The 288358-nt window shown below is 35.8% G+C and overlaps 1 protein-coding gene across 1 annotated transcript; it reads left to right on the plus strand.

The window, feature by feature from the left end:
- The first annotated feature begins 648 nt into the window (after positions 1-648).
- On the plus strand, positions 649-184355 carry Ttc6 (tetratricopeptide repeat domain 6). The gene is made up of 31 exons (XM_026408982.2): positions 649-1593; positions 46895-47047; positions 51142-51339; positions 56897-57027; positions 60113-60304; positions 70913-71048; positions 88120-88224; positions 98310-98402; positions 100438-100512; positions 101588-101958; positions 112758-113211; positions 113522-113651; positions 114705-114877; positions 116532-116668; positions 131231-131400; positions 134365-134485; positions 135797-135947; positions 138594-138676; positions 139650-139726; positions 140137-140294; positions 151849-151983; positions 153194-153343; positions 154247-154387; positions 156074-156187; positions 158957-159076; positions 162996-163069; positions 172771-172981; positions 175886-176038; positions 176912-177082; positions 183413-183638; positions 184219-184355. The coding sequence occupies exons 1-31, from the start codon at positions 649-651 to the stop codon at positions 184353-184355; spliced, it is 5685 nt and encodes a 1894-aa protein (XP_026264767.2).
- Positions 184356-288358: the final 104003 nt, after the last annotated feature.

Genomic DNA, 288358 nt, shown 5'->3' on the forward strand with positions numbered 1-288358 from the left:
ATTGGGCTGGGTAAGGGAGGGAGACACCTGGGACCTGCTAGAGAAGAACCTGGGAACAGCTATCAGCCACAAGAGCAGGCATTTGTTTGGCCCTTGTATTGCCAGAACCCTTACCACCACCAGCCCTCCCCAGCCCCCTGAAACTGCAAATCTGGATTTTTATGTAAAAATCTCCCAGTTTAAAATTGTTGGCTATTAATTAACATTTTTAAAAAACGGAACAATTGGAAACCATGTTTGTGGGCTGGACCTAGGCCACAGGTCAGTTGGTGAGGTTTGTTCTCTGTGAGCGGGGCTACTTGAGATTTTCTATGCCTAGCAGGTTCTTCCTTCCCTGGAAGTAGAACTCCACGTTATACTCCAAAGAAATGTTAAAATAGATCCAAGCTTGGGAAACTCCTATTGAAAAACATTACTGCGTTACAGGGTTTTCATGATTCATGTGAAAAGAGGGTAGGTGGATGTAAAATTATTTCATGCAGTTTTGCCTAAGGAGCACAACGAGGCCCTATCATGAGCAGCTTTGCTAAACTGGAATTTTATGTATTAACAAAAATTTGTTTAAAAAATATATAATTTTTTTTTTGGTGTGTGTGTGTGTGTGTGTTTTAATGTGTTGGGGGTATTTTACAGGTCAAATTTGTCAAGATGTCCACCTTCAAAAAGCACTTTGGACTGAAATCCAGAGAAGAATCCCTCCTGTTTAAAGAGCTGGAGAAGGTTCGCCAGGAGGCTAAAAAGGACTTTCTCAAATTCAAGCAGAAGTTGGCGTCTAACCTGATTCCAAATGAAGGACTAGACCACCACCCCCGTCCGGCCCGCCCTGGGGAGAAGAGGAGCGAAGGTTCCTTCACGGCTCTCCGAACCCTTTCCAAAGGGTCCCCTCCCGCCAAAGTCCCTGCGACGGCTGCTGGGGTCTTCCTGCAGGAGGCGCTCCAAGGGCTAGCGCGCCCCTCGAGCCCGAGCGAGGCTTTCGCTGTGCGAAAGACCAGACCATTTCGTCCCCAGGAATTTTACTTGCGGAGCTCCGCGTTCCTGCGGTACAGGATCCAGAAGATACCGCCGATCATCACTCCGGACGTCGGCACTTCTAAACCTGTGGTCCTGCGGCCGCTGCCCTCGTCCCTGGGCAAGTCAAGAGCGCGCCTGAGTCCCGGGAGCCCGCGGGCCGCAGCGGCCAGGCGGGTCGTCGACCTGGCAGAGGAGCAAGAAGCAAACCAGGAGATAACTCAGTTCTCAGAGGCCCAGAGAGCCAAAGACAGGAAGACCAGCTCCATTTCCAGCGAGGACAGCGACTGGGAGGCGGGCTGGTGGCGGAGGAGAGTAAAGATTCGTGCTCACTTCATGAGCCAGGGCTCAGTCCCCAGGGGGTCGGAGGCAGACGGGTCCATTTCCAAAGCAGTGTGGGAGAGTGGCCTGCTTAGGGATGTGCAGGAGGTCGCCCAGCCTGAGCTGCTGCCCACCAGAGTGATCCCCAGAACCATCGAGGAGGTCATCACCTCGCTGCAGTCCGAGGCCCAGCTGGCCTCTGACCAGATCATCAGAGAGCTCATACAGAGCATCCTGGGCCAGAACTACGACATAAAACTGGAAGTAGGTGACCAGAACGGCCGTTATGTTTTTCCTGGGTAAAACAGCTTTTAGTAGAGAGAGATATATGTACTGATCTCTCTTTATAGATAAATCTCTCTATATACCTGTCCCATATATTCTATATAAGCTGTTGATGCATACATTATTTAAGATACATGTTATTTCATTACATATAATATTTCATCATATATGATGTTTTCTAACACGAACACATCATATATGATGATGAGTCATTGATAGAGTCATTGATCTTCTTTGTATTTCATTTAAATTTTGAATTTTCATTCAAGGAGTGTGTCTTCTTTTTGAAGTGAAGGAATATGGGAGATTATTCCAAAATCTGGTTTAAAGATTATTATATTAGCTAAAGTCTGGAATAATAAATCACAGGTTACCTTTACTTTCAAAAACTGTGATTATTTAGTAATGAAATAACAGGCATTTCATATGAAGAACTTGCTCTTTTTCTGTTTGTTTAGCCTTATCAGTAATGAAGTACAATAAAGGTGAGTTTTTGTCCTAAGGAGTTCAGTATGCTACAATTAAGAAATTTAACTGATAAGAATTCTGTATTTTCAGTGAAAATAGTTCTCTTGAAGCAATTAAAAATGTATTTCCTAGGTCTCTCCAATTATAAAGACTTAGACGTGCTTCTTGTGTGCAAAGTACTATGGGACACACTTTATGTGCATCTTTTCTTAATAAAAACAGCATCAGGTAGATAGATACCAGTAAAAGTCCTGTTTTATTTAAGAGGCCTGCTAGCTTTAGTAAGACTGAAGAATTGGCACAAGGATTCTACAGCTAAAGCATGGTAGAGCTGGAATTCCACCTGTTGTCTCCTGGTAAAGACTAGATTGGAATAGTTTCCAGGAAGGCCCATTTGTCAACTATGATATGTCCCTCAGAGGAAGCAAAGTTAGATAGGGTCATATTTAAGTTTAAGATATTTTGTCGATTATATAGACTTTGCTCTGGTGGGGGCATTCAAAGCAAATAATAACAAGGGAACATTAGTCCCACAATAAAGGGAGGTTGGGGGGAAGGAGAGAGAGAGAGAGAGACTCAGAGAGACTATTTGAGAATGACAAAGGGGATGATAGTAAGGGGGAAGAAGATTCTACTGCTGTTTTTGGCTGCAGCCTCAAATCTATTGTTGTACAAAGAATACTGCCACCAAATTATGTCTTTGAAATAGTTTCATCCCCCAAATACACTCTTGGCTGTGATTTGAGGAACATGATCATAAAGAGAAACAAAAACATATATGAGCTAGAGTCTCTAGTGTCATCTTTGACCAGAATATCGCAAGTATTCTGAATTAAGACCCCCCCCCATTTACTGAACAAGATCAGCACGACTTCTTGAGTCATTTTAAATGGAGTATTTCTAGTTAGTTTTTTTTTTGCAAATCTTTTTGGAAAAGGAATTAAGAATGCCCAACTGAAGGGCCTTAGCAAAGAGGAGAAAGGCCTCAGTATTCTTTTAAGATGGGCTATATATTTTATGGCATAGTCAAGCTACTAGACATAAAGAGGGGCTGGTATTAGAAACTTGCTCAGAGGTCCTGTACAGTTGAGGAAAGTTGTATAGCAGGGTAAAGGCCCATAAGAAAGAATACATTTTGGAGGACTCAACTGGAATTGGGGTATATGAAGGAAGAACATCAAATAAATAATGAATATTAGAAAGCAAATTTTATTCTGCTAAAATATTCATTTGTATCCTTTTTTTGTTTTTGGTACTTTGGTGACCCAAATTAAGAAGGGTTGATGTCAGTGGAGGGTCCAAACTTTGAACAATATACAGCAATAAAAAGGCCATTTTTGAATATACTTTGTATACAACTAGAAAAAAAAAAGAGGCCATCATTTCCATATTCCCTGTGGTGTCACTAGAGATGGTAAGGGTAATGAGATAATAATAAGATAATGATAAGGGTAAGTAATGTGGTACTTTTATTCTTTCCAACCAGGATGGTGTCAACAGCAGCCTAATAGGGAATCAGAACTCCTGTTTTCCCATCCAACAGTAACAAAGAGGCCCCCAACCCTGATCCTAGTGGAGGCTGAATGGGGAACCTGAATCATTATCCCTACCTGGCAGTAATGAGGCATTGCCTGCCCTATTCCCAGTGCTTTATTAGAGTAGTGGCAGAGGAAGCCACCTAAAACAGAAAGTTTAAATAAGATCCAGAGTTTTAATCATACCTCAAATGTTCAAGTTTTTATAGAAAAATTGCTTGTCATGCCAAGAATCAAGAACACCTTCATTCAAACAAAACAAAACAAAACAAAACAAAACCAGTAGGTGCCAGTATTGAGATGTTTGGATTATCTGACAAAAACTTTAAAGCAGCCCTCAAAAATGCTTTAGTAAATAATTATGAACATATTTGAAAAAATGAGAAAAAATAGAAAGTCTTAGCAGAGAAGTAAAAAGTCTCAGGAGAACCAAAAGAAAAAATTTCAAGCTGAAAAATACAATAACTGAAATAAAAACTGTGTGGATGGTTTCCCCAGCTTAATGGAGAACCTAGGGGACAGAATCAATGAACTCAAAGATAGAACAATAAGACTGACCTCAAGTGAAAAAGAGAAACTAGACTGACAAAATTCAAAACAAAACAAAAATCTATAGGCTTTTAGAAACTTCTGAAATTAAACAAAAAAATGTAATCTTCATGTCATCACAGTCCTGGAAGGAGAGAAAAGATAAGGCAGGATTGAAAAGTACTCAACCAAATAGTGTCTAAAAAGTCTCCAAATTTGATAAGAAATATAAATGTACAAATTGAAGAAGACGAGTGAATCCCAAACTGAAGAAATCCATGACAAGACATTTAATATTTACACTTCTGAAAACTGAAGTTACAGACAAAAATCTCAAAAGTAGAAAAATAATGTTACCTACAAGGGAAAGCAACTTGAATGACAATAGATTTCTTATCAGAAACCCAGCAGTCAAAAGTTATTGGTACAACATTTTTCAGGTGCTGAAAGAAAAGAATTGTCTGCTCAATTCTGTTTCCATGAAATTATTTCTCAGGAATGAAAGGGCAATCAAGACTGTCTTAGTCAGCTTTTTAATTTCTGCTACCAAAACACTGACAAAAACAAGGTAAAATTTATTTATGGCTTATCGTTTCATAAAGTTTATGAGGTCTCAGTCTATAGATAGCTAACTCCATTGCTCTGGGCCCAAGGTGAGGCAGAAAGTCATGGTGGAAAGATGTGGAGGAGTAAAGCAGATTAGAATATGGCAACAAGGAAGCAGGGAGAGAGAGAGAGAGAGAGAGAGAGAGAGAGAGAGATAGAGAGAGAGAGAGAGAGCGAGCGTGAGCGAGCTCCACTCACCAAGGGCAAAATATAAACTCAAAGGCACATGCCCAGTGACCTACCTCCTCTAGGTTCACTCTACATGCCTACAGTTACCACCCAGTTAATCCGTTCAAGAGGCTTAATATACTGATTAGGTTTAGGCTTTCATCACCCAATCATTTCACCTCTAAACTTTCTTGCATTATCTCACACATGAGCTTTTGGGGAATACTTTATATCTAAACCATAACAAAGATGGTCTCAGATTAAAGAAAACTAAGAGATTTTGTCCTACCCTGAAAGCATGGCCAAAGGAAGAGCTCTAATCAGGAAGGAAAAAAAAAGATTTTTGGAGAACTGGGAAAAAAGAAAGTTTGCAGTAAACAAAACTATGGCTATGTAAATAGACCTTCATTCTTTTGCTTTTTCTAGGTATAACATATCAAATTTGTGGACCACATGTAAAGCAATGCTGAGGAGGACATTTATAGCACTAAATGTATACTTTAGGAAAGAGGAAAAGTATTAGATCAGTAATCAAATATCTAAGTTGGGATAACAGCTGAATTACTGGAATAAGTAAAAGATATCTACTTTTAAGTATGTTCAAAGCCATTTGATCCTAGCAAATTGTATTGTACTTAACAGCAAATATAGCAGTAAGCTAAAATAACTTTGAAAAAGAAGAATAATGTTGAAAGTTATCAGTGTACCTTATTTCAAATTTTATATAGATACAGTAATCAAGACTGTGGGCTGTTAGTGGAGACAGGGACACACTGATCTGGAGCAGAATAGATCACACAGAGATCCACACAAACTGATTTGACGGAGGTGCAAAAGCAATGAAAGACTGAAAATCTTTGTGACAAATGATACTGGAAAAAGTGGATGTCCACAGGAAAAAAAATAAACCTTTTCCTAAGTGTCATGTATTATACAAAAATTAACTTGATTGTAAAGCCATAAAACCTTCAGAAAAAAAATAGGAGAAAAGCTTCTGGATCTATGGTTAGGCAAAGAGAGCTTAGACTTCACACTAAAAGAATGATCCATAAAGAAAATTTGACAATTTAGATCATATCCATATTAAGCCTTTTTTTCTCTGCAAAAGAACCTGTTAAGGAGGATGAAAAAACAAACTGTAGACTGTTAGGAAATATTTGCTAACCACATTTCTAGTAAAGGACCAGTATCTAGAATTATAAAGAATTTTTAAGATTCAACAGTAAAACATCCAATTAGAAAATGGGCAAAACCCCCCATCATTAGACATTTCACCAAATAGAATATGCAGATGGCATGTAAGTATAAGAAAAGATGTTCAACACCATCATTAGGAAAATGTAAGTTAAATCCATAATGAGATATCATCACCTACATATCAGAATGCCTAAGATAAAAAATAGTGATGATGACAAATACTAGCAAGGATGGAGATATACTAGTGTTGGTAGGAAAACAAAATAGTATGTCTACCTTGGAAAATAGTTTGTCAGTTTCTTTAAAAAGTAAGCATGCTAGTACCATGTGACCCAGCAATTACACTCTTGGACAGTTATCACAGAGAAAGGAAAAAGTATTCTTACACAAAAATCTGATATAGTTTCTCATACCTACTTTAATAGAGATAACCCCAAACTGGAAACAATCCACATGTCCTTCAAAAGACAACAATAAAAAGAAATGAAGTGTTAATACCTGCAACAACTTGTATGAATGTCCAGAGAATTATTCTGAAGAAAAATCACCAGTCTACAAAAGTTAGATACTGTATGATTCTATTTATACAGTAGTCTTAAAATGACAAATTTGCTGAAATAGAAAACAGAATTATGACTGCCAGAAATTAAGGATGAATTTTGGTGGAGGAAGGTGAGTGGGAAATATTTGTGGCTTTACAAGGGAAAGATGAAAAAATTGTGGTGATGGAAATGTATTTGTATCCTGACTCTGTCAGCATTGGTATTCTTGCTGTGATATTGAATTAAATTTTGCACAATTTCATCATTGGAAAAAGCTGAGTAAAGTGTATACCAGATCTCTTTGTATTACTATTACTATTACTATTACTATTACTATTATTATTATTGTTATTATTATTATTGAGCTAGGGGTCTTACTATGTTGTCCAGGCTAGTCAAAACATGTGTTTTCCAAATGGGCTAAAGCAATCCTTCTGCCTCAATCTCCCAAGTAGATAGGACTTCAGATGCACAGCATCATACCAGCTTAAAAGGATCTCTCTGTATTGTTTCTTAAAATTGAATGAGAATTTACAGTTGTCTCAAAATGAAAACTTTAATAATTAAAGATATTAGAATATTAATTAAATTTTTTTTGGTTTTACACATGAGAGGCAAACACTCTATTACTGAGTTATACCCCCAGCCCAAACATCTTCACAGATTCTTTAGAAAGTTTACAATTCATTTTATGAGTTGTAAGAAGAGACATAAGGAAATAATAATACAGATTGAACCTCCCTAATCTGAAGTTTTAAATCCCCTGAGGAAACATATTTCAGATTTTGGATTTGGATTTTTAGATTAAGGATGATCAAGGGATAGTTCATGTGAATATTCTGAAAATAAAACAAGCAAAATTCCAATACTGAAACATTCTGGTCTCAAACATTTTGGCTAAAGGATACTCAACTCGTATATATTCTTCTATGCCTTCTTTAACTTTCCCAAATAACCAATACTTGTTTAGCCTCTACAATTCTTAGTACAAGTATGTATACACACAGGCACACACACAGGTTTTTTTTTAAATAAAAATAAATGTCTATACATATTATTTTGTAACTTATTTTTTTGACACACTGATGAATATCAATATGTATTCCTTATAGAGCTATATATTGTTCCATAGTACTTAAACATTTTCTTGGCTCTTTGTTTTTCAAATTTCAGTTTTCCCCATCTTAGGAACAAATTTTTGACTATGGGAGGGTATAAATCAGAGAATCAACTAGAACTGGACAGAGAAAAGCAATTCATATTGCTTAAATGACAAAAGGATAAATGGGAGAGACTAGTTTGGCAAATCTTTTCAATTCAATATGATAGGCAAATTTATTACACTTTGTGCTGTACTTTATTGTCCTCATAGATGTAACAGCTTATGCTAGTACAAATTATGTGATGATTAAGAAGTTATCTGATTATTTCCAAATAAATTTACAGTTTATTTTTTTCTGTGATGTTTTAAAATCTTGCACATGACATTTTGATGCTTTCAGTAAATACAAAATGCTTATGTATTATTTATTTATTTTTTAATGCAAGAGAATTCCTATTCCTTTAGTTGCTTTGATTATAGTAATAATTTTGAAACAAGTCAGAAGTTATTTTTTCAAAATAGACCTATTCTTTTTTGGATACAAGTGCAATTTATTTTTCATAAGAATATCTTTGAAGGATTGAAATATAGTTACTTGACAAGTGAAATTCTATTTTACTACAGAATTCAGATATATGTTTTCTGTTTTTCATAGTACACATACTACTAGCAGTGATTTTTTTCTTTTGCTTGTTTATGTAATTAAGTCCTAAACTACAAAGGACAAAGTTCAGGTGCAAAGTGATGGATTTTCTCATGTGTCAGCATTTGTCTGCACATGAGAGGTAAAGTAGAGAATTTAAAAAGAATTTTAAAATGTTAAAAATTTAATTTTCACTGGCTATTTCAGGTAAAATTATTTGAATATTTAGGATAAAAGCATCTCTTCCCTATTCTATGGATTATTATTTAATACATAGCTCAGTTTCACTTTTATTTGATAATGTAGACCTTTTAAATGCTTTTCAATGTCAAGGATTGACCCAAGGCCTTAGAATCCCCTGGAGTGGGAGGTGAGGTGGACACTAGCTGATACTGCATAGTTAAAATCCATCACTAATTGCCACTGTAACATTGTTGGGTGTTACAAGTCTTCTTTAAGGGTAATTTTTTATACCTTCAAATCATCATTTTCCTTTATTTTGTGTAAAACTAGAGGAAAGAGCATATATAATTTTAAAGTTATAGCAGGCTTAGAATAATAAGGCTACCTGGACAACAGTTTGACTGAACAGAATATCCCAGTTAGATTACACATTCACTTATTGTACATGGAAGCTGTTTATTTTTTTCTTACTGAAAAGCACAGTGTTTGGTTGTGATTGAAGTCAACCATTCTGTAGCTGTAAACAGTCTGAAGCTAGGCAGCTGTATTCTTTACAGTGTTTGTTTTAAAGCAGGATAGGTAAACATATGGGTTTCAAGGATGGGTAGATAAACAGTTTTGGTAATAAAATAAAAATTGAGAACTAGCCAACCACAGGTGTTTTTAAGCATCTTTTATCCCAAATGAAAACAGTAGAAGAGACTGAACAGTACATTTTCTAATTGTGTGAGATATTTGTTTTATTTTAGGGAGAATATTCTTTTATGTCCATTGTAGAGTGTCCTGAATTTTGGTCTCATGATAATGGAGAGAGATGGCTTAACAAAATTTGCCACATATATTTTCTTTATAATCATGGTAGGAAAATTTTGTTTTTAATTTATCGAATGAAGCTAAAAATAGTTTTTTAAAAAAATTCTGGACATACTAGGATTTATTTTATGTATGATTTAGTGGTTATCAGCATTTATTTAGTAAATGTTCCTTGACATCTTTATGTTCTCATATGGAAAAGACATTTCAGAGTTCTTGTGAATTTTCTTTTAGTATTTCCTTACCCCCCCCCTTTTTTTTTACTAAAACAGTATATAGAGCTGAAAGGTCATCTGATTTATGTGTGTTGTGTGTGTGTGTGTGTGTGTGTGTATGTGTGTGTGTGTTTAAATTTATATATACTTTTAAAAAAATTATATATAAATTATATATAAACTTTGTGTTATAGATAACAAAACCAAAATCCATTGAGGGAAAGTCACTTTGCAAGGCCATACAGCAAATTAACATAGTTGGGAGTACAACTATTTAGTTCTTCTGTCAACCAGTCCAGAACTGTTTTTATTTGTATTATATAATGCTGATGGTACTTTCTTTACTCTACAATCCCCATCTTTCCTTTCTTTCCCCTCCTTGTTACCTTACGATGTAGAACCAAACTACCCAGAACTGTTTTTCATTGTGATATCTCTGCTCCTAAATCTCTGCATTAGTGGGAAGACCATTGCATTTCTCTGTGCTGGTGGTGTGTTCCCATAACCTCTTGCTAGTAACTTCTAAGCTGAGCACATCTGGGTGTTGGGAAAAGGCAGCAAGAAATAAGGATTTGCTCTTAGAGCACTGTGATGTTGGTAAAGATGGTGGGCATGGGATGAGATTTGGGCTGGTCTCCCAAGCTATCACATTTTTTCATCAAAGTAAAAGGGTACAGGTGGAACAAATGACAGTGAGAACATTATGAATTTGTTTTGTGACTACTAACCAGTTACATTCAGCCCCAAATCACTGATTCTGCCATCTTAGGTTGATGTTGATATGAATAGAAGATAAAATCTTTATCTTCCATCACTGGTGCAGTAACAGGCTGGCTCACTTTCACTCAATCTGACTAATTTTATTTTTTTGGAAATATTTGAACTACTCTCAAAGTGAATACCCAGAAGTACTTTCTTTCCTTGGTCCAATGGGAATAGGATATGAGTCCCCATCTTTTTTGGGGAAGAAGAGCTACTGTAATATTTGAAATTTTATTACTTACGATGATTTAGGCCCTGTTGAGAATTCTCAACTTGAGAGAATGAGTCATGTCATTGGCCTAACCAGGAATTCCCAGGAGGAAGAGTCAATAATTTAGATATTATTAAAGGAGTGCTACCCGACTGATGACTGTATGGTGAACTGTAAATTGGCATACTGGTCATCAGATTTATTTTGTCTTGGTAATAAGTAACATTCCCTGTACCCTCTACTGCTTCACCCATTTAAAAGAAGTAGCCTATCTTTTCTTTAGACCTCACAGATAATACAATAAAAAAATTCCTGTCCTTTGCTTGGCTTACTATAAATTTATTAGGCACACAGGAGCAGATTATAATAAAGCCAGACCTCATCATTTTAGCAAGATTTCCCCTCAAGAACATCTTGAGTCTCAAGCTCTTCATCTCTTAATCATTGAAAATAGGGTTATGAAGAAATGAAAGATTGAGACAGCTGAGACACTTTTTCATTGTTCTGCTTTCATTATGCTGTTGAGACTTGTCTCATTGTATAGTCTCTGAGAATCAGTTATTACCCTGGAAAGTGATTATCAGTTTACTCAATAATGGCTTTTTATGCATGACTGTTCTATTGCTCTTTAGGGTTAAATGAAAAGGCTTATTAAATATCCATTTACAATGGGATCTTTGAAAACACTAAATGGAATGTATAATTCATATAGACTGTCACTAGTACAAAGCCAAATCAGTTTAACCAAATATCAAGTTACAAGGAAATAAGGAGTAAGTGACAGTCCTTATAGAACTAGTTCTGGTTAGCTAATGGGTCCAGACAATCAGAAAACCCAAAGTAATAGTGGCTTAAACAAGATGGAAGTTTATTTCTCTTTGGTTGGAAAAAAGGATCACGTAAAAAGTTAATGTAGAATAGATATGGTGTGGGGTCAGGGATCCAGAACCTGCCATCTAATCCACTGACTGGAGTCCTCATTCCCAAGGTCACCTCAAGGTCCAGTATGGCTGCACCAGCTGTCATGTGTGTATTCTAGCCAGCAGGAAGGCATTTAATAAGGAATTCACATGCCCAGAGTTGCTTATCACTTTGGCTTATATTTAAGCAGTCCCTAATTAGCCACATCACCACATCTTGCTACAGAGAGAATGAAAAAAGAAGTCACTCTTCTGGAAATTCATGTGCCAAAGTTCATTGTTACGGGGGAAGAAGAGATATTGAGGCAGGGTTTAAAATGTTCTGTATAGGTGAGACCCTCACAGCACAGAGTTATTTACTTTCTGTAAAGATTTATTGAGCACCTGTAACATTTATTTAGTACTGTACTAGGCACTAGGAATTGAAAGATTCTGTATGTGACATAGTTTTTAGCTTTAAAGAATAAGGTTACATATTGAGGAGGTTAGTAGACAGTGGAAAACAATAGAGCCAGACCTGGTTTAGAGTTAGATGACCTAACTTGGGATCCTTGACTTATAATTTATTTATTCCTTAAATTATTGGTGTCTCATTTTCTCATCTGTGCAGCAGAGCTGGTAGGATTTATCATACATGCTGTGAGGGTAAAATGTTCTTAAATAAGATAATACAGGTTAAATGTGCTGCATTGTTTTTAATGTGCATTGGTGCACTGTGTCCTAGTAAAGTGAATGAGCTACATTCCCATTGGTCGTGAGCCCAATCAGTTTCTCTACATCCTCACAAGCTTTCTGTGTTAGTGTGCCTTTGAATCTTTGCTAATTTGAAAGTTCAGTGGTTTCACTAGTGCAAAGCATGTCCTCAGCATCTTGATAAGAAATGTGGAAGCAGGAACCCACCTCTCGATGCAAACTCTCACCAGAACACTCTTTGGTCTTTAAGGCATTTTTCTATCCACTAAATGTTATTGGGTGCCTATCATGACTGGTGTTTATTAGGCACTAAGAAATAGATGTGAACAAATGAAATCCCTCCTCTCTTCGACTTGAAAACTAGATGGAATAGAAAGTAAACAAATCACTAATGTCTTATGTGGCAATATGTAATATAAGGAAGAATAATTCAGAATAAGGTAGAGAATAATGGAGGTGGAGATAAACCTAAATAAGATGGTCAAGATAGGGTCATAAGAGAACATGAGGGTTGAGATGTAACTCAGTGTGGGAGGCCCTGAGTTCACAGTACTGGTGGGAAAAATGACATTTGAGGAGAAGGCTGAAGACAGTAAGGGAGAAACCCATGTAACTTATGTATGGGGGTGTGCATCAATCTAGGCAGAGGGAATACAGTATAAGGTTCCAAGGCAGAATTGTTCCTGTGGTGTTTGAGGCACAAAGTAATGGGAATAGAAAGTGTATTTAGGAGATTATGTCACAGAGGTAGCCAAGAGCTAGATCCATAGTCATCCTCAATACTGTCAGACTGAGTGTTCCTTTCTTTCTGGATATGTTTTTCCCCTTTTAATGTCCTTAAAAAATTCTTAGTTATCTTTTATGTATTTGTGTAGTGTCAAAAGTAAATATAATGCTCTATTTGTAACATACAGGAAAGATGAGAGTACTTCATAATTAAATTATAATTATAAATGACCACATTAGAATACATAATGAAATCATTGGCTGCTTTCATCTAATGATAATGAGGGTGTTTTGAGTATGAATATAAGAAACAATAATGTACAAGAAAGCCCATAAAAATGAAAGAACAATGCAATTGGCTCTAGAAGATGTGTTCTGAAAAATAATAGCAGACTATAATTACATGTATCCAATAAGAGAAAATTGGAAATAACTTTAGGTGAAGTACAGATGTATATTACATTTCAATTAAAGACTTGAAATGAGCTAGGCCTCTTTTTTCAAAATAAGTCTCTAATGTGACATGGGAAAAGGTAAGAATTTATCAAAAAACCAAAACCAAAATAAACAAAACATATTTCCCAATTTGAAATCTCAAAATGCCAGGGCATGTTCAGTCCTGGTACTTAAAAATGAACCCAGATACCATTTGGAGGAGGGATGTGGGCATTTCTTTGTTTTATGGTACTAGCTTGTGATCTGTAGATGATGAGACTGTAGGATGGATTGGAAAAAAGAGTAATACAAGAAGACATGGAGAAAGAGACCTCCATGAAAAGTTTCAAGGTGAAACAATAATAAATCATTTAAAATTAAATAAATAACTTCAATATGCAATTGTTATTACATAAATTTGTTGTCACTTTGCTAAAAATCTTTAAAAATTATATAGTTTAGCGATAACATTTTGAAACCTATTCATCTATTAATGAAACATTCATTATTACTATGTTTCACATCTGCTAATTTTATTATGTTTGGTTCTAGTTTACAAAATGAATTTTATATATCCTCTGTACATATTTGTATGTAACTGTTACCAATGTAGAATGAGGCAGGTGTGTTGTTTTGGTAACTTATTATTACTAGCCTAGTTGCTATATTTGACACAGTAGTTGTGTTACTGGATAATAAAGTATGGGTTATGTTAGGGAAACGCTTTATGTTTAAATACATAAAATGGAATTAGATTCTGGCCTCATGTATTTATAAAACGTTTTCTTTTTTTCCTACACGTAAGCCTTTTAGAACACACAAAAATCATGGAGGAGGGATGTGGGCATTTCTTTGTTTTATGGTACTAGCTTGTGATCTGCAGTATGTCTGCTGTATCTCTGGCTTTCCTTGTCTGTTAAATACATTCACATTTCCTGTAGTACTTCCATTCTTTCCCATTGTGACAATCCAAAATTCTGCCCCCCTGCCAGCATTTCCAAATGTCCTTAGGGAGTAGTACCATCTCTTCTGAGTATCCCTAATGTGAGAATCTTGCCCACAAGTAGAACTTTGGATTTCACTGAGTGACATGGAAAGACATTGAAGGATTTTGAGCAAGGACATGACATTATCTCATCTTGTTTTAAAAAGGATCAGATGACTATTGTGTGGACATTAGATTATAGATGGGAAATGGAGAAGGAAGGAAGAGCCATTGCCTATTGCAATAACACATGTGAAAGATGATAGTGGCCTGAGACAACTGTGGTAAGCGATGGTAGTAGAGAAGGATGTGAGAAATAGTCTGATTCAGCATATACTTTGAAAGTTGCTTACATGTTGAATGTAAGGAGAGAGAGAAAGAAAGAAAAGGGACAAAGTATGGGGGGAGGGAGGGAGAGAAAGGGCAAGGACAAATCCATGTTTTTTAGTGTGTGTAGCTAACAGAATTTCCATTTTAAACAAGGGTGGACCAGGTTTTGGGGTTGATTTTGGGCATCTTAACTTGGAGCTGCCTAATATACTTCCAAGTAAAGGTGATAATACAATACAATATAATTCAATTCTAGGGTTCAGTTGGAAGGTTGGGGCTAGAGAAATTGGGGATCATCAATGATCAGATGCTATTTGAATTCATCAGATTGGAAGAGGTGACCAGGGGAATGAGTGTAGCTATAGAGTAGAGGAGATCTAATCACCTAGAGTTCAGAGGCAGAGAGAAGTAGAATTAGCAAAAAAAACCCTGAGGAGTGCCTTACACAGGAGGAAAACCAGGAAAAGGTGTATAGGGTCTTGAAAGCCAAGTGAAGAAAGTATTTCAGGAAGGATGCAGTAACCGTGTCAAATACTACTACATTGAGTAATGAAAACCACCAAGTTTGACATAGTATTATAACTACAATATTTAACTCTACACACACCTACCCATGTTATAGATTTTATTGCTCTTGCAAATGACTTATAATTTCTATTTACATTTTCAAATTGTTTATTACTGTATTAGTTTTCAATATGTTGGTCATGTATCCAATAATATCTCTGAACTCTTATTGTTCTAAGGTTTGCCTATAGAATTTCTTTTTTTCATAATAGTAATGCTTTATTCATAATAACAAAGTCTAGAACCAACAAGGTGTTCTTCAACACATAAGTAGATATATATATATATATATATATATATATATATATATATTTATTTCACCAAGATTCTAAAATACATTGTAAGTGCCATATAAGAGTCCCTTAGTAAATGCATCATTTTAGATGTTGAGTGTTCTTGATAATTTAGGTTTTAGTCTTTTAAGGACATATGCCTTCTTTCATGCTCACTCTTCTGGGGGAATATTTTCTGGACTCTGTCATAGGCTTTTCCCCTGTACTCCCATTACCTAGTGTGGGTACACCCAGTAGAAGTGCTTAGACAATTCTTTTCTTGAGGACAAAGGGCACCATTTTGGATGCCAGTTCTTTTTTTTTTAAATCCTTTATTTCCTCTTCATTTTTTAAAATTTATTTTATTTTATTTTTTTAGTCTTCGGCGGACACAACATCTTTGTTTGTATGTGGTGCTGAGGATTGAACCCAGGCCGCACTCAACCCAGGCGAGCGCACTACTACTTGAGCCACATCCCCAGCCCCTGGATGCCAGTTCTTTATGCTATTCTATATTAGAGTGATTCCCCAAGGTCTCACTGGGTGAGAGAACTATGCACCCCACACCCTGTATTCAGCTGTGCTTTGAATTCCTTTGTTTTCTTTTTTAAATTTTTGTTTCCTCCTTCCCATTAGGCTGCAGCTGTCTCTGTTTCGTAGTCAGTATTTCGGTATGCTGTAAGGAGCCCCTCTCCGACAGCTCTCTTCCTAATATCTTATTTCTATTCTGCCGCAGGCTTAGAAACTAGATAAATAAGCCTGGTAATATTATTTGTAAAGTGAGAGTAAATAGCCTCCAAGGGAGGGCCTCACAAGCTTTCCTATGGGAAAGTGTGAGCCTCCTCCACACAGGCCTTTGCTGACATCTCTTCTGTGGCTCTCAGGCCCTTTTTGGTTATATCCTGTTTCCCAGCTCTGCTAGGTCCATATGGTTGTTGGATGTCTGCACAGCAAATAGGTGAGGAATAACTGCTCTTTTCTTTCTTTTCTGTTTTTATTGGTTTAGGGATATTATAAAGTATTTTTGCATTTGAATAAGTCATATTCTTCCATGGAGCTATTAACCAGATCCTTTGCAAATCAGAATAAAAAATAACAACCATAGAACCACAGAATACCTTTGGGCAGTTTGATTATTTAAAATGCAAACTATACTGCTGACCTCGGGGGCTTTTTGAACCACAGCTGTCAGTTTAAACAAAACTCCAAACCTAATTAAACTTTTGTTGGATGGGGCACTAGTTTGAGAACTAGTTGGACAGCTTTTAAGACTTAATGACGCAGTTCTTCCCAAGAACACAAATAGAAGCATTGGTACTTGGTATATATATTCTCTAAGGCCAAATGTAAGATCTTAGTTTATGGCTTTTTTTTTGAGGGGGGAATGGAGATTAATTTCTGTCCATGGATGAATTTCAGTTTATGAATTTTCTTCACCTAGTTGTTACATTGTAAAACTGAGATGAAGCTATTCTTCCCAGACCCCCATCTCCTGCCCTGCTTCTCTTTTCTTTTTTTTCTTTGACATCCTTTTGTTCTCTTTCTCTCACTCATGTCAATACAGTTTATAAGTTGTTCTTAGTTTCCTGTCACTGTCCATTTGAATATTTAAGCAAATGTAGCCTTTTCAATTTTTACTTTGCTCTTACAAGAAATGGAATACCTACCTATCTACCTGCCGATCTTTTTTTTTTCATGATTCATTTTTGGATCATTTATGAAAACATTAAATATTCCTTTCATAAATAGTTATAACTGCCCTCAAGGAGCCAGATATTAGGGATGTATAATCTCCCATAAGTATATCTTAGTATATAAAAATGGAACATTTCTGCTTGTGAGTTGTTTGGCATGACTCAAGTACTGTGTGCAATGCCGGGGTCAAGTCAGGTGAGGTACAGAGCCTGCAGGGAGGGGAGCTGGAATGGCAGAGGGTGGTCAGTGCATAGACTGCAGGAAGGAGTTGAGGTTTGATTCTGATGGCAGTGGGATGCTACTGAAGGATTTTAAGCAGGTGAGTGATGTGGTGCAATTAATGTTTTAGAAAGATCATTCTGGAGGCATTGCTACCATGGACTGGTGGGAAGCAAGAATTAGGAGCTGAAGCCTTGACCCAGAAAGAAGTGAAGAGTGTCTAAATTAAGGCAGGGGAAGTGTGGTTGGAGAGCAGGGCCCAAATTAAACTGACAGCGAGACAGTCCGGTGATGGATTCAGAATTTGGTGGTGGTGATGCCAGGGAGCCCGTAAGCTGAACCATACAAAATTGTTATTTTTGTAGGTAAAGAATCATCAAGTCAGAAATTTCATTTGAATCAACTTAATACCTTGTAGCAGGTTAAGGAGTGACAGGATCAGATCACAGAATCATTTGCAGTAAGATAAACTGATAGAAAGAGGTTTTATGAGGGTATTCTTAAAAATAGGATGTTTATATGCTGAGGGGAAAGGCTTACTGGAGATAGGTGCAGGGGAGGGGGTTGAAACTACGAGAAATAGACAATTTTTTTGGTTATTTACTATCTTACTTTTTTGTTATTTTTTCAGTTTTGTGGAAGCAGTATATAAACATAGCTTAAAAAGTCAGTATAGTACTGGGCTTATAATGACAGCTCCTTGTCAAACCTTTCCATTCCTTTCCATTCCTTCTCTAATGAGACACCTGCTTTTCAACCTTTTAGAGGCATATATTTATATTTTAAATAATATTTTAATGCCATTAGTTTCTGATTTTCCCTGATAATTGACAGTATCTATTGATTTCCTGTTATTGAATATGATGATTAATTGCTTTTACTACTACCCATCCTCATGGTACATAGATTTTCTTTCCTATATTCCCAGTATAGTGAATTATAATTTTTGTCATTTGAAATATTTTATTTATTTTATTTATTTATTCATGCTCACTCTTCTGGGAAAATATTTTCTGGAATCTGTCATAGGCGTTTCCCTATGATTTTTTCTGGAGTTAGTGGTTATTCCTTTCCCATTACTTAGATGTACAGCACTAATTTATCATTAAACTATTTATTTATACAAGTAAAAATGTTTTCTTCATATATTCAGACACATCAGGTAATCTCTCCTATTCTTTTTCTGAGATATTCCTCTTGGAGCTTTTGATCTTCTGGTTTAATCAGGATTGATTGCTCTCTAGCCTGCTACTTAGCTGCATCTGGTTTCACCTGTTGATTGGGTTCCACATCTTCTTTTCTTGATTTACTATCAAGAAAGTGGACATGGGAAGATGGGAAGTATGTGTGTGATTTACATTCTATATATGGTGTGTGTGTGTATATAATCTGAAGATTTCATTATTTTGTGCAACCTAAAATAATAGTTTGGGGTGGGGGTTGTGGCTCAGTGATAGAGTGCTTGCCTCACTGGTTTCTATTCTTAGCACCACATATAAATAAGTGAATAAAATAATGCCCATCAACAACTAAAAAAACTATTAAAAATAATAGTTTGGCTGGTGGTAGAATTCTAGGTTGGAAATCATTTTACTCAGGAGTTTAGAAGTGTGGTTCTATCTTCTTCTGAACTTGTATCTGCTGGTAGGAAATTAAATGACGTCTCATTTCTGTTCTGTTTTTGGTAACTTTCCCCCTTCTTTCTTAGAAACTTATTTTGTCTCAGGCTTTATGAAATTTTACAGTAACATAACTTGATATGAGCTTCCCTTTCAACTCATTAGTGTTGGGTCCTCAGTAGTCCTTTTATTCCCATAATTCTTCCTTTAGTTCAAGAAAATTTCTTACTATTTCTTTTAAAGTATCTCCTTTTTTCCCTAAGTTTCTCTTTCTGGAACTTGTATTATTGGTAAATTTGGCCTCTGGAATGATTATTTTTCTCTCGATTTTTTCCTCTTGCTTTTTTCCTCATTGTCTCCCCCGCCCCCAGCCCCCAGGAGTGTTTCCTGAATTTCAGCTTATTTGTGAAGAAGTATTAGTTCCTGCTAGCACATTTTGTTTTAACACTGCTGCCTCCATAGAGTCTCCAGGGTGTCTGTTATCAGTCTTATCTGCACCTTTACTTCCATTCCTAAATCTTTCTGAGGTTTTGTTGTGTGATTTATTTTGCTTCTGGTTCTTCATTTTTGTAAAATGTGGATACATTTCATAGAGAGCTTTTGATAACATAATAAGAAAACATAAACAAGACTTTAGTCTTGTTGACTTATCCATGTTTGTTGTTATTTTTTTCCTTTCCTTTTTTTAATGTCTGGTAACATTATTTTTAATTTTTTTTTTTACTTTTGTAGTTGTAGATGGATAGCATCCATTTATTTTATTTGTTTATTTTTATGTGGTGCCAAGGATCAAACCCAGTGCCTCACACGTGCTAGGCAAATGCTCTGCCATTGAGCTACAGTCTCAGCCCTTGTTGTTATTTCTAATGGGGGCCATTATTTCTTTATTTAAAAAGGCAACTTACAACATGCACTACAATATTGAGCCATAAGAATAAATAATTGTTTTATAGAATAAATTTTGAGGTTCTTACTGTCTATCAGGTCATGGCCAAAGTAAACTTTCTTTTGTATGTTTGTTCCCAATTAGAAGAGTGTTTATTTAAAGCAAGGTATTCTTATATAAGCTTGTCTAAGATAACTGTTTCTATAGATGCTTTTTGAAAGCATCTATAGAAAATATTAAACATGAGTCTAGGAATATAGAAGTTGGCACTGACAGAATTGTCACACACAGGATAAAGCAGCTTTGAATAAATAATTTTTCTCTTTTTTAATTTTGTCTTATGAGTTTAAGAGAACATATGTAGTTGACATTCAGATGAGAGTTAAATTAGTTTAAGCAGTAATCCTCCCAGAAATATAGGTAATCAGGGACTTGAGTCATTGAAAATGTTTTTTCCTAACCCACAGGGAATAATGTCAGATTTTATAGTTGACTATAATCTACTAATGTTAATTGGAGATAATACTTTTCCATTTTTTAATTTGTTCCTTAAATAATTTCTAAATTCATGATTCAAAATAATAAAATGTCTGACTTTATTACCTTGTGAAAGGATTTGGGAATGCTGTGAGTGAGTGATTTTGGCTGTTCTTGGGGTGTACACTATAGGTACTGTCTCTGCAGCCCCGATCCCCCACTAGCTTTTAAACCACTTGCTTGTTCAGTATTAGCAGGCACAGAGGTTTTGACATAGACTGGAAAAGCAAGAATCATATCCAAATACCACAATATTTATCTTTAATGTTTTAAAGATAAATATTTATGATAAAGCATAAATTGCTAAATATATTTATCTAAATAGAGAAGGTGAATGATCCAGAAGAGCAGAGACAAAAAAAAAAAAGATAAAATTCTAAGTACAAAATGGATCCTTTCTCTGCTGTTTCCAGAAGTTTAAAAATAATGCCTGGTGTTTTAGTTTCTGTATTGCTACTTCACTGCTGTTCTAGGAATGAGTCACAATATCTTGAATTTATGGCATATGAGCATCCAAGCAGGCTTGATCTTCCCTTCCAGAACTACCTTTTGTCAATATCAAGTAACCTTTCTTTCTCTTGAACTTTCTGCTATATCTGTAATGAAGACATGTGGTAGCCCTGCTCTTGATTTTTACTTTTCTAACTGCTCCTCCCTCCCAGTTATAGTCAGCATGACTCAGTAGTGTGGAGGGGCCCCAAATACTCTGAACGGAAACCAACAGAGGATAATGAAATGAGACTATGAATTCCCAAGAAATACAAAGGCATTTAGAAACATTCATATGACACTACCACCACCTAATATTTCATTCATGGGCATTGGTAAAGGACTTTGCTACAAAATCACTGCTCTTTTTAGTCCACAATTGAAGGCTGCCCCTTTTCATACTCTTTTTTTTAAAGTTTTAAAAAAAAAATTGTTCTAATTAATTATACATGATAGTAGAATGACACATCATAAATGGAGTATAACTTCTAATTATTCTGGTTGCACATGATGTAGAACCACACATATCATGTAGTTGGGTATGCTCATAGAGTAACAATGTCCAATTCATTCTACCCTCATTCCTACCCCCATGCTTTTTCAAACTCTTAACTACCTTTCCTAGATCCAGTTTGTTTGTTTTTTAAAATTCGTAGAGTTGGAGTAATATAACTACCATGTTGTTTGTTGTGACAACTAAATTGAATTGTTTTAAAGTGTTCACAATGCCTGACACACTGTAAGTGCTCAATATTATTGACTGTCACAGTGCATTCTTTTTTTTGCTTCTGTCTTATCAAGTGTTCAGTCTTTGGAGTGGGTTGGATATTTTTTAGAAACAACCAAATATCACTTAGAGCAATGCCTTATGAATAAAATGATAAAATGGGTGCACAATGATTGGAGTGTAACCAACTTGGGTCAGAAACCCAGGTGTATTAATTAAGAAGAAAGACAGTTTTTCTTTTGTGAATGGCAAACTGTCTCTGAAGGTAATATATTCCAAAACTTACTGAAATAAGTATGGGGTTTCTGAAATGAATCTTTTAAAGTGGCTGGCGACCTTAGGGATACAAAGGTGTTACTCTGTATTAAACCACTCATGAACTGTCTTTGAGAAACCACTGTTTTCCAGGCACGGTGGTACAGTGGTGGGAGAGAGAGAGGCTTTGAACTTTAAATAACTTGGTAAGCTGCATCATGCTATCGTAGTCTGTCCTGTGGGTAGTTAACCTACTCAGGGATATCAGCATAAGTGTGTGTGTCTTGTTCAGGGTTTGATTAGAGATGTTACCCTCACTACAGTGTGAGAAATGAATGAATGTGCTGGGAGATGACTAGACAGAGTGGTTATAATAGCTGAGATACTATCATGGGGTTCCCAGAGATAATTAGGGAGCAATTTTAAGGATTTGTTAATGAATTGGATTTGGGAGGTGAGGGAGAAGAGAGATGTCAAGGTAACTGACTTCTCCTTTCTGGCATTAGCATCTGGCTTCTTGGGATTCCAGAGATGGAAAAACACCAGCATTGAGCCAGCTTCTTGAAATTGGAACAGAGCTGGGTGTGGTTAATCCTAGAAGCACGTTCTAGTAGCACAAGTGCGTAATGGTGAAAGCGCTAAACAGAAGTACAACTAAAGTGCTGTGGGAAGAGTGGATTCCAAGGGAATGTTCCAGGAGTGACATTTCAATCACCTCCTTACTCAGAAGGCCGAGTTTTTCTTATGAGCTTCTTTCATTATGCCTGGCTACATTCTCTGGCATGTTTCTCAAGGAACTTTATATACTTGTACAAATGAGATTTTGGGAGTTCTGTCCCATCATCCGAATTCTATTTAGATATCAGATGGGGATCTCCAGTATTTTAAAAACTGAAGGGTTATTTTTTAAAATTTTATTTTAAAATATATTTTCAGTTGTAGATGGACATAACTTTATTTATTTTATGTGGTGCAGAGGATCAAACCCAGTGCCTTACATGTGCTAGGCAAGTGTTTTACCACTGAGTCACTTGAGGATTATTTTTATTTATCTTTTCCTATTTAAGAAAACCCTTAAGGAGTGGAGAATGAGAATGGATAAGGAACATTCTTTAAAGACTTCTTGTTTCTAGTGTCTATCTTAAGTTAGGCCCTCATCAGCTTTTACCTAGATCCTTATGTCTAAGACCAACTTTTAGTTCTTATTCTTACTAAAATTTATTCATCAGACTCTCATATTGATTTATTTTCTCACCCCAAATTGGAATGGTCTCTGCTGACTATAGGGTAGGATCCTCCTCCAAACTACAGATAGAACAAGGGTAAGGGTTCTTTATAATTTGGCCTTATTAGCCTTACTGTATTATTTTGTCTTCTGCTTTTATTCACCAGTTGTTTCAGTCAGCCAGTATTATGTAACAAAATAACTCCCACAACCTAGTGGTTTCTCTCAATATTATCTCTCTCACATGTATGAGTTAGCTAGAATCAGTTAATCTATATTAGGCTCACTCATGCATCTGTTGGTCATTTGACTTGTCCAGATGTCATCGGATCAGATGAGAACTCTATTCTGGCTGGAGATTTTAGCTGGGCTAGCTAGCTTTTTTCAGTGTGTCTCCCCTCTGGGACCAACATCTAGATCAGACACATTCATGCATATTTCTCCCCTGGAATCAATAATTTGACCAATGATTTCTCATGGTGGCAGCAGAAAGATTAAGAGAACAATATGGAGACTCTTTCAAGCCCTAGACTCAGAATTGGTACATCATTACTTCTGTGTCATTTTACTGGCTAACCCAACCCATGTGGATGCATCCAGAGTCAGGAGACAGAAAAATAAACTTTGTCTCTTGTGGGGGAAACTTGCAAAGTTGCATAGGAAGAGGAGAAGATAGACTGAGAGGAGAAAAATTTAAGCCAGTAATATAATTTACCACAGTAGTCATCCACTGGACCCTTTGCATTTCCTGAACACATCATGCCTGTTTATGAAAGGGACTGTAGGGATTGTTCTGAGCCCTGAGGACTCCTGGCTAATCCAGTTTTGCTAAAAGACTGATGTGATGTTTCCTGCTTCTAGGACCTTTTACTTTGGGTTTTTTTTCCCCACTAATTCCATGAATCCTGATAGCCTTTCAGTGCCTCCTGAATGACAAGAATCTTTCTGATGCTACCAACTGAGAACCTTGACTATATCCCTTGATAATAAATTCATTGCTTTTGTCCAGAGATTAGCTTTCTTGCTTCAGAAATTATTAGCAAGGTGGGAGGAGGGAAATTAAGGGCATAGATAATGCAGTGCAGGTGCCTACAACTTTATGTAAACCCAAATGAACAGAGTTATTTCCCTTTTGAATTAGAATTCTGCTGGGAGCAAAACCATCTTGGAGAACCAAGCACACACAACCATAGGATTCATCATCCCTACCCCTTAGAAGAAGAACCAGGGTAAGGTAGGAGGGAGCCACAATGAAGATACCTTCTCTCTTAATCTTACTTAACTACAGTAAGTGGTATATGTGACCCTGCCCAGGAGAAAGAAAGGATGTGAAATCTGCCCAAGGAGTCTTTCTCCACTTGGAATGCCCTTTCTGCCTCCACTAGACACACTTCATTCTGACCTTTCACTTAAGAACCCTTTTGAAGAAGTGCTACTGTCTATTCTAGCTCTTATTTAATCTGACCTCTCTTCACTCTGACTCCTGGGTACAAATTTACTTTGTTCTTCTCTTATGACATTGTATTTGTCTATTTTGTGTTATTATGATGATAAACTGGAAGGCTGGTAACTTTTAAAGAAAAGAGGTTTATTTTGGCTACACTCTGGAGATCTAAGGTTGAGGGGCTGCATCTGGAGTGTTTGTGTGCTTGTGTGTACTTATCTTTTCTGGTCTCTCTTTATTTTATAAAGCCACCAATATTCAATTATGGGGATTCAACCCTGTGAATTTTTCCTAAACCTAATAATCTCCCAAAGGCCCACTTCTAAACACCATCATTGGATTAAGTTTCCACCCTCTTAATACCTCACAGTGGGATGGAATTTCAACACATGAACCCTTGGAAACACACTCAAATCATATATAAACCATAGTGGACATGGATTATTACTGTTTATATATCCACCAATACATATGTTCATGTAGGTTGTGACTATGTAAGTGACCAAAATGAGTCTTATTTGTCTTTTTATTTTTTGGAAGAATGGATTAAATGAAAGTTGAATTTGTTTCATAAGATCATAAAAAACCTGGTGGCAAGATTATTTCTCTTTCATATTTTTTATCTTTTGATTCATTCATATAATTCCTTGGATTTACTAGTTATTCTATAAATAAATGTTTGTTGAATGATATAAATAAAAATATGCTTACTTGCAGAGCTCTGAGTTTTATTTCTGAAGCATTTATTTACATTATTAAATAATTTGTGAGGGTAAGAGGCCTAAGAGAATATTTTTGTGATTTTTTTTAACAATTTATCATTTATTCTCTTGACCCCATAGGAAAAAAGCTTGGAAAAGATGGAATTTAGTATGGAGAAGTGGTAACTGAAGCCTGATTATTATCTTTTATAGATAATATTAGTTAATTATTTTTCATTTTAACTAATTAAGGTATATACATTGCTTAAAATATAAACATAGGTTGAATGTGTGTGTATATATATATATATATATATATATATATATATATGGAATTAACAGAATCTCCTTCATTGGCTTTGTGTAATAGTAGTACAAAAACCAATAGTAGTACAAAAACCATGTTCTGTGTGGGTTTATAACATATCTTGTTTCTAGTAAGCTTTTTAATTCTCTCTGATTCATAGTTTTTTGCAATTATAACAATGGTGCATTATGGAATGTGTTTTTTAAAGGTGATGATAGCTGTAATGGAATGTTCTTTGATAATATTTCAGGGGTTGGGGGGTATAACTCAGTTGTAAAATGCTTGCTTAGTATGCACTAGGCCCTGGGTTTGAATCTCAGCACTGAAAAAAAAATTCATGATGTATGGGATAATTATGTGGGACAGAGGAGTTTGTATTAAATTTCACCCAGTATATGATGCTAACACAAAAATTGTTTACTTGTTGTTTTCCTTGGGTATCTAGCACAAACCGCTTTTAATGGGTTTTCTAAAGATGTGTGTGTGTGTGTGTGTGTGTGTGTGTGTATGGCTAAGAAAAATGAGGTTATAATAGGTGACAAAGAAGGAAAAATGTTCTTACCTAAAAAAAAATTGTCATGTGATTTTTGAGATCTCTAAGAAGTGCCATAAAATATCTGGAGCTAGAATTTTAATTTTAGAGCCCTTTGTGGTTATGTACTTCTGTGCAACAAATCGCCTCAAAACGTAGCAACTTAAAGCAATGAACATTTATTATTTCACACAATTTCTGTGGATCAAGAGCCCAGGAGCAGCTTAGCTTTATTATCCTGGATCCAGAACTTTCTTGGAATGAGTTAAGGTCTTGTCTGGTTCTATTCTTTGAAAACTTGATTATGGTTGAAGGATTCTCTTCCAGGATGCTTCAGTCACAAGACTGGCAATAATGGTACAAGTTGTTGGAGACCACCAGTTTCTTACCATGTGAATCTGATCACAGGAATGCTTTAGTGTCCTCCTGACATGTGTGGTAGATGGCTTCTCTTAGACCAAGTGATTTAAAAGAGAGCAAGGTGGAGTTGCCGTGTTTTATGACATAGCCACACATGGTCATTTCTATTATATTTTACTGATAACATTGTTCACTAAGGAAGTGACTGAGAGTTGGGAATCATTGGGGATCATCCTGGATGATGAGCTTTTTTTTGTAATAAGATCTGCAGATGGTGCAGGTAAATGGATGGAGTTAGAGAAGAAAATGCTAAGTGAAGTTAACCAATTCCCAAAACACCAAATGCCAAATGTTTTATCTGATATAAGGAGGCTGATTTATAGTGGGGTGGGGAGAGGGAGCATGGAAGGAATAGATGAACTCTATATAGGGCAAAGGTGTGGGAGGGGAAGGGAGGGGGCATGGGGTTAGAAATGATGGTAGAATGTGATGGACATTATTATCCAAAGTACATGTATGAAGACACTAATTGGTGTGAATATACTTTGTATACAACCATAGACATGAAAAATTGGCCTCTATATGTGTGATAAGAATTGTAACGCTGGGGCTGGGGATGTGGCTCAAGCGGTAGTGTGCTTGCCTGGCATGCGTGGGGCGCTGGGTTCGATCCTCAGCACCACATAAAAATTAAAAAAAAAAAAGATGTTGTGTCCATCGAAAACTAAAAAATAAATATTAAAAAGAAAATTAAAAAAAATAATAACACATTCTGCTGTCATATATAAATAAAAAATAATAATTAAAAAAATGAATGAAAGTGAAATGAAAGGGTGGATATTTACATTTTGTATATATATTAAATGAGTCATCAATACACTAAGAAACTTATTCCATTCTAATAATATAAGTTGTCAAGTTATAAAATTTTGACAAATATAATTTGTCAAAAGCAAAAATACCATCTGCAAATGATATTACAAATGTTTTTTGTTGAACATTAGGACAGATTAGCTGTGTTTTAATTTATGAAAATTTTAGTTAACATTTTACAATAGAAGATATTTAAGAAAATGAATTGAATTTATTATTTGGCTTACAAACCCAAACCAGAATTTTCAGACTTAGTATCATTTGAGAAAATAGAAATATGTTTTCATCCTTTCTCAGTTTGTGTCTTGAATACTTCAGTTCTATAGAATCTCACTGACTAAACAATCAATGAATTTTCAGAATTCATTGTTATAAATATTCTTAGATGATCCTTTATTAAAGATATTAAGTAAGAACCATGTTCCCCCCATTCCTATCTTCTTCCCCCTCTCCCTCTCCCAAGAACCCAGCTCTTCCTCCACCTTATTTTTCAATGGTACAATTTGGAACTGGTGCATTTTCTGGTGTTTATACTTTTTTATTTTACAATTCTTTTTTTTATTTGTTTTAATTAGTTACACATGACAGTACAATGACCTTGACATATCATACATTTGAATCAGATGGGTTATAACTTCTCATTTTTCTGAGTGTACAGGTTGCAGAATCACATTGGTATACTCTTAACTTTATCTGGATCCTTATTGAGCTTGGAGCCTGGCATAATAATTATGCTTGATTAAATATACTACTTTGCATTAAGAAAAAATATTTCTAGTTTGTTATTTCCATCTCTGTAATTAGATTAAAAGCCTTTTGAGGGGCTAGGTTGTGGTAGAGTGCTCGCCTAGCACATGTGAGGCCCTGGGTTCGAGCCTCAGCACCACATTAAAATAAATAAATAAAATAGAGGTACTATGTCCAACTACAACTAAAAAATAAATATTTCTTTAAAAAAGCCTTTTGATGGAAAAACTCTTGTCTTATATTCTTATGTTTCTTTTGGATTCGTAGTCCTGAAGTGCTATAGCACAGTGCTGCTCACATAACTAACTGAGTGTAATTCATCTAATAGTTGGTACTTAAATTCTAAGGAGTATCATACCTGATAAGGCAGATGCTATAACCCAGAGGCAGGCCCTTATTCAAACTTCTCTTTAGGTTTATGAAAGAAAATGCCTGGACTTTCCATCTGAGCATGAGGTCAAGGAGTAAAGAATTCTGCATTGGGCTGGGGCTGGGGCTTAGCCATAGCGCACTTGCCTGGCATGCGTAAGGCACTGGGTTAGATTCTTAGCACCATATATAAATAAATAAAATAAAGGTCTACCAACAACTAAAAGAATATTTAAAAAAATTTTAAAAAAGGAATTTTGCATTGCCCTACGATGAGCCGAGCTCATTTTGATTGCTTCTGTTTTAGATGACCTGCTTTAAACAAGCTTTTTCATGAAAACCTCAACATTTTGTTCACTTTTTCTAAAAGCACCATATAGTTTTATGGTTAAAGCACTTGTCAGAGAAGTGATATTATGAAAAGTGAAAATATTACTTGAAACGTAGTGAATCTGTGTTTCTGGAAATACTCTATATTTTGAGTAAGCTAAAGTAATGGACTATATTTTGTGCAAAGTCCTATACATATTTACTTATAGAAAGTGCCTGCAGCAATTTTGATGCTTAAATTTATATGGCAGACATTCAAATTCATTTTTCTTTGAATTCACACTTTTTTTTTCCCCAAAATGGGCAGTTCTACTGAATTTAGGGCCCAGCCATCCAGAACAATTATATAAAATCTTTAGGGGAAAAAAAAATGAAGATAGAAGCATAAATGCAAAGCAGCCTTGGCACATTCTTGTGCCCGTAAGCAGAATTCTATAGGTCAATGCCATCAGGGTTTTGCCTGCAGGAAGCAAGGGAAAGTCAATGCAAATCAGGGCAGTTTCTCTAGAAAGTTAACTTGTGTGGACAAGTTTTTGTTTAAGGCCATAAAATGTCTGTTGCTTCCTTCTTTCTGAAACTTGAACTTCATACTAAGTTACTTAAAGGCAGTGCACCTTGAGTAAGTGCTGTTGAAACCACACAAGGATATGTGTTAGAAATACCCTTCTGGTCTATGTCATCAGGCCAGTATTTCTGGAGATAAGCTGTATTGCATGTCTGGGAGTTGTGGGGAGCTGCTGTCTGTATACCAGGCCTGCCTAACAGGCTGGAGGAACACTGCTGCTTCTGTTGCTGATCTGTCTGCTCCAAGCAGTTTAGGTGAAAGACCATGTGCTATGTTTGTTTTAAATAGTACATGGCACCCTTTGGCTCAAAGCTTTGGTTTCAGTGCCTGTGAAATTTGGGCTTCCTTCAGGTTTTTCTAATCTTTTAAGTGCCTTCCAGTGCTGAAATTTTTGAGTACTAAGATGCCACAAGAGTGTCTGTGAGACACATGAAAAATGTATACAGGACTCTGAAGCTGGGCTGTTCACATCTTTGTATATTTTCAGTTATTTATGTAGTTTTAAAATTTGTTCAACACTTTGTCAGACCCCCTGGAAGATGGGGAAATATACTAGTAATTATACTTTATAACTCAGGGAGATAAGATAGAGTAATGCATGTTAGACAAAAAGTTTTTTTAAACTTTAAAAAAAAACTTTTTTTAAACTTTAAAAAGTTTCATTTTTACTTTCTTTTTAGTCTTAAGTCCAAGACAATTTATTCAATTTTCATGCATGTCTCAGTAATTTTTTTTAGTTTTTCTCTTCTTTCTTTCTTTCTCTCTTTCTTTTCTTACTTTCTTTCCCTTCCTTCCTTCCTTCCTTCCTTCCTTCCTTCCTTCCTTCCTTCCTTTCTTTCTTTCTTTCTTTTCTTTCTTTCACTGGGGATCTAACCCAAGGGTACTTTACCACCAAGCTACATTCCCCAGCCCTCTCACATTTTTTGAAGCTGTGTTTTGGTACTTTTTTTGTGTGTGGGTGGGTGGAGGGTTGCTTTTATAACACTGTAATTTTTCTCATTTTCTGAAGTTCCAAATTTGGCTTTTAGGAATCCATTTTCTGTCTCATATCTGACAATTTTTTATGTATTATTTTGTAGTTTCTAGGCACATTAGTCATAGCTTCTTCAAATAACAGTAGTGGCTTGTACATTTTATTTGTTTAATATCTAGACTCTACATTTAAACATCAAATTATGACAGTGACAATACATACCCTTATTTTGCTTTTTTGTTTTAATGTGAATAATAATAGCTATTATTAGATATGACACTTGCTGCTTGCACATCTTTTCTCATTTAATCCTCATAATAAATATATGAGGTATGTGCTATTATTATCCCTATTTTACAATACTAAGGCCCAGAAAGATTGAAGAATTTGCTTCAGATTGCCCTGAGATTGACTTGAGTCAAGATTTCAACCATTTTGTCATACTTCTTTCAATGTGATTTTCACTTAAAAGTACTATGAAGATGATTATATATTTTAATTTCACTTGTAAATTAATGAATTTATTAATGTTGAATGAAGCATGTTTTTTACTCTCACTTGTTATATTCACATCCATTTGTATGTCTTCATTATTAAAATTTACATCAAACACTAACAAAATTTTTGTTGCCAATAAATCACTATAGTTAGGCACAATGGCACATGCCTAATCCCAGGCACTTGGGAGGCTGAGACAGGAGGATCGTGAGTTCAAAGGCATTAAGCAACTCAGTGAGACCCTGTCTCTAAATAAAATACAAAATAAGGCTGTGGATATGGCTCAGTGGTTGAGTGCTCCTGAGTTCAATCCCTGGTACCAAAACAAACAAACAAACAACCCCCCCCACCACAAAAACTATAACATTATATGCCTTTAAAAAATGTCAATGAATTTTATTTCTCTTATTAGAATACAAAATGAACACAATGAATAAAAATAAATCCTTTTGTCACTGGACAATTTATTCTAACTTTCAAGTATAAATTTTACTGCTATCTTAGTTAAAAATGTCCAAGGAGCAGGGAAATGCCATTTATTGTATTCCTACTATTTCCAAGTCCTCATCACACCCAATCACTTTTTGAACATCGAGGTGAACTTCATATAACATGAAATTAACTATCTTGAAGTGCACAATTCAAGGACATCAGTATTTACAATGTTGAGCAGCCATCACCTTCATCTAGTTCCCAAACCATTTCATCACCCCAAAAGGAAACTCTGCAAACTTTAAGCAGTCATCCTTCCCGTCCCTTCCTCCAAACCCTTCAGCCACTGGATTCATATAAATAGTAACACGTTGACATTTGTGTCTGTCTTCTCTCAAACAGCATAGATTTTTTTGAGGTTCATCCACATTGTAGCATCTATCAGTTCTTTTTTTTGGCTTTAATAATATTCCATTGTATGTATATTCTGCATTTTGTTTAACAATTGATGGACATTTGGGTTGTTTCTACATTTTGACTATTGCGTATGGTGCTGCTATGAATGTTGATGTCCAAAGATCTGTTTGCATATTAGCGATTCTTTGGGGCATATGAATGCTAGATCATATGGTAATTGTATGTTTAAGTTTTTGAGAAACTACCAAAATTTCCACAATGGGTGCATCATTATTTATTCCCACAAGCAGTGTGTGAGGGTTCTGATTTCTCTATATCCTCATCAACTCTTACCTTCTGCTTTTTATTTCTATTTTTATTGTTTATTACAGCCATCCTAGTGGGTATAAAGTGATATCTCATTATGATTTTGATTTCAGTTTTGCTAATGGCTAAAGATATTTTGAACATCTTTTCATGTAATTGTTGACTTTTGTGTATCTTCTTTGGAGAAATGTATGCTCAAATTCTTTGTCCATTTTTTTTTTATTGCACAGGAATCAAGATTTATTGTCTATTCCTCTCCTGTGATTTCTTTCTAATTTTAACCAAATAGGTCCAGGATTTTCTGAAGCAGGGAGTTATACGACCTGCAGAATATTATTATTATTGTTTTATTTTTAAAGAGATTTATAATTTTACATAGTAGTTGGGTCCATTTTGACAAAATCATATATGCATGGAATTTGATTTCAGTCCCTGTTCTACTCTTTTCCATCTTTTCATTTCTTTCTTCTTCTTTCTCTACTGATCTTTCTTTTGCTTATTTATTTATTTTTGATTGGTACTTTCTACATGTACATAAAAGTGATAAGCTGGGTGCAGTGGCGCACACCTGTAATCCCAGTGGCTTGGGAGACTGAGGCAGGAGGATTGCAAGTTCTAAGCCAGCCTCAACAATTAGGTGAGGCCCCAAGCAACTTAGTGAGACCTTGTCTTAAAATAAAAAATTTGAAAAAGAGCTAGGGATGTGACTTAGTGGTAAACCATCTCTGGGTTCAATCCCTGGTATCCCTCCATCACACTCTTCCGCCATGATGTTCATCTTTACCTTGAGCCCCAAGGAATGGAGTGGGCCTTCTATGGACTAAGACCTTAGAAACCATAATCCTCCAAATAAACTTCCTCCTCTACAAAAATTAGAAAGAAAAATTTTGTCTTTTTTTTTTAATTCTAAGAATTCTTTATATATTCTTAATATTAGACCTTTTTAAGGTAAATGATCTGGAAATAACTTTTCCTATTCTGCATTTTTACTTTCTTGGTAATGTCTCTTTATGCACAGAAATTTTAAATTTCAATCACTTAGGGTGGTTTTGATTTGCATTTCTCTGACTGCTAGAGATGGTGAGCATTTTTTCATGTACTTGTTGATTGATTGTATGTCCTCCTCTGAGAAGTGTCTGTTCAGGTCCTTGGCCCATTTGTTGATTGGGTTATTTGTTATCTTATTGTTTAATTTTTTGAGTTCTTTGTACATTCTGGATATTAGGGCTCTATCTGAGGTGTGAGGATGTAGGCTCCCTGTTTACCTCTTTTATTGTTTGTCTTGCTGAGAAAAAACTTTTTAGTTTAAGTAAGTCCCATTTGTTTATTCTTGTTATTAACTCTTGGGCTATGGGCGTCCTATTAAAGAATTTGGAGCCTGACCCCACTATGTGTAGATCAGAGCCAACTTTTTCTTCTATCAGACGCAGTGTCTCTGATTTGATATCTAGCTCCTTGATCCATTTTGAGTTAACTTTTGTGGATGGCAAGAGAAAGGGATTCAATTCCATTTTGTTGCATATCGATTTCCAATTTTCCCAGCACCATTTGTTGAAGATGCTATCCTTCCTCCATTGCATGCTTTTAGCCCCTTTATCAAATATAAGATAGTTGTAACTTTGTGGATTAGTCTCTGTGTCCTCTATTCTGTACCATTGGTCCACCCGCCTGTTTTGGTACCAGTACCATGCTGTTTTTGTTACTATTGCTTTGTAGTACAGTTTGAACTCTGGTATCGCTATACCTCCAGATTCACACTTCCTGCTTAGAATTGCTTTTGCTATTCTGGGTCTTTTGTTTTTCCATATGAATTTCATGATTGCTTTATCTATTTCTACAAGAAATGCCGTTGGGATTTTGATTGGCATTGCATTAAACCTGTAGAGAACTTTGGGTAATATCGCCATTTTGATGATGTTAGTTCTGCCTATCCATGAACAGGGTACATTTTTCTATCTTCTGAGATCTTCTTCTATCTCTCTCTTTAGGGTTCTGTAGTTTTCATTGTATAAATCTTTCACCTCTTTTGTTAGGTTGATTCCCAAGTATCTTATTTTATTTGAGGATATTTTGATACCATCTCACTCCAGTAAGATTGGCAGCCATTATGAAGTCAAACAACAATAAGTGTTGGCGAGGATGTGGGGAAAAGGGTACACTGCTGGTGGGACTGCAAAATGGTGAGGCCAATTTGGAAAGCAGTATGGAGATTCCTGGGAAAGCTGGGAATGGATCCACCATTTGACCCAGCTATCGCCCTTCTCGGACTATTCCCTGAGGACCTTAAAAGAGCGCACTATAGGGATACGGCCACATCAATGATTATAGCAGCACAATTCACAATAGCTAGACTGTGGAACCAACCTAGATGCCCTTCAATAGATGAATGGATAAAAAAAATGTGGCATCTATACACAATGGAGTATTATGCAGCACTAAGAAATGACAAAATCATAGAATTTGCAGGGAAATGGATGGCATTAGAGCAGATAATGCTAAGTGAAGCTAGCCAAGCCCTAAAAAACAAATGCCAAATGTCTTCTTTGATACAAAGAAAGCAACTAAGAACAGAACAGGAAGGAAGAGCATGAGGAAAAGACTAACAGTAAACAAAGACGAATGGGGGGAGAGAAAGGGAGAGAGAAGGGAAAGCATATGGAAATGGTAGGAGACCTTCAATGATACACAAAATTATAAGAGGTTATGAGGGGCAAGGGGGAGGGAAAAAAAGGGGAGAGAATTGAACAACAGCAGAGGAGGTAGAGAGGGAAGATGGGAGGGGAGGGGAGGGGAGGAGGGATAGTAGGGGATAGGAAAGGTAGCAGAATACAACAGTCACTAATATGCCATTATGTAAAAATGTGAGTATGTAACAGATGTGATTCTGCAATCTGTATTTGGGGTAAAAATGGGAGTTCAAAACCCAATTGAGTCAAATGTATGAAAGATGATATATCATGAGCTTTGTAATGTTTTGAACAATCAATACAAAAAATTTCAATCACTTGCAATTTATCTGTTTTTCCTTTATTGCTTATACTTTAGTGTTATTTCTAAGAATTGTTTGCCAAATCCAAGATCATGTTTTCTTTTAAGAATTTTTATAGTTTGTGGCTTTTACATTTAGGAACTTGATCCATTTTGAGTTAATTTTTGTATGTCAAGTTAGGTATTATTCTTTTACATGTTGATATCTAGTTGTCCTGGCACTATTTGGAAAGAATATTACATATTGAATGATCATGCCATCCTTGTCCAACATCAATTGGCCATAGTTGAATGGGTTTACTTCTGGACTCTTAATTTCACTTGCATTGATCTAAATTTCTAACTTTATCCTTGTTCTACACTGTTTTGATTACTGTTGCTTGATAGTAACTTTTGAAATAGGAAAGTGTGATTCCTTCAACTTTATTTTTCCTTTTTCTGATTGTGTTGCCTATTTGGTGTCCCTTTGAATTCCATAGGAATTTTAGGATCAGCTTCTCTGTTTTTACAAACAAGGCCCTTGGGACTTTGATAGATATTGTAAAGTAGATTAGTTTGAGGAGTTTTGCCACCTTAATAATATTAAGTATCATATCCATGGACATCCATGGGATGTCCTTCTTTTAATTTAGGTCTTCTTTAATTTATTTCAGCAATATTTTGTACAAGTTTTGTTCCTCTTAAGTTCAATTTATCCCTAAAGTATTTTATTCTCACTGATGCAATTGTAAGTGAATTGTTTTCTTAATTTCATTTTCAGATATTTCATTGCAAGTTTATTATAGAAATATTATTATATATTATTATAATAAGAATATTATAGAACTGATGTTTATATATTAATCTTATACTCCACAACTTTGGCAAATTAATTTATTATAGCTCTAATAGCTTTGATTTTGGATTTAAGTACTTTATGTTTTTTCTATATGTGATCATGTCATTTTGGGGGAGAGGGGTACTGGAGATTGAGCTCAGGGGCACTTGACCACTGAGCCACATTCCCAGTCCTATTTTGTATTTTATTTAGAGACAGGGTCTCATTGAGTTGCTTAGCACCTTGCTTGTGCTGAGGCTGACTCTGAACTTGCAATCCTTCTGCCTCAGCCTCCCGAGCAGCTGAGATTACAGATGTGTGCCATCGTGCCCGGCTGATCATGTCATTTCTGAATAAAAATAATTTTCTATTTTCCTTTGGATGTTGTTATGGTTTGCATGTAAGGTGTTCCCCCAAAGCCCACATGTGAGACAATGCTAGAAGGTTCAGAGGAGAAATGATTGGGTTGTAAGAGTCTTTTAACCCCTGATGGGGATTAATTGAAGTGGTAGGTTGTGTCTGGAGTGGATGGTAATTGGGGGTGTGGCTATGGAGTATATATTTGTATCTGGTGAGTTCTTTCTGCTATCTGATCATGATGTGAGCTGCTTCCCTTTTGCCACACTCTTCCACCATGATATTCAGCCTTACCTTGAGCCCCAAGGAATGGAGTGGGCCCTCTATGTACTGAGACCTCTGAAACCATAAGCCTCCAAATAAAGTTTTCCTCCTCTACATTTGTTCTGGTCAGATCTTTTAGTCACAGCAGCAAAAAAAGGGTGACTGAAACAGATGCATTTTATTTGTTTTTCTTGCCTAAGTTCTGACTAGAACTTCCAATTCTATGCTGAGTAGAAGTAGCAAATTTGGACATTCTTGTCATGTTCCTGATATTAAGGGAAAAGCTTTCAATTTTGTTCCATTGAATATAATGTTATCGTTGGGTTTTTCATAAATGTCCTTTGTGAGATGAAGAAGGTGTTCTTCTATTCCCAGCTTTTTGAGTAATTTTGTTAAATCCTTTTTCTGAGTCGGTAGAGGTAATCATGTGCTTTTGTTTTTCCTTTATTCTGTTAATGTAATATATTACAATGACTGATTTTTTGTATGTTGAACCATCCTTGCATTACTTGGATAAATCCCGTTTGGTTTCTATTTGCTAGTATTTATTGAGAATTTTTGCATTTATATTCATAGGAGAAATAGTCTGTCACTTTCTTTTCTTCTTCTTCTTTTTTTTTTTTTGTGATGTCTTTCTCTGGCTTTGGCATCACTGTTTTGCTGGCCCCATAGAATAAGTTGGGAAATGTTCCTTCCTGTACTATTTTGTGGTAATATTTGAGAATGTATGTTAATTATTTTTTTAATTGTTTTTATAGTAGTAGATTCATGTTGTATGCAATTTACTTTTTACATTTACTATAATGGATTTGACGTTAATTCTTTAAATGTCTGATGTCTGGTAGAATTCACCAGTAAATCTATCTGGTTCTGGAATTTGCTTTTTGGGAGGTTTTTGATTACTGATTCAATCTCTTGCAATAGGTCTAAAAATTTTTAATTTTTTTGAGCAGTTTTAGTAGTTTCTGTCTTCATGTGTGCTTGTGTGTTGCTGTGAGTTGAACTGAGGGTATCATACATGTTAGGTAATTGCCATCACTGAGTGACATCCTCAGTCCTTTTTAACTGTAGTTCCTGACATTTGTATTCACTTTTACGAATTGTGTAAAAATTATCTAGATGATTACTTTTGTTTATAGTTTAATTTCATACCATCTCTATTTAAATATTGTTAGTTCCATTTTTGAGCCCTTATATCCCCTTTAAATATTTTTTGTGAAGGTCAGTTGTGTTTGTGGATTTTCTGAGCTGAGTATGTTGTGATTCTCATTGCAAAGGAGACAGATAGCATTCTGAGGCAAGTGGAGGGGATGTCCCTGTTCTCTACTTGGTGTAGGCTCATTGTCAAGGACATCTTTTTGTGACTCTCAGCCTCTTGGAGTCCTCTGTGAAAAGTATTCCTTCAGATCTTACTTTTAGAAACTTCTTAGATCCTTAGATCCAGGACCCAGTGTCTGAGACAGATTCTGCTCTCTTTGTATTTCACCTCACCTCTTCACTGTTATGTTCCGGAAACTCTTTGCATTTGCCCAAATAAACCTCTGGGAGCTCTGTCCACCAAGTTATCATTTGCTTCCACAATATTAGTAATTGTGGAAATTAGTAATATTATCTGGGCACAAATCCAGATAACCAGACACCTGCTATATTTCTAATTAAATGTTTTATAAAATATGTTTAGATATGCTTTTAATTTCATTGAATTTTTCGGGAAAACCACAACACAAACCCTTTTAACTTACCTACTCTTTAAAAAACCTATTAGATGTTTTTCTATTAAGTTACTGACCTTTTCCTTTTTTTCATTTACTTTTTAAATCAGAATCATCAAATATCCTGAATATGATCTATCTATTCTCTCACATTGATTTTATCATTATATTCTCATGGCTTCCCTCTGACTCTCATACTTTTCCTTTATTTTATTTTTATATCCTTTAGCACATTTAAAATTTTGGAATAATTTTAGATTTATGGGAAATATATAAATATATTACAGAAAACCCTTATATAAACTTCATCCTTCCCTAAGTTTCCTTTTTATTTTTGGAATATCTTATCATTTTTCATCTACCTCCTGATTTAATTTACCTAATTAATGTATTAAGAGATATTCTTTAAAATATATATTTAATAAGCTACATTCATTGACAAATACATCACAATAAATCCCACATATGTACAATTGATAATGAGGATGGTGATTATAATAATAATACAATAATAATAATATGATGACGATGAAAGGGAGATCAGTAGAGAAAGTGGATCAGGGGAAGGAGAGAGCAGAGGCAAAGGGTAGTACTGGAGAATGACATCAATTAAGTTGTGTGCATGTATGAATACAGCATGCCCAATCCCACTATTCTGTATAATTGTAACACGCCAATAAAAAATTTAAAAAACTTAAAACATTTTAATATAATTATCTTAGTTTTTTTCAAAGTTTCCTGTTTCATTCAGTCTGTTTTATTTTCATCTTCGTTTTTTTCCAGTCTGTTTTGTTTATTTTGCATGGAGTTCAGTATGGTTTTAGCAGAATATCTGCTTGCAACTTTTGAACACATAACACAGTTTGTTTAAAATCTATACCTTTAGATTTCAGGTCATTATCTTTACTCTTTTATTCTTTAGTGGTTTTTCATGGGCCTAAGTTTTGGTTTTCTCTTTACTTATTCATGATCTGAGTACCTTCTGTCTAGTTTAGATATTTGTGAACTGAATGGATTTGTGGATCATCTTTAATCTTGTAATCATTCCCAAAGTCCCATATATTGGGTAGTCTGACTCTCTTTATCGATGTTTTCTATTTTGTGTGACATTATTCTTACAATTTTTTTTGGTTCTTTAGACATGGTCTCCTTTGATTCTTTGAACATACTTAACATAGGTCACTTAAAGAATTTATCTAGTAAATCCTAACATCTTGATTTCTTTAGGGATGGTTTCTATTGATTGCTTTGTTTCCTATGTTGGGCTTTACCCCTTTATTTCTTTGCTTCTCTCATAATTTTTTTGTTGTTGTTGTCGACTGGAAATTTTAAACAATATAATGTGATAACTGTGGAAATCAGATCTCCTTTTACTGCAGGTTTGTTATTGTTGAGTCATGTTGTGTTTTATTCTCATTAAAAATGTAGGGAAAAAGTGATGCTGGATGCATCACAATACTGGACCTCAAATTATACTACAGAGCCATAGTAACAAAAACCACATGGTACCAGAACCAAAACAGACATGGAGACCAACAGAATAGAATAGAAGACACAGAGACAAACCCACACAAATACAGTTATTTTACTAGATAAAGGCACCATAAACACACATTGGAGAAAAGATAGCCTTTTAAACAAATGGTGCTTGGAAAACTAGAAATACATATGGAGAAGAATGAAATTTAACCCCTATCTCTCCCCTTGCACAAAGTGGATCAACTCAAAGTGGATCAATGACCTAGGAATTAGACCAGAAACTCTGCAACATCTAGAAGAAAATATAGGCCCAAAACTCCAACATGTAGGTGCTGGAACTAATTCATTAACAAGGCTCCTAAAGCACAAGAAATAAAACAAAAATCAACAAATACCATGACATCAGATAAAAAAGCTTCTACACAGCAAAGGAAACAAAAGCATAAAAAGAGAGCTTATCGAATGGGAGCTCTTTCCCATTGTTTTCTCAGATAGGGCATAAATATCAAGAATAGATGAGTAACTCAAAAAACTTAATAACCCAATTAATAAATGGCATAAGAACTAAACAGATACTTCTCAAAAGAAGAAATACAGTCAACAAATATGTGAAAAAATACTCAAAGTCTCTAGTAATTAAGGAAATACAAATCAAAACTACATTGAGATTTCATCTTACTCCAGTCAGAATGGCAAGTATCAAGAATACAAATAATATTAAGTGTTGGTGAGGATTGGGGGAAAAGGTACATTCATACATGGCAGATGGACTGCAAATTAGTACAGCCACTCTGTAAAACAGTATGGAGACTTCTTAAAAAAAATCGAATGGAAACATCATATGACCCAGCTGTTCTACTCCTTGGTATATATCCAAAGAATCTAAAATCAGCATACTATAGGGATACAGTTACATCAATATTTATAGCAGCATGATTCATAAAAGTCAACCTAGGTGTCCTTCGATAGATGAATGAATAAAGAAAATTTGGTACATATACACAATGAGCATTACTCAGCTTTAAAGAAGAATGAAATTATGGCACTTGCTATAGTAAATGGATGGAACTGGAGACTATCATTGCTAAGTGAAATAAGGCAGACCTAAGTGTCAAAGGTCAAATATTTTCTCTGATATGCAGAAGCTAGTCCAAAATATGGGGGGTGGGGAGGAGAAAGAAAGAAAGAAAGAGGGGGGATTTCATCAAAACACAGGAAAGATTTATGGACTAGATGAAGGGGGATTGAGGGGGAGGGAAGAGGGATGGGATAAGGGAAGGACATTAGAAGGAGTCTGACTTAACTTTCCTATGTATGTATATGAGTATACCACAGCGACTCTCATCACCATGTGTATCTGCAAGCCATTAACTGAAAAAAAAAAAGTAAATAGCAGAAAGATCAGTAGAGTAAAGAGAATTGGGGGAGAGAGGAGGGGAGGGAAAGGGAAAGTACTGGGGACTGAATTAAAGCAAATTGTATTCCATGTTTTTATAATTATGTCAAAATGAATACAATGTACTGTGTAACTAAAAGGAATCAATAAAAAGAAAAAAACATGTAATGACTTTCTTGAACTGCTTCTGTAAAGTCTGTGTTCTTTGTTGCGTGTGGCCACTGAAGCGTTTTTTTTGGCTAACAGTGGTCAGCTAGTGATTGTGTAGATTTCCTTTAATGCCTTTTAGTTTTTGTCAAAAGGGGTGTGTGTGTGTGTGTGTGTGTGTGTGTGTGTGTTGAGACATACCTTCAACACTCAGGCAGGCAGTTTACAACTCTGCTTTATCCTTCACTTCCAGGTTGCCAAGAGTATCAAGGTCAGCCAGAGATGAAAATTTATGACTCTTGTAGTCTTTTCTAAGTATGTGTACAGTTCTGGGCATGCATATCAATCTGTACATGCTCATGGACTAAAGTCACTAAAATATTTATTTTACTGTTATCATTATTTTTCAAGGATACTATTGAACTGGAGGCAGGGTATGGGAGTAGGGTGAGCAAAAAAAAAAAAGAACTAAAATGTTGACATTCATTAATTTCTTTTGAATAAATGCTCTGTAGGTTGCTACAGACCTTTCAACACTAAATTATGACACATGCAAATAAACAAGAAAGTATGATAAGTATAGCCCATACACAGAAAAAAGCAATGAGCAGAAACTGTCCTTGAAGAAGCCTAAGCATTGGACTTACTAGACCAATACTTGCTTTCATTGCTTTTGTCTTCATATTTATTGGGAAATCAGGAGAGGCTGTTTTTCATTATTCTCAGGCCATTTTACCCTAGTTCAATGTACTGTCTTTGGCCTTTCTTATGTGGGCATATTTATTTATTTACTTTTTTTGGTGGGGCTAGGATCAAACACTGTTCATGCATGTTCTAGGCTAGGCGAGGTGTCCACCACTGAGCTATACCCCTCGACTGCTCATTTTTATTTTGAGAATGGGATCCTAACTAGTTATTGCTTGTGTGAAATTTTATTTGTTGAGTTTGCTTTGTTTGCTCTACTTTGGTCTGATAGTTATTCAGTTGATTTTCTTTTTTCCTTCCAAATATAAGGTCACATAATCTATTAATAGTGACATTTTGTTCTTTGATGTTTTTTATTACCACCTATTATTTTTTTCTTATTGCATTGGATCTCGTCTTACTCATGTCCTATTATGAATTACAATGTTTGGTGCAGAGTTCTATAGATATCTCTTGTGGGATTAGGAAATTTTTCTTCTGTTTCTGGTTTATTTTTATTCAGTAATCAGCATTGAATTTATTGATAATTTTTCTAAGCATTTGTTGAGAAGATTGTATAGCTTTTAATTCATTTTTAATATCAGAAATTATAATGAATTGTCTACATTCTTCTGGGAAAATTTCCCTTTGTCAAAATATATATATATATATATATATATATATATTTTTTAGAGAGAGTGAGAGAGGAGAGAGAGTGAGAGAGAGAGAGAGAGAATTTTTTTTTTTTTAATATTTATTTTTTAGTTCTCGGCGGACACAACATCTTTGTTGGTATGTGGTGCTGAGGATCGAACCCGGGCCGCATGCATGCCAGGCGAGCGCGCTACCGCTTGAGCCACATCCCCAGCCCAAAATATATTATTTCTAAGTAAATGGCTTGGATTTATTTGCAAATATTTTATTTGGAACTTATGCATTTATGTTTACAATGAGGTAAATTGTAGGTTTCTATATTGAGGTATTTTTAGTCTATTCTTGACATTACTATAATATTACCCTCTAAAATGTATTGAAAATTTTCTTTAAAGTATTTTTATTATGAAATATTTCAAATGTTTCAAATTTCAAGGTTTTGGATATTTAATGTTTTATCATATTTATGTCATATTGCTTAAATAAAAAGAAAATTACAAGTAAAATACAGGCCCCCTTTATAGCTCCTCCAATAATTGTTTCCCCTCCTCAGATGTGAGCAGTATTCTAAATTTGGTGTTTATCACTTTTATATTTTTATACTTTAATGATATATTTATGAACCTAAAATGTTTTAAAGAATTACAGATGGGGTTTTACATTTATTATCCAGTTAGCATAGCCATGAAGAATGAGAACTCTTGAGCCAGGTGGTCTCAGCTTGAAGTTTCCAACTATACTAGTATTTTTGTGTGTGTCTGTTTTCATTTTGTGAGTATTGTTAGTCTTCTGAGTTCCTTGACCCTTTTGTTGTTGGGAAATGATCCTCTTTCTCCTGGCTAACATCCCTTGTTTTGAAGACTACTGTGTCTCATGTTAATGTAACCACTCTGTTGCCATCATCACCCCTGATTGGCAATGGATTTTCTTCACTTTTTGCTTGCTGCACAGGTATTTAATTTTGACTTTCGAAAGATATTTTTGCTAGATATAAAATTTTGTATGGACAATCATTTTCTGTCAGTACTGGGGTTTTGAATATGTTGCTTCTTTGTCTTCTGGCTTAGAGTTATGGTAAGAAATCTGGAGTTTGTTGTAATTAATGGCCAATGATTCTTTGTTTCCTTGTACTTCAGCTTTCTTCTTTTCTCTACATGCCTAAAATATTTTTATTCCATGTTTTCATTACTTTTATTTTATGTATCTGATGCAGGGTTCTTTGTGTGCTTTTGCTTGTTAATTATTGACTTTCTTGTATCAGGGGGGTTTATAGTTGTCTTAAAATTTGGAAAAGTTTTGATAATATTTTTTGTGCAAATATTTTCAGATCCCATCCAACACCTTTCTGAGACTCCAATTAAAGTATATATTAGGCTGAGAATTTGTACATTTGATTTTACTTTTATTTCTTTCATGATTGATTTTGCTTCTTTTAAAAATTATTTATTTATTTATTTAAAAAAAATCTATTTATTTTTAAAATTTGTTCTACTTAGTTGTACATGACAGAAGAATGCATTTCAATTCATCATACACAATGGAGCGCAACATTTCAATTCTCTGGTTGTACATGGTATAGAGATGTACCATTCATGCAATCATACGTGTGCCTAGGGTAATGATATCCATCTCATTTCACAATATTTCCTACCCTCATAACCTTTCCTCACCCTCTCCTTTGCCCAATTCAAAGATACTTCATTCTTCCCATGCCCTGCCCCTTCCCATCATAGATTAGCATCCACTAATCAAAGAAAACATTGGGCCTTTAATTTTTTGAGATTGTCTTACTTCACTTGGTATAATATACTCCAACTCCATTTATTTACCTGAAAATGCTACAATTTTATTCTCCTTTAATCTGAGTAATATTCTAGTGTGTATGTGTGTGTGTGTGTATGTGTATATATATCTATTTCTATCTATCTATCTATCTATCTATCTATCTATCATCTATCTATCTATCTCACAGTTTCTTTATCCGTTCATCTATTGATGGACATCTAGGCTGGTTCCACAGTTTAGCTATTGTGAATTCAGCTGCTATCCAAATTTGTGTGGCTATGTCACTATAGTATGCTGATTTTAAGTCCTTTGGGTATAAACTGAGAAATGGGATAGCTGAGTCAAATGGTGGTTCTGTTCCAAGTTTTCTGAGGAATCTTCACATGTGTGTTTTCCAAAGTGGTTGCACTGATTTGCAGTCCCACCAGCAATATATGAGTGTACCTTTTCCCCCACATCCTCTCTAACACTTATTATTGCATGTATTCTTGATAACTGCCATTTTGACTGGGGTGAGATGAAATCTTAGAGTAGTTTTGATTTGCATTTCTCTAATTACTAAAGATGTTGTACACTTTTTCACAAATTTGTTGATTGCATGTGTACCTTCTTCTGAGGAGTGTATGTTCAGTTCCTTAGCCTATTTATTGGTTGGGTTGTTTGTGTTTTGGGTATTAAGTTTTTTTGAGTTCTTTATATATACTGGAGATTCATGCTCGCTCTATCTGATGTGCATGTGGTAAAAATTTGCTCCCATACTGTAGGCTCTCTCTTCACCTCATTGACTTTTTTCTTTTTCTTTCCTTTTTTTTTATGAGAAGAAGCTTTTTAGTTTGAATCCATCAGAAAACTTCTAGAACTAATAAATGAATTCAGCAAAGTAGCAGGATATAAAATAAAATTCCCATAAATCAAATGAATTTTTATACATGTGATGAATACACAGAAAGAGAAATTAGGAAAACCACCCCATTCAAAATAGCCTCAAAAATATAAAATACCTGGGAATCAGTCTAACAAAAGAGGTGAAAGACCTCTACAATGAATACTTCAGAACACTAAAGAAGGAAATTGAAGAAGTCCTTAGAAGATGGAAAGATCACCCTTGTTCTTGGATAGGCAGAATTAATATTGTCAAAATGGCCATACTACCAAAACTGTTATACAGATTTAATGCAATTCCTATTAAAATCCCAATGACATTCTTCATAAAACAAGAAAAAGCAATCAAGAAATTTATTTGGAAAAATAAGAGACCCAGAATAGCCAAAGCAATCCTTAGCAAGAAAAGTGAAGCAGGAGGCATCACCATACCAGACCTTAAACTATACTACAGAGCAATAGTAACAAAAACAGCATGGCATTGGCACCAAAATCCACATATAAACTAATGGTAAAGAATAGAAGACTCAGAGGAAACCTGTATAAATACAGTTATCTCATATTAGACCATGGCACCAAAAACACACATTGGAGAAAGGATAGCCTCTTCAACAAATGGGGAAAACTAGAAATCCATATGTAGCAAAATGAAATTGAACCTCTATCACTCATCATGCACAAAACTCAGCTCCAAGTGGATCAAGGACCTAGGGATGACCCTGTACCTAACAGAAGAAAAAGTAGGCCCAAATCTTATCATGGTTGATTAGGCCCCGACTTACTTAACAAGACTCCTAAAGCACAAGAAATAAAATCAAGAATCAATAAATGAGATTTTGCTCATTTCTGTAAGGCCTTCAAGTTCACTTTCATCTTCTTCTGCAAGCATCTTCTCTGCTGTCCATTCCTAAAAGAGTTATTTTGTCTAGTTTTATAGCTACATATAGTAAAAGGGTAAAAGTAGAAGCCAATGGCCCAAGTTGGATCCTTAAAAATAATAACAAAAAAGAAGAAAAGCAACAGTTTTAAAGCATAATGGATATTCCAGCTTTTCTATTGATATTACTAAAAAGTTAATGGATAAAGGGGGGTCTTAGAAAGTCATAGTTGAATGCCCATTTTAAGGATGATAAATTTGAGGTGATGAGAAGAAAAATAACTTGCCCATTGATGCCTCATCTGTGGATGGATATATGATTTGCAGAGAATCAGCATCTCTTTATTCCTTGTTCATTGTTAATCTTTATATTGTGCTGTATTCTTAGCACTTCAGTTGATTAGAATACTTCATTGCAATTGGCATTAATAGTGGTAAAAGTAACACTAACAGTTATATCCAGTGAAGTTTAAAATATATTCCTTTTTGCTTTTGGTTAGATTAAATTTTAGTTTTGATTTTTAATTTTCTTATTCAGTGTTTTGACTTAATGGGCACATTTTTATAATAGGTGATACATTTTCTAATGATCTTATTAAATCTAATAATATGTCTATTGAGATCAACAAACCAAAAGGCAATAAATTGAAAGAATAGACAAAAAATATTTTTTTCTGTATTTTTCATTTACTGCTTGTTATTGAGTAGTTTGAACTTTCTTCACGCATTTCTCACTTATTATATAACTCAGCTGATATTTTGCTGTATGGAATAATGAATTTCAGTGGTTTTTAAAATTGGCATTGCTTTGTTTCCTCTTCTCCCTTCAAGGATATTTCTTTAATGGGAAAACTGGGCCCCAAAATCACTGAGCTGGAAGCAGAAGCACCTCGGACAGAAGAAGAAACACCTCAGATGGAGGCAGAATCATCTCAGATGGAGACAGAACAAGAGTTACACAGCAGTGTTGAGGAACCTCAAGTGGTAAAGTGTTTAAGAAAAATCCTCCTTGCCCATACTAAAGGAGTAGCTTATCTCTTGTTTTTTTTAATGTATATTTTTATGTGTTCTTATTAGTTAACATGATAGTAGAATGTATTTTGACATGTTATACATATATGGAGCACAACTTTTCATTCTTCTGGTTGATGTGGGGTTACATTGGTTGTGTAATCATATGTACCCATAGGATAGTAATGCCTGATTCATTCTACTGTCTTTCCTATTCCCATTTCCCCCTCCCTTCCCTTCATTCCCCTTTGTCTATTCCAAAGTACTTCTATTCTTCTCTACCTGCCCCTTATTGTGAATTAGCATCTGCATATCAGGGAAAAACATTTGGACTTTTTTTTTTTTGCGGGGGGGATTGGCTTATTTCCCTTAGCCAGATAGTTTCCAATTCCATCCAATTACCAGCAAATGCCATAATTTCATTCTTCTTTGTGGATGAGTAATATTCCATTGTGCATATGTACCATATTTTCTTTATCCATTCATTTGTTGAAGGGCACCTAGGTTGGTTCTATAGTTTAGCTATTGTGAATTGAGCTGCTATACACATTGATGTGGCTGCGTCACTGAAGTATGATGATTTTAAGTCCTTTGGGTATAAACTGAGGAGTGGGATTTGTTTGCTTGATTTTTTTATAGAGAGTTTAAAAAGATTTCCTTCAAAATATTCTAGAGGTGCATTTAAATATAAGCATAACTAATCCAACACTCTGTGAGGAGTGCTGTCCGTGGCTCACTGTGGCTGACTATCATAGAGCTTTGTGCTAAGGCCCAATATTCTTTTAAGAAGGAAAAAAGTTTTTCTGGTTTAAAGCCATTCAGATATAGAATGTAGTTGGAGAATTAATGAAAAGTTTTTAACTTCTAAGAAAGCATTATTTTAATCTGTAGTTGGCTGGAAGAATTGTTAAAAGCATTGACAAGGGGAGAATGTTGTTCTGAATCTGGACTATGGGTGACAAGTTTGTTTCAGAAATACAACTTTCTTTTTGGCCATCATTGACAAAATAATTGTGGGATTCCAAGCAATCTGGAACATATTTCCTGTGAATGAGAAGTGTCTCCTTGTATACAAAAATTCAGAATTAAATAAAAAAGATGGCATGATGATCAGTTCCTTTACACAGGTCTCATAAAATTATATCACTAAATGGCAAGCTCCTTTAGTTTTTGAAACTGTGACCCCATATACATAAAAATTGAGATCACACTTCATTTTATGATAACATATTATGTTCAGGAAGCATGTGAATCTTTTTGCTAAAGCCATGGGTTCTATAATGTAGAGTCACCACAATGATAGAACTACTAGAGTTTGAGATGCTTCTGGTTGAAACCATGTCTTTTCCCCCTGCCTTCAGACTTACCATGTGGCAAAATTAGTAGCTACTCAGCAATTGTAGTCTCTAAACACATAAGACTTTAGATGATATTCCAGTTCTATATCATAATATGTTAACATAAAAGAATAGTTTTTAGGAAAATATAAATAATAGGTTTGAGTGAAAAGAGTAGTATTGTCTTACATTTTCTGCAAATCTAATGTCTGATTGTAACAGAGCTAGATTTTCATATCTGCTCCTGAATTTAATCTTTTGCAATGTGTTATTTTGACTGAAATATATTAAAAAATCTGACCTCATGCAGATTGGAAAGGGAGTCATATTTTAATGGCCTTTAATATTATTGTGGATATTCTCCTTTGTTAATGTACTAAAACTCCATAAGTGCTGGTATCTTAAAGATTAGTTGCAATGTGGGATCAGAAACCAGATATATGAACTTGTTGCATATCCTTACATTAAATCCATTGCTCCATCTTGCTTTTTGAGCTAATCTGTTACTCTGGATGATATTTGTGACCTCATGCATTAATCATTTAATAAGTATTGGTCCACTATTTTATCCAATACTGCTTTACCATTATCTGTGAAAATTTTAACACAGTGAAAAAGGTAAACGACATCTTAATATTTGAATGTCCTTTTGACATTGTAGTCCCCTTGAAAATATCTCAAAGACTGTGAGGAATCTGTGGGCCACATTTTGAGAATGACTAGTCTATTGGGTGAAAGGGAAATAGGCTGAGAAAGTATACTTTGGAATCAGGTTGTCTAGGTTTAAACAAAGCTTTGATACTTAACCCAAAGTATGGCCTTGGGCAAGTTATAAAATTTTTTAAGGCCCATTTTCTCATCTATAAATGGGGTTACCAACAGTTCTTATTTCATGGAGATGCACCGAATATTAAAATTAGATGCTCTAGTACTCACATCTGTTGGTGGCAGGGTTACAGGCATGTGCCACCGAGCTCAACTTATATTTTTAAAGCATAGGAGTAAAATTTTATGGGAAATTTTCAACTGGGTCGATGATGATTGCTAAGGCAATTGTAATACTGTGCGATACATGCTCATACAGAGGAGTTACAGGATCAGGAAAGGCTTTGTAGAGGAGTGAGGCAGGTGGAGTCCTGAAGAGAGGGAACTGCAGTTGGAATCATCCTCCTTTCAAGATGATCTTCTTCCATTTTCTAATTTAGTGAGTGTTACTTTCATTTGTTTCTTCTCCCAAACCATAACCCTGGGAGAGTGTGTGGAGGAAGCCAAGAGGAGATAGATTCAAAAGAAAGGGAATGGTTAACAATGCCCAAAACTATGGTCCATAAAATGAGTGAGTTTATTATGGGTAGTAAATACAGCAGCAGGCCCCTAACATTTGTGACCTCACCGTATCTACTTTGCCTTTGTATGAAAAGAGTCTTATTAATCTTTTTTTTTTTTTTAACCAAAGGGGAAAATAAGGCTGAAAAGGTTTTTTTTTTAAGTCCACTAAGATCAAACATCTTTTCATTGATCCAGGACTTGAATTCAGTCCCATGTGGGTAAAAAGTTCTTAGTCTTTTCATTGCCTGTAACTTTATAAAAACATGAGCTCAGGATTAAAGCTGATTTTACAAAACTGAAACTTCTTGGTCCAGGTACCTCTTCTTGTACAGCAAAGAAATTTATGTACTATTTGTTACTGTGTGGAATCTGTTATCCTTTATTTTCTTATTAACAAATGTATATATCCAAGAAACAAAAAAGATACAGTTGATCTTAAAGTCATTTCTATGTAATTAGGGCTTTTATGTAAGTCAGACTAGTCTTATCATTTGTTAAATCGAGGTAATGAATTTTAACTGCCAGTGTGCTTCATAATCCCAAATAATTTTGATTCAAAGTTAATTATTACCCAAATGTGGCCATATAGATAATTTCCTTTGGATTTGATGAGAAACATCAGGTAGTGGGACTTTTTTTTTTTTTTTTGTACCAGGAATTGAACTCTTGGCACTCGACCACCAAACCACATCCCCAGCCCGTTTTTGTATTTTCTTTATAGAGACAAGGTCTCACTGAGTTGCCTAGCACCTCACTTTTGCTGAGGCTGGCTTTGAACTTAGAATCCTCCTTCCTCAGCCTCCTGAGCGGCAGGAATTTTAGGCACACACCACCACACTCAACTTATATTTTGAAAGAACACAAAGCATAGGAGTAATATTTTATGAGAAATTTTCAACTGGGTGTGGGAGAGATCTATGGTATCTGATAGTCTTCCTGAGGCATCAGGCTCAGGTCTTTTGCTGGAACTTAAGCCAGCTCTGAAAGAGCAGCTGCCTAAGCAGGAAGCCCACTTCTGAGACTCTTAGAACCTCAGGTTTGGGCAGTGGACTCCAGGCTGACCTAAGAGCCAAGTGGGATAATGAATAGATCTGTCTGCAGTGCCTTTTGTGGAAGGTACACTGGCTTGACACTGTGTGAGTGCTAGGTGGTGCCAGGGTAAGATCTGAGTCTTGTTATTTCCTGAGTTTGTGCCTAATAACTGGAGAGTTGGTATATTTTCTGAGATAAGAGCCAGGGAAAACAAGTTTGTAGAGGAAATTGACCACCTCTGCTACATTTCAAACATGCATTTTCATATTCATTTGGTTGTCAGACAGAAAATGTTGCAAAACTGAAGACTTTAGAAGGACTGGTAAAAAAAACAGCATTCTTGTAATTTTACCTTTTTTTCCCCCCCAGCCAATGTTTGAGGAGCCCTTGCAAGATGTGTCAAGTATTTTCCAGATTGAACAGGAAGCTATACCAGAATGGGAAGGCTCAGAAACGGGAAGCATGTTATTTGGAGCACAGGATATGTCACAAATACAGAAAGCAGAGCCATCAAGTAAACCTCTGCAAGGTAGACAGCCTCCAGGAAAATCAAAAGTCCGCAAGCAGGTATCTTCAAAGGGGAAAAACTGTTGTAAATAGAGTTAGAAGAGTTGAGGATGTGCGAGTGTGAAGCAATGGGCCCAGGGTTCACCCTGCAAAAGGGCCTCAATAGTTTTATTCCTTTAAGAAAAGACAGCGTATTTTTTTTGAGGGCTTTATTTATTTGTTTTTCTTTCTGACATTGGGGATTAAACCGAGGGCCTCACATATGCTAGGCAAGTGCTCTGCAACTAAGCTATATCATCAGTTCTCTTGAGAGCTTTTAGTTTCAACCCTAATTGCAATTTTGGGAAGAGAAGACAGATTTTCATGGAAAGAAGGAATCTTGGCTCTTCCAGAAATTGACCAATAGTCTTCAAGGTACCATCTATGTCAAGGAAGTCTACAGTGGTCACTAGAATGACCAGGACTGGGTAAGCAGTTTTTTAACTTTACTCCATTTAAGTTTATGCTAATTCCTGAGTTTTTTCTCACTGTAAAAAATGTTTCCCAGATTTGTTTTACTTATGCATCATTTTCATAATTTTTTTACCATATTTGCATATCACCCTACAATTATTTACTTAATATTCTTTTACTTAAATACATTTATTTTAAAATAAATATGCTATTTTTAATAATAATGTTATTAGGATGAAAAAGAAACAGTTTCTTTTTTTTAGAATACTAGTATATCATCTTGTCACTGACTGATTCAGAGGGATGCCTCTTTTTAAGTAACAGCCTTCTTGGTCATCCCTCTCCTTCTAACTCCCCATAATTATGTTCCTGACTGTGCTTCACCCAAATCAACTGGTCATTACCTTCTTCAACTTTTGCCCAGGACTCTCAAGTTTGAAACCTGGGATTTATCTGTGAACTTCCCTTTCACATATAATCAGTCTCTGAGGCCTAGATTATTCCTAAACATTATTGATTATATGTTTTTTTTCTTATCTTTCCTGGTTACCTCCATTGTAGTCAGTTCTGGTGAAATTATGTCTGGATTAGTGCACTTGTCTCGTAGTTTTTCTTCATCTCTCAAGCTCTGCTTTCTTAGGTTCATCCTGTATGACACTAGCTGGTTGATCCTGGGAATAATAGATAACAAGGAAGATTTAATAAAGTTGACCAGAGAAAACTTCCCACTGCTTTCAATGAGGAAGGACTCATCATGTGTTGGTGATGGACTTCACTAGCAGTCATGCCACCTTTACAGAGCAGGCACTTGGGGTCTGAAGTGAAGCCCGGCAAGGCCAAGTGAACCTGCCCATAGTTCACTGTACAGGTGAATCCTGTGTTTAGGCTGACGTCCTCCAGGTATCTGGAAATGGCGGCATCTTGATGAAGAAGCATTAGGCTGGGGGCCACAGCAGTAGTGTTTTTATCTATTCTACCTGAACACTGGGACTTGGGAAATAAATGTGAGCATAAGTGGTAAGTGGTTAGCTACCAGTATGTCAAAGAATGAGATGAATTTTCTGGACCGTGACTTAACCACCATGGCCCATCAGGAATTGAAGTCCCTCTTTAGAAATGTCCTGTAATATGAACTCTTCTGGCTTATTGTGACTATTATTAAACATTATTAAGAAATTATGTAAAATTATTTGTTTTTGATTAAAAGAAGCTGTTCTTTCCTAAGTCACTAGAATTTATTGACTTTGCTAAATTTTTTACACAATTTTTCTTATTTTTTCCTAATAACACCCTTACTTGTCGTTACCTTTCTATTACTATTGCAAAAATGCATCATGAGAAGATATATAGCTTGCCCAAATGCAAGTTAAGTTGTAGATGCAGGACTCAAGATGAGGTTGCCTGATTCTGGAATCTTAGTTCTTATAATGCTTGGCCACATTGCCTTTTCATAACAACAAGCAATGATATCTGCTTTAGGTACAGAAGCACAGACTCGCAGCTACAGAAATGACAAGGGATGTAATGTGCATCACCAAACTAGGAAGCATGGCTTCACCAGAGGAACTTAAAGAATGTATTAAGAGGACACCAAACTGAAACCAGAAATGTTTCAGAGGGGAAGAGAATGTCTGATAAGATGTTTTGTTATGGTTTATTGTTGTGGGATATCATGGGACACATCAGAAATACCATAAAAATGGCACAGAGGATTTATGTGATTAGTTCCACCAAATCTTCACCAAGAATCTTATGTTTATTTATCGTAACATCTCAAGATCAATTATTATCCATGAACTTTAACCCTGTATATGGACAATTGAGGTCATAAAGTTAGTCTCTAGCATCTTTGGCACAGGAATGAGGAACAATATACTCCAGCAAGCCAGGACAGATTAGGGCACAAGAAGATTTTCTGACACAGCTAATAAATAGATCTAGCAGAGAGTTGATAAAGGAGCAACAAAGGACTTCAAGTGCTTACGTATATGCTGGAAGATCTTGTTCAGCAAAAAAGTAGAGAATTTGAACAATCTCCACCTATTGACCATTTCTACTCTTAGAAGCTCTGGAGTATAAAAAATGTCATTGGTACTCTGGGTTAAGTCATGATCAACAACAGAAAAAATATAGATAAATACAATAGTAATCTTGTGAAGAAATGACTGGCACAATATCCAGTCATAAGATTGGTGAGCATTTTAAAAAGGAAAATGTCAGTATGAGTCTGTAAAAAAAATATAGGTTTGGATCATATGACCTGGGATTCTAAATGGAAGAAAGTTTAAGAATGTGGGTTGCCCTAAATCCCCCTAAATTATCACAGACAATTATAAGTGATCGATCACATTCAGAATTTTAAAAATATCCAAAATATGAAGGAAAAAATATATTTCTACAGATAAACATAAAAGTGGCATGTAGCTATAAAAATTGTACCAAGAAAACTGAGATTCAGAATGGGCTGAAGCCTGTGAATAATGCTAAGAATAACAACAACGAAAGCAATTTTCATGTTAGTTTTAGAGCAAAGGGAAGGAAAAAAAGGAAAGACAGCCCTGTCATTATGGATGAATAGTGTAATGACAACAGATGACAGAGATACCTTAATTTATTTTTAGAAAAAAGGTTGAGGTTTTAAATAAACAAATATGACAGAGAAAAGGAAACCGGCCAACTCACAACTTGGTTCTTAAATCTGTCAAGAATGATCTTTAGAAAGAAGAGAAGAATTGATTTAAAAAAAAAAAAGCCAACAACACAAATCTTTGTAAAAGGTCTTCAGAGTTAGATGCCTGAGCCATTGGCTCCGGTGATCACTCCTCGCCTTTGTGTCCCTGTCACAGCAGCTTTCAGGGGTGGCTGTAGTGGGAGAGGAGCTGGAAGCCAGGAGATTGGCAACTGCAAATATGACTTTTAGTTTTTTAAGGGTAAGGACTGTGAATTTTGCAATCAGTGCATTGGTCTTGGATGAGACTCCACAATGACTAAAAGACTTATTCAAAAAGTTGTGTTTGGACCCTTATAAAAGGAAGAGGTAATCACTGGGAGCATGGGTTCCCTAAGGACAAGCCATGGAAGACCAACCTCATTTCTTCTCCTAGAATATCAGAACAGTTAAGATCTGGTTGCTCAATATAGGAGTGTCACGGGAAGCTCACAGGCTCTGGAGCCAGATCTCCAGCGACCGAATTCTCTTCTCTTTACTAGCAGTGTGATGCAGGGCAAACTACCAAACTACTTTTATGGCTGTATAGTTTGAGGAAAATGACAGTGCCTACCTTAGAATGTTGTTGGAAGGATTCTATGTAGAGGCCACAATAGAGAGCACTCAGAACCATACCCAGCACACAGAAAATGCAATGAACAGTAATTGCTATCATCCTGTGAATTTAAGCAATCCACTTATGAAAGCCTCCTGAGAGTTTTGCAGACAAGATGACAGGTGAATTGCAGGAGGACTTAAAATTAGTTATGCAGAGGATGCATGATTGGTTCATGGAAGATTCCACGGAAATTTCAACATATTTCTCAGTCATTTGGATGAGAATGTGGAAGGCTTATTTACTAGTTGAATTTGCAGATGACGTCCGAGACCTGACTGGTAAAATCTGGTTGGCCAGACCTTAAAAAAACTTAGTTGGGGCAAATGTATTCATGGTTCTGTTTTTTTGTTCCAAACTTGTCGATATGCGATGGTAATTCTTAACAGCAGCAAATGCGAAAGACTTCAGGTTTTAAACTATATTGTCATTTTGTGATAGGAAGACAAATGCAATCATAGTTTACCTTTGTTGACAAATGCCATGAGAAGATCCTCTTTCTCCTGACTGATTCATCTTATCGCACTCACATATGTTCAGATCTCAGTGTCCAACCCCAGGAGGGACTTAGACAAATTAGAGAGAGTTTGGAAGAGAATCTTCAAGGTAACAAAGCATAGTACTTCAAAACCATTTTTTTAAGGTAGAGTTGAAAGGACTGGGGATGTTTTTCTGGGGGAATAGCAGTCCCAAAGGAGTCAACAGGGTTCAAAATATTTGAGGGTCTTTTCAAAGTGGAAGAGAGCTAGGTGGTGTCCGTATGGTTTCTGAGGTTCAAATCGAGACTGGTGGTTGTGAGTTGTTAGGCTCAATCATAAGAAACAAACATGAATTCTCACAAATGGAAAAGTTTCAAAGAGAAAATGGCTGACTTTGAATGTATTTGTGGTCTGTGTTCTTGCCCATGTTCAAGCCAGGTGATGACCACCTGGGAAAGATACTGTGGAGGAAATTCAAACACTAACTGAATGGGAAGATGTAATGCTTTGTCCTCCCTGAATGTTCATTATTTTTCATTACTCCCTTACTCAAGAAGTTGTAATAGTGCTGTCATTTCTACTGAGTCAAGACAAAATCCTATACCTAGTTTATAAGAACTTCTCTTGGTTTGGCCCCCTCCTTCAATCAAATCTCTCTGCTTTTATGAGGGAAGGCCTCTCTTTTTCTTTCTTTCTTAAATCTAATCTCAAAAAAAAAAAAAAAACCAGAGCAACCCAAGGAAAAAAATGTTTACATGAAAAATTATCAGAAATTGTGCAAAACTTCTAGGAAATCTAGGGAATCAATATTTAAAATTATTTATGGCACAGAATGTACTTGATTTTTGCCAAGCAGTAGAAATAGAAAACAGTGCAACCGTAAGAAGTATAAATTGGTAAACATTGCTCAAAATAATAATATAAAACACTTGAGTTCTTTTTAGCTTGTGCTAGTTAACCACAAGTTATGCCAAACCTTAAGGAACTAGCGATAAGTTCTGCTAAAAATACCAGTCTTGAAGAGTAAATCAGGCTGGAGATGTAGTTCTGTGGTAGAGCACTTGCCTAGCATGTGTGAGGCCTTGGGTGCTATGCCCACCCTGGAAGGGTTGGGGGAGAGATAAAAAGTGGATTTGTGAATGAAAAATATTATAAATATATTGTAACAATATCTTTATTGCCATGAAGGTGTATATGTAAAAATCTAGGAATGTATTTAGAGGGAAGTAGCTCACCTTTAGCACTTATATTGTGTTATAAACTATATATAGAAATCAGCAGTTTAAATATAAAAACTATTAAATAAAAAAGATCTAATTCTCATGTTACAACTTCCCCTAACAGTATACTTTTTTTTTAAAGTTGAAATCAGGACAACTCTTGCAAATCAGAGGAAAAGAAGTTAAGAGAAAACCAAAAAGTAAACCAAGAATTCCAGCATGGAGATTAGCAAAGTCTTTAAAATACCGTCGTGATAAAAACCTACCTAAAAAGTAACTTCATTAAATTTACAAATTTTACTATCTGAAGAGCTGTCATTCAGTAGCATTGATGCATGAACATGCTAATGTTTTAGAAATTCATATGTGAGATCTGAGTTAAAACTTCTCAAAGGAAAAGTTGGTGTAGATTTTATAGTCAAGATGTATCTGTGCTTCCTTCTATTCCTGATTTTGACCAATGCACTTACTTTAATAAATGTAATTTACTAGCTGGAATAAAAAAAATAGCTCTTTGGGAAAATAGCAAAATTAAATGTTAGCTGTTAGATTTGATAGTTTTGGTCCCTATAATGCTTGATTTGGATAAACTGCTTATTATACTGCAGGTTGATTTTATGATAAAAGACAATCCACCGCAAAATGTCCACAGGCCAACTCACTTAGCAGTTAATGGATTTATTCTTCTCCTCATGTTTTATCTATGACCCCACCAATATTTTTGATAGAGTTTCTCGTCACACAGGAATACATTCACAATTTTGAACAGCACTATGTAAACACAATTTAGATTATGGCTTACGTTTTGCTGTTCACCTGGTTGAAACTCTGGCTTTCTCTTTATTTCACTACTAGGTTTTATGGGTTGGTTTATTCTAGATTATTCTTCATTTAACTCTTTATGGGGGTTTGAAGAAGCTTTAATTATTAGCTTTTGTTGTTGCTTAGGGCACTGGAAAGTGTGCTGGACTTGGAAGACAACCTTTTTTATGGCCAGCCTCAACTTTGTAAATGGATATTACTCACAATTTAGTAGCTGGGAATAGAGTCATGGGAAAAGAATTCCAAAGTTTATGAAACAGTCAAATTGGCATTTAAGTGACCCCATACATGCCATTGCTTATCTGCATTGCTTTAAGCTCATTTAGTTAGCAAGATTATGTATTAAAACAAATAGTGACAGCAGACAACAAGTATTTTACCTTCAATAAATAGTTACTGTCAGATTATCAATGAAGCAGAAACTTCTTGATTTTTTTCCCCCTAAAAAACCTTGCATTTAGTGCATTAAGCAAAGTAGCATGGCCACACACAGAGTCAGAGGCTTTTCTTTTTTATGTCTCCGTGTTTCAAAGAATGACAAATAGTCCTGCTTAAGGAGAGTGTGCTATAAAAACACAGCCTTTCCTGAGCATGCCAAAAATATTTGTAGATCTTATTGATATATGTAGTGCTCTTTTAATTCATTAAAACAGAAATTAGCACTTTACATTAGAGAGAAACAGGAGAAGAAAAATCTGAAGTTAAAAAAATTATAAAAGAGAATCTTGAAAAAAAATTTCTGAACATCTTTCATTCACGGCTCCTTTTTCTTTAATCAGATATCAACCTATCTTTTCTCACCACTGACTAACTCTCACATTATTTTCTTGGGAATCCAGCCCTTTATGGCAGCATATTGTTATTTAGCACAACAATCGAGGGAGAGTCACTTGCTAATCTATGTTGCTAGACTATAATGGGAACATGGGAATGCAGATCAGTTGTGATGCTTTTCAAAGAAAAAAAATAAGTCAGTAATGTAATCTCAAGCACATTCCACTAGCCAGGACCTGTCCCAGTCAGAATGATGGTGCATTTGAGCTTGACATGGGAGCTTACCTTTTGGTCTTCTCTCTTTTTTTCAAAGCCCTTTTGTAGGACCCCGAGTGCCCGAAGCCCTGGCTTCCTGGACACTCATTCCCCAACCTCGCCTTTAGGTCTCTATTTTTCAGGCATTTCTACATGCTTTAGATTTATCTCTCTTTTTTCTTTTTTTTTTTCCTTCACCACAGGAACATGTACAAATTTTACGTCTTGTTTTTGTTGGGCCCTGTTGTGAAAATGTCATAACCATTCTCTCCTAGTGACTGAATAATGTACACACATACCTACCAACAGGGTAGGTGCTGTGCAATGCAAATAATAATGACAATAAAAATATAACAAGTGTTTCTTAAGAGACTTTCACAGACCTGAAATGATAGGACTATTATTTTTATCATTTCTTACAAAGATAAGAGCTAAGATTTTTTTTTTAATTTTGATTTTTCTGCAGCTGTTCAGAGAAGGCAGTGATCCATTTTGCAAGTATTAGAACTGAGATTCAGATCCAGGCCCAGGTGTGCTGGAGTGTGATGGCAGTGGGTATGAAGAAGGAGCATACCTGAGCAACCCTGCCAGGGGAGAAACGCTGTTTCCCCCCATCCTCCAATACTGGGGATTGAACCCAGGGGTACTCTACCACTGAGCTACATACCCAGCCTGTTTTATGTTTTATTTTGAGACAGGGTCTCACTAAATTTCCCAGGCAGGCCTCAGACCTGAGATCCTTCTGCCTCAGCCTCCCAGGTAGCTTGAATATGCAAGTGGAGAGAGGATTCAAAGATGATTTGTACCTTGAAGATGAGGAAGCTAGGATGGTAATTCCTAGCTGGATAGTAATTCCAGAGATGCGATTTAGGAGCACTGAGCACGGAGAGAATAACTGAAACACTGAAGGTAGTTTTTTTCAGTGTAGAAAGAGGGTTTCAAAATTTAGAAGCCACACCCAGTTTGGGAAGCTGGAGGAGTCAGTGACTAAGACAAATCATGAAGAAGGCAGAACATCACATCTTCATTCCTATTTTTGGAAGGTAGGAGAGAGTCAAGTTCCAGAAGAGTGTGAGGGAGATGGCACACTGACTGAGAGAGGCCTGGGTTTCATCCTGCTAGGTGATGGGTGATGTACCACATATGTTATTCTACCTCTTCAGGGGCATTAGCATTTAAGTAGAATAGGAAGGAGGAGAGCACATTGGCTAGATATGGTGTCTGGGACTAGTTACAAAATTGAGGAGAGAAGAGGCTGGGGGGTGGGATGATAATGAATATGATTTTGAGGTGTCTGTAGGACATTTAGTTGAGATATTCAGCAGATGGTTGGATATGAGCTTGAAGCTCTAAACAGTAGTCTGGGATTGTAATATGAAAATTGTATCTGATCTCCTGTACTCACACGTCCTTTTTAGAGCCTGAACTAAACTGTCAATATAAATGCATTTTGTGTCTGAAGATCACAGGATGATAAAAGCAGCTCATGTCCTTTCCTCTGTTGCAGAAGTCTACAAGCCCCTTCCATTCCTCACATGCATGATCTGTGCACCACCATCCCAGGCCGACAGCTGCCCATCGACTTGCACCTGGCCTCTCGCGTGTACCACACTGTCAGCAAGAAGGGCCACCGTACCCTAGTTGAATTTTTTGGATCATGTTTCTTAGACGATCACTTTCTAGACACAGAAAAAGATAAGTAAGTGTTCTTTGGTAATTTTGTTTCAAACAGTTTGACACTGTCAAGGGCATTCTGCCGTTGAGGTTTAGACTTTAAAGGTATGACTCTGTTTTGGGACAGTAGGGAGGAGCCATTTTTGTTCTTTCCCATGGCTTCCCCAGTCCATACACAGAATCAGTATCTCCATTTCCTGATAATATTAACAAGAGCCATGACTGCCTTAATCTGTTGTGTTGCTATGTATGATAGAATACAACAGACGGGGTAGTTTATAAAGAAAATACATTTATTTCTCATAGTTCTGGAGGCAGTTCTGGTGAGGCTCATTCTAAGGTGGAAGAGTAAAGAGCAAAAAGTAAGAGAGTGTGAGATAGTTGGCAGTAGGGGAAGGGGGAAGAGGGACTGAAGTCATCCTTTTTATATCAGGAACCACTCCTGGGATAACTAGCACACTTCTACAGAAGTGGCCCTAATCTACTCATAAGGGCAGAGCCTTCACGATCTAATTACCTCTTAAAGGTCCCATCTTTTAACACCGTTGCATTGAGAGTTAAGTTCCCAGCACACAAACTTTGAAGGACATATTTAAACCACAGCAGTATACTATCATGAGGTAACTTCAGTAGTCTAATTCCCAAAAGGTGTTACATAATTGTCTTATTAGTTCTCTCCTCCTCCTCTTCCTCTTTCTTCTTCTTTTTTTTTTTTTTAATTTTTGTACTAGGAATTGAATCCAGGGTCCTCTACCACTTAGATATATCCTTAGCCCTTTTAAACTTTTTCTTTTGAGACAGGGTCTTGCTAAGTTGCAGAGCTGGCCCTGAACTTGCAGTCTTCTTATCTCAGCCTCCCCAGTAGCTGGGGATTATAGGTGTGTACCACCATAACCGGCTTTATTTCTCCTTCTCCTTCTCCTTCTCCTTCTCCTTCTCCTTCTCCTTCTCCTTCTCCTCCTTCTCCTTCTCCTTCTTCTCCTTCTCCTTCTCCTTCTCCTTCTCCTTCTCCTTCTCCTTCTCCTTCTTCTTCTTCTTCTTCTTCTTCTTCTTCTCCTTCTCCTTCTCCTTCTTCTTGTACCAGAGACTGAACTCAGTGGTGCTTTTCTACCTGGCCTCATTTATTCTTAATAAGAACTCTGAGATACCAATGTGGGAATTGAGGCTCATAAAAGTTAATCAGTTCAGCACTATTTATACAATTAACAAAATTACAGATTTGGCACTTGAGTCCAGTCTTTTGAACTTAATCTCACCATCTTTAGATGTACTTGGGGTCTAGGATCATATTCAAAAGTCATTGCCTCTTGGAGTTCATTCCATTTCTCCTTGTGTCTCAATTCCCCTTGGAATCTGCCTAGTCTTTTGTGAAGAGTATATTACAGCATCTCCAAACGAGGAGAAAAGGAAAGGGAGCTAACCCTGACTGAGTGGTAACAGCTTCTGGAGCACTGTGATATGTGCTTTTGCATATGCTTTCTTTCAAAATCTTCAACTTAAGAAAGAAGTCACAATTTCCATATGGTTAATGAAGAAATTTAGGCTCCAAGGTATTAGGTTACTTGCCTAAGTTCTTATCTTGGAATAGTGATTAGAATCCAGATTTGTCTGAATTTTTCTTAACCACCCCCCCCCATTTTTTTCATTTGTAAACTTTTAAAGAGGCTTTCAAGACTTTTTGTTCTCCTAACCACCCCTCCCAATTAAATTATAATACACTATACATACTGTGTATCTTTTTATAGTACTGAATGTGTGTCTGTGCTTTCTACATAAAAATAAGAAGCTTTCATTATCCCACCCTCCCCATGCTCAAAGCATCAGTTCTCATCCCCATGGGGGGCAATATTACTTGCCCAGAAAGACGCATGCTCCAAAAGCTCCTGCCTTTTAGAAGAGCTAGTGGAAATCCTGAAAAACCACCTATTACATGTTCTAAGAATATTAAAATATTAAATATTATATGAAATAGAGCCTTTTCCAGTACATTGTAATATTCTAGTGAAAATGATATTCAAAAGATTTTAATTATACAATCACAAATTGAGTGACTTACCTACATTTTTCATGGTATACCCTGAACCCATTTCCTTAAACCTTACTTTCAGTGAAAATTGAAGCACTCCAGTGCATTCTTTAACGGTTTAAAATCACCGGTTTCCCTGTGTTTTGGAACCACAATGAGTTTCATTTTGAATTCTTGAAGGAAGGTTATTATTATATTTATTTTTTATTTAGGCAAAAATATATTTTTAGGATGTGTTTGCCAATCATTTAGTTTAAATTGATGAAATCAATGCTTGCTAACTTTTTGAAAAAAATTTATATGTGAAGAATTTTGGAAATTCTTGTTTAAGTATCTCTGGTAGGAAATAGTTCAGCAGGACATTCTTTGAAATGTCCTTTAAAAGCCTAAAGCTGGGAATACAAAGTCAAGACATAGCTAGTAGTACTGACTCAAGACTGAAACTAGTCATTTCCATTAGTGCTGTGCAAGCTAAGTATCATTTTGGGGAATAACAGTTTCTATTATTCATGCAAAGTGTTAAAAATACTGGTTTCTTTCAAATTCTAAAATTTTTTTTTTCTTCAAGGAGACCTCACTTTCTTTTTCCAAGAGAGTCAATAGCACTATTTGACAATGATAATTCTTGGCAATTTGTTCCTAAGTACTAAATAAGAAGTTAATTTAAGTACCTAATATTTAATTCTCTGGCATCAATCTCTTGAGGATTATCTGGCTAAACATAGCTTAACCTTTTCAAAATATATCTGTCTGCTGAGTCTACAAGTTCAGAGAAATATATAATTTTTTTCTGCTGTAATAAGTGTCTGGAGAAAGGTAATCATAAACACAAAATAAATACCTTTTTATTTGGTAGCCTTTTGCTTTATCTGTGCAATGAAAAGTTAACTCCAAAGCAGAATAATACTTGTGGTTATATAGCTTTAATGATTTCCCCACTCTGCATATGGTAATTGTTATTTTTTAGGAACACTAATGATATTTTAGTGAAATGGTAAGAGTATATACTTCAGTTTATTTGAAATAGTAAAATGATGTTCAAACTTATGTCTGGTTAAACAGCAATTTTGATGAGAACTATAAAATATTTCATGTTTTGCTTTAAAAATATTTTTGTACTGTCTAGAGAAGTTAATAGCCATTAATTAAAATTCTTAGAATGGAATTGTAGATTTAAAGTTTTAAAGTAGGGCAAATCATTAAAGATGTTTAACACTTAGGTTAATGTTGCTTTGATGAATAGTCTTCCAGACAGTTCTTATAAATCATGTTTATATCATACAAGACATTCTATAGCTCTAGTTGTTTTTCACTCAAGTTTATGTGTGAACATTTCAATTATTTCATGATATTTACTAATTTAACCAAAATGCAGTGACTATTTTTACAATACTCTTGACACTATTCATTTCCTTGATTTCTTGCCAAATAACTAATTGTCAGTTTTTAATATTTTTTTCTAATCTGGTAAGGAAAAGTGTTTTTAAGATTATTTTTATATTTTATTTGTTATGGTTTGAGTGTGAGGTGTACTCCAAAAGCTCATGTGTGAGACAATGAAAGAAGGTTTGGAGGAGAAATGATTGGGTTATAGCTTTAATCTAATCAGTGAATTAATCCCTGGTGGGATTAATTGAGTGGTAACTGGAGGCAGGTGGGCTGTGGCTGGAGGAAGTGACTCATTGGGGGTGTGGCTACGGGGTATGTATTTTGTATCTGGAGAGTGGAGACTCTGTGCTTTCTGATTATCACATGAACTTTTTCTGTCTGCCGCACTCTTCTGCTGTGATGTCTTGCCTCACCTCAAGCCCCAAGGAGTGGAGCTTGATGTCTGTGGATTGAGACCTCTGAAACTGTGAGCCCCTAAATAAACCTTTCTTCCTCTACAGTTGTTCTGGTGGTGTCATTGAGTCACAGCAGCGAAAAAGCTGACTAAAACATTATTCATTTTCTCCTTCTTCCTTCCTTCCTTCTTTCCTTCGCTGAGGATCTAATCTAGGTCTGCCTATATATTATAATTGCTTTTTACCAATTAGCCACACACCCCTACCAAAAACAGTCTTTCTCTCTCTCTTTGTGGAGTTTACTATCCATCTCTTTCTTCTGGATTTTTAAGTGATCTTTTAATATTAAAGATCCTAATCATTTGGCATCCATACTATTGCCTTTTTTTTCATTTTATTTTTCAGTTTTATTTATGGTGTTTTATACTAGACAGAGTTTTAATTTTTATGTGGTAAAAACTAGAAATTGTTTCCTTTATGTGTTTTAGTTTTGGTACATTCTTACAAGGCCATTTCACACTTAAATTTAAATATATTCTGTTATATTTTCTCCCAAGTTATTTTGTGACTTCCTTTTTAAAAAATATTTTATCCATCTGCAATTTATTTGGTTAAGAAGAATAAACATTATTATTTTTCCCCACTGACTAGCCAATTGTATGACATAAATTATCTAACAAATTTTCTTTTCCTCAGTGATTTGAAATGCCAGATGTATTAGTCCATTTGTTGTTACTATAATTAAGCACCTGAAACTAAGTACTTTATAAAAAGTGAAGGTTTATTTAGCTCCCAGTTCTGGAGGTTCAAGAGCATGATGCTGGTTCTGTTCAACTCTGCTGAAGGCCTAATGGTGGATGGCATCCCAATGTTGGGAAGCTGAGGGAGTGAGAAATCACATGGTGAGATAGGAAATCAAAGAAACAAAGGTATGAGCAAAAATGACCTCTAGGCTCTGCCTCTTAAAGGTTTTACTACTTCTTAACATCACAATATTGGGGATCCAGCTCTCAGCACAAGACTCTTGGGAAGTAGAGGCAAACCATACCCAAACCATAGCACAGATTTTCATACATTAAATTCCAATATGTTTGTGAACTTGTTATATGGACTTGTGTTCTATTTCACTGATTGTTTATGTAAATCTGCCTGTGTAACTTTTTGACTCATTCTTAACAAAGAAAATTTAAGAGATGGTTAACTGTGGTTCTTTCATTTTCATTGTAGATAGTATACTCAACCCACACAAAGTAAAACCACCTTGTCTCATTTTTTGCTTTACATATATATTATTGTTAGCTCTTTCTTACATTTTAATTTTTCTTAGTCATGCCTCTTCTAGATCACATCAATTTGAATGTTTATAAGCTAATCAGAAATTTATTTTAAAAATATTAATATAATGATTTTATTAGTGCATTAAATGATACATAATAATGGGGCTCACTGTGACATATTCATATATGCACATAACATAACGTGCTCCATGCAGTCTCCATGTCTTCCCCTTTCCCTCCCCTTTTCCCTCCTCCTGATTGCCTTCCCTTAAGTACCTTGCTAGTCATCCATCCTTTATTTATTTATTTATAATTGGTGCATTATAATTATGCATAAAAATAGGATTCATTGTGATATCTTCATACATGCACATCTTATAATTTGGCCAATTTCATTCTGCAGTTCCTCCACTTTCCTTCCCTTCCTCCTAATCCCTCAATCACCCTGTATTCATTTTTTTTGTTATAGAAGAAGTACTTGGTATTATTTTTGTCATTTTGTTCTATATCCTCTTTCTCTTTTTTTTTTGCTTCTTTGCTATTTCCTATAATCTGTAATATTCTCCAATATTTATCTGTGTTTTCGTTTGTATCATTATCTCATATCTGGTGTTGTGAGAGAGAAATCTGCAGCCAGCCTGTTTTTATTTCATTCGCATGTGATCTTGTTTCTCTTCTTCTCCTCCTAGATACTCATAGGATTTTAAATTAAATAATTCCATAAGCACATCTTTGAGAATGCTTTGCTTTCTAATTAATTTTTTCCACTAAATGGAAAGCCCCTCTGATATGCTAATGTATTGCTCCTTGGTTTGGGATTTTTTTTTTTCTATTTTGAGTAATGTTTCCATTATGTTTATTTCATGTATTTCTTCAGGAATAACATTTAGCTATTTGTTAGCGCTTCATTAACTGTTTTTATTATTTTGCTTATATTCACCTTTCAAACTTCTGTTCATCAGTGGCTTCATTTTCTAAGGCTTAAATATTAACAAATATCATAATGACTCCTATTTCAATACTGTTACAGCATTTTTTTTTCTTATTTTTGTTACTACTATTATCTCTTGGGAAAACTATCTTTTGTTTTATCTGAACTTTTCTTACTTGTTTCATGAAAACATTTAAATATTTTCTTAGAGACAGGTTCTATAAGGTAGAACCTTTCTAGATTTTTTTTTTTTGTTTCCTGTATTAAATCTTTTCAAAAGGACATTCTTTCTGGATGTGGTTAACACATGATTGTAATCCCAGTGACTTGGGAGGCTGAGGATCACAAGTTTGAGGCCAGCCTCAGCACTTGAGGCCCTAAGCAACTTAGTCAGACCCTGTCTCAAAATAAAAATATAAAAAGGGCTGGGAATGTGCCTCAGTATTAAGTACCCCTGGAATTCAATTTCTGTTACCAAAAAAAAAAAAAAAAAAAAACCAAAAAAGACATTCTTCATTCAATTCTTTGAATACTTTATTATTTCTTATTCTTTAAGGCTTTCTTCATATAACTAATATTAGATTTTTCTGTGTACTCATCTTTGAATGAAGATAGGTCATCTCTGGCTACCCAAAGTTAATATAGGGTAGATTTCGCTGGCATTTCTTAACTGTTCATCTTGGAGGCATTAGAATATTACTTTTAGGTCTCTGGTAGGAGAATAATCACTCATCCTATTTTTTCTGACCTAAGCTAGGAAGAGTTTGGGAAGCTGTAATTGCAGAGAGAAGCATCCTTTAATTGCCCATGGTAGTCTGCATTTGCTCCATTGTGCCTCAGTTTTGGAATCAGAGCATCTGCTTATATTAGGGTGGGAATGTAATCTTACTATTGCTTGTTCCTTCCTAGAAACTGAGAATCCTGTTTCTGAATCTGAGCCAGGGATGGGGACTTGCTAACTGTGGGAGACTTCCCTGATGTTAATTATGCAACTACTGAAACCTCTGGAGTCTCTGAAAAATTCTTACTTTTATATGTGTTCTTACTTGATCCTCCCCTTCTCCCACTGTGTCATTGTCAAATGATGAACCTTTTCTGATGCCAGACATAGAGGAGCATCTTTACTTACAATTTTGTTTTTTTAAAGAATGATTTTTTTTTTTTAGTTGTCGATAGACTTCTATTTTATTTATTTATATGTGGTGCTGAGATTCGAACCCAGGGCTTCACACATGCCAGGCAAGTGCTCTACTGCTGAGTCCCAGCCCCAGCCCCTTCACCTACAATCTTTATACTTCATTTATAATATTGTATTCTATCATCTGTTTTCTGTTTCTTTCCAGCATGGGTTTCTGGGAGTGACCTAACTCTTACATTCCCCATTCTCCACATCGTCTGCCATGTCTTAGCTGTTAGGCTGATTCTGACACCATCTTCACCTCTTATGTGGCTTTGTTCAGTGCTGCATAATCAAGGCGATGGCCTAAGATATTATACCAAAGAGCACAAGATATAATTCCTGTTTGAGGTCTAGCTGGTGATATGTGCCATAGAAGTACATATATCAGAGATTTGATGTCTTATGTCCTACTCCCCTATACCATTCATGTTATAAACAAGGAGACAAAGTTTTGTACCACACATCATGGCTGGTGGTACAGTTAGAGACAGAATCAACAGTAAACTCATTTAAATTTCTATTTTATTTACTTTGAACAAATAGTCCTATTGGTATGCCTTCAGCATATTTTAAAAATACAGATTGGAGTAAAAAAAAGCCATATCAGGATGGTCTATCAATGTTTGATATTCTATTAGTACATTTTTTTTTTTAAAATGGAAATACCCAAACAGGAAATTATTTGGAAATTTATCTGTTCCCATAACTCCATTATGTAAAAGCTAAATTTTTTTGGAAAGTAAAACAATGTCATTCCACCAGATGTCACTGTTTGCATGTAGCAATGAAGTCACAATGATTTAAAAATACAATGCCCCCCCAATCTTATTGTGTAAAAAAAAAAAATTCTATATAATTATAGGTGTGCTCTTTTTGTAGACTCACCATTTTGAGACTATCATCTTTGATTTTTAAAAAGCATACAGAGTATTCACATTCCTCTCTTGAAGTTTTTAAAGAAAAAAATTATATAAGGCTACAGAAAATGATTTGTAGATTAGCATCTTCAAGAAGATGAATTCCTGAAGATTTTTCCCAGACCTTCGGAGTCTATTTTTTTAAACATTCGCTGATGTAAGCTAATGCTTTCCAGGTTGTGGATTCAGACCCCATAAATAGGTTGTAAAATCAGTTTAGTGCTTTAAAGAAATGGTGTCTAGAATAAAACAGCCCATCATAGCAGAAGGGCGTGGTGGAGAAAAGCAGTTCAGGACATGGCAAGCAGGCAACTGAGAGCTCTACTTGCCCAGGACAAAATATAAATCTCAAAGGCACACTCCCAGTGACCTACTTCCTCCCGGCACACCCTATCTGCATACAGTTCCCCACCCAATTAATCTATATCAGTGGATCAATCCACTGACTTAATCTAACAACTCTTATAATCTAATCATTTCACCTCTGAAAATTGCACACACTTTTTGGGGCCACCTCATATCTAAGCCGTAACACCTGGGACCCATTCTCCTCTCTGCTTCCTGGCCTCCATCTGGGGAGCAGTCCTCCTCTGCCATGCCCTTCTGCTGTAAGGTTTTGCCGCACCTTGGGCCCAGAGCAGTGGAGTGGGCAGACCATGGACTGAATCTCTGAAACCATTAGCCAGAAAAAGTTCCCTTCTTCTAAGTTGTTCTTGCCAGGTATTTTGGTTGTAGTGAGGAAAAGCTAACAAATGAGAAAAAGGGAGAAAAAAATCCCACCCACTATAGTTAACCCATCTCTTCAAGAAAGGTATTAAGCCCTCCATAAGGGCCCTAAATCCATGACCCAAACACTTCCCACTAGGTCCCAGCTCCCAACACTGCTGCTTTGGGGACCAAAGTGCCACCCTTTCCCCACAGCCTAATCTTAGAACTTTCTTATTGGTCTTGATGTATTTATACTCTGGATTTCCTCTCTTAGTCCCTAGTCCTGTTCCTGTTCTTTCATTTTTGTAAATATATCTATCAGTCAAGATTCAGTTGCAGAAAATAGAAACGTCTTTAGTGAAGGTATTGAGTAAGGGCAAGTTCATGCTTATAAAATCAATGGAAAGATCACCATTAGTCAAGGAGGGCTTCAGGAAAAACCCACACAGCGTGCTTAACTGGCTGCTGCTGCTCTTCATCAGGAAGGTGGGAAGCTGAAAGCCACACTGTCAACATACCACCTTAGCTGAGATTCAGGTATTAAGTGGCCTCTACTGTCACCACCTTCGACTCTGGAGCCACACTATGTCTGTTTAATATGCTCACTGGCCCAAACGACAATTTACAAAAAGAGTAACTGGGACACTGCTACCGAAGAACCAGACAACTTTGTTCCAACTGTGCTTGCCAAGAGAAACCCCAGAACTTTCGGCCTTCTGAAGTGGTTAGTGGGACCTACATCATCTCATCTAGAACACTGGCTACAGCAGGGTTTTTACCTCTTTATCTTCAGAGCTCAGGAAAGCACAGTAGAATGGAGTGGGTGTTGGTGGCAGTGACATTTAACAGGCTGGGAGTTGAGATCTAACTTCTCTTTGAATTCAGATATTTGGCAAGGTGAGATAGGTTGCTTATTTTCATGAGTCTACTTTGGAAAATTTCTATCTTCTTTAGTCTGAAGTTGGGCAGACTACCCCTTAGGAGCTGGTAAGATGGAATTTGAGAGTTTTAGCATATTATCAACAAATACAATGTATATATTTATTTTTTTACATCTAGTGACTCATATGGGCTGTTCATATAATAGAAAAGTTAAACCTCTGAATATTTTTATGTGAAATTGATAGAACTATAGTCTGTAGAGGCCCATTTTTTATTCATTATGTATTTTATATTTAATAGTCAGTTACACAATCCAAAAATTAATGTATTTTCAAGCCACCCACAGGTCAGTCATTAATGATACATTCTGCCTGCAAAGTTTGATTTATCTCATATCTTGGGGATAAATTAAGGCTTTTATTGATATTTTTTTAATCTATATATATATTCTTAGATATATGTAGCTGGTAGCCTACCAAGGGAAGATCTGACACCAAAACAGTTTTCTGTACATCTCAGCAAGATGTGGATCAAGAAGACAAAACTGTAATGTGAGAAGGCAGTTCTGCTCAGGCTGGTGTTTTGCCCCAAATCTTTGTTGTGAGTGTGGAGTGTGGAGTAGGTTAGAAGTCAGGTCATAGAGAATTTTGGATCTCTTCTATAATTGGGCTTTCATAGAGTGAATGTATTATTTTTCCAGTATAATAAAACAAAACCATCACAAAGGTTACTATTAAGAGGTACTCAGAGCCAAACAAATTATTTTTTGGGTTCTCCTTTTTGAGTATTTGATCTTTTCACAATTTTTACTTAGTGACAATGTCAAATGACCATATGTTTATTTTAACGGAGGTATGAAAAGAAAGCAAACATTTATTTGCTTTATCAATAATGTAAAGAACACTAATTTTTAAAAATTACATTTTAGAATACTGTATGGAATTCCTGTTAAGAGAGAAAACGAAGACTATGCCTGTGTCCCTCTGGTGCCACCAGGGACACCTTCTGAATTGGCACAAGGAACTATGCAATATGTTCACAACCTGCAACTCTCAGGAGAGGAGGTAAGAACTTTCTTCAGTATTACTTTTATCTACCTCATACATTCTCAAACATTTTGGATTATGACCCTCTTGACACTCTTAAAATTACTGAGGTTGTAATAATGGTTTATTTGAGATACCTATATTGACATTTACAATATTAGAAATTTAAACAAAATGCCAAAATATTTATTTTTAAAATAGTAGTAATAAAGTCATTTGTTAATATAAAAATGTATTTTTTATGAGAAATAATTATGTTTTTAAAAACAAAAAACATAGTGAAAAACTAGGATTATTTACTTACTTCGAAAATTTCTTTGCTGTCTGCCTGTATAGAAGACAGCTGGATTCTCAAGTCTACTTCTGTGTACAATTCTGTGGGTGGTTTGATTGAAATAATATGAGAACAATTCTAGTTTTTAAACAGATATGTAGTTGAAAAAGAAAAAAATACCTTAATGCCATTTTTTACATAATTTTAAGATATTCTTTAATATATCCAAATTTAAGAAGCAGTAGTTATCTTGAGAGTTTGCTGTGAGACTTCCACTTCTGGGTAAGGTAGGGTAGAATCAGTTTTCCCTCTTCTTCCTGCCCATTACAGGTCAAAAACCTGGGCATGACAAAGGTAAGACAACCGTTCATGTGGAGAGAAGGAGGCATACTAGCTAGGAGCTTTAGGACTCAAGGAATGACATGGGTTTTCTCTTTCTCCTTCCCTCCCTCCTTCCCTTTTCCTTCCTTTCTCTCTTTCTCTTTCTCCTTCCTTTCCCCTTCCTTCTTTCCTCCCTCCCTCCCTCCCTCCCTCCCTCCCTCCCTCCCTCCCTCCCTCCTTCCTTCCTTCCTTCCTTCCTTCCTTCCTTCCTTCCTTCCTTCTTTCTTTCTTCTTTCTTTCTTTCTTTCTTTCTTTCTTTCTTTCTTTCTTTCTTTCTTTCTTTCTTCATAAATCCTAGAATTGAGCTGAAAAAGCTGGTAATCTGGAAATGCTAACAGGTAAAGACAAAAAAGAAAACAAAAAAATCCAATACTTGCTATCTCTAGCCAAAGAACCAGGAGAAGTGCAATCCAGCAGAACAGAAAATCAGAAAATTTTTAGGAAAATAACTGTTGTATTCCAGAAAAAACTGTCCCCATCCTACCTCCACCAGTAAAGGGAGTAGAAAGAACACTAACACTTCTGCCAGTATGGTTCCAAAAAGGGCTGCGTGTCCAGCAGTTACTTTGATTCTAATGGAGTGGTAATGAGACACCCCCATGCTGCCAGATGAGACCACAAGGGATTCTATCCCCATCCTAGTTACAAGCCACACCCCTCCCCAGCGGTGGAATCAGAAGAGGTCTAGTAGAGTGTCAGTTAAACAGGAGGTTTAAATAGGATCTAGAGTCTTATGGCTTAAGACCCCAAATATCCAAATTTCAACTGAAATTTATTAATCTTATTCAGCACTAGAAAAATCTCAAACTGAATATCAATAGATACCATCACTGAGATCTCAGAAACATTAAAATTATCCAACAAAATTTTAAAGCTGCAACCATAAAAATGCTCCAATGAGCAATTACGAACAACTTTGCAACATAGTTAAAAAAAAAATAGATTCATAAAGGACAGTGACACAGACTGAAATCCTAAAAATCTAGAGATTGAGGCAGGAGGATTGCAAGTTAGAGGTCAGTCTCAGCAACCTTAGTGGGATCCTCAACAAATTAGCAAGACCCTGTCTCAAAACTAAAATATAAATAAAAAAATTAAAAAGGATGGGGAAGATAGCCCAGAGACAAAGCATACCTGGGTTCAATCTCCAGTACAAAGAAAAAAAGAAAATAAGACTTTGTAAAGAAATAAAAGATGCAGAGAAGAAACAGGCACAATTTAGACTTAAAAAATGACTTAAACCTGAAACATTAGGGAGTGAACTGAAAAGTAAAATTAGTATAGAATCAATGAACTTGAAGACAGAACCTTAGAAGTTACCAAATCTAAACAATAAAAAGAAAATAGACTGGAAAAAAATAGTAATTAGCCTCAGGGATTGTAGGACTATAGCAAAAGATCTAATATTTGTGTTATGATGATCCCCAAGGGGAAGAAAAAGAGAGACTGAAAAAATAACTTAAAGAAAAAATGGCTGAATATTTCACCAGTTTGGCAATTCAAATTTACAGATTCTATGAAAACCCCCAATAGAAAACACCCAAATATATGTTAGTTAAGTAAGTTTATTAGTAAAAATTCTGAAAACCAGACAAGAAAACATCCTGAAAGCAACGAGAGAGGGACACATGTTACCCACAAGGGAACAGCAATGTGATGGAAGTGGATTTCCCCTCAGAGACTATGGTGGCTAGAAGTAAGTGGCAGAATATTTTCTAAAGTGTGAAAAGAAAGGAACTGTGAACCCAGCTCCCTGTATCCAAAGAAATATTCTTCAGGAATAAAGGGGAATAAAGACATTCTCAGGAAATCAAGAGAATTTGTTGCCAACAGACTTACCCTAAAAGAATGGCTAGAGGAAGTTCTCTAAACAGAAAGAAAATGATAAAGAACAACTATCAGAACAATAAGGGGTGGGAGTTAGGGAAGAAAAGAAGTACTTTGGATTAACAAAGGGGAATTGAAGGGAAGGGAGGCAGAATGGGAAAAGGAAAGAGTAGAATGAGTCAGACATTACTATCCTATGTGCATATATGATTCCATGACTAATGTAATTCTACATCATGTACAACCAGAAGAATGAGAAGTTATGCTCCATTATATGTATAATATGTCAAAATACATCCTATTATCATGTATAACTAATTGGAACAACAACAAAAAAGAATATCTGGAAGGAACAAGAACATGTACAGCAAAAATAGGGATAAAAACAATAGTGTTGTTTCTCCTTTTGAGTTTTCCTAAGTATACGTATCAGTCAAAACAAACATTATCACACTAATGTGGTTGTAAATGTGTACAGAGCAAATTCCTAAAGACAATTATAAATGGGGTAAGGTAAAGAGACATAAAGGGAGCTAAGTCTTCTACATTGTCACTTGAATTGGTAAAATGATGACATCAGTAGACTGTGGTAAGTTATGTTTATGTTTCCTAGTATCTACATCAATAAGTAATAAGCTATGTAAAACATTCACTCAAAAACACTATTGTAAAAGTGGAATTTTAAAGTATATTCAAGTAACCCACAGAAATGAACAGAAAGGGAGAAAGAAAACAGATAATCAACAGAAATCAGAAAAACAGAAAACAAAAACTAAAATGGCATACGTCAGCCCTAAATGAAATATAAAATGTTAAATACACAAATTACATGACAGAGTGGCAGAAGGGATTAAAAAACATGATCCAATTGTGTGGTTTCTATCAGAAACGGAGTTAAAATACAATAATAGATTCACATTGAGAATAGGATGGTAAAAATGAATATACAAATGTTAAACAAAGAAAAGTGTGAATGGCTATATTAATATCAGATGAAAGGAATTTCCCGAGTACAGAAAGTTATCAGAGACAGAAAGGGGTGCTGTGTTATAATAAAATTGTGAATACACCAATAAGACAATAATCTGAGAAAGTGCATGCACCAAACAGCAGAACAGCAAAATATGAAGAAAAATTACAGAACTGACAAGAGAAATAGGCAATTCTACTTTTCTAGTTAGAGACTTCAGCATCCCCTTTTCAACAACTAATAGCACACTTTTAGAAAATCAGTAAGGATATTGAACTCAACAGACCCATTGTCTAACAGGACCCAGTTGAAACTTGGAAGTATGCAGAAACCAACAAAAGCAGAATACATATTCTTTTCATTTACCACAACATGTATGCCAGAATAGAGTCCATTGCAGAAGCAAACAAACAAAAAAAATCAATAACAAGAGAATGACAGAAGACACCTCTAGACATTAGGAATCTAAACTATACAGTTATAAATAATCAATGGGCTGAAGGGGGAGTTTCAAGCAATTTCAAAATGCATTGAAATAAATGAAAATATAACACATAAAAAATTGTGGGACACAGCTAAAAGAAGGTTGAGAAGGGAAATTTATGGCATTAAATGCTTACAATAGAAAAAATAAAGTCTCAAAATCAATCATTTTAACTCCCATCTCAAGAACCCAGAAAAAGAAGAGCAAAATAAACCCAAAGCAAGAGGCAGGAATGAATAATGAAGAGCAGAAATCAATGAAATCGAGAGCAGAAAGAAAACTGGTAAAAAAGCCAGTTCTTGAAAGGATCAATAAAATTGATCTCTGGTAAAACTGATGGGAAAAAAATGTCAAGAGAAGACATGAATTAACAATATAGAAATGAAACGAGAAATTATCATGGACCCCAGAAAGCATCAACAGAACACTACTATGAACAACTCTACACACACACAAATTTGACAACTTAGATGAAATGAGAAATTCCTCAAAAACAACAACAACAACAACAACAACAACAACAAAAACAAACTACCACAGCTCATTCAATGGAAATAGATAATTGAGGGGGGATCCAAGATGGCAGGCCAGAGGGAGGAAGCATTCCGTGTTGCTTGTTGACCTGGGTCTCAGCTAATGGGAATACTGTTTTGCTGAGAGTGATAGAGGACCACTCCACAGCTGATCTCTTATAGGAATAATCATGGCCACTGTGTCCTGTGGGGCCCCAGGCCTCAGCTTAGAAAAGGACTCCCGACTCCTGACTACTTGCCCATGCAGGTCTGAGGGTGTCATAAGGGGGACCATTGGGATCAGCGCAGGTGCAGAATTTCCAGACACCGCTCCCATGAAGGACACTGAGTCGCTACCCACATGCAGGAACTCAAGCTGCCATTCCTGTGTGGACCCCCATCTACTAATGTGGGACTCCCTTGGTCCCCTCCATCTTGGGGCTCAGCAGCTACTGCCATAGTCCCCTACTCATGGGGGCCTGCCTGCACCTTGGACATCACAGGCTCTGAAGAAAGCCTACATCTGCAACCCAGTATACCACAGAGCTCATCTCTGAATGCATGGCACAATGTCTTTGCCTGGCTCCCCCCACCCGACCCAACACCCCATCACTGAAAGTAGCAGCCTCCATCTTGGGACACCTTCATCACCATCTTTACTTGGGGAAATTACCAGTTTGGAACACTGGATAACCAGGTACCCATAGTTTTCTAATTTCCCCCAGTCCCCAGCAGCCGCAACCTCAGCAGAGTGACTGCCCAATTCCAAACAGCCCTCCATGACAGGTGTGCAGCCACTAGAGTGCAACACACAAGACCCCCAGAGAGAAAGGTTCCTGACTAGGAAGTAGAAAAGGAGAGGGTGAGGGAGATACACTTTAGGGACTAATTTAGAGGGCAGGAACTGTGAGGCAAGATGAGGAGATAAGACCCGGTGCACACATCACAGGAGCAGAACCCAAAGGAGATTCTTGAGGTACAGACTCCCAATAGGATGGTGGGTGCCATACCCCATTTCCAGGTGCCTTCACCCAAGACCAACTGTCACACTCTGGTAACCCCCACCGTCCTGAGGGTGGAGATACCAACTAAGAACAGACAACCCCACCTATTGGATGATAAGGGAAGCAGGAAAGATAATGATCTCCAACCAAAACAATCCTTTTTTATTCCTTTGAGATTTTTTTCTTCTCTCTCTGTGTTCTCCTTCCCTTACATTCCCAACATATGTGAAACCAAGTACTTTGCATGAATTGGGATATTGAGGACTGAGATAACTGAATAGTATATTACAATTGTTGTATATTCTTTTTCTTCTTCTTTTTTTGTTTTTTTCCTCTCCAATTTTTACAGTTTTAGCATTTTTTCAATTTTTCTTAATATATGTTTGTCTAATGTACTCTACTGTCTTCCTTCTTACTTATCTACCCATAATTACCACCTCTCTATTCTCCTGCTACTAACCTTCTTCTTTAGATTTCTCTTTCACACTTCCTAAGATATAACAATTCCATATCCTCATCTAATTCCTCCTCAGCATGTCTTCCTACACCTCATCCCCAGTTCTTTGTCCACCATCAGAAACTGTAAACCCTTTTACAAACCTATGGATTATATTGTAGATAATAACTGAATTCACCATTTCTGTACATTGGGACCAAACTGTAAATGTCTTAATAACACCTATTTGTTTTTAGGTGGTATTTTGTTTACATTGGGATCTGTTAACATTGTCCTTCCCCTTAAGGAGAGGTATTGGAACCCTGTAGGGGCACTATATGCCAATAGGGTAAAAACAGTAATGCCTCAGACCCACAGAGCAACACGGAAAGACAAGGGAAGAAAGTGCCGCAAACAAATCAAGATACCACATTATTAGAATCCATGGCCAGCACAGCAGATGGAATTACAGAGAAGGAGTTCAGGATGTACATAATTAAAATGTTCTGTGAATTAAAGGATGATATAAGAGAGCACATACAGGCAGCAAAAGATCATTTTGACAAAGAGCTACATGAGCCATTACAGGAAGCAAAAGATTACTTCAATAAGGAGATAGAGGTTCTAAAGAAAAACCAAAGAGAAATCCTTGAAATGAAAGAAACAATAAACCAAATACCCAATACCTCACACATGATAGGCAAGTGTTCTATAACTGAACTGTATCCCTAGCCCAAGTTTTAACTAAAATTCTTTTCCCTATGATAAATTTGCAATGAAACAATATCTATCATGGCATTTTTGACAATCAAGACATAAAGGAAATTTCTAGAAGTGAGTTCATATAATTTTGTATTGAAGATAGATTTCATAGTAAATTCCTTATAAATAATGCAGCACTGTGACAAGGGTGATGTGGCCCCGCTGAGGAGAAAGAAGGACATAAAATTAAAAGCTCAATTGAAAGCATCACCAACAGATTAGACCACTTGGAAGTCAGGACCTCAGACAATGAAGTTAAAATATGTAATCTTGAAAAGAATGTAGACTAGACAGTGAAAATGGTAAGAAACCATGAGCAGAACATTCAAGAAATATGGGATAGTGTAAAAAAAAAAACAAATTTAAGAGTTATTGGGATAGAGGAAGGAATAGAGGTCCAAACCAAAGGAATGAACAATCTACTCAATGAAATAATATCAAAAAATTTCCAAACAGAAATAGATAATTGAATCTATAACTGTTAAGAATTTCTTTTGTCAGCATTTTGTAGTTTTCAGCATCCAGATCCTGTATAGGTTTTGTTAGATTTACAACTAATTATTTCACATTTTGAGCAACTATAAATCATATTATAGTTTTTATTGTAGAATTTATATGTTCATTAACAGATACAGAGGAATAGAAGGGAAATGTTTCTGTTTATATTGCATCATGTGCCTTTACTGAACTCAATTATTTTTGTTCTGTGAGATTTATCTTTTACATATTTCTTGGAATTTTTTCTCAAATATCCTTTTTTCTTAAATATCTTCAGGCCCACATAATTATACTGGAGAGGAATTCACCAGTTACTTAAGGAAGAATTAGCACCACTTCTATATAATTTCTTCCAGAAGAGAAAAGGGAACATGTCTGAAGGTTTTTTTTTTTCTTTAGATACTAGGGCAAGTGCTCTACTAATGGGCCACATCCTCAGCCTGGCCTCCAGATTCATTTTATAGAGCTAGCAATACTGTTACCTAAGCTAGACAAAGATAGTACCTACCCCCACCCCAAAAAAGTATGTACAAATCAATAATGGACCGATATTCTTGCTTTGGTTTGAATGTCCCTTTCTAAACTCAAATTGCCATTAAATTGAAATTAAATCTGGGACTGGGGATGTGGCTCAAGCGGTAGCGCGCTCGCCTGGTATGCGTGCGGCCCGGGTTCGATCCTCAGCACCACATACAAAACAAAGATGTTGTGTCCTCCAATAACTAAAAAATAAATATTAAAAAATTCTCTCTCTCTCTCTAAAAAGAAAGAAATTAAATCTGAATTTAACTGCCATTAAATCTGAAATTAAATTGACATTGTAACAGTATTAACAGGTAGGACATTTAAGAAATGATTAGCACATGAGGATGCTCTCACAGATAGGATTATTGCTGTAATAAAAATATAGGTTCAGCCTCCTTTTTTCCTCTTAGCCCTTCTGCTTTTTGCCATGTGAAGACATAGTAAGAAGTCCCACACAAGATACCAGTGGATCTTGGACCTCCCGGCCTCTCAAACTATGAAAGAATAAATTTCTGTTTTTTTTAAATATATAAATTACCCAGTCTCAGGTGTTCTCTTATAGGAGCACAAGATGAACAAAGATAATTCCTTATGAATATTAGGTATAAAACATTCTTAAAATACTAGGACATGGAGTTGAAACATATAGAATAGGAACTAGGCACCATGGCCTAAGTGGGTTATTCCAGGAATTTTGAAGGCTGGCTCAGTATTTGAAAACAATTTCAATCCCTCATATTATCAGAATAAAGAAGAAAAATGATGTAATTATGTATCAATCAAAGCAGAAAAAGCATGACAGACATCAACACCCATTTTTCTGATAAAAATTCTCAGAAAAATAGGAATAGTGGGAACTATTCCTAGAAAAAGATAGTGGGAACTACAACTAGAAAAAGATCATCTTGCCAAAATCTACAGCTACCATTATATTTAATGGTGAAAGGCAGGATGGGTTCCTTCACCATCTTATTCAACACAGTGCTGGAAATTTTAGTCAGTGCCATAAGGCAGGAAGAAGAATGCAAAGCACACAGAACTGAAAGGAAACAATACAGTTTTACAAATGGTGTGATTGCCTCTATAGAAAATTCCAAGGAATATGTAAAAGATAAATCTCACAGAACTAATAATTGAGTTCAGTAAAGTCGCAAGATACAATATAAACAGAAACAATTCCCTTCTATTCCTGTGTATCTCTTAATGAACATATAAATTCTACAATAAAAACTATTATATGATTTATAGTTGCTCAAAATGTGAAATTAGGTGTAAATCTAACAAAACCTATACAGTATCTGGATGCTGAAAACTCCAAAATGCTGATGAAAGAAATTACAGCATCCTAATTCAATGGAGATATTCTGTGTTCATGGATTAGAAGACTCTACACAGTAAACATGTCATTTGTCTCCAGATCGATATACTGATTAATTTAGTTTTCATCAAATTTCCATTCCGACAAGACTTTTCTTTTGTGGATATAAACAAAAGTATTCTAAAATTTATAAGGAAAGGTGAAGGAACTAGATAGAAAAAACAATTTTAAGAAGGAGGCATAAAATGGGAGGAATCAACTAACTAAATTTAAGACTAATTGTATTAGCTATCGTAATTGATACTGTGTGGTTTTGGTGAAGGGATGAACCCATATTTCAGTGGAATAAAACAGAAAATCCACAGATGGACTGCCCCAGATATGCACAACTGATTTTTGGTAAAGGTACAAAAACGAAATGGATATAGGATAGCCTTTTCAATAACTGCTGTTGAAGCAATTGAACAACAATAGTGGGTGGGGATGAATGCTGACTTAAAGTCTTGCGTCATAAAAAATTTAACTTAAAATGGTTCACAGACTTAAAAGTAAAAATGTAAAACTACAAACTAGGAGAAGATTATTGGGAGTTAAGGCTAGGTAAAGTGATCCATAAAAGAAAAAAATTGATAAATTGGACTTCATCAGAATTAAAAACGTTTGCTCTGCAAAAAGACTTTTTTAAGAGAATTAAGTACAAGCTACAGACTTGGAGAAAATATTTGCAAAATGCATATCCAGCAAAGGCCTAGTGTCTAGAATACATAATGAATTTTCAAAAAACTAACAGTAAAAATACTAAATGATCTAATTGGAAAACAAGCAAAAGACATTAATTGACATTTCACCAATAAGATATGTAGATGGAAATAATGCATATGAAAAGGTGGTCAACAAACATCATTAGCTGTTAGGAAACTGCAAGATGAAAGCACAATGAGATGTCACTACAGAGTGGTTAAAATAAAATAATGGTCGCAACACCAAGTGCTAATAAGGATGTGGAGAACTGGGTCACTTACGTGTTGTTGGTGGGAATGTAAAATGATGCGGCTCTGTGGAAAATAACTTGGCAATTAAAAGGAAGAATAATAGCTAACCAGACAACCCAACAATTGCATGCCTAGGCATTTATCCTAGTGAAATGAAAATTCGTGATTGCCTCACAACTTGTACACAAATGTTTATAGCATCTTTATTTAAAAAAAAAAAAAAACTGGAAGAACTCTGGATATCCTTCAATGGATTAAGCAAACTGTGGTACATCCATACCATGGAATACTACTCAGCTGTAAAAACCAATGAACCATTAATGGACTGCCCCATTAATACATGCAATAACAATGAGGAATCTTTAGAGAATTATATTAAAAAGTCATTTCTAGATTATAGGCTATGTGATTTCATTATATACCATTCTTGCAATAATAACATTGTGTGGGTCCTAGGTTTTCAGGGTAGGGGGCAAGCATGGGTGGGACTAAAAGCCAACAAGAGGGATCTTCATGATGATAGAACTATTCTGTACTTTGTATCAATGTCAACATTTTGTTCAGGATAGTGTATTATATAGTTTTGCAAGGTGGTGCCTTGGGGTAAGTTGAGTAAAACGTAGGTGGGATCTCTATTATTTTTACTTTTATAAACTACATGCAAATCTACAAAATAAAAACCTCAATACAAAATTATGGTCAGTGGACCAGCAAGGGGAAAAAAGAAAACAAAAAGACAAATATTAAGTTTAGCTTAAAATATGATTTATTGAATGATAATTCATAAAACCAAAAAAAATTGTTGCAATTGAACTCTGAAACCATATCAATTACTTTCTCATATCTTATTGCATTAAAATCTATTGGCTTATCTTGTATGTTGAATGGATCTTTTACTCATGGATGATTTTGTAACATCATGCATTGGTCATCTAGAAAATTTGCTCATCAAGTTATGCAGCTCCTGAAAAAGCATTAGTACATTTCCTTAGAAACAAAGTGCTGTTGTTCACTGGTGACCTCTTGTTCAGTGATGACCTCTCCCTACCCAACTTGTCCCTGAAAGCTTGAATGTCACACTTCAAATGTTGATACGTTTTACCATGTATACAATATCTAAATAACTTATTTTTTAATTTTGTCAGACAAATCTTTAGTAATGGGGATCTGGCAAGCACATAATAAGGGCTGTAAATTCTCTGAAGTTTTAATTTTGTTCAAAAGTCCCAAATTTTAAAATTAATTAATTAATAATTATTATTTTTTTTACTTTTAGTTTTAAAAAATCCCCATTTTTTTTTTTTTTTGGCACAAGTACTGTGAAATGTTTGAAGTGACAGATTTGCCTCATTTCTTCTAAGAAAATGCTTGCCACATAACCTAATTCTTAATAACTAGAGTTTGATGTTTTTCCTCTGCAATAAAACTAGTGTCTACTTCAGTTTATATCTCAAACAAGAGCACACATGCTTTTCCTTAAAACTGTTATCATACTTCACTTATGGCCTGTTATGCTCTGGATGTAAGGTGTCCCCAAAAGCTCATCTGTGAGGCAGTATGAAAATGATTCAGAGGTGAAATGATTGGGTTGTGGAGCCTTAACCCAACCAGTGAATTAATCACCTGTTGGGATTTATTGGGTAGTAATTGGAGGCAGGTGGGGTATGGCAAGAGGAGGTGGGTCATTAGGGGCATGACATTGGGGTATATATTTTCTACCTGGGGAGTAGAATTTCTCTCTTTGCTTCTTAACCATCATGTTAGATGCTTCCCTCCACCACACTCTTCCACCATGATGTTCAGCCTCATCTGGAGCCCTGAGGAATGGAGCCCGCTGTCTATGGACTGAGACCTCTGAAACTGTGAGCCCTCAAATAAACATTTCCTCCTTTATAGTTGTTCTGGCCAGATCCTTTAGTCACAGCAGCAAAAAAGCGGACTAAAACATGGCTGCAGATGCATTTTGTGTGTACTTCTCATTTAATCACATTGATCATTAAAAATGTACACTTAAAGGTTGAGATTTAATAACATTAATAATTTTTCCTGCTTCCTGGAGGGTATTTTTAAGGTGCTGTTGCCTTGATTCATGCTAAGGTACTGTCAGTTTTATCACATATATATTTTTCACCATCAGTGCAAATGTCAACACAGTGAAAAAGGCAAGGTAACCTTTTCCAGGGTCTCAGATTACATTTTGAAAACTGGTGTTGTGCCTTATGTTTCATTTATATGAATCTTAACACGTACCTCTGAAATTAATTTACATGTCTCTTTGCTTCACTGAATAGAATATTCTGGCCTTAGGTCATCAATATGAACATGAGTTATTGTACTGGGTTGTAATATATGTAACATAACCTTAGGGCAGTACAGGTGCTGTTAAACACTAAATTAAACTAGGATGCTTTAGCAATTCAGTTTACTATGCATTCTATACCTTCCTTCCGAGTTCTAGCAGCTGCCAATCCCATTGTTTCTAATCATTTTTCTACAATTCAGAATGCTTTAAGTATTGCAGGGTAAACTAATTTACCATGATTAGTGTTTCTTTACCAATTTAATTTGATCAAGTCTCTCCTGTAAAAGCATTAGTACATTTCCTTAAAAACAAAGTGCTGTTGTTCACTGATGACCTCTTGTTCAGTGATGACCTCTCCCTACCCAACTTGCCCCTGAAAGCTTGTATCTCACGCTTTGGGAATTGACTTTATTCTAGATGCTAAAGCTGCTGGAAGTCTAAAATGCTGCACAGGAGGAATTATCATATTGTATGTGACATAGTTGAATACTTGAAATCCTTCAGATTTCTATGTGATCCCTGGAAGACGTGTGGTCAGCTGCTTTTGGAGGCATTTACTCAACCTAAAGCAAGGACTTCTGGGCTGTGGGTCTGCCCACTGTTGGGTGATGCTCTGTGCCTAGCAGAACAGAGGACAAATTAGAAAAGATGCTTAATTTTGAATTTGTTTGTTGGACAAAATTACCTGGCAACTGCAAAATCTGCATTTCTCTAAATATTCTGTTGGTAGAGAGGATAATATGACCAAGTGTATGGGATGGTTGCCGTGTATCTCTAATTAGAAATAAAAGTGCCCCAAATTCATTGTCACATTCTAATTGTGAATTTTTATTTACTGGGTTTGGGTCTTCATATTTTACTCCAGAAATTCTGTGTAACAGCCACACTCCACGAGATGTTACTATTAAGGGTTCATAGAGCAGTGCCTGAAAATTGATGCTTTACATGATTTGAGAGCGCGCGCTCGCTCGCTCTCTTTCTCTCTCTCTCTCTCTCTCTCTCTCTCTCTCTCTCCCTCTCGGCAAAAGAAGTCATTTTGAGGAAAATGCATCATTCAATTAAATATTATTAAAAGTCCATAGAAACATTAAAAATATAATTATCGATAATTCCCTGCTCTTAAGGAGCTATTATTTTAAAATATTACATTTTCTTCAAGCTCTTTTCATGAATGCCTGTCAATTTATTTTGCTTGCAACTATTTTATCAAATTATTTTTCTTTTTATTGTTCATTAATTTACAGATGAAAAATTTTAATTTAAAAAATAGTTTTGGATTTAAAACTTGCAAAGACAGTATGCCCTGTTTCCCCTATTATTAACATAATAATAATAATGGGTTGAATAGTGGTCCCCGAAAATAGGGACAGTGCAGATGTATTTAATAATCCTGTGCTAAGATCATGCTGGATGTACTGTGGTCCTTAAACCTAATAGGACCAGTGTGCTTATGAAAGGAGAATTAGCATGTGAGCACATGGAGGGACCAGGGAGGAAAGCCAGGTGACAAGGGAGACAGAGATGGGAATTATGCATCTGTAAGACAAGGAAGGTCAGGATGGCTGTAACCTCTAAAAGCTAGGGGAGAGGTGAGAAAGAACTCTTTGAAGGGAACACAGCCCTCCCCAGGCCTTGATTGGAGAACTGTGAGAGAATCTGTCATCATTGGGAAACTTATAATATCTACAGAAGTAAGGTATTTTGTTAAAATTAATAAACCAATATTGATACACTATTAAAATTAATAAATCAGGATTAAATAATCGAATAATTAAAATAATTAAATTAAAATTTAAATAATTAAAATTTATAAACCAGTATTGATACCTTTTTTTGCATTTTTAAGAATTTGTTCTAATTAGTTATACACGACAGAATGCATTTTGACACATCAAACATAAATGGAGTATAACTTCTCATTTCTCTGGTTGTACATGATGTAAAATCACACATGTAATCATATATGTAAGTAGGGTAATAATGTCTAATTCATTCTACTATCCTCCCATTCCCACTTTCCTCCTTTCACTTCCCTCTGCCTAATCCAAAGTACCTCTATTTTTTCCTAAGGCTTCCCCCACCTTTGTTGTGATTTAGCATCCACATATCAGAAAAAACATTCAGACTTTGGTTCTTTGGGACTGGTTTATATCACTTAGCTTGATATTCTTCATCTCTGTTTACCTGTAAATGCCATAATTACATTCTTCTTTAAGGCTGAGTAATATTCCATTGTGCATATATATCATATATTCTTTCTCCATTCATCTATTGAAGGGCACCTAGGTTGGTTCCTCAGTTTGGCTCTTGTGAACCGAGCATAAGCATTGTGTGACTGTGTCACTATAGTATGCTGATTTTAAGTCCTTTGGGTATAAACTGAGGAGTGGGATAGCTGGGTCAAATGGTGGTTACATTCCAAGTTTTCTGAGAAATCTCCATATTGTTTTCCATAATGGTTGCACTAATTTGCAGTCCCACATCAGTATATGAGTGTACCCATTTCTACACATCCTTGCCAACATTTATTGTTGCTTATATTCTTGACAATTGCCATTCTGACTGGAGTGAGATTAAATCTTAGATTAGTTTTGATTTGCATTTCTGTAATTGCTAGAAATGTGGAACATTTTTGCATATTTGCTGTTGATCGATTGTGTTTCTTATTCTGTGAAGTGTCTGTTCACTTCCTTAGCCCATTTATTGATAGGGTTATTTGTTTATTTGGTATTGAATAAGATCATTTTGACAATATTAATTCTGCCTATCCAAGAGCATGGGAGATCTTTCCATTTTCTAAGGTCTTTTTCAATTTATTTCTTTAATGTTCTGTAATTTTCATTGTAGAGGTCTTTCACTTCTTTTGAAAGATTGATTCCCAAGTATTACATTTTTTTAAAGAATTTTGTTGTTGTTGTTGTTGTTGATGGACCTTTATTTATTTATATGTGGTGCTGAGAATTGAACCCAGTGCCTCACACATGCTAGGCAAGTGTTCTACCACTGAGCCATAACCCCAGCCTCCAATTATTATATATTTTTTGAGTCTATTGTGAATGGAGTAGTTTTCCTAATTTCTCTTTCATCACTGATGATTCATCACTGATGTATAGGACATATTTGATTTGTGGGTGTTGATTTTATATCCTGCCACTTTGCTGAATTCATTTATTAGTTCTAGAAGTTTTCTGGTGGAGTTTTTTTTTTTTTTTTGGAATCTTTTAAATATAGAATCATGTCATTGGAAGATACAGAGAAATGTAGAAACCAAAATATTAGGAATCTGAGGAACACGCTATCAAGAATTCATAAATATTTACATTTTGTCATACTTACTTTATATTTTTTAAAATAAAAGATTATTAAGTTCTCTCAATTATGTCTTTATTTCTCTTCCTCCATAACCAAGATAAATTATTGTTATAATGGTCGTCTTTCCTGTCCATGATTTCATGTTTTACTAGTTGTAGTTGTGATCCTAAACTATAAATAACATAGTTTTTATGTTCTAGTTGTATTTTATATAAATTATAAATGTGTATGCATCTTTATGAAACTTATGTTATTCTCAATGTTATGCTTCTAAGATCCATCTATGGATCATAATTTTAATGACTTTATAGTGTTTATATGAATATGCCAAGTTTTATTCATCTCTCCAGAAGAGACATTTACTTTGGATTTTATTTTTGCTATTTCATATGCTCTATGAATATTCTGCACATATCTCTCCAAGCATGTGTGTAAGGATTTGCCTACAATATAATATACAGCTGTAAGTGGAATTGCTATAACTTGTGACATGTACTTTTTCTTTTCTTTTCCTGGTTCTTTTTAGTTATATGTGACATTAGAATTCATTTTGATATAATTATGAAAGAATGGAATATCTCTTATCCTAATTAGAACCATTCTTTTTTTAATATTTATTTTTAGGTGTAGTTGGACACAATACCTTTATTTTATTTATTTGTTTTTATGTGGTGCTGAGGATCAAACCCAGGGCCTCGCCTGTGCTGGGCAAGCGCTCTGCCGCTGAGCCATAATCCCAGCCCCTAGAACCGCATTCTTATGGATGTACATGATGGTGGGTGTTTTAATCAGCTTTTTTTGTTGCTGTGACTAAAGGATCTGACCACAATTGTAGAGGAGAAAAGGTTTTTTCAGGGGCTCATGGTTTCAGAGGTCTCCATTCCTAGACAGCAGGCTCCATTCCTTGTGGCTGGAGGTGAGGCTGAACATCATGGTGGAGTGTGTTGCAGGGGGAAGCAGCTCACATGGTGATCTGAAAGCAGGAGGAGAGAGTCTCCATTCTCCAGATACAAAATATATACCTCATAGCCACGCCTATAATGAACCACTTCCTCCAGCCACCACCCTGTTAATCCCATCAGAGATTAGGTCACTGATTGGGTTGAGGCTATGACTCAATCATTTCTCCTCCTATCTTGCATTCATTGTCTCACTGTGAGCTTTTGGGGGACAGTTCATATCCAAACCATAACAGTGGGATTCACTATGTCACGGCATATACTTTTTCTACTTTCAAATGGCCAATTTGCCGGTGTGGTTCTGCTAACTTCCTCACACCCTTAGCATCACTTGGTATTGCTGCCTTTACATTTTTTTTTTTTTTTCTAATTTGGTGGTTATGAAAAGTTATTTTCCCCTCACTCAGAGGCTTTGCAACCAATCAGGTCATTTTCTCAGCAACTGGAAGCAATTTTGACAGAAGTTTGAGTTTTTTTAATCTTAGGGAACATTTGTTACTATTTCTAATAGTTTTTCTATTTTATTTTCTAAGACATCTGCTTATCCAGAAATTACAAAGATGTTTTGGAATCCCACTGCACCCAAATTCTCAGTTCCAGAATGTGTCATGAGGGACATTGTATATCCAAAATATGAGGTAATGTACTGAATAACTTTTATCTATTATTACTGTTATTATTAATATTTAGGTCGTATAATTGCTTATGGCATTAAAGTTTACTGGATAGTTGTTATGTAACTTGTCAGACAACTATTGCCACCGTCAGAATTGATTGGATGTCACTATAGAAACTATTCATATGTAAATAATTTTTATGTGTATATATTATATATATGTATAAAGATATATCTGCATACTTATAAAATTAAAATTATATATATTTCTATAAGATAAAATTATTATAAAATTAAAATTATATATTTCTATAAGATAAAATTAATGTATATATTTATTTAAAGTGTTATACTTATCCATATTACTTTAGCCACTCAAGATGAAGATTCTGTTTTCTTTTTGAAAGAATATTGTATTTGACTGAGAATCAAGATATGTAATATGGGTTGTTTAAAGGATTTTAATGATATTTTCATTTACTTTTATTTTGATCATTGATGAAAATTGAATAACGTTTATTATCTGATATTAGATAGTGATTAAGAATCATTATTAATCTTGTTGGCAATGATAATAGTATTGTTTATATAGATTACAGTTAAGTCCTTATGATGTTGCTGGAAAACCAAATGAAAAACTAACTACATAAAACTTCCATGTTTCCATATTAGTCTTTCATGGAAAAGCAAGCTTCATTTCAAACCAACCTAGAAGAGCTATCAGGGGACCACATTTACAAAGTGGTGGGAAGGAACATACAAATGCATGTTCACTTAGCAAGGTCTCATTGGGTACACCTATTCAGTTTTCTCAGATAAAAACTAAAAAGTAGTCTTAAAAGATGCATGATGTTTTGTGCTGCAGTCTGGCTGGGCACAATTCAGGAGCCACTTGTCAAAAGAAACTAACTTTATTTTTAAAACTACAAACGCCAAGCAAAACAGCTCCTCAGGAAAAACCCTCAGAGCCCAACTGCCACCACCGGCTTCCACAAGCCTCTCACCCCCACACCAATCACCACCTCCCACAATCCTCCTGCTCTTGAGGCCGATTGGCTAGGTCGCGTGGGCGGAGCCAAAGAAGTCCCCCAATGAGCAGTTCCGTAGTCTGAAGGGCAGGGAAACAGCCCAATGAACATGACCGCAGAGGAGCCAATCAGCTAGATGTTGCTGGGGCCACTGTGAGCCAATCATCAGCCGGCAGCTGGAAGTTTGCTGGCAGCTGGAAGTTTGCTGGGGCCCCTTTGGCTGTGGCTCTCAACAGTTTTGGTCATCCAAACATGCCCCCATTTTGGGGTCAATTTATTGAGGAATTCACTGAATTGAAAATACAGTTTAGTAGCCTCCTTCAATTTTCACAATTTTAAAAGAGCCATGGGATTTCATTTATGTTTTGAGCAGCTGAGTAGGTAAATATCCTATCTCCATTTCATAGGCAATATATCATATTCAGTTACGCCTTACAGTAGTGAACTGGAAGATTATTCCATTACTTTTGAAGTATGGGTTAGGCTGGCATCTGGCATTTTGGTGCTGGTAATTGAACCCAGGGATGCTCTACCACTGAGTTACACCCCTAGATTATTTTATTTGCACAATATTTTAGTCAGCTTACTAAAATACACATATTAAAAACAGAAAAAGCAAAAAAATTAAAGAAATCATGAAGAAATAAAACATAACAAGGACAATAGTGTAACAAAGCCAGAGATAAAATCAATACAAAAGAAATTCAATCCACATGTGCTGTCTCTTGAAATGGGGGTCATGAATTTACCTCTTAGTTTTGCTGCAGACAAGGCAGGCACAGAATCATGTTCATATTTGACCTATTGATTCTACATGTTTAGAATATTAGTATTGAAATATCTTTATTTTACAATTACTTGGTCCTGGTATATTGTTATTGAATATTATGTTGAGTTCCACTAGGCCATGTATTTTTTTATTTTTAATATTTATGCACAGGTGAATTATGTGCATGAGAACCAACTGCCAAAGGTAGAATGTGTCACAAGACCAAAAATTTTAAAAAGGCAGACAGATCCAGGACCATACAAAGTGCAATTATTGACAGAAGCCTTCTTAGGTAGCATCAAGTCAAGGAAGTCACTGTACCTCAAAGCAGGGAAAAGGGGTTTATATGATAAGCTAGATAACAGTGGGCTGCGGCCAACCCCAATATACCTGATTTTTCTCAAACACTATTAAAATGTTTAAAGGACAGTTGCGAAACAGTCTAGGCATCAGTGGCCAGCATAGCATGCTAAACTGACTCTTTTACTTTGTCCTGCAGGGCTTGAGATGTGGGCCAGGGTTCCCTGGTGGGCAAAGTGGTAGTTAAGATGAAGATGGCTCTAGTCATACCAATCTGGACCCTTACATGCATTTTTTTTCCTTTGTTGACTTTTGCTATCAGAATTATTCTTGCTTTCATCTTTTAAAACATTCTTAAATTGACATAGCATAGGAATAATCTTCTTAAAAACTTGGAAGGACTCATTTTTTTCTGGGTATACCACTTATGTGGGAAAGTGTTTTAAAAAGTTTTTAAACTTGTTGGATTTATTTTGCTTAAATTTTATTTTTAATTTTTACTAACATAAGAAAATCTATTCTTTAGAATACCTGTTTCTTGGAATTTATTGATATTTGCTTTGTGATTTACTAAACATTCCATTATCTACCAGTTAAGTGGTATTATATATAGTTACCATTTTTACATTGTTCAGGACTAAGCAGAGCACAGGGTTTGGAATCAGATAACATTAGATTTGAATTCATCTTACTTCCTAGGTAAACTTGTACTGTTAGTCTCTTGAAGTCTCCATTTTTTTTAAAATTTATATATGACAGCCGAATGCATTACACTTCTTATTACACATATAGAGCACAATTTTTCATATCTCTGGTTGTATACACAGTATATTTATACCAATTCGTGTCTTCAAACCTGTCCTTTGGATAATAATTTCTTTGTTCAGCTTTTGTTTGGAAGATCTATCTAGTGATGAAAGAGGTATGTTAAAGTCACCCAAAATTATTGTGTTGTGGTCTATTTGACACTTGAACTTGAGAAGAGTTTGTTTGATGAACATAGCTGCTCCATTGTTTGGGGAATATATAATTATCAAGTCTTGTTGGCATATGATTCCTTTGAGCAGTATGTAGTGTCCTTCTTTATCCTTTTTGATTGACTTTAGTTTGAAGTCTACTTTATTTGATATGAAGATGGAAACCTCTGCTTGCTTCTGCAGTCCATGTGGGTGGTATGATTTTTCCCAATCCTTCACCTTCAATCTGTGAATGTCTTTTTCTATGAGATGAGTCTCTTGGAGGTAGCATATTGTTGGGTCTTATTTTGATCCAATCTGCTAGTCTATGTCTTTTGATTAATGAGTTTAGGCCATTAACATTCAGGGTTATTATTGAGACGTGATTTGTATTCCCAGGCATTTTTGTTTATTTTTGGTATTTAATGTGACTTGGTTTCTCCTCTGATTAAATTTTCCTTTAGTGTAATCCCTCCCTCTGCTGATTTTCATCATTGTTTTTCATTTCCTCTTCTTGGAATATTTTGCTGAGGATGTTCTATAGTGCAGGCTTTCTAGTTGTAAATTCTTTTAACTTTTGTTTATCATGGAAGGTTTTTATTTTATCATCAAATCTAAAGCTTAGTTTTGCTGGATATAAGATTGGTATCCATTTTCTTTCAGAGCTTGATCTTTCCATGATCTCCTGGCTTTGAGGGTCTGGGTTAAAAAATCTGAGATACGAATCGGTCTCCCCCTATATGTGATCTGATTCCTCTCTCTTGCCGCTTTTAAGAGTCTATCCTTATTCTGTATGCTAGGCATTTTCATTATAATATTTGCTTGGTGTAGATCTGTTGTAATTTTGTACATTTGGTGTTCTCTTGTATTTGGTTTTCCAATTTGATCTTCATGCTTGGGAAATTTTCTGATATTATCTCATTGAAGAGATTGTGCATTCCTTTGGTTTGAAACTTTGTGCCTTCCTCTATCCCCATAACTCTTAGATTTGGTCTTTTGACCCATAATTCTTGGATGTTCTCTTCATGATTTCTAATTACTTTCACTGTGTGAACAACTTTATTTTCCAGATTGTATACTTTGTCTTCATTATTTGACATTCTTTCTTCCAAGTGATCTAGTCTGTTGGTTATGCTTTCTATTGAGTTTTTTATTTGATTTATTGCATCCTTCATTTCAAGGATTTGTGACTGTTTTTTTTCAGAGTCTCTATCTCTCTCTCTTTTTTTTGTTATTCAGAAATTTATTATTAATTCCAGCATAAACTTTTACACTCCAACAAGCTATAATTTTATCAATTTTTTTATTTTTAAATTTTTTTATTAGCTATACATGACATTACAATGATCTTGGCAATTCATACATTTGAAGTATCTCTCTTGAAGTAATCTTTTGTTACCTGTATTTGCTCTCTTATCTCATAGTTGGAGTGATCAACCTTTGCTTGTATTTGCTCATTTAGGTCATTCTTTAATTCACAGATCATTTTAATTATGAACCTTCTGAACTCCTTCTCTGTCATTTCATCAACTTCACTGTCCATGGGTCCTGTTATTATAGTGTCGTGGTTTGTTTGAGGCACTTTCCTCCCTTGTTTTTTCATGCTGTCTATGCATCTTCCTTTCTTGTACTGTGGATCTGAGATAGTTTCTTCCCTATATTCTTGTAGTACCCGTGCAGATTGTCTGTACCTCACCTTGATGTTGAGCTTCCAGACCTGGCTGGTGTCCCTCAATGAATGCTACTGCATCTTGGATATGGGTCCTGCTTAAGTTGGAATGGGTGGATCTGAGCCACTGGGCTTGACCTCCCACAGTGGTTGAGAGCCTGAATCCCGTGTGGATTGGTGTGGGTGGTCTGGGCTGGATCTTGGCTCCCGCCTAGTCCACTGATCAGAAGGGGCAGTCCTGCACCAGAGGCTAGGATCTGGGGAGTGTGTGCCCCACTGGGAAAGGAGTGGACCAGGCCTACTGTGCGCCTGGGCCCCACAGAGGCTGGTGTGTTGAAGTCTCAGTTTTTTGTATGTAAAGTGGATGTCTTGAGAATTTAATGAGACTGTATAGGGTATTGCCTAATAAATACAAGTGCTGAATTAATAATAGCTTTGACTGTTGTATAATATGAGTCCATTTTAAGTGGCTTATTTCTTCCATTTGATCTTAAAGACTTCGATTAATTGGGGGTTTTGAATGAAGGTGTGTTTTGTCCATTTCTCCATATGTTTACTTAATGTGATAAGAAATCATTTTATCTTTACTATGAATTTTAAGGTTATGAATTTATAGATTTTTGTCTCCTATTAATTTTAAGTGACTCAATTTGGTCTATTTAACGCTTGAATTCTGCTATAATTTTTTAATTCCTATGTTCTTTTTTTGTATCTAGGAATATTTTAATTTTGTTCCTTTCTTTGTTACATTTCTTTGTTTTTGATGTGTCGTATAAATAACATATGGCTAATTTGGCCTTACAAATAATTACTTTGTGATTTCTGTCTAAAAAATTCCATTTTGTCTTTTGTTAAAATGCCACTATTTTCTTTAGCAAAATAATTGTGCCATTTTTAATGGCAAGGGCTGTTAAATACTTAAGTAATTGAACAAGTAGCATATGAATGAAATTAAAAAATAAAGATATATATGGCATAGAACATTTCCCAACTTAAATACCATCTATTAGTTCTTTTTTCCCTGAAGTTAACCACTGGTAAGTGCATTTTTTAAAATTGTATCTATTCAGATGTTTTCGTTGTCATTTATGCTATGCAAATTGATGTTTTTACACATACAGAATTGCAATTTATATTTTTCTGCATCTTGATTTTTTTCTTTTAAAATATACTTGAATATATATATATATATATATATATATATATATATATATATATATATATAAAACACACATATTTTTGTTTGGAATTTCTGGTCCAAGTGTATGTATATTTAAAATCTTGGAAGATTAACGTCTATGTTTGCATTTTCTTTTCTTTTTTCTGCACAGTCTAATGTTTTTATTTACTTAAGTAAAAGATACATATAAAGATGCCATGAGCTAAAAAGGTAAGGTTAAAAATATGAGTATATAAAAAGATTGCTTTAATGCAAAAGATGGATGACTATAAATTTACATCAGTAGGTGTGGCATCAGGAATATGCTGCTCACATCTCTTTCGGAGAATCTGTTAAGAGGAGCATGCTTAACTGCCAGCCTCTAGGTGCTGTCCTGGAGATCTGCCTTGATATTCACTCTAAGAGGAGCATGCTTACTCTCAGCTACTTCTAGCCAACGATGGAGCACAAAGTCGTTTCTAGAACTGATGCATTCTTGCTTGATGTGGGATTGCTTTTGTGAGCGAGTTTGGCTGAGACTTAGATCTTTCTCAGAACTGCTCTGTGGTCTTTCTCTCATCCCTTTTCTCAGATGTCAGAATGGCATCATTGTTGGGAGGGTCCCCCTGCCTATTTCCTTTTTCTTTATTCTTTACTGGTCACACATGCTTTTACTTGAACTGATACCGGAGGGAATGTTAGATTAATACAATGCTTCTTAAACTTATGTTTGCTTACAAAGTATGGGCATGCATTTTATAGGAAAGTGTGGATATAGGGCATTGAGAGTAGGCAAAATTGTCTGGGGAAAAAAGTAGAAATTGTTGCAAGAATGGGATTAGTGTAAACTGGTGATCATGGCATAGCCCATTGGAAAGGTGGTCCAAAAGAAAATCAATACTGGAGGTTGTTCATTCCCCATTTTCAGGAGAAAAATGATCCAACAAGATTTCTGGCACAAGGAGATGGCTCAAACTCACGAGTTCTGTTCACCAGAAAGAAACCAGACCATTCTTCCAAGACTCTTGGTTCCTATGAATAGAAAGTTGTATTTAGCTATAAAAACATATGTACTCTAATTTTTAAAAAGCAAATTTTAACCTATTTATATTTTGAATTTACTGGTATTTTTTTTGTTTTGAAAGTTATGTTATTGATTCTGCCTTTTGTTTTATTTTTTCCTTTTATTCCTTTTCTTAAACTTGTCCTTTTTTTGTATCCCCCCACCACTTTTATTTAAATTCTGTGGCCTGGATATAATATACTCTGATTTTGCTTTTTCATTACTATTTTAAAGAGTCTCACACATATTTAAGCACATCAGGAGTCAGTCAGGGGCTGGGGATGTGGCTCAAGCAGTAACATGCTCGCCTGGCATGCACCGGGCACTGAGTTCGATCCTCAGCACCACATAAAAAAAAAATGAAGATGTTGTGTCTGCTGAAAACTGAAAAATAAATATTAAAAAATTCTCTCTCTCTCTTTAAAAAAAAGAGTCAGTCAGAATCCATCTTTCCTCTCTTAAAGGACATTTAAAAATGTTTACTTCTTCCTGTGATCTGCCACCTGAGTCCATTAAGTATTTCAATTTCTGAAACTTTTACTTACTGCATCATAATAACTCAGATTTAGCTAGAAGCTTTGCTGATTTATTTTCTTACCACTATTTCCTTTACCTTACATTATTCCCTCTCTTCTGTCATTTTTGTTTTGCTTATTATATTTTTTAACTAATTCTTTCTGGGAAGATCTATGGGTAATAAATTTTTAGAATACTTATACTCGTGGATGTGTATTATTTCTTTTGCTCTGCCTCCTGAATTCCAATTGGATTAGGCATAAAATTCTTTTTTAAATCATTTATCATTAATAGAATATACTATTCTATTTCTATTTTTGTCATTATCAGGTACTAGTAATAAGTAGTCAGACACTGTAATTCTTCTCATTCATCCCTCCTGGCACTGCATGAACTTGTTAAAACCAAAGGCTTGTATCTTTTCATATATATATTTAATTTATACACGACAGCAGAATGCATTACAATTCTTATTACACATATAGAGCACAGTTTTTCATATTTCTGGTTGAATACACAGTATATTCATATCAATTCATGTCTTCATACCTGTACTTCACATTTCATGTAAATTTCGTGAGAGCAGCAACTGTGCTCTCATTCATTGTGGCACCCCCAGCCTCTAGAATACCAGCTTACACATAGAGATGATCAGCATGTATTTATCTGATGAATGAAAGAACAAATACAATGAAAAAGACACAAGTCCTCAGTTTCAACACATATGTGAAGTGTCAAGTGTGTTTAAAAACAGTCCTCAGACATGGTGCTGAAGAGCTGGCAAGTGTTCCTAAGTGAAAGAAGGCTGCAGTGTGCTTCAAAAAGAAAAAAAGCATTTTGGATCAGCTTCATTCAGGCATAAGCTCTAGTGCTATAGGTCATGAGTTCATTGGTAATGAGTAGATAATATATAATAAACAAGGTGTATTTAAATAGAAAACTCATAAAATAAGGTAATGTATTGATGAATGAAGAAAACCAGATACTAACTTGCTGACAAGCATTGCTCACTAATTCAGTACTCGAAAGTGTTTTTACAGAAGTTGATTTCTGCAAATAATAAGGATCAACTACACATGTTTATTGTGTCTGTCCTTCATACAGGGTGTAAGCTCTCTGAAAGCAGCACTTTGTTTTTCATGCTGCAGCCTCTAGAATGGTGGCTTGCACATAGAGGTCATGAGCATGCGTTGATCTGATGATAAATTTTTGCATTGCATGTCATGCAAACAAAACTACAATTGCACTCTTGGACAATATTTTAGCAAGTTCCAACGTTCCAACATATGAACTATATTCTCTTTTTAAAATAACCATTAACTGTTAATAAGTTCTGCTATTTTGATGTCATAAAATATGGTGTTAAGCGTTTTGTCTTCATTTCATTAAAAGTATCATTTTAAATGTGTAATACTGGCTATTTCATCATTTTGTAATATCTTGCACAAGCATATGACAACATGTATTTGTCAATGAAGAGTCATGATGAAAGCATCCAAGTCCCTTTCTGTTATGTTTACTAATTCGCTTAACCTTAAATCGTACTATAGCTACTTCCTAAAAATACAACATAAGGTCAGATGCAGTGGCACATACCTGTAATCCCAGTGGCCCGGGATGTTGAGGCAGAAGGACTTCGAATTCAAAGCCAGCTTCAAGAAACTAACTGAGGCCCTAAGCAACATGTAGTTTGCTGTGAGTCCCTGTTTCTAAATAAAATATAAGAAATGGGCTGGAGATGTGGCTCAGTGGTTAAGAGCCTCTGGGTTCAATCCCAGGTACCAAAACAAAAAGCATAAAAGGATGAATAAATATTCAGTGCTGTTGATCCCTAAGTTACCCATAGCCTTATCCATTGTCAGTGATAATTACATGATACTTTTATTTAATTTTAAATGTTTTATGATTATTTTATTTCAATTTGAAATGTTAGATTTTGGGACCTAAGAATTTCAGCAAACAAGTAAAGCAACAGCATGGTTTAATATGAATCCACCTAATTATGAATTTACCAGGCTGTCAGATTTAGACCTTTTAGTGTTTTCAGCGTATTTAAGTCATTATAAGATAGAGAAGCAGCACACTTAATAATCATAATTATTGTAGACATTCCTCTGACTCACTATATGTAGAATGAGTATATATGTATGTGTGTGTGTGTGTGTGTGTGTGTATATATATATATATAATTTAGTCATTGGATAGAATTCAAAGTATAAAACATCGAAGGAAATTTTCATTCTAATTCATGTTTAGAATGCTTTGTGTTTGAAAATGAATAGTCATTTATTGACCATAAATCTAGATAATGTCTTATTCATAATCCTCATGTCAATATGCTAAATAAATTCAGTGCTAACCTATGAAAACATATGATCCTTGATCAATCAAGATAAAGGATGCCAGAAATAATACAGTTGTATCCATTTGGCTAAGGTCCAATGCTGAAGCCAAACTGTGGGTTTTGGCCAAATATTGAGGCCATAGCTGGACATTAATGCATCTTTAGAAAGTGTTTTCTAGAATTCTACCTCTTTTATAGTTTTTAAAATTTTGCTACTAATACTGTTGTACTATGAAGTAACAGTGATCACAGGCATTTAAATGTATTTCACAAGATAATTTAAAACTTATCTTTTAATCACAGAGTGTTCAAAGAAGCAGAATTTTAACTGAGAAAATTTTGTCTGAAAGCAAGGAAAGAATCAGTCTAAGTGGTTACAGAAGAATGAGCTTTAAGGTACGTATGATTTTTGTTCTGAACTATGGATTGGTTACTCTGTCTGCCGATAAGTTCAGAAATTATTCCTAGTAATTCCGGAAGTGATTTCTTGGTACTTCCACATTCCGGGAAATGGCTTATACTAGACAATGGTATCTTTGTAAAGGTTGCATCTTCTCTTTGTCAAAGATGCTGTCTTTATGACACTCCAAAGATGATATTCACTAATCAATAGCAACATATCTGCTGTGAATTTTTCTAAAATTTCCAGTTTTCCTTCTTATTCTTGCCTTAAGACTTGAATGATTAAAGGAACACATTTATAAGCCTTTTTTTTTTAAAAAAAATATTTCTTTCTTTTTTAGTTGTAGATGGACACAATATCTTTATTTATTTATTTTTTATGTGGTGCTGGGGATCAAACCCATTGCCTCTCACAGCCCCAGCCCCTTATGAGTCTTTTGATTGAATCCAGAAGCTTTATGGCCATGAAGCAGAGTAAAACTGATGGCTCTAAATGGTGATTAGATTAGATATATACTCATGACTCCAGTATCTCTATACTGTATCTAGGTAAGCTTATTGAGTAATAAATATAATTGGAAAAAATGAAATGGTGATCGAGGGCAGAGGAGAGGTATGACATTTATATAATGGGCTTAGTAATGCCTGAACTTTATGGGGGACGAACAGGAATGTTTCATTTTTCTTTCACAGTGCCTTCAGCCCTCTACTCCCCTAGATGATATCTTGGGTATGTGCCACATAGTAGAGAATTTGTCCCCTGAAACAACTCAAAACCCCTTTTCTAGTCAGCTAACTAGGTTAAATATGCCTCAATGCTTCCTCCACTGTCCCCCATAATCAGGGAATACTCTTTTCAGAAGGGGATAGTAATGTTTCTCCTATGGATCACTGTTTCTCTGCCTTCCTGATAGCACTCAAGGAACCTTTTCCCCCACGTATGTTTGATCTTTTTCTTCCTCACCAGCCTGAAGTTATATCATTCAAGTTCACTGTTCTATCTACAACACCTAGAGCAGTGACTGTTACTTAAAAAAAATTGAATCAATAAATGACACTTCTCTTCGAAAGCCATTTACGCTTTTTAGAGTGTGGTAGTAGTATCACTTGCATCCACCTATCATATATTCCCATTTTTAGTAGCTGCATTTTTGAGGTATCCTGCTGTAGTCTTAAAATGGGTATCATTATGTCACTCATGACTCAAAAAACTCAACCAATCCACCTAGCAAATAAAATTAAGTCAGAGTGCTTAACGAAGCCTCTTAACTTGGCCTCATCTGTATTTTTGTTACCTCCTACTTTACCTCTACTTCCACATAACCTCCATGTGTGCTGTACTCTGATCACACGAGAATCCTCACGGTCTAATATTTCTGTCACTTGGACATTTCTCTGCTTGCTGAGTCTGTTGCCTTGTCCTGGGATATTCTCTACCCTTTCTCACTACAGAAGTGCTGCTGTCTTCACATAGTAGTTCTGATGCTTCCTGTTTAAGCTGGTCTATCCAGATTTCCACCTGTTCAGAACTGGTTTCTCCCTCTTCTGTGTTCTCTTTACACCTGATCTGTGCCATCTTTACAGTCATTGCCACAGGTGCTTTTGATTACAGCTATATCTCTTGCTGTTTGCACTGTTATCCTGTCTGAAAGCGTGGAACATAACATTTCCTTTATACTTTTCACTCCAGTTTCAGCTCTTTTAATATAATATCCCTATTCTTGGTGCCATTATAATAATATATAATATTTATCTGGTCCCCTGAAGTAAAAAGTTGAGGTTGCTTGTGATTAGAGAATTAATAAGATAATTTTCTTTATTATATACTTTGCTAAGTTAATTAGGATGCACTTTGAATCCTGTTCCTCTTCAAGAAGTCAGCGACTTCAAAGTCAGTAAGAACCTATGTTTTAATTAGTATTTCTACATTTCATTAATTTACCTACACAATTATTATTAGCCAACTATCATATGACATTTTAGTTTATGTCTACGGTTAATATGTATTTCTCATTCAATTATTTTGCAGGTTTTCTTACTAAAAAAATCTGCATCATTTGAAAATATTAAAACATGTTTCAGTACACAGTCTGCACAATTGAAGGTATTGTAATTTCAGTTTTTATTATCCAAAATAGATGTTTATATTTCTACCAATAATAATTGCCTTACATTTTTTCCAAATGCATGCATGTATGTTTCATATTTTAGTCTCTATTCTAATTACATTTTGAGTCAAATATAGTTTCCTGAGATGGAGGAGTATAATATCATGGATGGTCAAGATCTCTATTATTCTTTAGTACGTTTTAGATACATAACTAGCTTGTATGAAATTGTTGTTTGGAATTTGGGTCTAAATTCACTATAAAAAGATCTCTCTATAACAAATTGTTTATTAGCAAAATGAAATGCTATAAATTTGTTGACAGTGCTTCAATAGGCAGAAAATGATATATCAAAGGATTAGAAATTTGTGTTCTTTTATTGAATAATGAGTATTAGAGTTTCAATGATTAATGTATAATTGACCAGATTTTCAGCTCCTGCTGTTGTAGTGTTGCAGCAGACCCCAGCTGCCAGCCGGTGTCTTCTTTCAAGGTTCCTGTCTCATGAATTTAAAGAATGAAATCCACAGACATGGACGAGTAATCGTAAAAGAGTAGGATTTATTCAAGCGAGAAGAAAAGAGACAGAGCTTCTTCAGGGCGAGAAGGGACCCAATTGGGGTCCTGATTGGGGTTGCCACTTAAATGTACTAGTCTAGCGGGTGATGTAGCTACTGGGTAGTAGTGTCCATCAATATTTATGATAATCAATATTTTATCAATGTTTATGATACCAATGTTATTGGGCAAAATCTATGCTAATTAGCTTGAGTCTGTAGCATTCGCTCCGGTCTATCTTACCTTTGCTCACTGCCCTGTGACCAAGGAGTTGGATGGAATGTTTGGAATTTGTTTCTACAGGTTAATCTAATGGAGTGGCCTTTACATGTAGAGAACCCTTTATCGGGCTCATTTTCTTAACTGTTTGCCTGTTTTACTGTATGTCTTTTCTATCTTTTCATTAATACCCAATTTAAAACATTTTCAAAACAGTGCTATAGTTTTAGTAACTATAGCCAAATTAATTTTAATTGATCGTATATATTTTTTACCTCATTTTTTCCTATTAAGAGAGCAAAATCTGCAGTTGAATTGAGAAAGGAGTTCACCACCAAATCATTAGAACTAAAGGATGATATTCAAAGCAACCTGAGACTGTTGATGTACCAGAAAAGAAGGGCGTTGGAGCTCCAGTTTGCTGAGCAAAAGAAGGCCCAGGCCCCTTTCATCAGAGCACATATTACTGAGCTCCTAGAGAGCATTCCGGATAACAGCACTTTTGAAGACATCTCTCTGTCTCTCATTGAAGCATCGAAAAAAGCTGGCATTACTTACATTGTTTTTCCCAAGAGAAAGATGATGAAATGGAAGAAAAGCCTGAAATCGAATAAACTTACGACTGTGTATAAAGAGTTATCCAAGCCTCCAAAACCAATTCAAAGGTCTTGTTCAAGCAATATTACTTTATAATTTAAGAAATGTATTGTGGTTTTGGCCTCAATTTTATAATTTCCCCCAGTGAAGTTTTATTATCTCACTTAGCACTGAAAATATGCTAAAGGTATAGTCCATCAATTTTTAAAAATATATGGATGTTTCATGGTATTAATATGTGTGTGGCTCAAACTATAAAGTGGTTATATGATTTAGGATAACAAATAAAACTAAATCAGTTTGATGACTGAATGAAGTCTCTCAGTGGAAAGAAAAAAAAATTGAACAAATTATTTGTTAGATATGGTTGGGTATGAAAAACGAACCCGTGCTCCCAACAAATACCACTCATTTAAAAATCAAAATAGATTTCTGTATTTAACTGTTTTCAAATTTTAACTTTTTCTTGAATGAGAAGTAGATATATAGAGAAACTGGGCTTTGTATGTTCTGAGCCCTTCTTCAGAGATCAACACACAAAAATAATTGATTTTCTCCTTACTCAGAGGCAATAATAGCTAGTGTATTTAAAAATATGGAGGGACCTGAAATCATAGCCACTGGAACTTGAGATATGTTCATGTTTCAGTGTTCAGAATATCACTTTTTTCTTCTTTTTCTTTTTTTCCATGATACTTCAGACTAATTAAATGAAAAAAAAATTTATGCTTCTATCCAGTGCATTATAGTTATGTATACTAGTTGGGTTCCTTTTGACATAATCATACATGTGTGGAATTTAATTTGCTCCATTTCAGGCTCCAGTGCTTCCTCTTTCCTTCCCCCATTCCCTTTCCTCAACTCTACTGGTCTTCCATTTATTTATTTATTTAATTGTTGATTTATGGATACACAGAAAGGTGGAGTTCACTGTGGCATATTTGTACATGTACATAGCATAATTTTATCAAATTCATTCTGCATTTACTCCTCTTTCTTGTCCCTCCTTCTTCCCCCCTCAATTGCTTTCTTTTACTCCTTTGATCTATGTCTTCTTGTGGGATTGGATCCCCCTATGCTTTTTCTCTTACTGTGCTGTAGCTTCTGCTCTATGAGAGAAAACTTTTGACCTTTGATTTTCTGAGTCTGGCTTATTTCACTTAACATGATATTCTCCAGTTTTGTTCCTTTACTGGCAATTCTATAATTTCATTTATCTTTATGGCCAAGTAAAACTCCATTGAATCACATTCCATAAGCAAAGTGTTGTGCAAAATGGTTTTCTTTCTTCTTTCTTTTGGTACCAGGGAATGAACTCAGGGATCTTTAACTGCTGAGCCATATCCTCAGCCCCTTTCTTATATTTTATTTAGAAGCAGGGTCTTGCTGAGTTGCTTAGGGTCTTCCTAAGTTGCTGAGGCTGGCTTTGAACTTGCAATCCTCCTGTTTCAGCTTCCTGAGCTGCTGGTATTTACAGACTTGTGCCAGTGCCAGTCTTTCAAAAATTCGTGGGATTCATTTCTCTTTAGATGTCCCTGGATGATAGGGCTTATTAAAAACGTCCTTTTGAAAAGTAAAAACTTTCTTGATGATAAAGGAATAAAAAGTTTGTGTTCACTTTATTGTTATAAAGGCTTGCAGGTTCTGTAAAAGTCTTATCTTTTGGTGTGGATCATGACATATTTCTGAAGAGACTGGGGAATAGCACGTAAGTGTGAGTGACAGAGTGGGACAGAGGCCAGCCACAGTGGAGAATGCCATTTGATCCTGAGATCTCCATGTACTTTTGTTTCTCCTCTGTAATGAAACTTTTTTGATTAGGTCATCTTTAGGAGATTTTGGGTAGATTTCTTAAGTTAAAAAATGTTTTAGACCAGAACTAGAAGTTTGCTCATATGTCTTTGGCACATTTACTGATTTCAAAGTATTATGAGTCTTCACCATCCTAGTTAAAGGACAACACAGCACCACCATGACTCAGGTGATTTCCATGGGAAGGATATAATAGTAGATGAAACACTGCTTCTGTGGGATGTTGTTTTGCTTACTGACTCTTCATTCTTTTGGGTATAAAATTTCACCATTTATAAGAGAATTATTTGCCTTTATTAATAGCCTGATTTAAAATTTGTATATGCTGCTAACAAGCATGATAAGAATCACACAATGAGCCTTTTGGTGGTGGCAATAAAATAAACTGTGCAGTGTTTATCCAAGACACATGTTAGTACAGCTTTCTTAACTTTCTTCTTCTTTCTTTCTTTTTTTAAAAGTCTTAAATTAATTTACCACCTAAATGTAGATAGGAGATAATTATTAGTTCACAACAAGTTATCAAATTTCTTTAAAAATAGTTTTATTCCTCTAGCTGGAGATCTTTTTTTTTTAACCAATCTTAACTTGGTAACTCAAAAATATCCTTCTTATTATTTCCTATTCCACCTTTAAGCTTGTTGAATCATAGCTCTTCTTGGTGGGCTCTTTTAATGGTTAGAGGTGGACTACGTGTGTTCTCATGTAACAAGCCAAATCTTGACTGTGGAAAGGAGTTCCTGCAGAAGGCCATTTGAGCAGATTAAAGACCCAGACTCATGCCTTCCTCTTCAGTCTTCTTGCTGTAGGTTGCTGTGTTGCCTCCTTCCTCAGCTAGGTCTTGGCTGGAGGCTATACACCTGTACTAACTTTGTAGCTTCCCTGTTTCTCTTCAAGTGCCCTTCTGCTTTGGTCCTTAAGCCCAATGTTGAGAGACTAACCAGTGAGGTACAAGAGGAAATCTTCCTCAACAGTTGGCTGACAAGGCAGTGAACCATTCCCACCGAAGGCCTGGCTGCCTTGACTTACTGTTACCATTCCTGCTTACCTGGGCTTGTGTGAATTGCTAGTCTCTTGGATCTCTGTCAGTGCTCTGGCTTCCAGGACTGAGGAACATTCTTAGGCCTGTCCTTTTGCTGATGGTTTGCTTATACCCACGAATTCCTCTCTTTGGGCCCCATTCTAGAATAATTGCCTTTAGTCCATTCTTTCATTATCAAAACCTTGTATGACCTGCTCCTGAAAGTGAACCTGTGATCTCAGTCTTGGTTTTCTGGGCCCATCTTGTTGCTGTTAAATCACCAGGAGAGGCAGAGTTTAATCCCTCTCCTCACATTCAGGAGACGACACATTTTCCTTTGTTGTTTTTTTTCTTCCTTTGGGTCAGGAATCTGTATATTTGAATTCTAATTCCCATTCACTAGGTCCTTGGTGACCAGCCTAAACTACTTAATTTCTTCTGATGTCTCCCTAGCTGGAAGATTTAGAGGTTATTCACAGGATTTCTAAAGTAACTTTCAGCTCAAAGATCCCATAATTCATGTAGTAAAATCAACCTTATTCTTGCACAAATGAAAAATTTTGAGCAAATGTTTAAACTATTTAAAAAAATTATTTGTTTCTTCAAATAGTCTTACATCTCCTTACAAACTCATTATGTATACATGGATTCTGACTTGACAGCCTGGTATTTTTAAACTGGCAGGTGAGGTAGCAGGTTGATTTACCTTGGTTCCTCTCAATGAAAAACTATAACCATACTCATGGCTATAAAAACATAGATCTAGACCTGCAATATATAAAGAAATATTTCCCTTCTGGGGTGGAAGTAAACATCAAGTCTCCTTTTCTGATCTTTCTTTTTTGATCTGGACTATTTAACTTCAATGATGTGGGGCTATAACTTTTCCTTGTAAAAGTTCATCCACCATCTGCATTTGCTGTTTATGTTTTTCTAGAGAGTTGTGTAGCAAGTTCTTATTCTTTGTTTTCTTAAAAATGTTATACTTACTTGGTAGTAAAAATAAAACAAATGTATTGTAAAGAAATTTAGAAAGTACAGCAATTCTCTCAAGCCACAACATATTTTGGAATGTTTATATGGGAATACATTTTAACAGTTGTATTTTTAAGTGAGTATGTGTGTAAAATGTGTTCTATATAGAAAGTCTGGAGTTTTATACAGCAAACTGTTGTAGTAACTATTTCTGGGTTATAGGAAATTGATCAGATGGGGCAGGCTGAGACTTTCAGTGTTTTACTTTATGCATATCTGTATTTGTGTGTGTGTGTGTGTGTGTGTGTGTGTGTGTGTGTTACTAGAGATTGAACCCCAGGACACTCTGTCTACATTTGCATCCCTTTTTATCTTTTATTCTGAGAACAGGGTCTTGTTAAATTGCCCAGGATGGACTTCAGCTTGCCATCTTCCTGCCTCAGCTTTCTGACTAGGGATCACAGACTTGTGTCTGTGACCACCACTTCTATATTTCTTGAAAATTCTTCTAAGTAAACATTTATTTGTGATTAAAAAGAACATTTCTTCCTTATTTTCAATTTTAAAAGTCTTTTTGAACAATGCCATGTGGAAGGTGGGGATTCTTAAAGCATATTTTCATTCATGACAGCTGTATTTCTGAGTAGATATACTCTATTTTCCTGGAGTATATCTTAAGAAATGTTTTATATAATGGAATCAAATACATGGTTGTTTTATGGAACTCATTGAGGGTGTTAAAAATGTATTATAACTTCAAGACCTCTGCCATCAAAGTAAGCTTGAATAATCTGATAAGAAATTTACTAAATATTTACATCATTTGCTATTCTAAACTGGTTTCCAATTGCAGCACGTGAAGCCAGCATGGAACTCAATTCCATCCATCATCTATATCCCCTGACCCCCAAAAAATAAATAAATAAAAGGTTAAAAGACATTTTAATTTTTGTCAAGGTTGATTACTTTGAGATCATGAGAACATTCTTTGCTTTTATTAAAACTTGAAGATATTCATGTTACTGTCTTATGTACTTTTATAAGACCATATGTTGCTTTCAGAATTTAGGATCCTAAATGTTTATCTCTCCCTAATAGTTGGCAAGATTTCTTTTTTTTTTCTTTCATTATTTCTTTTTAAAATCAGAATGTGAAAAATGGGTATCTAAGTTATTCTTTTTCTTTCCCATCTTAATTTATGGAACTTGGGACTGAATTTTAACATTTGACCATGGTAACAATATCAGCTTAGGCTTTTGATTGGTTTTAAAAATCTCTTTAAGTGATAAGTGACTCAGTTTCAAGTTATGCTTTTTTTTTTTTTTTTTTTTTTTTTTTTTTAGTTTTAAGTCCTCTAACCTTTGCTACATCATTCCAGTCAGTCTTGAAGCATGTGTGGTTCAGGAGTTGGGCTGAGGTGCATATAGGTTAATATAGAATTAGAAGATTCCTTCAAGGATTCAACTCTCTTTCTTCCGGAGTTTCTTTTTCGTTCTGGCCCTTCTGGACTTCTTTCTAAAATTTCTCTGTCTAGTAAAATTTCCGAGTATCTATTGCTCTTTAAGTACGTGCCACCAGCTGCTCTGAATTGTAGCTCATCTCTGATGTAAAGACACAAAAGGACAAAACCATTGGGAAGTTTATCCCGTAAGGGCTGCTTCACCAAGTTTTGACTCCCATTCAGAGTGCCTGCTTTTGTTTGCTTCTCAGAATCCTCATGCAGTTGATTTTTTAGTAACTTTTCAGTTCGTTATTGTTATTAACAGAAGCGATGTACTATAAGGGGCTTCTACCATCATAACAGAATCACAGCTCTGTATGGATTTTTAGTATATTCTCAGTGGGAGATAATACAGCATGTTTATGTGCTAGTGTGAATGATTCAGTGGAGGGGGAACAGTGGATACAGAAAACCCAGGAGTTATTGAAAGAATGAAACCCTTGGGAAGGCAAAAGTGGATGAAATACAGAACATAAGTGCTACTTAAAATGAACTTAAAGGAGGGCATGTCCACCATTAAAAACAAAGGGAAGACTGGTGTATGTGATTCTATGTATTTGGTTATATGAAAATGAGGGAAGGTTTCAAGTCTTTTCTATTTTCAAAGAAGGTGAAGTTAAGTCCAGAGTGAAGGGGTGAAAGCTCAATTTCTTTAATTGAATTATGACACATAGTAGGAACTGATCCGCAATTTGATGAATAAATGATATAAGCCATTCATTTGTTCAATGTAAATTTATTGGGCAGTTATTACATACCAGACACTATTCTGGATAAGAAATAGAGGGCAGTAAAAAGACTAACAAACTTTCTGTTCTCATAGAGCTTGTATTCTAGTGGGAAAGAAGGGGAGACGGAGAAGGGGTGGAGATGAGATTAACAAATGATGTTAAGAGAGAAATGTTATGAAGAAAATTAAAGCAGTGAAATAGGGGTTACTATTTTAGACAAGAGTGGCCATAGCCTTTATGAGGTAATGATATGCAAGCATAGGATTGAATGGAATGAAATAGTGAGAGGTTTGAACATCTGAAGAAGAGGTAACAGCAAGTGCAAAGGCCCTGAGTTGGGGACATGCTTTTTCTTTTCTTTTCTTTTCTTTTCTTTTCTTTTCTTTTCTTTTCTTTTCTTTTCTTTTCTTTTCTTTTCTTTTCTTTTCTTTTCTTTCCTTCCTTCCTTCCTTCCTTCCTTCCTTCCTTTCTCTCTCTCTCTCTCTCTCTCTCTCTCTCTCTCTCTTTCTCTCTTTCTCTCTTTCTTTCTTTCTTTCTTTCTTTCTTTCTTTCTTTCTTTCTTTCTTTCTTTCTTAGGGACAGCATAGAAATTAGTATGGCAGGAAAAGAGGGAGTCAGAGTAGTGAGAAGTGAAGTCAAGGAAGAGGTCAGATTGATTTCATGCAGTGCCTTGTGGGCCACAGTAAATGATAAGTTTGAAATTATAAAAGTGCCAGGAAGTCATTGTGAACTTGATAACTGGGTAGTGCCATTTACAGATTATGGTAAGGACACTGGATTCTTAAATACAAAAGAAAACATTGGGAGAAGTGAATTGATATGGCATAGTTTATGTTTCCAAAGGCTCACTGTGGTTGCTGTGTGAAAAAATAGATTGATTGTAGTAGAAGCAGCGAGAAGGCTATTGAAATAATCCAGAAGAGAAGTGGTTGCTTGTCTGGGATGATCTAAGTAGTGAAAGGTGCTTGGACTCTAAGATAGATTTGGGGAGTAGAGTCAATAGTATTTACTCCTGGATTTTTTGTGGGATGTGAAAAGAAGCAGATTAAGGATGATTCCAAGGATTTCTCCTGGAGCAACTGGAGAGATGGAGGTTTGCTGAGAAGGGTAAGACTGCTTAGTGAACAGATAGTTATATAAGGCTTTGGTGGTGCAGTGTAGACAAAAATCTAAATGGACTGGACTTCAGCCTAGCTTTTTATATTATGAAGACATTGCAGGACAGCTGACATGCTGGTCAGGATAGTAAAGATAATATTATTGTCCCTGCTGTGAAAATGTAAACTTTACCTGATTCCCCATCTTGCAGAAAAGGAAAAGAAATTATATCAGGACCACAGCTGCAAACCAGGTGTCAGGAGGTATGTTCATTGCTTCAGTAAATATACCTACCACATCTGGAACTAAAGTTGTGGTTGTTATCAACACCTGATTAAATCTGCGATGATTTACAGTAATTTATATACAAGATTTTTTTTTTTTTTTTTTTTTTTTTTTGCTGGAAAACAGGTCCTTGCCTCACTAGATCCACTGTTAGGAGGTCTCAAGCTAAGATTTTTCCTATCACCTGATTTTCATTATTCCTTAATTGGATTGATAGATTTCGGTGGCACCCACAGAGGGTGTTGGTGGATCAGGATAAGTTGAAAGCAAGTATCTGATAACCTCCAGGAAGTCTTAGTATTTCTTCTTCCTCATACCTTTGGAAAGTTTTAGGGGAAATTCACTATGTAAATCTATGCCACATGGCAGGATTCTTTCTCAGTTGGGCCTGGCTTGGCCTTTCTGTCAGGTGAGATATTTTGGATGCAAACTTGCCTAGGTCTGAGAGTTAGGCAAAAAAGTGTCAATCTCCATTATAGTTGGTTAGCTTTATGCCCAGAAGACCTAGAATCTTCTCACCTGTGTAAGTCAAGGAATGCCCATCTATCTCATCTCTGAGTACTTGTGGTCATTTAGTTATGGCCATAGATCCTTGCAAATTAAGATTTGGTTATTATCATTCTATCCCTGTGGTTTATTGATGTAACTGTGCTTACAGGTCTTTGCTGGAATTTACCACATCTGTATCCAACTGTTCCCATTGGGACAATTGAACCAAATCAATTTTCTCATCCTTCTTCTTTATCATTTTTTTTTTCAATTCTAAGGTCAGCACTGACAAAGATTTTCAAGAATACTGTGATCCCTCAATTATGCATTTTCTGGGTTTTTTTTTCCTCCCAGAGGTTAAGACTTGACTAAGAATGTTCCATATTGCAGATCAATTTCCCATTTCTTTGAACCTTAGAGCTTACTCCTGTTTAGAAGTGCTTCTCAAAGTGCATCAATGTATGTTATCTGGGAACTTATTAGGTATGAAAATTCTAGAACTCCACACTAGGTCTACTGAATTAGAGACTTTGGGAGTGAGTCCCAGGAATTTGTGTTTTAACAAGACTTTCAGGTGATTGATGGTAATGTTTGAGCTCATTCTCTTAGAATATGCCAGGGTAGGCTATCCAAGGCTACACCAGCTAGGGCCAGTAGCACCCACCCAAGGCCACCTCCTGAATCTGGGGAGTGTGTAAATCAGGTTCAGTACAGTGCATGAGCAATATGACAGAGTAGTCATTGAAAGATATTTATGCAGGAGGGGAGTGAGTCTCACAAATGGGGGATCTGACAGTCCCTCAGTGTTTATTCTGTCAAAGGAAGGTAAGTGAGATTTGGAGATTCAGAATTCTCACCTTCATTCATGTCTGCTTAGATGTTCACATCTTTTATTTCAGTTTCCTATTCTTTCCCTAGCTTCATTACTTTGGTGCATAGTTTTGAGAGTGTGGGCATTTAATAAGTATTGCAACTATTCTTTTGGTCTGAAAAAAAGTCAGGACTACACAATGTTTATAACCATTATTGTTGTCCTAGTGACTAAGTGATAGCTTACCTGACCTCCTGGTACCTTACCTTTCAGCTGAATATCCTTCCCTCTTAGCAATGGTGATGACTTGAGAGGTGGATTAACTATTCCCTATTTTACCTTGGCAAGAAGGTTATCCTAGAATCCTTTATGTGTGGGTGTGTTTACTGAGTCCCGCTGTGGTACCAATTACTCTATCAGTAATTACAAAGATGCAGGTTCCCAGTAGTAAATGGCATTCTCAGCTAAGGATAATTCTGAGAGGGGCCGATAAAGGGGAAATTTACAAAGATGCAGGGTATAGGGAAACCACAAATAAGAATGCAGTTTCTGGGGCTAGAGATAGTCAAGTCACTCTACCCCTAAGTTTGAAAGGACAAAAAGGTGATTACTAGATCCTGGAAGAGTTATATAGAAACGGCTTCCTTGAAAGAAGTAGTTATCTTTGATCAAAGGTCATAGTCAATTTGAGGTGACCCTTCACGAAGGAGCCTGTGGAATAGATACCTTGATTTCATTTTCCTCTTTCTGAGGTTCCTAATTGGACACACTCAATGAGAACACAGCAAGGGAATATAGTCTGTACACATTAGTCTCCCATGACAGTGAGAAGGATAGGATTGATGTTGGGGTGCAAACAAAACCTCTCACACAGAAGTTCTTTCTAAGGTGACATTTGAACAGAAACATGAATTGAGAAGAATCCAGATAGTCAGAAGGGCTAAAAAGGACAATGTCCTTGAAGCTTGCTCTCAGTGATATGGCTGAAGAATAGGGTGTGAAGGAGGGTGTAGTGGTATCAGAGATCTCTGCTGGGACTTCATCATGTGTGACGTCGCAGGACATGGTGAAGGACTTGGTTGGTATTCCAGGTACCTGGGGAAGATCTTGGAGGAATAACATGATCTCACATACTTTTAACAAAAACATGCTAAATGTCATGTAGAAGATGGATTAGGCAAGAGAAGAATCAGGGGAGCAAGGAGTTATTGTACCCTGAACAGAAGAGATGATGATGTCTTGCACTAGAATGTGAAGAGGAGGGGAGAGAATTGGAAAGGACAGAAAACGGACTTTTCTTACTTTTGTTCTCCCAGTTTCAGCACTAGGTCTTTTTCAGTGTGTAGACTTAGTAAATGCCTGTGAAATGATGGGATTAAAAATGTTTTTTTTTTTCCTCAATAGAATGTTTCTCCTATCTCCGTGGCTAGGGCAGTACCCGTACAGACATACGATAAATGTTACTTGACCTTGAAGCATTGGAAAGCATACTATGCATTATATAATTTGATAGCTTACTGGAGAAGGGTGAAGTCTGGCTGTGTATTCGGTAGTCTGTTTGGAAGTATTTGTTCTTCCTTCCCACTTCCTCAAGTTGGTATCCTCTCCAGCCTCTGGGATGGCATTCCCCTTCTCACCTCATGTTTATGTCTTAATAGCAAGAAAACAAACTGGTTGAAAAATGGCCAAAGAACCTGAATATACATTTCTCAAAAGAAGAATTGCAAATGGCCAATAGATACGTGAAAAAAAATATATCAGGGAAATGTAAATTAAAACCACAATGAGATATCACCTTATTCCTGTTAGAATGGTTATTATTATTCCTTGTAATTCCTCTGGTGGAGGATGAGGTAGTGGTGTAAACTAAGCCTGAAAGGAGCACTGACCACATTATTTTCAATACTCTAGTGAGACTACTTCTTTAACAATAGTCTTTTGCTTTTATAAACTTGAGAGAAATTCTTCATTCTTTGTTGCAATTTTAATGAATTAAAAATCAAGACTTGTGGTGTATAAAATTAGCATGTAATTTTATTTTGATAATAGAAAAATAATAATAATTTGTGGCTGAGTTGATTTGTTAATCAGAAAGATAATTATGTTTCTGTAATTTAAAAAAAATTTATTCTTTTTAAAACTAGATCATTATCTCATGGAATACTTCCTGGAGAAAGGAAATGTTTTCTCAAAGTTCCATTATATGAACATCAAGTACGGTGTCCCAGCTTACCTTTGAAGTTAGATTTTGATAAATTTGTGGAAAGTAGGGGAGGAATACCAAGGAATACTAATCCTCGGATGTGGGCTGCTGAAATATTCATTAAAGATAAGATTCCGAAAGTGCCCCCACCAGTAGTGAAAACTTCTGTTGAAAAGGAGATTTCTGAAAAAGTTGAAGAACCACCAAAACTAGAATTAAGTGATTTTTTGGGGTGTGATCTTCCACCAGAAGTCATTGAGCATTATAAATCTGAAGTGAAAACCTTGACTCAACAAATAAATAATAAGATACTTCCTGAAGTTGCATATTGCAGGCGTGGAGCTATTTATAGGCATCTGGGAAAGTTACAGAGTGCCATGAATGATTTACAGGAAGTAAGTTTTTTTTTTAAAATAAAAAGAACAATACTTACCACTTGCATTGCTTTTGATGATATGGTAATTTTTGCTGGAATTTTCAATAATGGATAATTATATAGTATGTGGGATTGTGAAAATGCAATTACTGGCATTTCCAAATAATTAGCATTAAAACACCAGATTTTTGTTTGTCAGATTGGAATGCTTTATTTTATATTGTATGCACACAAAGCAACTGGGATTGATAGTGCTTGAAAAATTTATTCGATAGGATATCTGCCTTTAGCAAATCAACTTTAGTTAAATTTATGCATATGTTTTCTAGGCTATGATTTTGGAGCCAATGCTTCTCAATGCCTATTGGCACCGACATTTCATTTATCTTTTCCAAGACAGAATTAATGATGCTTTGGATGACTTGAATTATATAAGTAAATATAATAAAAATAATGCAGGTGGGTTGTTAGCTATGTTACCTATATCATTATCTCAGCTTTTGTCATTTATTGTTATTATAAGATACATAAACCAATAGATATACATTTTGCAAAAATGGATGTGATTCTCCTCAATTATTTTTACTCTTAATATTCAAATAATCCTGTATTGTTTTCAAAATGCTCTTCATGGTTTGAAATAGTCATTTCCTTAATATACCTTGATTCCTTACTGCTTATATCACAAGAAGTTTTAGAAGTGATCCACAAACCTTCCAAAAATCTGGTTCATAGTCATAGTATTACTAGGACTTCTTGGTTGGATTGATCTGTATGTGTGCCCTATGTACTCTCTTCTAACCCTCTCAAACCACCAGACATGGAACAGCCTAGAAATGAGAAAGATGTCATACTCTTCTTTGTACCCCAGCACCCAAACATAACTCAAGGTTCAATATACTTAACAATTGTTTAATGGCCTATGTTAATCTCTGCTAAAACCCATTTAAAATTTTGTGCTGTCAAGACCTAGCTTTTTACTATGAGCACTGAAAAAGTATGAAACATTTTAGACATAAAAAAGGTAAAAGGTAATTTGGCAATTTTATCACTTTCAAATTGAGAGTACTTTTAACCACAAATGAATATTTATCCAGCTTTTGAGAGCAATTGGCTTTGTTGAAATTTTTAAAAATTAAATGATTTTAAAAATATAATAGAGAAAATTATTTTAAAAACCACATTTTTGCTGGGTATGGTAGCACATGACTTTAATCCCAGTGACTCAGGAGGCTGAAGCAGGAGGATCATAAGTTTTAGGCCTGCCTCAGAACCTAGTGAGATCCTGTTTCAAAATAAAAAGGGCTTGGGATGTAGCTCAGTGGTCAACCCCCACAACCCCCCTTCTATTTCCAGTACCACCAAAAAAAAAAAAAAGTGTGTGTGTGTGTGTGTGTGTGTACACATATATATAATTATTTTTTAAAATCACATATTTAGAGAGAATAATGTTTTCAAATTTTTATTCTTAAAGAATTGTAACACTAAATTTGACCTTTTTCTCTTCTTTAGAGGCATATTTGTCAAAGGCAGAAATTTTCAAGAACAAAGAAAACACTGCTTTGGCAATTCTAAATTATACCCTGGCAATTAAGTGCAGGCCCACAGAAGCTGATAGCTATTTCAGGAGGGGTGAGATGCATGAAAAAGCAAACAGAGTACTGGCCATTGATGACTATTCTAAAGTAAGCTTTATTACATATAATGCTGCCATTTATATATTTTAGATCATGATATTCTTGTGCTCATGGTATAGCAAGGTTTTGAAAGTCTTTCATATATTTTTTATCATCAAAATTAATTTATTACAGGTTAGGAGCTAGAGCTTTCATTCTTGGTATTGATGTTAACCCTACTTCAATGATTTTTCAAAAAAATATTGGTTAATGGATTTCCCCTCTTGGACTTGAAACAGCAGGTAAAGAAGTTGCTCTTTCCTTCAGATGATAGAGAAAACCATATTCCATTTTTTATAGCTTCTTCTCTTTTGTAGGGAGAATCTACCTGCTCTCAAAGAAGCTATAGTTACTGTTTTATTCATTCATTCATTAACTCACAAATATTTATTGACTAAGGCACCATAATGTAGTGGATAAAAGTTGGTGAATAAAATAGACATTTTCTGCTTATACAGAGTTTATAGTTTCAAGGACATATATTAAGGATAGATTTAAACACATACATGAATACATAATAACAAATTATGATGGATGCTGATGGAAATGAGGACAGTAGGAGAATATTTCCATTTGGTTGAGGATGTTGAACCGTGCTTTGAAGCTACAGAGGCAAGGTAAAGTATTCTCCTAACTACAGAAAAATATGTAACTCTGATCTTCTGACTTTTAGTTTCAAATTCCTAGTCCTTAGTTCAATTGAGAATTTAGAAGAAAGAATTTAAGTAATTTAACTTTCCATATTCCCATCTATGATGGTTTAGTCACTTCCCTGGCACTCTTCTGCGTGAGGAGCATAAGTTTTGTAACTTCTGGTTTAGAAGTGACCAAAAATTCCTTTGAAGATATTGAATTATTAGATTATTTTAAATTAATTTTTTACTTATATATGCCAGCAAAATACATTACAATTCGTATTATGCATACAGAGCACAAAGTTTTCATATCTCTGGTTGTATTCAAAGTATATTCACACCAATTTGTGCCTTCATACATGTACTTTGGATAATGATGTCCATCACATTCCACCATCATTTTGAAATTATTAGATTATTGATTCCATTCCTCTACTGGGCACCATATTTTAAAAATAGATTAATACAGCACCAGAAGGCTTCAAAATCCTTGAAAATACATGATAACCTTTGTGCTTCAATTGTTCCCTAGTAACAATAGGCGAAGAACTTTACAACTGAGCTTATGATTTAGTCTGTCACTGTATGGCTTTTGTATATCTAAGTGAAATGGAAAAACCAAGCCACTACCAATTCATTTCTTTTTATCATGTTAGAGACTAGATTAATCCATAGCATTGATGTAATCTAATCTGTTTCACCTTTAATTAGGATAAAATGCTGTGAGAGATACAATGTAGCCCAATTCTAGTTGAACAATTCATTTATGAATTATTGTCAGTAAAAATTTCAGTGGGCAAAAGACTTGGCTTCTTATACATGCTGTTTCTTTTTTAAAAAAACTATTTTAAAGATATTCCCTTTCAAGATGATGAATGGGTTTCTTAATATAGTCTTTAAATGTAAATGTGAAAATTTTGGTATCTCAAAGTGTGATTTTCTTTTATGTAATATAAATTTGTTATGTGACTATGTATGTAGCTTTTAAAGCATGTAACATGTCTATATACCTCTCCATGCCCCTGTAGTGTATTTTTTATGATCCCCAAAGAGTAGATGCATTATTGAAACGTGGGATGTTTTTCTATGAAAATGAAAATTGGACTTCAGCCATACAGGATTTTACAGCTTTGTTAAATATAGAACCCAAAAATTTGCAAGCAAGGTAAGAATTATTTTGGGTGTGATCTTATTTTTGAAATTATTACTCTTTGAAATACATTTTCAGGAAATAAAATTGCTTGAAATACATCAATAACCCCTTAGAAATAATTAATCAATTTTCAGTGCCACCTAATGGATGGTAGTGAATAACTTAACAGGCATAAATGAAAACTGAGTTATTTTATCTGTATTTCCTAAATACTAGTTACATTGTAAATTTCTAAAGCATTGGCCATCACCTATATTTTTCTTTTTCAAATTTCCTTTTAAAACATATCCTCTGAATACAAAGAATGGTTTTTTATATATATATTTTTAAAATCTTAATGTATCTTGTATATTAAAACTCTTCTTCCAACCTTGTGATGTATAATACACTTCTCATTTTGTTGTTTTCCTTTTAAGCTGAGCTCTACTTTGAAGAAGTATAAATGTGCATATAGTCAGGCCTATTCATCTCTTCCCTTACAATTTTTTAATTGGTGCATTATAATTACACATAATAGTGGAATTCATTATACCCTAGTCATGTAGTAAAGCATGCATCTAGAAAATCAAATGAAAGGGCAAAGTGCATCTTAATGACTAATCATCATGTGAATATCCCTGTAACCATCACTGGGTCAAAAAGACATTTTCAGCACTCTGAAAACCTCTGGATCTTTGTCTCTTCTAGAGAGACAAAGAGACTCCCTTATAGTTTTTTATAGTTGCAGCACACAAGTGTACATCTATAAACATTCTTAGTTGAGGTTTACCTATTTTTGTTTAATGTTACATAAATGGAATTATATGATAGTGTTCATCCAGGTCTAGCTTCTTTCACTGAATATGGTGCACTATACATTACAATTTACTTATCCATTTTATTGTTGATGAATTTTGAGTCCAGCTTTCAATGATGAATATTGATCCCTTGAACATTCTTGTGCATGTCATTGGTACTAATACAACATTTCTGTTGTACATAAAATGTCTGGTTGATAGAGTTTGCAGATGTGCAACTTTGGGGCTCAACTGGTTTCCTAAAATGGTTATACTATCAGAAGTTCAACCCAAGCACTTAGTATTATTATGTTACTTTCATATTTTAGTCATCCTTGTGCATATGTAGTATGACCCTGTTGTATCCGAGTTTTCTTTTTCTTCATTACCAACACGATTGCTTTTTCATATATTTATTAACCATTAGATTTCCACTTTGTCTGCTTATTTCTCATTAATTTCTATAAGCTCTTAAATTTGTTGGTTATTTTTATGGCAAATATTTTTTTCCCATTCCTGATTGTCATTGCATTCTTTAAATATTGTCTTTTGGTAAACAGAGTTCTTAAATGTAATATGGTCTGATATATCATCTTTTCTTCTTTAAGATTCATGCTTTTTATGTTATATAAGAGTTTTTTCCTACCCTGAGTATTCTATTTTTATAATTATTTTAAATTTTAGTTTGATGAATTAAAATGGTTGGCACTATTACATTAAGTTGAATTTTTGTAGGGATGAGCCAAAATGTATCTATTGACCTTTCAATATTTTTTCTTCTATTAGTCTTGTATATTTTTAAAATTTAGATATTATCAATTTTATGTGAGCTCTATGTATATATGTTCATCATGTCTCATTAAAATTTGTGTTAATTTTTAAAAGAAATTTATTCTAATTGTTATATATGACAGCAGAATGCATTTAAATTCATAGTATACATATAGAGCACAATTTTTCATGTCTCTGGTTGTACACAAAGCAGAGTCACACCATTTGTGTCTTCATACATGTACATGGGGGTAATGATGACCATCTCATTCCATCATCTTTTTACCCCCCTGCCCACTCCCTTCCCTTTCCTCCTCTTTGCCCTATCTATAATTTATCTATTACTCCCATGCTTCCCCTCCCCAACCCCATTATGAATCAGCATCCTTATATCAGAGAAAACATTTGTCATTTGTTTTTTTTTGGGGGGGGGTTGGCTTACTTCACTTAGCATCGTATTCTCCAGCTCCATCTCTTTATCTGCAAATGCCATGATTTTATCTCTTTTATTGCTGAGTAATATTGCATTGTGTATATATACCACATTTTCTTTATCCATTCATCTACTGAAGGGCATCTAGGTTGGTTCCACAGTTTAGGTATTGTGAATTGTGCTGCTATTAACATTGATGTGACTGTGTCCCTGTTTTTAATTCCTTATAGAATGAGGAGTGGAATACTGAGGAGTGAAATAGGTGGGTCAAATGGTGGTTCCATTCTCAGTTTCCAATTAATCTCCATACTGCTTTCCAAATTGGCTGAACCGATTTGCAGTCCCACCAGCAATGTATGAGTGTGCCCTTTCCCCCACATCCTCACCAACACTCATTGTTGTTTTTATACTTAATAGCTGCCATTCTGACTGGAGTAAGATGAAATCTTAGAGTAGTTTTGATTTGCATTTCTCTAATTGCTAGAGATGTTGAACATTTTTTTCATATATTTGTTGATTGATTGTATATCCTGAGAAGTGTCTGTTCCATTCCTTGGCCCATTTATTGATTGGGTTATTTGTTTCTTTGGTGTTAAGATTTTTGAATTCTTTATATATCCTATAGAATAGTGCTCTATCTAACCTGCTTCAGTCTTTTTGCTAAGGATTGCTTTAGCTATTCTGGGTCTCTTAATTTTCCAGATGAATTTCATGACTGCCTTTTCTATTTCTATGAGGAATGTCATTGGAATTTTAATTGGAATTGGTAAAAATTTGCCCCCATTCTGTAGGTTCTCTATTCACCTCACTTATTGTTTCTTTTGCTGAGAAGAAGCTTTTTAGTTTGAATCCATCCCATTCATTGATTCTTGATATTAATTCTTGCACTATAGGACTCTTATTAAGAAAATTGGGGAATAATCTGACACGATGAAGATTTGGGCTTACTTTTTTCTTCTCTTAGGTGCAGGGTCTCTGGTTTAATTTCTAGGTCCTTGATCCACTTTGAGTTGAGTTTTGTGCATGGTGAGAGACAGAGCTTAATTTCGTTTTGTTGCATATGGATTTCCAGTTTTCATAGTCCCATTTGTTGAAGAGGCTATCCTTTCTCCAGTATATGTTTTTGGCACCTTTGTCTAATATGAGATAACTGTATTTATGTGGGTTAGTCTCTGTGTCCTCTATTCTGTGCCATTAACCTACAAGTCTATTTTGGTGCCAATACCATGCTGTTTGTTACTATTGCTCTGTAGTATAGTTTAAAGTCTGGTATAGTGATGCCACCTGCTTCACTCTTCTTGCTAAGGATTGCTTTAGCTATTCTGGATCGGTTATTTTTCCAGATGAATTTCATGACTGCTTTTTCTATTTCTATGAGGAATTTCATTGGAATTTTGATTGGAATTGCATTAAATCTGTATAATGCTTTTGGTAGTATGGTCATTTTGACTATATTAATTCTGCCTATCCAAGAACAAGGTAGATCTTTCTATTTTTAAGGTCTTCTTTAGCATTCTGTAATTTTCATTGTGGAATTCTTTCATCTCTTTTTCCTTTAATTCCCAAGTATTTTATTTATTTTGAGGCTATTTAAATGGGAGTAGTTTTCCTAGTTTATCTTTCAGAGGATTTGTCCCTGATGTACAGAAAGAAATGGCTTTGATTTATGGGTGTTGATTTTATGTCTTGCTATTTTGCTGAATTCATTTATTAATTCTAGAAGTTTTCTGGTAGAATTTTTTTGATCTTGTAGGTATAGAAAGATCATATTGTTGGCAAATAGTGATAATTTTAGTTCTTCTTTTCCTATCCATATCCCTTTAATTTCTTTCAACTGTCTAATTGCTCTGGTTAAAGTTTCAAGAAAACTGTGTTAAATAGAAGCAGTGAAAGAGGGCATCCCTGTCTTGTTCCAGGTTTTAGAGGGAATGCTTTCAATTATCTCCATTTAGAATGAAGTTGGTCTTGGGCTTAGCATGTTCCTGTTATTCCTAGTTTTTCTAGTGTTTTGAACATGAGGATGTGGTATATTTTGTCAAATGCTATTTCTGCATCTATTGAGATGATCATATGATTCTTATCTTTAAGTCTATTGATGTGATGAATTACATTTGTTGATTTCCGAATGTTGAACCAAACTGCGTCACTGGGGTGAACCCCACTTGATTGTGGTGCACTATCTTTTTGATACATTTTTTTAAATTTGATTTGCCAGAATTTTATTAAGAATTTTTGCATCTATATTCATTAGAGATATTGGTCTAAAGTTTTCTTTTTTTGATGTCTCTTTGTCTAGTTTTGGAATCAGAGTGATATTGGCCTCATAGAATGAATTTGGAAGTGTTTCCTCTTTTTCTATTTCATGAAATAAATTTGAGGAGTATTGGTATTAGTTTTATTTATTTATTTTTTTGAAGGTCTTGTAGAACTCAGCTGTGTATCCATCTGTTCCTGGGCTTTTCTTGGTTGGTAGGCTTGAAATTGATCTGTTTTACTTGTGTATATCATTCTGTCAGTTTGGGAAAATCATGACTCTAGAAATTTGTTGATGGCTTCAATATTTTCTATTTTATTGGAGTACAAATTTTCAACATAATTTCTAATTATCTTCTATATTTCTGTAATGTCCATTGTGATATTTCCTTTTTCATCACAAATGTTAGTAATTTGAGTTTTCTCTCTCTTTCTCTTTGTTAGCATGGATAATAGTTTATAAATTTTATTTATTTTTTCAAAGAACCAACTTTTTGTTTTCAATTGTTTCGTTTCTTTCAATTTCATTGATTTTAGCTCTGATTTTAAATATTTCCTGTCTTCTACTGTTTTTGGTGTTCATTTGTCCTTCTTTTTCTAGGGCTCTGATATGTAATGTTAGGTCTTTTTATTTGCTGACTTTTTCTTCTTTTAAGGAATGAACTCCATGCAATGAACTTTCCTGTTAGTAGTACTGCCTTCATAGTGTCCCAGAGATTTTGATATATTGTATCAGTGTTCTCACTTATCTCTAAGAATTTCTTAATCTCCTCTTTGATGTCTTTTACAACCCATTATTCATTCGATAGCATATTATTTAGTCTACAGGTGTTGGAGTAGCTTCGAATCTTTATTTTATCATTGATTTCTAATTTCATTCCATTATGATCTGATAGAATGAAAGGTAGTATCTCTTTTTTTTTTTTGATAAGAGTTGTTTTGTGGCATAATATATGGTCTAATTTAGAGAAGGATCCATGTGCTGCTGAGAATAAAATCTATTCACTTGTTGATGGATGAAATATTCTATATATATCTGTTAAGTCTAAATTATTGATTGTATTATTGATTTTTATAGTTTCTTTGTTTAGCTTTTGTTTGGAAGATCTATCCAATGATGAAAGAGGTGTGTTAAAGTCAACCCAGAATTATTGTGTTGTTGTCTATTTGACTCTTGAACTTGAGAAGTGTTTTTGATGAACAAAGATGCTCCATTGTTTGGGGCATATATATGTATAATTGTTATGTCTAGTTGATGTATGGTTCCCTAAGAAGTATGAAATGTTCTTTTTTGACTTTTTTGATTAACTTTGGTTTGAAGTCCATTTTTAAAAAAAATATGAAGATGGAAACCCCTGATATTTTCTGCAGTCCATGTGAGTGAGATGTTTTTTTCCAATATTTCACCTTCAGTCTGTGGATGTATTTTCCTATGAGATGAGTCTTTTGGAGGCAGCATATTTATTTTTTTTTTTTAAATCCAACCTGCCAGTCTGTATCTTTTGCTTGGTGAGTTTAGGCTATTCACATTCAAGGTTATTATTGAAACATGATTCATACTCCCAGTCATATTTCTTTATTTTTGGTATTTAATTTGACTTGGTTTCTCCTTTGATTAATATTTCCTTTATTGTAATACTTCCCTTTCCGATTTTCATTGTTTTTTGTTTCCTCCTCATGGAATATTTTGCTGAGGATGTTCTGTAGTGCTGGCTTTCTAGTTGTAAATTCTTTTAACTTTTGCATATCTTGAAAGGTTTTTATTTTATCATCAAATCTAAAGCTTAATTTTGCTGTATATAAGATTCTTGGTTGGCTTCCATTTTCTTTCAGAGCTCGGTGTATGTTGTTTCAGGATCTTCTAGCTTTCAGGGTCTAGGTTGAAAAGTCTGCAGCTATCCTAATAGGTTTCCCCAAAATGTAATCTGATTTCTTTCTCTTGTAGCTTTTATAATTCTCTCCTTACTCTCTATGCTAGGCATTTTCATTATAATGTGCCTTGGTGTGGATCTATTGTGATTTTGTACATTTGGGGTCCTGTACATTTGATTTTCCAATTCATCCTTCATGTTTGGAAAGTTTTCTGATATTATTGTTCATTCCTTTGGTTTGGAACTCTATGCCTTCCTCTATCCCAATAATTTTTAAGTTTGATCTTTTTATGTTATCCCATAATTCTTGAATGTTATGCTCATGGTTTCTTACCATCTTCACTGTGTGGTCACCATTATTTTCAAGATTACATATTTTGTCTTCATTCATTGTCTGAGGTCCTGTCTTCCAAGTGATCTATTTTGTTAGTGGAGCCTAAAGAAGTTGGTTATTAGCAGGGGAAGAGAGAGAAAGTGGTTTGGGGGAGAGAAGTAAGTGGGAAGATAGTAGAATACAACAAACAAATAAACATAAATATCAAGAAAATTAAAAAAATGTAAAAATAGGAGATAAAAGAATATGCAACACCATTGTAATATACTATTTAGATGTCCCAGTCCTCAGTAGCCTGGTCCATGAAAAGTACTTGATTTCACAAATGTTGGGGATGTGAGGGCAGGAGAAGAGAGAGAAAAAAAAATTTTGAAGGAAGAAACCAGGATTGTTTTGGTTGGAAATCAGTATCTTTCCCGCTTCCCTTCTCATCCAATAGGTGGGGTTGTCTGTTGTTTGCTGGTATTTCCACCTTTAGGATGGTGAAGGTTATATTAGGATGGGAGGGTTGGTCCAAGGATCTCATGTGGGGCCTACTCATGTGACGTGGGCGCCTGGTCTTATCTCTTTATATCTCCTGTAGATCTGGAAATTTCTGGTCTCTAGTCTCTAAACTGTATCTCACTCACCCCTTTTCTTTCTACTTCCCAATCAGGAACCATTCTCTCCAGAGGTCTTATGGGCTGTAATCTGGGGTCTGCACACCTGTTGTGGAGAGCTGTTTTATATTGGGCAGTTCGAAACTCGGTTTTGCAACCCGGTTTTGTGAGCTATGGACCAGCTGCGAAGCAGCAGGCACTGTGCCAGGTTATCAGCTGCTGGGGAGAGGGGGGGAGTTGAGACTTTCAGTACCTTGATATTGGTTCTAAGTCCCAGCCCTTGTTCCAAGCTGGGAGTTGCCCCAACTAAAGATGGTGAGTAAGGTATCCCAAGATGGAGATGACTGCTTTAATTGAGGGGGTATCAGGTTGGGTGGGGCTAGGTAATGGTGTTGAGCTGGGTGTTCAGAGATGCAGCTCTATGGCATGCAGTATTGTGTCTGGTGGCTATTTCCCGAACCAATGCAGTGTCCCCAGGTACAGGCTAGTGCATGTAGGGGACTATGACAGTGGTTGCAGTGACCCAAGATGGAGGTGACCCGAGGAGCCCCACATTGGTGGATGGGGTTCCACATGGGAGTGGCAGCTGGAGTTCCTGCATGTGGGCAGTCGCTGGGTGTCCTGCATAAGAGGGGTGGCTGGAATTCCTGCTGGGTGCTAATGCCTGTGGTCCTACCTACTCAGGCACCTGGAGGACCTGTGTGGACGAGTGGCCAGGAGTCCTGCAAGGCAGCTGTTAGGGGTCCTCTAATCACTCACAGAGAAACAGTATTCCCACTACTTCAATCCCAGGTCCCAGAGTGACACAGAATGCAGCTTTCCTCTAGCCTGCCATCTTGTATCCCCTCCATCTTGGATCACCCCAAAATTTGTTAGGTCTTAAAAAATATTTTAAATTTCAAAATAATACTTGTATACATGTATGGGTACAATGTGATGCAAAGATATACATATTATATATATACATATTATACATATATACATAATATAATATATATAATATATATGTATATACATATTATCCTTATGTATTTATGTATAATATGTATATATAATCTATATATAATATAGATTATGTTTTTATGTCATATACATATATTATATATATTATATACATATAATATATGACACAAATTTCCCAGCACCATTTGTTGAAGAAGCTATCTTTTCTCCAGTGTATGTTTATGGTGCCTTGTCTACTATGAGACAACTGTATTTACGTGGATTTGTCTCTATGTCTTCTATTCAATTCCATTGAATAGAAGACATAGAGACAATTCATGCCTGTTTTGGTGTCAGTACCATGCTGTTTTTGTTATTACAGCTCTGTAGTATAATTTAAAATCTGGTATTGCAATGCCTCTTGCATCACTTTTTTTCACTAAAGATTGCTTTGGCAATTCTGGTCCTTTAATTATTCTAGATTAATTTCATGGCTGCTTTTTCTATTTCTATGAAGAACATCACTGGAATTTTAATAGACTTGCATTAAATCTGATAGCACTTTTGATGGTATAGCCAGATTGATAATATCAATTCTACTTATCCAAGAACATGGGAAATCTTTCCATCTTCTAAGATCTTTACAATTTCTCTCTTTAGTGTTCTGTAGTTTTCATTGTAGAGGCATTTCACCTCTTTTTGTTGGGTTGATTCCCAAGTTGTTTTTTTTTTTTTTTGAGCTTATTATGAATGAGATAGTTTTCCTAATTTCCTGATTTCTCCTTCATCATTGGTGTATAGGAACAAAATTGATTTATGGGTATTAATTTTGTATCCTGCTACTTTGCTGAATTTATTTGTGAGTTCTAGAAGTTTTCTGGTGGATTTTTTGGGTCTTCTAAATATAGAATCATGTTGTTGGCAAATAGAAATAGTTTGAATCCTTCTTTTCCTATTTGTCTTTTTAATTTCTTTCTTTTGCCTAATTGCTCTGGCTAGAGTTTCAAGGGGTATGTTGAATAGAAATGGTGAAAAAAGGGAATCTCTGTCTTGTTCTACTTTTTAGAAGGAATTTTTTGAGTTTTTCTCCATTTAGAATGATATTGGCCTTGTGTTTGTTAGCTTTTTCAATGTTGATGTATGTTGCTACTATCCCTAGTTTTAAACATGAAGGGGGGCTCTATTTTGTCAAATGCCTTTTCTGCATTTATTTTAAGCCTATTTACGTGGTGAATTATATTTATTGATTTCTGTATGTTGAACCAACCTTGTATCCCAGGGATATACTCTAGTTGACCATGGTGCATTTTCTTTTAAATATGTTTTTGTATCAGATTTACTAGTATTTGATTAAGAATTTTTGCATCTGTATTCATCAGGATTATTGGTCTGAAGTTTATTTTCTTTGATGTATCTTTGTCTGGTTTTTGTATCAGGGTGATACTAGCTTCAGAGAATGAGTTTGGAAGGATTCCCTCTTTTCTCTTGTGGAATAATTTGAGGAGGATTGGTGTTAATTTTTCTTTAAGTGTCTGGTAGAATTCTGCTGAAAATACATCTGGTCCTGGGCTTTTCTTTGTTGGTAGGCTTTGGATGACATTTTTAATTTGATGACTTGAAATTGATCTGTTTATATTTCTATGTCCTCCTGGTTCAATTTGTGCAAGTCATGTATCTCTTGAAATTTATTGATGTATCAAGGTCTATTTATATACATATATATTTTATGCATATTTATAAACATATATTTTAAATTTGTTATATATATGATAGTAGAATGTATTACAATTCATATTACACATATAGAGTATGATTTTTCAAGTCTCTGGTTGTACACAAAGTAGAGTCACACCATTTGTGTCTTCATACATATACTTAGAGTAATGATGTCCATCTTATTCCACCATCTTTTCTACCCCATGTCACTTCTCTTCCCTTTGCCATATCTAGAATTCATCTAATCCTCCCATGCCCCCCACCCATAATGTTATGAATCAACATCCTTTAATCAGAGAAAACATTCATCATTGTTTTTTTAGGGGATTGGCTAACTTCACTTAGCATCATATTCTCCAACTCCATCCATTTACCTGCAAATGCCATGATTCTATTCTCTTTTATTGCTGAGTAATATTCCATGGTGTATCTATACCACATTTTCTTTATCCACTCATCTACTGAAGGGCATCTAGGTTGGCTCCACAGCTATTGTGAATTGTGCTGCTATTAACATTGATGTGGCTGTGTTCCTGTAGTATGCTGTTTTTAATTCCTTTAGGTATAGACTGAGGATTCGGATATCTAGGTTAAATTCAAAATTTAATTTATTGGTGCATAAATTTTCATAAATAGTTTCTGATTACCCTCTGTATTTAAGTAATGTCTGTGATGATATTTCCTTTTTAACAACTGACTAATAATTTGAGTTTTTTCCTCTGTTTCTTTTTGTCATCTTGGCTAAGGGTTATCAATTTTGTTTATCTTTTCAAAGAATCAACCTTTAGTTTTGTTGATTTTATTTTGAAAAAAAAATATTTTGGGGGATTTCAATTTCATTGCTTTCAGCTCTGATTTTAATTATTTCCTGTCTTCTAATACTTTTGGGTTTGATTTATTCTTCTTTTTCTAGGGCTTTGAGATGTAAAGTTATGTCATTTATTTGCTGACTTTCTATTCTTTCTACAAATGAGCTCAGTGCAATGAACTTGCCTCAGAACTGCTTTCATAGTGTCCCAGAGATTTTGATATTTTGGGTCACTATTTTCACTTACCTCTAAGTATTTTATTATCTCATTCCTGATTTCTTCAGATATCCATTGGTCATTTAATAGTGTATTATTTAGTCTCCATGTGTTAGAATATGGTATATATTTTAACCATTCAATCCCTGAACCTGAATCATTTAACACACAAACAACAAAGAAAGAGAGAAAGAGGAGAGAAAAAAATATATAAACTAAAATAAAGGTTCTTTTTTCATAAAAGAATATTTATTGCTACATAAATGTTGCCATATATTATATGATACATTAACATATTTGATTAGATATGAAGCATATTTGTGGTACTATATTGTCACATAAAACTTTAAATTAAAAATAGTGATTTTTTTGTATTTTAAATTTTTTATTATTTTTAATATGTTCTTTTTAGATATACATGACAGCTCTAGAGTGTATTTTGACATATTATACATACATGGAATATTTTTCTAATTAGGATCCCATTCTTGTGATTGTACATGATGTGGAGTTTCACTGGTTGTGATTCATATATTAACATAGCAAAGTTATGTCCAATTCATTCTAGTGTCTTTCTTATTTCCATCCTCCATCCCATACCTTCATTTCCCTTGGTCTAATCCAAAGAACTTCTATTCTTCCCTCTATCTCCCTTAATTAGCATTAACATCCACATATCAGTAACAATAAACGTTATTGCAGGGATAAGGGTACACCCATACGTTGATAGTGGGACTACAAACTGGTGTAACCATTATGGAAAATGGTATGGAGATTCCTCAGAAAACTTGAAATGAGACCACCATTTTACCCAGTTATCTCACTCCTCAACATATTCTCAAGGGATTGAAAATCAGCATCCTGAATTGACATGGCCACATCAACATATATAGCAGTTCAATATCCAAACTATGGAACCAACCTAGGGCCCTTCAACAGATGAATGGACAAAGAAAATGTGGCATACACAGTGGAATATTACTCAGCCATAGATAGGAAATTATGGTACTTGCCAATAAAGCATAGAACTGGAGACTATCATGCTAAGTTAAATAAGCCAATCAAAGTAGAGTCACATCCTTTGTGTCTTCATATATGAACTTAGGGTAATGGTGACCATCCCATTCCATTATCTTTCCTACCCCTATGCCCCAGTCCCTCCCCTCCCTCCCCTTTTGCTCTTTGCCCTATCTAGAGTTCGTTTAATCCTCCCATCCTTCCACCACCACCACCCTCGCCCTGCAGCATATTATGAATCATCGTCCTTAAATCAGAGAAATCATTTGGCATTTGTTTTTTTGGGATTGGCTAATTCCACATAGCATTATATTCTCTAGCTCCACCCACTTATCTGCATATGCCATGATTTTATTCTCTTTTAATGCTGAATAATATTCCATTGTGTATATATACCACATTTTCTTTATCCATTCATCTACTGAAGGGCATCTAGGTTGATTCCACAGTTTAGCTATGGTGAATTGTGCTGCTCTAAACATTGATGTGGCTGTGTCCCTGTAGTATGCCTTTTTTAAGTTCTTTGGGTATAGGCTGAGGAGTAGGATAGCTGGGTCAGATGGTGATTCCATTCCCAGTTTTCCAAGAAATCTCCATACTGCTTTCCATAATGGTTGCACCAATTTACAGTCCCACCATCAGTGAATGAGTGTATCCATTTCCACACATCCTTGCCAACATTTATTGTTGCTTGTATTCTTAAAAATTGTCATTCTGACTGGAGTGAAATGAAATCTTAAGAGTAGTTTTGATTTGCATTTCTCTAATTGTTAGAGATGTGGAATATTTTTTTCATATATTTGTTGATTGATTGTATATCTTCTTCTGAGAAGTGTCTGTTTAGTTCCTTGGCCCCTTTATTGATTGGGTTATTGCTTTTTTTTTTTTTGGTGTTAAGATTTTTGAGTTCTTTATATATTTTAGAGATTACTGCTCTATCTGATGTGCGTGTGGTAAGAATCTGTTCCCAATTAGTAGTCTCTCTTTTCACTTCACTGATTGTTTCTTTGGCTGAGAAGGAGCTTTTTAGTTTGAATCTATCCCATTCATTGATTCTTGATATTAATTCTTGCACTATAGGAGTCTTATTAAGAAATTTGGGGCCTAATCTGACATGATGGAGATTTGGGCCTACTTTTTCTTCTATTTGAAGTGGGGTCTCTGGTTTAATTCCTAGGTCCTTGATCCACTTTGACTTAAGTTTTGTGCATGATAAGAGATAGGGGTTTAATTTCATTTTTTTACATAAGGATTTCCAATTTTCCCAGCACCATTTGTTGCAGAGGCTATGTTTTCTCCAATGTACATTTTTGGTACCTTTGTCAAATATAATATAACCGTAATTATGTGGGTAATTTCTGTGTCCTCTATTTTGTACCATTGATCTACACATCTATTTTGGTGCTGGTACCATGCTATTTTGTTATTATTGCTCTGTAGTATAGTTTAAGGTCTGGTATAGTGACACCACCTGCTTCACTCTTCTTGATAAGTATTGCATCTCTTATTTTTCCAAATGAATTTGATGACTGCTTTTTCTATTTTTATGAGAAATGTCATTGGAATTTTGATTGGAATTGGTCATTTTGACGATATTAATTCTGCCTATCCCAGAACAAGGTAGATCTTTCCATCTTCAAAGGTCTTATTTAATTTATTTTTTAGTGTTCTGTAGTTTTCTTTGTAGAGATCTTTGACCTCTTTTGTTGATTCCCAAGTATTTTTTTTTGTATGCTATTGTAAATGGGGTAGTTTTTCTTGTTTCCCTTTCAGAGGATTTGTCACTGATATACAGAAATCCCTTTGATTTATGGGTGTTGATTTGTATCCTGCTACTTTGCTGAATTCATTTACTAGTTCTAGAAGTTTTCTGGTGGACTTTTTGGGTATTCTAGGTATAGAATCCCATCCTTGGCAAATAGTGCTGATTTGAATTCTTCTTTACCTATCCGTATCCCTTTAATTTCTTTCATCTGTCTAATTGCTCTTGCCAGTGTTTCAAGAACTATGTTAAATAAAAGTGGTAAAGAGGGCATCCCTATCTTGTTCCAGTTTGTAGAGGGAATGCTTTCTATTTTTCTCCATTTAGAATGATGTTGGTCTGATTAGGCTATCTTAATTCAAATTCTTACAATGTAAACCTTTTATAATAGTTGCATGCCATTAAGCCATGTTAATTTTTCAAACATACTGACTTTTACATCTTCCTTTTTAAAATTTTTACTGCCTCAGTACTTTAGACCCTCATCAGCTCACACCTGAGATGCTATATTATCCCAAAGTTCTGGAGTGATAAGATTTGATTATCACATAATAAAGACCTATGGTTTCAAAAACTTTCTTTCATTGGCCCCAGATTCTTAAAAATGGCCGAGAAGACAGCAGTATCTATAAGACCTCTAATAAGACAGCAGTATCTTATAATACCTTGAATTAGCTTCCTTGTTCTTCTCCAACCAATTCAATCTCTACCTGCAAGTAATATCCCTTTGACTCAAGAAATAACCAGAATACATCAATAACTAGGAAAGAATTTTTAAAGAATTTCAAAGAAGTTTGCTACCCCCAGCAAATGTAAGAAATGAAATGAAATTAATAAGCATGTATTTAAGATATAGAATGTAATTAGTAAGCATATAATTATTTATACAAAGAGTATACCTTATTATAAAATGTCTATATCTTCTTTGCTATTAACAACATGACTAAACTCCCTTGTAAATCATGGAGATATAAGCACAATTTTTATTCAAATATAAAATTAGTTAAATAGGTTTACCAAAACCAGAAATGTATATTTTGCAATATGTATTAAAATGCTTTTCTTTCTTTTCTAGGATACATCGAGCAAGAGCATATTTTAAAAGGAGTTTTTATAAACAAGCAATTCAGGACTTTTCTATTGCTATTCACTTAGATCCTAATAACTGGTTGTCATTCTATTATCGAGCTTGCTTATTTAGAAAGACTAACCCTCGTAAAGCACTACAGGATTATAGCATTTCAGGTACTTTGCTTTCAACTGCACATACATACGCATCTGATGTGAAGTTCAGCAGCTTAGTCTCATAGAGGGAAATATGGATGTGGGATCACTAATATAATATCTATAATACTATATACTAGTATTCATATACTTACATATTAAATATATTTTAGATTATACTATTGTATATGTATACATACCTCTGTGTGGATATATATATATATATATATATATATCACTTAGGACAGTAATAAAATTGTCCAATAAATGTTAAAGATTATTATTATTATCCTAGAAAATATTTTGAGGATCCTTTTTGGTCACGAATGATAAAACTTTCTAAGCTAGCCTATAGGAAATGATTAAAGCCAAAATCAAGTTGGTCTACTCTGAACAATTAGATAATAGAGATTTTAAATTATCATGATAGTCTAGAAAGGGGAGAACTAAAGAGGCGAAAGTTGGAAAATTGGAAAATGTGAGGAAAAAGCCTTTAGAGAAAGACCAGAGAGAAATAGATTCAGCCAGATGGCAGGGCCGTCTGAGACTGGGTCTCAGTGTGTATTTATATACATATTATATAAATACACTTACAAGCCACATGATTGAGCTACAAGCATTCTAATATGTCCTTTTGGTATGTGTGAGTAAATGTGTGCATATGTTTCTCTGTAATTATGACAAGGGGAAACTGTTGTGTTAAGGAAATCTTTTTGTAAATAGAGTTCTGGAAAACATTCTGGAAACTCCATTCTATTTCCTAGTTAGCTTGCTTAAATGGCATTAAACTGTCCTGGTGGTTTGGATCCTATTCTAAGTCAGCCCATGGATTTGTCAAATTCCATATTTTTGATGCTTAAATTAAAAATAGGCCTTGAGACATCTCAGAAGCTAAAGTATGTTAACAGCCAAAAATGGTAATGTCTTCTTTACCCTCAGTCAATGCATCCCTGGTTTATATGTGTCCAGCACAATTCTTGATCATGAGTAAGTGACCAGTAAATAGTCAACAGTGACATGGATTGAGCCTATCCTAGCAGATGAAATCCAGCCAGAACCCAACTCTCCAATGACTGTGCTCACCCAGGTGCAAAATTGTAGAATCTCATGGTTCTAGATTCTCTTTATCTGGAAATTAAGAAGAGATAGATTTCCTTCTCTGTGGGAGTCTGGCTAAGATGATTGCTGCTAAAATATTTCTAAGTCCTTTTGCCTCCTGAAGTCATCTTGTCCAATAATATTCAGCTAAAATAGCCTTGTTGTCTCCTGAAAGGAGCCTAGTGCTCTGCCTTCTCTTTCTAAGGACTCTTGGGAAGGTATGCTGAAGATTTTCATTCAATGATCTCATCATCTCTGAGTCTAATTTCTGCCCTCAGCTGATTCTACATCGCTAGCCTTCTTACTTCTTGTAGCTGCTGTTCTCTCTGCTTCAAATCTTCCTAGGTCTTTCCCTCAGTCACCAAAGTAGCATCAACAGAAACAATTCATGCATAATACAGAACAGCTTAGAGTTAGGAGGATAAATGTGGCACACACAACTTAAAGGTCTCTATAGGTTTTCCTGGCTCTATCGGCCTGTCTCATACGGCCCCGCCATCTGGCTGAATCTGTTTCTCTCTTGTCTTTCTCTAAAGGCTTTTTCCTCATATTTTCCTCTTTTCCAACTTTCGCCTCTTTAGTTCTCCCCTTTCTAGACTATCAAACGATAATTTAAAATCTCTATTATCTAATTGTTCACAGTAGACCAACTTGATTTTGGCTTTAGTCTTTTCCTATAGGCTAGCTTAGCAAGTTTTATCATTCGTGACCAAAAAGGATCCTCAAAATATTTTATAGGATAATAATAATAATCTCTAACATTTATTGGATATTTTGTTACTGTTCTAAGTGCTATATATGGAATATCTTAATGACAGTTCAAACAATGACATCAGGTAGGTGCTATCTTCATCTAAATTCTATTGATAGTAAAGCCTAAGAATAGAAAGGTTAAGTAACTCTAATACTTTTTCCTTAAGAATTTCCCCATTGTTTTAGAGCAACTTTCCATACTGTAGGGCTTTTTCCCTTGCTAGCCTACCATGCTGTGAACTGAGCAGTCATATGGCATTCAGGTGGTCATTTACTTACTCTAGGATCATTGCAGATGCTGATTACCCTTCCTCAAACTCAGAAGTGAGAATATTTGTGTTCCAGACTAAGAATATTTTTGGCAAAACTTTCTTCCTAACCCAAGAAGGGCTTGAGAAGCTCAGAAGATATATGTCAAACCTTGTATAAAACATATTTAATACACTAACTTATTTTTTAAAGTGAATGGGAGTCAGTAAGCCAGAGACATGAGGTGACTTCTAGGCAGGTTACTGGTAAGAGCTGCACACTGGAACCACCAAGAGGAGGTTCTTTTTATCATGTAAATTGTGATTTCATAGTCAAGTTGCTTGCCTCATTGCTAAGTTTTGCCTGCCTTAGAGGAGCACCTTTGTGGCTACCTTTCCTGGTTTATGAATAAGCCTGACTTCTGCCATATGTCCTGATCTGGGTTGGTACCTGAACCTGTTCTTTGGCCAGAAACAGTGTCTTTGTGATAATAACAGGCTGTCAAGGGTAATGACACCCTTCTGACCGGAGTTATATTCTACGCCCAACTTTGCCAATGCCTTGCATCATGACTCTGGTCAATGTACCTGGCCCCCTTGAACCTTAATCTCCTTCTCTGGAAAGTGAGTGGACTCCATTAGATTACCACCAGGATTTCTTCCAGTTTTAATGGGTTTGTGAGCCTTAATAGCCACATTGTTAACTAATAAACAAATGCATTTTTTATGTTCAATACTGTTTATGCTCACAAAATACATTCATCATAGATATATTTTGTTTTATGTAATGTTAAAAAAGAATAAGCAGTAGAAAGGGTGTAGGCTGAAATCTGACCCAGATATGATTGTTCAAAACCTGAATAAAACATATTCTTTTATTTTAAAGTTCTCCTAAATGACGGCTATGAGAATTTTAGTTGTTTTCTACATCGGGGCATAGTCTATGTAAATCTAAAACTTTGGTGGCTGGCAATTTATGACTTTGAAGCTGTTATTTCTCTAGAAAGGTATGTTTTATTTTCATACTGGTTTTACTTTTGTTTAAAATTAAAAAAAAAATAAAAGAAACAGTTTTTTCCCCTTATCATCGATAACTTAAAATGAGGCAATTATGAAATCATTCTAGAATTAGAATACCACTAAAATTAGACTACTGCTAAAATAAGAATTGTTTGTGTTAGGTGAGAGGTTGAATAGGTTTCAAAGGAGTTATTTCCATAGATAATAAATCAACAAGCTCTTAGGAAGGGTTGGAGGATACCCAGGCTAGAGCTTTTGGAAATTTCTGGAAAATCATTATCAAGTTTTAAAATAATGACAAATATTCTGCTTAATGTATCATTGCTATGCACAAAATACAACTAACTCAGTGGAAAGAAATCCTCTATTTTGAGCTCCTGATTTCATTTTTTTAGTAAAGCAAAGGAAAAATCCAGTAACATTTAGAGCATAGTTTCAGGAAGGAACACAGATTGAAAGTCAAAGAGCCAGCTGTAAAATACAGATTTTAATTAAATAATTCCCTTCTTTCCAATGAAGTGTTCATTAAATGGAAGTTGTCAGAAAGAGTAACAAATCAAGCTAATTTTATGTTGACTAGCAGACTGTTTACTTAGCTATCTAATGTGAACTTTGAACTTGTCTCCAGAAAGTCACGGAGGATAGTTCCATAATGACTGTCGTGATTTTCTTTTGGACCTTTTTGAGCCAGATAGGAAAAGAAAAGACTTTTCTCGTGCAAAGAGTCAGAAAGTAGGTGGTAGGAACTGTGGTGTCTAGGCAAAGGGTTAGGGGTTCCCTGAGATTGGATCATTGAATGTGTAGTTTCCTTATTTTGAAAGAGACATCAAACAAGATAATGTCTAAGGTCATCTCTATACTGAATATTATTTGATTCTAAGAGAGAAAAGCAACAAACATCAATGCGGATATGGTTTTTAACCTCAAGCCACCAAACCGTTTTCCACTGTTATTCATAGCTTAAAGTAGAGACTTTTGATTGAGGAAAACTTGAGCTTGAAATTCAAGGTAACTCAAGATTAAGTCAAGGAGCAATAAAGTATTAGTAAGAGTCTAGGAGACTCCATGAATTCGGTTCCTAGCATAGTCTCTACAATTGTTAACTCCAAGGATTTAATAAAGGGCATTTATAATTTTTTAATAGAGCATAGTAGTTAACTAATTCATATTTCTTTGGTAAAACATTAAAAAACCCTGATGTATATTAATGTATATATTTCATTAGGTTCATCCATAATTGGAGAACATTTTGAATAATTAAAAATGTCTAACGATATTTGATTTTCTTGTTTTCCTAGAACTGTTACTTTGGCTTACATAAACATTGGCCTCATATATCTGCTACACCTGGAAAACTACAATGAAGCTATTTGTTGGTTTTCTGAGGCTATTAAAATTGATCCTTCGTGTATTCAAAGCTATATTTGTAGAGCAGAAGCCTATTATAAGGTATTTAGTGTTTGAGAATTTTGAATACAAATTTTAATTTTATGGCTATCTGTTCAATTAATTTTAAATGTTTTAATGTATTATTTTTCTTAGCTAACTATAGAAACAAATGGGCTTATAAGCTATAAATGTTAAGCACGTGTAGTTAACTATAATTACATACTCACAAAGTCTCTGCTTATGAGATGTGCGGTTTTATTGTCTTTCATTTAAAAAATAATACTGTATGTTTTTTTCCTTATTTTAAAAGCAATATGTATTTATTATAGGTAATGTATTTATCCAAATAAATAAATAAATAAATAATAAGTTTAATGAAAAATAATAAATTAAAAATGATCCATATTCTCTAGGGATAACTACTATTAACATTTTGGAATCTGTTGTTCTAATGTTTTTGCATGGGCATACTGGTGAGTGGGTGGGTTCATAGAATGGGATCTCTATGTAGAATGGTAATCTAAACATTAAAACTTTCCTTTAAATTTTTACAAGTTAAATTTTAAAATAAATGTAATCCTCCTCTTTTCTACAAGTCCTCTGGATAAGCTAGTTCCAGTCTGGATAGGCTAGGTTATGCTGTGGTAAAAAACAACTCCAAAATCACCATTTAAAACAACAAAGGCTTGTTTTTTTCTTCTACTACCTGTCCACTGAGGATTACCTGGAGATTTTGCTGTCTGCTGCCCATGTCTCAGGGTCTCCTGTGACTGGAGTCTCATGCAAAATTCTTACCTTCTGGATGACAGAAGCAGAAGATCCAAGATATGTTCAGTCTGGTCCCTAGGAAAAGTTTGCCTTTGACTCCTATTAGGAAAGATGCGAACATATTTGCAGTGTGTGGGTTTTTACTTAATCTAACCCCATCAATGAAGCTCAGGCCATTTGGGGAAGCTGGTGTTTCCCCTGAACACACACAGAAACCAAAACACCAGCATGGTAGCAGGGGCTATTGTCTGATTGTACTGAGAGCAAAAATCAATCTGTGCACAGTAATGGGTGTATGCACTGTAGTATATGCACACTGAAATAAAACAGTCCCTGAAAAGAGCAGAACCATGACAGCTGACTGATTATTTATATATATATATATATATATATATATATATATATATATATATATATAAATTTTTCCCCCATGAGATATATGTCAGTAAGAAAGGCAAGATTCAGGGGCTGGGGTTGTAGCTCAGAGATATAGCGCTCGCCTAGAATGCTCGAGGCACTGGATTTGATCCTCAGCACCACATAAATATGAAATAAAGATATTGTGTCCACCTATAACTAAAAAATAAATATTAAGAAAAAGGCAAGATTCAGAAGAATATAAAGTGTGTACAATATGATCCCATGTAAATCAAGTAATTATAAATCAAACCCTGTGTATATATGTAGAGGAATACGTTCTCCTACGGTGTTGGTTCAGCTTTTCAGTTTCCTTGGGAATCCAATCTAAGGCTGCCTGGGGGCTTCCTGGAGAGGTCCAAACCCAGGGAAGCTACATCTGTCCCAAAACAAGGTTTTCCCAATGCATAGACATGGACAGTTGGTAGAACAGGTATAGCAGTGTGCATGTTTGGTTGGATGGTATATTAATCGAACCAACCCAAGCAGAGGCTGCTTATGACACAATGGCCAGAAAGTTTCACAGAAATTCTTAAATTTGTTTAAATGAATCTCAGACTTCTTCTCTTTATGGGCTTCCTCTTTTGAACCTACCCACTATTTCTTCCAAATGGTTTATACTGTTTCTGCAGGTCTTGCTTGTTTCCATGTACAAATTAATTTTGGGCATTCTCTTTTTTTCATCAGTCATTATGGTTAGGGGAGTGGTTGGTTGTCCCAGGTTAATTTTCTGTCACCATGTAGTGCTCCTTTAGTGATATCTACAATGATAGTGATTTTGTCCCCAGATATATACAAATTCAGTTTATGTTTGTGAGACCAGTATTAATGAAAGAATCAGTGCTTATTTTTCTTTATACATTGATATTAAATAGATATTTTATACAATTATTATATTTTTATTTATTTATTTAATTTTAATTTTGGTATAAATCTGCTTTTCTAGAGATTGAAACCAGGGGTGCTTAACCACTGAGCAATATTCCCCCCTTTTTATATTTTATTTAGAGATAGGGTCTCACTGAGTTGCTTAGGGCCTCACTAAGTTGCTGAGGCTGGTTTTGAACTTTCGATCCTTCTGTCCCTCATGAGCTGCTGGGATTACAGGAGTGTACCACTGCTTCCAGCATCCTCCCTTATTAAGTGAAATTGACTTTTTATTTTACTTTCTTTTGTATGCTAGTTTATTAACAAGTGAATTTTGGTGTTGTGGTTGAGAAAAAAAACTAAAAAGTTAAATGAAAAAGGAATGAACACACAAACTAGAATGTAAAATTATACATATGTATGTTTATTCTTCAAATTAAAGATAAATAATTTTTAAAAACCAACTTGCACCATAACTGTTTCTTTTTTAACTTTTCTATATCCCATTTGCTTTGATGATTCTTTAGAAAATCATGTGTATTAGGGGATGTCCCTGCAAAATTTCTGCAGTAAAGGGTATGAGGGGATAAACATCAGAAAGGAAATACTCAGTTTTACTAGAACCCAAGTTTCTGTTTATTTATTATTCAACAGCTGCATAAATTGAAAAGGGCAGTCAAGGAGTTATCTCGTGCCATCCACTTTCAGCCAGATGGAGTCCAATTATATATAATGAGGTATGAGCATAGAAATTGAATTCTTAAGATAACTTCAAATCTGAGCAATCTGTTGGGATCTTTAGTTCTCTCTTGATTCTTTAACTTCCTCATTTTACATTTACTCTCTGGGCAATGGCTATCTCCCAGCCAGCAAGCCAGAGGCAATTCTTGTTTTTGCTAAACTTTAAGATAACATTACATAATATAACTGGATCTTCCCTTGCATCAAAACATAACTGCACGTTTAAGATCTTTAGGCCTTTCTAGGTTGATGGTTATGTAGTTAGTACGTATCTCACGAGAGCAAGGTAATACATTTTGAACAGTTGTTTTGAATATGTTAACAGAGGTGCCCCAAATAATTGTTAGCTAATTCCATAAAAAAAAAAGTGGCACAAGAATTGCATTTGAAATGTAGTAGAACTTGGACTAAGGAGTCATTTTACAAATTATTACTTCCAAAAATATAATCTCTAAGGATTAATAGAACTGGGAAAAGAAAGTGGAATTTTTTTTTCAGTACTGGACTTTGAATCCAAGGTTTTATATATGCTAGACAAATGCTCTACCACTGAGTTATATTCCCAGCTAGAACAATTTTTTTTTTCTGAAGAATGCTTGCTTTGTGTTTTAAGCCTTGAACCACATTTTAGCAATTTATGGAAAGTTTTCTTCATTTTATGTCCCTTAAATTTTAATTTTTAAGTAATTTCTCAGCAACAAAGTAAGGCAGTTTAAATGCAGATAATTGCAAAAAGAGATGACTATTTTTCTTGTAGCATCATATTTTCTAAATTGTTTCATCACATATCCATGTAAATTGGTCTATTTAGACTGTAAAATGTCTGTAATGTATTGCCTTTTATGCATGCATATATAAATATAATCAATGTATTGTACCTGTAAAATTTTAAGTAACTGAGTATAAGAAACTTTACTTTAGAAAAATTATTTTTATCAGCTTAGAATAAAAAAAAAATTTTTTTTCCAGAGGACAATATCTTCTTATGATGAAGTGTTATGATCTGGCAAAGTTCACTATTTATCAAGTAGCAGAAATGAACCGTGGTAAATATAATTAATTGAAAATTATAATTGTTTTAATTTAAGAAATATCTTTTTAGAACTTTTGTACTACTTTCAGTAACTACACATAGATGGCATAAAGGTTTTAGTTGAAAGACAAAGATTTGGAAACTTCAGATTATATGTAAATAAATTGGTAAAATGATCCACAATATATTACAATGAACTTTGTGAAAGAGGTTATTTTTATAGGACTTACTAGGCTTACAATTTTGCTGGTTTTTTTGTAATTGGAATGTCTTATGTTTCTTGAAAGTAAATAGATTGTCATATAATATTGAAAATTCATATTATAAAGAGATTTTTTTTAATTGCTTGATTTTGTTAAAATAATTTTATTTGAAATCCTTCATACTTGGCAAAGGTACTGATAAATTTCCCTTTTCTCTTAGGTCTCATTGAGTTGAACCCAATACAACAAGCAATCATTTATTCATTTTGTGAAAACCATGAGAAGGCCATTCAGGTCTTGGAGGAGAGCTTGTGGAGTAAGCCAGAAGTAATCATGTTTATCATAGCAAAAACACTAATGAAGGCCAAGAAATTCAAGGTGAAAGGTCCTCTGAGTAATGTTTACTAAACCTAGTAATGAAATTCATATATCATGCTTAGTATGACATTTAAATATTATTTACAACTCTATATTATTTACATACTATTAATTTTATACTAGTATTTATTATACTATTTATTCAGTCTTTTATTAAACTTTGCAATTACTTTTTCATTTTTCTATTATTATAATTCTTAACATATTAACTGTACAAATTAATGGATTTTACTGTGACATTTCCTATATGTGTAATGCATATATTGTGTATTGACCATATTCATCCTCCCTTCTTTTTCACTCTCTCTTTTCTGTGTTCTTGCTCCCTGGACCCCTTCAGTCCATAATCATCCTTCCTCTACATTTAGGTCATCTTCTCCCCCCCACCCCATTTCCACATATGAGAGAAAGTATGTGGTACTTGTTTATGTCTGGTTTATTTTGCTTAACATGATATACTCCAGTTCTATCCATTTTCCTGCAAATGACATGATTTCATTCTGCTTTATGAATGAATAACACTCCATTGTGTATATATACCATATTTTCTTTATTTGTTAATCTGTTGATGGACAGCTGTATCTTGACTATTGTGAATAGCACTGCAATAAACTTGGGCTTCCAGATATCTCTTTCTGTATGCCAACTTCATTTCCTTCAGGTGTATACCCAGGAGTAGTACAGCTGGGTTGTGTGGGAGTTCTGGGTTTAGTTAGTTAGGTAGTTTGTTTATTTATTGGAAGTTCCATACTGTTTTCCATAGTAGTTGTACTAATTTACATTCCCACCAACAGTGTACATGGATTCCTTTATCTCCATATCTTCCCAATAATTGTTATTTATTTATTTATTTTTTATAGTGGCTATTCTAACTGGGGTGAGAAGGAATCTCTGTGGTTTTGATCTGCACTTCTCTGATGAATAAAAGTATTGAGCTTTTAATTTTATATATTTATTAGCCATTTGTACTTCTTTTGAGAAGTGTCTGTTCAAATCCGTTGTCCATTTTTGATTGAATTACATTTTTTGTTGTTGTTAGATTTTTAAATTTTCTTTATATGTTCTGGATATTAGTCCTCTGTCAGATGAATGGCTAGCAAAGATTCATCTTTGCAGGTGGTCTCTTTACTCTGTTGATTGTGTCCTTTGCTGAGCAGAAACTTTTCAATTTGATGTAATCTCACTTTTTTTTTTTTTTTTTTTTTTGCTTTTGCCTCCTGAGCCATTAGAGTATGATTTAGGAAATTGTTGCTGGTATCAGTATCTTGAAATGTTTTCCCTATATTTTTCTAGTAGTTTCAAAGTTTCAAGTCTTACATTAAGGTCTTGATCCATTTTGAAATGAATTTTTGGACAGGGTGAGAGATAGTTTCAATCTTCTACCTGTGAATATCCAAGTTTCCCCACCACCATTTGTTAAAGAGGCTGTCCTTTTTATGATTTTGTATGATTTTGGCACCTTTGTATGATTAGTTGGCCAAAGAGGCATGGGTTTAGGGCAGTCTGTTACTGGCCTACATGCTAATGCCATGCTGCTAATGTTACTCTGCAGTATGTTTTAAAATTGGGTGTTGTAGTGTGTCTAGCACTGCTGTTTTTGCTCAGGATCGCTTTGGACATTTGGAGTCTTTTGTGCTCCCAAATGAATTTTAGAATTTTTTTTCTAGTTCTGTGAAGAGTGTCATTGGAATTTTGATGTGGATTGCATTGAATCTGTAGATCACTTTGTGTAGTTTGGCAATTTTAACGATAGATATTAATTCTCCCAATCCATAAACATTGGAAATCTTTTTACTTTCTAGTGTCTTCTTCAGTGTCTCTCCACAGTTTGCATTATGTTGAGTTATCTCTTGCTTCCTTGAGATGAAGCCAACTTGATCATGGCATATCATCTTTTTAATGTGCTGTTGAATTTGACCTGTTAGTATTGTGTTGAGGATTTTTGATCTGTGTTCATAAGAAATATTGGTCTGTCATTTTCTTTTTGTTGTTTTGTGTCTTTATCAGATTTGTAGAAGGTTAATACTTACTTGGTTTGTATTATTTTCTGTTTCATTGAAATCTTTTATTAGTCTCTTGTTGCTACTTTTATTGAAAGGGATATTTCCTTGTTATTTGTTTTAAATGTTCCATTGGATACTTATTTCATTAATATTCAAACTTTATTTTTTTATAATATAAGTGTCAGTCTGTTTTGTGCTGCCATAACAGAAAATAACAGATTGGGTAATTCGTAATGATTAGAAATTGATTTCTCTCAGTTCTAGAGGTTGGGAATTTCAAGATGAGGGTTCTGGCATCTTATGGAGATCTTCTTACTGTGTCATTCCATGGTAGAAGGTTGGAGGGCAAAGAGGGGTGTGTGTTGGGAGAGAGAGAGCAAGAGAGGAGGAAAAAAACAATAGGGAGCTGAATTCTAAACTTGTCCTTTATAAAGGCCCAATCCCATGATAATGAACCATTCTAGCAACTAGTGGCATTTAATCCATTGACTATATAGTCCCTTTTTAAACGTTCCATTCTCAATACTGATACATTGGGTGTTAAGTTTCCAGTTTGTGATTTTGGGGGAATACATTCAAATTACAGCAATAAACAGCATTTACAAGTTATGGTCAATTTCATAAATATTTTAAAATTTATGATAGGATTTCATTTAAAAAAAAAACACACACATTTTTGGGTCTGAGGTTGTTGCTCAGTGGTAGAGGACTTGCCTGGCATGTGTGAGGCCCTGGGTTTGATCCTTAGCACCGCATATAAACAAACAAATAAATAAATAAAATAAAAGTCCTTTGACATAAAAAAAATATTTAAAAAAGAACACATTTTAAAAAGTTTCTTTTCTTTTTAATTTGCAAATACAATGTAAAATGAATATTCTGCTGGATATTGATTCTTTGAAATATGCTCAGAATTATTCATGTCTTAGTTTTGTAAATCATCCATGTATGAAAAATATGCATTTTCTCATTTATATGTTTTATATATGCTTAGTAGGTCTCATTTTTAATGTGTTTTTCACATGCTTATTTTTTTTTTCTTAAAGAGAGAGAGGGAGAGAGAGAGAGGGAGAGAGAGAGAGAGAGAGAGAGAGAGAGAGAGAGAGAGAGAGAGAATTTCAATATTTATTTTTCAGTTTTCGGTGGACACAACATCTTTGTTTGTATGTGGTGCTGAGGATCGAACCCGGGCTGCACGCATGCCAGGCGAGCACACTACCACATGAGCCACATCCCCAGCCCCTCACATGCTTGTTTTTAACTAATTGATCTATCAATGACTGAAGTATTTTTAAATCTCCTATAATGATGTGGATACCAAGTTTTCTCTGTGATTCTTTAAGTTTTATTTTATGTAACTTGAGGTTATTTTTAATTTTATACATTTTAAAATTGACATGTTTATTCACACACACATATACATACATATAGAATACAGTACTGAAATTTGATACATGTATTATTAGTATATCATATATAAAATCAGGACAATTAGTATTATCATCTCCTCAAATATTATCATTTCTATGGTTTGGGAACCTTCAAATTTTTCTCTACTTATTTTGAAAGGCATAATTAATTGTCAAAAAATTTATTTTTGTTATATATCCTCAATTTTAGAATTATTATACTTATTTGATGAACTGAACTTCTATCATTACATAGTGACTCCTCTATCACTACTTATAATACTTTCAGTGTTTATGCTATAGCTCTGTTAGTTTTTCATCACTGTGACCAAAATACCTGACATAAACACCTTCATTGCAGAAAAGATTTATTTTGGCTCACAGTTTCAGAGGTTTTATAGTCCATGGTCTGCTGACTCCATTATTTCTGGGTCTGTGGTAAGACAGAATATCATGGTAGAGGGAGCACTTCTCACCACTTAGCAGCTGGGAAGCAGAGAGTGAGCCGGAGGAAGGGGCCAGGGACAAGATCTACCTTCCCTGGATATGTTCCCAGGACCTACTTCCTCCAACTGTGTGCAATCTCCTAAAGCTTCCACCACCTTCTAATAATGCCATCAATTTATGAATCCATCAGTGTAATAGTGCATCAATAAGAGAGCCCTCGTGACCCAATCACTTCCCCAACCCCCACTCCCCCCACCCCCTGCCACCTCTGAACATTGTTACACTGGGAAGTAGTAGTACATTAAGCTCAGGAGTCTTTGAGAGACACTTTATTTCCAAACATAACAACCTACTTTATTTTGAAAAACAGTATTTTAATGTATGTCTTTTTTTCTTTTACTTTTGACTTTTCCATATCCTAGGTTATAGGAATGTCTTAAAAACAGTTTATAAAAGGCTTTTAAAAATTCATTTTGATTATATCTTTGTTTTACATGGAAAATGTTGGTTCCTGTGATTTTTCTTCCATTTGGATTTTTGTCATTTTAATTTTATTCTTTCTCTTTTATTAGGGTGTTTTATATTTGCTATTCTTTTTCAACAATTCTTTTAAAATCTCTACTACTTTTTACTTTTTGTACTGATATTTTTAAATTTAAATTTTTATTTAAATTACTTCCTCTTTAATCTTCTCATTTCACATTTTGTTTGTTACTAGTGAAATGTTGCCAAACATATACAGCTATGTCTGAAGTTAGATAACATTGTTTCCTGAGTACAATATCATTCTCCTGACTAATAAAAAGATCATAGACTCCTCTAACACTAATTATTTCCTTCCAAATTAACATATACTTTTTTCTTGTATTTAAGATCTGCAAGTTATAATACAAAATGACTACCATTATTTTAGAACCAATATTTATATTTACATATCTTTCCATTTTATTTGCTCAGCATTTCTTATGTGTCAGACTGATCTTTTGAGATAATTTTTATTTTTTTCTGAAATAAAAATGAACATCTGTCAATGATAAGGCTTTTTACTATTCTATAACAAAATTTTAGATTGGAAGTTACTTTTTGTCGACATCTTGAAAGTAATATGCTGTCATTCAGCTTCTATTGATATTTCACCTCCTACTGATAATGAGAATTCTACTGTTAGATTATCTCTCCCTTTTTGGTTTATTTTTTCTTGTTTCTGATTATTTTTTAAGATTTTCTCTTTTGTTCTATAAAGTTGTATATATATGATATATGACATATAAATTATATATAATATATTACATAGAATATATTATATAATATGATATACTATATATTTTAAAACATAAAAATAAATAAATGCATATTTATATAATTTATTTAATGATATAATATAAATTACATAAGTATATATAATTATATATATCAAGTTATACATTTAAAATTTTTTGTAGTTGTAAATGGATAGCATGCCTTTATTTAATTTATTTTTATGTGGTGCTGAGGATCAAATCTAGTGCCTTGTGCATGCTAGGCAAGCACTCTGCCACTAAGCTATAGCCCCAGTCCTAAAGTTGTATATTCTTGATTTACTTTTATTTTCCTGATTTTACTAGGTTATGATTCCTCAATTTGTGGATTTCTGTCTTTCCTCAGTTTGGAAAATTTGAATCTATTATTTCTTCAAGTTCTGTCTCCCATTCTATTTACTCTTTTGGGGACTCCAACAGATATGGGTTTGACTTCTCTAATCTTCACTTATCTTATGTTCTCTTATATTTTAATCTCTTGCTTCATTCTGTATAATTTTTTAAAGAAGATTTTCTTCAGGTTCACAAATTCTTCAGCCTGGTCTTCATGTTTTATTTGAATAATACTTTTTACTTGTAGAAGTTCCATTTGATCCTTTTCAAGTCTTCATATTCAATCCTAATTGTCTTCTTTTGCTTCATCATCCTGATTTCAACTTTATAAACATGTATTCTGTAACTGATAATTTCAATACAATTCTCAGATGTCAAAGACTGGTTTATTAGTTTTGCCAATTCCTACTCATACTGTCTTGTCTCATTCTGTGCTTGTTCATTGGCATTTTGCTTAATTTTAATCTGTAGGAATACAATGGCTATATAGGGCCCACTTTCCTCCATATTGGATTTGTCTCAGGAGCAAAGAGTTATTATCATCTTGGCTCTCCTGAGCATTCCAAATCCAGTGAATGCCCTGAACATTCCAATTCAGTGAATGTCCTGACTCATATCTTAATAAATGAGTGCCAAACTCAAATCTTCCTCTTTGTTGTTGACCCACTTCATGGAACCCAGATGGTGATGCTACTGTAGTCATCTACCCTCAACATCACCCCTCCCTCCTGTCTGCTTAGTATATGCCTCACGCCAGGCTTAGGCTCTCATATACAGATCTGTCTATGCTTCCTGAAGACTTCCTTAGAGAGCTTCTCCAAGGAAATTTCTTTAGAAATAGCTCATCTACCATACTGATTCAGAAGTCCTAACTACTGTTTATTGTTCATATTCATTGCTTTATACTGTGCAACTCTAAGTAGCATTATAGGTGAAGTGGGAATCTTTTTTTTTAATGTCTTTTACTTTATTTTTTTATGTGGTACTGAGGATGGAACCCAGAGCCTCATGCATGTGAGGCAAGCGCTCAACCACTGAGCCACAACGCCAGCTCCTGAAGTGGGAATCTTTAACACAGTTGTTGTTACTGTTGTTTTAATAAAACCTTATCTTATTTTTTCACAGAATGGAAGATTTTGTTTGATATTTAGGAGATATGAAAGAGTCTAGTTAGTGGCAGGAGAATTTCCTATATTTAAAATACTTTTCAGATTTTTATATTTAAGGTCCTTTTTATATTTTTTGACATGTCTTCAGTAATGCAAAGTTAGTATAGAGGACTAATAATATGCTACTTATTAAGCACCTAATATTCATATTAGGTGGGTACTTAATCATGAATAATTATATTTAATTTAAAAGACACCTGAAATGTGCCATTTTTTACCCTCTCAACCCCTCTAATTATTTACTTTTCTCTCATTTCTGGCACAACAAATCTTGAATATTTTCTGCATTCATTGGCTTCATTTCCTCACTTTCCACTCATTCTTACACTCAGTACAATCTGGCTAGTTTCTACCCTCTTGTGATGGTTGACGCATCATAAAGTGACCCCCAACAAGCTTTGCCCCCATATGACATTGAGTCTGGCTGGAGCCTGTGACTTGCTTCTAATTAAGAAAATATGGCAAAGTTGATGAAATTTTGCTCCCATTATTATGTTACATTGTATATGATCCTCTTTTGGCAGAATGAATCGATAGATTCTCTTGCTGACCTTGATGGAGCAAAGAGACATACTGTGAACTAGCTGTGGAGAATCCCTTGTTGGGGAACTGCTGTGGCCTGTAGGTTCAGGAAACCTCCCATAGTCAGTATTTTTAGAAACCTGAATCCTCGGTCATACAGCCATGGGGAAATAAAATCTTTCAATAACCTTAGAAACCTGAGAAGATACTTCCCTATTTGCACCTCTAGGTGAGAATGCCGTCTGGTTGGCACTTTGGTTGTAGCTCATGAGACCCCAGTGCAGAGGACTTGGTTAAACTTCGCATAGACTCCTGGCCATGGAAGTTGTGAGATGGTAAATGTGTATTGTTTCAAAGGCAGTAAGTTTGTGGCTTTTTTTTTTTTCCCGGCAGCGGGGAACTAATGCAGTTTTTGGTGCCCAGAAGTATAATGAGTGCTTCTGTAATAAATATCTAAAACTGTGGCAGCAGCTTTGAAACCAACCAATGGGGCAGAGACTAGAAGACTTTTAAGGGGCATGACTAGAAAGCTTTAATCACTTCAGGCAGACTATTGGTGGACATCCGGTCATTAAGATATGCTAGTAAGTTCTCATCAATGAATGAGGAACTAGTGAAAGAAAGATCTTTTTTTTTTTTTTAATTTTTTTTTTATTGGTTGTTCACAACATTACAAAGCTCATGAAAGAAAGATCTTTTTAATGTAGCAAAAAATGTTTCCTGTAGTTATTTGGAAAACAGAACTAAATAGTCAGGATCCTAATATGTAGTTAAGATAATTTTCAAGTAAAATGTTGAAAGTGCTGAGTGTTGTCAGGTTTATTCTTGCTTCTTATAGTGAAGTGTGAGAGGAGAAAGATAAGTTAAGAACTGCTAAACAGAATAAACCAGGACTCTTACCAAATGATAATTCTCTACCTCTCCAGATGGCAAAAGATGACAAAAGCAAGATTGTCAGTGTCAGTAAAGTGTTCTAACTAGTGAGAAGAACAAGGTATAACTGGACAATATTTTGCTCCTATTTCAGAAAGATTGTAAAGCCAGAATATTCAGTATAACACTGCTCCCTTTTGAGGATACACCATACAAATATCTTAACCAGAGGACCTCTAAAGGTTTCAGGATATTGTCCCTCATGCATCTCAGCCAGAGGCCAAAGTAGAGAAGGAATTTTCTTGCAAAAATTAGTGAATATGGCTTTTTTCTAATGGAGAATTGAATGAGTGCCTGTGAAATGCATTAAAGGTCTCCAAATTCTTAAGACAATTATTTCTGTAGAAACCAGTTTAGACCAAGAGAGAGAGAGAGAGAGAGAGAGAGAGAGAGAGAGTATGAAATGAAAGGTTGTCAGACCTCTAAAGCATTCTGACAGGAAGCAGATTAATAGAATAACTCAGCTGCAAACATGTTCAACCTTTTATGAAAAAGCAATAATGACCCAGAGGGCAAGACCAGGAACCTACAGGGCAGAATGAAGAGCCATAGAGAATAATTCTATGCCTTGAAACCTAATCAAGAGACTCTGGATGTCTGCTCAAAAAAGAGCTGCTATGGACCACTGAGGGCTTTTTAGCCTCCATTCCCCCTCCCCTCACCCCCGTTGAACTGGAATGCTGTGAATATTATCCTGTGCTTATCCCACCATTGCACATTGGGTGTTTCAGAGATAAATAGTTTGTGTCTTTTATTTCACAGGCCCTTAGCTGGAAAGGAATTGTGCCCCAGAAGTGGTACTTACGTGAATAATACTCAAAGTCTGCATCCAGACTTGGACATGATTTAAATAATGAGATTTCAGACTTTGATCTGATGGAGTAATGAGATGAGCCTTTTGGAGGCACTGGAATGGAATGTATTTTGCATGTGGCAGGGATACGGAGTCATTGGGGCCCAGAAAGCGGACTGTGACAGACTCACTCTGTAGTTAGTTGCCCTCAGTGAATCATGCCCTGTATAATTTTCTTCCATTTCTTGAGTGTTGACAGGATGTGTGACTTGCCTCTAACCAGTATGCAGGGCACAAATGTCATTCCCTGATTATGTTGCATTTTCTAAGGCTCCCTCTTTAACAGACTGGAAAGAGAGATTCTTAGACTGCTGTAGGGCTAGTCTGTAGGTTGTGACTGCTTCTGCAGAAGGTCATGTGGTGGTAAACTTCAGGTAGCCTCTAGGATCTGAGTGCGGCCAACTGCTAGCAAGAAGCCAGGACTCTGAGTCCTGGAGTATCAAGGAAATTAATTCTGCCAGTGGTGTATTGGAAGCTTGGAAGGTGATTCCCCTAGTAAGGTTTCCAGAGGAGAATGCAGCTCAGCTGACAACCATGATTGCAGCTTTGTGGAATCCTGAGTGGAGGACCCAGTGAGCCATTCTTGATCTCCTGACCTGTGGAAACTGGGAGATAATAAATGTGTTACTTTAATATGCGCAATTTGTGGTAATTTAAAGTAATATAAAATGATTGCAGTGCACTTGCTATTTTCATTGGTGAGTTCCTTACTGCAAATTCAGTGGTCATTCCTCAGATTTGAAGTTGTTCAATTCTTCATTCTTTCAGGAATATCCCTTTATATTTGCTTTGACCTCCCCCAGCTCCTGTTGCTCTGGCAGGAAGCCCAGTATCGTTGCGGATCCTATTCTACCTACCCAATGGTGGTGGTCTTTTGGTTCTATTTTTAAAATAGTCCCTCAAACCTGCTTCTTTTCTCTATTTTTATGGTCATTATCCTGGTTCAGAATATACGTTTAATTTTTTTTTCCCTTGAATGATAGTAACAGCATTGTACCCTTCAAAGCTGTTACCCACAGAAGCCATGGTACTGTTTTCAGAATATCAGTATGCCTTATCGGCCAACCCTCACTCCCCAGATCTCCCTGGTAAGACTTTATAGAGTACTGAGGGAGGGAAAGATGGGGGGAGCAGGAGGAAGTGAAGATGTGGTCATTTTAATTTAAATGGGATGGAAGGCTGGAAGAGATTCAAGTGTTTAGGGACCAAAGGAGACAGTGAAAGGGCAAAGGTTCAAAAAAAGAAGGAAAAAACAAAGTGTGCTCAGCCGGGAGCAGAGGAGATGGTGTTAAGAGTGAGTTCTAAAAAGGAGAAGAAATCCTTCAAAGACAGGAAAGAAAAGAGTGGGAATGGCTGAAGACATAGATACACTAAAAAGCAAAGACAAAGAAAATTGAGAAAGCAATCCAGTTTTCCGTGGTAAAGTCATGTGCTGAGAGTGAGGACAGAAGGATGGATGTTGAGGTGGGTTGTAAACGTGGAGTAGATGTTAAGGGGAACAGCAAAGACACTTAGCACATCCAAGTTAAATCTGACAACTTCTTTAGCAATTTAATGACTCCTTTGATATAAGGGGAGTAAACAAGGACAGGGTAGGGATGAAGAGCTTGAGAAGAAGATTTACATTAAACAGGGATGAGAGGTGGGAGGGAAAGGGAGTGAGAAGGGAAATTGCATGGAAATGGAAGGCGATCCTCAGGGATATACAAAATGTCATACAAGAGGAAAGGAGGGGTAAGACAAGATAATACAAATGGAAGAAATGATTTACAGTAGAAGGGGTAGAGAGAGAAAAGGGGAGGGGAGGGGAGGGGAGGGGAGGGGAGGGGGGATAGTAGAGAATAGGACAGACATCAGAATACATCAGACACTAGAAAGGAAATATGTCAATCAATGGAAGGGAAACTGATGTGATACAGCAATTTGTATACGGGGTAAAAGGGGGAGTTCATAATCCACGTGAATCAAACCGTGTAATATGATGTATTAAGAACTATGTAATGTTATGAACGACCAATAAAAAAAAAATAAAAAAAGGGAAAAGCAATTAGCATTTCTATTAGGAAAATTCTATTTCTTTCATTAATTGGTTTCAACTATTTTGACTAAACAATGAGTAATTTTTGATGGTGGTTTATTTTCTGCTGCTCAGAGAACCCTAGTAAGAGCACAGCATAACCAAATAAAAGTTGATTCAAAGTATATTAGATACTATCAACACCATTACTACCTAGTAGCTTCTCAATTATTTCACACAGGGAAATTGGTCATAAACTGGTCAATAAATGTAAGTCTGATTAAGACCATTAGAAAATAATTATTAGAATTTAAAACATAGTTTCAAAAATTCATGTGTGTGAGCCTAAATCCTGGTTTATAGGGTAGGAACTCAGGAGCTCGCCATGGAACTGAGTCTTCTTCTTGGGTAAGACCTGTGATCTTCATCAGATCCCCGTGAAGTGGGAACACAGCTTCCTTATCTGGGTTCTTTTTAACATTGAAGATTGTAATGTTAAATAAATATCAGAAAGAAACAGTCCCTTCATATATATATATATGTGTGTAATTTTTATTTTTATCATTCTAGGAAGCTCTGAGAATGCTTAAGAAGGCAATGGAAATCTGTTCTTGTTCTCTCAAAGGACAAAATGCTGCAGCTTTTTCATCAGAGTGTCTGTATAACTTGGGTCTTTGTTACATAGAAGAAAACAACTTCCAAATGGTATTTTGTGTACTTAGAAGCATAGATTATGTGATTTTAGAAACTGGTTGCTTGTATTCAGTTTTATTTCTGGAGGCTTATCTAGACAGTACAGGGAGTGACTGGACCAAAAGTTTAAAATGGTTGGCTTATTATATAGTCAGTCTGCACCCTGAAATTCTCATGAATTATTTTATATAATCAATACATTTTATTTGATGTTAGTTTTTGACCATTAATCTAAAGACCAATATGGTTTTCCACCAAAAATATCTAAATATAGGAAATTATTACAGCAAAGCAGTGTTATTTTATTATTAATATGACTGCTTATTAAACTCCAAATAGTTTATATTGAGAGCTTTAACATATTGTAGAATAAAAGAGAAATTATTAGAATACTCTGTAACTTATCTTATTGAGAACTGATTAATTCCAATCAGATTGAAACTGGTTATTAAGATGGCCAGGTTCATTGAAAACCAGTTAATTCAATTATTATGGATTTATCCAGCCTTTAACTACTTTACACACTTCAAAATGGTCACTGATATGAAGAATATGTAAAATAATTGATATTATCTCATGGTTATTGTTGGATATACCACAACTTCATTTTTGCATACACATACACAATCACACAAATACACAATGCATCATTCCAATCCTTCCTTATATATACTGGATGGAGAGTATCTTAAATTTGCATATAAGAAAAAGAATTGTCCACCAAGTTGTTCATTAAATATAAGATTAATTATAATATTTTTTATACTTTTAGTCCTTTTGGACAACAGGGAAAACTTGGCTATGCTTTACAATATTGGGAAAAAATTTAAAGTTCTGTGTTCTGAGTTTTCATAATCATATATCTGCTATGATTCTCAGACTACCATGGATAATAAATGATGCTGGTTGCAATTTATTTGAAGGAATAAAATCCAAAAACTAGTGATAAAAATTATGCCTCTGAAAGCACTGTAATCTAACAGCATGGATTATGTAAACATTAACCTGGAAACAAGGGGATTTTTAAATATAATACAAAATCTAAGTTGTTTCCAAATATTGATTTGCTTGTCCCAAAATTTTCTGTGGGAGAATATATTTTAAATTACTAGAAAATTGAGTGAAACTTTTCAACAAAATTTACATATTGCAATTTGTTAACCTTCTAAACTAATACATTCTGTCGCTAAGTGGTTTGTGCTTCAACAATATGCCCGTCTAGGCTTTTGATTCTTTTACAAAAGCTGTGAAAGCAAATCCTGATTTTGCAGAAGCTTTTTATCAACGAGGGTTTTGTAAAGTAAAACTCCACAAGGAAAGCTCAGTTCTGGACTTCAATCGTGCAATTACGATCAATCCGAAACACTACCAGGTATTTAAATACATAATGATAATGATTTGGAAAATTTGTTAATTTTGGTAAAACCATTAAATCTTTTATATGCTTTTGCTATTAGTTAGCAACAATTGGTTACTTGTACGTACTTTTCCACAAATATATATCTGTATTTTATCTGTACATACTTTTCACAGTCCATATATCTATATTTCTTCTTGAACTAAATATTTTTTCCCAACAGAGATATTATGTTTATTCAAATGCTTTGTGAATTTGAATGTATGTAAATATGCTAATTTATTAATTTTGTGTTAATAATTTTAATTTACATACTGTTATTAATTTTATTTATTTATTATTTTGCTATCACATTTATTTCTGTCTTTTAATAGACTGTGGAGATAACATAAAATTTAATAGGTGCAGTGTGACTGGATCCTGATTTTAGAAGACGATGAAATTAAATTTGAATTGGCTAAATAATGGATACTTTTAGGGAATTACTAGAAATCTTCTTAGAGATATAATGGCAGTGTAGTTACTTAGGGCAATCTCTTTTTTCCATAGTAGATGCATACTGAAGGCCACAAGGTGAAAAATTTTGATGGCTACAACTTATTTTTCCATACTTAAGGAAAAAATAAAATAAATATGGCAAACGAAGTGCTAATAATTATTGAATCCAGGTGATAGATACATGGGTGTTCATTATACTATCATTTCAATTATTCTATATGTTTGAATTTTTTTCTAATAACAGAGTGGGGGAAAAGAGTATATCTTAATACTGTCTTTGGACATATAATTTTTATGATGGAATGATATTCCAACATCATTTATGTCTTTGGGTGGCATAAATTTGTTCATAGATTTTTGGTAGAACTGATGATTACACTAAAACCTCTATTTCTGCTTTCTCTTCTCTTTCTCTGAAAGGCATACTTAGGCCGAGTAGCCTACTATGGTTTAAAAGGCAGATTCTCCAAAGCAATTTTGAACTGTAATGAGGCAATCAGTATTTATCCTGAGAGTGTGCGCGCCTATGTCTGCAGAGGAGCTCTGAAATACTACAGCGGGGTAGGCCACCTCCTGCCTGGTTTACTGAAATTGTAGATACTCAGTAGAGGGACTCACTTCCCCTTTTTTTCCCTCTGTGATAGGAGAATTGCTGTGGTATAAAGAGCAGAACTACATAGAATACTTTTTTCATCGTGCACTAAAGGGGATTTCAGTTCATGATTTTTCACAAAATAGTGATATTTATTTTTGATCTTTACATTTAAAGTAACATCATTATTATTTTATTTTTAAAGAAAGTAGTAACATTTTGTTATGGGGGAGAGGTTCCTCACCTCTTGTGTTCTAGGAAGAAAGATTTCCTTCAAGAGACAGAAGACATAGAGAGGAATCAGCAGGGTTTCCCACGTGGCAGGTTTTTTTTTTTTTTTCTTTTCTTTTTTTTTTTTTAATTTGGTCTGGGAAATTCGTTCCTCAATTTTGAATTTCAGTGGTTACTGAGGTTTTCCATCATGGCAACAATTTCCAAATTCATGTTGAAAAATTTCCCAGTTAGACTGCTCCCTTTTGATTGACAGGAAACTAGCTGTCTGTCTGCAAGAAGTTGGTCCCTGGGCATTGTGAAGCCCAGCAGGGTTCTACCCAGGAGCAGAGCCTGAATTTCTTCTCCCTACCACCTTTATTCATGTCTGTATGGCTACCTAGTCTAACATATTCATTGTAGGCAGTTTGGAAATAAAAGCAATAAAAAAGAAATTAAAAAGAAATAAAAAGAAGGGAATAAAGGATTACTATCCTACCATCAAATTATAATTTTGAGAGCATTTTTCAAGTATTTGCAGTTAGTCTTTTATTTTCCTGAAAATATATGACATGGGTTTATGCTATTTATATAATTTGTGTTGTGTCCTGCTTTTTATACTTTATCTCTGGACATATAATTTTTATGATGGCATGATATTCCAGCATCATTTATTTTTAACGACTTTGATTGTTGGATATTTGGGATGTTTTAAAATTTTTACTATTTTATCATTTTAATAGAGTTTTAGACCTCTGAGAACAAAATCATTACTTGAATTCATGACTGGTTCTTAAACAGAAATTACTGGGTTAGATGCTCAAGCAGTACTGTTGATATCTGAAGCTGTGTTGAGTACTTTGCTTCTCCTTACTTTGCTTTTTTGAACTTTCTTTGTAGCTATTTCATATGAAATATTTTGCAAATGACACCTAAAGCAAAAGTAAGATCTTGCTTTATGTGTTAATTCCATGAAAATTACTACCTATAGTATGCTATAAGTTATAAGAAAAGAATTGGAGAGGAACGAAAGAGAACATGGGAAGAAAACCTGATGATCATGCATAGGGTAGTCTGAGTGACAAAAGTAAGCAACTTCTGGCAAATGTTTGTTAGATGAATATGGGTTGATTTTCTTTTACCCATCAGTATAATTTTTTCCATGCCATTCAGCAACATTGGAAATAAAATAATTGTCTAAATTAAAGTTGTTGATATCTTTAATTTTGTTTTATGGTTGAAAGAAACTAAGAATTCCTACTAGGAGATTCTTAATTAAGTCTGTGGAAGATTAGGTTGATTGTCTTCATTCACAGATGATATACTGAATGGTTAAATGAATGTTCCAGAAACTCCAATAGGATCAAGGATTTATTTTTGCAATTAAACTTCAGTCCATTATTATTTACCCTTTTTGATTATTATTATTACTATTATTATTGCAGAATTACAGGCTAGCTATTGAAGATTTAACTACAGCTATCAACATGGACAGAAAGTGTTATGTAGCATTTTATAACAGAGCATTATGTTATATCAAGACAAATGAACTTCAAATGGTGAGATGATCATTTAGTAAACAATAAGCTTAAACCATTTAAAAAACAATATTTACTTAATGACTTGTTGATACCAATAAATAACAATATGTTAAAGCATTTGTAAACATATTTAAAGCATCTGTAAAGTATTTTCCCATTTTGTCTGTAACTGTGGCAAGTAATTCCTATGGAAATACACCACATAAAACTGAATACCAAAGAACCATTTCAAAGAATATTTCTGTTAGTTTCCTTACACTATTTCTATAATAAGTCAAAAATTAATTTTTTAATGCTAATATAAACATTTAAAGGTTGAATAAATTAAAATACACTACATAAGTATCATGTGAGATGTATCTATGGATACTCTGCCTGTAGAATTTTATAGCAGTGATCACTAGCAATAGTATGGTTTCACTCCTTTGATTTTAGCTAGAGCAGTTCATGGAGGCATTTTTTGGAAGGTCCTGACACTCTACATGCAGTGGGGGCTTGGTGTGATGGTTTTAGTCTCTGGGGACCAGTGAACAAGATGTGCCACTGTGGCTACAATAAATCCTTCTCTCCATTTGTCTTGATCCAGTGTCTACCTGTGTAAACTCTCTTTTATATTTCCCCGTCTTACTCTCATCTTCTCACTCCTTCTCAGTGAGGTCATTTTTCAAGGAGATTTTCTCAGGGTGGAGCAGCTGATCTGTGGGCTCCCAGTGTTCTGTCCTATTCATTTTGCTTCTTTTTCTCTCTTTTACGCTGGTCTCCCCCTCCTTGTTTCTGCTCCTTTCCCAGTAAATGAAGCTTTTCCTTGGAAAGACTTCATCCTATTTTCACTATTCTGTGCAAACACACTCCCCAGTTTCTCTGAAAGTGGGTTGTCTGTTTAAAACACTTAGAAGTTTGCAAGCTTTGAAGAGAAGAAGGGTTGGGAAACATGGGTTCTATTCAAGAGGATGCACAATTCCTGACAAGCAGACTATCAGGTTTCCTCCAGATATGTTGACAAATGAATAACTAATTTTGAACAAGGGAGTGGTTAAGATCCCAGGAGTTAATTAAAGGAGCATTTATCAGTGACCTGCTCAGCAGGTGTTTGTGAGAACTCCCTCTCCACCACTACTCCACCTAGAAAGGTAATCCTGAAGCCCAAACAATAGGCTGGATAGGGAAGGGACCTCCAAGTTTCTGTTATCTCAGATACTTAAAAAAGCCAAGTCCCTGTTAATAAAGAAAATGCAAAACTGCCCGAATAGATTGAGACCAAATTAGAACCACAAAACATTCGTGATTTTAAAGCACCCAGGACTCCAGATCATTTCATCCCTTCATTTTACAGAGAGGAAATGGAAGTTGGGAGAGGCTAGAAAACTCATCTGAGTCACACAGGGAGCCAGAGACCTGTGTGGTGCTCCAGGTTTGTTTGCTTCTGGTTAACAGTGTCTAGGTGGCTTTACAAAGGCATCTCATCTCCAACATGTGGACCAGCTATCATTTAACAGTGTCACCTCCTTCCTTTTGCTGACTTCCATTCTCCACATTCTTGTCATCACTAGACTGATTAAAAAAAAAAAAAGTGTCTTTCCAAAAAAAAAAAAAAAAAAAAGCACTTTCGAGATATGGTGAATTCTGGTTCTACTATACTAATAAAAACAATAGCATTTACTTCTTATTTAGGGCTTGTTGTATGTCAAGTACCGGGTTAAATGATTGATCAATGTAGAAACAAAATGTTTCTAAATGAACTCTTAAAACAATCTATTAAATGTTTAATATACCAATTTGCAGAGGAGGAAACTGAGAAGCAACTTCTAATAGAGCAGGATGATACACATCCAGGAAAGGTCATTCTCTTAAAACCACTGTGCTCCCACTTCCCCACTCCTGCTGACCAAGAAATCTCATTTCCTGGCAGTTGTTTCCCCTTATATCACATATTCAGCTGCTTAGCGGATCTCTAATGCACCTTACTGGTTTTATAGTCTGTGGTTCTGTGAAAGGAAAAGATACGTAATTTTTGGCTAAGCTTCTAGTATTTTTTTTTCAAGCATTATTATTTTTACAGTCCTGTTTATTTTTGTTTATAACTATGCCACAGTATACATATAGAATCCTTTTTAAATTTTTTTTTTTAGTTTTTGATGTACCTTTTTATTTTTTTATATTTATATGTGGTGCTGAGGGTCAAACCCAGTACTTTACACGTGCTAGGCAAGCACTCAGCCACTGAGCCACAACCCCAGCCCCTACATATAGGTTCTTTAACTGAGCAATATTTTTAGACACTTAACTCTGCACAGTCAGGGAATGCTGGAGAAGGGCCAATCAGCACAAAGTGATATGGCACTTATTTTCCATTTTCAGTAGCAGGTGCTACTAGCACATGAGATTTGGCCCTTTTCTGATCAGACCATATGACTTTTTTGGGACAAAATGCTCAGTAGGGAAATAGTTTAGGAGATATCACTCCAATCCAAATTTAGGATGCTTTTAGGACCTGGTGGACAGAGCAGAGGGCAGAAAACAAAAGCAAAAGCAAAAACCTGTTTATTCAGTGAAAGAAAAAAAAGAATAAAAATAAAGGCTACCACTTATTTAAAAAAGTGACCATGTTTATAATACTTAGCTAAGGGAACCCTGTAAATCTAGCATATGATTATTTTGGCCCCAAATGATAAGTCAAACTAAGGAACTAAGGTTGAGACCCCATTTTGTGCATGGACACATTTGCCCATGGCTAATGAACAAGGTATCTACAGAGGTATATTTAAGTTGTGATTATTTTATTTTTAGGCCTTAGCAGATTATGGAATTGTGCTGCTGCTTGAAGCTGTAGAAAGTATAATCTTAAATACTCTCATTAATCGTGGAATCGTCTATGCTGATCAAGAGCAGTATGGCTTTGCCTTAGAGGTGAGCTCTCCTGTGGATGTGTAAAATGAACCCACTTGATTTTATACATTCTCTTTTGAAAACTAGTGAACATGTTTTCATTGCTACCAAATAGCCATACTAATGAGTGATAACTTTAGCCACAATTGTTCTGAAATACTAGGAATGATTAAAAGAACCTTTGCAAGAATGTGTATTTTTACTTCATATTGTTTACAGATAAATAGCCAGTGCAAAAGGAATAAATTCTAAATTGACCCAGACTATTACCTCTGGAAAGAAATATACACAAAATTCTTTTGTGTGGCAAATGAAATGATTTGTGTATCACATACTCTGGTGCTTGGTGCTCTTTCTCCTTGACAATTTTTTATTTTCCTATCGAAAGCATATCAAAATAAATATATTTAAGTGATTCAGGGTGTAGTTGGTCAGAATGGGCTACTGGGAACATACTTTTCAGTTAGTGGGGACAACATGTTCATAATTGTAATAGATGTGAGCGTATGCAGCATATTGAAAAAATAGTTTGATTTTTATTTCATTATAAAATAAAGAAAATTCATAATTGTCATTTAACTTTATTTTTATTGACTATTTTATGGTAACTTTGGAATTAAGAAACACAAGACAAAAATCAAATAGCATTTTGAGGTTTACAGTTAGGTAATAGCAGTTATGCATGTTAGTTTCTAAGGAATTACAACCTAAACATTAGATAGTAGAGTGTTTTCCTATTTTTTTTTCACTTCCCAGGATGGTTTTTATAATTTTTGACATCTGGAGTCATCTTTTGAGATTCTGCCCAACAGAATCACTTGTTTTCTACATTGCTTACTGTATGATAAAATGTAATCTCAACATTTGAATTCCTTTAGGCTTTTTGGTAATTGAAAATATCTTTGAGACATAGGCAGAGGCTGCTAAAGAATTTCTCTGTTTGTGGTAGACAAGAAAACTATGGGAATCTGGGCAATAGTGTTGGATTAGAGAAAGTGAGAAAAAGGGAGGTGGGAAGCAAAGAACTTCAGCTGTTGGGGAATGAAATGCTGGGCCTGTGTTACCTACTGAATGAATATTTATTTTGCACTACACAACTATATTTATCCTATTTATTGCACAGTTGCTAGGTATCAGGTTCAACAATACTGCAGAATTTAAAATCATAACTTTCAGAGGAGGAAACTGGTATTCAAGAGAAATTAAATAAGTTCTTTGATCCAGTAGATACTAGGGCAAGCCTGAACTAGGTCTCACTTGATCTTGAATGCTGTTCCTTCAGCCAAGGTACTGGCACTGGAGGTAAGGATACAAATAAGACTGGGTTCGAGTTCTTGAGGAGATGAAGGCCTGGTGAGAATCATTCTTGACCTCTCTCTTTCCTCTCACCCCACAACAAACCCATTAGCAAGTCCAGTCAGCTTTAACACTAAAACATATTTTGAAATAATTCAAGTCTCCTAATGGCCACTGCCACCTCCCTCTCAACAAGTAGGGACTGAACTCAGATATCAGAGTCCTCTCTCTCCTGGACCATTGCTGTAGCTTTCCAACTGACCTCTCTGCCTCCATGCTTGCCCCTCTGCACACTCTTCTCCATTCAGCAGCCAGAGAAAACTCTTCAAAGCATAAAGCTGAACACATTAACTCCTCTGCTCCAAGCTCTCCAATGGCTTCCCATGACACTTACAATAAAATCTGAACTCTTGACCATGATCGACCATGATCCTACTTGACCTGATTGCTGCTCACCTTTCTGACCTCATTATCAGTCCCCTTTTCTACACCCCAGTTAACTTCTCTCTGGCCTTTAGCTATCCCTTGGCAAAGCCAGGCTCCCTTCCTGCGCAGGGCTTTTGTACAAGCTCTTCCCTGTGCACATGGCACTCTTCTGACCGATCTGTATATGTCTCAGGCCACCCTTCATTTATGTTTCTGTCCACATGTGACCTCCTTAATAAAAGAAAAATGAATAGGTCATCATAGGTATATAGGGGTAACAGGAGAATGGACAGGAGAATGTGTGGAGTGATGGTATGAGATAGCTAAATCCTATTCTATGTATAAAGTGAATTGTGGTAAAGTTAAATGTGATGCAATACTCATGTTATTTAGAAACTTGAGGGTAAATGTCAGAAAAAAATAACAGGTATAAAAACAGTTGCCTTTATGGAGTGGAACTTGGGAGTGGGGGAGAAGAAGTAGAACAGGGGATCATTAGTTAGTACCTACGTTCTTGAGTTTTTTAGAGCCTGAATATTATATACATGGTTTACTTTGATAAGAATAATTGAAGAATGTCTTTTGAGCGAGTTTACAAATTGCAGAATAAAATGGGTCTTATTTGGGGGTGAGGGTTCAGTGAGTGCTGACTAGGGTTCAGGGAGATGGGTGGTGATGGGAACTAGAAAGATGTGGTCATGTGTCATTTCCAGGGCAGGGAGGGTGGAAGAAATGCATGTTAGGTTGGGACAGTGAGACAAGGACAGGGAACAGCATGCATGTATGTGATGGAGCCAGTTTCCAGGGGAAGTGAGATGAATGAATACTCTGACAGAGAATGGAAGATGGCTGGCAGCGTGTTTGATTACATTATATCTGATTAGACAATCTATTTGTTATTTTAATCCAAATGGTTCCATTTAGTATTGAAACATGCCTCATGAATCTAAGCAGAAAATCCACATTTATAGATCAGTCTGTTTTTGATACCTCTTCCTCCTGTTGGATCCCTGAGTGCTCAGCTCAGTCCTGCTGCTTCTCATTCCAATTCCTACCTCCAAAGACAGTCTCCCCTCAAATACAACCAGAGAAAGTTCATGCAAGGAGGAGGGAGGGAGAGAGAGATTGTGCTTTAGAGTTAGCTCTTCTGTAGTTTGGAAATGCCCTTTGGGACTGTGGATTGCTGGTCACCCTCAGGAAGGGAGTCTGGAGGGATTTTGTACTGCAAAGCAGAGTACAGCACTCTCCACTGTTTAGCTTGGTCACCTGAGGTCACAACCGAAATTGCCCATGATGATTCCTGTGGAAGAGGACCTCTGGGGAAAAGAAGAGTCATTTTTATTCCTTCATAGGTTCTGGACTCTTACTTTAGGAGTCATTAAAATCAATCTATATCATATGCGTGTAAGTGTATGCATATGTACCTACAGAATATTTTGATTTGTAGATATTTATTTAAATGTGAATTTTAGTAATCTTATTTTGCTTCAGGTTACAAATGTTTTTGTAGGAGTTTGGAAAGCTATAAGCTTCAGAGACTGTCTCTGGTACCTAATAGAGGAGAGTGTTCTGGGCCACTCTGGCAGGATCCCTTGCAGGCTCAGCACTTTCGATTTTTTTTTTTTTTTTTTTAAACAGCCTGTTCCCAGGGCCACTCAAATCCATACCAACTGACTTCCCAAACTTCAAATCTTAGGGTTAGAGTTTTCATTCCTTCTTGCTCAGGGAAGCTTCCGAATCCCTGAACAAAGCTACCTATTTCTTTCCAGAAGTGTGGATTCCAAAGATGGAAGCAGGCTTAACTAATTCATACACAAGGCTTAGTTGTGTCTTTTTCTGGACTGGAAGTTTGCTCAAAAGTTTTCTCCAGGGGAGTTTCCTTTTCTATCTAGACAGGGAAGTGTCTGATGGTGATCATGGGGTATAAACAATAAAAATAGAACAAGTGAGATAATTCATTACACATGGTAGGGAAACACCACAGAAAAATCCCTTTTCTTAAAGTGGAGGCAAGTAGTACAAGATTCTGAATGATTTATAATGACTGGATTCCTTTGCTCCATCCCTTTGTCCTAGTTGTGATACTGTGAGGGAAAAAAATGAGGTTTTAAGAAGATGTATATTTTAATGCTTATGTTAAGTATATTCGTGTGGAATCAAAGATAAAAGTTTTACAGGGAACTTGCAAAATTAACACAAACTTATAAAACTGTTTCAGGATTTTAAACAAGCTGCGCTGATAAGCCAGACCAACGTGAGTCTTTGTCATGCTACCGCCATGTGCCACCACAGGTATGGAGATCAACTGGTGTCCAAGGGGAGGCAAGTGGGGTTATCACATATGGGGACTTATTATATCCCCATGAAGAAGCCAGGAAGGAATGGAAGAAATTGGGGACAATTTTGTGGATGTGAAAACATTCAAAAGCAGGGAGAAAAATGAGAATTCCCTGAACAGACACAGGAACCACCACATCTAGCATGTCATTGGCACCATTCTGCCTTCCTCACACTCTCTCAGACCAGTCAGGGGGTGAACACCTGCATCATGGTGTTGGGGGTGTCCATTTATGGTTACCAGCCTGGATACTGCAAAGGGTCTTGGTAACATGTACAATAAAATTATACATAGCTTGAAATATCTAAGCACAGAATAAAGTAATGTAATTTGTTCATAAAATGGGACTGTCTTTTAAAAATTCCATTTGCTAGAAGAGAGGCTGGTTTTAAAAAGTAATGTATTTTCAAGAAAATTTTGGCTTTAAAACATAAGTATAAATCTAAAACTAATTAAGAAAATGCCAGCAAATGTCTACAAAATACAATGAAATCTAGAAAAGCACAGTACTTAAAACATTATTACCACTTTCTAAGATGATTGCTCTTTACTTCTATAAGTAAGTTATAGAATGAGAGAACATTTATATAAGGCTAAAATATAAACAATCAATTTAAAATACGTTTATAATATATATATATATGCCTTTGCTAACCATAATGTTTACATTTCTACATGTACATTTGACATGTGAAGATTAAGTTTTGATCATTTTGCTTCAAATGCATAGAGACTCAGCACATGCAGATTTTAATATGGGATAAAATGTACTTGGTTAAGTAATAGTTTATAGCATTACTTTTAATAAGAGAAACAGCATTTAATTTAGAGGAGGAAGTTAGGATAATTCATAAATTATATAGACAAGTCTGTGCAACTATTCAGTTTAAAGAATAGAACATAGTTTGCATTATTTAGGAAATTGACACTCTTTTGTTTTTGATACTGGGGATTGAACTCAGGGGCACTAAGCCATGTCCCCAGCTCTATTTTGTATTTTATTTAGAGACAGGGTCTCATTGAGTTGCTTGGTGTCTCACTTTTTCTGAAGTTGGTTTGAACTCATGATCCTCCTGCCTCAGCTTCCCAAGCTGCTAGGATTACCAACATGCACCCCTGGGGCCTGGCTGAAATCAACTCTTTTTATTTTCCATTTTAGCACATAGTACATATATGTTTCCCTATAAGAATTAGAGGGTTTTTAAAAAATTTATTAACAAAGGAATATAGTGACTGGACCTTCAAAGGTGACTTTGGGTTAAAAGGCCTAAATTGGGATAGTACCTTTTATTTTATACAGACAGTAAAACATTGTAACACTGTTACCTATTTTAACCCAGCAACATTTGTACAATCCATTTCATTAAGTAATTGTCATTCTTTTTTTTCTGTTTTAATAATTTTTATTTGTCTAAAAAGAGCCTTTACTTATCTCCATCCTTCAAAAATTTTAAATTAATTAATGTATTTTAATTAGGTTTATATGACAGCAGAATGCATGTTGATTCATTGTACACAATTGCAGCACAATTTTACATTTCTATGGTTACACCTTATGTACAGTCATACATATACCTAGGTAATGATTTCTATCTCATTCCACCATCTTTCCTGCACCCCCTCCCCCCTCCCCTTTGCCCAAAGTTTCTCCATTTTTCACATGCCTACCCCCTCCCTGTTATGGATCAGCATTCACTTATCAGAGAGAACATTCAGCTTTTGATTTTTTGGGATTGACTTACTTTGCTTAGCATGATATTCTCAAACTCATCCATTTACCTGCAAATGCGTTATTTTTATTCTCTTTTAATGCTGAGTAATATTCCATTGTGTATATATATTACAGTTTCTGTATCCATTTATCTATTGAAGGGCATGTAGGTTGCTTCCAAGTTTAGCTATTGTGAATTGAGCTGCTATAAACATTGATGTGGCTGTGTTACTATAGTATGCTGATTTTAAGTGTTTTGGGTATAGACCGATGAGTGGGATACCTGGGTCAAATGATGGTTCTATTCCAAGTTTTCTAAGGAATCGCCATACTGCTTTCCAAATTGGTTGCACCAATTTGCAGTTCCACCAGCAATGTATGAGTGTGCCTTTCCCCCCACATTCTTGCCAACATTTATTATTGTCTATATTCTTAATAACTGCCATTCTGACTGGACATGAAATTCATTTGGAAAAATAAGAGACCCTGAATAGCCAAAGCAATCTTTAGCAAGAGGAATGAAGCAGGAGGCATCACAATACCAGATTTTAAACTATACTAACAAAAATGGCATGGTATTGGCACCCAAAATAGATATGTAGACCAATGGTACAGAATAGAAGACACAGAGACAAACACACACAAATACAGTTATTTCATATTAGACAAAGGCACCAAAAACATACAGTGGAGAAAAGATAGTCTCTTCAACAAATAGTGTTGGGAGAACTAGAAATCCATATGCAGCAAGATGAGAATAAATACCTGTCTCTCACCATGCACAAAACTCAACTCAAAGTGGATCAAGGACCTAGGAATTAGTCCAGAGAAACTGCACCTAATAGAGGAAAAAGTGGGCCCAAATATTCATCATGTTGGATTAAGCCCCGACTTCCTTAACAAGACTCCTAAAGTGCAAGAAATAAAACCAAGAATAGATGGGATGGACTCAAACTAAAAAGCTTCTTCTCAGCAACAGAAACAATCAATGTGGTGAACAGAGAGCCTACATTTTGGGAGCAAATTTTTGCCTCGCACACATCAGAGCACTAATCTCCAGGATATATAAAGAACTCAAAAAACTTAACACCAAAACAAAACAAAAAAATCCCAAAAAACTAAATACCCCAATCAATAAATGGGCTAAGGAGCTGAACAGACACTTCTCAGAAGAAGAAATACAAGTGGTCAACAAATATATCAAAAAATGTTCAACGTCTCTAATAATTAGAGAAATGCAAATCAAAACTACTGTAAGTAATTGTCATTTTTGAGAAGAGATGGAGTAATGATGACTGCTGGGTTTGTTTTGAGGGGTGTGTGCAGATAAAAAATGTCCAAGGTCATTGCATTCTGTTAAAACTAAAAAGAGTCCAAGTTTCTCTCAACATCTTTCCTATGTTTAGCAACTGTTAAGAGTAAGTTTCTCTGTGTGTCAGTTCACAATCTCTTATGAAATGTAATCACTGGGTATATATGGCAGAGCCTTCCTAAGCTGGTACTGCTTTGCAATTCCAAATAACCAACTGTCATCACCCAGCTAGGATCTGTATTGTTCTTCAATAAAAGTAGAATTTAAATCAACAATAAATCCCTGTTAACTCAGAATCCCAATTCCATGTGTATTGAGTTTTAACAATTTTACTGAACTTAACAACAAACAATGTTTACTCATCAGTTATATTTATTTCAGGAAAACTATTTTTTTGCTTTTCAAGGTGAACTGTAACATACTATGGCAGTATGGTTTGTAACTATGGGGACTTGCTTTTGGTGTCTTATGGTAGGAAAAGCAAACTTTTCTCACTTGGAAAATTTTATAAAAGGAATAAATCTTTAAATTTTAGGGCTTTGATCTTTGAACTTATGGGATTGCAGACTTTTGAAGTATCCTTTGTATATCTCTGGTTCTCACTCGTGTGGTTGCTAGGAGACAAGATTCCTTAGCTTGAATATCCTACTTGTTGCCCAATTTAATCACCAAGAGTGTTATGATGGAGTTAAGTTTTAGATCTCTTTGAGAAAGCCACCTTCAGATTTTAAAAAATAATAATATAGAAGGCAATTACTCCCTTGTATAACCTACACATTTTTTATTCAGCAAATTTATTTTTACTGTTCTTAATATTTGCATAATTTTAAAAAATCTTTAATTCTGAAAGCCACATTCTTTAGTTGGGGAGGTGTTTGTGATTTATTTGTACAACTCAGTAGGGCACATCTGGTCACGTATGTGATTAATGTGGTAAAGGCAGTGGGCCTTTGTGTTTGTGGCCCAGTGGGTAAGTTCAGCGTATGATTTATTGTTAGCAGACACTGACGAGAATCAGGCATCCTTGTGCGTGATCACATTACTGTAGATTAAAAGAAACACATTTTATTTTAGAAAAACTTTTAAAATATACTTTTATATTTATAGTAATAGATGCTTAACAATTTGTATCTCTCTGAGCATGCATCTTGATGCAATGTAGATATTCTGCCACATTTTTCCATTGGCTAATTTTCATGGGATGACTTAACAAGATCTTCTACCTATAGGACACTTTGATTAACACATCTCCAGAAAAATGAAATTGCTGTTTCTTCATGGGTTTTGTATCTTTTTTCTTGTCTGTTGATATGGGAAGCAGGGGAGTCTGTCTTCGTCTTTGTCACCTCCTCTGGACTTGATTTTAGTCATCATCAATTTTGAGGTGATTTCCAAGTGGCTTTCAAGATTCATTTCCAGATTTATGGTTCAATGATTATTTACTTTGTTTGAGCAAACTAGATGCTCATTAAAGTTAATGCCGATTACTAGAGAGGTATGAAAAATAGCATCAGTCATTGCCTTTTGGGAACGCACAACTTAGATGACATGGTGGTTTGCCTCGACTCACTGACTCATAGTTTTTATACTTTTTTGTAATTTGTTAACCTATACAAAAAGACAGATTATAGGGGGCTGGGGTTGTGGCTCAGTGGTAGAGCACTTGCCTAGAACATGTGAGGCACTGGATTTGAACCTCAGCACCACATAAAAACAAACAAACAAATAAAATATAGTTTAACAAAGAAAAGAATGCTTTTCCTTAAAAATAGGAAGACAGATTATGTTTTATAAGCCATATATTAGAATGTGCACTTACACAGGATTTAAAATTTCTTTCTAGGTAAGAGAGGGGGTGTATATGATGCAATTTGAATGTTAATAAACTAGTAATATTTCAGAGATTTACAGGAGGACAGGGATTGCCCTGGAGATTTCAGTACACATCGTCACCATAGGTATGCATCATAAATAATACTTTATTAGCCATTAATAGAATTGCTGAGTATAACACAGCTTACCAGGCAATGATTAGGTACAATGAGAAGGTACCTGGGAAGGCGTTGTGACCCTTCATTAGCAAACTTTTGCTTCTAAAATAGTGCCAGTTGCCAAGAAAGAGGACCACAATTTCATTATAAACTACTGGAGGGAAACCTGTGATTTCTGAGTAATGACCACGAGGTGAACTTAGAAGCTGCCAAGTGGCTCGCATACATGAATGTTAGCTCTGCCTGTCTGGACCATCAAAAGCCAAGCTTTTCTAGTGCTCCAGTGTTGATTCTTGTGTGATCTTCTAGCACAGCACTTGGTGCGGTACTTTTGGATAGTGTTTGCCAAAATGTCACACTTCAGTTGTTTTTCATGGTAAGAACAAACATTAAAAATACTTATTCAAAAATTATGGTAGGTTATTTCTTTGGATTGAACTTCTATACTACCCCACACCCCAACTGAACAAAAATCAAAATGGAGTTACTCCTACTAAATGACACCTAATCATACTAAACTTTGAGGAAATAGATATAAAGGAGACTAGTCTCCCTGCCCAGCCAACACAGAGATTCCAGACTGAGTCATCATAATAATGAAATACCCTCTGCTTTTAACCCTGAGCTCCAAGCTTCAAAAGTAGCCTCAGGTATACTGATGTTAACAAGTTTTTTCCTCACCTATTGTTCTTTTTTCTTTGTTTCTATGTTTTTAACCCCACTATTATTTCCCAGTGGGATTGGAGACCAAATAAGTCCATTTATGATGGTGAGAGTGAGGTCAAGGCACAACATTCTGGTTGGTGGTCAATTTTGAGAGGTTGACCAAAAGGGAATAGGTTGACTAAATGGGAAGAATTATTAAGTTTGGCCTAAAGCTACTTCCCTCCACTGTAACCTAACATGATGTGTAAGCAAGCTGTAACCCATTTTTATAAAAAAATTACCACGTCCCAGCCAATTACAAGCAACCAACTGTTCAAACATCAAATAGGATAGAGTGAGCTGGAACCAACTATGCTGTCTCTACCTCACTTCTCCTTTCTTTATGTCATTTCCTTTTCTCAATTTGTACAATCTGCATATTTTTGGGGTGAAACTTTTTGAGCCATTTTGGGTCTAGACTGCTGCTCAATTCTAGTATCACAAATAACACCAATTAAGACCTGAAAAACTAATTCTTTTGGTAATGTTCTTTTTACAATGTGAGAAACGGATATCACTTTTCACTTTCAAAATGAGCAACTTTCTGAACCTTCCATACATATCAAGGGGGAAAGTCTCAGATAAGAAAGCTAAGAGTTTGCTGAGTGCAATGGTACACGCCTGTAATTCCTGTGGCTTGGGAGGCTGAGGCAGGAGGATTGTGAGTTCATAGCCAGCCAGCAAGGAGCTAAGCAACTCAGTGAGAGAACCCTGTCTCTAAATAAAACAGGGCTGGGGATGTGGCTCAGTGGTCGCGTACCTCTGAGTTTAATTCCCAGTACCAAAAAAAAATAAATAAATAAAAACAAACAAAAAAGAGTCTTTTTTTTTTAAATTGTTCTTTTTAGATACATGATAGTAGAGTATATTCTGACATATTATAAATACATAAAGTATAACTTATTTTAATTAGGATTTCATTCTTGTGGTTATACATGATGTGGTTTCACTGGTGATATACTCTTATATGAACATAAGAAAGTTATGTCTGATTCATTTCACTGTCTTATTCCTACCCTTTTCCCTTCCCTTCATTCCCCTTTGTCTAATCCCTGAACTTCTATTCTCCCCCGCACCCTCATTGTTTGTTAGCATCCACATATCAGAGAGAACATTTGGCCTTTGTTTTTGTGGGATTGGCTTAGTTCACTTAACATGATAGTCTCTAGAGCCATCTATTTACCAGCAAAAGTCATAAAGTCATTCTTTTTTTTTATAGCTGAGTAATATTCTATTGTGTATATATATATATATATATATATATACCATTTTCTTTATCCATTCACCTGTTGAAGGGTACCCAGGTTGGCTCCATAGCTTAGCTATTGTGAATTGAACTGCTATAAACATTGATGTGGCTGTGTCACTATAGTATGCTGATTTTAACTCCTTTGGATATATATACTGATGAGTGGTATTACTGTATCAAATAGTGATTCTATTCCTAGTTTTGTTGAGGAATCTCCAAACTGCTTTCTAAAGTGGTTGAACCAATTTGTAGTCCCACCTACAATTTATGAGTGTACACTTTTCCCCATATCCTCACCATCATTTGTTATTACTTGTATTCTTGATAATTGCCATTCTGACTGGAATGAGATGAAATCTCAGTGTACTTTTCATTTGTATTTCTATAGTTGCTAGACATGTTGAACATTTTTTCATATATTTGTTGACCATTTATATTCTATGAAGTGCCTGTTCAGTTCCTGTGCCTATTTATTGATTGGCTCAAAAAGTAAGATCAAGAATCAATATATGAGACACTATCAAGTTAAGAAGCTTCCTCACATCAAAAGAAACAATCAAGATGTAAAAAAAGAGCCTAGAGAATAGGAGAAAATCTTTGCCACTTGCACCTCAGAGCATTAATCTCCAGGATATATAAAGAACTTTAAAAAAACTTAACACCAAAATACCAAATAACCCAGTCAATAAATAGGCAAAGAGTCAGTCTTTAACAATGTTTTATCTTTATAAGAGATGCCACAGTCCCTAGGTTTGGTGTGCTGTAGACCACAGCATCCATTTCTAATTTTATTTATTTCTAGGAGTACCATCTGTTTGTGGCATTACATACTGATTTTTCTATTTGTGGTATTGAAATTAGATTGTACTTTAAAATACATTCAGTTAAGTGAAAAAGTTGACTTAAAGGAAATATCCAGTAGATGGTAGTGCAGGTGGGAAACAAAGTTGGGTAGCTTTCAGCACAAAAGGACTGAAGTTTGGGGAACACTGTTTTAAGACACTCTGGAGTAATATATAGGATACAATAGTTTCTAGAACAGTTGCCCTGGGTTCCATGTATTAATGTGTGTGTTCAGGCTTGGAGTCCAGATCTAAACCAGAACATGAAAATGAGTACTAATTATCCAAGGTTGTAATGAGGACCCAATAAAAGCCTATGAAGAACACTTACCACAGAGACCTCACCCATCACCACTCAAGTAGATTTCAAGATGCCATAAGACATAGCATCATTTATCCCAAATTTCCTTTATAAAATGCAAGAATCCCAGGGTAACTGTACTAGAAAATACAATATTTTATAAAGAAAAATGGATAAAATAGTGACCCATTTTATTATATTTTGAATACAACAGCGTAGTTGAGATTCAAGCTCACTGGCTCTCCTGCACCCACTATAGTACACTTTAAGTAAAGAATGTGCAGTGGAGGTGGCTGTGTGGAGAAGCACAAATTTTGAAGTAAGCCTTACCTCAGTTTGAGTCGCAGGTATTTACTCCATGCAAAGTTGGTTTGTTACTTATTATGCCATTTCCTATGTGAAACTTTTCTGGGCCATGATTTTCTTTTCATGTGTGAAATGCAGTCATAAGTAGTTTACAGAACCAAGTAGAATAGAACTTTGGAAGGCATTTAGCACAGTGTCTGGTAAATAAATAGTGTCCTCATTTTTTTTAAACCCGGACTCTTTCCATATTGAGACTAAATATAATTATTAGATATGCAGGCTAAATGGAAAAGTGACTTTATGTGTCCCTGAACAAATATTTGATTCCTTCAAAGCCCTCACCCCACCACAAGAGACTAACTAGGGAGGCCAGAGAGAATTATCACTGAGCCATATAAATTCATAAGTTAATAAGTAAAATGCACTTCTTCCTCTCCTTTCCTCTCCTTGTTTCTGAAGTCAAATAGTTCTTTATAAATCTGAAGCAAGAACTCACAGTGATGAAAACCTGGTCCCTTTCATATGTATATTAAACACATTTAAATAAATTTATTCTTAATATAAGTCATGCATCACTTACTGATAGGATAAGTTCTATGAGACACATTGTTAGATAGTTTCATGGTTGTGTGAACACCATAGAGTGTATTTACATCAAGTGAGAGGGTCACGATGTCACTAGGTGATAAAGTCTTAAGGGACCACCATTGCATATATGGTCTATGGTTAACTGAAACTTTGTTAGGTAGTACATGACTGTAATTTACATGGAGTACATTGTCAATAAGAGCACAGGCTTTTTCCCTATTGGTAATTGATAGCTATTAAAACAAGGTTGAAGAATGCCATTCAGACTTTTATCACTTGAAAAAAGAATTCAAGATTATCATCCCCTCACATTTCTGATGTAAAAATGGCTTTTACTTCCCTTTCTTCTTTTACCAAAATCTTTTGAGAACCTGTCACAGTTCCTTAGATCCTATAAACTTATGTACCTCCTTCTTACAATGGATAATAAAAAATGAAAGATTTTCTTTTATAAGGTCCAATGTAATTCTTTTTGTAAAAGTCATGTACAGGAAAATATTGATTCTGTTATTAGAAAGCATCAATTCACCAGAAGGCACCAATATTTTCTTCCTTCCTTCTTTCCTTCCTTCCTTCCTTCCTTCCTTCCTTCCTTCCTTCCTTCCTTCCTTCCTTCCTTCCTTCCTTTTTTCTTTTCTTTTTTTTTTCAGAATTAAAGAGTATGAAGATGCTGTCAGTTTCTTCACCTGGGCTCTTAAACTTAACCCAAATTTTCTGGATGCTCTTGTTGGTCGGGGGAATTCCTACATGGAATATGGAAATGATGAAGCTACCAAGCAAGCACAGAAGGATTTTCTGAAAGCATTGCATTTTAATCCATCATGTATAAAAGCCAGAATTAGTCTATGCTATAATTTGCAGGTAATATTATATAATAACAACTTAACCACCGACAAATTGTTTGGACAGGATAAAGAATATATTTGGCCCATTTACTTGTGATGGGGATAAAGTCGATTTCTTTGGTTATGAACTTTGACCTTTCCCTTACTTTAATATGCAGAACAGCGGTAGGGTGCAGGGGTTTGTTTAGGGTACAGAGGACCTGCCTGGAAGAGCCTTGGAACCTGAAATGCTAGTCAGAAGAGGATCCTTGGAACTTGAGTTTCTTTAATGTTTGAACCCCTCCCTACTCTTATAAATAGCTTTTAAAACTTACCAGATGAATTTCACATATGAAATTCATCTCTAGTTTATATCTTGGTTCCATAGGTTTTGTCCTATTAAATTATTGAAACAATAAATAAGTAAAGGAGATAAACAATGTATGAAAGTTTTGAAGAGGATTCCAGCTGTGTAAGGGATCAGATGATTTATAGGGACTTCTGGAGTCAGTCATCTTCCAAATGGCAGTGGACTAGGCCTTGCTGGGAAGATCTGGACAGGCACTTGTCCCTCCAGCAGGAAGGAAGGGTGCTACACTGTGGGGAGCCATGCAGGTCTCCACATAGTTTCTATGACACTCTGGCCTGTCCTGTGCACTGAAATTTCACAACTCACTAGTGATTTTCAATAATAAGAGATGCAGGGACATTTTTGGAATAGAGTAAAAAATGTGCTATATTTTCCGTAAGAAGGAACTGAGCAATTGTATGTCTTCTTTTTATCTCCTTTAATATTTCAAAAGATTTTAAGTAATGGAAAAAGTCTGTGTTCAAATTATTATAATCTATAGATATCTCTGTTAATAATATGCCCCTAAAGTTTGCTGCCTTTTCATTCATAAACACACAATTTTGACTGATCTAAGGCTGATAACATTGGAGGTGTTTGGGATTGTTGGCTATAGTGAGGTATTCTCCAGAACTTATTAATAGGGAATTAAGATTGCCTTCTGAGAGTTAAACATAAAATTAGCCATTACTAGATCACATTAGAATTTGTAAAGGGATGAGGTGACTGCAAAGCAGATAGAGCTGAAGACATCCAGCGGCATGTGTCAGCATCATGGTTCACTGCATTTAGCAGGTGTTTACTGCATACCTGATACAGGCAGGAACTGCATTAGCCTAGGGATACAGCATCGAGAAAGATATGCTGGTTTCTTCTGAGAGAGTGTACTTCCTATTGGAGAGACAGGCACTAATAATCAATTGTATGAATAATGATTTGATTATAATCATGATAAGTGCTACAAAGACAAGCAACAGTCTTTAGTCCAGGGGAACCTAGGTTTATTTGAGGAGTGTGGAGGCTTTCTGAAGAATTAGCAATTGTGTGCTGAGATGTGAAAGATTAGTAACTATTCAGAAGAAGGGCTTGGGCTAGGGTGTAGTGTTCCAGACTGAGGGAGCAGCCCGTTGGAAAGCTTTGAAAGAAAGAGATGGAGGGTTCAAGGGGTAAGATGTTATGGGCAAAGGGAGAGTGGTTTGAGATGAGGCTAGAAAATTAAATAAGGGCTGGTGGTGAAGATCTTGATGTTCAGTTAAAAACGTGACCAGCACTAATTAGAGAAGTGACATTGAAGATTTGCATTTTATGAAGACCTCACTGCAAAAGGATTGAAAAGCGCATCTGCATAAAGGGTTGAGTCAAGAAATGAAAGACTGATTAGAGAGAATTTTAGGGCCACATGAGTACCATCCAGGGGAAAGAGTAACAATTTGTTCAACAGATACTTACATATTCCTTTAGAGTTTGCCTACCAGGGGGGATATAGAAGGGAGCCCAGCAGTTGCTGTGAGGAACAGATGACAGATAAGTTCTATTAGGAGAGTCTGCAGTTTAATATTCCAATAATCTATTCTCAATTTTCCCACTTCCTTGCTTAGTAAATGAACTTTTGATGACAATAGGGATTTCCAAGTGGTTTACGCAGAGAGAAAAGATTTGCCTATCAAAAAGCAAGGTTGGGCTGGGATGGGGCGCTGGGTTCGATCCTCAGCACCACAAAAAAAAAATAAAATAAAGATGTTGTGTCCACCGAAAACTAAAAATAAATAAATAAATATTAAAAAAAATTCTCTCTCTCTCTCAAAAAAAAAAAAAAAAAAGCAAGGTCTATTTCCTTTAGTAGGGGCATTTCTTCTTAGCTTTCTGTGATAATTGCTGGGCTCAGCTTGGTGTTAGTCTCTGAGATTCGGACAGGTTAGCTTTTTGAGCCCATGAAAAAAATGACAGAACTGGACTATGCCAAATTCATCAACTCGCTTAATGAGGTGTTTGGAAACTGGTCTTCTCTAGGACATACTTTGACATCCTATTTAAGGTGCCTCTCCTGACCATTTTCCTGTTTTTTCCACTTGGTGCTAAGTTTGGTATACACCATACAAGCTTAGTAGATTTATGAACATTTTTCTTGGAATATGTATAATGGTCCTAAAATTCCAGATGCTGTTCAATTTATCAAAATATGTTCTGTTTATGCAACGCATATTGATTTTACTTTATATATCATGCATATGTCATATAACTGGAATTCAGTGCCAAGCAAATAAACATAATCCCTGCCTATGTGTTTGGAACTCAGTGTAAACTGTTCAGCAATTGTTAGACTCATTGGTGTTTCACATGGTAACCATGGTTTAATGTTGCCTCAAATTGGTATAAGAGGTGACTCTGTAATTGAACTTATTTTAATTAATTAAAATTTCACCATAAAATTTCACCGTAAATAGTCTACCTTCTTGTTTAACATATCTTAGATTTGGTACCATATGCCCTTTAGTAGTACCACATGTCATAGATTTTGGGAGAGGTAGAATCATAAGCATTTGTCCTGTTGTAGACTATTTCTTATTTCAAGAAATCAAAAAATTATTTTAGGCCCAAGGAAAATTCCAGAAAGCTTGGAACCATTTTACTATTGCCATAGAAATTGATCCAAAGAGCTACCTGGCCTATGAAGGAAGAGCTGTGGTTTGTCTTCAGATGGGTAATAATTTTGCTGCCATGCAGGATATTAATGCTGCCATAAAGGTAAAAATCTATTTAGATTATGTTATTATTAGCATAAATTAACACCATTAAAGAAACGGTCCAAGAAAGAACTTCTCTGTTATCTTTTTAAAGTGACTTGTGGAAAAAATATTATTTTTGGAGGAAATAATTTTTTTTTCTTGAGTAGTTCCCAGGGTTGAGAGTTATTATGACTTGAGAGTTTGTAATCTAAATGCATTTAAAATGAAAAAATAAACTAATTCCTGAAAAACATTGATTCTTCTTAGTAAGTGCAGCTTGTAAGTTTCATAGGACATGAACATTATCTTGTAATACAAAATGAATGTAAAACATAAAACAATGTTCTAGGTCTGAAGGAACTAAAGAACTAAAGAAAGATTAAGGTAAATCCCCAGATTTTTCTTGTAGAGAAATTTCATATAAAAATCTCCTATTTTGAATGTAGTGACAGAAATTCTTCTTTTCTTCTAGCTTTTGAATTTGGTTTCTGTAGATTTGGGTGGATGTCCTAAGGTTTGAGATGAGAAAAAGGAAAGAATTTAAAGATAAGTACTACTGCAGAGGACAAATAAGTGGGTTAACTATTCAATTTAATTTCTCTCTAGTTCAACATAGGTAAACAGATAAGTTTTCCCTCTGCAGCTATTCCTTGGCAAGAAACTTAGTAAAGCACCAAGATTATTTGCTTTATTGCAACCAAATCAACAAAGTTGACACCGAACCAATTTCATACCAAGTCCTTTCTCAAAATATTTGCTCTAATGGGGTTTTACCTACACTATAAAATTACTTGTTTCCCACAAGTAGATTTCATAATGTTCATTTCTGCGACATGAAATAAGAAATAAATACTATTCCCAGATGCTAAAGACTCTCACTATCATGTTGCAGATCAATACCACAGCAGAGTTCATAACAAATCGTGGTGTGATTCATGAGTTTATGGGCCACAAACAGAATGCAATAAAAGACTACCAAGCAGCAATTGCTTTAGACCCCAAGTACTCACTGGCTTACTTTAATGCCGGAAATATCTACTTTCACCACAGGCAGTTTTCTCAGGTAATGTGAGTTTTCCTGAACATTTTCTTTTGGACAATAAATACTTTCTTTGTTATATATAGTTTGACATTGCAATCTTTACATCTCAAACTAATAAATAATTAGCTTTTCTTTAAAAACATAGTGTTCTCTTCCATAACAATGTTTATAATTATCCATTATATGTTTACACCTATATGGATTTATTCTCCTTATTTCATCAAATATTCGATGCTTGTCCAGAAACATTTTTTTTTTTCCTGTCAGACTTCCTTTGTTATATTCACCGTCACCAGCTTTCAGCCTGGAACCTTCTGTTCTCCTCTATTTCCACCTCCACTTGGATGTCCTTCAAGACCCTCCTGATGGAGCTGCTAACTCAGCTTAGCTTATACCTTACATTTTATCAGTGAGCATATGATTGGGAGGAAGGAGGCTTGGATTGTAGTTCTGGTTTTGTGTGACCCCTTAATCTCTTTTGGCCTCATTTCCTAATGCTTAAAATGAAGGGATTAGGATATTAGATGATGTTTTCTTAAAACTTATTTATTTGAATTATAATGCATTTACATGATTCAAACTCTTGCCTTTCTGATTGTTTATTTTTTAATCTATAATTACTCTTTTATCTAACAAACTGAAGACAAACAGAACAAAAGAGTAAGTTAACTTATTGTCACCCTTTATTTATATTGTGAAAATTTATTTAAATTATGTCTTTTTTTTCCCCCTGAGTATTGTTTTGGCAGTATTTCACATATTTTGGTCTATAATTATTTTTAACTTGAGTAAAGTACACACCACATAAAGTTTACTTTCTTAACTATTTTAAGTTTATAGCTCAGAAGTGTTAAATATATCCTGTAATGCTTTTATTAATTAATGTTTTCCTAAAAATTTGCATCTGCAACTTTTATTTCCTCTTTGACTCAAGAATAAATTAACTGGACATTTATTCACATAGAAGAGTTTTAATAGTCTATATATGTCTTTATGTGTATTTTAAAGGTGTCTTAATCTGTAATATATAATCTATTATCCATGTTTTTTTTTTAATTTTCAGAGTTTTTCTAAAAACAAGAGGGCTTATAGAATATAAAATATAAAAATAACTTTAATACCCTCATTTCTTTACTTATTTAATTCCTGTTCTTGGAACAATAACAAAAACATTACCTTGTAACCTCCTCCTCCTCATTAACGTAAGAGCATAAATCAATAACCCTCATCTTAAAAAAAAAAAAAAAAAAAAGGAAATGAACACAGGCCCTCACAGCCTGCTCAGGCAAGCTCCCCCATTCCTTCATGACCATTCTTAGTTGAAGTCTTTGGTAAGCCATCTGTCTGTCGGGTTCTAATTCACCTCACAGGCTCTAGGCAATCCTCTCCACCTGAGCCTCTGCCCCCACTGCTCCTCTGACAGTGTTCTTGCCTCCACTGTCAGGGACCTCCTCCATCCTCCTCTTACCTGACTTCTCAGCAGCATTTGACCCAGGACACTTTTCCCTTCTTAAAGCTCTTTTGTCTCGGGGGTGACACCATTCTATCCTGTCTTTCTCCCTACCATTTTGGCTGGCTGCTTCCCTTCTCAGTCTGCTTTTCTGGCCCCTCCTCTCTGCCTCTCTTCTGAGTTGGTGATACACCAGGGCTTGCTCCTGCCTCACTTCTCTCTACACTTGTTTTTGCAGATCCATCTCTAATATCCTCACTATAATAATATTCTAAAATCTTTAGGGGTAGGAACCATACTCAGACAGTCCATTTTTTTCCCCATGATTTACGCCTCCACCTTTTTTCTCATATTTATCTCCTGTTGCTAAAAGTGGATATTTTATAAGAGCATTAGGGCCCCAAATGATTTGATTTCTGTGCCCCCTGTCTCCAGTCCATCTTTCTTTGAATAAATCCTCTCTCAATTCAAGATGTCATCTGAGTACAACAAAGTCAACTATCACTGTCTCTTTCTCATCTCATTTCCTTTATCTAGCCAGCCATCTAATCTTTTCCATTTAACTTCTTAATTTATTTTCTTTCCTCCTAAAAATGTCCCCTTTGTTCCATTTCTACTGCCATTGCTCTTACTTTTTCTCAAGTTAGAGGTCATGGCCTTGACAGCTGTTACCCCTGTGATTGGCCAGTTGCCCTCAGTGGGGAAGCTAGATGCTGAGGCAGAGTTATGGAAAGCAGAATTCTGTAAGGTGTGGATGAGGTTGTCCTCACTCAGATTTCAGTGGATAGCTGGGAGACTAGTGTTTCCCAGGCAGAAATACCAAGGTCAATTGCCTTAAACTTTGCTAATCTCATCACCCTCCCGCTGAGTTCTAAAAATGTTCTTTAGCATTGTAAAGTTAGTAAATGAGATTAAGACAAATAAAATGCCCAGGGTGATTTCTGGTTTCTGTATATGCTTCCATTTGCATGAAAGGATGATCATTACCTTTCACATTTATTTCTTTGATAACTCTATGGACCATCCCATACAAAATTATTTGTTTAGATCCAAAGTGTAGCTTGAACTTTAAAAATTTTTAAAAAGTATAACTCGATTTCTCCCACATTGCAGATACACTAACTGGGCAATATTTCATCTAAAATATTTTCCATCCTCTGTCTTGATACATTGGATGTGTGGGTTTAAGAGTGTACACACATCTAGGATCAAGCAGGCTTTGAGAATAGCTATTCAGCTTTGCCCCCATGCTCTGGCCTCTTTGTGGAGAAGAGGGCTTCTATGCCCTTTCCCTCCCAACTGCTCACCCTTGTTTCTGACTGTATTGGAAGGTTTAGGCTCAAAAGAAAGTGTCCCTCAAAAGATCACATAGCGGTGGCGGTGGTGCTGGGGTTATGGTTCAGTGGTAGAGCACTTGCCTTGCACACATAAGGCACTGGGTTCAACCCTCAGCACCACATAAAAATAAATAAATAAAATAAAGATATTGTGTCCATCTACAAATAAAAATATATTTAAAAAGATCATATAGGGGCTGGGGTTGTAGCTCAGTGGTAGACCACTTGCCTAGCATGTGTGAGACACTGGGTTTAATCCTCAGCACCAAATAAAAATAAAAGTATTATGCCCATCTACAACTAAAATAAATATATTTTTTAAAAATCACATAATTTCCAGATGGTTAAAACATGTATGTGAGCTAGCTTCTCTTTTCTTTAACTAGAGTCTTAATGTTTTAAAACCCTATTCAAATGGGCTACTTATATGAATTATGAACTACAGGCGAATTAAAAAATAATCAGATCTGCTTTCTAATTAATTAATTATATACATATGAGGACGTCAGAACATTTGTTAAAAAAAATCAAGGCCTATAATTGCATTAGCCTTTAATTGTTTTATACTCCTATACTTCTAGTAACCTCGTTAAATTTATATGTTTTCGATCTTCTAAGTAATGTGTTTTGGAAGCTATAATAAAAAGTTTGCATTTTTTGAAGTTAAGTACACTGTGGTGTTTTACTGAGTTCTTTCCTTTTAGCCAAGATAGGCATTTACTTCTATATGATTGAAGTCATGATCTTGTGCTGTATTATTGTGCAGCCTTTATTGATCATTTATTGGTGAATTAAAATGAAGCCTAAGTTACTTTATGAAGAAAGTAAAACTTGAAGTCATCCCCTATCTCATTTCTGATGACTGTCAAATGCAGCCAGAGCCTTCTCTTCAGGAATGAATTCTCTTTAACGTCTTCACAGATGGATATCAATTCTGTCCCCATCAAAACAGATCCTTAAATTGCATTTAACTGTAGCATACAATAGCTGCCATCCAGAGCATAGAAATGCCTAGGGAGAAAGTAAGAAAGTAACTACAATTGTGATCCAATTGTCTTTCAAAAGTCAGAGGAAACAACTTTCATGGAGAATTTCTTGAAGACTATTATCTCTTCATTTATAGACATCAGAAGAAAACCGATATATCAGTAATAATTGATTGCAACTTCACTACATTATGGATATTGTTCTCAGTCCATTACATATTAACTCACTTCATCCTTTCAACATCAATGTTGTCAGTGAGTTTTTTTAAAAAAAATTTGTAGTCTTTGTTTTATAGATGAAGAAATTAATGCAAATAGAGCTTTAGTAACTCACCCAAGGTGGAGGCAGAATTTGAATCCAACAATCTGTCTCCCTGGTCTAAGCTGCCACTACCATGTGACTGGTATTTATAGCACCCAAGTTGGAAGTGAATTGAGGATTGGTCCTGGGAAATAGAGGGAAATAGTTCAGTGAGGGAGATGGGAGAAAATGATCAGAGAGGTGGACCAGGGAGAGCCCATCCAAAGGACAGAGAGGATTTTAAGAAGGAAGGAGATATGAAGACTGTTTATGTCACAGAAATGCCTTGGGAGAAAGTAACTGGAAAGTGTCCTTTAGATTTGAGGACATCTATAGCCTCAGGAGGACTACAACATAGGAAATAGGAGGAGGCCAATAGAAGGCTGGTTGTGGTGGGTTGGGAAAAATAGAATGAGAAGTAATTGGAGAGAATAAACTAAGTTATGGAAAGTGATTTTCTCTTAAGGGTGAATTTTAAAGTAGGAACCCAATTTTCATCCATCAGTGAGTTAGAAGAAATTCCTAATTTGAGTAGCAGGGTATCTAGGCAGCATCTCAAGCTATGTATGGTTAAAAAAAATCCCATTTATTATATATCAATACACTATTAAAACAAAATATAAAGAATTACTAGGAATATGATCATATGCTCAGATTCATAGCCATGTCAAAATGCTATGGAAGCTACTTAGTGTTTCAGTTTTGGTTCTTACCTCTTTGCAGGCTTGTAGCAACTAGTTCTTGGACCCCAGACCACGTTTTGAGGGTCCCTTTGTGAACCAAAAAGTCATAATGAGGTTAAAATAAAAGTAATGACAGTTTTTTTTTTTGGGGGGGGGGGGTTGCATAATAGATCTGTAAGTTGGAAGGACACAGTTTAGTAAGAAACGAAACAAGTTCAATCCACAGGAAGAACTGGATTTCTAAAGGGAAAGTTAGGGAGAAATTGGATGAGGGGAAGTGATTTGTTTGAACAATTTTGATTGGAGCTGATAGTTATGCAAGTTGTTTTGAACAAATTTAATGGGAGCTGAAGGTCTGTTCATACATTAAGCTATTCTTGATGGATTGCTAGGGGGCTGTTGGCAGGGTATGATTTGTAAGCAGTAAGTCTTTTAAAGCAGTCAGCAAGTCAACAGACATTCTGTGATTGGGAACTGTTGCAATCTTTGGTCTTGCAAGCTCATTCTTTCCAGACAAAGTTAACTTCCAATAGCTGGAAGTTGAAGATTGAGGAATTTGTATCCATGAGGTAAACCAGAGCCTCCCAAATGAAGTCTCTGAGACTCACCCAGGAAGTTTTGCTGTTTCTTGAGCAAACTGCAGCCTTCTTAATTTTTATTGACCTTCCGAGTCAATGATGAATTGTGAATAATTTAGAGTTTTTTATTCTCTCAACAAGATGTTTTTTTCCTTCTCTTCTTTATAATTTTTCATAGTATAACTGAAATTTTAAATGAAAAGTTTAAACCTTCTTTGAAAATTCATTTGTCTGTTCAGCTCTTACTATGCTTTTATATATAAAATGTTACTGGCTTAATTTGTATTTATTTTATCTTCTTGTTTGGTCTTTTTCAATTTACTTTTTACCATTTGTAGCTGCTGTTGTTTTGTACATGGATATGAGATTTGGGTGCCAGGTAGTGGGGGCATTTCTTCCAGTAAGGAGAAATATTTTATCATTGACATTATTTAGAATTCCCAATATATGGTGTTATGGTTTGGATCTTAAATGTCTCCTACGTCTCAAAGGCTAAAGGCTTTGTCACCATCCTGTGGCACTACTGGGATATGGTGGAATCTTTAGGAGGTGGGGCCTAATGGAAGGAAGTTAGGTCATTGGGGGTGTGTCTTTAAAGGGGATACTGGAACCCCTATCCCTTCCTCTTTCTCTTTCCCAGCTGCCATGAGGTGAGCAGCCTCCTCAGCCATAGGCTCCCACCATGATGTTGTAATGCCACATGCCATCACAGGTCCAGAGCAACAGGGCCAGCAGGGACTGAAACCTTAGAAACTGTGAACCAAAATAAATCCTTCCTCCCTTTGAGTTGATTATCTTAGGTATTTTGTCATAGAGACAGAAAACCACCTTTTGGTTTTGTTATTTATTTTTATGTTCTCTATAGTCAATGCACCAATATATCTGGGATGAAATACTTCTACTGCCTACTTGGTAGATGACTTGTCTTAATTTTAAATTAAAAATAAAAGTGATTCACATTTTTGGATAGCTACCAATTAAAGTACATTCATTATACTTGTTTTTACATTTTATAGGCCAATGACTACTTCTCAAAGGCTTTAAAGTTTGATCCAGAAGATGATCATGCTCTCATGAATCGAGCTATCACAAATACAATATTAAATAAATATGAAGAAGCAGAAGAAGATTTTGCTTGTGCAGTTGAACGTTGTCCATTTTGGGCTGCAGTATATTTCAACAGAGCACATTTATACTGCTGTTTGGAGAAGTATGAGCTAGCTGAGGAAGAACTGAGTAAAGGTATATTTTTTTGTAAGATTATAGCTGTTAATGTGTTTGCTTTTAGACTAAAAAAAATAATCAGGTCTATTTGTCTAGATGAATGTACATAAGAATCAATATGTTTAGATATCATTTTTAATGTAATCAATATAGATTCCTTTTGGTAATAACTTAAAGTTTTGTTAAAGTCACATATAGAGAGTTATTTGGAAACCCATACATAAACAATGCCAACCTTTTGAAGAAAGTCATTGTACTGTGGTCCCCTAAATTTGCTTTCTTATGAAGATTAAAAAATTTTAATTTTTTTTAGTTGTAGATGGACACAAAATCTTTTTATTTATTTATTTATTTATTTATTTATTTATTTTATATGGTGCCGAGGATCAAACCCAGGGCCTCATGCGTGCAAGGCAAGCTCTCTACCACTGAACTACAACCCCAGCCCAAAGATTGAATATTTTTAATTTAACTGAATTTCACATTTAAAGAAAAATGTTATCAAATGAATTATATCAAAGTTCTCATAAAATTTTAGTTTTAAATATGGAGCTAGTTTGAGTGCACAAACATATCTTGAATGTATTTTCTTTTGCAGCTCTGTCTTTGAAGCCTAATGACGCTCTAGCATATCACTTCAGAGCAAAAGTTCGTGGTAAAATAGGTCTGATTGAGCAAGCTATGGCTGACTACAACCAAGCACTTGATCTTGAAGACTGTGCCTTACATACTTGATTACATAGACTACTGTGGTTTCTACAGTCATTTACATAGCAGTTCTTTCTGAAACTGAAATGTATTTGTTGTTTAGAAGTTTAAACTGCCTTTGTTATATATTATTATGCTTACTCTTCTACAAACCTTTAATGCATTTTAGCAAAATGTTCATGCTGTACATTAATTATAAACTTTAAAGCATTTTCTGCATACTCAGAATATCTCAAAAATCAAATTTCTTCTTGGAGTGCAGGATTTAAAGGGGATGTTTCTCAAGGAATATTAATGTGCTCAAATATATATTCTTTAAATAAAATAATTTTCTTTGAAATAATACTGTACTTAATAGAAAAAAAGTCATAGGTCTTTTCATCAATTCCTACTTATAACATATTCACAGTACCTAGATTTTTAAAAAGAATTAGCTGATGACTATAAAAAATTTGGAAGTCAAGTACATTTTCTCTTGTTCTTTAAACAACATCTATTACTAGTCTGGATTCTTCCTGGTACCCATTTTCTTCCAACAGATAAGCTTGTTTCTCTTTTATATGTTGTTTGCCTTCCAGAATAACACCTATAAAGATTTTGAGCATCCTGTTTTCCTGAGATAATCGCTTCTGCTGCTTTAATTCAGATTTCATGAATGTGTAAATAAATGCAGACTTTATAATATATATAAAAATCTTTGTACACTTGTCATTAGTGCTTCATAGGAGTTGATGAGTAAAATATTAAAACAGTTAAAACTATTCTATTAACATGTTAATTGTACAATTTAAAAGGCTTCATTGTGACATTTCCATCCATGCACATGTCAAGCACTGATATAAAAATTCTTTATAGAATGTCTTTGAAGGATCTTTCAATGAATCAGAGGAACCCTCCTTTTACCTCACTGATAATAACAAGGCTTCCTAACAATTTGTTCGAATTTTATTTCACTCAGTTTGTTTTCCTTCTTGCTGTTTTATTATTCCAGTATACCTCCAGCTCCTCAGAGGCCCATTTGCACTGCAATCACACATTTTGGAAAGAACAATTGTGTTCATTCACTTCCCTTTGTTCTTAGTTTGATGTTCCAGAGTTTCACAATAGAAAGTTGACTTTAGTTTGTAAGTTATGATGGGGATGCTTCACACTATTACAGGATAATATTCCTGGCATGGAATGTGGGTACACGTGAGGATGAAATCACCCATCCCTAATGAGTTATTTCAGCTGGTGAATCAAGCACATTTAATAAGTGTTTTTTGGCTCCTCTTGCTCTCACTGATCTCCAGACACTTTTGTCACTGACTTAGCCTCAGCTGAGATTCAGACTGACCTCATGTATCAATTGAGAGCCCCTCTCCTATGGTGACTCACATCTCTCCCAACTGTCCTCCATTCCTGCTGAGGTGGGTTGGATGCTGGTGGGATTCTCTTGGTGCCCACCTGTGCACCACAGATATGCAGAAGTCCCCATCAAATGAACCTTTGATGAACCTTTCATCTCCTGGTGGAATGTCCTGAGACACTGTCTATTTGGCCTCCTTGAGGGTGGTCCTGTGAGGTGAAGCAGTCAGTTGTATTTACTGGCAGCCAGCACCAAAGTGCACCTTATCTTGGTGCTTCTGTCTTCCCTGCCTTGCTACCTATGTCCGTCACCCCTGCTTTCCTGGGATTAAATTTCTTGATAAAGTAGCCATGCAGAAGCATTTGCCACAGGTTCTATTTTCTGGGAAAGCCCAGGGTAAGCAAATTAATAATTGAATTTTTTTTTCTAATTGCACACAAATACTTCTAACAAGAGGCAGGATATGGTAACTGTTGGGGAATGATGCAAACCAAGGGTCATGAAACATAAATGGGGATAATCATGTCTAACTTGTCAAAATGCTATATGTCTCTTGGCACCCATGGTTTCTGTACATACTGCCAGCACCCATGGTGTTCTACTGGAGGCATTTCTCAGACCACACATAGGTCAAGTCAGAACTTCAGGGGGATTAATGATAGTAATGACAGAGGGGTGATGAAGAAAAGCTTTTCATCTCCCTTGCCTGCTGAGAGGATAACTTCCCAACCTCCCCTCTGGGATTGAGCTCCAGTTGCCTACCGTATCCATTAATGGTTTCCTTAAAGTAAACTACTCACACTCAAATATCATCTCAGGATCTGCTTCTGAACTGAGTCTAACATGTTATCTCAGAGGGAGAGGTGATTGAACTGGTCCTGAGCAGGTACTATCTATGGGCAAAGGTGTTGAATAGCAAGGTATTCTATACAGACTGATATCAGGATGGAGACACAAAAGTGGAAAATTGAAAGAGCTTGTCTGGATAATGGCTGGAACCAAAGGGTTTTTTTTTCTTTCTTTTTTTTAAGAGACTGGTGGGAGGTAAATGTCATGTGGTCAGTTATACCTAGAGGATTCTCACTGCTGGATAAAGGAGTTACAGCATGATGCAAAGAAACAAGACATTAAGTGTATGCATGAAGATAGGCAGAGAGAAGGTTTCTCTTCTTTCCCTTTGCCTCCCTTCATCCTTGCATTGGAATTGGGGATATTTTAGCATCACTGATAAAAGTTGGAGGTAGGAAAATTGATCAGTACTCTTCATAAAATGATTTTCTTTGTCCTATATGGGCTCCCACTTACGATTATCCCAGGCATGTAAGTGGCAAAGATAGCAGGATGAAGGCAGGCTGGGGGAGGATGGAGAACAAGGGAAAAAATACTTTAGGAGGCCATGGGAGCTAAGTCAGACCCTGATGCCCCAAGGAAAAAGGAGAGAAATGTCTAGATTCTCTTTTTCCTGATAAATATATATAGTGCTAACCCCTTTAGCAGACAGACTGAGTCTACATCTCATTTTGGCTATTTATTTTTAATACATATAATTTTTTTGGTGGGGGGACTGGGGATTGAACCCAGGGATACTTCACCACTAGCCACATCCCAACCCTTTTTTATTTTTAATTTTGAGACAGGTTTTGGCTAAGTTGCTTAGAGCCTTGCTAAATTGCTGAGACTGGCCTAGAACTTGCATTCCTCCTGCCTCAGCCTCTGGAGTTGCTAGGATTATAGTTGTGTGGCCCCATATTCAGATTCTTTTTTTTCTTTTCTTTATTATTATTATTATTATTTTTTGGTATCAAGGATTGAACCCAGGGTGCTTAACACTGAGTCTTAACCACTGAGTCACACCCCAGCCCTTTTTTATATTTTATTTAAAGACAGCATTTTGCTGAGTTGCTCAGGGCCTTGCTAAGTTGCTGAGGCTGGCTTTGAATTTGCAATCCTCCAGCCCGAGCCTCCCGAGCTGCTGGGATTACAGGTGAGCGGCACTGCAGCTGGCTCATACACTCGTATTCTTAATGATTGTCTTCCAGAGATAAAATTGGAGAAGTAAAGGGAGGAGGAGATTTTACTGTTTTGTTTTTTTTATTGTATTTACTTTTTACTTATCAAGAAGAAAAAATAGTGATAAGATTATAGACGATTACTTTTAATTTTTTGCCATTTTTAAATATACAGATTTATTTTTTGTTGTTTGTTTTTCTCCACTAGAAAATAAGCTCTGTGAGTATAAGGATTTTGTCTTTTTTTTTGTGTGTGTGTGTGTGTGTGTGTATTATCTCTAATGTTTATAGTGCCAATGATTATTTTCATTTATTTAATGAAATATTAAGAAATATTCATTAAATAAAAACAAATTACAAATATATGAATCAATATTATTGTCTAGTGTTGTCTAGGATCACATAGCTAGTGAATGGTGGATTTCAATATAACTCTCCTAGTTTCAAAGCTCACTCTGTTTCTTGCCCCCTTTCACCTAGAAAAAACAAGGTAAGCACATAGTCTATTAAATAAACTTTCTGATAATATTAGAACTCTTTGCTTGCCTTCCTGATGAGTGTTTTTCACAAAAAAAGTATTTTTAGTCTCTAACACTCCATTTTTACTGGCAGATGTGGGTATTTATGACTGTATCTATCCGTTTGTTTATCTGTCTATCCAACCAACCATCTTAACCTTAAGTAAATGCACAATAAAAAGGTTATCTTGGGCTGTTAATTTGAAATAATCGATGTGCAATATCTTATATTTCATCTTTAATAGTAAAGGCCAGAAAGAAATCAACAGCAGAAAGATCAATATGCAGGCAGTCATAAGAAAGGGAAGAAAAAGAAAAGCACAATTTTTTAAAACCAAATGTACCAGACACTCAGTTATGACTGAGTCCTTAAGGATGTTTTCATTTCACCCTTACCAATAAGGCTGCTATTATTTTCAATTTACAGAAGAAAAATACTAACTGCAGAAGGTTAAATAACTAGGTAGAGCACCTCTGGCAGCATAATGTTGTCACTGAAATTTTGTTCCACTTTTACTTATTTCTTAAGTTGATTTGTTAGTATTAATAGGATTTATTTTAAGAAATGGGATTCGTAAAAAATAAATGCATAACTATTAAAAATATTCCTTATCCTATATAAAATCATCTCTTTTTATACCAGAATCACTTGCATTACATCTTGGGAAGCATTTTACGTCACAGTATCATTGATCAATGGGCTCAGTGGAGAGTAACCAGAGTGAGGGAGGGAAAGCATCTAATGCCTGTTGAGATGGGTGAGGAAAGAGAGAGAAGATACACATAAGGTAGGTGCCTGGTGCCTGGAAGGCAGGTCAGCATCATTGTGCTCTGAGAGTCACAGTTCGCATCCTTAGCACGTTGTAACAATGCACTCTCACTTCCAGAGTCCTCCAATGTCGTACAAATTGATTAGTCATTATGTTAGGATCATTGATTTCCCAAAATAACAGGAACTTTAATGACCATCCACTTTGAAATTCCAGAGACATTCAACACCTTCTCCTCTCCTCACCCATCTTTGCCTGCTGGATTTATTCTTAAAAAGAAATTTCTTCTCCTGTCTTGGAGGGGAGATTAGATCTTCTTGTTACACACGTCCATGGTACTGATGCCTACTCTTTTGGAATGCTCTTCATATCTGGATCTCCATGTTTAAAAGCTGTCTTCCTCACTAGCCTGGAAACCAGGAGAGTGACTCTAATGTTAGTCTATTCTCTACTACTTCACTACTGCTGTCAAAGTTCCTGGCACATGGCAGGTATTTATTTTAATAAGAAGCTGGTCTGGACACTCACACAGATAATTATGACCCAAAACACTACAGATATTATTTCCATGATAAAGAAAACATTCTATGATATTGTAGGGAAGTCTAAGCCCTTACAAAGACAAAGTTACTGCATGTTTTTCTTATTTAACTTTTCCTCTGAGTAGAGAGGTCCTTAGCATCTACACAGATCTCTTGGTGCTTAATATGTGCATGTGCACACACACACCCAAACACACACATGCTATACCCTTAGGGTGATAAGATTAAACTTAAAATATGAAATAAAAAAGTGAAGATGTCATGGATGAGATCAACCTGCTGTAAAAGTAACCTGCTCTGAAGATAAGTCAACAAGTAGCTGAAAACAGAATTATGTCAGGGGTGAGGCTGTGATGTCTGAAATAATGATGCATCTGTATCTCAAAACTAACATTGCGAGCTGGGGTTGTGGCTCAACCGTAGAGCACTTGCCTAGCACGTGCAGGGCCCTGGGATTAATCTTTAGCACCACATAAAAATAAATAAATAAAATAAAGGTATTGTGTTCAACTACAACTAAAAAATGTTTAAAAAAACTAATATTGCAATCTTTATAACTGAATGATGATATAATCAAATTTTAACCCAAATAAGTACAGTTCATAAGAGACCATAAGAACTTTTAATTACTAACTTTTCTTAAGAAAAGTTGCACCAACCAAGGAAACATGGTGTGTGCCAAACCTTAAAGGTGAGGAGGAAATGGTCAGAGCATAAACATTTATACGCAATTTCCTGGCTGTCTGCTAAAGGATGCTCTAAACAGTGGATAGGAGCGTTCTGAGCTTTCACCTCATATTAGCTGGTAAATTCCTATGAAGTAAATGGAGCATGTTGTTGTCATGGCTTTAAGCCATTAGGCAATTTAACTACTTCATTTTCTGATTCTATTCTATCCATCTTCTAGTGATAATTTGGGTTTCCATAGGGACATGTAGAACAAAATACATAGTATATACTAAGATTCTATCTTTGCTAAATTGCTAAAGCTGGTTTTGAACCTGTAATTCTCCTGTCTCAGCCTCCTTGAGCCACTTGGATTATAAGTGTGCACCACCATGCCTGGCAAGATTCCATCTTATTCTAAAATAAACTACACATGTACACATCTACAGAATACTATCCATTTTATTTACATAGAAGATCTTTAATGACTTTCATATACCAGCCTTTGCCAGGGAGTATCTGTGGAGAATGGCATTATTTATGATTATTTTATTGGTAGAAGTCACATGCTAGGGTTAAGTAACCCTGTCTTACTCTTTTTTTCTTTTGACACTAATTCTCCAAATTACTTTTTAATAATTAAGCACATCTTGGTTTTATAATAAGAAAAATATGTAATTATCTCCCTTCCCCAAATTCAATAGCTTATTGGAGATAACATTTAAGACTACAACAAAATCCATATTGCCTTTTCCTATGGGTGCCTGAAGTGGACTCAGCTAGTGCTGGCAGGGCAGGGTCCTTCAGAGGTCTCTCTAGTTCACACAGGTTCTGCTCACAAAGACCATGGGTTCATGTTTGCACCAAGGCTATCTTTTAGGAAAAATTTAGCCTTAGTATCTATTTTGATGGAGCTTAAGAAAACCAATTTAAAATAATCAGTCACATTTCCAAGAAAAAAATAAAATTTGCTCTCTAGACCTGTAGGTCAATTGAGGTCTGTAATATTCTCACAACTATAATTTTAACTGATTTTCCAAAGGAAAAGATATTAGTTTGTGGGAGCCCATGTGATATTTTGATTCCCTTTAGAGCTCTTAGTTCTCTGAAAGTATAAAGATCTCCAAAACCTACTATGATAAAAAGAAAAAAAAATATCACTGAAAACATGCTGTCCACCTATCTATCAATTTTATGATACGAACTTTAATACAGGAATCTTGGGAGACCAGTGGTTTATACTGATGATAGTTGTAATTTTATAACCATCAGTTAAAAGTGATAAATCACTGAGCAGAAAAAGCATCATTTAAGCTCCAAATATATACTCCTCGCTCTTACTTCAACTGCATGATAGGTTAGACAATTCCTTGTATTATTAATATAAATATTATCCATGACATTTTGAAGTACATTTTCACTTTTATGGTTCTAAGATGGAAGGGAAAGACCGCTAATTGTCTTGCATAAAGCCGTTCTTTTTTTTTTTCCCCTACAGTCTACCCATAGGAGATATATGTAAGTCTATATATCAACTTATTTTGAAATACATTTAAGGGAAAAAAAAGTGTTTGGAATTTACTTAATATTTTATGGCATTCTGACTGTTACACTGTGGTATTTGATTTTTCTAAAAAGCTTATTATAAATCACAATATTCTGAATTTATTAAGCCACCAGATCATCATTTAAGTACCTTTGTTTTATAATCCAGGAACAAATTTCTCTTTTGAATTTGAAGACCAAGATAATAATTTTGGTGTTTAGGTTGTTGCTTTATTACACAAAAATTAGAGATGAGTTCTTAAAAATGATAATTGATTTTTATGAAAGTCCTGAAGCTCTATTTAGAAAATTTACAAGTTCTATTGTAGAATTATGCCTTTGAAATGGGAGAGACATCTCAGCACAACTTTTCCAGTGTAATTTACCCTGAATAATGTATGAGTTGTGTAATAGCTCTGCAGGGAATTCTCATCTCCACAAAATACAGGCTTCTCTCCTATTGCACCTTCCACTTCCAATTCTTATGCTCTGTGCTTTCTATATTGGATCTTTGATGGTGAATAGACAAGATGGGAGAAGAATGAGAATTGAAAAGCCTTGACAGTTCAGGAAATAGTTCAATATACTAGACCTCTCCTTGCAGCATGATTGGGGAAATGGCGATTTTTGCATAGAACTTTCCATTAGTTTCTGCAACAGGGATTCTTCACCACCCGGGGGGATAAGTGAATTAATTAAGGAGTGTCGATTTTACTTGCAAGTTGGGAGAATTGGTATAGGAGGGTGGGGACTAGAGAAAGGAGAAATATAACTTATCTGGAAAATATTTTAAAACATGTTTACATAAAAAGGATACAGCTATGACATATAGTAAAACTTCAAAAATTCGCATGAATCTTAGTGTCAAAACACAACTTGAGACATTTCTTCTCTTTGGTGGCAGCTTTGGGATGCACCATGGACTCACAGGCCAGCATTCATTCTTGCACTGAGGACCACAAGACCAGGGCAGCCTCACCCCTGCAGCACCGCACCAGATCCTTGAGGTGTTTCAAAAGCAGGGTCACTGGACTCTCAACCAAGTTGCTAACCCATTTTTTAAAAGAGGAAGTTTGAGGCAAGAGAGATTAGGTGACTTATCACATTCAAGGGTGAAGCCAGAATAAAACCCAGATAACCTAAGAAGAAATTTGAGAAATGTTATTTCAGGAATACTTTGGAATGGAAATGCCTACAAAACAGGATGAAAAAGGCCAAAGCTTATCTTCTCCAAGTTTTTAGGATTCTAAACTAATATATTCTTGAATAATGGCAGATGCTTCTTGGTTTATCATGGGGTTATGTCCTGTTAAACCTGTCAGAAGTTGAGAATATCCCAAATTGAAAATATCCTAAGTTGAAAATATATTTAAGACACTACCGACTGCTGGTGTAGCTGGAGTACGTTGTAGAGTACTGGTTTTTACCCTGGTGACCCTGCGGCTGGCTGGGAGCTGAGGCTCACTGTTGCTGCCTGTCATTGAGAGGATCATAGTGCCTATCACTGGTCTGGCAAAAGATCAGAATTCAAAATTTCAAGTACTGTTTCTAATGAATGTGTGTGGTTTTTACACCATTGTAAAGTTGAACAATCGTAATTGGAACCATCAAAACTTGGGACTGTCTGTAAATGTAGAGTAATTCATTTCTCAAAGTACATTCAATGACACATTTTTATTTAATATTCAAAGTGCCACCTTCGTGTCTACTTGAATCCATTCTCTGCCATAAGAAATATGAGAAATAATAAAAACAACTGAGTGCTTGCTGCCAGATCTTTTCTAAATGTTTTATCTTCTCTTTAATTACTGAAACTCCCCATGAAGTTATTGTGATTAATATTCTCATTTTATAAATGAGAATACTGAAATGGAGTGATTGAGTTTTTGGCCTAAGGTCATTTGTAGAAAGAGGTGGAGAATTTGACCCCAGGGCCTCTGCTTTTTACCAGGATCCTCAACTGCACGGATCAAGGCACCAGGCCTGGGTACCACAGAAGGGCTCGTCAGTGGCCTCCAGGCCTCTAGAAGACCTGTGGCCTGGAAAGCCTGGGGTCCTTCAGAAAACATATCTCCTTGAGGGCTTCAGGAGCTTCCTATTTCATCTTGTGTTTGGAATAACCTGCACCGACTGGGTAATTCAATCTCATTTTAAAACGAGAAAGATTAGAGGATAGGACTTAACCTTCAAATCTAATAATTAACCTCACCATGCGGTAGGTAGGGTTATCACTACTCCTGAGCCAGAACTTTGTTCTCTAGATGCTAAGTCACTCTGAGGTTTATCCCTGAAAGTTCACAGGAAAAAGAAAGGGATCTGTGAGGGAACGGCTAGGGCTGACCTAGTGCTCTAAACAGGACAAGGTTTTAAGAGTAATTTCTGCCATTAAGCTCTCCTGGGACCCACAAGCAATAAATGACAGTCTGTTAAAAACAGCAATGGCTTATCGAATTCTTGGGCATCAGGCAGGGAAGAACTCCAGCAATTTCTCTACACTTGTAATGTCAAGAGGAGTCATACTCTGAGACCTCTGTTATAAAAGAGGAATTGTTTATGGCTATTGAAAAATCCTTGTGGAACTGTCCATCAAACTTTATGAAATGTGTGAGTTACTTAGGTATCAGCATTCTGGATCTAATTTTCTTTCAATAGCATTCAGAATCAAACCCTTTCCTTACTGGATGGTTTCATACTGATAAACATGGAACTGTATTTTACTCTTTCTTTCCTTCTCTTATTTTTATTGACACTGTCCAAATCCTTTATTCTTTTCTTCATCTACTATTCTGAGACTGTAACAATGTTTCTCAAAATGGGGTATGTGGTCCACCTGTGTCAGAAGTAGGGGAGAATGCTTTTTAAAAATGTATCAGACCCAGTAGTGACTTTACTAAATCAGATTCTCTGTGGTGAGCCCGGGAATTTGCATTTCAATAAGCTCCCAAGGAGGTTCCTATCCATACTGAAGCACAGAAGGTCTGCTCCTGTGGTTGTCAAATTAGGCAGGGAGAATTTGTATCTCTGTCAAGTTTCTGGGTGATGCTAATGCTGTTGTTGATTTGGAAACCTGGGGCTTTGAAAAACTCTAGTCTCATCTTTGAAGTCCTAAAATTTTTTCATGAAACATATTACATAACGTGTATGTTTATCCATTTGGCTGTAGAAATGAAAATGTGACAGACAAAACATCCAAATGTCTATCTGTGCCTCTGGGTGTGTTGTTCCTCCCTCTCTGCATTTTTAGCCCAGCTCATCCTCCAGCAGGTGACCTCCACCTCCCTCAGGAGGCCAACTCTGATGCAGTTATGGTTTGGATGTGAGGTGACCCCCTCAAAGGCTCCTGTGTGAGACAATGCAAGAGGGTTCAGAGAAGAAACGATTAGGTTGTGAGAGCCTTCACCCAGTTAGTGAATTAAGTCTAGTTAGCTGATGGGATTGAGTGGTAACTGAAGGCAGGTGTGGTATGGCTGGAGGAGGCGGGGCACTGGGGGCCTGGCTTTGGGGTATATATGTTTTATCTGGAGAGTGGAGAATCTGTTTCCTGATCACCTTGTGAGCTGCTTCCCTCTGCCACACTCTTCCTCCATATGTTCAGCTTCACCTGGAGCCCCCCAAAATGGAGTCTGCTATCTGTGGATGGAGACCTCTGAAACTGTGAGCCCCTAACTTAACTTTTCCTCCCCTAAATCGTTCTGATCAGAGCTTTTAGTCGAAGTAGCAAAAAAGCTGATTAAAAACAAATGCACGCCATTGGGAGTCACCTCTCTGCTCAGCCCCCATCCTAGCTTTTCACTTCTCAGAGGCCACTCATTCCTTTCAACATGGCGCTCAGTCGTTTGTGTGTGGAGGAAGAGGTTTCATCTTTTTTATCATACTGCAAGATCCCCAGTCACAAGGTTTGTGCCTTTCAGATTCTGCCTTGTACTGAGAGTACAGTGAGGCGTGTCATCGGTGTGAATGTTTCCATGGGTGAAGGACACATTTAATTCTTTTAAATTAAAGACCACTGGCAACATGTCTTCCACCTGAAGGATCTGCCTTCACAGCCATGATGGTTTCCTTTGGCTGAGAAGGTAGATGGTATTTGGGATGATCCTCTTTAGAGAATATCTCATTAAAATCCAAAGAACACTCCAGTAGGGTGTTGATGATTTTGTTGATTTCATAGGAATATTTTTCTTTAACTCTCTGTCTGTATAAAAGCATTTCCTGGACCAGATCCTGCCTCATTTGGCACCAGGGCAGAATCTCGAGCCCCACTCCAGACCTGGAGAAGTATCTGTAGATGCTTTTCCAGTTTGAGAAGCATTGCACTATTCAAAAGTTTTTTTTTTTTTCTAAAAAAGAGGACTTAAAAATAGTGACAAGTCAATACCAAAATTTTTTTAGTGGTTATCAGTTTGTTAATTCTTTTTACAAGACAATCTTTTACTGGGAATTCTGATGGGAGTTTGTAACTAGGAATTTTACTGGAGTTTGTGAGTATCATCAAAGGCTCTCATTAACTGGGCATCATAACTGTTAGAGAAATGTAATTCATTTGAGTTTTTCCAACATCATTGATGTGGATAAAAACATACCAAGATATAATTAAATAGACGAAGATGCAGTATCCATACAACATGAGCAAATCTGTTTTTGAAGTTTTTCTTATTCATCCCCTGTAATCCATTATCTTTGATTTCAGAGTTTTTAATCCAAGATATATTTATTTATTTGGTTACATAAGTTGGGTATTAAATAGTGACCAGGGATGGTTATATAAGTATTGATATTCCTGAGTGTCTTTCCAACATACTTCAATTTATAATAAAAGGAATAAATGTCAGCTGGGTGTGGTGGTGCACATTCTACCCCAGTGGTTCAGGAGGCTGAGGCAAGAGGATCTCAAGTCAAAGCCAGCCTCAGCAATTTTATGAGGCTCTGAGCAATTCAGCAAGACCCTGTCCCTATATAATGTAAAAAAAGGGCTAGGGATATGGTCAGTGGTTGAGTGCCCCTGGGTTCAATCTCTGATACCAAAAAAAAAAAAAAAAAAGTAAATGTCTTTTGATATGGAAAATTAGTTTTGGTATGCAGCACCCAAATAATGGCACCTCTTCTGTGACTTTAGTTTATAGAATAACTCACATGGAAATGGATCAGGCATCAAAGGCATAATTAATAATTTGAATAAATTGTCAAAAATAAGGGGAAAGATTTATATGCTTTGTATTAAAATGTTTCCCGATAATTTAGGGTTCAGAATATATGATTACTATACAAATATAAAACCAATCATTTAAGCTTATTTGAGATTGCTGTACTTATAATATTGATCCTTCCTGTTCCCTTGTGAATGGATTATACAATATTTAATGTGTGAGGCTTACATAGGATATGAACTTTCTAGGTTAATAAGATCTCTTTCCTCTTATGACCTGGGATTCTTATAAGATGCTCATTAGAAAGGTCAGAGGGGCTATTTTGCACGTGTGTTCAGTAGGGGAATGAGTCTATTGGCAAGACTATAGAAGGAGTTTGGGAACTTTATATGTCTTGTTCATTACTGCAGATTTTTTTTTTTCATTTCTCTGGGAGGTTTTATGTGACATAATTTAACCAAAGAAGAACAGTGTCATTAAAAAACCATTTAGGATATAGATGGTATTACTGGCTGTAAACATTCTGCTCCCTAAGGCCTGAGAAACTTAGAACAAGTGAATATAACAATTATAGGAATATCTTCTTTCCATTTTACATAATATTATGGGATTTGGAAGAATTATTGCTTTATTGTTGAAGACTTAACTTTTAAATGGTCCACTCACTAGATCTATCATTTCTGTTAGGCTCCTAGCACATAATAATTAATATATTATTCATAATAATTTTATTTTCCTGGTATTGCCTTTATTTGAGATTGTGGGGTTGTAAACAACTCATACACGCTACTATTTCAGAACACGATAGAATGTCCGTGTTCATTAGAAGCAAAACCAAACAAAACCTATCTTTTCTTAGTGGGAGTATTAAAATCTCTTCAGATTTGATATGCATCTTTTAAGTTACATGAAGATTAGTAATGTAAATAGTCAGATCTTTTCTAAGCTTTATTTCCCTTTAGGGGATTTCACTGCTTCTTCCTCTCTTTAACACAGAAATCAAGAATCCCTGAATCAGTAAGGGAATGCACAGCCCATATTAGGAATTTGATTAATGTTTATTGAAATTAGTATTTGGAAAAAAACCTAATGAAAAAAAGTAGACTTTGAGCTGTGGCCATGGATTTCAGTAATTCACAATGAAAAGTCAATGGAAACAGCCAGGGAACAGCAAGCAGTCATGTTTGTTTTATATCAGTAATAACCAACTGCATTGTAGTCTTGTATTAATGTGCTTTAATGTTCAGGATAATATATTTCTATCTTACTTTCTGTCAATTTTTTTGTATCAAAGCAATTTAAAAGTAAAATAAGGTTGTTTTAAAAAAATGAAATCGTTCAAAAGACTACAGAACTTTTTTTTTTTTTCTTTCTAAAGGTGCATATCTGGACTTTGGTTTAGAATTGCATGTCTGGAAAAACTATTCATAATCTGCTTTTCTCCCCTTTTCTTTTATTTTTCTAAGTATTTATTTTGGCCAGCTGGCGAGACAGATCTTTTTCAGGGGCTCAGGCTTCCAGTCTGAGTGTGGTTCTCCAAAACCAATCTTTGGATCAAATTCCTGCTTTACTCGCTCCGGTGTCTGAACAGTGTTGATGTTGCAGGGACATGGTGACCCAGTTGTCAGTCCCAAATGGCTGTGGGCTTGCCAAGTAAAGAGCTTAACTAGGCGGCCACATACTACCGCACCCTTCCAGGGGTAGAATCCTTGAGTGACCTGTCTCACCTTTGCATTTCCCATGTCAAGTTTTTTCTTTCTTTTAAACATGTCAAAGTAGACACAAAGGTTTTTTTGATAAAATAAATGGCCCCCTCCTTCTTTCCTTGCTTGTCACCTTGTTTCAACCCTTGTCAACACATCTGGTGGACTCATACAAACATCCTTGGAAGTTGTGGCTAGAGAGTGAACTTTACTCCGGAAATATACTGTGGCTTTGATTTTTGGGGAAAAACTGTCAAATTTTGTTCCATTTTAGGTATAATTTTTTTTTTCTGATGTGTTTTTAAGATTTTGAACTAAGTTTGGGCCCTAAGTATCAGAATCAGTCTGAAAAATGACTTTCTGTGTTAATCAGCTTTCCGTTCCTGTGGCAAAATAACCAATATAAATTATCTTATAAGGTAGAAAGACTCATTTTGGCTCACCCTTTTGAAGGTTTCAGTCCGGGGTCACTTGGCCCTGTCATTTTGGGCCTGGGGTGAGGCAGAATGGTGGGTGCATGGCAGAGACAAACTGCTCACCTCAGGACAGCCAGGAAGCTGTGTGGTGGGGGGTGACTGCGGGTCGGGGGGAGTTGGGGTTGGGGTTCCAATATAGCCTTTAAAGGCATGCCTCCAAAGGCCTACTTCCCCACCACCTGGAGTTACCACCACTTCCCCTAGTGCCATCAAGCCCTCAACACGTGAAGTTTTGGGGGACATTTAAGGTCCAAAGCAACAACACCTTCCTTCTTAAACATTCTAGAATTCCAGACCCAAGCATCTTCTGAGATGGGATACATTGATTGGGAAACCAGTTTCCTTTGGGGTTGGACAGGTTGAGTGAAGGACTGTTTATTTCTCTGTCACCAGTAACAATAGCACATAAACCACAGGAGGTTTAACGGGTTTATATGTCACATTCCTATAACATCGAATGTGAGGGTCTCAGCTGATGTGGTCACAAAACAGACCTTCTACCATAGAAGCCCTTGAGTACTTCTCCTTTCCTACTTGCCTATGGGCATCTACAACAGGGTGGCCACTTTGGGCTTTCCCTGTTGAGATGGGTGAGGCCTTCTGGTATGGAAGAAGACAAGAAGCCGGGAGTCCAATGAGGTTTCTCTAGTCCCCTTTCCAGCTGTGGGGCTTCAATTAACTTCTCTGAACCCAGATACTTATCTGAAGGATAGGTCTTCAAGTCCTTTCCAGCCCTAATTCTATGGATTTGATGGGAATAATATTATCTGCTCAGTCAACCTGACTGGGATGTTGTTAGAATTAAAGGAGATCATATTTATGAAAATGCTCCATAAACCCTCTACAAAAGATTAAGGAATGTGATACTATTAATTCCTTCTTAAGAATCAAAATAGCTTCCAATTTACTTTTAATCTTCCAGACTGTGTATATATCTTTTGTATTTAGATCCTTAACAATGTGCACTGCAAAGCAAAATGAATGAACGACTAATCTCTCCCTCACTGTATGTTACTTCAAGTGTCATTCTAAACAGGGGATTGGAGGAAGGAACATTTTTTTTTTTTTTTTTTTTTTTTTAGACAGAGGTAAAATCAATCCCAGGTACCCAGGGTTCACTGGTACACAAGGTTCTGGACTTTCCCCCGACCTTTTTCAAAGTTTTGAGAAGCAGTTTACTGTTTCACACCAGAGATTACTTAAATGGGGCTGGATACTCAACATCTTTGGGAAGGAAAGAGACTTCCAGTACAACCCACTGCCAGGGAACTGAGTAAAAGTTAAGGAACAGTAAGTAGTGACTGCAGAAGAGATGCACTCAGAGCTCAGAGGCAAATGATGGTATTCTTTGTAGCCAGCCATTACTACTGCAGCACAGTAGCACCATAGCAGGTCTTCTATCCAGGTCTGATAGTGAAGGAGTCCTTCCCATTGCTCCAGTTCACAGTCACACGGAAACTAAACTGTCCCGATGCTTTATAATCAATCAATCAATCAATCTATCTATCTATCTCCTACCATCAATCATCTATAATTTATCATCTGTATTCTATCATCTATTATTGGATATACTTGAGAGTAATATAGAAAAAAATGAGAATACTTTTTAGAGGTACTGGATTGTTCTCTAGTTCTGCAAACTCATTTATTATCTTTCCAAAGAAGTTGTGAACCCCCAGTGGGCAAAAACCATATCTTTGGCTCTTTTCACAATCCTTCCCTTACTTAACAGTTTTGGACCCAGTTCTTAGCTCATGATAGGTGCTTGATAATTCATATTGATGGAGAGATGGCTGCTCACACAGAAAGGGAGAAATCTTTTTCTTCCATTCTCCTGTGTCCTTGGGATTGAGGTCACAGTTCAATGCAAGGGTTAAGAATTGTCCTTAGAACTGCCAGGGAGACTTAGTTAGGTGTTACAAGGTGATGCAAATTGTCCTGGGGAGATGGTCTCAAACTGCCTATTTTTGTCCACTGTTCTTCATGATGAATTCTAGATCACCTCATGGTTACTTTCCTGTTGGGAGGGGCCATTAAAAAGTGACTTTAAAAAATCTGGGACTTCTAGAGAGTGGGGCAGATGAAATGAAGGGGACCAGCAGTGTTTATAAGGGTACTGAAATTTAATTTCAGTGCTGACCTTTTATTTGACATTTTAGATAATGCTATGGATGTGCTCAGCTATTTGTTCTTAACATATTTTCCATCTTTTGGGGGCACTAATCTACTTAAATTCAATGTCAATAAAAGAATAAAGTAAATTTTGGGCTTTAAAAATTACCCTTTTGAAAAAAGGAGTTCACAATAGCAACAAATATGCAATGCATGTGAATTAACTTAAGAAATGTTCAATACCATGAAAAGTTGTAAAATAAGTAGAGGCAAAATGAGAAAAGTCATATTCTGAATTGAGCAAAGTTCATATTACATGGACACTGATTCTTCTAAATGAATATATGAAGTTAAAAACTCTATTAAAAATCTCATAGAATTAACCTTTTTTTAGAACCACAATAGAATTGTAAAGTTTGTGTGGAAAAATGAATTGATCGGATTGGAAAAAGTTTAGAATTTTGACTGCACTAAAAGCTGATGAGGTTTTGGAGAGACAAAGACTTTGGGAAACTAAATGTTCAACTACCCTGAAGAGCAAGTTGAAGATACACATGCATCTTACAACTCAGCAATTTGACTCATTAGGCTATGTGCTCATGGAACGACGCCACATGTTTAGGGAGACAGGGATAAGAATGTTCGCAACAAAGGAAACCACAAAATACCTCGTTTCAGGGTAGTGGATAAGCCATTTAAATGATGCATTTCACATTTCACTTATACAATGGACTATTATGAAGCAATAAAAATGAAGGAACCAGAGCTATGTATATCAATTACATAAGCTTCACAAATATAACGATGAACAACAAAATGAAATAAAGGAGAAACAAGAATATTTGCACTATGACATTCCCAAAAAGTTTTTAAAAACGCTCAACAATTGCATCTATTATTTAGAAACACATGCATATGTAGTCAGGGTATGAATAAACTAGAGAATGAGAGTGGCAAGACAATGATTAGCTCTTTTCTATTGGGGAGGTGACTAGGGAAGGTACACAAAGGCATCAATGGTATCACTAATGCTGAAAAGCCTTAAGCTTATAGATGTACCATAAATATAAGATAAGCATATATAGATATACTTTTTTTGTGTGTACCAGGGATTGAACCAAGGGGCACTTAACCAGTGAGCCACATGTCCAGCCTTTTTATTTTCTATTTTTGAGACAGGTTCTTACTGAGTTGTTGAGGGCCTCGTTGTTGAGGCTGGCTTTGAACTTGTGATTCACCTGCATCAGCCTCCTGAGTATAGGCGAGTGTGCCACTGTGTCCAGCATAAGCTTTTATTTTTCACAATATATTGAAAAATGTTAAAGACAAATGGGTGAAATTAGCACTTCTATTTGAACAAAATGAACTAACCATGAGGACTTCATCCTAACATGACAATTATTGTAGTATTTTTAAAGCTAAAATAATACGCACACTATTTCGGAATGCTGATCAAAAGAAAGGATGGAAAATCCTTAATTTGATCCATTTCATCTGTAAAAGTTTGGCTTGTAATCAGATCGGGTAAATGAGGAAAGGGGGGTAAAATTTTTGCTGGGACAATTGAGATAATTGAGTAGTTACTTATAAAACACACAGGGAAAAAACACTCCTTTATCACCACATACCAAAATAATTAAATCCAAATGCCAAAAATTTAGTATGATAAATTTTGATGAGTAGTTTTATAATCTAGATTTTTAAAAACTTGCCACAAATCTAGAAATGAGAAAAGAGAAATATGGGCAGATTAATTATATACAGATTAAACTTTTTCCATATTAAAATACTACAAAATGTAAAATAAAATTTATTAAAAATACACATTTGTGGCATTTCTATAAAGAGTTGTTAATAATAGAAACATGCAAACATACAGTTTTTATGGGAAAGAACATAAATCAAAAAAGAAGGAATCACACTCATGTATGTTAATATCAATATCAGTGATTAAAGGCAAAGCAATTAAACCATCTTTCACTAGCAAATAAGCAAATAATAAAGTACAATCATAATATCTAATTTTAAAGAAAATGACTGTTGCCATTCAATGCAGGAGAGACTGGAAGATTTGTCAACAATACTCACTGAAAAACATTTAAAAATGCCTGCCCTTTGACCTAGAAATTAGATTTCTATAAATTTGTCCCAAAGAAATGGTCACAAATTTTAACAAATATTTGGATATCAACATCAAATTTCTGCTTTTAAAATTGAGAAATTAAAAGCTATATACATTTTTAAAAGCATTTAGTTGAATGAGTTGTGGTATAGTTATAGAATAAAATGCTATTTCTTTCTGAAAATACATTGTCTTTTAATGATGGAATTCAGGTACTTATTTTTCTTCAATTTGTTTTTATATTTTTTCCTAAAATATGTTGCTAAAATAAAATTTCTATATTTTTGATAAAAGAAAAAACTTTACATTTGTTTTAAGTCCCTATTTTTATTTTTAAACTATAAAGCAATTCTGAAATTAAAAGCAAATATCCATAAACTGTTGTAGGAACTATGTGATCCTTTTCTGTAAATAGAGATTATTATGTTCCAGTACAACTTCCAGTGTTTCATGGAGTGATGACCATTGTTCCTGTTTTATATTCTTAAAATGTGCAAAATATACTATGTTGAGTTTATTGTATGTTTAATGCTACTCCAAATAAGACTGTAGGCTGTTATTTACATGAGTTTTCACTTCCTGAGCACTTAACAAAGTTGGTACCCAACAGAGTATTCTGGGCAGTAGAAAGAAATACATTTGAGATTAAAAACTGAACGATCTTGCTTGTTCATGCTACCAAATATCATCATTTGTAGGAGTTACTATAAAGTTTGGCTGTGAACTTGGTCCTGTAGTCAGAATTTTCCTGATGATTAAACCAAGATTAACCTTCTGAAAGTAATCATTGTACTCAGTCCCTTTTCTGTAAGGGGTTTTTCCTGACTTCCCATGACTTTACAACCTAATGATCAGATTCTCAAACTCACACAGTCGGCCCTCCATTTCCTGACTATCCCACTTTTCTGACACATTTCCTACTACTAATTATAGAGCATTGCCCAGGCAAATGGAACCGTTTACCGTTTTTTAAAGTGAGTCTGATCTTTCCCTCTCCCATACCATGCTCACACTGTTCCTTCCCTCCCTGGGAATACTTCTGTTCCACCTTCGCGTGCACTGATTCTGTCTCGGCTCTGAGTTTTTCAAATCACCAGAAGCAATACAGACTCGATCTGTGACTAAATGATGAAACGTAACTATTTCTAACATCTATTATAGATACTGTTGTACCTTCTAGTGATTAGGATAAGCTTTTAAGTGGCAGGACCTGTATGTGTATTTTTTTGTTTTGCAAAGCACTTAAACCAGTGCCTTGAAACATAAGCATTTGTTGACTGAATGAATGGATGGAAGAATAGGATGCTGATGACCTTTCACCAAATCTCTGAGTTGATCCACTTTTAATTTCTGTTTTCTGGGCCACACTAACAGAGGTAACAGTATAGCACATACTTGTGGTTCTTGTCTCTATCATTCATGTGGGGCTTTAGATTTTCCCAGAGAGTTTTGAGGGTACATGGATGCCATATCATGGTGGGACTTCATGAACAAACCTTGGTGGCTATTATATCAGCAGCTGTCATCCATCTGATCCTTTCAGGTTCTGCCTTCCTTTGGTGCCTTCTCTGTGGCTGACCTCACTAATGCTCTCCCCTCCTAAGGACCCTTTACTGATCTTGTCATGGGTCTGACTCCATGGATGTGTTCTGATGGCACCCAGGGAATTGGGACAGTCAGGAGTGAGGGATTAGATTAGCAACAGCTCTTCTCTACCCCATCAACTATAGTTCCATCTTCTGGCTTCTTTCATTTATCCTTTTATTCTTCAAGGATTTTTGTTATGAGATTTTTGTCCTCACAGTGAGGATTCTAAAAAATAGAAAAGGTATCAAAGTCATCCGTTAAACTAATCCTTGTAACATTACCAAACCAACTGAAGCCTTCTGTGATAAGCATTTTCATTTAAAAACTTCCAATGAGAGAGGTTTGCGATACACTTTACCGAGCGTCATAGTCTTGTAACAGATGAAAGTATTGATCTCCTCATAATCCACCTCCTTTACAGAGGAGCCCAAGGTTTTGTGTCCTTCCTGCACTGGATAGGCGCCATCCTTTGGCACCGCTGAAAACCTGGCTTCAAGGTAGCCAATATGTCTCTCCAAGATCCCACTTGAGCAAGTAAAATACTACTCAGAGGCAGAGGAGTGCCTGCCTAGGGTATGGGAGATGGAGGACTGGGAAAGGGGATTTACCTCTACAGCCAGGTCTGCACAATATTACCTTATTTCCTTTCTTCCATGAGGAAAGTGGATGCCTTACTGTTTTGTACTTCATTTTCTTTGAGCTACTGCCCTGTTGTCTACTCTGGCAAGTGCATGAGTTTGGCAGGGAGGTTGGCAAGCATTTCACAAGACCGTAAAGGTTAAGGTACAGTGGAGGTTGTTTAGTGCAGAATTGTAAATATTTGTTAAAAGGTTTGTGGAGCTGCTTCTTTTGATACCTCTAATCCACCGAGACAGAAATAACTTCAAAGCCATGCCTAGTCTGACTTGGTCCTCAACCAAAGGAAAAGATCAGCTACTGCTAAAATATGTTTTCACTCACAGCCAGGCAGCCTGCCTTAGCAGGCATCCTGCAGGATGAATCATAGTTTAATTGTCTTTGGGCACTTGCACTTTTGCTTAGGAACATTAACAGGGCAGGAGCTGAGCTGCATGAATAAATGTGAAGGAGACTTTAGTTTACATCGTTCCGTGCTGTCAACGGTGGAATGAGAAGTGAGGTTGGTGTCTCTTCAAAGGGAGGGACTGAGCCAGTTCGCCTGGCCTGGAACAGGGAAGCTGACACTTCAAGGTTTATTTAGGGAGAGTTGCAATATCCAAATTGTCCTACAAAACCTGGGCAGCTGAGGTGTTCCTAGGTGGATGGATGAAACGAGGGAATTGGAAGCTACTGTATAATTGCGGGTGGGTTTAAGGAATTTAGGTAGTTTTTTAAAAAAATATTTTAAACTTTTATGAACAATTACTATTGAAACTATTGAATATAGTTACTTTATTTTCTTCCATCTTCAAAGTGTACTTTTATTTTCCCAGTGCAACAAAAAACAGATGTTGCCATCTATAGGGAGAAAATGGATGATAAGTGTTTTACTATGTCTGACTAATGCATATGATAAAAAGTGATCAGAGACTTTTTTTTTTTTACATCTTTTACTATTTCTAACCTTACTATCTAAAATGTTCAATTTGTTATCAATACTCTTTGTACAACAATGCTATCCACCAGTTATCATGGATCATTAGCTACAAACAAGTATAAATTCTACTCTGCTACATTGTTTTATAACTAAATTTTAACATCACATGACTTAAAATTAAAGGAGCCGGAAGATCCCTGGGCAGAGGTTGGCTTTTTTACTATTCAATGCTTCTGGGCTTTGAGGTTGGAGATTCAAGGCCTGACCACAGCCTCTCAGCCCTTTCAGCCAAAATATTCTGGTAAGTATTTTCATAAAAGCAAGACCTACACTGCTTAACATGAAGATTGTTAGTTTCATCCAAACCCTTGAAGCTGACTGCACATCAGTATCACCAGAGAATTTTAAAAAGGTACCAATGTGCGAGCTAATATAATCAGAATTTCTGATTATATTGGTGTGGGATAGGCCAAAAATAATAAAATAATTTTTAAAGCTTCCAGATGATTCTAATGTGCAGCCAGGGTTAGGGACCTCTGTGCTGTGGTTTGATGGTTACATACCAGAAGGGTCAAGAATAGTATACTCCCTATTTTCTGTCCAGTTTCAGATTTTGTCAGTGAAGATGGAAGAAGGAAGAAAACTTTATCATGATATTTGGCCTAAAACTTCATCTTCCCTAAAGGACTGATGATTTTGTGCACCTGTCCTTGTGTAAATATAACAAACAAACAAATGACAGCAGTAACAAAACAGGAAATAGGCTCTCTATTTAAGAAATTTGTAAGGAAGCAGTGTTTGCTGAGTGAAGTAAGTGTTCAGAGCCTGCGTATGTATCCTGATTCTTAAACTCTCAAGCTCTGTGATACCGGATAGGGAATTTGAATTACTCTCAACCTTGGCTTGTTCTTTTTGTCAAAAATGAATTATGATGTATGTCTCATAGTGTTATTATGAGAGTTAAAATGATTATAAATAGAGCATCTAGAACCTATGCATTCAACAATAGCTATTCTCCTCACATGATTGAATTCTCACCAAAAATTAAGATTCCATGAAATATTTTAAAGAAATAAAGTCTATAGTACAAAAGTCATGCAGCTATTCAGTTATTCACTCATAAAGTATTTACTGACTCATTGTTACAAAGAAGCACACGTGCTAAGGATATCGAACACAGTCTCTGGACTGATGGGGCTTACACTCTTGTAAATGAGTTAGAACAGAAAGGAAGGAAAGAAAAATAATGGTGTCCAGATCTTTAGGGGAAAAAGACTGGATTCTTTTCCCTTTGACTATAAGACCTATTAGGGGGCAATCCAAACAGTTAGATACCCCTAGTTACATTATTATGTCTATTTCAGTGTAACAAACCATCCACAAACATACTAGCTTATAACATAAATGTATTATTTCTCATGGGCTGAAGGCTTGATGGGGCTCAGCTGGGCAATTCTCACTCAGAACCAACACTGTCAGTTGGCTGGTGGCTGGAAGATTGCAGATGCTGAACCCAGCTTTAGAAATCTCACAGCAGTTCACTTCTATCCTTTAATTCAGTAACAGGACAGATTGAAAGGGGAAGAGACTACTCAAGGGTGTAGAGTTCAAGGGTGGCTCATTGGAAGAAGGAATGGAGGTATCTTTGGATCTTTGGGGACAGGTTACCACAAAAATCCTGCAGATAGCTGGAATAATGTCTTTAGAGCTAGGATAAGTGACTGAGACAAGATTCAAATTTGGAAGACATCAATGTAGAGGTTACAGTTGAAGCAGGAGGAAGACCCTTTGGAGGAAGGAATTTTCACAATTATTCAGTGGAAGAAAGAAGTGAGCCAACAGGAAGAGTTCATAAAGAGGCATGAGAAAAACGAGGAAGGTCTGAAATTAGGGGCATCAATGTAGGGAAGAAAGATGCTAACAGATTTAAATGTCTCAGCGTTCAAGAAGAAAGATCTGAGAAACATTTTTTGTGACTTAACAAAGAGGAAGCCAATGAGTTAAGGAATAGTATCATCAATATGTGCTAAGAGTTTGAGTTTGGACAATAAGATCATCATCTAGATTGCTCCAAAAATCTTCATGAATAAATTGAATCCTTAGCTAGTCTTTGAAAGATATATATGAGGAACACATCTTGGAAAATATATTCTAGTTGTATGTTTTGGCTATTGGCACAGAGTAGCCAACTGTTCACCAAACCTATGTTCTTGCCATTTTACTACATTTAATGTTATAGAACTAAGCTCTGATATGGGCTCATAACAACCTTTCATATGTGATTGTCCACTATCCAATTCTTTTTGGAGTGACCCTGGAAGCCATATGTTAAGGATGATAGACCCACAAATGGAAGGATCCTGAATCCCTGAATCCACACGAGGAAGAGAGCCCCCTTGTGAAGTAAGAATACTTATGTTGGATTTTAAGTTAGCAAGAAATAAAATTCTCTTGTATTAAGCCCCTGACATTTTGGTTAATCTGTTACAATAAGAAGCATTATCTAGAAGTGAAAGACTCATTTAAAGGGAAAGAAACAAATTGATGAGTCTAGGGAAGAGAGCTAAAAATGAGAGTAAATAGAGAAAAGGTAAGAAACTGGGTAGTGCTGGATTATGGAAGTCTTTAGTTCCAAGAGGAAGTTCTTGAATTTTTATAACATTGTATATTTAAAAATTTTTTAATAACTTTATTTATTCATTTTTTAATAAAATGTGGTGCTGAGAATTGAACCTAGTGTCTCATATTTGCTAGGCAAGCACTCTATCACTGAATCACAATCCCAGCCCTAACATTGAATCTTAAATTTGCGTTTTCATGTTAAAAATTTACTTCATAGTCATTATAACTTTTTTCCTTCCAATAGTTCTATAAGGGAAATATTAATAATGTATTTTTTATAGGTGATGAAATTTAGGCTTAAAGCAAGTAAGTGATTATAACAAAGTCACAAAAGTTATTGGAGCACAGAGCTAAGACTTGACCCAGGTTGACTGATCCCCTGGCTCTCACTCCACAACAATCCTGACTTGTAGGCTTAATGGCAAGTCAGAAACTACAATGAAACATTTGTGTGTTCAGGACAGACACAAGGATTATTATTTTGGTAGCGGCTTTTAGGATGGATTAGCAGAGCAATGACTCTAACTATTGAGCTTCTGAGGTTTAAAGGCAGCTCAAGGAACAAAGAAATAAGAATTAAGATGGTGGCAGACAAGAAGGAAAGGAAGGATCAAAGAAAAGTTCTAAGAATGGAAAATTTGTGGGATCTGGAGCACAAGTGTGAGAGACAAGGGTGATGAAGAATCCGGCAGAACTTACTGTTAAGGGTCAAGAACATACATCTTGGCATGTTTGGCAAAATGGTAGGGAAGGCCCTGGAAAAAGTTTACTTTTGTGGGGACCTCATTTTTTTTTCTTGGAAACAGAACTTCTGTGCTTGTCTGGGTGATGAAAGAAAGATGCTTATTCTACTCCCAGGGCCGTGGTCTAAGTCTGAGATGGATGGAGGAGGAAAGGGTGAAATCAGATAAAGATATTTTTGTGGAGGGCACAAGCCAGACTGTGTCAGGGCTCAAGAAATGGTGTGACATGGCGCTGAAGTGCGGTCCTCCTCTTGTTCTGACTCAGAAAGGGATGTGCATCTTTTGGCACCTGGTGCAGTTTGAAGATTGGAGCCTGGGGAGAGCCCTGGGGCAGGCATGGCATTTGGGAGTGGCTCAGGGAGCCAGCAAGGAGGCAGCACCTGTGTTCATGCAGGACTTCCCATCTGCATGTGGGAGACTCTCCCAGGGAGCCTCAGGAACACCTGGTTGGGGTGAGGGGAGAGCTTTACAGCAGGCTGAGACAATGGGCAAGCAAAATTTGAATTACTGCTATTGATGTAGTTATTTGTCTCTAAAGGTTGGTGAGCCCTGGGGAAATTTTGGTTCCCCATGGGGACCCACACTGAGAACATTAATGTATAATTTAATGAGGAGACACCTTCCACACATGAGATAGGATCATTTAAGGATTGAGACCTGAACAACAAAAGTGAGCTTATTCATACAAATGTAACTTAATCCTAACCCGTTTTAAGCTTCTTATGGTGTCTTGTTACTTGATGGGACTTGGTCTGGCACTGTCTTTGATTTTTAAGAGGTTATATTTTCAGAAAATAAGGACTTTTTTTTTTTTTTTTTTACTCGAATGTTTCAAAATGCTTTCATGGTATGTGAAGAAAGCCACTTGATTAAAGCATTTGTAGTGTACATTAAATCCCTTTCTTCTTTCCAAAGAACTCAAGGTTCTGGCACAAACTAAAAGGGTTAAACTACACCTGCACCCTCTCAATTGTGTCATCTCGAATATTGTGAGTAAAGTCCAAAATATGAGTCTGCATGTGAATATCTGGTAGTTTCTTTCTCCCACCCCTGCCCTTCGTGCTCCACCCCATATATGCAATGATGTAAATATGTTACTCATTTATCAAGTCTTATGTGGTGATGAAGCAGATTGGTGGTTTTGACACCCCTCCATTAGTCAAGAGGGGGAAAACCTGTAGAGACCAAACCTAGGCTCATTCATCTGCTCTTTGCACCACCCTGCTCTTGTCAAACCCACTAAAAACCTCTTGGTAATGGTTCTGCACTTCTCTGCTCCTTCTCACAAGTGGAAAGAGCTGGCTATTTAAACACACAAAACCCATCCACACCTTGAGTTAAGATGAGACCCTCCTAAGCCACATGCTATTATTTTTTCCAGCTTTAAGAGTCACCCAGGCTTTTGCCTCTCTCTCATTTGTTATCCTCCTCAAGTAAACAGCACCCAAGGGAGAGGGGAGCACTGCTGTACCTTATCCACCCGCCCCCCCATCCCAGCAGGCCAGATTATTTGATAGATTGCTCCATTAGAGCTAGTCTATTTACTTAAAAACAGACTGCCAGACTTCTAGAAACACAGCAAGGGACACAGTACTTTTCCTTGTGCCCGGCCCAGCTATTATCCACTTTTTTGCAAGCTGTCTATATTTTGGCCTGGAGGACAGGGACTTGGAGGTCCATGCTGCCACATTTTCTCAGCAGCAGCTGTTTCTAACACTGATTCCCTTCTCTGCAGGAGGGGAGCCACTGCTATTTTTAGGAAAGAATGCAAAGCAAACTGAAATGCTAAGAGAAATAGGTTGGCAGAACATGTTTCACAGGTCCAATCCAACAACCTAATAATTTAATGTTTGCACATGTGTTTTATCCATTGCATAATATGCTTTAAGGCAAAATTAGCACAAACCATTTATGTATCAATCAAGCATTTATTAAGAGCCTACAATGTATCATACAATATACTTCTGTCACTTTCCCTGAATCCGTCCAGTCTTTTCTTCTTAAAGGGAAAAATAAGGGAGAAATCTCTGGAAAGAAATGCAATCATCAGTGTGAAGCCAGAACCACACTTTTCTGGCTTGTTGTGAAATGTGGTGAGAAGAGCACAGGGTCTAGTGTTTGCATACCTGAGTCTGACTGGAACCTGTGACGTGGGCTGGAGATTCCAATTAGTGGAGGAGGGTTTGAGGTAGGCCCAGTTCTAGAATTCCAAAACCAAAAAAGCCAAAGCTCCTTTCAGAAGCAAAGTCCTACACTGAATAGAAATCGCTGAATCCAAATTGAGATTCTGAATAATAATGGCAACAGAATGAGAACTTCCCATGAGAACTGGGAGAGGGGAGTGAAGAGGAGCATCTCGGCAAGTTCCAGGCCATGTACTTAAAGGCGAATTCTAGAGCTATCGACCTAAACAAGCAATCCAGACTCACTCTTACTTCCTGAAAGAAGAGTAGAACCCATCTGTTGCTCATTTTTCAGCAATAGAAAAATGAGCAATAGAAAAGGATTGTGGGTGAGTCACATTCAAAGTTATTCAGGACAGGAAAATAAAAAGCAGAGCAATATCTCTACTCAGTGAGATTCCAGAACAATATAACAATTGTAATGTGGTATTTCGAAATAATCTAAAAGAGACTGAAAAATTGGTAGAAACTCTGAAAGCATGAGAGAAATCAGAAAAAAAAACTACAAAATGAGATAACTGGGCAAAAGAAACATTGAAGTGACAATAAAATGTAATCAGATGTTCAAAGCAAACTAAACAAATAAAAAATAAGAAAATTATTGCAGTATCAACAGAATGTATAAGAAATTAAATATAATCATATTATATTACTTATTGTTGAATAATACATGTCATCATAATATGAAAATAGTGAATGTACATATGATTCCATAATAAGAAATTATATTGGGAGAATAGTGAAGGGGAAGAGGTAGTATACTTGAACTAATACCCTAATCCACCATACTAAAGAGTCAACAGCTGATGCTGTACATCTTCATAAATATGAGGATAAAATGGAGAAGAAACAGTAAGAGTTAAAAAACCATGTTTCTGGGGTGAAAGGAAGACAAAAATAAATGGACAAGGCAGGGATTGTTTATAAGCCTTTTAATTCTTTTGACTTTTTAACCAATTTGCTGATAATATTTGAGAACAAATGAAACAAAAGCCAAAACCCCCGCTGAGCCCTGACTTGGTGACCAAATCTTCACTTCCATTCACATGCCCGGGTGGGCCCCACTTTCCCTGGGGACCGTCCTCTCTCCGTGGATTTGGTCTTCCCTTTGACTCCTTACTCTTTGCCCATAGGATATGGACTCTCAGTTTCCTTAGAGTCTGAACAAGAACTACTAACTCACAGATCACAAAGGTTGGAAACACCCATGTGACATCACCGGTTGCACTTCCTCTTGTTTGACTGACTAGGCTAGTGGTGAGTGAGTAGCTGGCCCAAAGTCCATTGCCCCTTTGTTTTGGTGTCTGAATTGTATCTCCCGCCTTTGATTGATGTCTTTTTCTACTGCTAGCAAGTGCTACCTTTGTTGAGTTATTCTGGTCCATATGAACGTCTCCCTCATGCTGCTGAGTCTTTCCTGCTTTTCTGTTTTCTTACCCATGCTGTTTTGAACTTCATTTGACTGGCCTTTGGGGCAATTGGTCTATGGGAGCTAGTGTAATTTGCCCTTCCCTCTGCTGCCCTCTGCTGTCAGCAGCTGGTCTTTGCTGTCCACCATTGCTATCCTGACCCCTCCAACTAAAACACATCAATTTTGTACTACCTCTCAGTTAAAAGACAAACAAAAAAATCCTTTGTTTTAGGGCATGATTGTGCCCGCTGACCTGTGCCAATACATAGTGACCAGAAATGCAGAATCTTGTACCCCATTCTGTATTTATTGAATAAGAATCTGCATTTTAACTAGATCTCAGGTGATTCATTTGTACATTAAAGTTTGAGAAGATCTGTTCTAAGGTCAACTAAACTTCATCTCAGGGAAAAATTGAGATCAATCTTATCTACTCAGTCATTATCTCTGACAGCTCCAGTTCCTGTTCCACTTCTGCCACCTGGCACTTGGGAATTTTGGCCCACATGCTTTTCAGCTTCCTTTCTCTCAGGATGGCAGCCTGTTATAACAGAGACCAGGAAGTAGCATACACGGAACACCAACTTTTAAAAACCCACTAAATTAAAAGGTTGGAAAGGCAGACACATGGATTTCACTATAATATCTCAGTCCTTCTGCATCTTTTCTCCTTTGCCTCACACAAATAATAGTTATGTCATATTTTGTCTTTCAAGATAGATTAGAATCATGCCATAACATTTTTGAAAGGACTATTTTTTATAATTTATAAAATCTTTATAGAAAACTGCACTGGGGGAGTGCAGTTTTGGGAACCACTTGCCTGGAGAGTTTTAGGCTATAACTCACTGAAGTGCTTCCCATGTTCACTCGTGTTTTTTCCCTTTATCCTCAGGCATTTGTCAGTAAAGGTTTCTTGAGCACCCATTAGACGATGGGCACTGGGTTGGGTGTAGAATTCAGGGCATTTAGAGTTCCTGCTCTCATTGATCTTTAGGTCTCATGTAGAAGACAACCATGAAACAGATTATGAATTTGAAATAAATTAAGAATCTTAACAAATGCTCAAAGGGACTATGATGGAAGCTTAGGTAGATTTTTTAAAAAAGTGTCATTTAAACTGAGGCTTAAAGGGTACTGAAGTTGATGAGAGAGGAGCAGGGGGAAAGGGCATTTCAGGCAGAGAAGGGGTGAGAGGAGCAGGAGCTGAGTGGGTGCACCAGGAAAGCAAGTGTGGCTGGAGCCCAAAGATGGAGAGAGCCTGCAAGGAAAGTCGAGGCCGAATGGAACAAGAGTCAGCAGCACTTGAAACCTAGTTGGTGACCCTGTAGGAGAACAATGGGATCCCTTGGAGACTTAAATGCAAAGGAGTGATGTGACGTGATCTTGTCATTCTTACCAAGCATGCTGCTGTTCATGAAAGGTGAAGGCCCTAAATCTCTGGTCTTGGTCCCACTTGTAGGAGTACCATTTTCTGGGTTGAGTGGGGGGGGGGGAAAAAAAACCAAACAACTCCCATAAGAGACTTCTGCTTTTTTCCCCCCTAGCCAGCTCCCCGTTCTAAAATATCAGTAAATGGATTTGATACACTCTGAAGTTTTTTCCTACCTAGAATGTTTTGGCTCATTCTTTGAAAACTAGCCTCCAACATAAAAAGCTTAAGGATAGTTTTCTCTAAACTGAAAGCAGAGACTACTACCATTTCATGCTTGGATAAGAATTACTGGAAAGGGGAGTTCAAAGAGAGAGAGAGAGTTCTGCTTTGACAAGAAGAATTTCCAAAGTACGATTTTTGCTGAAAGAAAGTTTTACTTCAGGAAGAACATGTCCCAATGTTTCAGAAGGAGTGGGAGAGCTTGTTTAGAAACTCCAAAAGCGGACTGATTCGATAGCTTTCAGCAGAAGGCAAGAAAGATGTCATTTATCCATTATTAGAAATACAATTTGCTTTTAAGATAATTAGGCAAAAACTGTGAAAAAGAGGAGTCCAAATAGGCTTTGGTTAAGTTGGAATGATTTTACTCTGTGACTAAGTTTTGTTTCCTTTGGTTCTTCATTTTACTCTTACTGAAAAAATATTTATTTAGTGAAATGCATTATTTCAGTTTTCTTAGCATACATAAGTATTTATTTTACATGATTAGTATTGACACAGTCGTACTTAACATCTGTATTGGTCATAACCCCATGTGCAGCAAGGTTCAGTCTACAATGGGCCAAACTGACTGGCCATCGGAACTTGTGGTTTGGTGTAGCCGACATGTTTCCCAGAAAAGTATCAAGAAGCCCAGGAGGAGCAGTCTCAGAACATAAGCCAAAGTAGTTGTTAACTCGTGTTTCTCTCACCTCACGGTTAGCACTACCTTAACCATACCACTACCTATTGCTTTGGGGTTGAAGCCAAGAATCTGATGGTGCAAATTTGGTCTGCTACCAGTGTTTTCAAGGATGCGATAAAACCCTCAGACCGGGCTGATTATACACTGATTTATACATTTCTATTTGTACCTGCATAAAAACAAGCTGTACAACTCACTGGGGTTCAACCATGAAATCACTCGGTGACAGGTCATAACTTCAAGACTTCTGGGCAACTAGTGAGGGTCCAGGCTCTTCTAGAACTTGCTGTGAGCCATCAATAGAGCAGATGAAGTTTGGGATGATTTATCCTGCGGCTGAAGCCTATTCAAGTTGCTTTCTAGAAAAGGAAATAAAACAAAAAACCAAAAAACCCCATCAAGTGTTGCTTTCTACCTAGGGAGCTGTCATTTCTCTTCTTATTTCCTTTTTACCCGCCAGTCTTCTCTGAACCAAACCCCCTACTACCAGCGAACACAGGAACAAAAGTGCAGAGTCACATCTGAGGAACAAACACATTTAATAGGTGAAGTTGTTCAAGGGTTTGGGTGCCATCAAGCTCAGTAGGGTACCTCTAGTGGAACAGAAATGTGTTCCCTGCAGGTAGATCTATAAGGGCTCTCTTTCACTTTCACTTCTTGGGAAAGATAAAGAAATACTATAAAAGATGTGATTTTCTTTGGATGTTCTGGATGTTTTTTCCCCATGAGAGTTCTTTGTGCCTTTTTTTTGTGTTTGCTGTTTTGTGTCTGTGTAGGAAAAAAACAAAAAAACAAAAACGTGTTTCTATTGTGATTGGTGGCAAAAGTAGACAGGCAGAGGTCTCTATGTTTGCTGTGAACCATAACTTCCTTAAAGTGAGTGCCCATTGTTGGGGAGGAGAGTTTGCAGAATAATGAAATCAGGTGAGGTTGCAAAGAAAACCAGGGACAAAGTATCTATATTGAGTACACTTGAAATGTCCTATTTCTTGCAGAGGCCTGTACCTAAACTCAGACAGCCATATTCACAAGCTCATTAAAAGTCCAGCCCTGAAAACATACTCCAGAATTTGTGGCCTTTTTCTTACTCTCTTCTCATTGGGTTTAGGAAATTAACTACCCTGGTAAAGAAGGAGAGAAAGCAAAGTGAGAAGGAGAGAACTGCTTATAATGGAAGGCTTAAATTTGAAGCAACAGAGTAAATTTTGTGTAAGGCTCAAGAGTTAAATAACATCAGTTTGGGGAAAATAAAGAAATATCTACTTTTGTGCATCCAGTCTCAGTACATAATTATGGAGTGTACATCTGTGCAGTCGTTAAACAGAACACTGAGCAGGATCTGCACCATAATTCTTCCCAAGAACTTATCTATGTTTGGAACTTAAAAAGATCTGGTGGCGTATGCCTGTAATCCCAGTCTCTCAGGAGGCTGAAGCAGGAGGATCATGAGTTCAAACCCAGCCTTGGCAATGACCAGGTACTAAGCAACTCAGTGAGACCCTGTCTCTAAATAAATAAAATACATAATAGGGCTGGGGATATGGTTCAGTGGTTGAGTGTGCCGGTGTTCAATCCCCATAAAAAAGATCTGGTAAGTTTCCTCAAGCAGAACCATCTCAAAGGTACCTGATTATTTATCTTCACAAATATAAAGGTTAACAAGTCCTCACTGGCTTCTCTTTTGCAAAAAAAAAAAAAAAAAAAAAAAAAAATCCTTTATCTGCTAATGACCAATTTTGTAATGCCCAAATCTGGTGTTTGTTCCATGTTGTTTTAATCAGCTTTTGTGTTTATGTGACCAAAAGACCTGACAAGAACAATTTAGTGGAGGAAAATTTGTTTTGGCTCATGGTTTGACGTTTAAAGCATCATGGTGGAAGGGCATGGTGAAAGAAAGCAGGTCAGGATGTGGCAGGCAGGAAAAAGAGAACTCTGCCCACCAGGTACAAAATATAAACTATAATAAATTGTGTCGCTACATTTTGATTTTTAACCCAGTCTGCCTACTACTGTGTAACTTTGGGGTATAGCTATAATCCTGGAATTGTCCTACCCGTGAAGAACTGACATTTTACTTGAATAAATAAGGAACATATGTAATGAGTAAATGATTCAGGGATAAGACAGGGTATAATGAAGTGATCATTGTGGTGTCACTGAGTACTGTTAACATTTATTAATCACCTGCTGTGTATGAACTTCTGTACTGATCATTCTATTAACTCATTTACCTCACAACAATCCTTTGGTGTAGAGGCATGATTAAGAGGAAATGGAGACACAGAAGGTGAGCACCATCCTCAGATTTGAAGTGGCTGACCTGCTATTCAAAAATATGAGTCTGGTTCAGTGCTGGAGCTCTAACTTCTGAGATATACTGCCTCTAAGTGTCAAAAGAATGGAGGGGAATATAGGCCTAAGTCCCCTCGGTGGTTTTTAGAAAAAGAAGGGCTTGAGAGCTGTGTTGGGAATGTGTGTAGGCAGGTGTGCTTGTTTGTGAGAAGCAGAAGCTGGAAAGGCTTCGGGGTGAGGGAACGGCCCCAACGTGGGAGGGTTGTGGGCAGGAAGAGTGGAGGAACACCCAGGGAGCAACCCCACTCAGAAGTCAGTGTGTTCACATGGAAAGGGGAGAGCTCTGGGGTTATGCCCGTTTTAATTCAAGTCACTTACTTGCAGGGCCCAGGTTTCTTCATCTAGATATTGGAAAGAATTCTATACCCTCTTCTCAGGGTTGTGAGTAGTAGAGCTATTATTTACCTAGTCTCTAGTGTGGAAATGGCCACACAGTTGGTGCCCAATAAAAGGAAGCCCTCACATTATTACTTTAAAGAATTGTGTTAGGAGAAACGGGAACTCATATAGGACAGGGAGATGGGATCAGACTGTGAGAGGATTTTGCAAGGCAAAATAAGGCAGCAGAGTATACACATGTCATGTAGCCACTCAGAAAATGAAATCACAATCTTTAGGCCAATGTATTTCACGACGGGTTATGACCTATGAATGAACAGTGATCAATACTGTGGGTAGCAAATAATTTTTTATAAATAGAACTAGAATATAAATTTCACAGGCCAGTGGTAATAGAGTGTTGTTTCATGCTTCTCTTGATTCAGTTTATGTATATACTTTTATATCTATATACATGTTTTATATGTGTGTGTGCAGGGTTGCTGTAAAAAAACACATATTTCTTACTGTGGGTTGAGGTTAAATGTACTTTAAAAACCACTGCTTCAAGTGGTGTCCTCCTGTACTGATTCTCAATGTCCTGATAAATAACAGCTTTCCAAGAAGACCCAGGTGAATTTTGAAATGCATGATATTGCAGTAAGTATATAGATTTTAAATCATGGCAGAGTAAGACTGTGCAGGAAGTTTTTCTTGGCTTCATACTTCAGAGATGTGGAACAATGCCCCATGCCAAACCACACAAGGGAGGAGGAGTTCTGTTGGAAGAACCACTCTTTATTGATTCTGACTTTCAGAAGCCAAGCAGTGAAACTAGTTCTAGACCTGGCTGGTGACTTTTACAAGTCTTTTGAAAAATTCGTGCCAGTTCAACTTCCTAAAGAAAATAAACATGTAGGAAATAATCATTGTTATAGGAATACTATTTTGAATTCTGTTCAACGAAAGAAAATATTTTTTTTTCTAAATTTTCTTTTCCCCTCTGTCAGCAGCGCCTTCTAATCTAACCATTTGATATGTTGGGTCTGTAGAATTTCCTCATTCTGGAGGCAAAAGCTGGTTCTTCTTGAATTGTTGCCAGTGGCAACCATAAAAGAAACTGAAAAGGGGAAGGGTGGGAAGTTGGAGAGGGAGCAGAGAGAGGTTTTAATCATTACCAGTTAACAATGTCATCTTAAAAATAATTCTGTCCAAAACTGTTTCATAAAAAAAAAAAAAAACTGTTTCATATGTGAGATTCCTCCTTGCTTTGTATCAGACAGAACAGCATTCTGTTTCCCCAGCACCTATACCCCTCCAAACCCCCTTTTTCTTACTCTACGTGGAAGGAGTTAGGCATAGCTCACATCTGACCACCCTAAAGACTGCAGTGACTTTGGCCCAGCTTCTGACTAGTGCATCCCAAAGTGATGTTTCTATTCTTAAAAATGGTTTTCTAACTTATCTTACCTTCCAGGAAGGTACTGTGGTGTCTCCCTCTAGTTTCATTTCTTTCCTTCCTGGTTAGCTTTTCCATCCCCTGATTTGAGAAGTTACCCCCATGTACTTTGTCTTTATTTCATCACATGTTCTTCTCATGTCTCTATAGCCTTTATTTTTGTCTTGTATCTTTCTGGAGGGTAGTGTGTTCTCCAAAGCTCCTCTTCCACCTACCACATTGATTTTTGTTCTCCTTTTGCTCTAGGCCAGGAAATTGACTCCCGACAAGTTGCTCCACCACCTATCCCCAAAGCTATGTGAAGCAGCTGTTCTTCAATTTTGAAGGACGATTTTGCAGGATTACACATTCTAGGTTGGTAGGGTTGTTTTTTTTTTTTTTCCTCTCAACAATTTAAATATTTCCCTCTCCTCTTTTGCTTGCCTGAGAATTTGGGTGCAATGTTTTTCTTTATTAATGTTCTCTGAGCATTAATTTGGGGAAATTCTCAGTCAATAATTTTTCAAGCTTTTCTCCTCTGGCTTTTTTTCTTCTCCTATTGGTGTTCCCATTATGCCTATGTTGTGTACAGTAGTTGTTCCACAGTTCTTAGATATTTTGTTCTGGGTTGTTTTATTTTTTCAGTCTTTTTTTTTTTTTTCTCTTTGGCTTTTGGTATTGTAGGTTTCTACTTTTTTTTTTTTTTTTTAAAGAGAGAGTGAGAGAGGAGAGAGAGAGAGAGAGAGAATTTTTTAATATTTATTTTTTAGTTCTCGGTGGACACAACATCTTTGTTGGTATGTGGTGCTGAGGATTGAACCCGGGCCGCATGCATGCCAGGCGAGCGCGCTACCGCTGAGCCACATCTCCAGCCCAAAGTTTTCTACTTTTAAATCCTCAAGATCAGAGATTCTTTTCTACATTATCCAGTGCACTAAACCCCAAAAGGCATGCTTCATTTGAGTCACATTGTTTTTTTAAATTGAAAAAAAAATTGTGTGTGTGTGGTGCTGAGGATGGAACCCCTTGCCTCACATGTGCTAGGCAAGTACTCTACCACTGATCTACCGCCCCAGCCCTCATTACAGTCACATTGTTTTTAATTGTAGCATTTCTTTTGGTTTGTTTCACAGAATTTTTGTTTATCTACTTGTATTATTCATCTTTTTTTTTTCAACACTTTTTTCCCTTAAATCCTTTAGCACATTAACTGTAATTTTGTTAAAAGTTTCTGGTCAGATAACCCCAACCTCCTTGCCTTTTTGGACTCTGGTTTTGATGCTTACTTACTCTCTTCAAATAGCGTGCGTATATACCTTTTAATATGCCTTGAAATTTTTTGTTGATTGATAGGTGAACATGATGTTCTGTGTAAAAGGAACGGCCAATAGATTTTTTTAGTAACATGGTGATAAGGTGTGGGGAGATGGGTGTATTTTTTGGTCCTATGATTGATTACCTCTCAGACTTTTGGCAAGCCTGTGCACCTGGATGGTGAACTTCACCACTGGTTCTTGGTCTACCCATTCTCCCCACTTAGGATGACTAGAGGGGATGGAGTTGAGTATTCACCTTTTCCAGGTGTGTTAGGAGGCTGTGCTATCAGCAGGCTTTGGTGAAATAGTTTCTCTTGAAGGCAAACCTTTTTAGGAAGAGAGAGTTCTGGCATATTTCAAATGACTTCTTTTCTCCTCATCCTTCTGGAAGTGTAAGGAAATTTTTATCTAAACTCAGAGTTAGGATCTGGTAGAGCTCATGGAGGTAAAACTTACAGATGTGATGGCCCTCCGTCACTGATTCTCCTGGGAGTGTCTATCTCTTAGATTTGTCCACTCTAAACCTTCAGCAATGACTATTACAATTAAGATTCTGGTTTTTCTACCTCTGTCCGGGCTCTTTCTCTGTTGGGTTAGATGTATTTCTCTATTTTTGAGGGCAGAAGTTTGTACTATGGTCTTCATTTATTTTTTAAGAAGTTGGTTTTTTCAGTTTGTTTATCTTTTTACTTGTTATGAAGACAGAGTGAAGACTTTCAAGCTTTAAACAAAACAAGAAGTTCATTTAAAATTAAAAAAAAATTTAGATGTTGATGGACCTTTATTTTATTCATTTATTTGTGTGTGGTGCTGAGAATCGAACCCAGTGCCTCACACATGCTAGGCAAATGCTCTACCACCGAGCCACAACCCCAGCCCTCCATTCAAAAATTTTTGATTCCTTAAATTGAAGATGATAAATGTTTTTCATTGGCTTTTCTTCTCTGTGACTGAAAGACCCAACATGACCAATTTAGAGAAGAAATAGTTTATTTTGGCTCATGGTTTCACACGTTCAGTTCATTGTTGCCCAACTCTATTCCTCTGGGACCTCAGATGAGGCAGAACATCATGGCAGAAGGATGGGATAGAGTAAAACAGCTTAAGACATAGCAATCAGGAAGCAGAGAAAGAGTTCTGTCCACCAGGGACAAAATATAAACCCCAAAGGCCTACCTCCTCTGACCACATCCTACCTGCCTATCGTTACCACTCAGTTAAACTATTCAAGTGGATCAATCCACTAATTAGATTCCAGCTTTCCATAATCTAATCATATCACCTCTGAACATTTTTGCTTTATCTCTCACATGAGTTTTTTTGGGACACCACATATCATAACTATCACAATAACAACATATATATTCCTTCAGTCTATATATTTTCATAAAGGGAATGCAAACTAATGGAACAACAATACACTGTAAAGTCAGAAAAAATTTATAATTTATTTATTTAGCAGTACTTGGGATTAATCCCTTCCCTTTCTAGTTTGAATTGGTCTCACTAAATTGTTGAGGCTGGCCTCAAACTTGTAATCCTCTTGTCTCACCTTTCCAAGTTGCTAGGATTATAGGCGTAGTGCCACCACAGGCTTATTATTGTGATTTTAAACAAGGAAAAAGGAAAGTATCTAATTCCCTTCAAAGATTCTTATGCATACTGCAGCTATTGCTAGAGTTCTTCCTCCATGTGGATTTGTTAATCAGAACATTATTACTTGTTGAGTGTTCTGTGGGGGCTTGGGCATGTGCTAGTACTCTGCCAGTGTTCATCTGAGCACACTTGAAAGTTTACTTAGCAAACTTTTCCTTGTGAGGAGAGGCTCAGTGAAGTTAGATAGCCTTTCTAGTAGCAACAATCAGTAAGCCAAGAAATACAAGAAATACAAGCTAGATGCCTTGATTTGCAAAACCAGGACCTTTGCTATTATTAACAGATAATTCACACATACTTTTTTCATTTTCTAAAGTCTGTACTGTTTAATCTTGTAGCTGCCAGTCACATGTGGCTCTTGGGAACTTGAAATGTGGGTAGTCCTAATTGAGATGTGAATTTCAAGGATTTAGTATGCTAAATGGACGTCATGTATCCTAACAATTTAACATATACTGATTAAATGTTAAAATGTTAACATTTTAGGTATATTGCATTAAAATATACTATTAAAATTAATTGGGGCTGGGGTTGTGGCTCAGTGGTAAGCACTCGCCTAGCACTTGCGAGGTGCTGGGTTCTATCCTCAGCACCACATAAAAATAAATAAATAAAATAAAGATATTGTGTCCAACTACAACCAAAATAATAATAATAATTGTACCTCTTTTTACTTTCTTATGTGTGTTCTAGAAAATTTAAAATTACATTTTTAGCTTGCATTCTGTTTATGTCCAATTGCACTGATCAAAATAGAAGGTAAGAGTTAATAAATGTCATTGTCTTCTGTGTCCCCTAATTAACAAAAATGGCTGTGCTAATTAATGCCACATTTTAGGCAGATGACCACATCTTGGGCTGCTCCTCTGTGCTTGCACATAAAGTTTGCTCTCTGTGTAGGGAGGCTGAACTTTTTACTGGTGCTTGTCAGCAGCTCAATCCTGCAGCTCGAGGTCAGCAGGACATTTTGGCTCTCACACATGTGTCCCATTTTCCTGGCTGGCTGTGTGCCAGTCTGTCTGACTGCTGCTGTGCAGCACTGTCTCTCAGCTACCAAAGTCAATGTTACCTTGTTCCCCTGCAGGTCCTTGTGAGAGAGTCTATGGGGAACTTTTGGCCCTGAAAGGCTTAACTAAAGGACTGTGACTATTTAGAAACAGTGCCAGAAACCCTCACCCAGAACAGCATGATCCTGGTGAAACGGATTGATCTTCTACACATAGATATCTTACCCACCCTATACTCCCTTGGCTTTACTTAAAGGTCACATCATCTATTTGTGTTGTCTATTTTGAGTAAACTCTGCAGATGTCCAACTGAACGGTAGAGTTGCTTTTAATGATAAGTGAAGCAGAAAAATTACAAATAATGGGTTATTTTACTTAACTATATTGGTTGTCTGTGTTCAATCTTTTTTTTTAAAGTTACACAAAATTAAGTTCTCAATATACATATTTAATTCATTCTATTACATATTTCTTCATTAACTAACAAAGGTGGCTGTGTTAATCAATGCCACATCTTGGGGTGTGGGCTCCTTCCCTGAACTTACATATGAAGTTCACTCTGAACAGTAGGCACTGCAGGTGACCCAAATAATGCATTCCCCCTTCCCTCAAAGTGCTTCTGTGAGCCATGAGTGCAAATGGACACTGTATGAGACCAAATGAGAACTTATCTTTGGGAGGTCCAAACAGAGTGTCTTTGTGAGGTTCAAAGAGGAAAGAATCTTTGCTCCAGCATGACCAGGGGAAATGTCCAAAATGGAGCTATAATTTGTACTGAACTTTGAGATATAAAGGGACTGAATTAAAAAAAGAAGAAGACGACAAAGAATGTTTAAGTAATGGTAAGGAATCAATAACCTGGAAAGAACATGATATTCTTGTACCGGGTTAGGAAGGTGGCAGGAGATCAGATTAAAGATAGCCTTTCCATTCTAGGCTGAGGACAGTCTATTTATTTCTCTCTCTATACTTCTAGTATAACAGCAATTTTGATCACATAATCTGCCCAAAACAATCAGCTAAATTTTCACAGAGAAGTCTATTTCTTTTCTCCATAAATGATGTTAGGGAAAACAAAAAGCAAATTGATTTCAAGAAACAAATACAATGAAATAATAAAATAAAATGAAAAGACTAGGGAACATACATATAGAAATAGGAAGATAAGAATAGATGACAGATATGAGTAAAAACTCTGCTTATGAGTTCTCTTGTGGTCAAAGCAAAAAGGAAGGTAATACTGACATAATAATAACCACTGTCAAAAAGGAAAATACTTTAGTCCTATAGAAGAAGCAAAGCATTTCCTAGCATTAAATTTAAAAGAAATCTCTGACATGGGCTGGATAATTTGTAGATAATTCCTTAACCACACATATTTATTTTAATGTCCTTTTATACAATCCGAGAAAAATACTCTGTAGATTGGTATTCTCTAAGGATAAGGTGCAGACAACTATTTGGGATCTCCTTAAAATTCAGATCCTGAATCAGTTGGTCTGGGGTGGACCTTATATCTTGCATTTCTATCACGCTACCTGCTATAGTTTGAATGCTTGTCTTCTTTAAACACTCCTGTTGATTTAATTTCCATTGTAACAGTATTATGGCTAGACCATAAGGGCTTAGCACATCATATGTATTTAATTCATTCATAGGTGGTGTTAATGCTATTATAGAAAGAGCAAGTTGAACTTCCTTTTTTCCTCTTGATCTTGCTGTCTTCTGCCATGTGAAGACTCAGGCTTCCTCCCTTTTGGAGGAGACCATGTGCAAGGTACCATCTTGGAAGTAGAGAATGGCCTCACTAGACATCAAACCTGCCAATGCCTTGAACTTCCCAGCCTACAGAACTGTAAGCCAATGAGCTCCTGTTCTTTATAAAATACCCAGTCTGAGGTATTATGTTATAGTAGCACAAAATAAACTAAGATATTACCACCGATGCTGCTGCTTGTCTGCAGAGTACACTTTGAGTAGAAAGGGTCAGCTATTAAAAAGTCTAGTAAAGCAGAAAATCATGAAAAAAATATGCATATGATAGTCCTTATAAACATTTAACAGTCTTTTTTCTTTGTTATTGGTATATTATAACTATATGTAACAGTGGGATTCATTGTTACATATTCATACATGCACACAATGTAACAGTATAATAGTCTTAATAATTAGCCAGGACTTTTTCTTTCTAATGCAATGTAAATGAAGTATGCTTCTGAATTTCTACACATTTAGGAATTTCCCAGGTTTTTTTTATAGTAGTCTTATGTACTTCTAATATAACAGCAATGTTGATCACATAATCTGTCCAAAACAATCAACTAAATTTTCACAGAGACAACTAATCTCTTTCTACCCACATTTTGATCCCTTATTTAATACTTATCCAAATTATAAAATTATCATAATAAAATTAACTGGCATAATTAGATTTGAGGAAAAACATAATTGGTTCTTGGCAAGCAAATAACTGGGGAGGCAGTAATGCCCAGATTTGCTAGCTGCAAGCATTCAGCTGGCCCTGGGTTTCCTTGGTGCTTTTTCAGAGGAAGCATCTGTTAACTAGCAGGTCAGATCAGAGGAGATCAGCTAGTGTGACTCCTAGAGAGCAGAGGCCAAGAATTCAGCTTTCAGAGCATTAGGCTGCATGAAATACATGAAGGCCCAAGGCACAGGGTATCCTCCAGCAGTATCCCTTAGATGTTGTACCTTGACTTTTGATGAGAGCTAGATGGTAGCTAACTCTACACTGTGTTCTCTGGCAAGGCATTTGTGGAAGCACAGTCCTTGACATCTCCTGGGACGATTCCATATTCAGGGTATAAGTTCACTAGAGTGAATGTGGCTGCAGACAGAAGGTTCCAGAAGGCTCAACTGATCTGGAACAAGGTAGGTCATGGTGATATTAAATCTACAGAATTCTGGTCTTTACCAAGGGCCAGGCTCCCCGAGGATCAGCCTAAGATTCCATGTCTCACAAGTGATACACAAATGGCAGAATAGGTAAATTATTTTCAGCCCATAATACATAAAGGATAAATACCCAGACTAAATAAAGAGCTCCCACATATAGGTAAGAAGAAAACAAACCTGATGGCCAAGGGAGTAAGAATCTGAACTGAAAATTTACCCCAGAGGTTCTCAGAGAATGTAGAAAAATTTGTCATGAGATTAACAAAAGATACAGAAGGCTTTATAAAATCCCATAGTGACAAAGATGTGGGTCAATAGAAGCACACACACACTATTGTGATTGTGGAAACTGATGGTCTTTTTAAAGGGCTATTTCTTAAAAAGTATGTCTTGAGTGCCTGCTAGGTGCCAGCACTGATTAATGGGCTAGAGGATAGAATGGTAAAAACCAAATTTCTCTTCTCTCAAAATTTCCCTTTTAGTGGAGGAATGTGGATAATAGGAAAATGTTATGGGTATATATAAAGAACTCAAAAATGAATGCCAAAAGAATCCAATAAAAAAATGAGCAAACGATTTGAACAGATGCCTCTCAAAAGAAGTGTAAACCACCAATAAATAAGTGAAAAAAAAATGCTCAACATCTTTAGCCATTGGGAAAGTGCAAAGACAACTACCTTGAGATTCCATCTCACCCCAGTCAGAATAGCTTTTATCAAGAAAACAAAACAAAAGGTCTGGCTAAGATGCAAGGAAAAAAGGAATGCCCATTCACTGTTGGGAATATAATTAGTACAGCCATTATGGAAATTCCTCCACAAACTAAAAATAGAACCAGTATATTATCCAGGTCTACCTCTCATGAGTATATGCCCAAAGGAATCAAAGTTAGCATACAAAAGAGATAACTGCACACTCAGGTTTATTATAATATTCCCAATAGTCAAATTACCAGCCCAGATGCCCATCGATTGAGGAATGAATAAAGAAAATGAGGTATACATAAACAATGGAGTACTGGTCAGTATAATTAAGAATGAAATAATGTCACTTGTAGGACAATGGATAGAACTAGAGATATCATCTTAAATAAGGATGAATCACAAAGACAAGTATCACATATTTTCTCTCATATAAGAAATCTTTTTAAAAAAGCCAATATGGAAGTCAAGGGGGAACACTTTTAGGGAAGGGGATGAAAGGGAGTGGAGAAGGAGTATAAAAAGGGTAGTAGAGAGGGGGAATAAAATCAAAGCATGTTATATGTGTGAATGAAAATGTCACAATGAAACCCATTAATTTGTACAATAAATATGTGATAATAATTATATCAAAAAGAAAATATTTTCTGGGTAGATAAAAATCTCACAATAAAATAGAACAAGACAGGGATAAGAATAACAGAGGTGGGTGGTTTATATAGAATGGTCAAGGACAACTTCAGACAAGGTGATGTTTCATTATGGGTGTGGTCCCTTCATGTTAAAAAGGTGTCAGAGGGTTTTATTTTTTTATTTTTTATACCATAGATTTAACCCAAGGTTGTTTTTTTTTTTTAACCACTGATCCACATTAACAGAACTTTTGTTTATTTTTTGAGACAGGGTCTTGCTAAGTTGCTTAGGGCCTTGCTAAGTTGCTGAGGCTAGCCTCCAACTTGCGATCCTCCTGCCTCAGCCTGGGATTATGGGTTGGCACCACAATATCCAGCTATGGGTGTGTTTTTAAATAAATAAATACATGTAACACATGGATGCACACAACCAACATACAGAGGTACACACATACACTCATATCACACTTACACACACACACTCACACAAACACGCACACAACACAAAGCCTGGTTGTTTCTGGAGTTAAGTTAGATTTCATAGGTAGTGGTAGGAAGGAGGGAGATAGTATGCTATACTGTGTAATTTTCTTAAAAAAAAAGGAAAAGAAAAAAGCAGAGTAAAATACTGGGAAGACCTAATAAGTTTTGGAAATAAATGACAAAAGCAGTAGAAGTCAACCATGACAAAACACATCAAAACATATTTTTGAAACCAAGAATTTGGGTGCCATAACCTGAAAGAAAAATATCATCAGGTTTAAAAAAGCTGAAGAGAAACCAGACAAATGATGGCTTGATTTTGTCCAGGATGGCAGAGTTCGGAGCCCCAGTTCACATTCAGGCACCCTCCACTGACCCACGCTTGTGTTTCAATAGCCTCATCTGTCAAATGGAAATAACTGCTTCCCAAAGAAGCTGTGAATAATAAAAGGGTTTATTCCTGTTCGATGTTCAGAACACTGACACATAGTTAAACCCTCAGTCAACCTTATCTACTAAAAACGTCCTCGGCTCTGCTGAGCTGTGGGTCTACAAAGGTGGGCAGCCCACCAGCAGAAGGTGGACCTTTCCACTGTCTCTTTAGCATCTTGGCACTTCTCAAATATCCGTGAAGGTTGACAATCAAGCGTTCAGTAATGAATCAGAGTATAAATGCCTGGCTGATGTGTGATGCAGAGGCCAGGGAACAATCATGGGACACAAAGGCGCTCAGGTTCTGACTCCACTACTTAATCGCTGTCACTTTTGTTAGATGAAAAATAAACAGGTCTCCAGACTCCCACTGGGGTGCTATTTGCACTCATATATGGGGAGAGGAAAAATAAGAGCTACGCTGACATTTGCCTTAATAAGCTCTACCACTGGTTCTCAGAAAGTCAAGGGGTTTGGTTGTTTTCCTAGATTTCTAGGAAAGGTAAGTTTGCACATCCCAAGTGAGTAATTAATTTTAAAATAAATTAGTAGACGTTTCTAAGGTTTCACAAAGCAACTTTCTATCTCTATTCATTGTACACTCATTGCACATGGCAGGAGTGAGTGACACATTTAATTTTACTCAAGACAAATGTAAAGAGACCTTGCTTGAACTTCTGTTGAGGGAGAGGAGCAGAGAATTTCCCAATATTCCCAATTTTCTTATTTTTAAAAACTTCTTATTGCTTCCAAATGTCATTTCTCCTTTTCTTTTAGGAATAGTGTTGCCAAGTAAGGCAAAGTATAGGATGAACGGTTGGAGAACAGGTGGTCATGCCAGAGTGGCTGTACATTAAGAGCTTTGGCACAAAGCCAAGTACATTCACAAGACACCTAGTTAATCGCCCAGAGTCCAAAGTCTTGCCCTGCCAAATTGCCTTGTGGAGTATGTGAGTGGTCACATGCCACTTGTCAGGTCAGCCAGCAGGGTTTCTCTCATCACTCTGAGCTTCTTCTTCCTTTCTGTCTTCTTTTGATTCACCTTCTCTCCTTTGCATTCAGTTCTTTTTGCCATTCTATTTCCTGTCCTGCGTATTTATTATTTCCCATCTTGTTTCCTTTATATTACACTCACCAACATTGAATCCACAATTTTACCTTCATTTTAAGATCACGGTGTGCTCTTGAGACAGACACATCTACAGGGGTCTCAGATTAAAAGAGTTGTCAAATACCAAGCTACAGAAGACAGAACCAGACTGTCATTCCTCATGAAATCTTATTGACCGTCTCTTAAAATGCTTTCTGACGTCTTTGAGAAATAACATCTTCAGGAAATGAGCCATAATTTATTGGGAGAAATTAGCTTTAGTAAATACTTAAGTGCTCTCACGATAAAGAGACCAAGCAACATTTTCTCTGTCCCTGAGTGTTTAAGAATTCAAGCATAAAAGCAATAGCAATGTTCCCAGTGGATGGTGGCTCCAGAGTTAAAGTGCTTCTGAAGATTCAGGGTCAGTCTTTGGAAATTTCTTGGCTAATGACTGTTATGATAGATATTTAAATATTTTGTTCTTTTTTAAACTTTTATTATTTGTTGTTCAAAACATTACATAGTTCTTGACAAATCATATTTCATACATTTGATTCAAGTGGGTTATGAACTCCCATTTTTACCCCATATACAGATTGCAGAATCACATCAGTTACACATCCACTGATTTACATATTGCCATACTAGTGTCTGTTGTATTTTGCTGCCTTTCCTATCCTCTACTATCCCCCCTCCCCTCCCCTCCCCTCCCATCTTCTCTCTCTACCCCATCTACTGTAATTCATTTCTCTCCCTTGTTTTTTTTTCTCTTTCCCCTTACTTCCTCTTATGTGTAAGTTTGTATAACAATGAGGGTCTCCTTCCATTTCCATGCAATTTCCCTTCTCTCTCCCTTTCCCTCCCACCTCTTATCCCTGTTTAATGTTAATCATCTTCTCATGCTCTTCCTCCCTGCTCTGTTCTTAGTTGCTCTCCTTATATCAAAGAAGACATTTGGCATTTGTTTTTTAGGGATTGGCTAGCTTCACTTAGCATAAACTGCTCTAATGCCATCCATTTCCCTGCAAATGCCATGATTTTGTCATTTTTTAGTGCAGAGTAATACTCCAATGTGTATAAATACCACATTTTTTTTTATCCATTCATTCCACAGTCTAGCTATTGTGAATTGTGCTGCTATGAACATCGATGTAGCAGTATCCCTATAGTACGCTCTTTTAAGGTCTTTAGGGAATAGTCCGAGAAGGGGAATAGCTGGGTCAAATGGTGGTTCCATTCCCAGCTTTCCAAGGAATCTTCATACTGCTTTCCAAATTGGCTGCACCAATTTTCAGTCCCACCAGCAATGTACAAGAGTACCCTTTTCCCCACATCCTCGCCAGCACTTGTTGTTGTTTGACTTCATAATGGCTGCCAATCTTACTGGAGTGAGATGCTATCTTAGGGTGGTTTTGATTTACATTTCTCTGACTGCTAGAGATGGTGAGCATTTTTTCATGTACTTATTGATTGATTGTATGTCCTCCTCTGAGAAGTGTCTGTTCAGGTCCTTGGCCCATTTGTTGATTGGGTTATTTGTTATCTTATTGTCTAATTTTTGAGTTCTTTGTATACTCTGGATATTAGGGCTCTATCTGAAGTGTGAGGAGTAAAAATTTTTTCCTAGGATGTAGGCTCCCTATTTACCTCTCTTATTGTTTCTCTTGATGAAAAAAATTTTTTAGTTTGAGTAAGTCCCATTTGTTGATTCTTGTTTTTAACTCTTGCGCTATGGGTGTCCTATTAAGGAATTTGGAGCCCGACCCCACAATATGTAGATTGGAGCCAACTTTTTCTTCTATCAGACTCAGAGTCTCTGATTTGATATCAAGTTCCTTGATCCACTTTGAGTTAACTTTTGTGCATGGCGAGAGAAAGGGATTCAGTTTCATTTTGTTGCATATGGATTTCCAGTTTTCCCAACACCATTTGTAGAACATGCTATCCTTCCTCCATTGCATGCTTTTAGCCCCTTTATCAAACTTGCACATGGGGTCAGGTTATTGAAGAGGGAGCAAAAGAGCAGTAGCTTTATGAAACTCATTTGTTCTCTTTATCAGGATTGCTTCATTGTTTGTCAACTCAAAATATTAGTGAGGATTTAGGAAAATAATCTTGCTCTCTAATTAGATGAAATTGGAGGCTTACTGCTACAGCCATAAATGATCTTTGAGGTGTTACTAATTCAACTAAATCTCAGAAGCCCGATTTATGCAGACTGTTGATAACATTATTCAGTGAAGAAGGGTTGGGGAGATTGGGGATGATGAAGACAATTGGTTTTGCTCACAAGCTAATGATAACATTTGAGTGCAACTTCAAAAGTCAAAATGGGTCATCCAACAGTGAGCTTTTAGTCAGCCTAGTTCCAAGACTTGGATCATTAAGTATTCAGCCACATGAGGAAGAAATGAATTACTAATTTGTGCTATTAGGGCTAATGTTCTTGTCAGTGTTTAGACTGACATACAGATTCCTGCTCTGTACAAAACCCTATAAAATTCAGTATAGCAACTCTTCCTGTTGTGCCGCCCCCACAGGAGTCCCAGATGAACTCTCTCTAGGGAGCAGTGGGAGGAAAGAAGCAAACATAATCTCCAAGTGGTGTCACTGAATCTCTGAGATTAATAACCCAAGATGCAAGGTCTTGTTATTCTTTATCTCCATTCACACTGTGCCTACGTGGATTTTCTTAATCTTCCTTCAATGGAATTGGACAGCCAAAGAAGTACTGTGAGAACCATGAGGATGCATATCCCTAGTTCTGTTTCTCTGCTGTGTATGATGTTACCAGTATTTACAGGCGAGTTGGCCTTCTCAGAGAGGAAGTCTGTTAAAATAATTAATAGGGAGACCATTAGACTGATGGCTCCATCACCTTGGGGGGATGAAACCCAACTCAGGGTGAACAGGAAAATGGAGCTTAAACTTAACCAATAGGAAATTTTCCTTCAACTACAGATTCTCCCCTTTTACCAATCAGATGTTTTCTTTGTTTCACTTCCACAAATATTTTACAAAGACCGTCTTCTCCCTGGGTGGAGAGCTCACCACTTGTGCTATGGTGTTGCCCTGTACATGAGCAGCTAAGTGCTTAGACAAACTCACCAAAATTTTGAGGTACCTGAATTGCCTTTTTATAGACTGTTCCTTATTATTAATGGAACTTAAAGGAACTGAAAGAAGCAAAAGTGATTTGGTTAAAAAGTGAAGGTAAGAAAGATCAGAAATTACAAAGATGCTGCACAGATCAAAGACCCCACCCTTTTCTCTGATAGAACAGGCGAGCTCACTCAAGGCAATTGACAGAACAGCATAGGTCAACACTTCAGGGTCCATTTAATCAGAGCCCAGCCTAGAGGGTCAATCCTGGGGCAGCTGCAGATCCCGTCTCTACTAGGGCTCTAAGAGTCAGAGCAGCCCTGGCCTTTTAGGAGTGAAATTGTCAGTAGTTTTAGGAGCAGATGTGTATCTGCTAATAACCCTGGTCAGCCCTTAAAATTAATTCTGAAGCCTTCCAGATCATATGTGGTAACTCCAAAACACTGAACTCCTGTCAATGACATTATGATACTTTATGTGTGTCTCCACTTTTAAAAATATTCCTCAAAACATTTAATGTAGCCATCTTAATACATTTTATTTTTTTTAAATAAAAATGTGGGCTATATCATGTGTTGGATAATGAAAAACCTGACCTATCTTGTGAGGAAGATCATGAATGATCTTTAAATATATGCAAAAAAGGACCATGTAGGTGTTAATTGCCCCAAATAGTGGCATCAAATCTCAGGACAAGAAGAGGGCTTAAGAAGGCATGTCTTATAGACGTGGTCTTACTGGAATGACCCAAATGTCAAAGACAACCTGATCATGTACTGCTAAAAGATGAGACTGTCCATTTCCAGGATCTATTGTTAAATTAAAAACAAAAACAAAAACAAAAAACAACAATGTACTAAAGTTGTATATAATATGTTTCTTTTTGTGTATAACCAGGACACATTTTTTATTTGCTTGTATTTGCACAAAGAAACCCTGGAAGAATAAATAAGAAGCTAATTAAAAAGAGTAGAGCAATGGAGTGGATGGGAAAGAGGTGGAAACAGAACTTCTCAGAGTTCATCTTTATGTTTCTTTGACTTTGAATTATGTTTTACTTATTAAATTATGTTTTACTAAATTACTTGAATTATATTTTACTTATTACTTTGAAAATGTTTTTCTTACTAAACATGAAAAACGTTAAAATGCAACAGCACAAGATGTTTCTTAGAAAACTTTTCCTAAATAGGATGTTTATAGAAAGTGTGGCATTTGAACTTAAGAGTAGTTGCCATAGATGTAGAAAGGCCAGTACCTAAAAATGGAGGATGTGGTTTCAGGTCCCAGTTTGGCCACAAAATACTTTGACATTATTAACACTGGATTGGTGAGTGCACTTACTGTGCAATATCAGTCATGTTTCCAGTAAATATGAAGAGACTGTCTGGAGCATTTTGATGAGAAATATTTTGAAGCCATATCCAGGTACAGTAGAGAAGTTTGCTTTAATATATTAGCTGTTCCTGTCATTGTCATGGGTAAGGATGGGAGAGTGACAGCATATATGCTTTTTCCTATTCTTCCTGTGATTCTTTGTCATCAGCTATAAGATTAGGGGATTGGACCAGATGATCTTTAGGGCACCGTGTAGTTCTAGAAGGTTAATAACAGACAGAGTACATTCAAAATGAGAATGAGGGAGGAGGGCGAGAAGGGAGCTGCCACAGAGCTCAGAGTGTGGCTCTTAAATGCTGTATTTAGTGGTGAAATGTGAAAGAGCTATGTTCAAATGAGTTTCATCCAACTGTGGGTAAACAGGTATCTGGGCCCAGAGTATCTTTCAGGACTCCATAGTCATTCAGTGCAATTAATTCTACACTTTCTCAGAGAACTTACTGGAGGTGATTCTTGGAATATGGATAGATGTCCTTCATTCCCACTCCTCTTTCTGTAAAATTATAAAAGGGAAACTTCTAGAGGAAATTTGGAAAAGCCTTTGAGGCTGCTAATACCCTGTAATGCTGAAGAAGAGTTAAGAGGTTGTTTTTCCTTAAAGCTGGGATGAAATGGATTTTTTTGTTTTGCTTCTTTAGGACTCAGCTAATAGAATCGTACGAGTCCTCTTGAAAAAGAGCTTCTTATGAACTGCACAATCCTACGTTTTCTGAAGTTTAAGAGCCTGGTTTTAAGTTGGTAGGAAGCCACATTCACATGGGGAAGGGGACTAGCTCCCCATGATCTGAACAGGATGTCAGGCAGTGGTCCTCCAAATCCTGAGCTCATTGTGGGCGAGGAGGCATTTCAGGGAGGAGTCTGCAGAGAGGAAAAGTCACATGAAGAGCTGACCTCAAGCCCACTTGAGATGGCAGCTCCCTTCTCCCCCCTGCAGCCTGGAACCTCCTGGGTGCTAGAGCTGCTGGAATAGCAGGATGGACCCAGCCATGTCATTTGCAGACTGCTGGCTCTGCTTCACACTCCTCCCCCAGTACCCAAGTCTGATAAATTCTTCTAGACTATACCGTCCAATATGGCAACCTTTGGTTACATGTGATCTTTAAATTCAAAGTAGTTAAACTTAAAAAAAATTCAGTTCCTCAGTTGCACTAGCCACATTTCAACTACTCTATAGCCATTTGTGACTAGTGGCTACTGAATTGGATAGCACAGATACAGAACATTTCCACCTTCACCAAATGTTCTATAGGATGCTGCTGCTTAAAGTTGGGATGAAATGTATATCTAGAAGTCACCACAGACAGATGGATCTACCAGTGAGAAGGTTCTGGCTTGTTAAACACAAGCAAGAGCCTCTGTAACTTATCTTGCCCCAAAGCTCCCCAGATGGTGGTCCTTCCAGCCTTGCTCCATTGCTTAAAAGGGGAAAACCAGAGTTTCCCTCTAGTATCTAACAGTGCCTTCTAGGTTATTTGCACTCAGAGTCTGGTCTGTGGACCAGTGCTGATCTATGAACTGCTGATATAGAAACAGAAATGTAACAGTGCCATGATGACCAAGCATGCACTCAGGGGACTTGTCTTGTGGAAAAGGGGGTCTAGACCAGTTCAGAGCCAAAAACTCATACGGTTGATTCTATATATAAAAGAGACGAACTAGCATGTCTAATAGAGTCAAACTATACAGGGTTATATTTTAAAGTTAGTATTTAGATTTAAGCCCAAATTTATATAGAATCTGAAATATGCTACTCTCATTAAGATAATTTAAATTTAATTATAATTTTATAAGATGCATCATTATGACTTGCTATAAGGACAGAAGAGTAGAAATATGAATAAGGATTAGAAGTAAAATTTGGTAAAGTTATTGTCACTTGCTGTATTTTGGATAAAAGTTGAGAATGGATATTCTGAACTTGATAAAATACTTAAAAAAAATCTCTTATTCCATTCTGCCAATATACTCTATCTTGCTTTCCTACTATCAATATTATTAAAAGAAAACATACAAACTGTATTGATATTCATCTTACCAGTGAGTAGCATCATCATTGATAATTCATTTTGATTTAGGTATGTTAACAAGAAGTAAGTTCTTCTGTAACATTAAAAACTTCAAATTTTGATGTGCTTATTTGTTCAAAATATCTATGGAGCACTGCTATTTCATTCATAACTGCCCATTCATAACTTTTTATTTTAGTCACAGAATGAATAAAGGCAGCAAATATAATAAAGATTCACTATATTTATCTCTTATATGCACGTTTTGAATGACATTCATGATTTGGTAATTTATTTTTTCTTATTTGTTTTTATTGCGTGTATTAAAATTTACTTTTACATCTATTGAATCTAATAACAAGATTTTGTGCTTGTATTTTGTATGTTTTTGCTTTATTTCCTTTATTTTTAGAAACTCGTTTATATTGTATGTATGGTATGAATATAGTTTGTCCCTCTAAAACGCATGTTGGAGTTTAATCTCCACTGCAAGGTATTAAGAGGATGAAAACTTAATCTGACTGTGTTGTATGAAAATGGGATATTTGAAAGGTGATTAGGATTAGATAAGGTCATCAGGGTGGGCTTCCATGATTGAATATTGGTGGCTTTAGGAGAAAGATCTGGAAAACATACACACATGCACACACACACACACACACACACACACATGCGCGTGCGCACACACACACATACACAAATAACTTATATATACATCTTGACCTTGGACTTTTCAGCTTCTAGAACTGTGAGAAATAAATTTCTTTTATTTATAAGTTATCCAGGTTGTAAATTTTTTTGTTATAGCATAAGAAATGGACTAAGATTGTAATATATCTTTTTGTGTAAATTTTTAAAAAATCATTTTTGTAGTTGCAAATGGACAGCATGGCTTTATTTGTTTATCTTTATGTGGTACTAAGAATTGAACCCAGTGCCTTAAACGTGCTAGGCAAGTGCTCTGCCACTGAGCTACAACCCCAGCCTGTTGAGTAACTTTTGAGTGGGCTCAATTCATTAGTCAAGAGGAAAGAATACTTCAGAATGAATTTTAAAAATATTATACTGTATGTTATACATAGGAAATTCACCATCCTCCCAGGTGGCCAGAAAGGGTTGAAAAGTTCTTGTAGACGCTGGATAGTCATGAAGTATGGACCATGTCCCATTTTATGTGGGAGGTTATCCAGCTGTGGTTTTAGAGGAGAATGCAAATTAGGTTCCATGCTAAAGAAAATAACAAACTTGTGTCCCAAAAGGTATTACTGTCTTTTTGTGATTCTTCCTGGGAATATTATTCTTCTAGAGGAGGGGGAAGCAAGACAGCTGGGTGGAGAATAAGTCCCTTTAGACTATGTCTTGCCAAGAAAGCAGGTTTCCAAGCACCACTGCCTGTAGTGGCAGTGGCTGATTGGCAGCTTCCTGGGAGCACTTTTTCTGCCTGCTATTCACTCCACGATCCATGAAGGAACCTGTCCTGGCAGGCCCATTCGCAGTCAGGCCCACTTGGGAAGCATCAGGTGTTCCACCCACACTAGCTCCCTTCTGGGAAGCAAGAAGGCCACTGAGGCCCATATACCCCCATTCCTCACCCACACCAACAGTACAACTGTAACTTAATTTGCATTGGCTACATGCCTGTGGATAATCCCTGCCTATTTGACCATCCTTTCATCCTCTGATGTTTCCTTCAACTTCCATATGTTCTTGGGACATCAGAAGACAGATGAGAATAGGACTTGAAAATATTGGCAATATATTTTATCCATTATATAATATAAATCTAGCATAAGTCAAAGTAGGAGATTTGACTAAACCTGATGTGCACAAGAATACTTTTTTTGGATGCAAATGTACAGGAAAAACACACACTGTTGGAAACAAAGTGTGCTTGTTTCTGTCAGTCTTTTCTTTGTTCCCAGTTCTATGATGAGTGTATAATGGATCTTCAATCTATGGTATGAAGTTAGTGTCATTTAGAAAAGTGAATTATATCCACAAACTTGAAGCATAATAGAGATATAATTCAAAATCGTTGTGTGACCTGATCTACAAAGAGAGCTGAAATTACAAGGCTGAGCTAAAAGCAGAAATGAAGAATACCCAATTAGAATCCTACCAGCAAATAGGATTATTTTGCTTTTCCTTTTTCATGCTACTTGAAGATGCGAGCAGAAGGCTGTTGTTGATGAACTGATAACTTAAAATGACTGAGTTAGTCAGTCAGGGTTAGTCAGGGTTCTCTAGAGTTACTGAACTTGTTAGATTGGTACACAATCAGAAGCTAGATAGGCCACAATCAGAAGCTGGATAGTCATCTATAGGCTGGAGACCCAGAGGAACCAGTAGTTGCTTAGTCCAAGAAGCTAGATCCTTAAAACAAGAGGAACCAATGATGTTGCCCCAGTCTGAAACTGAAGGCATGGAATCTCCCTGGAGAATCGCAGTGGATCAGCATCTACTTTAGAGGAATGAAAGCACAGGGGTCTATTGTCCTCAAGTGATAATATCAGTAATAAAGCTGCATTGGTTAAACAAACAAATGAAAACAAAGTCAAAAAACAAAACAAACAAAACAAAAAACAGGAGCCTGAGGAAGCCTGAGAGTATATCATCGTCTCTGGAAGCACCCTCATGGTCATACTGAGAAGTCTCTTAATCTTAGGCATCTCTCAAGTTAGTCAAGTTGATAATACAGATTAATATCACCCCTAGGTATTTTTGCATTAACTTTTGCTTTTCAAGTTCAGGATCCATCGGGTTATAGAGTGGCATCCCATGTGATGAGAATGATGACAGGTCTTAATTTTAAACACACAGAGGAAGTGAGAACTTTGTTTCCTGTTCATTGAAACAACTGAACGTTTTCTTTCTGAGTTTGCCAATATTAGATGGTGAGCAAGAGAATGAATGCTTTTAATGTTGTTGTAGTTATTCGGTGAGTGTGAGAGAGGTTTTTTAAAAAAAATTTTAACAGGATAGGTTTGTCTCCCACATGTGTTGGGGGAATTTATTCTCTCCTTGACCACCCTCCACCCTATTCTTAGGATGTAATTAAAAGAGTAAGTCCCTGCACAAAGCCACAGCCATCTGTAGGTGATGCTACAATGGCCTTTGAACAGGAAGTGGCCTAACAGAAGCATCAGGGAACTAAAGAAAAGTGACACTCGGCCGTATTATCTCTTTTTCAGAATGGCACCTAGAATAGAATGTAAGTGCTTATAAATTTTCATCATTCACATTGTTTTCTTGGTATGCTTGCCTTAATACCTAGGATCTGAAAGAAGCAAATATTAGGTGAGCACTTTTTGCTTGTGTACTAGAAATCGAGATACTTTAAGCTTGCCATCATCTGGCAGATACAGAGAACATGGCACAGACAGTCCCAAACACTGATTTTGATGCTTTGTTGGAACTTAGAAATTCTCTCAGGATCCTTCCCAAACCCCTGCAGTTTGTTCTACCACTCTTAGCCAGGGCATCATGCCTCTTACTGTAATCATGGCAGTTGGCCTGTTGGGAGGACTCTCCTCACACCATTCATTTGTCTGTGATCTTCCCAAAGCCTAGAATTGTCTGCAAAATAATGTAGAACCATTAGGTGTCGCTGTCTAACATGTAATGTACTCAACGAAAATGAACCGATTTCAATTTAATATTTTAAAAATCACCTAGTTGCTATTGCGAGACATTAGATCTGTAAATTTTGAAAACATTTTTTTAACCTGTAGATAAGAAATTCAGCTGGAATAATTGGGAAATATTCAGTCAGAATTTTTTTAAGTGAACAGAATTTCAAAATTTATTTTACTTGCTGGAGAGTTCACAAAAAATATCTTCTAAGCTGGCATTCAGTGTTTATCTTGATTTATTTCAAACTTATATTTTAAAAATTATGTTTTCTGCTGTGTGTTTTTAGTACCCCCACACCTCAATCAAACTGTGCTACTTGCCATTTGTTGCATATTCATATTTGTTGTGCTGTTTTATTTACTAGGAAGGTCCTTCTTTTATCCCTTCATTTCATCTGTTCAAAATCTACTTAATCCTCCAGATAACAGTAAGTCCTCTCTGAAATCTTCCTTAATATTCTCATATAGAAGCACTTATTCCTATTCCTCATTGCCCAATTTATTGTATTTCTTCTGCAGAAGGTAGTAAACATTAGCTCAACTAATATTTATTCTTGTTTTATCATGAAAGCAAGGACTGTAATATCGTAACCAAAGAGCCTAGAACAGTGCAGAGAATAAAGGCTGGTAGATGTTAATGATGTTAGTAAAGCAAATGAATAAATGATATAAAATTGATAAAGAAGATTTGGTTCAAGTTGACTTTTGAAGCAGGGTTAATTTATTGGGTAATGGAAACAGGCGATACAATGATAATGAAAGAGTAATGATAAATGACAGTATATCAATGTATGAAGAAATGCATCCTACACAGTGCTGTAGGGAGCCAATCAGTGCAATTGATTTATTTGCCATGATAATTGATGACATGAGAAAGTAAACAGCTCATCAATGCAGCAGCATCTCACTTTTAGGGCTTGTTGCTTTTTAGCCTTGCTGGTTTGCATAAGTAAGAATACAATTAGAAATACAATATATCCTGTCTGTTTTTCATTCAGGAACTTGTTTCACTTTACTCACCATATTGGTGATGATAATCATGAGAAACAGAGAGTGCTTTGAGGACAGGATGGAAAGGAAAATGTTAAGAAGTTGAATTCATCCTTTCCTATCACTCTTGATGCTTGTGATCAGTACTGGTAACCTTACTCACTGTATGGAAATTATCTCAGTCACCCTCAGAAGGGACTAGCCCAGAGGCTGATTAGCTGTCCCAGCAAGCAGAGAGTCTACAAATACTGATTCTCTAAATGCTCAAGAACTGTCCATGCTCACTGGCACTAGAATCTGGTACAGCATTCGGTGAACTTTCTATTATTTTAATTTTAAAAGTTGGAAGAAACCATTTGCAGAAATTGAAGCAGCTATACATTTTGTTTTACGAAGTTATGCAGGAAATTTAACTTATGTATGCATTTGACATTATTCTCATCTTATTTTTATGCTCTTCTATTTTAAAGATGTTCCTTAAAAAAAAAAAAATCTAAAGCAACCTTAAGAAAACCAGAGAGAGAGATTTCTAATGTGTTATGATGACTAACCAGCGACAGCCAATTCATCTTCTGACCTTCCTGTTGTGATACTCTTGGAAGTACATGGCGCTACAGAGGTATGGTGTCATAGAAAGCACAGAAATAATTTTATGATTGAGCAACATGGAGGGGAATGACCTCTAATTGTCATGTGGATAATCAATGGCCTTGATTTGTGCATCCCCAACAAGGAAGTAGTAGGAAAAGATGACAACTCACTCCTTGCTGTGTCTTTCCCAATCTGTGCCCCAGTTGCTTTTTAATGGAGGATAAAGCTACTCTGTTATCCCTAAGCAGAACCTTGAGAAAATCTATAGAATGTACATAAACTATTAGCCGAGAGCTTTTAAACCTCTATTTGAGCACAGACAATAATGGTTAGTGCAAACAGAGCCTCTTCAGAGGCAGATTTAAGAGAAAGTGAATCTAAGAAGGTGTTCCACATCGCCTGTGCTCCTCAGAGGATTTTTGCGAGGGGATTTGTGAAGAGTTTTCTTTGAACTCTGAGAATGGAATAAATTCCTCTCCCAGTCTAGGGATAAAGGGTGGAGTTTGCTACTTCTAACCCCACACCTAGAAAGGGAGCTTTTAGGAGTCACTCAAGGAGTTTGAAATGGCCAAAGACAGACGGGATGGTGTCACATGCCTATTTGAGCGTATATATAGTTGGACAAAGACAGAAATATAGATGTGTGAGTATGTGTATGTATGAATATTTCCTACCTTTATTTTTCTTCAGAGATGGCCTAGAACCAAAGCTACTTCAGTAGCAACAAACACAGCTACGACCCAGGTCTTGATTTCTAAATACCATTATCTACCACAAAACTAATTGAGATTTTTGAAGAAATAATTGGTTATGAGTTTAAGGCAGGAAAAACACAATAAGAGCCTGGAACTTCTTGTGGCATCAGAAGTAAAAAATGAAGTGTTAAAAGAAAAAAAGATAAGACTGTGTGAAAAGGGTCTCCCAGATGGCCAAATCTGGAACCCGTTGAGGAACAGAATATACAATGATGGTAATGAATTGTAACCCATACAACAAAATACACACTTAGGATTAATATTTATATAAAGAAATAAATGAGGCAGTAATAAAGCTTTTCATTATTGTAGAAATTTAGAAATAGTGACTTAAGAGGAATGATGGAAACAGAAAATCACTGTTAGGCACACATCAAAGTAATAATTGTTGTAGACATTGATGAAAGCTAAAATTAGGGGATAAAAGTAAGATGAAAAGGAGAATCTTTGCATAGTTTCAAAGTGTCTCTCCAGAATATATTCATTCATTACAATGTAGAAAGTAGTAAGTTTATAAGAAGGGTAAACTAACAGGCCAAGTGATCAAAGCTACCATTATTGATATCAACATTCTGTACCTCCTGATATGATGCACTGAGGCCATAAAATAATTTCTGTGGTCTTCTTATCAAAAATGTACATGTTCAATCTAATCATGAGAAAACATCAGACATATGAAAATTGAGAAATATTCTAATTACAGGCAGCCCTTCCCAGAAATTTCAAAGTTACAAAAGTAAAGATAGACTGAGGAACTGTCACCAATTGAAGGAGGCTGAGGAGATAAGACAACTAAATGCAATGTTGGTTCCTACAAAGGATCCTAGTGCAGTAAAGGACATAGAACAATTGGCAAATTTCTACAAAGGGAGTATGGATTAATTAACAGTAGCCTATTAATATTAATTTCCTTGTTTCAATAACTGAACTATTTAAGTGTTAATGTTAACATTAAGGAATGCTGGGTGAAGAGTATACAGGAAATCTCTACCCATTTTAGGAAGTTTTTAAAAGTATGAGATTATTTTAATATAAAAAATTAAAAAAATACCAGTGATAGAGTAGAAAGGTAAGTCACAGAGTTGGAGAAGATATTTTACAATATATATATTTGATGTGACTAGCATCTATAATATACAAAGAGCTTATACAAATAAATGAGAAAAAAGGCAGACAATCCAATTGAAAAATAGGAAATTCCTTGAACAGATACTTCACAGAAAACAATATTTAAATGGAAATATTATTATATTTTATAAAAATAGATTAATTAAAATAAATTAATAATAAAAGGTAGGATTTGGAGCAACTAGAACTCTCATGCATAGCTTTAAAAGTGTTTGGTGGAAGCTGTCAAAGTGTATATACACATAAGTTATGATTCACACATAATTATGGCTCTAAAATGTAAACAATGGAAACATATATCAATAGGAGGAGGGGTAAATAGATTGTAGTATATTCAAACAATGGGAATACTATACAGCAATGAGAATTAACATGTTCTAGCTATTTACAACCTGAATGGGTCTTAGAAAACATAATCTTGAACAAAGGAAAATAGACAAAAGAGTACATATGGTATAATTTTATTTGTAAAGTTCAAAATGTAAAACTGATCAGTGATGATATGAATAAGAGTACTAATCTCCTTTGGGAAGGATTAATAGTTGGAGGGTGCCTAAGGGAGGTGTCTGGGCTGCTAGTAACTTATTAATTTTTCATTTTCATTGATGGGTACATGGGTATGTATGCTGCATGGGTATGTATGCTAAAAATCCATGAAGTCGCATCTTTAAGATTTGTAAACTTTTCACTAGTTAAATCACATCTCAGTTTAGAAGTTTACATTAATCAGGAAAAAACAAAACGCCAAAGTAAAGCAAATAATATAGGACTGTGGCCTCCTTAATATATCATGAGCATGCTTGTTCAATGTGCAAGTTTGATACTCATATGTATCACACAGAGAGAGTACATGCAAATAAAAAGACCTGTACAGAGTCATATTGTGCAGGAATTAATATACTTATAGTAGGGAGTCTGACATTAAGACTAGATCCTCCAGGGTCTCCCAGGAAACACCTAGTGGGGCTACGCTTACCCACCTTCAGTCAAGGCCTGAGAGGAGGAAGCCGCCAGAACTGGGCAACACTGAATAGGAACAAAGGAGAGACTGTCTCTGTCATTTGGCAATTAGCAGATCTCCTCAAGATTTCTCCCTGTCCAAATATGTGTAAACAAGGGGAGGCTTTTTAAAAGTCCCTTATAACATAAAAGACACCATAAAAAAAAAAAGAGTGAAAGGTTAACATGGTAAAAAAGAAACATTTACAATGCACCTGCTTTGAGCTTTTAAAAAACAAAATAGGAGATCTGTGGAAGAGCATTTAAAAGAAGAGTTCATCAAGATTTTTTTTTTTTTTTTAAAAAGAACTACCAACGCCAAGAAAAGAAACCACAGAAATTAAACTCCATCCAAAATTAAAATCCACATTGAAAAGAGTGTGGAATGTTTTATATAATGAAGGGGGAAGAGAGAAAATAATAAGAAAGAAAATGATAGATTTTGGGGAAAGGAATATGAAGCTATGAATAATTGGCACTTTTGAGAATGAGAGTAAATGAATAGAGTAGAAACTATAATTAAGTGTATAATCAAAGACATGGAAAGAAGGGTTGCTGGATCTGAAAAAAAAATGCCCAAGACTATAGATTGTTTTGTGGAAAAAAAATGAAGAGAATGAGGAGCCTTAGGCATATGCTAGCAAAAATTTGAATTTCTAGTATAAAAATAATTTAAGGTTTTTGAGTAAGAAAAACAATTGGTTTACTTGACAGGGTATAAAGATCAAATTGGTCCTTAAGGTACCATAGATAGAATACAGATGTGTGTGTAGAGGGAAGCTCAAGAAATTGTTTTAAGTGGGGTGCCCAAATGAAATGTAAGAATCAAAAGAGAAGACAGAATGAAAAATACATCAATGATATTTTAAGTGGGTATTCTTAGGTTGTACTGGCAAGGATTCGGAAATAAAACACTATTAAACTAATATTCCTAGTACTATTGGATTTGTAATTTCAAAAACATATAAGTTCAAATAGGATTTTGAAAAAAAACCCTTTATTATGTCCATTAAGACCCTAGCTTTATATTACCCAAATCACTGAATAAAACAGAGATATGACTGAACTCACTAAGTATATGTATATATAAGACTGAAAGTCAATTCAGCAGAATGCTAATAGTGGTTATCTCTAGTTACTGAGATTAGGGGTCGATTTATATATTCTTTCTTATCTTTTTGCATTTTATAAATAGAAAAAAATTAAAGATGAAAATCAATAAAAATAAAAACAACAAATGTTTTCTGTTCATAGAAGGAAAAAAGCAGAATCAGGCTATTATTGAAGTATTCAGCTAGATTTATTTTCTTACTGCACCTGTGAATAATTATGGTCATCAAATAGGAGCAAAGCAGGAAAATCTCTGAATCCATTTCAAGGTTCTAATAATATTGACAACGCATCGAGTCTGTATCTTGTTTATGAAGCCATAAAATCCTTTTTGGGCCATTAGAGCTGTCTTATGTAATGCTAACAGATGTATCATTCTCCACCTTTACAAAGCTAGGCCCATTATCTTGAGTAGAGTATCATTAGTGATCAGTCTCTTAACTTTGCATTGGATTGTGAGCTCGATAAGTAAGAGATTCAGGTAAAGATAGATTCTAATGGCCAGATGTTTAATTCCAAACTTAAATTTAATCTCCTTGTGAGCTGAGCTGTACCACAGAAAGACCTAAGTGGTTGAGAAAAACAAAAATAAACACACTAACCATCATAACTACCTAACCAGGTTAAAAGGCCTCTTTGGTGTCTGTTCCCTGAGTCCACACAGTACCAGCTGTCTAGATTTTACTACACAGTGGATAAGAGAAAGTCAACCCAAGTATGAATGTGCTAATGTCAGAGAAGTTTTCCTGCAAGGCCTAGAGAAATGCAGGTCTAAGGCAGCCATACCTGGGCCATCCTGAGATTGGGGGAAACTGTCTTGAATCTATTTTAGTGTAGCAATTTCAGCATGAGAAAAAAAAAAAGACAAAAACAATTCCAAAGAATTCTAAGAGAACAAACACAAATAATCTCTCCATTTTGAGGAAGCTGGAGTTTTAATCTTTCACCAAGATCTCTCTTCTGGCTCAATATAGCTTTAGACTTGACCCATTCCTTAAATATCCAATGCTCTGAAGTCTTTGAGTTTAGGAAAAATTAAGAACCCAGATAAACAGGTTAACTGAATGAAAAACAACTGGTAAAGAAGTAACTCAGTGCTACCGTAAGCCTTAGTTTGGCAGCATGGGGAATCTAGACGTGAGAACTTTCCTTCATCAAGCTGAATGAAGACACATTTTAACCTTCCTAGTTAAAGAGTTTAATTTTCACATACTTCCCCCTTGCTTTAGGAGCAGCTTCCTGTTTCAGGTCCCCACCTCCTAAGCCACAACATCTTGGACTAATAGAAGCAACAATCAGTGTGCTTCCATCCACATGGACTAAAGGAGAAGAATCTGAAGTCATACCTGGTTGGAGAATTCTGAAAGATGGTTATTTCCTTTGCCTCTAACTCCCATCTAACTGCCTTGGCTGAGTCATATGGCTATGAAACTGATAGGCAGCTGGACCCAAGAATGGCCTTGGGCTATGTAGGAATTCTGGTGAGCAGAGTTAGTGGGAATTTTCTTCTTTGTGGGCTTGGTAAGAACTTGAGAGACAGCACTATCATATCCCTGTGGAAAAGACCAGGAGGAAGAGGCACTTGGGAAGAACTTGGCCTGAAGAGATCTATGCCCACCATATTTTCCCCAGAGTGGCAGAAGTGGGAGCAACATTAGGATTGGATAAATATATCAGAGATTCCAAGGCCCAACTGGCCAAAAGTGAGCTGAGTATGAGTGGACTGAGTCTGTCCAGTTAGGAGGCTGAGAGATGGTCAGACATGAACTCAAAAGAGTTATCATCATTGACAACAACTTATCTAAAGGACCCAGCAGTAGAAAGGTGAGTAGTCAATACAAACAAAACACTTGCTTGGCAAAAAAAAGTTATAGGAAGAGAGAGAAGATCATTGAAGTGCTGTTCTCTCTCTCTCTCTCTCTCTCTCTCTCTCTCTCTCTCTCTCTCTCTCTCTCTCTCACACACACACACACACACACACACTCACAAATCAATAGTATTGAAGGAGATTTAAGGATAGCACAAACAAGACTTTCTGTAATTAAAAAGTCATTATTCTTTAACTAATGAAATCAGTGGCTCGTTTGAAGGATAGGAAGATCACTTTTGAGTTAGAAATTTGTGGAAAATTATCAAAATTGGAAATCAGGAAAATAGATGGTTGCTTTCATAAGCCCACTGTGTTTATTGCAGGAATTCTAGAAGGAGAAAGAGGAATGGCACAAGGAGAATAAATAATCAAATAGAAGCAGGATATGCCCTTGATTTGAAGATTTAAAGCTAAATCTACACTCTGAAAGTGCTCACCATGTTCCAGTAGATTGCCAGAACAGACATATTGTGCCAGAGTAAAAATTCTTGAGCTCCATCAGGAAAAAAAAAATCCCCAAATTGGATACAGATTGAAGAGATTGTTAGGTGCTTTTTCTCAGCAGGTCTGGCTTGACTTTCTATTGACTAAATTATTTTACAAGTTTGTAGTGGCAGAGGTTAACATGTATATTTTTGTCTGGCAAAGATGAAAATTTCTGTTTGATGGAACAGATAACCCCAAAGGATGCAGCTCATGGCCCTTAAGACATCAAATAATTTTATAGCTAAGCCAGCAATTTTGTCTTAATATTCTTTTATTAAAATATATATCTACCTTCCAGAATCCTCTTAAAATCTATTAAAAAGCATTTTATTGGTTATCTAATCATTTAATAGGTTAAAGGGAAACTGACATGTGTTCATTTTATATTGTATGAGAATTATGGTTTTACCTTTTTGAAAACGATTCTTGTAATAGTTTTGGAGAAAATCCACTAAATACCCTAGTGCACTCACGAGAAGAAGCTACATTGGAGCTGTGGACCTCATGGGATTCAAATGCTCAAGCGTGTCCTTCCCTGACCGCTGGAGTAAATCCCAAGCAGCAACAGAAGTTTAACTTTGCTGATGCTCTGTTTTTTGCTTTTCCCCTCTGTATTGATTTTTTTGTGCTTTTGCTTTTTCTGTTTCCTGTATGGTCGATAAAGTCATTCCCAGTGGTGGCAGCAATGGTTGGGAATTTGGTTTTATGGTCTGACCATTGGTGATTTCTGTCAAATGGATGATGGAAATCCAGTCTCTGAAGGGTAAGAAATAACAGCATTTGATTTGTTAATCTTTGACTTTTCAACTACTTGCAAACTCCAATCAATTGAAAAATATTTTCTGACCATTGGGAAGGGCAACAGCTCTTGAAGTCCAGACTATCAAGTTTTTATGATTCTGGGTTTGCTTTTGATCTGCAGTTGGAGTCGTACAAGTGACCTAAAAGCTATGTGCTTGTAATTCAGAGAAGCCTTTGCCTTTCCTGAGTGAATGTGAAATATGTTTACTTCTGGAAGGTCTTACTGTTAGATACAATTAAAGGAGTTCTGCTCTGACCAGGTTTTAGAGACAAACAAATGCTTATATAAATCAAAATAATAAAGAATCTAATCTTTTATGCTTTAAATATACTAGATTTTTGAGGAAAAATTTTTTCTTACAGAATCACTATATAATAGAAACATTTTAGGAATCTAAGCTCACATAATTAAGATGAATCTTTGCACAGACTAGAGTGGATTAATAATTCACTTTTTTGATCTGTTAATTTTTGAAGTAATACAGAATATTGTTTTAAAAATATAATTTGGATGTTTTCTCATGAGATTAGTTAATGAATGCCTTAAAATTTTTTACATTGTCTTACTGATGAAATAAACTACTATTTCAGATATGTAAAACTTAAAATTAAAAAAATGTTAATTTTGTTATTCTTACATTTTATGTTAGAAATTATGTTTTGTAGTATGTTAGTTTGAATACAATTTCTAAATCCTTAGATAATTTAAAACCTTGAAATTTTTCAAATTACATTAATCACAGAAAAATCTATAGGTAGAAAATTTATAAGTAGTATTGATTCTGAAACATTGATTACTTAGCATAATTTTAAGTTCATAAGCTTTTGTGTCTGATTTGGATGCACTATATTTTTGGAATATTCATGTTAATGAATGCTTTATTTTAAAGTGGTGCATGGGGGGCTGGGGATGTGGCTCAAGCGGTAGCGCACTCACCTGGCATGCGTGCAGCCTGGGTTCGATCCTCAGCACCACATACAAACAAAGGTGTTGTGTCCACCGAAAACTAAAAAAAAATAAATATTAAAAAATTCTCTCTCTCTCTCTCTCTTTTAAAAAAAGTGGTGCATGGGCTTTTGTTTTTGTTTTTCAAGGAAAACGGAGAGTGATTTGTATGAAATTGAATATAGATAGCATAGTGAAGAACAAAATGTGAATATGTATAGAAAGTTATAGAGGCTTATGAGCAAAATGAATTTTATTTGATTTGAATTATAATAACTGAATCTGAAAAGAAATTACAAAAAGTATTAAAATTTTGGCAAAATTGTTTAGTTTTGATTTTTTTTAAACCAGATAATGTAGGGAACAAAAGAAGTTTGTGAATCTTTTTCTGTCAAATATCACTAATGATAAACTAGAATTTAAAAATTTCTTCATTAAAATGACAAATTAATCTTAGAATTTGAATAAATTACATATGATATTATGCACCTCCTATAAAATCTATTCATAGTAACGACTGCATATCTCAGCAGAATAATTTTATCTGCTTTTTGTAACTTTCATAGTATCCTTGTTATTTTTTAGAGAGAAAGAAAGAAAAAAAGCACAAAACCCCTGAAAGCCCTCAAAAACTAACCAACTACATAAAGCACACAAACACACACACACACACAGAAACCCCAACCCCCCAAACAAAAACCCCACAAGTTTCCTTATTTGTAAAAGAGCTACAGTTCCTTACAGTCATTTTACCTTGTTAAGTGTTATTTTGAAATATCTTGTCACTTTTATTAAATAGATAACCATGTACTATTTCTCTACATCCAAGGTGCTATCTTAAGCAATTTGCCAAATCTCTTTCAATAACTCTTGATTTTTGTCTTTCCAAATTCAGACCCTAAAATTGTATTTAATAAAAACAGTATATCTTTTATACCTAAAACTTTCTTTGTGAGTTCTTAGAGAGTTCCTGAAAAATTCAAAAGGGTTTATTATTTCACCTTATGAAGAGGAATACTAGAAATAAATGTTTGGAATGCTCCATATTTCACAATTAGCTTAACAGTGGTTGTAAGAACTATATGGGAGCAATTGTCAAATGAAAAACATGCTTAATCTTTCCTTGTTAAGTTTGAATAGGCAAAAATGTTATTAATATAAATATTTCAGAAACCATACACTTTATGGGAAGGCTATGGAGATTTATCAACATTCTCATTAGTCTTATCATCAGAGAAAACATTGATCACACCTTCATGAAATAGTGATGCCCTGTACTCCAATAGAGGGTATTATTTTCTTTTATTCTGATAGCATTGGTCATTGTAATAAACTGATGGCAGTCATTGTTTCATTATTAAACAACTTTCAGTTTATCTTAGATATTTACATAAATGCTCTTTTCCATGCTTTAGATTAGCATAATGTATTTTTGGAGACTCAGGAGAAGAACCAAATCAGGTGCTCTATTGTTGACACTTTCAAAGAACAGACACTGGATATTTACTTCTGAGTTCTCATTCCTTAGACAACTTTTAGATTGTACCAATGGATTGAGTTAGGAATTTTAGTACTCTTTTCAGGACTGAAGCAGATGAAGGCAGAGGGCAAATTCTTGGGCTAAAGACCCAGTGGAACAAGAGTGAATTATAGTCATATCTTAATGAAGGAAGTATATTCCGAGAAATGTGTTCTTAGGTGATTTCATCATTGTATGAATGTCAGAATGCACAAACTAATTGGGCAATGAGGTCACTAGGCAAAATAATCTGAGAGGACCACTGCTAAATATGTGATCAGTGTTGACCAAAGTGGTTATATGCCGCAGTCTGTCTGGGCACAAATCACGAGCCACTGAAGCAGGAACAAACTTTATTTCTGAACTCCACCAGCACACTCCACACACGCTCTCCGGGAACTCTCCCGAACGCCAAACGCTCCTCCAGGAACCACCAACCGGAAAATCCCTCCTCCGGCACTTCCCCAACCAATTCGAACTCTTTGGGAATCCCCGAGAGAGCTCAACCGGAATTCAACCGGAACTCCGCAAGAACTTAAAAGTCATTATCTTAATGGCTCGCTGGCATCACCTCTCAACCACTACTTCTGGCAAAAATGCCATGTGTCATCCTGACTCGGCTGTGGCCCTCAACAGTTATACAGCTCACACCTGTACACAGGACTAAATGAACTGATAAGAGAAATTAAATTTTGGTTATTAGTTTTAAATATTGTTTTTTTTGGGGGGGGAGGGGTACCAGGGATTGAACTCAGGGGCACCTGACCCTGAGCCACATTCCCAGCCCTATTTTGTATTTTATTTAGAGACAGTCTCATTGAGTTGCTTAGCACCTTGCTGTTGCTGAGGCTGGCTTTGAACTCGCGATCCTTCTGCCTCAGTCTCCAGAGACCCTGAGATTATAGGCATGCACCAGTATGCCTGGCAGTTTGAAATATTGTTGATGTTATTTATTTATTTATTAAATGAGGTAACTTTTTTCCCATAGCTTTATTTTATTCATTTTTTTTATATGATGCAGAGGATTGAACCCAGGGCTTCACATTTGCTAGGCAAGTGCTCTCCCACTGAGCCACAACCCCAGTCCTTGTTGATGTTATTTTTAGTGTGCTGTTTGTTAGTGGCTATATGAGGAAACCTATTTCTTCTTCAGCTATGTATCACTAGCTCTCAAAATTATTTGATTAAATATTTACTAAATAATTTCTTTAAATTATTAAATTTTAAAGCTGATCGAGTATTTTAATGATACTCAATTCTCATTGACCCTTCAGAATTCAGAAATACCTCTACTGAGTGTTCTTCCCTCAACAGCAATAAATCTATTTGCATAAATTCAGTAAAACTCTGTTCTCATTTTTTACTACACTATAGTTGAACAAGTTGAATGTGCAGCAGAGTTCATACCTGGAATGCCATATTTGAGAATACATTCATTTGGTCAAGTATGACAAGCCCCACTGTTAACAAGCAAGATTTGGCCTACCTATTTATTATGTATTACTTCTCAGAAAAAATTACTTGTTAAAAAATTAGTCAAATAAGAAATGAATAATATCAGGCACTAAAATAAGGGAAGACAAAGAAGAGAGAGAACAGTGACAGTTTAATTGTTCATTTTATAGAAAATGATAGGTTGGCTGAAAATTGCATAAGGGTTTAACTGGGCCTTGTGAAATATGGAGAACCTACCACAAGGAAAATTCCAAAGACAACAGATGATAAAAAGTACTACAATATCTGTCATGTATACCTAATTAGAACAAATTAAAAATTAAAAATATGTACTACAATGTACCTAGTATGTCTCTTCTGATATTCAAACATCTTAACATTCTCTGCTTATTCTTTGAGAGAAGGTTGTAACACTAGAAAAATTAAAAATAAAAGCTGCTTTTGAGTATCAAATGGCTACCTCTGAAGTAGTATTTGGGGCTATGACTCTGAACATGAAAAGCAAATTGGAGCAAGGAGAGAGAGGGGGGGTTGAGGGAGGGAGGGAGATGTACCACAATGTGACAAACTATCTCAGTAAAGCTTAGAATTGGGTAGAGAAAAATGTTCTAACAGTCTTATGGGCAGGTGTGTGTGTTAAGGGGTGGAGACTGTATGAAGAGATCCAAAAGTATTACTGGGATGAGGGGAAAGGACAGGGAATAGAACATTTGTAGAAGAGTGACAGCTATTTTGCTTCAAATATCAGGAGAGAAAAATGCATCTGGTTATGAGAGCAGCTAAGTGGAATATATTCCTTAAAAGAAGAAAATATTCTAAATAAGGGGAAAAAGTGGATTGAATGGCAATTTCATTTGATTAGAAAAAAAGACTGGGAAAATAGGCAACTGAAACAAAAATTGATAATAAGCATAAAAAAGATTGGAAGCAACAAACTCAAATATATCAGTCATTTTGCTAAATGTAAATGCTCTTCATTCCATTATTGAAAGATAGACTTTCAGACTGGGTTAAAAATCAAAATGTAGCTAGGCAATTTATTGTGGTTTAGATACTAGGTGTCCCTCAAAAGCTCATGTGTGAGACAACGCAAGATAGGTTAGAGGTGAAATGATTGGATTATGAGAGCCTTAACCTAATCAGTACATTAGTCCTCTGATGGGGATTAACTGGGCAGTATCTGTAGACACAGGTGGGGTGTGGCTGGAGGAGGTAGATCATTGGTGTGTGCCTTTGGGGTGTATATTTTGTCAATGGTGGGGTGTTGAGAGCCACAGCGGAAGTTGCCCCAGCAAACGTCCAGCTGATTGGCTCACTGCAGCCCCAGCAAACTTCCAGCTGATTGGCTCCTCTGCGGTGATGCTCATTGGGCTGTTTCCTCGCCCTTTCAGACCACAGAGATGCTCATTGGGGGACTCTTTTGGCTCCGCCCATGCGACCCAGCCAATCGGCCTCAAGAGTGGGAGGAGTGGGGGGGGGTTGAGAGGCTCGCTGGAAGCCGGTGGTGGCAGTTGGGCTCTGAGGGAATTCCTGAAGAGCTCCTGTGGTGTGGCCTGTGTATTCTAAAAATAAAGTTTGTTTCTGCTTGACAAGTGGCTTGTGAATTGTGCCCAGCCAGACTGCGGCAGTGGGGGAGTATCTCTCTTTCTGTTTCCTGAGCTGCTTTATTCCATCTTTCTGCCAGGATGTTCTGCCTCACCTCAAGCCAAATGGAGTTGGCTACCTATGGACTGAGACCCCTGAAAACATGAGTCCCAAAATAAATTTTTCGTTCTCTAATTGTTCTTTTCAGGTATTTTTGTTCACAACAACAACAACAACAACAACAAAACCTGACTAAAACAATTCTTATAAGGAATTCCCTTAAAGCAAAATGAGTTACTGAACATAAAAGAATAAACAAAGGAAGAATTAGCTAATGCAAAGAAAAAAGGAGTCAAACTGGGATATAAATAACAAAAAGTAGAATTTAATGATAAAAGCACTAAATCTTTATTATTTTTCACAGGAAATAGGAAATTATCTTGTCAAGACACAATTTATGAGGAATATATAGCTATCAAAACATTTTATTATCAACTGATACAGGAGATAAATAAAAATACTTGAAATTCAAGTAGAAGTAGAAAATACAAACTCTGTTTTAGTGGAAGACTTTATTATGTCCATTTCAGAAAGAAAGACATAAAGAAAAAATATAATTATTAAGCATCTTTGTATCAGAAAAAATATTTTGTATGTAACAATTATAAAAATTGGCCATGCATTTGGCTATGAGAAAAATATTTTAAAATGCAAAAAGTAGAGATTAAAAAGACATCTTAGAAGTTACATTCTCTGTAATTCTATAAAAATAGAAAAAAATTAAAAAGTTGCCTGGTAAAACCTTAGCAATTTGCAAATCAAAAATTATATTCATATATAATCCCACTCATCAAAAAAGTAAATAAAAAGGAAGTAATTTCAGAAAGATCCTAAATCTTTCTGAAATTATTTCTAATCTTATTTCTAAATCTAGCAGGATGCAGGATAAATTGTATTTTATTATTTTGTAGTGTCAGTTTTCTAGCTATAAATTCTTTAAACTTTTGTGTATCATGGAAGGTTTATATTTCATCTTCAAATATAAAACTTAATTTTGCTGGATATAAGATTCTTGGTTGGCACTCATTTTCTTTCAGAGCTTGATATATGTTGTTCTAGGATCTTCTAGCTTTCAGGGTCTGTGTTGAAAAATCTTCTGCTATCCTAATTGGCTTTCTCCTATATGTAATCTGATTCCTTTCTCTTGTGGCTTTTAAAATTCTCCCCTTATTCTGTATGTTGGGCATTTTCATTATAATGTGCCTCGGTGTGGATCTGTTGTGATTTTGTACATTTGGCGTCCTGTAGGCTTCTTGAATTTGGATTTCCAATTCATTCTTCATGTTTTTAAAGTTTTCTGATATTATTTCATTGAATAGATTTTTTTATTCCTTTGGTTTGGACGTTTATGCCTTCCTCTATTCCAATAACTCTTAAATTTGGTCTTTTTTATGTTATCCCATATTTCTTGAATGTTCTGCTTGTGGTTTCTTATCATTATCACTGTGTGGTCTATGTTCTTTAAAAGATTATATATTTTTGTCTTCATTTTCTGATGGCCTGTCTTCCAAGTGGTCTACTCTGTTGGTGATGCTTTCATTTGAGCTTTTAATTTGGTTTATTGTTTCTTTCATTTCAAGGACTTCTGTTTTTTTTTTTTTTTTTTTTTTTTAGAACCTCTATCTACCTGTTGAGGTGATCTTTTGCTTCCTGCATTTGTTTATGTAGCTCCTTGTCGAAGTGATCTTTCACTGCCTGTATTTGCTCTCTTATATCTTCCTTGAGTTCACAGAACATTTTAATCATGTACATCATAAACCCCTTCTCTGTGATTTCTTCTGCTGTGGCTGCCAATGATTCTAATGAAGAGATGTCTTCATTTGTTTGGGGCACTTTCTTCCCTTGTCTTTTCATGTTGCTCATGTGTCTTCCTTTCCAGCTCTGTGGGTCCAGATTGTTATTGTTTTTACCCTATAAGTTTGTAGTGCTCTCATAGGGTTCCAAAACCTCTCCTTTGTGGAGAAGGACAATGTTAACAGATCCCAATATCAACAATGTATTACCTATACCATTTTGTTATTAAGATGTTTACAGTTTAGTTTCAATGTATTGGATTCAATTATTATCTAAAATATAATCAGTAATTTTGTAAAAAGGTTTATAGTTTCTGATGGTGGACAATAAACTGAGGGTAGGGCATAGGATGATATGCTGAGGAGGTAGGATGTGAGGATATAGAGTTAATGTATCTTAGGAAGTGTGAAGGAGAAATCTAATGATGAGGGTTAGTAGCAAGAAAATAGACAGGAAGGAATTTAGGGTAGGCACGTACATGGGATGACGGTAGAGTACATAAAACAAACACACATGTATTTAGAAAAATGCAGATGTTAAAACAGTAAAATTTGGAGGGGGAAAGAAAAATGAAAGAATAAAAAGGAAAAGAAAAAAAAATGGCATATACAACACCTCTATATTATAGTTTTCAGATAACTCAGTTCTCAAAGTCCTATTTCATGCAAAGTTTTTGGTTTCACATATGTTGGGGATGTGAGGGCCAGAGAATAAAGGTGTAGAAGAGAAAAAACAAACAAACAAACAACAAACAAACAAAAAAAAACTCAAAAGAAGAAACCAGGGTTGTAGTTAGCTTTAGAGATCCATATCTTTCCTGCTTCTCTTCTCATCCAATAGGTGGGGTCGTCTTTTATAAGCTGGTGTCTCTGCCCTCTGGATGGTGGAGGTAACCAGGGTGGGAAGCCTGGATGCAGGGAATGGCACCAACAGTCCCTGTGGGGAGACTGCACCTCACGAGTCTCTTTTTGGGACCACTTGTATGACTTGAGCGCCTGGTACTATCTCCCTCTCTTGCCTGGAGATTTCCCAGTTCCTGATCTCTCTGTTAGGCTCCAAACTTTAGCCCTATCTCCCTCTCCTCTAGCAGTTCCCAATTGAGGAACCTTCACCCCTGGGGCTCCCGTGGGAGGCTCCCTGGTTACACTTCATGCCTGTGTTGGGCAGCTACTGTGTTGGGTTACCACAGCTGGGGAGGGGGGAAGGTTGGAAACCTGGTGCCTGGCTGCTGGAGATCTTATCTGGGAACTTCCCCCAGCTAATATGGAGAGAATGTTGAGCCAAGATGGCGCTGGAGTGTCTGGTGAGGTGGGAGGAGCCAGGCGATGGTGTTGTGCTGTGGGTAGGTAGCAGCTGAGTGATCTGAGTGGGAATGGAGCAAAGTCTTGATGAACTGCAGATGTGTTGATAGGTTATTCTGCTAAGGTCCTCGCTGAGTCATGTATGGGCTATAACTTCAGGCTTTGGGTCTTGCTCGAACACTGGGTGTCCTACTCAAATGCTGAGGCCCAGAGCCCCGTGTGGGGTCACAGCACTGGTGATTTCTGTGGATAGCAGCTGGATAGAGGTCCTCTAACACTCTCATAGATGGAGTATTCCGACTTGGTGAGATCTGCTGACAGGGTGGTGTAGTGCAGGGGGCAGCTCACGCCCTTCCCGCCACCATGTTTTCAAATTGTATTTTATTATTAAGGACCAAATAATACTTGAACAAAAAGTATAATATTGATCCACATACTACTAAAGAGATCATGGGTGGAAACAGAAATAAAAGCCAGGCAACAAACACAAATACATATAGAAATTTAGTAAAATAAAAGCTATATTTCACAGTTATTACAATAGGATAAATTGTTCAATAATTTTTCGGGGGGGAAGTGCAACCAGTTATCTGTTACTTGGAAACAAATTAGCTCTTATAACTTTCACTATATATCAGAATAATTCCTTGGGTGAAGTAAATACTTAGATGTATTGAGGGAAATTATATGTCTTAAAAAGATAAGTGAATATTTATAAAATGTATTTGTCTATGGGGAAATTATCTAAGCAGAGTTTCAAATGTAGAAATAAAAATGGCCAACAAATTTGATGGTTTTCAACTCCTAAACATTTAAAACTTTCATACTTCAAAATTACAAGAGCAAACTAGAAAAAAGGTAATCGTGGAGAGTTCATAGGCAAGGACATAAATTCTTTAACATATAATTCAACTTAGAATTCAGTAGAAGAAAGTAAAAAAGCAATTCTCAAATGGAGAAATGGAAATAATAAACATAAAATTATATTGCATTAGTAATGAGCAAAGAAATGTTTCAAAGAAATATATCTATGCATGTTTATGTATATCCACAGACACAAAACAATAATTAGACATCATTTTTTAACCTATCAAATTACTTACAAAGATTATTATTTTGCTGTTCAAAACTGATGAAGAATTTGGAAAGAAAAACTTTTATGTTTTTGCTATTGAGAGCATATAATATTTGCGGGGCATAATTTAGAAACACATTTTGGCTTGTGAAATATTTTACTTAGAAGATAATAATTCATGATATTCATAATGAACTCAATAATATAAAATAATTTAAATAATCCAATTTTTATTGATAAAAGTTGAGTTAAATAAAGGACATGTACTCATATATTGAGATGAGCATTAGTTATTTCTGATAACATTATAGGAAATATAGGATACTTAGTTGCATAGCTCAACATTTATGATCTAGGATTCGGTCAAAATTGTAACACAATAAGGTATAAAACAATTTTTAAAATATACTTAACTTTTGGGAAAAAAAATGTTCCAAGTGATTTCACCTCTCACTAAGACTCATTTTCTAAAGATCAAAATGTGAAATCAAGCGTGAAAGCAGCACTCCCTACTCACTGAAGCTCTGTGGTCCTGCAGTCACTTGTCTGATCCTGGGTGGGGCCCTGAAAAGCCTGAAGGTAGAGAAGGAAACCAGTAGAGTATGTTGGGATCTAGAGGCTATTCTACACCCACAGTTCATAGTGCACAGTGATGCAGGGGGATTTCAACTCACCAGAGAGTTAAACAAGAAATCTTTAAGAATAAGGGAAATTCTCCAACTTCTTGGAAACTTTACCATAGATCAGTTTTAATCACAATGGAAGCTCATCCAGGCAACCCAAGCCCACTGACTCCACCCCTCCCACCTCACCACCACTGCAACCTAGGAAGTATTTTGGAACACTCCTTTGCAGCCACACTGTTTGCAGGTGGGAACCTCATTATTCCTTTGATGAGGTACAGGTTTTTAAGAGTCTCCAATCTATGGAAATCCAGTGGGATAGGCTTTATTGCAGGACTTAGCAATGTTTACCTTGAATTTTTTGAACTAACCCTGAATATTTAAAGACACTGGAATTGACACAGATGCTTTAACTACATATTGCCCCCACCCCTCACAACACCATACAAACAGTTTCTTAGTCACTTTCCCTCCTCTTCACAACTTCCACAGGTTGAATGTCTTATTCCTTTCATCAGAGAACTTGGCTTTTGTAGAGTAAATTGGTCTAAGTTTTGGTTTGATAATCTTATTTTTATATCACATTCTATTGGAAAGGGACTACACATGCACACACATATACACACAGGCATATACATCCATATATGTGCATCTTCTTATTTCTATTTAAACTATTAAAATCATATTTTTGCTATTTATTTGAATATAGGGATAATAATATTCTTAAATGCTACAACATTAACAGTATACCTAGAAATACATGTTAAGCTAATGAATAATGCAATGTTCAATTCTGAAATGAATGCACTAACCACTATTGGGGAAGGCAAGTTTAACATGCATTTGCTCCTTGCATACATATAAAAATGTTTTAAAATGGAAAGCTCATAAATAGTAGAGGTTCTGTAACCAATGACAATAATATTCTGCACTGATTGTTTTTTTTCTTTTAGTTCACAACATTGTGAATATACTTTAAAAATAATGTGTCCATCTTGGTGGCTTTGTGCTCATTACAATCTGAAAGTTAACCAGCATTTTATACTTATTTGATTGATAAATGATTGGTAGATTGAACCAAATCATTCATTTGTACTAAAATTTTAGAGACAATGTGTTAGTGAGACTCTGTATTATCTGCATTTTAAAGGAGATCAGTATGTAGCCCAAGAAAGGGCAGTGGCAGATATTTTGCAACATTTCTGTGGAAGTTCCATGTGAATCCTCTGATTACAACTGGGCAGACAAATACCTAAACTATACCTACGATTCTTTCTCTATTTTTGGTCATCAGAATACTTGTTGGGCCTTTGTAGATATCTTTAAATGATTGTAACTACAAATATCCTCAAGACTTAGGGGAAAACAATGAATGGCCCCTTCTTAGAGTTCAGTGAAACATTACCAGTTATATTGAAGGAAGTTGAAGGTGTCAGTTTCATGGATCTTTGGTTCTGCAAACCAAATACCAGGCACAACTATGCAGAACTTTATTATTTTTACTTTCTTCCTTCTGAGATGCTACTAAGAATCTTCCAAGGTAGCGATGACCTTTACTGCAGGGAACAATAAACTCAACTCTTGCTTTTTCAAGAAAGGACACTTTGAGGACATTTTCAGGCAGTCAGTATGTGACCATCTAGAGGGAAGAAATTATGGACTTGAATTGACTTATTAAGGTTATTTAAATAAAGGAGTTTACTGTCTGAAAATAATTCTTGGGTAGTTTAATTATGTGGAGCTGATGTGCTGGAATCCACTCATATTGGTTCAAACTGGCATGCAGAGCCAATTGTTAAATTATTAGCTATTGTGCCAGCTGGTTGTTATGCAATTGGTAGCTTGAAATTGGCCATGGTAGGAGTATTTATAGCATCGCAATTGACAAATAGTACAAATGAAGAATTTTTTTAATCCTGACTTTTTGCTGAATTAATTTCATGGTGAAATGGTCAAGGGATTCTTTGCTCTCATTGGGAAATAAGAGTGAAAAATATCCCCCTTTTAAGGATAAATGAAAAGTTTAAAATAAGATTACTATCAGAGATGTATGTCTACTTTTACAGTTAAAATATTATTACAAGAGGCCTGAGAGTATAATTCAATGAAGAGTATGTACCTAGCATGCATGAGGCCTGGATTCCATCTGTATTATCCCACCATTTTTTTTAGAGTGATATATGTACCAGTGGGAATATTAAATGTCATATCTCGTTTGATAGTTTCCTAATTTCATTACTTTCTAGTATATTAATAAAATTTTAAATAGAGTGAACTGAATGGAATGCAAAAAAATGGTTTACATTTAGGGGATTCAAGTTACTTAATATAATTGCTGAAAGTCTACATAGAAGGAGCAAATATACAAGGAACACCCAAGTGGGAAGGAAACAGTGAACATGTTTTCTAATCAGTCCTATTGCAGGAGGCTAGCTTCCCACACTGGTCAAGAGCCACAGGTAGTAGCCAGGCTTCCTGAACCACTCCTTCTATGTCTGATACACTGCTGGTCCTGGCTCGACTTGTGGGGCAATAAGGTCTGTCAACTAAAACAGCCTAGAACTTTAAAAAGTATGTGTTATCAATAATATTAGCTAGAAAAGCAAAACCATAATAAGCAAAGAAAACACTAAATCATGGTAGTCTGGTGTACATAATTCTTAATCTAAAAAGCAAAATCAACCTTTGCTTTCCTGTTTGCCACATTTCTGCTGATGTTCCTCCTATATCTTCTTTGCTGTGAGGTGGGGGAATGGTAAATGTGGGAATTGGGTAGATTTTCCCTCCTTGGTGAATGCTGGATGATAAATACATGAATTGGTTATTCCTGGACCATACTTATTCCTTCTCTGAGGATATACTAAGGTAATAAGTGACAGCAATAGCCACAGAAATCCATGAAAACCTGTTTGTCTTAATTTTGCTGTAAGATGTTGAATTATTAGAATAAGATCAATATTCAATTCTGGGGGAATTTGATTGATAAAGACTTTAAAATTTAAACATAGGTATTATACCTATAACTTTCCTTGAGTCTGCATTAGAATAAAGCAACTTCTCTTTCACTGTGAAAAATTTTTAAAAATGCTCCTGAGATCCCTGGGTAGATGCTAATTTGTAGTGCTGTCTTCCTTGATATGGACTCTGGTTTTTTAATTGAGACAGAGGCAGATTTGTGAGAAAACAAGAAACAATGGCAAAATTACAGAACATGAAGGGATCTTGGGGTAAATAACACAGCCCCCTAAACTTAGAGAAAAGGTTCCAGAAGGTTGAAGATATTAGGAGCAGATAAAAAGAGTGAGTTTCATGTTACTAGAAGTTACAGAATTCAAAGTTACTTTGATTTTGGGAAATAATGACTGATGATGTTGGTCACATAAATAAACATTTCAAAACTCTTTACTATTTTTTTCTCTTTCTGCATCTTCCCTTTTCTTGTTTCTTCTATTTTCCTTAAAATATATTGAAGTCTCACAAAAAAATAAGAAAGAAAGAATGAAAGGAAGAAAGGAAGGAAGGAAGGAAGAAATGAACAAAATAACTCTGGAGTTTTGCCCTGTATTGTTCAAGGATTGTTTGTGAGCAATTTGACAATTCATGTTAGAGTTATATATGAATTTCCATACATATAAATTCCATCTAAGTCATGAATAAAGGCAATGAGAGAATGAGATTTCTTTTTTAATTAAATCATTTATTCTAATTTGTTATATATGACAATTCATTTCATATTACACATATAGAGCACAATTTTTCAAGTCTCTGGTTGTACACAAAGTATTTTAACACCATTTGTGTCTTCACACATGTATATAGGGTAATGATGTTTAACTCATTCCACTGTCTCCCTACCCCCATGCCTCCTCCTTTCCTCTCCTTCCCCTTTGCCCTATCTAAAGTTCCTGCATTCCTCCATGCTTCCCCCATTGCCATTATGAGTCAGCATCCTCATATCAAAGAAAATATTCGCCCTTTGGATTTTTGGAATTGGCTTACTTCACTAAGCATTATATTCTCCCATTCCAGAATTTCCTGCAAATACCATGATTTTCTTCTCTTTTAATGCTGAGTAATATTCCATTGTGTATCTATACCAAACTCTCCCTATCCATTCATCCACTGAAGGGCATCTGGGTTAGTTCCATAATTTAGCTTTCGTGAATTGTGCTGCTATTAATATTGATGTGGCTGTGTCCCTGTAGTAGGCTGTTTTTAAGTCCTTTGGGTATAAACTGAGGAGTGGGATGGCTGGGTCAAATGGTGGTTCCATTACTGCTTTCCATATTGGCTACACCAACACCAATTTGCAGTCCCACCAGCAATATATGAATGTACCTTTTTCCCCATATCCTCACCAGCACTTACTGTTGTTGTTTGTGTTGATAATAGCTGCCATTCTGACTGGAGTGAGATGAAATCTTAGAGTAGCTTTGATCTGCATTTCATTTGATTGCTAGAGATGTTAAACATTTTTTCATATATTTGTTGATTGATTGTATATCCTCTTCTGAAATGTGTCTGTTCAGTTCCTTGGCTTATTTATTGATTGGGTTATTTGTTTTTTAGTAGTAAGGTTTTTGAGTGCTTTATATATCCTAGAGATTAGTGCTCTGACAAGATTTGTTCCCATTCTGTAGGCTCTCTATTCACCTCATTGATTATTTCTTTTTCGAGAAGCTTTTTAGTTTGAATCTATCCCATTTATTGATTCTTTGTTTTATTTCTTGTGCTTATAGGAGTCTCATTAAGAAAGTTGGGGCCTAATCCAACATGATGGAGATTTGGGCCTACTTTTTCTTCCATTTGGAGCAAGGTCTTTGGTTTAATTCCTAGGTCCTTGATCCACTTTGAGTTGAGTTTTGTGCATGGTGAGAGTTAGAGGTTTAATTTCATTTTGTTACATGTGGAATTCCAGTTTTCCCAGCATCATTTGTTGAAGAGGCTATCTTTTCTCCAACATATGTATTTGGCGCCTATGTCCAATATGAGATAATGTTATTATGTGGGTTAGTCTCTGTGTCCTCTATTTTTTTATCATTGGTCTACAGGTCTATTTTGGTACCAATACTATGCTGTTTTAGTCACTATTGATTGCTCTGTAGTATAGTTTTAGGTTTGGTATAATAGTGCCACCAGCTTCACTCTTCTTGCTAAGGATTGATTTGGCTATTCTGGGTCTCTTATTTTTCCAGATGAATTTCATGATTGCTTTTTCTGTTTCTGTGAGGAATGTCATTGGGATTTTGATTGGGATTGCATTGAATCTGTAGAGTGCTTTTGGTAGTATGATCATTTTGACAATAATAATTCCGCCTATTCCAGAACAAGGTAGATCTTTCCATCTTCTAAGGTCTTCTTTAATTTCTTTCTTTAGTGTTCTGTAGTTTTCATTGTAGAAGGATTTCACCTCTTTCATTAAGTTGATTCCTGAGTATTTTATTCTTTTTTTTTTGAGGCTACTGTAAATGGGGTGGTTTTCCTAGTTTTTCTTTCTGAGGATTTGTTACTGATGTACAGAAATGCCTTTGATTTATGGGTGTTGATATTATATCCTGCTGTTTTGCTGAATTTATTTATTAGTTCTAGAAGATTTCTGGTGGAATTTTTTGATCTTCCAGGTATAGAATCATACCGTCAGCAAATAGTGATGGTATGCATTCTTCTTTTCCTATCCATATCCCTTTAATTTCTTTTATCTAATTGCTCTGGCTAGAGTTTCAAGAACTAGGTTAAATAGAAGTGGTGAAGGAGGGCATCCCTGTCTTTTTCCAGTTTTTAGAGGGAATGCTTTCAATTTTTCTCCATTTAGAATGATGTTGGCCTGGGGCTTAGCATAGATAGTGCAATATGTTCCAGATATCCCTAGTTTTTCTAGTGTTTTGAATATGAAGCTGTGCTATATCTTGTCAGATGATTTTTTGGCATCTATTGAGATGATCATATGATTTTTATCTTTCAGTCTATTGAGGTGATGAATTACATTTTTTGATTTCCGTATGTTGACCCAAACTCATATCCCTGTGATGAACCCTATTTGATCGTGGTGCACTATCTTTTTGATATGTTTTGTATTTGATTTTCCAGAATTTTATTGAGAATTTTTACATCTATATTCAGTAGAGATATTGGTCTGAAGTTTTCTTTATTTGATGTGTCTTTGTCTGGTTTTGGAATCAGGGTGATGTTGGCCTCATAGAATGTGTTTGGGAGTGTTCCCTCTTTTGCTATTTCATGAAATAGTTTGAGGAGTACTGTTGGTTCTTCTTTAAAGGTCTTATAGAACTCAGTTGTGTATCCATGCAGTCCTGGACTTTTTTTGATTGGTAGGCTTCTGATGGCTTCTTCTATTTCCTTGCTTGAAAATGATCTGTTTTACTTGTGTATATCATCCTGATTAATCTGAGCATATCATATGCCTCTAGAAATTTGTCAAAGGCTTTGATATTTTCTATTTTATTGGAGTACAAATTTTCAAGATAATTCTTAATTATTTTCTGTATTTCTGTAGTGTCCATTCTGATATTTCCTTTTTCATCACAGAGGTTAGTAATTTGAGTTTTCTCTCTCCTTCTCTTTGTTAGTATGGCTAATAAAATTTATCAATTTTATTTATTTTTTCAAAGAACCACGTTTTTGTTTTGTCAATTTTTTTCAATTGTTTCTTTTGTTTCAATTTTATTGATTTCAGCTCTGATTTTAAATATTTCCTGTCTTCTACTGTTTTTGGTGTTGATTTATTTTTCTTTTTCTAGAGCTTTGAGATGTAATGTTAGGTCATTTGCTTGTTGACTTTTTCTTCTTGACAGAATCAACTCCATGCAATGAACTTTCCTCTTAGCATTGCTTTCATAGTGTCCCAGAGATTTTGATATGTTGTATCAGTGTTCTCATTTACCTATACAAATTTTTTAATCTTCTCTTTGATATCTTTTGCAACCCGTTGTTCATTCAATAACATATTATTTAGTCTGCAGGTGTTGGAGTAGCTTTTATTTTTTTATTTTATCATTGATTTGTAATTTCATTCCATTGTGGTCTGATATGATGCAGGGTAGTATCCCTACTTTTGTATTTACTAAAAGTTGCTTTGTGGCATAATATATAGTCTATTTTAGAGAAAGATCAAGCACTGATGAGAAGAAAGTGTATTTTCTTGTTGATGAATAAAATATTCTATATATGTCAGTTAAGTCTAAGTTATTGATTGTATTATTGAGTTCTACAGTTTCTTTGTTTAGCTTTTGTTTGGAAGATCTATCCAGTAGTGAAAGAGGTCTGTTAAAGTCACACAGAATTATTGTGTTGTGGTGTATTTGATTCTTGAACTTGATAAGAGTTTGATGATGAACATAGATGCTCCATTGTTTGGGGCATATATATTTATAACTGTTATATCTTGTTGATGTATGGTTTCCTAAGCAGTATGAAATATCCTTCTTTATCCCTTTTGATTAACTTTGGCTTAAAATCTACTTTGTTTGATATTGAGAATGGAAACCCCTGCTTGTTTATGCAGACCATATGAGTGGTCTATTTTATCCCAACCATTCACTTTCAATCTGTGAATGTCTTTTCCTGTAAGATAGTCTCTTGAAGGCAGTATATTGTTGGGTCTGTTTTTTTAACCCAAACTACTACTCTATGCCTTTTGATTGGTGAGTTTAGGCCATTTACATTGAAGGTTGTTATTGAGAGATGATTTGTATTTCTGGTTATTTTTGTTTATTTTTGGTATTTAACTTGACCTGATTTCTCCTTTGGTTGGATTTTCCTTTATTATAGCTCTTCTCTTTGCAGATTTTCATTGTTGTTTTTCATTTCCTCCTCATGGAATATTTTGTGAAGAATATTCTCTAGTGTAGACTTTCTTGTTATAAATTCTTTTAGTTTTTATTTATCATGGAAGGTTTTTATTTCATCATCAAATCTGAAGCTTAATTTTGCTGGATATAAGATTCTTGGTTGACATCCATTATCTTTTAGAGCTTGCTATATGTTGTTCCAGAATCTCCTGGCTTTGAGGGTCTGGGTTGAAAAATCTGCTGAGATCCGAATTGGTCTTATATGTAACCTGATTTCTCTTTCGCATGGCCTTTAAATTCTATCCTTGTTCTGTATTTTAGGAATTTTCACTATAATGTGTTTTGGTGTAGATCTGGTGTAATTTTGTACATTTGATGTCCTATAGGCCTCTTGTATTTGATGTTCCAATTCATTTTTCATGCTTGGGAAATTTTCTGATATTATTTCATTGAAGAGATTGTGAATTCCTTTGGTTTAAATCTCTGAACCTTCCTTTATCCCAATAAATCTTAAATTTGGTCTTTTGATGTTATCTCATAATTCTTGGATGTTCTGTTTATGGTTTCTTACCAACTTCACTGTGAGGTCAACTTTATTTTCATGATTGTATATTTTGTCTTCATTGTCTGAGGTCCTGTCTTCCAAGAGATCTAGTCTGTTGGTGATGCTTTCTATTGAGTTTTTGATTTGGTTTATTGTTTCTTTCATTTTAAGGATTTCTGTTTTTTTTTTTTTTCAGAATCTCTGTCTCTTTCTTGAAGCAAACTCTTGCTACCAGTATTTCCTCTGTTATCTCTTTGTTGGTGTGATCCATGGTCACTTGCATTTGTTCTCTTTTCTCTTTGTTGGTGTGATCTATGGTTGCCTGTATTTGTTCTCTTATCTCTTTGTTAGAGTGATTGATTTTTGCCTGTATCTGCTCACTTAGGTCGTTCTTTAATTCCCAGATCATTTTAATTATCTATATTCTGAACTCCTTCTCTGACATTTCATCTATTGCACTATCTATGAATTCTATTATTGTAGTGTCTTGGTTTGTTTGGGGCACTTTCCTCCCTTGTTTTTTCATGATGTCCATGTGTTTTCCTCTCTTGCAGTGTAGATCTGAGGTGTTACAGCTTCTGTCCTATTGTCTTATAGTGTTCCTACAGGTTACCAATACCTCACCTTTAAGGAGGAGATCAATATTACATCACTCAATGTACCCAACATGTAGCCATAGATCAGTTAGCTTCTATTTTTACATTTACAGTTTTGTCGCTATAATCAGAAATGATGAGTTTGGTTATCTTCTACCATGTAGTCAATAGATTTCTGTAATGGTTTACAGTTTCTAATGGTAGAAGAGGGAGCTGGAGGGGTGGCTGATTTGTTTATGAGGTAGGATATGAGAATAATTAGGTATCAGATTATATGACTAGGGAGAAGGTAATCATAAGAAGTTGGATGTTAGTAGGAGAAACAAGAGAGAGTCAATCCCATGCAAGACTCCCTGTTACCTCAGCAACAGGATGACTGTTTGTACCCCTGGTAGAGATACCTCTGGTGCAGCCAGGCCCACAGGGACCTTGGTGATGTCTTACCAGGTCCTTATTGTTGTTCCTCGATAGAAGCAGGGATGTTCCAGTTTTGTGGCAGCAGCAGCCTAAAGCTTATATGTACCTTGATGTTGGGCCACGGAGCCACACTTTGGTGAATAAAGAACCCCAGCGGAACCCCAGTGCAACCCCAGTGCGGGCACAGGATGCCTCCCCGCATGAGTGTGGTGTGCCTCTCTCTGGGTCACTGGGCTGTACGGAGCTGGGGCAGGCCTCTCTCTGGGTCTCTGGGTGAGAATGAGATTTCTTTATGATGCATTTTCAATACTGACTTCCTACATGTGACATCCACCATATATTGATTTCCAAGTCTGGGAAGACACAGCCCATTGACTTAATTTACTGCTTTCTATCCTGAGGTCTTAGGAAATACTAAGCCATATTTTTCCTGTGAGTAACTCTGCCTGGAAATTACTTTTGAAATTAACCTCATTAACTCTTTCTGGTCACTAGGGTGTCATTGAGTAAATTGCTCTTTTAGTATTCCTTAGAAACTGAAAAGAATGAAGTCGAGAACAGTAGTAAGTTGTTAAAAGAGAAGACAATATTGCAAACTTTTCTGAGAAGTGATTTTATTTTTAGGCATATTCATTTATTTAGCACACATCTGTTGAGCACATATTACAGGGGAGACTCTTTACTGGGCAATGGAGAAAGAAGATTCACAAATGTTGTTGCTGACTCCAGAAATTAAGTCCATTGAGAGAGTAGTGACAACTAAATAGGGTGTGGTATCGTCTTGAAAGAGGCATGTGGTGTGTTATCTAATTATATGAGATGTAGTGGTGGCTGTGGGTGGCAAAGGCAAGAATGATAGTGGTGGGATAGGGTGAAGGAGACTTAAGTGGTGGTCGAAGTAAAAAATTGATGAGAAGAGGTGGAGGTGGAGGTGGTTGAGTGGTGGAAGTCGGTGGTGATTGGAGTAGAAATCACAGAAGTTTTCTGAAGAAGATAATTGCTGAGTTGACCTCTGAATGTTGAATGGGAACCAGCCCAAAGAGGGAAAAACATATTCTCTTTTCTTGCGTTTTGTGCGTTTTGTGCAATGTATTTTAGTTCAAAATTCCAATTTGGTTAACATGAGAGCAATTCAGAGAGACTCTCTATCTTCTCATGTTACATACTCAGCTTGGCTTTCTGGATGGGTGATGTGCATCTTATGCATGCATTCACACATCTGCCTGCACATTGGTAACCTATTCCACTGGAGAATGATTTTTGGCCTCGTGTCAGTGTATGATTCAAGGCAATACCTTCTCCATTGCCTTTCTTTAGCAAGAAGTATGCCATGTATCATCAGACCGCCCGGTAACATTGACACTTTTATGTATCCCTGAGAAATAACTTTTGTAGCTGAAAGGCCAAAAAGTTTGTAGAGCAGGATTTTGGAGAAATAAGCAAAATAAAGACAACCCGTTAAATTCTCCAGTGTTGATGCACATAACAAAAAAATGGCATTCTGGGGACTAAGTTCACTGAGGTGAGAAAAATGATGCATGAGGCTGTCATATAAATCTCATCTGTGTCCTATAACTTTTAATCTGCTCCAAATCCATGGGGATTTAAAATGCCTGGCCAACAGGAATAGGGTAGTCAGGATATTCCTCAGGAGATCCTCAGAAGAAATGTAGATTTTATATATATTTCTTGTCACAAAACCAAGAAACCATAAGGCCACTCAATTTTTAATTTTTAAAAAATTTTACCTGTAAACAAAAACATGCAAATTATACATATCATTGGCATTCCATGTAAATTGTACATACATTGAGTACTGCTTAAATCATTTAAACATATCTATCTTCTCAAACATTTATGATTTACTTTTGGTGAAAATTTTCAAGGTTTTTTCTTTTAGCCTTTTAGGCTATAGAGTACTTATCATGACCTGTAGTCCATGTGGTCATTCTTAATACCTAAGCAGGGTTGGATTTGCCCACCCACACATCCGCTTGTACTCTCCTGAGCAGTTGTGTTCGTTTTAGTTCTTACCAACATGCTCTGTTTTGCTAATAAGTATTATTCTCTTTAATATTTTTTCCTAGGCATCAAAAACTACATATATGATTTTTAGCAGAAGACATTATTTGTAGTAGTTACTTTAATTGAAATGATATATAATTGAGCAAGGGATGATGGAGTGTATCCCTAGATTGATAGCTATTATTTAGTGAGTAATTATATTCTGTACAGGTATTGTACTAGTTGATTATCATACAATAAAGGAGAATTTTACACTTATAATGAAATTACTCAATATACATTATTATTTCACAAATGAACCCTCATGTTTGTAAAGGGAAAAGGATTTTCAAAGATGTATTAGAAAGGAGGGAAATCAGGATTTGAACTCAGAGTCAATGTTCTTTCTGTCAGATTGAACCTATTGCAGCCTTTTATAGATGAGCATGACTGGAAGTTTTCTGAACCACCTTCACTGTACTTGAACTATGGAAGCTTTCTAAATGTGAAGCAGGTAAGTCAGATCTCATTAAGACATTTAGATATATGGCCTTAGAATGGTAAATTTCAAAACATTAACACAGAAGGCTTTACAGTGGAAAGGATGTATTTCAGAAAGTGGGATATTAGTTTGAGTAAGTGCCAAACAGAGAAGGATATCAATAAAAAGTGATAATCTGATTTTTCAGTAATTGTAGTCTAAAACCATGACAAGACCAGGATGGAAATTAAGGAGAAGGTGCGGAAACTGAGATTATACTTAACCTTCTACTGGAGGGTGAGCTCTGCAAGGAATGGTTTTTCCTCACTTCGGAAAGAAAGAGAATCAGAGAATTTTCTCTTTAGGATTGCATTTCAATAGAAATTCCTCAAATAAAAATGTGAAAGAACAACACCAGCAATCCATACCTTTGGAAGGCAAAGCTCTGAGGATTAATCATAAGACTAAAGTATGAACAACTTTGTACCTCTTAGTCCCTTTTCTTGCCTTTATTTATTTTTAAAAATGTTATGTATTTTTTAATACCTTTAATTTATTTGTTTATATTTATGTGTGCTGGGGAATGAACCCAGTGTTTCCTTGCCTTTAAACAAGCATCTGCTACATATGGTTCTTCAACCAGCAATCCTACAAAGCATGAAATTAAAGAATGAAAACATAATAGTTCCGACAATGTCTCTACAGAAAATAGTAAATCAGCTAATGAATTTCATGACTTTTATAAAGTTCTCATAGACTTTTCACTTTAAGCTTTCCTTGGAAATTGTGAAGTTTTACTTTATTTTATTTTTTCAAGTGCGGAACAGGAAGTGAACAGAGATGATTTGGCATAGCTGGTGTTTTGGAGCCCCTGAGCTGGGCAGAGGGGAGTGTAACAGACAGTGGTCCAGGCCTGAAGCTGGTTGGCCTGTGTCAAGGGATTGCAGGACATCACAGCCTTCACAGTATTCTGTGTCAATGGCAGGCCACTGTTCTCCTGGCTGTTCTATGTTTTGGGTACCAATTTCCACCTGGTTAGGTGGGGCCCATGTTATAGTTGTTCAATATTTTGTATACCCACCCTGGAAATAGGGTGTTGTGGTTTGGATGTGAGGATGTGTCCACCAAAAGCTCATGTGTGAGACAATGGAAAAACATTCAGAGGTGAAATGATTAGGTTATGAGAACCTTCACTCAATCAGTAAATTAATCTCTTGATAGGTTTTAACTGAAGAGAGGAGGGTGTGGCTGGAAGAAGTGGGTCATTGGGGGGTATGCCTTTGGGGTATATATTTCATATCTGGTGAGTGGAGTCTCTCTCTTTCTGCTTCCTAATCATTAAGTTGTCCTTCTACCACAACTTCTGCCGTCATGTTCTGCCTTACCTCCAACCTGAAGGTATGGAGTGGGTGGCTGTCTATAAACTGAGAGCTCCCAAATGAACTTTTTTCCTTAAAATTGTTCTTGTCAGGTCTTTTAGTGATGGCAGCAAAAAAGCTGGTTAAAACACAGGGCCAACTACATTATTTGTGGGTCTCAGTGCAAAATGAAAACGTGGGATCTCTTTTTAAATAACAGGAAAAAATTTGCCAGTAGAGATCCTAAAATAGAGCTTTTCCCTTCTTCTGTAGTTTCTTCTATCTTGACTTGTCCAGTACTTTTTATTTACTGCTTAATGTCATTCTACACTCAGATCAATTAAAAATTAAATATACAAACAAATAAAATTGTTAAAATTTTTAAAAATGGTGACAATATAGAGCCCATCTGAGCATGGGCACTATATATGCAGATTGTACATCTGTGATGCTGACTGTGTGTGGGAAGCCGTAAAGTCATAAACTTCAGCAGCTCCAAGATGAGCATTTAGCTGGAGCAATTCTTTCCAGTAAAGAAAGAAAACAGTAAAGAAACCTGAGACTTTGTCCTGTTTCAGCAGATGGCAAGAAGCCCCTGGTTCCTAGGGATGTGGGGCACCAAAAGATAAGGAATGTTTGGATAACTGCAAAGTTCATGTTCTGGTGTCTCCCAGAGTCCTGGAGCAGTCATGGGAGTATGTGGGCTGGAGTCTAGGACCACTGCGTGAATTCCCAATTCAACTTTTGGGTGAAATTGACACTATCAGCTGCTAATGTGCAAAGGGAAGTCAACCTCAGAAGAAGCCTACCGATCAAGAGGTGGAATTTCTGATTCTATTCTCTGCCCTGATTTGTCACTATTTTCACTCAGTGACCAAGGAGGACACTGGAGCTGTGGATGGAATAGAACTGTGAAGGAGAGGCATCCATTGACAGACAAAGTGTTGTTCATACGCTTCAGCCTTCCCAATCTAAGGGGTGTAGCTTAACATGGAAAAAAAGTCATGTAAACAAGGCACAGGAATAGGATGTTGAACATGTGGATTTATTGTAGCACATTTTAAAAAGACCTAGAGGCTTTATTGTAATTATATCAAAAACTATGTGAGTCAGCAGCGTGAAATATCCAGGATAAAATAGCTAATTTGCTATTGAGCTGCATAAATAGAAATATAATATCTAGGACAAAGATGGTGATAATGATATTCAACTCTGTATTCTTCAGACCACACCTGTGGTATTGTATTTAGTTCTTTTAAAAATGATGCCAGCAAATAAATAAGACTGTGACTATTGGAACTGAGTAGGAAGTGCATAGGGCTTTGAAAATGTAATTTGAAGAATAGTAGAAAAATGGGATTATTTTGTTTACAGAAAGGAACACTGGGTGGATAGGGAGAATGGGACAAATGAAAGGTGTATCTGAATATTTAAAGAGCTTGCATGCAGAAGAGGAATTAGATTAATTTAACAAAAGCATGAAAATAGAGTGAATGATGACTACTGTACAAGGGTCAATTTTTGCTCAATGTTAGGAGGAACTCTGTGAAATGAAATTGCTTTTAAAAGAAGAAATGAGATGCTCAAGGAGTGGTGAATTTCCTGTTGCTAGAGCATGTACATGGTATTGTCAAAAAGGTTAAGTTGTGGTTAGACACCTGAGGTTTACTTTCAGGACTCGACACTTACTAGTATAACTTGGTAAGCTGGTTAGTGTCTCCCAGCTTCAGTTTCCAATGAGGAATGCCTCACTATACTTACAAGGAACACTTGGAATATTAGGAAAAATCTATATAAGTCACTTTTTATGTGCCAAAACATTACGCTTATAAAATATAGAATGCATTGCATGAAATATATATATTTGGTATAGTGCATGAACATATTTTTGGTCAAAGAGGGAGGTTACTTTACTTAGATCTGAAGGTATCTATCTTCAAGCCTTTAAAAAGTAGAAACTTGCTTTTATTAAATTCTTAAATCATGGAAGCTAAGATCATAAGAATTTGCCTACATAAATATTCTCAGAGCTTTCCTAGTAAATTATCAATTTTTACATGGGAGTATTAAATATAATTTTTAAAAATCAAAACAAAAAAATTGATCAGTAAATGAACTTTAATCTATTATAAGCTTATAGGAAAATATCTGAATTCTTATCTTATCCTCTGTATCCTGTTCTCTGAAGTATTTCTTATGAACCAGAGTATTTTCTGCTGGGCTTGATGAACCATTAGAGGATCACAAAAGGCAATACTTTTGCACTCAGCCAAGTAGAATAAGATAAATTCCATTTTATAGCTGGAAAGACTGAGATTAAACCAGTGCCTAAATGTGCTGGATGCTTCTGGGTGGCAGCTTCTATATTCTTTCACACAGTTCTTCAACAACATCAAAGTGTTTCTGTCCTTGTTCGTGGTTGAGCCACTGAGCTCTGTCACTCATACCCAGAGCCTAGCAAGATGTTGAATTAGTGCATAGAAGAATGAACAAATGATACTGTGGAATCTCAGAACAAGAAAACTGAGGCCATAAAGTTCTACCAGTGGTGGAGCTTGGCTTGGGCTCAGATCCATGGATTGGCCCTACTTCCCATGAATTGCCCTGGTTTCCAGGAACTGTGTGTATATACTGTGCTGTGGCTGGTAAGTTTTCGTATCAAAAGGCCATTGAAAAGCTAGTAACTGAGATCAAATATTTTTACAGGTTTTTTTCTCTCCAGATATATTATTTTTACTTGCATTTTAGGGAGCTCATTTCACACAAGATGATTTCATTTTTAAAGTACATCTCAGATACTAATTTTAGAATAGCCTTTTTTATTATGAAAATAATATACAGAAGAGAGAATAAAAATTTGTAGACTTGGTTTTGAATTCTGACTTCTGTAAATCAGATGAGCAACCTTAATTTAGCTAATGAGAAAAATACTACCTACACAGGCTTTTTTCCCTTTTGGTCATAATTAATTGAGATAATATAGATAGTTTTGATTAATAGAGTCATGTACATTATAAACATTCAATAAAAATTAAACTGCTAATGAGAAATTACTAAAAATATATGCTCATTGTAGAAAGTGCAAAAAACATACAGGTATTGAAAAGAAAGTAATAAAACACAATTTCCTTCTTGAAGATTACTAAAGTGAAAAATTTGTTGTGTTTTCTTCCTTTTTCTCCCTGCTTTGTACATTTTTAAAAAAATATAGATTCTTTTTGTTTTGTTTTGTTTGTGGTGCTGGGAGTTGAACCCAGGGCAATGTGCATTCGAGGCAAGCACTCTACCAGCTGAGCTATAGCCCAGCCCCTGCTTTGTACATTTTTAAGTAGTTGAGATAGTATTTCATACATTATTTTGTAAGCTGTTCTTTTTGTTTTTATCTCAGCAAGAGACTAATTTGATTAAGAGGAAAAAGCTGCAAAGATTCAGAAGTGCCTTCCGTATAAGAGCATTTTTGATTCTGTTCATAAACCCTAAGTGGGTACTTCTTTGTCTTTTAAATTACTTTTGTGCTCAAGGAGAGATGAGGTTGAAGAGTTGGTCCCTAGTACATCTCAAAGTCAGTAATCATTCTGCTCTCTAATTGAAGAATAAATGCCCAGTTTTACTTTGTGCTTTTTCCAGGTCTGTGTTAATCAGGATGCTGGATCTTTGGGCTTTCAGATAATTAGAGGCGGACATTTTGCTCCTGTTGTTCAATAACCTTTCCTTTTCCTTTTCAATGCTTTCTTATTTGTTATCAAAAGAGAAATTACATCAAAGAAGCAGGGTATACATTTATGTGGCTCAAATACCATGACCTGTTTGTATATTACTCGAGAACTGGGAGTATTTAACTTGGAAACCAGGTATGCAAGTAGAGATGAGAGCAGTATTTCCTTTTAACAAGAGACACACCCAGATCCAGGAGACCAATAGTGAAAAATGTCATGTGGCTGTTCTTCCTAGCTGGCTGCATTTCTTAGACCAAAGCAAAATTCAGCTAATATCAGGGACTGTGAGGGTTTTTGAGCTGATGCTTTTGGCTATCATTCAGTCTAAGGAAGATACTGTCTTGTTAAAATTACTCTTACTATTCTCAGGAGAGAGGGCAATAGAAATCCACCGCAGTCACCAAATTCTCAAAAGTACCTTGAGTTATGGTCATTCTAGAATGATAAATAAAAAGCACGTGTAAGTAGGAAACAGGATACTTCGGCTATCGTTTTCTGTAATCCTAACCATGCTAAGAGCTTATTCCTGGCAGGAATGGATTTTTAAAACCCTCGTCCTCACTGTCATTATCATCCTGGTTGTCGTCATCGTGGTCCTAGTCATCATCATCATCATCATCATCATACCTGGTATATATGAATCAGGAGCCAAAGAGGGCTACTTGATTGGACTCAACTGTCCATTTGGGGGATGTAGTGAGTTGTGGGCCAGATTGTGTCCCCCAAAATGTTCAAGTTCACAGCCCGGGTTCTACAAATGTGATTTTATTTGGAAATAGAGACTTCACAGATATAAACAAATTAAGATAAGCTCCAACTGGATTGTGGGGGTGTGTCTCTAAATCCATGAATAGTGTGCTTTGAAGGAGACCATGAGACACACAAGAAAGGGCAGCATGTGAAGATGGAGCAGAAGCTAGAGAGGTGCAGCCACAAATCAAGGAGCACCAAGCTTTGCAGAAACCATCAGAAACCAGAAGAGGCTGGGACGGATGCTTCCTTCCTAACAGAGGGAGTGGCTCTGCTGACACCTAGATTCTAGACATTGAGTTTCCAGAACTGCGAGAAAATAAATTCCTGATGATTTAAGCTTCCAAGTTTGTGGTTATTTTTCGTGGCCCTTGGGAAATGAACACATAACACAGATGGCATTGATTTCTATCTACTCTAAGTACACCCTTTTTTAGGAGGATTAGAGATGTTTTATGTTCTCAGACTGAGTGATAAACTGTTTCTTATTCATCATTGCTTCCCATGGATGGAAATGCAGAGGAGCTGCTGTAGTTCAGAGAAACTCATGTTCCTCTGTCTTAGGCTGGGTTTCCTCAGAAGCAGACACTGACACAAGGACCTGTGTACAGTAGTTTCTTGGGAGATGATCCAAGGAAGCAGTAAAAAAGGAGTGGGGGGCTGGGATAGGGAAGGGAAGGAAGCAAATAAAGCACACGTGACCTATGAGTTCTTTACTGTGGGCAACTGGGACTCAATCCCACTGGGAAGCTCTGGGAAATGATGTTGATAAGCCTCAGCCCTTTCTCTGAGACAGGAATTAGAGTCTTTTTTTTTTTTTTTGCCATAAATGCTCAGTGTCTTACCCCCAAACATGCTATCCTTGCTTATGCCAATGGAGTGAAGGTTTGCAATTCTAAAACTCACTTTGTTCCCATAATTTCCACCTCTTAATCTTTGCATTTGATCTCCAAAATCCTAACAGGGAGGGCTTTCCATGAATAGAACCAAATAGAATTATGTGTACTCTTTTACTTGTTTCCAGTATTATTACTGATTTCTTCTAGTCTTTCAAAATTTATTCATCATTCTGGAGGAAGCCCTCCTCCTGGATTTATTTCTTCATACCTATTTTCTAGATTAGAACTCTTAGTCTAGCTCTTGTCTATGTGTGCTATGCAAAATACCGGGTACTAGTCAAGAGACTAGATCTTCAAAGGGTAGATTTAAGGTCAAATTCCCATGTCTGATTCTGCTTAAAGCACAGTAAAATAATTCTTTTGAGGATCTGAATTGAGAAACAGCTTTCTAGGCATTAATGTCTACTCAATTGATATTTTTTAAAATAAAAATTTCAGTCTCTTAGCTGCTGAGTCAGAAGATTTACTTTAGAAATGTACTTCTAGGTCTTGGATTTGATCAGGCAAAGAACATCTATTAAAAAGTTAGCAAAATTATTTAATTGCTTCACAGAAGAATTGATGAGTGGGATATATTTTGGTTCACACAGAAATACTTGCTCTAGAAGAACATGCTTTCTCCCCATCCACTCAGAGAGCCTTTTGGATGTTGCAAGTTTTTTACAAAAATTCAAGGCATGCAGAAAAGAAAAGTTCTATATCGCCTCGAACAATACCAAGTGGCAATGGAACACCTGCCAAATGAACCTGGGTTTTGTTTCAGCAGCAACAGCAGCAGCATTGAAACTTTCAAGGTGTGATGAATTGTTATCCACCATCTGTTTTACAGAATGTTAATTCTTCTTGAACCAAAATTACAGTCCAGCAAATGAGCTCTGAGCAAAGCAAAAAGTCATCATTCATATGATGCTATAGAGAAAACTTGAGCCGGAAATTATTAGCACAAATGATTTGCCAGAAACAGAGTGGAATCTTATTAAAGACCAGAGAAAATGGTGAATTAGATAATGAGGAGCAAAACAAGCAGTCAGCTATAGGGAAAGAGAAAAATAATATTTCCAGAGGTTAAACCAGAGGATGTTTTTTATGCAGTTCTGTTCTTTATGAAAAAATTATCGACCATCTCTAAAAAATCTACAACATGGTGTCTGTTTAGGGTTGTGAGTGTTGACTTATAAAACATTGTTGTCCTGGGCTCCTCTTTTCCCTGTTATTGTGGTGATATACTGTATAGAGGGCATATATCTCTACTTTCTTTTGAACCTTCCTAAACTCTACATATTACTATTACATCATGAATATATCAACAACGCAGGAACATTTCCTAGAGAATGAACTATAAAGATTTCCTCCCTGGAAATTAGAATTAGATTCTTGAAAACCTTTGTGATAGGAAGACTTTTAGTTGAAAAACTAAAGGATATATACAGGAGGATATAGGAATGGATCTCAAGGATGACTCTGAAAGCTCTAATAAATATACACTTACTCCTATGTCTATGTCCATCTTGTGTCTGTGCTTTGCTTTACCTATATCTATTTTCCTATGTATCTGTCTGTACCCACCTATTTATAGTCATTCACACATCAGGCAGCATATCAAATGAAATATAAATACTTTTCCCATATCTAAGTTTTAAAAAACTGAGAAGGCGATGCAATGACTTCCAATTTCTTTAATCTTCAGATATCTTTCTGAGATGATGTTTCTTGATGATTTTGGTGATAAACAAAGAAGTGAAGTGGATTTCCCTGAAGTGGAGTCCTCTAACTCTTGGGTCTCCAAAATCTTAGATTTTCTTCTTTTCTACATTCTCTTATGAGCACAAAGTTATGAGATTATTTCTTGAGGAGATTTATCAGCTCTTGGGATCCCTTTGAATGGTACCCTATGAAGGTCTAGGAATATCTTTATTTCAATACAAAATGATTGTGTGGTTTTTTTTTTTTTTGCTTATCACATTATAATATGTAATTTAAGAATTTTTGGAGTAATTCAGAAAAGGTCAAAGAAGAAAAATAAGTCATTCATAATTCTAGCATCCCAATGCAGCTATTATTAATATTCTGATACATATTCTTCCAAGTATATGCTTAAAAACTTTCCAGATAATAGTCTCATGACACAATGAGGTTAAAGTAACAGTAATTATCTTAAACTCCACTGACTGGTACTACCTTTGTTTGGTTGTAAAAGTCTGAGCCCTCCCTCAATTCCACACCACATTATTTTGGGCAGGTCTAAGTTGTCTCCTGCAGTCTCTCACATAAGCCTGTCTTTAGCAATTCACTTTCACTCCATGAAATCTCTTCAAGAAGTAGGCATGGTGGCATGGGTAGCCTAAGTTCCCACTCTAAAATCTTAGCAATTACTGTAAAAGAGAGACACTTTTCCCATTGATTGTGACTAAAAGTATCAGTGAAAATTATGAAGATCCTGTGCTTCTTAAGTCACTCCAGATGGGGAATGGGCTTCTCTGACTGGCAGCTGCATTAGACCCTGAGTGACAGCTTTGTTTTCTTCTCACCCCAGAACCTAGAGAGGAGAGAGGGGGAGACTAGACTAATCAGCAAGTAAGCCAGGACTGAGGGAAATTATGCAATCAGGGTGGAGAGGACTGGTTCCTAAAAAGACACTAGACAGACTAGAGCAAACATCTAGTACAATGTACATATTTCTAAATTTTGTTGTGATCATAGAATTTTATGCAGGGTATTTATTTTGCAAAGTCTCCTTGCACCACTTATAAAATTGTATGAAATAAACTCCACCAAATGCTCAACCGTGGTTTATGTAGTTTATGGACTAAATTGTTCTGTGTCTCTATTCCTGAGATGTAAAATAAGGATGATAGTAACTCGCCCCACAGGCTATAAGTATACAATATTGTTTGGCACATACTAGATGCTTAGTAAATCTCAGCTAAAATAATCATTACTATTACTACACTGCCTTTTTCTAAAAGCAGGTTTTGTGTCAGTATGAGGCCACTGGGCTCAATAAATGGGAGGGGGCAGGCACCAGGAAATTAGAGCCTTCAGGATATCAATTACAAATTACTGGTTTTTGTAATATAGTTAACTTATATATGTAATTTGATTTGCTTCAAAATGCTTTGCCAAACACTGGTTCTTGTTTTCATGATGCTGTGTTCCTCTGTCTCCTGACTGTTTTGTGTTTGTAGTCCTGTATCTGGGCCCATTCTCCCTTTTAGTCATACTTGGTATTTGGGTTTTCCTGTGAGTGGGAGGAACATTTTAAAATCCTTTCTGGAAGTCCTGGATGGAAAACGATTCCCTATTGTGTTGCACCATAAGGTTTCCTGTGTAAGACTATTAACCCCAAGAGCTGGAGCTGATGAGCTCTGTTGTCTAAATACTTGATGCTCAGAGTCATTTGCCTTCTCAAGCACCGCATGGTACCAATATGTTCTTACCTGGTTAGAAGCTGACACTTCCTGTGCAGTTGGCAGGAGGCAGAACAAGCCTGGATCCAGACTTCTATCCCATTTTATTAGCTAGTCACAAAGCAGAGCAGTGGTCACTCAAAGTGGTGGACCCAATAGGCACACAGCTGTGGAAATGGGGAGAGACAATTTCATGTGTTTTCAGTGAAGAATTTACACATGCAGAAGAAATGCTGCAGACTCTCTTCTCCTCCCAGAGGTTTCCAAGTGCCTGTCTAACCAAAACCCAATGCCTCCTGTTGGCCTTGACCTATGGCAAGGAACTTACCTGCTCTCCTTGAATTCCTATTACAGACTAGGCTATAGGTGACTCATTTAAGAGTCAGGGTCGGAAGAGCTCTGGGTGGTTAAATTGAGAGTTGGCGGAATGAGGAGCCAGGTTCAGGCCTGTCTGACCATGAAGCCCATGTTTGAGAGGCATGATGTGGGAGTTAGGATGTGGGTTCTAAACATAGAGTCCCAGCTCTGTCATGCATTGGCTGTGTGATCATTGGTTAGTAACTTAATCTGTGTTTCCATTCCTAAGATATAAAGTGGGAATGATAAAAATATTTTGTTCATAGTGCTGTCATTGCCTTAAATAATTTACAGCCTGGTACATATTAAGTGCTTAATAAATATCTGTTGAAATGACCATTATTATTATTGCTACTCTGCTCTAATCTAGGAGAGGGTTTTCAATTTTAGTGTGAGGGCATAGTAAATGGGAGGGGCAGGCACTCTGAAGATAGAATCCACAGGATTTCAAAGATGAGTTATTACTGAACCCCCCCTCAGTACCTCAATATCTTTTCTTCATTATGTCTGGGTCTTGCTCAGGCTCAGTTTGAGCCATTTTCTAAAAAGAGACAGAATGTACTAAAATTCTAGCTGGGCAACAATTCCAACATTAAAAAGTGTGTCTGCCCCTAGGAAGTCATAAAAATTCATGGAACATTTCATCTTAAGAGTATAACTGATACAACAACAGAAAAAACACAACAGTGATACCCATTTACTAACTAACATTTTTGGTATTTCTCAAGATAAATATATAATGCTGAATATTTTAATCCATTAAGATTTTCCATTTTATCTATGTTTAACAAATTAGATATTGCTATAAAGAGATTATGGAATCTAATACATCTAATTTAATTTTTCCTTAAATAATGGTTGGATAAATATTAAAATGAAAAATTACTTTTCTTTTAAGCAAGGGAGTTTTTTTTTTAGTTGATTTTGCTTGGGATCTTATAATGTGTTGCAAAGCCTAAGGAACCCTGAAATGATGGAACAATCTTTCCAGTTACAGTAAAATAACTTGGAGTTCTTAAAAAAGAAATTGTGACATCTTGGCCCTTCTCAACTGTTCTGATACAGTTGGTGTGGAAGGTGTCTAGGTATGAAAAGCTTCCCAGGTGTGTCTGATGCCAGCCAAGACCCAAGACCCCAGACTCCAAGCCAGCTAGAGGAGTGGTTTGTCATTAGCAAGATAGAAATTGACACTTATTGCATTTCTTGGTTGACCAAATTAATTTTGTGGAGACTTGCAGTTCACTGTTGCAAAAGACACATGGTGCTGAACATTTCTTTTAGTGTGTGCAACTATGGCTGTGGTTGGGTGTTAAGAGGATGTGGGAGCAGTGGGAGTTGCTAATGTTTTGCTTATTTTGTTTCATTAGAAAAGCATTTTTAGAAATGCACAGACATTTTGTATTTTTCAAAGACATGAAAAGTAATCTTTGTAACCAGAAAAAGAATGTTGGGAAAAATCATAGCCAGCTGTTGCTTTTTAAAATGAGCTTTAAAAATTCCTTGTGGAGCCCAAGAAATATTATATTGTGTGGATGATCTTTTTTCTCACTCAGCAAACCTGAAGTTCTATTAATTTAACTATTAACTGTATATTCACTTTTTTTGCATTTTTAGCCATACACATATACTATACTACATATTTTTACTATAACCAACCCATATTTGCAATGTTTGATCTGATAAATTTGACATGTATAGGTGCTCATAAAACCACCATAATTGAGATAGTGAATACAACCATCATGATCACACCAAAATTTGCTCTTAACCTTTTATAAACCTTTTCTCCTAATCCATATATGTATATATATAAGCAACAGGGAAGAATGACTACAAATTGAAACCTCCAAAACTCTGAGCTAAAAAATACACACACACACACACACACACACACACACATATCTATACATTTAGTTGTAGTTGGACACAATACCTTAATTTTATTTATTTATCTTTCATGCGGTGCTGAGGATTGAACCCAGAGCTTCGCATGTGCTAGGTGAGTGCTCTACTGCTGCCACAATCCTAGCCCCTGACGTTTTTCTTATACTTGGGTTGAGTATATGTTTGGGAGGAAGACCACTGAGATAAAGTAACATTGCATCATACATACTATTGACAAACCTTATCAATATTGATGTTAACCTTGGTCATCAGACTATGTAGTATTTGCCAGGTTGTTGATTTTAAATCCACCACCCTTTTCATAATGCACCTTTTGGAATGAAGTCACTATGCATAGTTACATTTAAGGAATAAATAATTACATTCTACTGCCTTAAGTGTGGAGTATTTCATAAATTATTTGGACTTTTTTCATGGAAAATTTGTCTATTATATCTAACTTTTCATTCAATGGCTTTACATTAGTATAGATTCATGGGTATTCACGGGCATTTATTTTATACTTTGGATTTTTACCTAGTATTACTTTATTAATTTTGTTGCCCAAGATATTCCAGATTTGTTCCAGTTATGATGCTCAGCATTTTACTGGAAGCTCTTACAGTTGGTTCCAGAATCCCTGTGACATATGCCCATCATTGTGGGTTTTCTTTTTTTAAAAACAAAAATTTCTTATTTTATATGTTAGATGTTCCTGGCTTGTTTTGTATATTTTCTGCCCTAGTTTTAGTATCAGCAACTTATCCTAAGAGCTCTTATTCCTTTTATTGGAGGATAGTACTTAAGTCCAAGATCTCGGCATTAGATATGTTCCTTGCTGCTGGGCCTTCTCAGGTGTCAGAGCTAGAAGATGTATGTGTATATTTTAAACTTTGTATACACACTTATCTAAAGTATTTCCAAATAACCAACTTTATCTATATTAAACTAGAGTTCATAAAAACGTGTTACAGTTTGGATCTAGAATATTGCCCAAAGCCTCAGTCCCCAGCTTAGCCATATTTGATGGTAGAGGAACCTTTAAGTAGTGTGGCCTAGTGGGAGGTCTTAGGTCTCTGGGGACATGGCCTAAAAGGAGTTGGTGGGAATCTAGCTCCTTTCTATTTTTCTTACTTTCAGGCAGCATAAGGTGAGCAGCTTGTTCCAACACATCATATACTCCCCACCATGATGGGCTTCACTACAGGCTCAAAAGCAACAAGGAGGAATGACTACAAATTGAAATCTCCAAAACTCTGAGGTAAAATAAACCTTTCCTATTTTTCAGTTGATCTATCTCAAGTATTTGTTATAATAGTGGAAAGTTGACTAGCATAAGACATTTTCAACTCTAATCCCATACCACATGAATCTTTTTAGCATCCTCACCTTGTTTAGCTATAAGTTTATACCATCTGCCATTCATTTGCTTCATTGTTCTGCTCCAATATAAACATATAGTGCTTTCAGAATTGTTAACCCAACAGGAATATTTTTTTCTCAACTAGATTATCTTGCTTATGTGAAGTTCCTATTTCCATTTATTTCCAAAATTTCTTAGATCAGCATTTCATTACCCCATTCACTTCTGTGAGATTGTTTTATGCATTTGTAATACACTTAGATTCTTTTTACATCTCACATTCTCTGCTGGAACCTGCTGACCTCCTAAAAGATTTTTAAAAAAATTTGCATGTGTTGAAGTTTGCTTTTTGTGCTATAGAATTCTATGGGTTTTGAAAAATGATTAATGTCTTGTGTTTACCATTAAAGTATTACATAGAATAGTTTCACTGCCCTAAAATATCCTCTGTTCCTCACCTATCCAACCTCCCTCTCCACTTCCTGAGACCCTGGCAACTCCCTGTTTAATGTTTCTATGGTGTTGCCTTTTTCAGGATGTGTTGAATTGAGATCATACAGCATAGAGCTAATTCAGACTGGCTTCTTTCTTTAGCAATATGTATTTAAGATTCATCATTTTTGTGGTTTCATAGCTCATCTCTTTTATCACTGAAGAGCATGCCTCTGTATGCATGAACTGCAGTTTGTTTATGTATTTAGCTATGGAAGGACATCCTGGTTGCTTCTGGTTTTTGATGATTACAAATAAAATTGTCATAAACATTCATAAGCAGTTTGGGCATGAACATAGTTTTTAAATCAGTTGGTAAACACCTAGAAGTGTGATTACTAAATTGTAAGGAGATGTATGTGTGTATTCTGAATTGTAGGGAATGACTGTGTTTAGTTTCATAAAACTGCCAAACTATCTTCCAAAGTAGCTGTCCCATTGAGTTGCCTGAGTCAGAGTGCCTGTTGCATCAGATCCTAGCAGCCTAGTCAATCCTTGATATTGTCAGTTTTTGGTTTTAGACTTTCTGTAGGTATTTAGGGGCACCACATTTTTTTTTTAATTTGCAATTCCCTAATGAATAGTCACGTTGAGAACCTTTTCATATATATATTTGCCATCTGTAAATTTTCTCTGAGGATGTGTCTGTTCAGAACTTTTGTTTATGTTTTCACTGGGCTGTTCATTTTATATAGCTGAGTTTTAAAAATCCTTTGTTTAATCTGAAAACAAATCCTTAATCCCACATGTGCATTGCAAATATTTCCTCTTTGTAGCTTACCTTTTCATTCACTTAAGAATGTTTTTCTCAGAGAAGTTTTTCATCTCAACAAAGTCTGATTTATCAGCTTTTTCTTTTGTGGATCGTTATTGGTTTTGTGTTAAGACTCCCACCAATTCTAAAGTTAACTAGAGTTTCTCCTATGTTGTCTTCAGGATAAATGTATGGTATATTTTGAGTTAGTTTTTATGTTAGTTGTGAGATCTTTGTCTAGATTCATCTCTTCCACCTTCCCCTCCTCCTTTTTCTTCTTTTTGTACAGGAACATCCAATTGTTCTGGCACTATTTTTTGAAAAGCCTAAACTTTCTCTATTTAATTAATCATTTTTTCTTCTTTTCAAAATTCAAAAGACTATATTTATGTGAGTGTATTTTGGGATGTTTATTTGATTCCATTGTTCTTTTAACAAGATCACAGTGTCTTAATTACTCTAGCCTTATAATAAGTTTTGAAATAGGGAAGTACTAGTCTTCCAACATTGTTCTTTTTCAGCATATATGTTGGCTGTACTATCTTTAGCACTCCCATACAATCTCAAATCAAAATGTCAATATCTGCAAAATAGCTTGCTGGTATTTTCATTGTGATCACGTGTTAAGGAGCTTTCTATCATTGTGACAAAATAAATAAGAAAAATAACTTATAAGGAAAAAAGATTTATTTTGACTCACAGGTTTGGGGTTTTTCAGTCCCTATTGCTTTGGGCCTGTGGTAACATGGTATATCATGGCCAGAGCACATGGTGGAGGAGGCATATTCACTTTCTGGTAACTAGGAAGGATGGAGAGGGAGACAAGAGAGAAAGAAAGAAAGGGCCAGGGTTCCAGTATTATCTCCCAGTGCCATGCCCCCATGATCTAACTTCCTCCCACAATGTGCTGGAGACCAAGTCTTTCACACATTTGCCTTTAGAGGACACTCCATGTCTAAACTATAGCACATCACATTAAATCTTTTTAAAAATTTTACTGGAAGTTCTTGGAATTGATGCAGGGTTTCATGCATCCTAGGCAAGTGTTCTACTGCTGACTTATATCCATCCTATGTCCTGCATTAGATCTTTAGATCAAGTTAACAAAAATTGACATCTTAATTAAATTAAATATAGAGTCTGATTTGGACATGGAATATTACTCCATTTATTTAGATCTTTCATTTTTCTCATACTGTTTTATAGTTTTCTGTATATGGGGTCCTGTACATATTTTGTCAGATTCATACCTAAATGATTCATTTTGGGGGATGATATATTAAAGGTATTGCATTTTAAATTTCAAATTGCAATTGTGCATAGAATTTAATTAATTGAGTATTAGTTCTATAAGTTTTTTGTCAATTCTTTGAGGTTTTATATATAGGCAATCATTTCATCTATGAGTGCAGACAGTTTTTCCCCCAATCTATATACTCTTATATTTCTTTTACTTATTTTATTGCACTAGTGAGTACTTACAATATGACATTGAATTGGAGTGATGAGAGAAGAAACTCTACGTTATTTTTGGAATTTGGGAGCAAATAATAATTATTTAATTTACTATTAAAATTTGTGTTAATGTAGGTTTATAGATAAAGATGTCCTTTAACAAGTTAAAGAAGTATAAGTTGTAGATGTTTGTCTAGGTTCTATTCTTTCTCCTCTTCCTTTTTGTATAGGGATATCCAATTGTTTTTGTACTACCTCTTTTAAGAGACTACCCTGTCTCGATTTCTTTTGTTGTTTGGAACTGCAGCAATTCCTGGTTTGTTGAATTTGTTTTTATTATGCATGTGTGTTAGGATTTTGTCAAGTGCTTTGTCCTGTATCAACTGGCATGATCAGATAATTTACCTCTCCGTCTATTGAATTGTGGATTATTAGGATTGATTTTCAAGCATTAAACTAACCTGCCAACTTGGAAAAAAATCCCAGTTATTTTTATATATTGTCAGATTTGATTTAATGATATTTTGTTAAGGATCTTCCCATCTCTATTCATGAGAGATGTTGGTTTTCAGTTTTCATTTCTTATAATATCTTGATCTGATTTTGATTTTAGGGTAATGCTGGCTTTATAGGATAAGTTAAGTTTTCCTTCTGTTTCTATTTTTCTGAGGAGATGAGTGCCATAGCTGAGTCTAGTTCTGATGCTTTATTTCTTTTGGCTTCCCACCTCCCACATCTTTGCTGTACTTTGTGAGTTTTTGGTTGAAATCTGTACCTATTATATTGG

The sequence above is a fragment of the Urocitellus parryii genome, chromosome 6 (genome assembly GCF_045843805.1).
Source record: "Urocitellus parryii isolate mUroPar1 chromosome 6, mUroPar1.hap1, whole genome shotgun sequence".
Classification (NCBI taxonomy): domain Eukaryota; kingdom Metazoa; phylum Chordata; class Mammalia; order Rodentia; family Sciuridae; genus Urocitellus; species Urocitellus parryii.

Excerpts from the sequence above, each read along its gene's own strand:
- Ttc6 (XM_026408982.2), top strand. The coding sequence starts at position 649 with ATGTCCACCTTCAAAAAGCACTTTGGACTGAAATCCAGAGAAGAATCC. Across the intron at positions 176,039-176,911 it reads ATATTAATGCTGCCATAAAG|ATCAATACCACAGCAGAGTT; the intron begins GTAAAAATCTAT and ends ATCATGTTGCAG. Across the intron at positions 177,083-183,412 it reads ACCACAGGCAGTTTTCTCAG|GCCAATGACTACTTCTCAAA; the intron begins GTAATGTGAGTT and ends TACATTTTATAG.